General features: G+C 38.5%; 8 protein-coding genes across 12 annotated transcripts; 1 reads left to right on the top strand and 7 right to left on the bottom strand.

The window, feature by feature from the left end:
• Window positions 1-7140: 7140 nt before the first annotated feature.
• LOC306886060 (ribosomal protein S6 kinase-like 1) lies at window positions 7141-20452 on the bottom strand. Its single transcript, XM_079442924.1, has 11 exons — window positions 20413-20452; window positions 18572-18878; window positions 16343-16467; window positions 15525-15617; window positions 15335-15382; window positions 14348-14480; window positions 11854-13074; window positions 11018-11107; window positions 10816-10898; window positions 10458-10553; window positions 7141-8635 (listed from the first exon to the last, which is right to left on the bottom strand). Exons 2-11 carry the CDS (start codon window positions 18705-18707, stop codon window positions 8513-8515), a joined length of 2148 nt encoding a protein of 715 aa, XP_079299050.1. The 5' UTR covers window positions 18708-18878; window positions 20413-20452; the 3' UTR covers window positions 7141-8512.
• Window positions 20453-24250: 3798 nt separating this feature from the next.
• Window positions 24251-31532, top strand: LOC306886058 (uncharacterized protein). 4 transcript variants are annotated; one of them, XM_079442920.1, is made up of 12 exons: window positions 24251-24308; window positions 24730-25013; window positions 27134-27308; window positions 27499-27643; window positions 27747-28014; window positions 28110-28287; window positions 29691-29767; window positions 29861-30041; window positions 30176-30424; window positions 30532-30703; window positions 30809-30957; window positions 31094-31532. In XM_079442920.1, exons 2-12 carry the CDS (start codon window positions 24738-24740, stop codon window positions 31366-31368), a joined length of 2145 nt encoding a protein of 714 aa, XP_079299046.1. In that variant the 5' UTR covers window positions 24251-24308; window positions 24730-24737; the 3' UTR covers window positions 31369-31532. The 4 variants fall into 4 exon arrangements, with proteins under 4 accessions (XP_079299046.1, XP_079299045.1, XP_079299048.1 ...); XM_079442919.1 differs by having other exon boundaries at window positions 24719-25013; XM_079442921.1 differs by having other exon boundaries at window positions 24268-24308; window positions 24687-25013.
• Window positions 31533-65902: 34370 nt separating this feature from the next.
• On the bottom strand, window positions 65903-75956 carry olfm4.2 (olfactomedin 4, tandem duplicate 2; the record flags this gene model as incomplete). The annotated part of the gene is made up of 7 exons (XM_079443388.1): window positions 65903-66708; window positions 66913-67057; window positions 67515-67727; window positions 68864-69031; window positions 74656-74662; window positions 74803-74923; window positions 75881-75956. The coding sequence occupies 7 exons, from the start codon at window positions 75954-75956 to the stop codon at window positions 65903-65905; spliced, it is 1536 nt and encodes a 511-aa protein (XP_079299514.1).
• A 4953-nt stretch (window positions 75957-80909) lies between these two features.
• olfm4.1 (olfactomedin 4, tandem duplicate 1) lies at window positions 80910-84889 on the bottom strand (the record flags this gene model as incomplete). The annotated part of the gene is made up of 5 exons (XM_079443387.1): window positions 80910-81745; window positions 81832-81979; window positions 83549-83761; window positions 83852-84004; window positions 84836-84889. The coding sequence occupies 5 exons, from the start codon at window positions 84887-84889 to the stop codon at window positions 80910-80912; spliced, it is 1404 nt and encodes a 467-aa protein (XP_079299513.1).
• Window positions 84890-86004: 1115 nt separating this feature from the next.
• On the bottom strand, window positions 86005-98403 carry LOC306886345 (leucine-rich repeat-containing protein 74A-like; the record flags this gene model as incomplete). Its single annotated transcript, XM_079443386.1, has 13 exons — window positions 86005-86569; window positions 87089-87174; window positions 87511-87615; window positions 87707-87850; window positions 95546-95641; window positions 96086-96280; window positions 96372-96457; window positions 96540-96621; window positions 96883-96932; window positions 97017-97110; window positions 97199-97306; window positions 97384-97559; window positions 98280-98403. 13 exons carry the CDS (start codon window positions 98401-98403, stop codon window positions 86005-86007), a joined length of 1911 nt encoding a protein of 636 aa, XP_079299512.1.
• Window positions 98404-104547: 6144 nt separating this feature from the next.
• vash1 (vasohibin 1) lies at window positions 104548-118178 on the bottom strand. The gene is made up of 7 exons (XM_079442755.1): window positions 117227-118178; window positions 111542-111630; window positions 110290-110346; window positions 110025-110099; window positions 108608-108989; window positions 106537-106646; window positions 104548-106456 (listed from the first exon to the last, which is right to left on the bottom strand). The coding sequence occupies exons 1-7, from the start codon at window positions 117554-117556 to the stop codon at window positions 106384-106386; spliced, it is 1116 nt and encodes a 371-aa protein (XP_079298881.1). The 5' UTR covers window positions 117557-118178; the 3' UTR covers window positions 104548-106383.
• A 999-nt stretch (window positions 118179-119177) lies between these two features.
• On the bottom strand, window positions 119178-150070 carry LOC306886333 (serine/threonine-protein kinase Nek9-like). Its single transcript, XM_079443372.1, has 23 exons — window positions 149627-150070; window positions 148015-148192; window positions 147282-147337; window positions 143026-143096; window positions 142842-142947; window positions 141813-141944; window positions 141596-141706; window positions 141447-141511; window positions 140567-140617; window positions 140281-140473; window positions 139500-139644; window positions 138119-138319; window positions 137424-137470; window positions 135176-135337; window positions 133774-133882; window positions 133528-133689; window positions 130594-130761; window positions 130104-130163; window positions 129750-129928; window positions 125914-126063; window positions 125726-125818; window positions 122224-122277; window positions 119178-121650 (listed from the first exon to the last, which is right to left on the bottom strand). The coding sequence occupies exons 1-23, from the start codon at window positions 149810-149812 to the stop codon at window positions 121537-121539; spliced, it is 2793 nt and encodes a 930-aa protein (XP_079299498.1). The 5' UTR covers window positions 149813-150070; the 3' UTR covers window positions 119178-121536.
• A 2868-nt stretch (window positions 150071-152938) lies between these two features.
• On the bottom strand, window positions 152939-282545 carry LOC306886021 (uncharacterized protein). Of its 2 annotated transcripts, XM_079442872.1 has the most exons (15): window positions 282397-282545; window positions 282234-282325; window positions 281403-281593; window positions 257327-257400; window positions 254238-254356; window positions 230306-230367; window positions 226629-226723; window positions 226415-226508; window positions 221938-222088; window positions 220182-220307; window positions 219241-219370; window positions 214072-214246; window positions 189134-189373; window positions 169941-170307; window positions 152939-154059 (listed from the first exon to the last, which is right to left on the bottom strand). In XM_079442872.1, the coding sequence occupies exons 1-15, from the start codon at window positions 282417-282419 to the stop codon at window positions 153956-153958; spliced, it is 2043 nt and encodes a 680-aa protein (XP_079298998.1). In that variant the 5' UTR covers window positions 282420-282545; the 3' UTR covers window positions 152939-153955. The 2 variants fall into 2 exon arrangements, with proteins under 2 accessions (XP_079298998.1, XP_079298999.1); XM_079442873.1 differs by lacking the exon at window positions 169941-170307 and having other exon boundaries at window positions 153038-154059.
• Window positions 282546-288358: the final 5813 nt, after the last annotated feature.

The following is a 288358-nucleotide window of genomic DNA, read 5'->3' as shown; positions in this document are numbered from 1 at the left end:
GAGGTATTGAGCCCCAGCTGGACCAGTTTGTGAGTGAGCTGTTGAGGGATGATTGTGTTGAATGCTGAACTGAAGTCTATGAACAGCATCCTGACATATGAGTCTTTTTTCTCCAGATGTGTGAGGGCTGGGTGGAGGGCAGTGGTGATGGCATCATCGGTCGAGCGGTTGGACCTATATGCAAACTGGAAGGGGTCCAGGGAGGGGGGGAGGACAGACTTGATGTGGTGCAAGACTAGCCGTTCAAAGCACTTCATGAGGATGGGAGTGAGTGCTATTGGACGGTAGTCATTGAAGCAGGATGGAGATGACTTCTTAGGGACTGGAATGATGGTGGTAGCCTTGAAGCATGTGGGGACAACAGCCTGATTTAGTGAGATGTTGAAGATGTCTGTGAAGACATCAGTGAGTTCCACTGCACAGTCTCTCAGTACACGCCCAGGAATGTTGTCAGGACCCGGAGCTTTGCGTGAATTGATCCTGCTGAGGGACCTCCTCACACTGTCCGGGGACAGCGTCATCACCTGGTCGCCGGGAGGAGGTTGAGTCTTCTGTGCAGTGGTGCTGTTTTGTGCCTTAAAGCGAGCAAAGAAGGCATTCAGCTCGTTCAGCAGGGGGATGGTGTTGTCACAGGTCTGTGGTGGGGGCTTGTAAATCCGTAATGGTCTGTATCCCCTGCCACAGGCTCCGCGTGTCTCTGCTCTTCGCTGAAACGATGGGCTATCCTCCTGGAGTACTGTCTCTTGGCCTCTCTGATGCCGCGGGAAAGGTTGGCCCTAGCTGTCTTCAGGCCCTCCTCATCTCCAGCTCTAAAGGCAGCGTTCCAAGCCTTCAGAAGTCTGTAGACCTCCCCTGTCATCCACGGCTTCTGGTTGGCCCGGACAGTGATGGACTTTGTGACTGTTACATCATCAATGCACTTGGAGATGTAGGCAGTAACAGTCTCTGAGTACTCTTGGAGGTCTGTAGTGTTGTTGTATGTGGCAGCCTGTTTAAACATATTCCAGTCAGTGGTGTCAAAACAGTCTTGAAGTGCCTCTGACGACCCTTCCGGCCACACTTGAATCTGTTTGTGAACTGGTTTGGTGACTTTAACGAGCAGTCTGTATGCATGACAGTGATGTGGTCTGAGGCTCCGAGGTGGAGGAGGGGGAGGGCCTTGTAAGCTCCTCTCTGGGTGGTGTAAACAAAGTCCAGAGTGTTTTTTCCCCTTGTTGGAAAGTCTATGTGTTGGTGAATTTTTGGGAACACACTCTTTAAGTCTGCGTGGTTGAAATCCCCAGCCAAGATAAGAAAAGCATCTGAGTGGGCTGCCTGCTGCTCACCGGTGTGCTAGTACAGATCATTTAGTGCCTCACTCCTGTTGTTGTTGTTGGAGCTGGGAGGGATGTATACAGCAACTAGCAGTATGGCTGTATATTCCCTCGGTAGATAGAATGGCCGGCACTTACTAATCATAAACTCCACCAGGGGTGAGCAGTGTTTGCAGACCACAACAGCGTCGCGACACCGTGCATCATTGATGTAAACACAGAAACCGCTGCCGCCGCGGATCTTACCTCCCTCGACGAGAGCTCTGTCAGCTCGATAGCATGTTAGCTGGTTGAGCTGTATGGCGCAGTCCGGTACGCTGTTGTTAAGCCATGTTTCCGTAAACACAAAAACACAACAGTCTCTTACAGTCCTCTGAGTAGAGCGGAGTAGTCGGATGTAGTCCAGTTTATTGTCCAAAGGGCGTACGTTCGCCAGTACGATGGTGGGGATAGCTGGCTTGTGTGGGTTGGCCGCTAGCCTAGCTCGGATACCTCCGCGCTTACCCCTCTTCTGCTTCCTCTCACGCCGCTTGTAGCGCCTCCGCTGTGGGCGAGATGCAGTAGTGGGGGTCGGTGATGGAGTAGGCATTCGGAGCAGACCGAGGTCCCGCAGCTCTTCAGCGTGCGCGGAGTTTAACTCTAAAAATGTGGTTCTGCCGACATCGAGCAGAAACTCACGACTGTATGCGCGCTTAGAGAAAGGTAGACGAGACGAAGATGTGCAAAAACATTGCGACTTACAAGACAAAAAACACGAAAACACAGATTTGTCGGGAAAGAGAGAAGCCGCTGCGACTGTGCGCGCCGCCATCTTAGGTTTAAAAGAAACGAACAAGATGTGCTTTAACTGCAGACTGCCAGCTTTAATTTGAGGGTATTTACATCCAAATCAGGTGAACGGTGTAGGAATTACAACAGTTTGCATATGTGCCTCCCACTTGTTAAGGGACCAAAAGTAATGGGACAATTAGCTTCTCAGCTGTTCCATGGCCAGGTGTGTGTTATTCCCTCATTATCCCAATTACAATGAGCAGATAAAAGGTCCAGAGTTAATTTCAAGTGTGCTATTTGCATTTGGAATCTGTTGCTGTCAACCGTCAAGATGAGATCCAAAGAGCTGTCACTATCAGTGAAGCAAGCCATCATTAGGCTGAAAAAAACAAAACAAACCCATCAGAGAGATAGCAAAAACATTAGGCGTGGCCAAAACAACTGTTTGGAACATTCTTAAAAAGAAGGAACGCACCGGTGAGCTCAGCAACACCAAAAGACCCGGAAGACCACAGAAAACAACTGTGGTGGATGACCGAAGAATTCTTTCCCTGGTGAAGAAAACACCCTTCACAACAGTTGGCCAGATCAAGAACACTCTCCTGGAGGTAGGTGTATGTGTGTCAAAGTCAACAATCAAGAGAAGACTTCACCAGAGTGAATACAGAGGGTTCACCACAAGATGTAAACCATTGGTGAGCCTCAGAAACAGGAAGGCCAGATTAGAGTTTGCCAAACGACATCTAAAAAAGCCTTCACAGTTCTGGAACAACATCCTATGGACAGATGAGACCAAGATCAACTTGTACCAGAGTGATGGGAAGAGAAGAGTATGGAGAAGGAAAGGAACTGCTCATGATCCTAAGCATACCACCTCATCTGGTTCTCTTGTATTTATTGATGATGTGACTGCTGACAAAAGCAGCAGGATGAATTCTGAAGTGTTTCGGGCAATATTATCTGCTCATATTCAGCCAAATGCTTCAGAACTCACTGGACGGCGCTTCACAGTGCAGATGGACAATGACCCAAAGCATACTGCAAAAGCAACCAAAGAGTTTTTGAAGGGAAAGAAGTGGACTGTTATGCAATGGCCAAGTCAATCACCTGACCTGGATCCGATTGAGCATGCATTTCACTTGCTGAAGACAAAACTGAAGGGAAAATGCCCCAAGAACAAGCAGGAACTGAAGACGGTTGCAGTAGAGGCCTGGCAGAGCATCACCAGGGATGAAACCCAGCGTCTGGTGATGTCTATGCGTTCCAGACTTCAGGCTGTAATTGACTGCAAAGGATTTGCAACCAAGTATTAAAAGTTTGATTTATGATTATTATTCTTTCCCATTACTTTTGGTCCCTTAACAAGTGGGAGGCACATATGCAAACTGTTGTAATTCCTACACCGTTCACCTGATTTGGATGTAAATACCCTCAAATTAAAGCTGACAGTCTGCAGTTAAAGCACATCTTGGTCGTTTCATTTGAAATCCATTGTGGTGGTGTATAGAGCCAAAAATGTTAGAATTGTGTCGATGTCCCAATATTTATGGACCTGACTGTATATATACAGGTACAGTTGTGTTCAAAATAATAGCAGTCCAACATGACTAACCAGATCAATCACTGTTTTTGGTATAAATCATATTATTACATGGCAAATAATTTACTAGTAGGTGTAGTAGACTCAGAGAAACCAACAGACCCAACATTCATGATATGAATGCTCCTGAGTCTGTGTAATTGAATAATTAAGTGAAAGGGGCGTGTTCAAAATTATAGCAGTGTGGAGTTCAATCAGTGAGGTCATGCATTATGTGAAGAAACAGGTGTCATTCAGGTGGCCCTTATTTAAGGATGAAGCCAGCACATGTTGTACATCCAATTCTCTCTGAAAACTTGAGAACGATGGGTCGTGCCAGACATTGTTCAGAAGAACAGCGTGCTTTAATTAAAACGTTGATTAGAGAGGGGAAAACATATAAAGAAGTGCAGAAAATGATAGGCTGCTCAGCTAAAATGTCCAGCATCTTTCCATTTTAAAGCATCTCCAATGCTTTAAAATGGAAAGCCAAACAAGAGAGACGTGGAAGAAAACGGACGATTACCATTGGAATGGATCGAACAATAGCCAGAATGGCAAAGACTCAGCCAATGATCAGCTCCAGGGAGATCAGAGATGGTCTGAAGTTACCTGTGAGTACTGTGACAATTAGAAGACGCTTGTGTGAGGCTAATCTATCGGCAAGAAGCCCCCGCAAAGTCCCACTGTTAAAAAAAAGACATGTGCTGAAGAGGATACAATTTGCCAAAGAACATATCGACTGGCCTAAAGAGAAATGGAGAAACATTTTGTGGACTGATGAGAGTAAAATTGTTCTTTTTGGGTCCAAGGGCCGCAGACAGTTTGTCAGACGACCCCCAAACACTGAATTCAAGCCACAGTACACTCTGAAGACCGTGAAGCATGGTGGTGCAAGCATCATGATATGGGGCTGTTTCTCTTACTTTGGTGTCCGGCCTATTTATCGCATACCAGGGATCATGGATCAATTTGCTTATATCAGAATACTTGAAGAGGTCATGCTGCCTTATGCTGAAGAGGAAATGCCCTTGAAATGGGTGTTTCAACAAGACAACGACCCCAAACACACCAGTTAGCGAGCAGCATCTTGGTTCCAGACCAACAAAATTAAGGTTATGGAGTGGCCAGCCCAATCCCCGGACCTTAATCCAATAGAAAACTTGTGGGGTGACATCAAAAATGCTGTTTCTGAGGCAAAACCAAGAAATGCAGAGGAATTGTGGAAGGTTGTCAAATCATCCTGGGCTGGAATACCTGTTTGCAGGTGCCAGAAGTTGGTTGACTCCATGCAGCACAGATGTGAAGCAGTTCTCAAAAACAGTGGTTATACAACTAAATATTAGTTTAGTGATTCACAGGAATGCTAAATCTTAACGTTTTTTCAGTTTATTGAGTAAATATTTGAGTTTGTAATGAAAAATGCAGACACTGCTATTTTTTTGAACAGCCCAATACCATTTTTTTCTTCATTTTCTGTAATTAAAATATTCATAGTTTTTCTTCATGTTTTGATGTAAAATATAATGTGCAGTGTTCCCAATGAATGGAAATAAAAAATATTATAAGGATTTTGATCTTTACTCACGTTTTAAAAAACACTGCTATTATTTTGAACACAACTGTACATCTCAAAAAATTAGAATATCGTGAACAAGGTCAATATTTTTTGTCACTCATTTCAGAAAGTGAAATATAGAGTGACAGAGTGAAATATTTCAAGCCTTTGTTTCTTGAAATTTTAATGATTATGGCTTACAGATAATGAAAACCTAAAATTCAGTGTCTCAGAAAATTAAAATATTACATAAGATCAATAAAAAAGAATAGTTTAAACAGTAATGTCAGGCTTCTGAAAATGTAATGGAAGCCTAGGTTGCTTTGATAGCGGCCTTCAGGTCATCAGAGAATCTATGGGGTTCAGGTCAGGAGAGTTTGTTGGCCAATCAAGCACAGTAACACCATGGTCATTGAACCAGCTTTTGGTAGCTTTGGCAGTGTGGGCAGGTGCCAAGTCCTGCTGGAAAATGAAATCAGCATCTCCATAAAGCTTGTCAGCAGAAGGAAGCATGAAGTGCTCTAAAATCTCCTGGTAGATGGCTGCGTTGACTGTGGACTTCAGAAAACACAGTGGACCAACACCAGCAGATGACATGGCAGCCCAAATCATCACTGACTGTGGAAACTTCACACTGGACTTCAAGCAACATGGATTCTGTGCCTCTCCAGTCTTCCTCCAGACTCTGGGACCTTGATTTCCAAATGAAATGCATAATTTACTTTCATCTGAAAAGAGGACTTTGGACCACTGAGCAACAGTCCAGTTCTTTTTCTCCACAGCCCAGGTAAGACGCTTCTGACGTTGTCTCTGGTTCAGAAGTGGCTTGGTAGCTCTTTTCCTGAAGACGTCTGAGCGTGGAGACTCTTGATGCACTGACTCCAGCTTCAGTCCACTCCTTGTGAAGCTCTCACAAGTGTTTGAATCAGCTTTGCTTGACAGTCATCCCTGTTGCTTGTGCACCTTTTCCTATCCAAATTCTTCCTTCCAGTCAACTTTGCATTTAATATGCTTTGATACAGCACTCTGTAAACAGCCACAGCTTTCAGTAATGACCCTCTGTGACTTACCCTCTTTGTAGAGGGCGTCAATGTTCATCTTCTGGATCATTGCCAAGCCAGCAGTCTTCTCCATTATTATGGTTTCAAAGAACAAGAGATACACAGGGATGGTTATTAATTGAAACTCAAATCTAAATATTGTATTTTGAGATACTGATTTTTTACTTTCATGAGCTGTAAGCTCTAATCATCAAAATTAAAACAAAAAAACTTTTGAAATGTTTTACTTTACATGAAAAAATGAACTTTTTCACGATATTCAAATTTTTTAAGATGTACCTGTCTATAAATTCAGGTTTGTAAAGTGTAAAAAATTATTTATTCTCTTTTTATTATTTTAAAATTTGCATTTATATTAAGAACTAGAAAAGACAGCTGTTTTTGTTGATTGTGTTCACTCAGACTCTGATTCACGGACACATTACTAATGCAGCTCAGATGAGGTTAATTTCTCCTCTGTGTGTGTGTGTGTGTGTATGTGGTTGCATTTAACACGCATGCAAGGCTTCTGGAGAATATGAAAGTAAGTTACAGTGCAAGAGTCTCGTCCACGTCTTCATGTTCAGGGCCGGATGTGGTGGCATGAGCTTCTAGTTTGGTCACATGCTAAGGATGCTTTGAGGTCACTTGGTCTGTTATTCTCACGCCTGAAAGATTAGAAACCATAAACCTCCCCTGCTTTACTACTCCGCAAACACGTGGTTTATTTATTAATACACTTCAAAGGTAAAAAAAAAAATAAATTAATAAAAAGGTTTTGTGCTTCTAATCAGACATGCATGTTAATACATTTGCTCTGACAGATAATATGCATTTATGTCCTTTCAGCAGCAGTTCTCAGAAAAAAAGCACAAACTGGTAAGAAATGAGTGGTTTTATTTAAAGTACAACCATGAATCCTCCTGAGACATCCAGAGTTCTTTGGGACTTTCAATGCTGTGATCCGCTTCAGACCTTCATAAAACATTCACCCGCATTCATTTTTTCTGCTCGTCAAATTAAAATAAAACGAGTTGTTTCCACTCCTACAAGTGATGCTGAAAATGAAATCTGAATATCTGCAGTTTTAAAAATCTTTGAAATATCTGAAACTCTTAGTCCGTGATCAGATTAGCATTCTACTCTTACCATTTCATTATTATATAATATTGTATACTGTTGATAGTTTACTGTTTTGTCTTGTAAACGCTGCTTGATCTGCAGATTTCTCTCCTGATTCAGACCAGAACACTTTTTCACTGGAGGAAGAAAAACATCTTAATGCTGGATGTGTTTGAGCTTTTGTCTTCTCCAGATGTTCACTGATGGACTGGAGTGGTGTGGATTATTGTGATGTTTTTATCAGCTGTTTGGACTCTCATTCTGACGGCACCCATTCACTGCAGAGCATCCATTGCTGAGACACTGATGCAGAGACACATTTCTACAAATCATCTACATCTTGAATGGCCTGATATTTTCATTTTTGGGTGAATTGATCCTTTACAGTGACAGCCGACACTGAAGATGGCTGTCATGTGATACTTCTTTTTACTGTGCAATGCATAGTGTTTTTAAAAGGTATAAATATTAGTACTAGTTATCCAGTCCAAACAGTGCCTTAGGGTGCTTTCCAGATGGTGAGATTACTGGCATAAATAGGCCAAATAAAGATTCACAACATTGTTATACATTGTAAAAATATTTTGGGGGGAAAAACATTCACAAATATGCTCTCTTTTGTTTTGTTTGAGGAAATTCAGACTCATCTTTAAAGTGCTCCTATTATGCATTTCTGAAAATGAGCTTTCATGCCGTGTGTAACGCAGCTGTAAGTGAATGAAAACATCCTGCAAAGTTTTAAATCTGAAAGTGTACTGTGTATAAAGTTATTGTCTCTCAAACGAAAGAGTCGACTCTGAATCATTGAAACGAGTCGTTTTTAAAACGAATCCCAAGCCGTTTCATGTTGAAACATTAGCATATTGCCCGCCCACTTGTTGAAGATGAAGATGAGACCAATCGATCAATCACCGCAGATTAACGTCACACAAAGGAGAACAAATCGTTTGGGAGTCGTTGAGCAAATAAGGGAAAAATAAATGCATATTATATTGACCTTGCATGCATGTCAACCTTTTGTTGGGGATCCCAAAACCAAAATATGAACCTTTCATTACCCATAATATCTTTAATATCTGGAGGTGTAATGGCAGAAACAAATGGAGGGGGTGAATACTTTGAGAAGGCACTACGGCGTCACTGAACTGCTGAGTGTGAGCCACGGGACAGAGTTAAAGAATGGATGGCACTTGATGTCGCTCACACCACCGCCTCCCGATCCCAGACGATAACACGCATCAAACTGGAGCAGCTGCAGGACACGAGAAGAAAACATCAGCAGCGCCTCAACGTCTGATATTATGACTTAGGAAATGCAAAAACAGAACAGAAAACAAGCATGAAAAGCATTAGAACAAGACAGGCATACACCACAAACACCTCTACGAGTACAGATTATACATAGGTATAATTGATAAATATCATTTACAATGATTTCAAGCTTCATTCATCCGTGTTCTTAGTATTTCATGTACTGTAATATCTATAATTTAAAGGGGACATTGAATGCCCACTTTCCACAATTTGGTGTTATTGTTTAGGGTCTTCATGATATGTCTGTAACATACTTTGGATAAAATTTCTCAGTGATCGTGTAAAACAACACCCTTTTACCTTGTCAGAAACAGCTCTGTTCACAGAGACAGGTGCATGTCTCTTTTAATGATAATGAGCTACTGCTCACCCCGCCCCTCTCTTCAGTTTTTTATGTATTCTGCGGCACACTACCATCAAAAAGAAAACTAATCCACTGCGTCCTCCGTGGCTCTGATGTCGGGAGAAAATGAAGACTCTTACATTCACTTTTACACCCAACTACGAAACACCTGCATTGCTTACAAGACACTGTTGTTGCTACAGCGAAAATTGCGGACAGCATACAACTGGCTAAGGGTGGAGATATGCTAACATGGGACAGTCCGTCAATGGCAGTGGGCGGGGCCTGAGCAGTATGACATCATACGGTGCAGAAAATCAAAACGGTTTAGGTGTTTTGGGGAGTAAATAGATTTTTATCATTGTAGGGTGGATGTGTTGCTAAGACACATTTATATGCAAACACCATGTAAAAGTGAATTTTGCATTCAGTGTCCCCTTTAAGACATATTTATGTATCATATTTATGTGTTTTTCCATACAGTATTTATTTAAGACAAATTGCAGCTGCAAGTGTGGATTTGGGGTCCTTGTCTGATTTTAATGCAATGTAAACTGCATAATAAAATGTAAGTCAACACACTGTTAGGGATGTCTGGTGTGTAAAAACAAAGAGCACAACGAAGGAATACAAAAGGAGTTATTTTAATTCATCACTGACTGAGAAGGGCACAACCAAACGTAAATCCAAAATAATAGCAGACAAAGGAACATGGGAGAACACAGGCTTTAAATACTAAACGCAATCGTGGGGAAACAGAAACCGGTGAGGAGCTAATTAACTAATCAGGGCAACTAAGGAAAACTAGGTCAACGGAAGACATGGCAAAACACAACTGAAACAGAACAACATGTAACACACACACAGTGAGGTCTAAAGAAACTGTTTAAAGTGTTTATTGTCAAGTTGAACTCAAGCAAGGAGTCTGTTTATCCTCTATCAGATGACACATAGGTTAATGAAGAGGTCCATTGAAGCTCTTCTGACCTTGCCTGGTCCAACCCATAAACCCAAAGAGTTATGCTGCGTTCAAGTCCGTTCACAGTTACCATAATTATGCATTTCATTAAACTCATAATTACAAGAATTTTATGAAAGTTCCCATCTGACCATTGTGACATCATGGAAACACAGAAATGGCATCGGCCTCAACTCTTAAAGGACGTCAATGAGCTACTGCTACATACTGTATTAGCGTTTGATGTCATTTTATTAAAAGCATGCTCTGTGCACTTTCTTTGTTTTCAAGAGCATATAGAGGTGTATTAAAGAAGCAATAAAGCATTCCCAGCAAAAAGCATTTTTTTCTTTAAAACTGGTTCTTAAAATGTTTACAAAATCCAACACACCCATGCACAGTCCTGCCCTGCAAACACTGAGCATGCTGTCTATGAGATTGCATTGAGAGAGCAGGTACCTCAGTGAGAAGCGAGGCGGCTGCAGTGCTGAGGAACTCTGGGATATGGAGCGGAGTGTGAGGGTGAACACCTGTAGGGTGGCACTGCCACAGGGGCTGAGGAGAAACACAGTTGAACAAATGAAAACAACGGTCAAGAAGATTTTTGTGTATTTTTAATTGAAGTAGTAAATTTTTGGGAACTGCTATAATACTTCTACAGCCTGAATAACTACCTCTGTATAAGACAAAACGCTGGCAAATTTCAAACATAAACACAGCAAAGGACTCTCATCCACAAATCTGGGCCATTTGCAGTCATTCATGGTTTAGTTTTGAGTTTGTTCATTTTAAACCAGGAACAAAAAGAACAGCTTACCATGCCAGTAAGAAGCTCATATAATAAAGCTCCAAGACTCCACCAATCACACGCCTCGGTGATTTTTGACACGCCTCCAATTTCTGCTCCAAATCAGTAAAAACAAATACAACTTCTTATTACATCTCAAGAGAACAGAATGTGTTAGATATGTACTATTGCAGTTTGATGTGCTTGTGAAAAAACCTTTGAAATGTTTCACCTGGTGCACAGTACATCTCTTCCATTGCTTTCGGGTTAATTTCAGGCTGAACTTCTGTCCACTGTCCAAAGTATGTAAGACACGCCTCACCTGTGTGCAGTATGTTTAAGCAACTGTTTGAAAATACTATAAACTGTTGTCTTTCTTTTGTGAAACACAAAAAGAGATATTAGACAGAATGTCCAAGCTGCTTTTTTCCATACAATGAAACTGAAAGGTGATTTACACTGTCAAGCACTCCAAAAGGACAAAAACATTTCATAAAAGTAAATAACTTGTCAATAAGTCCTATATTCCAAGTCTTCTGAAGTCATATGATGGTTTGTGTGAGGAACAGACTGAAATTTTATTCATTAATCACCAACAATTTTCCCTCTTTGCTTCACCTATCAAGTCTCATTTGGCAGTCAAAAAGACCTAAGGTAAATCCAATGGTAAAGAACCAATACGGTTTAGCAACAATGATGTAAGGCTAGTATTGTTAATGGTAAAGCTGGCTTCTTTTAAAACCGAATCATGACATTTTTTAAATTTTTCAGGTCTTGAAAGTATAATTTGCAGATAAACAAATACAATTCTACCTATGAAGAGTTAAGTATTAATGTTCCCATTGTCAATGTATAGTTTAAGAGTAGCCTATCCTGCCCTAGAGGTCTGCTTTCCTGCAGACTTCAGTTCCTGTCTGCTCCAACACACCTGCCAGTAATCCTGAACACATTGATTAGCTGTTTCTGGTGTGTTGGAGCAGACTGGAACTAAGCTCTGCAGGATGGTAGCCCTCCAGGACTAGAGTTTAAGAGCCCTGACCAAGGATAAAGGCTTTGCAACAGACATACCACTATTGCGGAGTAGAATATTTCGTGGGTTGAGGTCCTGGCACACAATGCCCTGCTCATGAAGACTTTCCAAGGCCAACAGAATCTGAGCCCCCCACAGTCGCACCTCATCCTCAGGGAGTCCCCATCTACCCCATTTCGATTTGGCACTGAAGTTCTTGGCCTTAATTTGGGGATAATGGCCCAAGCCGTCCACCTTCACCTGCTGTTCTAGTTCAGTCTCGCTCCAACAGGAGCTGTTTGTGGTAGGTGCTGACGGACAGGAGATCATGCCAACTTGTGGTTGTTTAAATGAAGATTTGAAGAACTGCCAGTTCTCCATGTCCTCCTTCCCAACTTCCCTCACCATGTCAACAGTGTTCACCTGGGAAGTCATCTTGGTAAAGTCTAAAGAGATACTTTCCTGTTTTTGAGGTGTACATTCAAATGGATTGCGATGAGAACTGATTTGGCTCAATTCAGCCACAAACTGTGAAATATGTCCATTTCCACTGGGTTTACAGTTAGTGACACCTTGTTCATGAGGAAATCCATCATGCGCTTGGTTTTGTGGAGGTAAATGTGATGTGTTGGGAATTATGCGCACTCTCTGTGGAAGAACATCAACCGTGCTGCAAAGGGTTGGTTGTGCGTTTTCACCAAATAAAGAGGCTGTAGTAATCTGAGATGCAATGCTGAATCCTAGAATATCTGAGTTTGATCCTGGTACAGTGAAACTCAAACAGTCCTGAGCAGGTTCCAAGGCATTCCAAGCTTTGTTCAGATCTATGTAAGAGTCAATGCGCTCAATGCGGACATCATTTCCTAGAAGGTCAGAAGTGACATCAAGAGGATCCCGAGTGTCCACAATCACACAGGGATGAATAGGAAGAGGAAAATTATCCTGAGGTAAAGACTTGAGACCATTGGGTAGACCAACAGAAGGAAGCTCATTATATGTCCTTGTTGCATACAAACCTAGAGAACTCCCCTGCTGGCATCCTGAATCTTCACAGTAGGAGTGGGTTGTACAGTTCTCAAGACAATGTTTTGTTGGGCTGCCTAGACTCTCGAGAGGTTTAGTTCTCCCATAATTCTCATTGAGGTAAATCTCCTGGTGGAGAGCAGGGAGGGTGTAGCTGTTCTTCAAAGAGATCTTGTGCTGGTTGGGGCTGAAGCATTCTGGATGCTCCCTGACTGCTTCACTTCTGACCCTGTGAAGTCTGGAAAAGAGTCTTCCACCTGTAGAAAAGCAAAAGGCAACTTCAGGGAACATCAGGATGGATCAGGATTCTTCCAGTGTGGACCTCGAGGTCCACGGTCCTGCAGAGTTTAGCTCCAACACTAATCATACACCTGAACCAGTTAATCAAGGCCTTTAGGATTACTAGAAAATGAAAAGGCAGTTGAGTTTGAGTAGACCTCCAGAACAAGATTTGAAGATTCCTGATATACATATTTTTTTTCAGAGTGTGTGCAACAAACAACATTCCCATGTATGAACTCTGAATCAGCAATGCTTAACATTTTCCCTGAGTATTATCTCTTGACTCTAGTCCATCCCTTTCATTATTAGACTTCAGCACTGATTTGGATAGTACAGAACAGGGGTGTCCAATTCTGCTTCTGGAGGGCTAATGACCCTAAAAGCAGGGGTTCTCAACTCTAGCCTTCAAAGTCCACTTTCCAGCAGGGTTTATTTCCAATCTTGACAAATTCTCCTGCCTGTAGCTTTCTAGTAATCCTGAAGACCTTGATTAGCTAGTTAAGGTCTGTTTCATTAGGGCTGGAGCTAAAAACTCTGCAGGATAGTAGCCTTCCATGGTGTAGAGCATAATATTCATGTTGGTACTTGTGAACAGGCTTCAGTGTGGTTTAGATCCTTCCTATCAGATCACTAACTCTATGATCTGATAAGAAGCTGCCCACCTCACACAGGTTAAAAATGGATTGCCGCAAGGCTCTGTCATTGGACCACAGCAGTGTTTCACAACCCTGTTCCCGAAGGTACATCAACAGCACACATTTTGGATGTCTCTCTTATCTGACCCGTCCATTTCAGGTCTTGTAGTCTCTACTAATGGGCTGATGAGTTGAATCAGGCATTTTTGATTAATAAGAATTTGATAATGCGTACAGTTGGTGTGCCTCCAGGAACAGCGATGGGAAACACTGGACCAGTGGCTTCTGAATGAACTGTCTATAAAGGATGTAGGGTCTTATCATGTATGAATACGAAACTCTGGAATAGCCTTCTGAGTGATGTTTGAGACACAAATATACTTTCATCTCAAATGCAGACTGAAAACCCATCTGTTTAACAAGGACAATTCTCAAATTCTTTTCATAACATTGGGTTCCCCAGCAGAGTCTTGGCTTCTTTTAAGGTTTGTTCCTAAAATCAACTACTTAGGTCATTTTTCCTTGCTATTATCACTAATTGATTGTACTGTCACACTGCTTTGGAACAATATACAACGTGAAAGTGCTACAGAAATAACCTGAATTAACTCACCTTGAACATGTTCTAGATGAAGGAACACAGTGTCTTCACTGACATAGTATTTTAGCAGCTTCACCATGAAGGGCACTCCCTGAGGAATGATGGTCGACCTCTCACGACTCTCCCAGCTCGACTTTGGTAAACTCTGTCGAGCAAGCATAATTTTTCACATTTTTACAGGTAACACACTAGAATTAGGCTCTGTTCCTAAACCTAGTGAGCTGCCTCTTCAAACAGCCTTTTAAGGCAACATAAATGTGCGTGTCAAATACACTGCAAAAAAAAGGCTTATCTTACTTATTTTTTTTGTTTCTAGTTAAAATATCAAAACATTCTTAAATTAAGATGCATTTACTTGGTTAGCAAAATTACATAAGTTATTTAGTCTTGTTCCTGTGGGGTGGGACTAAATTAAGTGCACTTTGCTTAAAACAAGTAATTTTTTTAAATATATATTTTGACTAGAAACAAGACAAAAATACTAAGTAAGATAAGCCTTTTTTGCATTGTAACGCCTGTTCCAAAAGGTAATGTAAGTGCAAGAAGATGGTTTCAGAATTTCTCTTTACAGAAAATAGTGATTTCTGGATTGCGATGCTGACTATTTATTTTAATAATGAAAAAATGATTTATTACTAGAAATTTTAAAGTATCTGAACATCATGGTAGCATTTTGTATTTCCTTTAGTTTCTGCTGATTTAAAATTTAGCATTTTTTTGTTTTGTCCACCCGTCTCTGATATCTATTTAAGCTGTATCTTAATATCTCAAGTGTCTGGTTTCAGTAACCCGAGATGAGTTTGTACTCGGATTCAGGCACAGCAGCTTTTAACAGAATCAATCCAAACAGACTAGCAGTAATAACAGAAGACGTGAGTGTATTCCCAGAGCTGGATCCAGTTGGCTGGCCTGATTCCAGCAGGCACTCACACAGCTGTGGGGTCAGACCATTTCTGAAAGGAATCCATACACTACAATACTTCTGTCTCACATGCCTACCTTAATGATGAATGTATCCTTGCTTATCAGACTTTCAACTGTCAGCACCTGTTGAAGACAGATTTATAACTAAAAGACTTTTTTAATATCTATTGCACTTTCAATGACTTTAACTTTCTGGAAGATAGAGAAATGGCTGACTAGTTGTCAACCACAAGAAGTCTGAGAGGAGCAGATATTTCAAACATACCTTGTCAATGATTCCAACGACTTTGCACATCGCCAGATTCTCCACCGGTGAACTTAGATGTCTGATTGACCGAAAGCGCAAGCTACTATAACCCTAATGACCAGGAAAAGAACATGTGTCAAGAGAAAGACAGACCACAACAGCCTGCATGTTATATCTGCCTTGTCTCACATAGCCAGAATTGTTTAACATCAAAAGTCTAGCTCACATTGCAGCAAAGAACCACCTTCTTAAGGCCTGTTCACACCAAGGACAATAACTATAATGTTTTAATAATCATTTTAACGCTACGAGAGTCCTATAACAATTCCAACACAGTGAAACAATATCACATTCAGAGCGATTTTTCCAACTGATGAATGGTTAAAACATTCAAACATTAAGAGTAAGGCAAGACTTTGTTCAATGCAGCAGTAAGTTTGATAGCAGCTTGTTCTTTTGTCTTAGCATAAGTATGTACAACTGTATCATCTGCATATATCTGAACCTGGACCTCTGTACAAACTGTAGGCAGTTCATTAATGTATAAGCTGAACAAAACTGGTCCAAGAATCGACCCCTGTGGGACTCCAATATTACAGTCAAGAAATGGTGAGCATGCATCATTAATTCTTGTACATTGTTTTCTTAAATTTAAGTATGACTCCATCCACGTTAATATATTAGTATCCCTCTTAAAGGATAAGAGAATGCTCACTTCTCATCTTACTACTCATCTACATAAAAGTGTGGCTATAAAAGTAAAAAACTCAAATCAAAAAGAGACATGTTCAGTGGAAGCCTAAACAGATATGCTGTCATGCGCACTCGTCACCTACTCCTAAATGAGTGGATCCTTTAGAGATGTTGTCTTGTAAGTAAGAGATGAAGATCTCCTCGGCTCTCTTCAGATATTGAGTGGTCTTCCGTTTCACTGCTTCACGTCTCTCTTTATTTGGATCAACTGTAAGACACAAAAACTCTGCATTAGTGTGGAGATCTGTGATTGGCTCACGGCTAAATCCTGGCCTTAATCTTAATGCCTAACGAAATAAAATATTTCTAATGTACTGTAGGTCTATGGAGGATCTGTGTTTCATGGAAATTATCAAAAAAAAGTTCCCAGGATACAAGCGTTTTGGTTTTCTCTTTCCAAACCATAATAGCTCATGCTGTGGAGTAAATTACATTTTGTCTCATTCACAAATGAAAATGTCTGTATAGATGGAATTGGAGTCATAAGTTTCATTTGTCAGCATTTGTTTTGATAAGTAAGTCCAAATATGTTGTATATTTGGATGGACTGCACCTGTCCTAAGTCGTGTCGAAGTCGTGGCCTAATGGTTAGAGAGTCGGACTCGTAATCCAAAGGTTGTGGGTTCGAGTCTCGGGCCGGCAGGGATTGTAGGTGGGGGGTGAGTGAATGTCCAGTGCTCTCTCCACCCTCAATACCACGACTGAGGTGCCCTTGAGCAAGACACCGAACCCCCAACTGCTCCCCGGGCGCCGCAGCATAAATGCTGCCCACTGCTGTGTGTGTGTGTGTGTGTGTTCACTGCTGTGTGTGTGTTCACTGCTGTGTGTGTGTGTGTGTTCACTGCTGTGTGTGTGTGTTCACTGCTGTGTGTGTGTGTTCACTGCTGTGTGTGTGTGCACGTTGGATGGGTTAAATGCAGAGCACGAATTCCGAGTATGGGTCACCATACTTGGCTGAATGTCACTTCACTGTTGCCAAGGGTTGTTGAGTTTTTAAATCACTTCCTCACATTACTGTACGTCTATGTATCTTGGTATTGTTTTTTATATGTTTCACATGACTTTCTGATCTATAGTGCACATTACAAATGACATGTTCATTTTACACATCCTTGTTCTCTCAAATGATAAACACAACTTAAATGAAAGATTTACTGTGCCGTGTATAACTGGAGTTTTGCAGGAACTCAGACAGTGAGCTTGCGCTGAACTGAAGTGATTGACAGCTTCAGCTCTTTAGTTACTGTTTATAACACACTCACAAGCTGAAAAAAAGTTTTACTTTTCGTGCTGCGAACCACACACTACAAAGTTTAGTTATTTAAAAGTGGCATTGAATCCACAATTGTGATGATTGACAGTGATAACAATAGCAACAAATGGGGGGTGATATGTTGAAATAGATGTATGCATTAAGTCCTAGTAGACTAATAGATCTGCCACTTGTTCTATTACATGTTATGCATTTCTTTGTTCTTCCTTTTATTACTGCCTAATGACTTTCAAAGCAATGTTTACTTCATTGACAAATATTTGACAGCTACATGATATTTTAATGTGTCCTAGTATGATTTTAAGTATTTTGTTCCGTCTTTGATTTTCCTGTGGTTTAGTTTCTGTTTTCATGGTTGCTTTGCTCACTAAGTATGTTCTTAACCATTACTGGTTCTCTCCAGCTGTGTCTCCTTCAGCCTACTCTGTGTATTTATAGCCCTTGTGTTTCAGTCATTCAGTTCCTTTATTGTCTGTACATGTCTTTTCTACCTGTTACGGTTGGGTTTTCCATTTGATTGTCTTGGTTTATCTTCATATCTTCAGAAATAAAGCTAAAAATTTGAATTGAAATTTGAATTAAAAATGTTATCCTCCCCTACTCCTTCCTTCACCACAAGGTGACAAATTTATTTTTACATCTTCTTCTTCTTATTATTATTATTATAAATAAAATTAATAACAATTCAAATAATAATCAATCATATTTATTTAATTTTTTTTAATAAAAACTTTAAAAATTAAATGGTTCCAATAGATTTTTTCTTTAATGTGAATATTTATTTGTTTGTTTGTTTGTTTTTAACTAAGACTTCAGTCTGCCTTGATTTAATTACATTAAATTAGAAGTGACTCAAGGCAACGAGTTTGCACTTTAAATCAACAAATTAGTTTTTACAGAGTACATGTGGCCAAAAGTGTTTAAAGATCAGTTTTTCACACTCTAATTTTCAATTGCTATATATTTTGATGACATTTCTATTTGTCGCCGTAACAGTAGCCATATGCCTAGAGGACGTAACAGTAAAGTGTTCACTTACCTTGAACTCCATTGAGCAGCAGATCGACTCCATTCTTATAGTAGCTGAATGCCGCCTCATAGTCTTCATTGACTTCTCGGTCCAGTGCCATGCGAATCTGCTGGGCTGCATCTAGCAGATAGTCTCTCTTTGCCATATTCGTCAGTCAGCTGGAAAGGACAAGCGTCCACAGGAAGCAGAACCAGGTGTTGGATCTGTAGTTGTGAACACACTTGTGAAGTGGCACATCTCTGGTCATTAAAGACCCTCCCAGCAGCCCCTCGTCTCTCCTGCATTCACACACACGTGAAGCGAGGCCAGAGTCCACCTGCGCAACACAGATACACAATCACCACATTATACACAAAACATCAGCTTTTACAGACATATGTCCATTAGTCCAGGTGGTACGTACTGTAAGACTAAAACAGCTGTTTCACTGTGTTCTCTTGTCTTTTTTATTTGTTTTAATTATATTCTTTATTTTGTACTTTTTTATTGTTAATTTTATTTCTGTTCTTAAACTCTTTTTATATAAAGAATTATACATAATGATATCATATATGAATTACCATAAATGCCACAATTTGTTACATTGATTTTGAATCTCTGGAAGCTTATTTCTGCAATGAAATATAATAATAAAAAAGGTAATTGTGACTTTCTGACTCTTTTTACCCCTGAATTCATAGTTCTGATAAGAAAACTCATAACTCCTAGATGTAAACTTACAATTTCAAGATATAAACTCACAGTTCTGAGAAAAAAAGTCACAGTTGCGAAAAATGAATTTGCAAGTTGCAGATATAAACTTAAAATTAAAAAAGCAGAATTGTGATATAATCTCTCAATTGTTTAAGATATAAACTCAAAATTCCAAGAAAAAATAAGTCAGAATTGTGAGATATGAACTAGCAAGTTCAAGATATACATTTCTGTGAAAAATGTCAGAATTACAAGATGTAAACTCCAAGATATAAACTTACAATTGTGTGAGAAAAACAAGTCCGTTTCATTTACAACGCTTTACACAATACACAAAAAACATTACTGCAGAACTGATGCATTAACACCAATACGACCTAATCACTCTACACTGCCAGCAATGTGACAGAACACATAAGAGCAAAGATTTCTATTAATTATACATGACATCAGTCATATCATCAGAGAGTGACCTTTGAATGTGTAGAACAACAAAACGTGACAACTGAGGCATTGTGCAGAATTGCAGAGAATTTCCTGTTGCAGTACAATTATAAAATATAATAATAGCTATACAGTATTTTTAAAAAACTAACAAATAAACATACATTTTATGCTAATCGCCAAGGCAACATTCTACTTTTTCTAAACAGTTCAAGTACAAAAAATGTACATGAATTACAAACTAAAACTTAATAAAACAAACAACAAAACTGCAGTAGTATATAAATTACATCAAAATAAGACTGTATATGAGCAGCTGATGATGTGCCATAAAACACAGTGTTTTCAAACCTGTTCAGACAGTTTTTGTCAAATGAAATTGCAGTAAAAACAAAAATAACAACATATAATGCACTATAAAACATAAACATAAAACATCAATTCTTACACAAGAAGAAGTCATTAGAATTACTGAGGTATGTTGTGTGATAATATTGTGTACATGTTCAGCTGTGTGATCAGCTTATATTCACAAGAACACTAATAATAATAATAATAATGATAACGCACTGATGGATGAACAAGCCGGTGACGTCACGCCTGACCCCAGCCCAAGCTGATGACGATACCTTACTCTGCACATGCTGTCATAGCGATACAGCACGACTGGGCCTATATATATTATATCATTACAAAATGAAGAGAAAACGAACCTTGTGCGAGCCTCTCCTCAGCATCAGGAAGAGACAAGAACAGACGCTTCCTATTGGCGGAGCATGAGCGCACCCCCGTGACGTCACCACGCAGTCCTTAACCCGTCATTACACCTGCTGCAAATATTAACGACATCATTTAATGACGTGGAAAAAAGATACAAATATGACAGCATGCTCCAATCTGACCTTCATGAAAAATACTCTTGTCCTGAGAACACAAATCCATCTGGTGTCTAAATATAGATTTGTTGTGCTTTATTCTGCAGATATGATGATCTGAGGACACAGTTCACTGAAGAATCTGAGAAAACAAGCAAGCAGGCAAGCTGTGGGCATTTATTTATATTTATGAGTATTGTTTTGTGACTATTTCGAATTAAAGACACCCATATGTCATTTTATTGTTCATTATTTATTATTACTTACTTTACTTTTTACTTTTAGTCATTTAGCAGACGCTTTTATCCAAAGCGACTTACAAATAAGAAAAAGTAACTCAAACTAAAAGTTAACACTCTGTAAATACTCTATACACACCCATTTAAGAAAATACAGAAATTAAATAAAATTGACACATGCATACAACAACATTTCAACAGTAAACATATAAAGGAAAAAAAATAATAAAATAAAAATAAAAAGCGAAATATTATTAAATATTATTATATTATTAAAAGCAGCAAAATATTATTTTGTTATGCTTGATTTAGTATGGTTTCCCCTCTTTTTTTGTTCACAGTAAATTAATTCTGAAAACAGTAAACACGAATCCATAACTTCTGACTCAATCCCCAAACTTCCTATATTCAGGTCAAAATGAAGATCTGCACTCAAAACAGCTCAATCTGGCTGAAAAACCAGACTTTGCTCTCAGACACGACACACAAACACACACACTACAGAACAGTTTCACACACTGATGAGATCAGTTCAAAACAATACTACAAAAACCGCTTATAAGTGTGCTACTTCCCAAATGTTTTATGTCTCAGTTTACAGTTTTTCTCAGGTGCTTTGGCACATTTCCCGAAACGGTCGTAACCTTCTCTAAACTGTGAGTGCAAATGCCACAACTGTTTGCTGGAACTTCAGAACTGTATTGCATGTAGTTACTCACCCAAAACATTTCATTCATGCTTCAAACCTAGTTATCAAGTCGGTTATTTGGCCAAGGCCACCAGAATATAAAGTATTATTGTCATCGTGTGAGCCACACTGGTCAGAATGTTTAGTTGTTTTTCACCATGACTGTAGAACACTGTGTATTACCTGAGGCAGACTATGGCAATAGTTTAGATGACAGTTACTGTAGGCCTACTGAAACACAGAAGGCTGCACATATATCCTTTCAAAAGTATAAAAACTCAGAAAGTGCACTGTCAGAATTTGTAAGTCTTGTGTAGTCCTCTGTCTATATATGCTTTCCAACTGAAGATTCATGAGATGCACCTTACAGCTATTTCACAGAACTGGTTCTTCATTAGTTGATCTATATTCTCTTCATTAGTGAAAGTCAAGATTCATTATTATTATTACAGTATAATAATATATATATATTATATTGTCCTCATATATATATATATATATATATATACAGTGTTGGGGAAGCTACTCTGTAGTTTGACAAGCTACAAGCTACTCGTAAGTTAAAGTAGTTAAACTACAGTCAAGCTACCCTTTTGGAAAAGTCGTTAGCTACACTACAAGTTACTATCAAAAAGTAGCTAGCTACATTGAAACTACTTTTGATTTTTTTGAACAACGTATATTATAAATAACTGAATAAGTGTCTGAGGAATGTTTTAAGTAAAATATTTAGTGTTTAAAACAATGCAATACAATTATGATTTCAAAGAGTATTGTTTTATTACACACAACACTCAAATATCTCAGACTGTTACAAAAAGTGTAACCTTTACTTGTCGTTTCTTTGAGAGACATGAACTTGGACAAATAAGGCCATGGGTAATTAACGTTAGTTGTTTCTCCATCCTCCAAATCTGCCGCCACGTCTTGCTCCATCATGGATAATATGGGTGTGTCAACCCACTTCTGTACGTCAGTGAACTGTTAGCCGCAAGATGCGTGATTAAACAACAGGTGGCGGTAATGGCAAAAAATGAGTTTGTAATCAAACATGAAGAATATCCTTGCATCGCGCTGATTCGCGCAGGCTCGACAAAACACAATGTAGCTTTTGCTCGCGCTACACCGCTACTTGCTGCAAAAAGTAGTTAGCTACTGGAAAAGCTACACTGTTTAAAAAGCAACTGAGCTACTGCCAAGCTACTGAAAAATGTAGTTAAGTTAGTAGCGTCGCTACTTGTAGTTAACTACTCCCCAACACTGGATATATATATATATATATATATATATATATATATTATAACTTACAAAAAGCCTAACAGAAATGTGTAGAAATATGCTTGACAGTTTATGACAACTAGATCAAGCAGTTTGCATCTAATGACTTATACGATGAACTAACGACTAGATGTTTTGAGGGGAAAGGCTATAGCACAGAGAACTATATAATAGATTCTGAGCAACATGATATTAGTAACTGATAATGTAGGAAACCACAGACAAATGTACATACTTTGCATGACTGTACCAAAGCAATCCCAACTTGTTCAAAAGAATGAGGAACTTTTTATGATGTGCACAAGTGACTCGATGATGTGGAGGTTGAATAAGTAGTTTTGAGAATTTCATTTCTGATCTGAGAAATGCACCAAGTGACTGAGAAACACTGTAAGCTGACTTTATCCCTTTTATCTATCCATGGAAGGCTCTGATTGGTGTGAGATACATTTAGACTCCTAGTGTTTCCTCTTGGGTAACTGTGTGCTAATGGAGCTCAAACTGCGCAGACTTTTTATTTGTGTGTAGAGTTTTGCAGGAACAGTTCAGCAAATCTGACTCATGTGTTAAAGCAGGGAATAGTGTTTATAGTTCTGCAAAATGGGTGTGCTTTATGAAAAACAGCATTATGCTTTTGAAATTTTAGCTCAATAGTGTTTTAGCAGTCAAGAAAAACTGTAATGTTTTTAAGTGTCGTAATTAGGTTTTAGTCACAAAGAAAAGTATGTAATTTGAGTAATGTTGAAGAAAATTTACATTTACAAATATAATATTTTGCTGATAAAATAAATACATTTACTATATATAAGTTATGTTTACAATGAGATTGGATTTTGGAAAAATTGGAAAATAGTTTTTTGTGGCAAGGAATTTTAAAAAGTCAGAGCAAAATTCTTTAACAAGGGTGCTTTTGAAAAAAGATGATCATTGAGTCAGAACTGAAATTACAGTTAAAGCCACATTTGGATGTACTCTCATATTATATACAAGTTTTAAATGTAGTTCTTTAACTTTGTTGGGGACACAACATTTATAAGTTAAGAGCCATGCTTTTTTCCAGTTAATCTTATCTGAATAAAAAAAAATAAAACATTAAAATAAAAAAATTAATTAATTATATATAGTAATTATTTTTATTGACTGAAACACATTTCTTATAATTTTATTACTACATTTTGGGTCGTAAACTTTTGTCATCAACCAAAAAATTCTGCTCACTTTTTTTACAAACTTTTCAAGACATTTAATTAAAACAAGTGTATCTTTTATCATTGTAAGAAATTCCTTATGGAACACAGGGGCATTGTGTTTACACATGAAATCACTGAAAGAATACACATTCTCTCGTGTATCTAAGCACATCACAAAGATCATTAATAACCTTTCAGAACAATTCTTAATAAACATCGGCGTGTTCTTTAACTTCTTTTCTAAAACCCTCGAATTCGGCGCTTTTCGATGACGAGGCCTCGCGGCGGTGACGTCATCACTCAGCGCCGGGTCTTCTGAGGAGAGCTGAGCAGTTCATGGTATTTCACTTATTTACACATTTATAAACTCATAGAGGAAAACATTGTGTTTTTGTATGTTTGATGTTTTCTGTGAGGGCAATTAATGCGAACTGATAATAAGTAATTAAGCAGGGATTGTATGTGTGTTTTGAGATTTATAAATGTGTTATAGTTACTTTACCTGCTTAAGAACAGATGCTGCTGAATACTTCATGTTGGGACATTTTAATCCATTCGTAAATATGAACAGATTTATAATATAGAGACACGGGGTCGCATTTCTTGCTCTTGGTGCATATAGCAGATCTGTAAAGTTTATAAAAGTTCAGAGTAAGCCACGCCCCTAAACCGCTCGTTCAGACACGCCCCCACATGTCTACGTCACGCCGTGTTTAGGCCAAGAAGGGAAGCTGAGTTTCTGGTTGTAGTGTTGTTGCAGTCGCCGCCATGTCCTGGAGACGCTGTGTGTTTCGATGCCAGAGAAAAAGCACTCTGTTTGGCCTCCCGAAAGAGCACACAAGAAGAAATCTGTGGCTGAGTTTGATTTACAACACCGTTCCAGAGCAGTACAACACAAATATTCGAGTTTGTGCGGCGCACTTTACAGAGGACTGTTTTCTGAACCTGGGAGAGTTCAAGGCCGGCTGTACACAAAGGCTTTTACTCAAAAGTGGGGCGATTCCAACTTTACAAGGACAGCCTGGCGCTTCTGACTCACAGCCTGTAAGTATGTTTTCATATTTAACCCTTGTGTGCTCTTCAGACACTTCTTCTGACCGGACAATTTGACATTTTCCATTTTTAAAATCACAGCTTCATCGGAATGATATGAGACTTGGTGACTTTTATGGCATCTGGAATGTGAACACAGAAAACAAATTGAGGGCATGATTCGAACTGGTCATGGTCACACTCATCGTCTTCAGTCAACAATGACCGACCATAGGAAATGAATGGGAAAACAAATAAAAAATACAGACACCTATGAACTGGTGTGACTGTAACACAGCAAATATGTCAAATAAAATCAATAATTCAACTACAATGCAGTAAAACAGTGGACAGGAAGGAAGGGGTTACTCTCCAAAACATCAAGAGTGTAAAACAGACACACACACACACACACACACACGCACACACACACACACACATGTTGGTTTTTGTGGTTTATGGGGACTCTCCATAGGCGTAATGGTTTTTATTCTGAACAAACTGTGTGTGCTATTGCCCTACACCAACCCTACACCTAAACTTAGCCCTCACAGGAGACTTTGTGCATTTTTAGATTTTCAAAAAAACACCATTTAGTATGTTTTTTAAGCCTTTTGAATTACGGGGACATAGGCAGTGTCCTCATAAACCACCTTCATCTTGTAATACCTCTGTCATACCCATGTCATTATACACATTTGTGTCCTCATAAACCACATAAACATGCACACACACACACACACACTCACAGACACACACACACACACACACACACACTCACTCACACACACACACACACACACACACTCACTCACTCACTCACTCACACACACACACACACACACACACACACACTCACTCACTCACACACTCACTCACTCACTCACTCACACACACACACACACACACACACACTCTCACTCTCTCACACACACTCACACACACTCTCTCTCACACACACACACACACACACACAAATACAGAATTATACACACTCAAATGAATTGGTCTGGCTATAACCATAAAGCCAAAATGAGCCTGAAGACTGAAATAAGAGGTTCAAATCAGACCAGACCCAGATTAAGCTATAAAGCATTCCTATTCATTTTTTATACAATTTTATAGAATTGTAATGTTTTGTGTAACAAAATGCTTTCTGTGTTCAGATTTGAATGTAATTATAATGTAAAAACCTACACTTCAGATCAACATACAAAACAAAACTTGACAAAAAGTAGTCTTTGAGAATGCATTATCAATTTAAATCTTATAAAAGCAGCTCTATAAACAAGCCTCTCTATAGAGTCCTATAGAGGCATCTAGTGGTTACACAATGAAATTACATGTTTTCTTTTTGCTCTCAACAGCAGGTGCTATTCTGCCTAAAAAAATAGATTTTAAAAGCCTAGTCTATATTTTAATCTGAAATACTGCATTAATTGAAAAATATATATATATTTTTTTTTTACTATTTTCAATGGGAAAAATTGATCATAATTGCATAAATATTAATTAGTACCATAAAATTCTCTCAAAATACAAATGAAAAATATATACATTATTGAACAAAAATACTTTAGATTGATTTTACTGAAGAAAAACAAAGTTTCAGGTGTCTGGTCAGTTTCCGTGAAGACCATGAGTGTTACTTCCAAATGAGAATTTGCTATTGACTATTCAAACACGAGTTTGAGCGGTGTAGAGGAAGTTAGAGCTTGTTGTTTGTCTTCCCAACGATCACAAATGCAGACGTGATTTTATGTTTAGCGTAGTCTGCCACGCGCCCGTGCCACACACAATATAAATCATTATAATCAGTAACTATATCCACTGGATGCAGGAAATGACTCGTTTGTAATGGGTTTTATTGTCTTTGTGTCTTCCTGCCGGGACACTTCGTCACACTGGCCTCTCAAGAAGGGCAGAAGCCCATTGTCCTCATGTTCAGGTGTCTGTCACCTCCTGTGATTTCATTATAGCATACTCAGCTGTGATTCCACCTTGTTCCTCTCTCACACATACTCTGTATAATGTGTACGGTTGTATATACGTCAGAAGTAATCGTGACACCGTTAGTTGGTTATACCTACAATTGATGTAGCCTAACTACTTGTTTTGGGTATTTCTTTTAGAGTACATCTCAGCAGGCCCTAGGCTCAGAACAGTTACTCACTTCATCCCGAAGTCATGACGTTGAATGTCAAACGGACATTATAGAAACACTGCCTGCCGCATCTCCAGAAACACGATCTGTTGGCACACAAGTGTCTTTGGGTTCACTAAAGGACACGCATGCATGGAGAAAAGGTATTTTACATGCAGTAACACTGCTCATGTAGTAATGCATTAATTATAGATGTGTATTAGTGGAAACTTGAATGTAAGATTGTAGAAAATCCTGTGAACTTAAGTGTTGCATGTTAAAGGTCAGATATTATGTTTTAGGATTACATTATAATAAAACTGAGTAAAAATACAAATTCTTTTCCCATCAAAGCCCTTCCATTCACACCACACAAAAGGCCTCGTCTTGAGTTGGATGAAGAGGAGGAAGACACAGGCATTTCTGAAAGCATAGCTGAACCACATGATTCCACGTATAACCCAGACGACTCTGCTGTTACGCAGGAGTCCGGATTATGGTAGGTCTTAGACCTCTTTATAGTTTGTTCTATTTTATAAGTTATTTAAGAGGTTTGTAAACGTGACTTAAAAGAGTAAAAGTTCTTGTTTGTCTTGTTTTAGGGAACAGACCACATACAATGTGTCAAAATACATTGTTTTTGAAAGCTGCCTCCGAGAGCTATTTGAAACATGTCCACTTTGCAACACAAAGTGTGATGTTCAATGTAGACGGATGGGCAGCTATGTGTCATTCACCCAGCATTGTCCAAAGTGCGGCTATCACAGAAAGTGGGAGAGTCAGCCAGTCATTGGAAGTACACCTGTTGGAAACCTACTGGTGTCTGCAGCTACATACTTCTGTGGTGCATCCTTCAGTCAGTTTGAAAAGGTACTTTTAAAATCATATTACCCTTATGATCATATTTCCATGTCAATCACTGTTCTATTATTATGTGGTTTTTAATGCATTTCATAATTTTTTAGATTTGCAAGGCCATGCAGCTTCAGATCATCCACTATGATGCATTTAGGAGGCATGCTAGGCACTACCTAGAGCCTGCTGTAATACACAAGTGGAACTTGGAGCAGAAAAATCTTTTCAGGAAGCTGCAAGAAGGGGGAAAGATTGCAGTTGCTGGAGATATGAGGGCTGATACACGGGGTAAGTTTATATTTAGAAGTAATTATATCTTGGTCTGGAGTCTTCTGATTATCTGTTGTGTTACATTGGACTGACAAAACCAGCACGACACAGCAAGAGTCAGGACTGGAATAGATGCAATATGGGTATATATATATGCATACATACATGTGTATATATATATACAGGTGCATCTCAAAAAAATTGAATATTGTGAAAAAGTTCATTTTTTATTGTAACTTATTTCAAAAAGTGAAACGTTCATATATTTTAGATTCATTACATGTAAAGTAAAACATTTCAAAAGTTTTTTGTTTTAATTTTGATGATTAGAGCTCACAGCTCATGAAAGTCAAAAATCAGTATCTCAAAATATTAGAATATTTCCTAAGATCAAGCAAAAAAAGGATTTGCAAAACAGAAAAGCTGCGGAAATGGAAGCATAAAGTGCTCCAAAATCTCCTGGTAGACAGCAGCGTTGACTGTGGACTTCAGAAAACACAGTGGACCAACACCAGCAGATGACATGGCAGCCCAAATCATCTCTGACTGTGGAAACTTCACACTGGACTTCAAGCAACATGGATTCTGTGCCTCTCCACTCTTCCTCCAGACTCTGGGACCTTGATTTCCAAATGAAATGCAAAATTTACTTTCATCTGAAAAGAGGACTTTGGAGCACTGAGCAACAGTCCAGTTGTTTTTCTCCACAGCCCAGGTAAGATGCTTCTGACGTTGTCTCTGGTTCAGAAGTGGCTTGGTAGCTCTTTTCCTGAAGACGTCTGAGCGTGGAGACTCTTGATGCACTGACTCCAGCTTCAGTCCACTCCTTCTGAAGCTCTCACAAGTGTTTGAATCAGCTTTGCTTGACAGTATTCTCAAGCTTGCGGTCATCCCTGTTGCTTGTGCACCTTTTCCTACCCAAATTCTTCCTTCCAGTCAACTTTGCATTTAATATGCTTTGATACAGCACTCTGTGAACAGCCACAGCTTTCAGTAATGACCCTCTGTGACTTACCCTCTTTGTGGAGGGCGTCAATGTTCGTCTTCTGGATCATTGCCAAGTCAGCAGTCTTCTCCATTATTGTGGTTTCAAAGAACAAGAGATACCCAGAATTTATACTGTAGGGATGGTCATTTAATCAAGCTCAAATGTAAATATTCTAATATTTTGAGATACTGATTTTTGACTTTCATGAGCTGTAAGCTCTAATCATCAAAATTAAAACAAAATAACTTTTGAAATGTTTTACTTTACATGTAATGAATCTAAAATATATGAAAGTTTCACTTTTTGAAATGTTAAAATAAAAAAACTTTTTCAAGATATTCAAATTTTTTGAGATGCACCTGTATATATACATATATATATATATATATATATATATAATTTTTTTTTTTATTTACTTTTTTTTTTTTATTAGGACACTCTGCAAAATACGGCAGCTACACCTTGATGCACCTGGACAGCAACACTATTCTTGACATGCAGCTTATTCAGGTAAACTTATTTTATATCATAAACTTATTATATTGTTACATTGTGAAATATTCAATTGTAGGTTTATGCCTTTTTAATTTCATTTATACCCAGAGCAACGAGGTAGGTGGTTGTTGCCACATGGAGAAGGAGGGCTTGAAGCGTTGTCTAGATCATCTGGAGGCTAACAGCTTGGCTGTGGAATACATCACAACGGATCGTCATCCACAGATCCAGAAGTTTCTTAGAGAGCGCAACATTGTACAGTTCTACGATGTCTGGCACTTCGAAAAAGGTGACTATTAAGCTTTGTGTATTTTGTGACATACAGTGCTGTGAAATGACGAACTCTGTGCGTTTTTTTGGTTTTGACTGGTATATGAACTTAATGTATGTAATACTCATACACCATATTAATACTTTTTAAAGGTTTGTCTAAAAAGTTGGACAAACTTTCACAAAAAAAGGGGTGTGAGATATTGACGAAGTGGTTGCGCAGCATCAAGAACCATGTATACTGGTGTGCTACGTCGTCTACTTCTGGTCCAGAGAAGGTGGCCAAATGGACTTCCCTGCTCAACCACATCCAAAATATACACATCCATGAGAACCCTGAATTCCCGAAATGTGCACATCCAGACCAAGTGTCCAGAGATCCTGAAAAATGGTTCCAACCAGGTATGCGTCAGATTTTTCGATTACTTTAGAATGTGACAATGTACAGACAAAGCTTACTACTACTAATTTATAATTTTACAATAATATGTTTCTTTTTGTCATTCAAGGGTCAATGCCTCTTCACAAAGTGGAAAAGATCCTGAACAATAAGCGAGTCCTAAAGGACTTGGAAAAGCTCAGTCACCATTACCAGACATCTTTGCTAGAGGCCTTTCACAGTGTCATCCTGCGTTTTGCCCCCAAGAATGTCGTTTTTCCTTTCATTGGAATGTTGTGCAGGTGTTATATATTATGACATGCAATATAGTATTTTTTAAATTTGTATATGCAAGATTTACTGGAAGTGTGTGATGCTTTAACTTATATGTCATTCTTGTACTGCAGGTTGTACCTTGCAGCAATGCACTACAATGAAAATGGAGACTGTGAGCAGGCAACAACAAATTCAGGACAATCTATGTACAAGGTTGTTTTTCCAAAGTCAAAGAAGGGAGAATGCACTGCAGAGCCACTTAAAACAGCCCCTTCATATGGTATGTTATCAAATGTTTTATTTTCATACACTTACAAATACACTTTACACATAGTGATGCATTTGATATGTTACTAAGACGTTGGTTATCATCAACAATACATAATAAAATGTCCTTTTGTACCCTATATTTACAGACTATGTAGCTGACTTGATGAAGCTGGTCTTTGAAGAGGTGTTTGTAGACCCAGCACCATTTGTAGAGGAGCTAAAACAAATCCCCATCCCTACATCCCTGTCCTCTCAGTTTGAAAGACCTTCAAAGGAGGAAGATGTTGGCCTCAACGTCTCACGCTTCAGTCAAGGGGGCGGTCGAAAGCCTACAAACTGTCCATCCGGATCAGAGAACTCCTGCCGAATCCAAAGCACAACACAGGACGGGAGAACAACTCTGACGTTCTGTCCTAAATAGCCCCAGCACCCGCTCACAAAGCTTCGATAGGCGAGATGTCGGTGCTGCCTGTAAAGACAGATGTTAACACTGATATATTTTTGATTTCATTTGAGAAAACTTATTATGCGCCTTTTTTATTTTTTACAAGAAATAAATATTTTGAAGAAAAACCTTCAAGGGTTAAATTGTGTTGATTTTGTGTCTTGAAAACAATATTTCATTTGTTTTGATTTACAAGTGAAAGAAATAAGATAACATAAAAAATGACTCCTGTTCTTCGACTCACGGGTCCAAAATCAGCTCTGTAAATGTTATTAATGTTCTGGAGGGTGTAAGGATTTAAACAGTTGGGTTCGAAGCCTGGGTGGTGTGTCATACATTGTAGAGGGCCTGAAACCTGATTCATTTGCCTCAACCTGTGGAAGACGAGACACTTTATAATGCAGTCAAAAGAGTAAAAGCAAGTATGTGTGCATATATGGTGTAATACATAAATGCAAAGTAAAGACTTACAATACCTTTTGTATTTCTAAGCAGCATACACTTTCTACTTCACTAGGCATTTTATTCGTTTTTACATTTGCACCTAAAACAGGTAAGAATACAACAGTATGCTTTTAAATTATATTATATTTTATCATTTCATGACAATTGTCAAGAAAGTGAAGACCGTTCATATAACATCATATATATAGTCGTGGTCATAATTATTGGCACCCTTGGTAAATATGATCAAAGAAGGCTGTGAAAATTAATCTGCATTGTTAATCCTTTTGATCGTTTATTTAAAAAATTCACAAAAATCTAACCGTTCATTGGATAATAAGAATTTAAAATGAGGGGAAATATTATGAAATAAATGTTTTTCTCTGATACACATTGGCCACAATAAACAGCACCCTTTTATTCAATACTTTTTGAAACCTCCATTTGTCAGTTTAACAGCTCTATATTTTCTCCTATAATGCCTGATGAGGTTAGAGAACACCTGACAAGAGATCAGAGACCATTCCTTCATCCAGAATCACTCCAGATCCTTTAGATTCACAGCTTCTTCTCTTCAGTTCACCTCACTCATTTTCTACAGGGTTCAGGTCAGAGGACTGGAATGGCCAGCAGAAGCTTGGTTTTGTGCTCAGTGACCCTTTTTTTTTGTTTTTGAGGTTTGTGTTTAGATCCAAACATGGCCCATTATAAGATTTCTAACAGAGTCAGTCACTTGATGATTTTTTATCTGTTGGTATTTGATAGAATCCATGATGCCATGTGTCTAAACAAGATGTCCAGGTCCTCCAGCAGAAATATAGGCCCACAACATCAAAAATACAGCAGTATATTGCCACTTCACTAATTTGTGAAGCTCAATTATCTTTTGCTGCACATCAGAAATATATTCTTTGGTTTTTCTCATTGTGATGGATGATTTTGGGCTTTGTTTTCCCTCCTATTTATATTTCTGTGAAACAGGAAGCCATGGCTGTATAATTTCATGTTCATAATCACCCTGGAGTGCTCAAAATTGTGAATATGAATGGGAATATACTTCAGAGATATTTTACTCTTAAGAATTTCTGGGGTTACCAATAGTTGTGTCCACCGTGTATTAGAGAAAAACATAATGAGATTTAACCCCATTTTCAATTGTTTCAGTTCAATGGAAGGTTAGATCCTGCATATTGATCTAACTGCAAACTTAAAATATTAAATTAAATAAAATTATTAAAAACGACCTAAAACACTGAAAATATAGCATTTGTCCATGTCCCCAGTGTCTAACGCTACATTTTAACATGAAATATAATGTTTAAAATCCTTCAGAAATCATTTTCATTTCCATATCCCATCTGTGCTTTACATTTATTTCAAAATAAATTTCAGTCATGTCCCCAGGTTTTCACTCAGTCCTGTTAAAAAAGACACATTTTCAACATCATATCGCAACATCTGGATCTTCTGAAGGCAATGAAATGATTGAAAGCATGTGGTCTTATTTTCTTTTCTGTATATTGCCAGCAGCCATATCATCCTGTAGCCCAAGACTGGTTGCCCACTGAAGCTAGGCAGGGTTGAGCCTGGTCAGTACCTGGATGGGAGACCTCCTGGGAAAACTAGGTTGCTGTTGGAAGAGGTGTTAGTGAGGCCAGCAGGGGGTGCTCACCCTGCAGTCTGTGTGGATCCTAACACCCCGGTATAGTGACGGGGACATTATACTCTAAAAAGCACCGTTCTTCAGATGAGACGTTAAATCGAGGTCCTAACTCTCTGTGGTCATTAAAAAACCCAGGATGAAAAAGTAGGGGTATAACCCCTGCATCCTGGCCAAATTTGCCCATTGGCCTCTGACCATCATGTCCTCCTAATCATCCCCTTACACACTGTCTCCTCTCCACCAATAAGCTGGTGTGTGATGGGTGTTCTGGCGCAATATGGCTGCCGTCGCATCATCCAGGTGGATGCTGCACACTAGTGGTGGTTGAGGAAATTCCCCCCTTTCATGTAAAGCGCTTTGAGTACCCAGAAAAGCGCTATACATCATGTAACAAATTATTATTATAACTGTGGCTGGGAGCGTCATTATAAACCTACTGTCCTGTTACCTAAATTATTTCTTAGATATTACTTCTTTATTTTAAAAATACAAATCGTTGGTGACTATAATTTGCTGAGTATCCTCATAATATTTGCATGCACTGTACTCCATTTGGCTAGCTTTGGCTATATGTATTTGGTAATTTTATCCTAAAATCTCAGTCCTGTTATTCATATACTCATATATCCTATACAGTAACTGAGTAAAAGCAACAGGAGTGAGAAGTGTCATCAGATTTATTAATGTAAATATTAGGCTACATCCATATTACATTTACATTTAGTCATTTAGCAGACGCTTTTATCCAAAGTGACTTGCAAATGAGGACAACAGAAGCAATCAAACCATCAAAAGAGCAACAACATGCAAGTATGACAAGAACATGTAGCAAGGTTTTTTTTTTTTTTTTTTTTAAGAAACAAGTCGATAGAATAGAAAAAAGAAAGCTAGGGTTAGTTTTTCAAGAAAAGCTAGCAGTTAGAGAATAAATATGCAATTGATAGAGGGTCAAATGTGTGTGTGTGTTGTGTGTGTGTTTAAATAAAAAGAAGATAAAATAGAATTAGAATAGAGAATGCTAGAGTTAGAGAGTCAAATAAAGATGGAAGACATGTGTTTTTAGCCGTTTCTTCAAGATGGTTAGGGATTCAGCTTCTCGGATTGAGTTGGGCAGGTCTTTCCACCAGGAGGGAACAGTTAATGTAAAAGTCTGTGAAAGTAATTTTGTGCCTCTTTGGGATGAACAATAATGCATCATTCACTTGCAGAATGCAAGCTTCTAGAGCCACATAGGTCTGAAGTACTGAATTTAGGTAAAGGGATGCAGAGCCAGAGCTGGTTTTGTAGGCAAACATTAATGCCTTGATTTTTATGCGAGCAGCTATTGGTAGCCAGTGTAAATTGATGAACAGAGGTGTGACGTGCGTTCTTTTCGGCTCATTAAAGATTAATCTTGCAGCTGCCTTTTGGATTAATTGTAGAGGTTTGATTGACTTGGCTTGAAGACCTGCCAAGAGAGCACTGCAATAGTCAAGTCTGGACAGAACAAGAGCCTGAACAAGGAGTTGTGTTGCATGTTCCGAAAGAAAGGTCCTGATTTTTCTAATATTGTATAAAAGAGTTGAGTGTCATCAGCATAGCAGTGATATGAAAAGCCATGTTTCCGAATGACAGAACCTAGTGATGCCATGTAGACAGAGAAGAGAAGTGGTCCAAGTATTACCACTATTTATAAGCAGTCTTAACAACAAAAGCATATGTTTAATACATATTGTATATAGGTTTTAAGACAGACATGTCTGTAGTTGACTTAAACAAACATTTTAAATCAGCTTTATGAGGGAAAGAGTTGATGCCTACAAAAGTCATAAAATCTCTCTTCAAAGATACTAAACGGATACATCACATTTTGTATATTTCTACATATATTTTGAGTAGATAACCAATAGTATAATGATAGGCCTATGATATTTATCACGCCGGTTAAAAGGTCGGTTCAGAAAAGTATGAACAACTATATAAGTGTAGAACTAGATCACAGGCTCACCCTAGTAATGGTCTAAGATATGGAAACTTTTTATTTAGCCTTTTAAGCGGGAAAATGCTTTGAAATAAAATAAACTAAGTACAATTTTATTTTGAAATGATAAACTAAAATTTGACCAGGTACTGTTGAATAAAAATCATAATTAAGGTTAAATTTGCAAACGGTCATGAATCAGACCGATGGCCACCGGAGGGCACCCTCTCTGAGTATTGACTGTCCCGGACTACATTTCAGAGACTAATCACCTGCACAGGTGTTCCCCATTATCCACACTACTTAAACAGCATTCACTCTCACTCTCATTGTGAAGTCTTGTTTTGCCCCGGCTGACATGTCTGAGTGTTTAGCTTGTGTTTCTGTGACCCTTCTGTGTATGATTGGATTGTTTGACTGCTGATTCTCTGCCGCCTGCCCTTGTGATCGTGCTCTCTGGAGCTCTGACTGCTTTGCTGCCTGCCCTGACTCAAGCCCGGTATCGTTTCTGTCTCTGCTCTGCCTCTGATATTCCTGACACTGTTGTTTTGAACACTGCCTGTTTGACTCTGATCTTGATTATTAAAGACATCTGCAAATGGATCCACATGCTTCTGACCCCTCATACACAAACATAAGTAAAATATTTTATTTAAAACCTTTAAGATTTTGTCTAAACAATCTTAAGTTTTCTTTTTTTTTTTTTTTTTTAAAGAGTGAACAACTTTTTTTTTTTTCTGAAGTTAACAGAATAACATCTCCGATCATCTGGTCTGTAACTCAACCTGTCTGTCAGGGTCTGAAGCAGACCCTCGGTTTCACATTGAGACTAACCCTGGGAGGATCTCTGAGTTATGTTTTGTTTTGTTGTTCTATTTAATATTCTTTACAACTTAAACGTTTTTTAAATTTATTTTTTATTTTAGAAATCTTTAATTTGCAGAATGGACATCATTGTTCACAGAAAAAAAAAAGTGAGATTTTATTATAGCCTAAGACTTGTAAATGTTTACTTTTGTATAGTATGTTACATATAATCAAACTTATTTACCTCTTTAAAAGAAGAGAATGTGTTTTATAAGTTTCAATAAACTTACAAATAAATGCAGAATATGTTTAAAATGTGTGATGAATGAATTGCCTTTGTAACATGCTGTCATATAATTAATGTATTACCATTGGTGCTCTTCAGAATCTTAAAAGCATATTAATGGCTAAAGTCTAATTATACTGCTACAATAATATGTGAGTAGCATGAATGTTTATGATTTATCCGTACACAAATTTAAATAATGATGTGGGAAATACTCCAATATAACAACGAAATGTGGTTTATGATGAAATTTCCTGAGTCCTCGTAATTAAGATAGCTTGCAAACAATTATTTTATTTAAAGGGGTGTATGCAGAATTTTGGTAGGCGTACAGTACAAAATCATTACGACTATATATGGAACGTCCCCAGAAAACATTACAACCGACGTGCGTGTGTGCGCGCGCGTCAGCTCGACCGACTCAGACGGGCTTTTCACTCTTGTGAGTTAGAAGAGCTCAAAGCAGGACGTAATTTCCCAACTCAGGTACATTTTATAAGCATTTCATTCGAGGTATGAACATCATTGCCCCCAGAATAATGTATGCTATATATATATATATATATATATATATATATATCAAACTTATTAACATATTTAAAAGAGAATTGTGTTTTATAAGTTCAATAAACTTAAATGTTGAATACTTCTTAAAATTGTATGATAAATTTTTGCTTTAGTAACATGTTTGATATATTTAGTTTATTACGATATTCTTTAAATGAAGAGAATGATGTTGAATACTTGTTTAAAATGAATGATCAATGCTTTGCTTTGCTTTAGTAACATGTTTGTTCCTTAAAAATAAAACCAGTTTGTTACTTGAGTCTGTTTTTAGCTTGAAATGGTTATTTTTATACAGTATGTTACATGTAATCGCTGAAGCACTGAAGAAGTTTTGACTTGTGTTTTTTGCATCTTAAAATGATATTAATGGTTAAAGTCTGATTATAGTGTATTCGGTACAAACGGAGTTACAGTAATATGTTCGCATAATGGATATACATGCTTGTTTTGTGATTTCATGATGAAATTTCTTGTTTTCATAATTAGCTTACAATCAATATTTTATCAGAAATGGATATGTGTAATGGTAGACGTACAGTAAAAATGAAAATCATGTCTATGCAGTGTCCCCACAAACCAAATGCATAGTAATACTTCAAATGTTTGACCTGAGCATAACAGCTTTTTGAATTATACTAAATGATGTTCATGAAAATATTTAAATGTAGGAAGTGGACTGTCAGGTTTAGAATCCGAACCAGAATTAGCTTTATATCCAGGTGTGTTTACACATACGAGGAATTTGTTTTAGTGACAGAAGCTCTACAGAGCAACAGAACAAAAACACATAATAAAGAGAATAAAAAGAAATATAGCTGCGAGCAGCGATGACGGGCCCAAGCCGTCAGCATACGCCACCCCGGTGGCATCGATAAAACGGTGCCCAGCGAGCACAAGCATCACAGTAACCCTCTGGCAGTTTGGTTTTAAGGGATACGGCAATTAAAGGGTTATTCCAAACCATCAACTCTGTGAAACACACACACACACACTGTTCCGTTTTCTTCCCACGGAAAGGGCAACCCAGTGTACAAAGAGGATATTACTCGGTATTCCACATTTGTTTGTTTATTTTTAGTTCAAAAGGATAACCAGGTAATAAACCTGAAATAACATGAAATACAACGTTTCAATTTCCATGTACATACCACAACCAGCCCCAGTTCTTTACCTCAACAGCCCAATAACAATAAGCAACAATAAATAACATTAATCAAAATACAATATAAATAACATTAATATACTATAATAATAATTTCATAATTTAAATGTACACAATTTACACTTCAAACATTATGCATCATACTCAAGTCCTACCACAACTCTATGCAAAATGCATGCAATCTTTTCTGTAAGCAGGAAACTACAGCTCCCAAAATGCCCCGCGGCAAACCAGGAAGTCCGCGATTCCTACTTCATCAAACATTATAAAACTAAATAAAGTAAATACAAATGAACACGTATAGTATAATAATGTTATGAATCTAAATGTTAATCCCACGGCTTCGCCACCTCGTCAATTTATAACTCATACAGCGCATAGCGTTATCTCTATCAGTAAACTAATCTGCTTTGATCTACCGGAGAATAGCGGAATAGTGTTATCTTTAAAGTGCAACGGACATAAACGCAGTACAACAACATAACATGGCGACAGCAAACAACATGAAACATACATCATTAAAGTAGACAAGAAAACATTTGAGATTAAGAGAGTTTACCAAGTGGCTGCACACCGGGTTGAAAATGATTACAAACTGAATGAATCTCACGCTTCCTTTTCACGTAGTAAATACCGGTCACATGTGCTCACAGCACACTCCTTTCTTAAAGAGGCACTGCACTATTTGGCTGCTAAAGTGTAAATTGCAACATTGGTAGCTCTAGTTTAAAGTAGATTTAAACATTAAACATTTAAATAACAAAACTTAACAAATGACAAAACTCCACAGAAAACACAACACCTCCCACTTAAGTTCCTGATCTTATAATCCAGGGAATTTACCAAAATCACTCAACGGACCCCTCTTAATGACACCCTCTTTTGGTTCCCCTTTCCACAAATTATACATGTGTGTATATATACACTTTTTTTTTTTTTTTTTTTTTGCACAGCTTTGCACAATGTCTATGTATAAGTGGCTCATAAAGGCACAACCAATGGAAGAGCAGCAGCTTAGTCCAATGTCCAAGTCAATCACATCCCTATGGCAGGCGTGTGGTATACTGCCCGGGTATGCGAGGTATGGGATATGCATGCTCTAACTTCTTCATGTATGTGCAAATGTGATGGGCATGGTGGCAGCGCTAGGCTTGCACCAACCAGCCAACAAGGGCAAGGGCGGTGACAAGGTGAAAGGGGTTTGGACAGTAAATGAGATGGGTTTGGGCCAGGGGGATAGGGCGGTGTACAGGATAAGAGGGATTCAGGAAGAGGCAGGTGTCAAGGTGGCTAGGGTGGATGAGTTTCATCCACCGGGAGAAGGACCACCAATCTTCTCACGTCTCTTCTAATAACTGTCATTGGCAGTGAAGAACTCCTCTTCTTTTTGCCATCCACCAAGGAAACAGGAAGGCCAGTACATGTTACAATATCAGCATCCCTGACAATTCCTTTACTGTCAGGATAAACTGTCAAAATCCGGCCCAGACGAAACTGACCTCTCAAAGCATTTGGGTCAGCAATCCAGACGAGGTCGCCGACTTTGACGTTCCTCTCTGTCCGGTGCCACTTATGTCGAATGAACAGATTTGGGCCAGCTAGTTCCCTCCACTTTGCCCAGAACCGGTCAACTCCGATTTGAATAGCCCTTAGACGACGCCAGGGATGGGTCTCTAGGTCAAGCCCGCTGGTGTCTCCTCCAAGCGATGCTCGACCCAGTATGAGGGAGTTGGGTGTTAAGTACTCAACCGAATCCTCCTGTTCCTGAGCTCTGGCATCGATTGGGCGCTCGTTTGTCAGGTTGGCTGCCTGATAGAACAGAGTTTGGAGCTCCCCCCATGTGAGAGATCCTGTAGTTCCTCCGAGGCTCATGAGCGCCCTCTTCAAAAGCTTCACTGCAGCCTCCGCAGCTCCATTCCTGTGGGGTGCATCTGCTGGGTGAAAGTCCCACTTCCACTCAGTCCCGTTCTTGGCGGCTACATCTCCTATGGACGCAGCCTGCAGGCAAGCCAGATGTTTATGCAGCTCACACAGAGCCAACTTAGCACCAACGAAGTTGGTGCCTCTGTCGGACCATAGTTTCCTTGGATGCCCCCTCAGAGCAACAAAGCGGGAGTATGCTTGGAGGAAGCTTTCTGCCGACTGGTCCTCAGTGAGGTCCGCATAGACAGCTCTCGAGGACATACAGCAGAAAACAATGCCCCAGACCTTCTTGCTTGTCCTTCTTTTAACAGCGTCCTTCACCTCAAAGGGACCAAAAAGATCGAGTGTTGTATACTCGAATGGACCTGCCCTTTTGGTACGCTCTTGAGGGAGATCACTCATTACTTGCTGGCACATCTTGGCTCTTTGCTTTCTGCAGGTGACACAGTTGTTCAGCACCTTCTTAACTATCCTTCGTCCCTGTATGATCCAGGCTTTCCCTCTTGTCCGTAGAAGGGTAGAAGCAACACCTTCATGGTTTTCTTCATGTGCCTCCCTGGCCAGTAGGGTTGCGAGCCACGACTGGCATGGGATTAGCGGTACAGCCACTCTATCCTCATTCCAGCGTTGGATTCTCCCTCCGCAGAACAAAAGTCCTGTCTTTTCCTCTTTCTGAACAACCAGGCGATCCAGGGTTGTATCCCGGAACTCAACACCATCTTGAGCTGCAAGAGCTAGATCTTTAAAAGCTGTTGCTCTTTCTTCCACAGACAGATATGGTCTTGCCTCCCACTTTGACCGAACTGGGGCCTGGCTGCTGCCCAGCCATATTTCTACTGCTTGTCTCATCCAGGCGATGGTCCCGCATAACCGTGCCAGTGAACTGAACCTTCGGGGGTCCACAAGGCGCACAAGCGCAACACTAGTTGGGCCTGACCATTTCCTGGGCTGGGCTCCTGCTGTAACCAGTGCCGAGAACGCCTTCCTCCGAAGTCCCCCTATCTCTTCAACAACAGAGGGGTTGATCTCTCTGGCAGTTTTCACAGGCCAATCTGATTCAGGCAACTTCAAAAATTCTGGGCCTTCCTGCCAGACTGATCCTTCAGCAAGCTCCTCAGGGAATGCCCCCCTTGTGATGAGGTCGGCGACATTCTGTCTTCCTTCGACCCACCTCCAGCTCTCTACTGATCCGGCCTTTTGGATTTCTCCAATCCGGTTTGCAAAAAATGTCTGATAACCATAGCTATCCTTCTGGATAGCTCCCAGGATTGTCTGACTATCGACAAAATGGATCCACTGATCAATCTTAATGTAACAGTGCTTCTCGAAGTATGTCTTCAGGCGGGATGCAAAGACAGCCCCACACAGCTCTGCTTTAATGACATCACCTTTCTGGTCTAGAGGGGTGGACTTAGACTCAACCAACTTCACTACGACTCCATCTTCTGTCTGCCACCGTAAGTAAAGAACGGCTCCATAGGAAGCTTCACTACCATCAGAAAACGTAATCCCCATCGGGTGACCTATAGCTCCAAGGGGTGTAAGACTCCTGTTGAATCTTAGTTGGCCTAGCCTCACATATTGCTCAAAGAGTTTTATTGCAGCCTCTCGAAGACGTGGTGAAAGAGGATCGTCCCAGGTGTCCTTGGAGGAATGGTCTCTTCCTGCTTCCTGAAAAGACTCTCTTATGAGCATCGCTCCTCGTTGCTTGGCAGGTGAGGCCAGGCCAATGGGATCATAGAACCCTGCGATCTGACTCAGCAGCATGCGTCGGGTGAGAGGGTCGGGAGTGCTGCCTCTGATCTCATCCTCTCGTAGATCCAGGCCTATCCTCATCTTTCCTCGCCTCCTTGAGAAGTTCACCGACGTCAGCACACGGAGTTTGTCAGATTCGGGTTCATATCCCAATCCCAATGCCTTATTCTCCTCATCCCGCATCTGGTTGGGGAGTATTAGGGTCTTGGGTTCTGTTGACCTGACGTTGCTGGGGTCAGTGGGTTTTCCACTCCTCCCACTTTGGCCTGTCAAGATCCAGGGCTTGAGAGAGAAGCCACCTGCTTTTAGGATCTCTTCTACTCCTTCGGTCATCCTGATCAGAGTTTGGAGATCATCATGCGATGTCAAGATGTCGTCCACATAGCAATCCTCTGTCAGGATCCGGCGCTCTTCAACCATAGATGTAAACTGAGGCAGGTTTGCCGTCTCTCTCATGGCAACCTGAGCGATGCATCCGGCAGGCTTGTCGCCGATGTTGACCCTAACGACGGCAAACACACCGATTTCATCTTCGGGGTTATCCCTCCAAAGGAATCGATGGAGGTGGACCTCCTCGTCCTTCAGCCACACTGAATTATACATTTTGTTAACATCGCCAAGGGCAGCATACAATCTGCTTCTGAATCTCAGCAAAACACCTCGGATTGGATTGAGGACATCAGGGCCTTTATGCAGGAGGTTGTTCAAACTCAACCCTTTAAACTCCTGGCTACTGTTCCAGACTATCCTTACTGGCGTTGAGCTAGAATGGGGATTTGGGGCAACCAAATGGCTGATGTACCAGATTGGGCCGTTCCAGCCCTTGATCTTTTCTTTCGTGAACTCAATGGCTGCTCCTCTTGATACCATCTCGCGGATCTGCTCTCCATATGCCGCTTTCCACACAGGTTCTCTAGCCAGCCGAGCCTCTGTGTTCAGGAAGGTTGCTTCCACTGCTCGGCGGTTATCTGGCAGAATCGCTGGGCTTACTTTCCATGGGTAGGCCGCATCCCAATGTGGGGCGTCACTGTGTTTGTCCGCTAGCACATAAAAGAGGCAGTCCTTTATCTTTTCTAAGTCCCTTTCTTCTCCAAGGGTCATCTCTTTGCCTCCAGGAGGGCACTTGCTGCACTTACAGCTCCCGCATTTCGGGTCACATGCTGCTCCAATACTATCCCACTTGAACCAATCAAACACCTCCTTATTCGTAGTAGTGGTGCTGCTGAGGGTCACTTCTTCCATCCTCATTGGGTTCTCACTCAGGTCTTTGGTGTCTACAACAACCTCCTTGTACACCCTTGAGGATGTTCTCATAGACCTTGCAAAGTGAGTTTCAGACTGGTGCAGCGTTAGATCGACTACCTCGAAGAGGTCAGGGTGAGTACCACCAACAGTTTTGCCCAATGGGCCGTCCCAGAGGACTAGATCTCCCTCCAACTTGAACGGCTGTGGAACTAGACGACCTTCCCTGTGGCTGATCAGAAGATCGATGTTCTCAGGGCGGACCAGCTCTTCAATAGCGACGTCAGGAAAGATCTTTTGCAGTTGTTGCGGAGTGACAAGCTGACTTATCTCCGCAATACTCTCCAGGCCGTAGCAGAGCAATTTGTGTTCCATTACCGTCCCCTTGATGGTCTTCACTCTTAGTCGCAGGGAGTACCTCTTGGTTGTAACTGTCGTTCTCATCCCTCCTATTCCATGGACAATTAACTTGATGCACTCACCAATCAGTCCAAGGCGCTGGGCAGCGTTGTTTGTTATGTAGTTGGTATCAGAGGCAAGATCAATAAGAGTGCCTATCAGCTGGCCTGAGTTAGTTGTCACTTCCAGTAACATCATTATAACTGGATACTCTTTCAGTCCACCTCCAGCAGTGCAGATCGTGGTTGAGGCTTTGTTGGAAAATGCCTTCCTAAATTCTGCTCTTAATTCCGGAGTGACTTTCGCCAGGAGCTCTTCTTGCTTGCTGGTCAGTCCGAGGCCTTTTCTCTCCACCCTTTTGGTACCTTGCACCTCTCTGCCAGTGTCTTTTTCTTGAGCGATAGACTTGGGGCAGAGCAGATAGTGGTGAGGCTCTTCTTTGCGGCAGTCCATTTTACTGCAGAGGAACTTCGGGTTGCAACGGCCATCCTTTAGGTGGAGACACAGGCAACGATTGCAAATCCCATGGGTATTTAGATGAGTCTTTTTCCTCTGGAGATCCATCTCCCTGAAGGCTTTGCAAGCAAATAGCCTGCCAGCGTGAGTCTCATCAGCACAGGCAGTGCACGAGCCCAAGCGTAGCTTCAACTGAGCCTCTCTACGGCCTGAGGTAGCTTTGGAGAATGCTTTCTTGACTCCTCTTTCTGGTTTGTCTGCCAGGCCTTTCACTGAGGAGCTTCCCTCTCTAGGGCTTACCTCCAGCTGATCCAGCTCCTCCAGGATTGCCTCCTGTTTCTTCAGGAAGCGCAGTAAGCAGTCGAAATGATTATGTGGAACAAACCCATTCACAGCCTCAGTCTTATGTGCAATCCATTTCTCCTTCAGAGAGCTTGGTAGCTTGCTTTCAAGGGACTGTGCTACCCAACGGTTCTTTATAACCTCCTCTTCTCCCAGGATCACAAGGTTACTAAGAGCCCGCTCCACTGCTTGGATCAGCTCAATTGCTTTCCTAGGGTTATCACCCTTTACGGGGGGTAGGCCCTGAACCTCCTCGGATATCTTCAGGACGATTTTCGCCTTGTTTCCGAAACGGTTGTCGAGACGCCTGAACATTTCATCCGCCGACGCACAGCTAGACAGAACCAAGTCTTTCTTTACCCTATCGCCGAGACTTGCCAGGAGGTGGAACCTTGTAACACCAGCTGTTCTCTGTGGGTTTCCCAGCTGTTCCAGCTCTTCCCACTCAACCTTCCACCGATAGTAATCGGTCATGTCTCCCGAGAACGTGGGCAGGCGTGTTCTTTCAAGACTGATCTGTGGTCTGAAGCCGTATGCTCCGGGATGCAGGCCAGGGATGCTTTGTGGTGGTGCATATGGAAACGCAGCTGCTCCAGTACTGGATACAGGTGTTACACTGGGGATTTGAGGCTGCGTGCCAGCTCTAGTGGGCCCCTTGTCGGACTCGCTATGCTCTTCATTAGCTTCTTCAACCTCTTCTGTCCGCTTCAACTTTTGCCAGCTCCGCACCCAGTCATGCAGTCTGTTGACCAGCTTGTATTGCTGCTGCTTATACACTGTTGTCTTGGCTCCAGGGACAAGACCTTCCCATTCAAGCACCTTCTGCTCAAGCATTTTGATTCTCTCCACCAGGCCCTCTCTCAGGACTTGAAAGTCTTCATCTACCATCTCCTTCAGATCAGTGTTCTCCACTTCAGCACATTTCTCCTCTGCACCGTCGGCGTACAATTTAAGGTCAACATAGGCGAATTTGGACCATAACGTCTCTTTAGCGAGCCGGAGCGTTTCTGTATAGGTAGCAAGGCACGTCGCCAATTTCTCCTCTACATGAGCCGCTTCTTTTTCTGCTTTTTCTTCCTCACTTCCCACTTCTCCTAGAACATCAACATATTCGAGTCCAGTGTCGTGCAGCTTTCCAAAGTCCACACCAAGTGCTCTGATCTCGTCGATGAGCACCTTTTTTTCTAGGAGATCGACAGTGAGGAACAGCTTTTTGGCTCTCTTGCTGAAAGAGCTCTGTGCTGTTGAGCGCTTTCCTTTTAAGGCCACTAATTCTGCCAAATCCATCTTCTTTCTCTCTGCACTGACCAAGGCGCTGTTGACAGAGGGGTCTAATTTGGCCTATTCCTCTTCCCTTGGTGCTCCTTCACTGGTCAATGCTGATATGGCAGTGGCAAACTTGGCTTAACTCTCTTGGGCAGTTGGTTTATTACTGTTCCGTTTTCTTCCCACGGAAAGGGCAACCCAGTGTACAAAGAGGATATTACTCGGTATTCCACATTTGTTTGTTTATTTTTAGTTCAAAAGGATAACCAGGTAATAAACCTGAAATAACAAGAAATACAACGTTTCAATTTCCATGTACATACCACAACCAGCCCCAGTTCTTTACCTCAACAGCCCAATAACAATAAGCAACAATAAATAACATTAATCAAAATACAATATAAATAACATTAATATACTATAATAATAATTTCATAATTTAAATGTACACAATTTACACTTCAAACATTATGCATCATACTCAAGTCCTACCACAACTCTATGCAAAATGCATGCAATCTTTTCTGTAAGCAGGAAACTACAGCTCCCAAAATGCCCCGCGGCAAACCAGGAAGTCCGCGATTCCTACTTCATCAAACATTATAAAACTAAATAAAGTAAATACAAATGAACACGTATAGTATAATAATGTTATGAATCTAAATGTTAATCCCACGGCTTCGCCACCTCGTCAATTTATAACTCATACAGCGCATAGCGTTATCTCTATCAGTAAACTAATCTGCTTTGATCTACCGGAGAATAGCGGAATAGTGTTATCTTTAAAGTGCAACGGACATAAACGCAGTACAACAACATAACATGGCGACAGCAAACAACATGAAACATACATCATTAAAGTAGACAAGAAAACATTTGAGATTAAGAGAGTTTACCAAGTGGCTGCACACCGGGTTGAAAATGATTACAAACTGAATGAATCTCACGCTTCCTTTTCACGTAGTAAATACCGGTCACATGTGCTCACAGCACACTCCTTTCTTAAAGAGGCACTGCACTATTTGGCTGCTAAAGTGTAAATTGCAACATTGGTAGCTCTAGTTTAAAGTAGATTTAAACATTAAACATTTAAATAACAAAACTTAACAACATATAAAACTTTAAATTCTGTGAAAATATATTTTTCATTGGTAGTTGATGTTAGTTAATGCATTTACTAATGCTAACAAATGAGAAATTATTATAGTTACCAAAGGTTTTAATGATTTATAAGCATTTTTTAATGATTTATTTTTCCATTAACTAACATGAATAATTTATTCTAACACAAATGAATAAAGTAAAACATATATTGTTAATATTTAATGTTATTTGTGAATTAACCAATGTTAAAAACAACATTATTTAACTGTTGTTAATTTACATCATTAATAAATATATACCATTTAATGTTTATCAAAATCAATTCCAAAATGTGTTAATATATTATTACATTTTAAAGTTTTATCTTTTGAACATGACTATTTTTCTAATATTAAAAATATTTTGTTCATTGTAAGTTCATTGTAAGTTCATACTATCAATGAAGAATTAACATGCTGTAAAAAATATATTTTTCATTGTTAGTTCATGTTAATTAATGCATTCCCTACTGTTAACAAAAGAGACTTAATTATAAAGTGTTATCAAAACCTTTAATGCTTTATAAGCATTTTTTAAGGATTTTATTGAGAAGTTTAAACAGACCCTCTCTCTCTCTCTCTCTCTCTCTCTCTCTCTCTCTCCCTCCCCCTCCACACTCACTGAACTCACACAGTCAGTCACCCACCCAGTCACCCACCGCACACATTAGAAGCACAGAGACAGGAGAACTCTGATAGTTTTAATTTTCTGCTCTCCATAGTGTATTGTAAATTCATGAAATTAATCACATATCTCAGACTGTCTTGTTCTGTGTATGTAATTTTTTATGAAGTGTTTGGAAGCTGCTCTTTAAAGATAAAAAAAAAAAGTGTTCTTTTTTACTGTAACTTTAATAAATTGCCATTAAATCACCGTTCAAGATATCCTAAATCAGTCCGCAATGTAGCATCTTCAGTATCTTGGAAGCATGTGAAAAAATGTTTGGTGTGAATTTTTGGTTTCTGCTTGAAGGAGTATGAATTTGTTTACAGCCCGTTTAAAAAAAAAACCCACATTAAAATAAATATAGCCGATTTCCTGTTGGTCGTAGCTAATGACTGTAAATTAGAAAGTTGTCCGGATTAATAAGAACAATTTATGTACCGAGTTTGGTGTCTGTAGCTATCATTATATATATATATATATATATATATATATATATATATATATATAATCATTAATAATTATATACCATTTAATGTTGATCAATATTAATTCCAAAATGTGTTTATATATTATTACATTTTAAAGTTTATCTTTTGAACATGACTAATTTTCTAACATTAAAAAGATTAATAAATGCTTTAAAAAAATTGTTCTTTGTTAGTTCATACTATCATGGAAGAATTAACATGCTGTAAAAATATATTTTTCATTGTTAGTTCACGTTAATTAATGCATTTCCTAATGTTAAGAATTGAGACCTTATTATAAAGTGTTATCAAAATCTTTAATGATTTATAAGCATTTTTTAAAGATTTAAAAAAACAGACCCTCTCTCTCTCTTTCTCTCTCTCACCCACTGGCTCAATCCACACAGTCACTCACACAGTCACTCACACCCCACCCCACCCCCACCCCTCACTCAGATGCAGGCTGACAGGGATCTCTCACTCAGAAGCAGTCTAAGTCTAACTCTCTGATAGTTTTCAAATTTTCTCCTCTGCATAGTGTATTGTAAATTCATAAAATTAATCACATATCCTCAGACTGTATTGTTCTGTGTATGTAATTTTTTATGAAGTGTTTGGAAGCTGCTCTTAAAAGATAAAAAAAAAAAAGAAATGATCTTTTTTACTGTAACTTTAATAAATTGCCATTAAATCATCGTTCAAGATATCCTAAATCCGTCCGCAATTTAGCATCTTCAGTATTTTGGCATCATGATAAAAAATGTTTGGTGTGATTTCCGTGTTTCTGCTTGGAGGAGTATTAATTTGTTTACAGCCCGTTTTTTAAAAAAACCCACATTAAAATAAATATAGCCGACTTCCTGTTGGTCGTAGCTAATGACTGTAAATTAGAAAGTTGTCCGGATTAATTAGAACAATTTATGTACCGAGTTTGGGGTCTGTAGCTAAAACTAACCCCCTCATTTTTGACAAAAGGTGGCGCTATAGAGTGCCTCTTCCACGCCCGTATATGAGCTTTTTCCAGTGTCTAACTATCATTAATACTCATATGTGTGTTGAGTTTCATGACATTCTAAACATGTTATCTGCCTCAAAATCACCAGAAACGAATTTTCAACTTTGACACATTGCCATGGCAACATAATTTTAGATATCAATCTTCCCTTCACAGTTTTACATCGGCCGTGTTTTGACATTATTCTGGTGAAGTTTGAAGCAAATCGAGTAAAAATAAGATGCTGAATTCAAAGCATTTTGAAAACGACACACTTCCTGCAGCCAGTTGGTGGCGCTATAACTTTCAGTCATAATAGTCACATCTATCCGATCGGCATCATACAAAGAACAAATCACTGAAGTTTGATCTACATCATACAATGTATGTGGACGTTATTAGGCATTTCCTGGGTCTCATTTTTCGCCATAACTTCATCGCCTCGCCACGGGCAAACCGTTCGACATATCAAAAATATCTTCGCAATTTAGCGTCCCCAATGTCCTGAGATCATGTTCACCGAGTTTGGTGGCAATCGTATGGAAATCCTCAGAGGAGTATATCAAATTCCAGAGCATGCGCTTTTTAAACAGCCCTGAATAGCCGACTTCCTGTTGGGCGGAGCCTAAGACATGCTGCGTGAAAGTTGTTCAGCTCAATGAGTTCTATATGTGTACCGAGTTTCATATGAATACGTGCAAGTATGTGTGAGCTATACATCAAGTTTTCTGACAATTTTCCAGGGGGCGCCGTAGAGCCCCTGTGCCACGCCCGGGTCCCAGCCTCAGTGGCGTCCTAATGGCCGCAGGTTCCAATGTGCGTGCCAATTTTCGAGAGTTTTCGGGCACGTTAAGGCCCCCAAAAGTGCCCGGATGATTGAAAAAAAAAAAAAAAAAAAAAAAAAAAAAAATATAGCTGCGAGCAGCGATGACGGGCCCAAGCCGTCAGCATACGCCACCCCGGTGGCATCGATAAAACGGTGCCCAGCGAGCACAAGCATCACAGTAACCCTCTGGCAGTTTGGTTTTAAGGGATACGGCAATTAAAGGGTTAATCCAAACCATCAACTCTGTGAAACACACACACACACAGAACATATAAAACTTTAAATTCTGTGAAAATTTATTTTTCATTGGTAGTTGATGTTAGTTAATGCATTTACTAATGCTAACAAATGAGAAATTATTATAGTTACCAAAGCTTTTAATGATTTATAAGCATTTTTTAATGATTTATTTTTCCATTAACTAACATGAATAATTTTTTCTAACACAAATTAATAAAGTAAAAAATATATTGTTAATATTTAATGTTATTTGTGAATTAACCAATGTTAAAAAACAACATTATTTAACTGTTGTTAATTTACATCATTAATAAATATATACCATTTAATGTTGATCAAAATCAATTCCAAAATGTGTTAATATATTATTAAATTTTAAAGTTTTATCTTTTGAACATGACTATTTTTCTAATATAAAAAATATTTTGTTCATTGTTAGTTCATTGTAAGTTCATACTATCAATGAAGAATTAACATGCTGTAAAAAATATATTTTTCATTGTTAGTTCATGTTAATTAATGCATTCCCTACTGTTAACAAATGAGACTTAATTATAAAGTGTTATCAAAACCTTTAATGCTTTATAAGCATTTTTTAAGGATTTTATTGAGAAGTTTAAACAGACCCTCTCTCTCTCTCTCTCTCTCTCTCTTTCTTTCTCTCTCTCTCCCCCTCCACACTCACTGAACTCACACAGTCACTCACACCCCACCCCTCACTCAGAAGCAGTGACAGGGAGCTCTCACTCAGCAGCAGCTCTGATAGTTTTTAAATTTTCTCCTCCGCATAGTGTATTGTAAATTCATGAAATTAATCACATCCTCAGACTGTATTGTTCTGTGTATGTAATTTTTTATGAAGTGTTTGGAAGCTGCTCTTAAAAGAAAAAAAGAAAAGAAAAGTTTTCTCTTTTTTACTGTAACTTTAATAAATTGCCATTAAATCATCGTTCAAGATATCCTAAATCCGTCCGCAATTTAGCATCTTCAGTATTTTGGCATCATAAGAAAAAATGTTTGGTGTGATTTACGTGTTTCTGTTTGGAGGAGTATGAATTTGTTTACAGCCTGTTTAAAAACAAAACCCACATTAAAATAAATATAGCCGACTTCCTGTTGGTCGTAGCTAATGACTGTAAATTAGAAAGTTGTCCGGATTAATTAGAACAATTTATGTACCGAGTTTGGGGTCTGTAGCTATCATTATATATATATAAACATTAATAATTATATACCATTTAATGTTGATCAATATTAATTCCAAGATGTGTTAATATATTATTACATTTTAAAGTTTATCTTTTGAACATGACTATTTTTCTAACATTAAAAAGATTAATAAATGCTTTAAAAAAATTGTTCTTTGTTAGTTCATACTATCATGGAAGAATTAACATGCTGTAAAAATATATTTTTCATTGTTAGTTCACGTTAATTAATGCATTTCCTAATGTTAAGAATTGAGACCTTATTTAATGATTTATAAGCATTTTTTAAAGATTTTAAAAAACAGACCCTCTCTCTCTTTCTCTCTCTCACCCAGCTCCTCAATCCACACAGTCACTCACACAGTCACTCACACCCCACCCCACCCCCACCCCTCACTCAGCTGCAGGCTGACAGGGAGCTCTCACTCAGATGCAGGCTGGCAGGGAGCTCTCACTCAGCAGTCTAAGAGCTCTCTGATAGTTTTTAAATTTTCTCCTAAGCATAGTGTATTGTAAATTCATGAAATTAATCACATATCCTCAGACTGTATTGTTCTGTGTATGTAATTTTTTATGAAGTGTTTGGAAGCTGCTCTTAAAAGATAAAAAAAAATTATCTTTTTTACTGTAACTTTAATAAATTGCCATTAAATCATCGTTCAAGATATCCTAAATCCGTCCGCAATTTAGCATCTTCAGTATTTTGGCATCATGATAAAAAATGTTTGGTGTGATTTCCGTGTTTCTGCTTGGAGGAGTATGAATTTGTTTACAGCCCGTTTTTAAAAAAAACCCACATTAAAATAAATATAGCCGACTTACTGTTGGTCGTAGCTAATGACTGTAAATTAGAAAGTTGTCCGGATTAATTAGAACAATTTATGTACCGAGTTTGGTGTCTGTAGCTAAAACTAACCCCCTCATTTTTGACAAAAGGTGGCGCTATAGAGTGTCTCTTCCACGCCCGTTTATGAGCTTTTTCCAGTGTCTAACTATCATTAATACTGATATGTGTGTTGAGTTTCATGACATTCTAAACATGTTATCTGCCTCAAAATCACCAGAAACGAATTTTCAACTTTGACACGTTGCCATGGCAACACAATTTTAGATATCAATATTCCCTTCACAGTTTTACATCGGCCGTGTTTTGACATTATTCTGGTGAAGTTTGAAGCAAATCGAGTAAAAATAAGATGCTGAATTCAAAGCATTTTGAAAACGACACACTTCCTGCAGCCAGTTGGTGGCGCTATAACTTTCAGTCATAATAGTCACATCTATCCGATCGGCATCATACAACGAACAAATCACTGAAGTTTGATCTACATCATACAATGTATGTGGACGTTATTAGGCATTTCCTGGGTCTCATTTTTCGCCATAACTTCATCGCCTCGCCACGGGCAAACCGTTCGACATATCAAAAATATCTTCGCAATTTAGCGTCCCCAATGTCTTGAGATCATGTTCACCGAGTTTGGTGGCAATCGTATGGAAATCCTCAGAGGAGTATATCAAATTCCAGAGCATGTGCTTTTTAAACAGCCCTGAATAGCCGACTTCCTGTTGGGCGGAGCCTAAGACATGCTGCACGGAAGTTGTTCGGCTCAATGAGTTCTATATGTGTACCGAGTTTCATATGAATACGTGCAAGTATGTGTGAGCTATACATCAAGTTTTCTGACAATTTTCCAGGGGGCGCCGTAGAGCCCCTGTGCCACGCCCGGGTCCCAGCCTCAGCGGCGTCCTAATGGCCGCAGGTTCCAATGTGCGTGCCAATTTTCAAGAGTTTTCGGGCACGTTAAGGCCCCCAAAAGTGCCCGGATGATTGAAATAAAAAAAAAAAAAAAAAAAAAAAAATATAGCTGCGAGCAGCGATGACGGGCCCAAGCCGTCAGCATACGCCACCCCGGTGGCATCGATAAAACGGTGCCCAGCGAGCACAAGCATCACAGTAACCCTCTGGCAGTTTGGTTTTAAGGGATACGGCAATTAAAGGGTTAATCCAAACCATCAACTCTGTGAAACACACACACACACAGAACATATAAAACTTTAAATTCTGTGAAAATATATTTTTCATTGGTAGTTGATGTTAGTTAATGCATTTACTAATGCTAACAAATGAGAAATTATTATAGTTACCAAAGCTTTTAATGATTTATAAGCATTTTTTAATGATTTATTTTTCCATTAACTAACATGAATAATTTTTTCTAACACAAATTAATAAAGTAAAAAATATATTGTTAATATTTAATGTTATTTGTGAATTAACCAATGTTAAAAAACAACATTATTTAACTGTTGTTAATTTACATCATTAATAAATATATACCATTTAATGTTGATCAAAATCAATTCCAAAATGTGTTAATATATTATTACATTTTAAAGTTTTATCTTTTGAACATGACTATTTTTCTAATATAAAAAATATTTTGTTCATTGTTAGTTCATTGTAAGTTCATACTATCAATGAAGAATTAACATGCTGTAAAAAATATATTTTTCATTGTTAGTTCATGTTAATTAATGCATTCACTACTGTTAACAAATGAGACTTAATTATAAAGTGTTATCAAAACCTTTAATGCTTTATAAGCATTTTTTAAGGATTTTATTGAGAAGTTTAAACAGACCCTCTCTCTCTCTCCCCCCCTCCACACTCACTGAACTCACACAGTCAGTCACCCACCCAGTCACCCACCGCACACATTAGAAGCACAGAGACAGGAGAACTCTGATAGTTTTTAAATTTTCTCCTCCGCATAGTGTATTGTAAATTCATGAAATTAATCACATATCCTCAGACTGTATTGTTCTGTGTATGTAATTTTTTATGAAGTGTTTGGAAGCTGCTCTTAAAAGAAAAAAAAAAAGAAAAGTTTTCTCTTTTTTACTGTAACTTTAATAAATTGCCATTAAATCATCGTTCAAGATATCCTAAATCCGTCCGCAATTTAGCATCTTCAGTATTTTGGCATCATAAGAAAAAATGTTTGGTGTGATTTACGTGTTTCTGTTTGGAGGAGTATGAATTTGTTTACAGCCTGTTTAAAAACAAAACCCACATTAAAATAAATATAGCCGACTTCCTGTTGGTCGTAGCTAATGACTGTAAATTAGAAAGTTGTCCGGATTAATAAGAACAATTTATGTACCGAGTTTGGTGTCTGTAGCTATCATTATATATATATAAACATTAATAATTATATACCATTTAATGTTGATCAATATTAATTCCAAAATGTGTTAATATATTATTACATTTTAAAGTTTATCTTTTGAACATGACTATTTTTCTAACATTAAAAAGATTAATAAATGCTTTAAAAAAATTGTTCTTTGTTAGTTCATACTATCATGGAAGAATTAACATGCTGTAAAAATATATTTTTCATTGTTAGTTCACGTTAATTAATGCATTTCCTAATGTTAAGAATTGAGACCTTATTTAATGATTTATAAGCATTTTTTAAAGATTTTAAAAAACAGACCCTCTCTCTCTCTTTCTCTCTCTCACCCAGCTCCTCAATCCACACAGTCACTCACACAGTCACTCACACCCCACCCCACCCCCACCCCTCACTCAGATGCTGGCTGGCAGGGAGCTCTAACTCAAAAGCAGCTCTGATAGTTTTTTAATTTTCTCCTCTGCATAGTGTATTGTAAATTCATGAAATTAATCACATATCCTCAGACTGTATTGTTCTGTGTATGTAATTTTTTATGAAGTGTTTGGAAGCTGCTCTTAAAAGATAAAAAAAAAAAAAAATTATCTTTTTTACTGTAACTTTAATAAATTCCCATTAAATCATCGTTCAAGATATCCTAAATCCGTCCGCAATTTAGCATCTTCAGTATTTTGGCATCATGATAAAAAATGTTTGGTGTGATTTCCGTGTTTCTGCTTGGAGGAGTATTAATTTGTTTACAGCCCGTTTTTAAAAAAAACCCACATTAAAATAAATATAGCCGACTTCCTGTTGGTCGTAGCTAATGACTGTAAATTAGAAAGTTGTCCGGATTAATTAGAACAATTTATGTACCGAGTTTGGTGTCTGTAGCTAAAACTAACCCCCTCATTTTTGACAAAAGGTGGCGCTATAGAGTGTCTCTTCCACGCCCGTTTATGAGCTTTTTCCAGTGTCTAACTATCATTAATACTCATATGTGTGTTGAGTTTCATGACATTCTAAACATGTTATCTGCCTCAAAATCACCAGAAACGAATTTTCAACTTTGACACGTTGCCATGGTAACATAATTTTAGATATCAATATTCCCTTCACAGTTTTACATCGGCCGTGTTTTGACATTATTCTGGTGAAGTTTGAAGCAAATCGAGTAAAAATAAGATGCTGAATTCAAAGCATTTTGAAAACGACACACTTCCTGCAGCCAGTTGGTGGCGCTATAGCTTTCAGTCATAATAGTCACATCTATCCGATCGGCATCATACAACGAACAAATCACTGAAGTTTGATCTACATCATACAATGTATGTGGACGTTATTAGGCATTTCCTGGGTCTCATTTTTCGCCATAACTTAATCGCCTCGCCACGGGCAAACCGTTCGACATATCAAAAATATCTTCGCAATTTAGCGTCCCCAATGTCTTGAGATCATGTTCACCTAGTTTGGTGGCAATCGTATGGAAATCCTCAGAGGAGTATATCAAATTCCAGAGCATGCGCTTTTTAAACAGCCCTGAATAGCCGACTTCCTGTTGGGCAGAGCCTAAGACATGCTGCGCGGAAGTTGTTCGGCTCAATGAGTTCTATATGTGTACCGAGTTTCATATGAATACGTGCAAGTATGTGTGAGCTATACATCAAGTTTTCTGACAAATTTCCAGGGGGCGCCGTAGAGCCCCTGTGCCACGCCCGGGTCCCAGCCTCAGCGGCGTCCTAATGACCGCAGGTTCCAATGTGCGTGCCAATTTTCGAGAGTTTTCGGGCACGTTAAGGGCCCCGAAACCCCCCGGATAGTTGAAATAAAAAAAAAATTCTTAGGGGAACAATGATTCAATATAGCTGCGAGCAGCGATGACGGGCCCAAGCCGTCAGCATACGCCACCCCGGTGGCATCGATAAAACGGTGCCCAGCGAGCACAAGCATCACAGTAACCCTCTGGCAGTTTGGTTTTAAGGGATACGGCAATTAAAGGGTTATTCCAAACCATCAACTCTGTGAAACACACACACACAGAACAACATATAAAACTTTAAATTCTGTGAAAATATATTTTTCATTGGTAGTTGATGTTAGTTAATGCATTTACTAATGCTAACAAATGAGAAATTATTATAGTTACCAAAGGTTTTAATGATTTATAAGCATTTTTTAATGATTTATTTTTCCATTAACTAACATGAATAATTTATTCTAACACAAATGAATAAAGTAAAACATATATTGTTAATATTTAATGTTATTTGTGAATTAACCAATGTTAAAAACAACATTATTTAACTGTTGTTAATTTACATCATTAATAAATATATACCATTTAATGTTTATCAAAATCAATTCCAAAATGTGTTAATATATTATTACATTTTAAAGTTTTATCTTTTGAACATGACTATTTTTCTAATATTAAAAATATTTTGTTCATTGTTAGTTCGTTGTAAGTTCATACTATCAATGAAGAATTAACATGCTGTAAAAAATATATTTTTCATTGTTAGTTCATGTTAATTAATGCATTCCCTACTGTTAACAAAAGAGACTTAATTATAAAGTGTTATCAAAACCTTTAATGCTTTATAAGCATTTTTTAAGGATTTTATTGAGAAGTTTAAACAGACCCTCTCTCTCTCTCTCTCTCTCTCTCTCTCTCCCCCTCCACACTCACTGAACTCACACAGTCAGTCACCCACCCAGTCACCTACCGCACACATTAGGAGCACAGTGACAGGAGATCTCTGATAGTTTTAATTTTCTGCTCTCCATAGTGTATTGTAAATTCATGAAATTAATCACATATCTCAGACTGTCTTGTTCTGTGTATGTAATTTTTTATGAAGTGTTTGGAAGCTGCTCTTTAAAGATAAAAAAAAAAGTGTTCTTTTTTACTGTAACTTTAATAAATTGCCATTAAATCACCGTTCAAGATATCCTAAATCAGTCCGCAATGTAGCATCTTCAGTATCTTGGAAGCATGTGAAAAAATGTTTGGTGTGAATTTTTGGTTTCTGCTTGAAGGAGTATGAATTTGTTTACAGCCCGTTTAAAAAAAAAAAAAACACATAAAAAAAAAAAATAGCCGATTTCCTGTTGGTCGTAGCTAATGACTGTAAATTAGAAAGTTGTCCGGATTAATAAGAACAATTTATGTACCGAGTTTGGTGTCTGTAGCTATCATTATATATATATATATATATATATATAATCATTAATAATTATATACCATTTAATGTTGATCAATATTAATTCCAAAATGTGTTTATATATTATTACATTTTAAAGTTTATCTTTTGAACATGACTAATTTTCTAACATTAAAAAGATTAATAAATGCTTTAAAAAAATTGTTCTTTGTTAGTTCATACTATCATGGAAGAATTAACATGCTGTAAAAATATATTTTTCATTGTTAGTTCACGTTAATTAATGCATTTCCTAATGTTAAGAATTGAGACCTTATTATAAAGTGTTATCAAAATCTTTAATGATTTATAAGCATTTTTTAAAGATTTTAAAAAACAGACCCTCTCTCTCTCTTTCTCTCTCTCACCCACTGGCTCAATCCACACAGTCACTCACACAGTCACTCACACCCCACCCCCACCCCCACCCCTCACTCAGCTGCAGGCTGACAGGGATCTCTCACTCAGAAGCAGTCTAAGTCTAACTCTCTGATAGTTTTCAAATTTTCTCCTCTGCATAGTGTATTGTAAATTCATGAAATTAATCACATATCCTCAGACTGTATTGTTCTGTGTGTGTAATTTTTTATGAAGTGTTTGGAAGCTGCTCTTAAAAGATAAAAAAAAAAAAAAATGATCTTTTTTACTGTAACTTTAATAAATTGCCATTAAATCATCGTTCAAGATATCCTAAATCCGTCCGCAATTTAGCATCTTCAGTATTTTGGCATCATGATAAAAAATGTTTGGTGTGATTTCCGTGTTTCTGCTTGGAGGAGTATTAATTTGTTTACAGCCCGTTTTTAAAAAAAACCCACATTAAAATAAATATAGCCGACTTCCTGTTGGTCATAGCTAATGACTGTAAATTAGAAAGTTGTCCGGATTAATTAGAACAATTTATGTACCGAGTTTGGTGTCTGTAGCTAAAACTAACCCCCCCATTTTTGACAAAAGGTGGCGCTATAGAGTGCCTCTTCCACGCCCGTTTATGAGCTTTTTCCAGTGTCTAACTATCATTAATACTGATATGTGTGTTGAGTTTCATGACATTCTAAACATGTTATCTGCCTCAAAATCACCAGAAACGAATTTTCAACTTTGACACGTTGCCATGGCAACATAATTTTAGATATCAATATTCCCTTCACAGTTTTACATCGGCCATGTTTTGACATTATTCTGGTGAAGTTTGAAGCAAATAGAGTAAAAAGAAGATGCTGAATTCAAAGCATTTTGAAAACGACACACTTCCTGCAGCCAGTTGGTGGCGCTATAACTTTCAGTCATTATAGTCACATCTATCCGATCGGCATCATACAACGAACAAATCACTGAAGTTTGATCTACATCATACAATGTATGTGGACGTTATTAGGCATTTCCTGGGTCTCATTTTTCGCCATAACTTCATCGCCTCGCCAAGGGCAAACCGTTCGACATATCAAAAATATCTTCGCAATTTAGCGTCCCCAATGTCTTGAGATCATGTTCACCGAGTTTGGTGGCAATTGTATGGAAATCCTCAGAGGAGTATATCAAATTCCAGAGCATGCGCTTTTCAAACAGCCCTGAATAGCCAACTTCCTGTTGGGCGGAGCCTATGACATGCTGCGCGGAAGTTGTTCAGCTCAATGAGTTCTATATGTGTACCGAGTTTCATATGAATACGTGCAAGTATGTGTGAGCTATACATCAAGCTTTCTGACAATTTTCCAGGGGGCGCCGTAGAGCCCCTGTGCCACGCCCGGGTCCCAGCCTCAGCGGCGTCCTAATGGCCGCAGGTTCCAACGTGCGTGCCAATTTTCAAGAGTTTTCGGGCACGTTAAGGCCCCCAAAAGTGCCCGGATAGTCGAAATAAAAAATAAAAAAAATAAAAATAATAATCCTTAGAAAAACAATAGGGCCCTGCGCCTTACTGGCTTGGGCCCTAAATATAGCTGCGAGCAGCGATGACGGGCCCAAGCCGTCAGCATACGCCACCCCGGTGGCATCGATAAAACGGTGCCCAGCGAGCACAAGCATCACAGTAACCCTCTGGCAGTTTGGTTTTAAGGGATACGGCAATTAAAGGGTTAATCCAAACCATCAACTCTGTGAAACACACACACACAGAACAACATATAAAACTTTAAATTCTGTGAAAATATATTTTTCATTGGTAGTTGATGTTAGTTAATGCATTTACTAATGCTAACAAATGAGAAATTATTATAGTTACCAAAGGTTTTAATGATTTATAAGCATTTTTTAATGATTTATTTTTCCATTAACTAACATGAATAATTTTTTCTAACACAAATGAATAAAGTAAAAAATATATTGTTAATATTTAATGTTATTTGTGAATTAACCAATGTTAAAAAACAACATTATTTAACTGTTGTTAATTTACATCATTAATAAATATATACCATTTAATGTTGAAATCAATGTTTTAATGTTTAAAATCAATTCCAAAATGTGTTAATATATTAAATTTTAAAGTTTTATCTTTTGAGCATGACTATTTTTCTAATATTAAAAATATTTTGTTCATTGTTAGTTCATTGTAAGTTCATACTATCAATGAAGAATTAACATGCTTTAAAACATATATTTTTCATTGTTAGTTCATGTTAATTAATGCATTCCCTACTGTTAACAAATGAGACTCAATTATAAAGTGTTATCAAAACCTTTAATGCTTTAAGCATTTTTTAAGGATTTTATTGAGAAGTTTAAACAGACCCTCTCTCTCTCTCTCTCTCCCCCTCCACACTCACTGAACTCACAGTCAGTCACTAACCCAGTCACCTACCGCACACATTAGAAGCACAGTGACAGGATATCTCTGATAAGTTTAAAAATTTTCTTCTCGCCATAGTGTATTGTATTCATGGAATTAATCGCATATCCTCAGACTGTCTTGTTCTGTGTTTGGTGTGAATTTGTGGTTTCTGCTTGGAGGTGTATGAATTTGTTTACAGCCCGTTTTGTAAAAAAAAAACACATAAAAAAAAAAGCCGACTTCCTGTTGGTCGTAGCTAATGACTGTAAATTAGAAAGTTGTCCAGCTTAATGTGAACAATTTATGTACCAAGTTTGGTGTCTGTTGCTATCATTATATATATATAATCATTCATAATTATATTCCATTTAATGTTGATCAATATTAATTCCAAAATGTGTTAATATATTATTAAATTTTAAAGTTTCTCTTTTGAACATGACTATTTTTCTAACATTAAAAAGATTTTGTTCATTGTTAGTTCATTGTAAGTTCATACTATCAATGAAGAATTAACATGCTGTAAAAAATTATATTTTTCATTGTTAGTTCATGTTAATTAATGCATTCCCTACTGTTAACAAATGAGACTTAATTATAAAGTGTTATGAAAACCTTTAATGCTTTATAAGCATTTTTTAAAGATTTAAAAAAAACAGACCCTCTCTCTCTTTCTCTCTCTCACCCAGCTCCTCAATCCACACAGTCACTCACACCCCACCCCACCCCCACCCCCTCACTCAGCTGCAGGCTGGCAGGGATCTCTCACTCATAGAAGCATTGTAACAACTGTCTGATAGTTTTTAAATTTTCTCCTCTGCATAGTGTATTGTAAATTCATGAAATTAATCACATATCCTCAGACTGTATTGTTCTGTGTATGTAATTTTTTATGAAGTGTTTGGAAGCTGCTCTTAAAAGATAAAAAAAAAAAAATGTTTTCTCTTTTTTACTGTAACTTTAATTAATTGCCATTAAATCATCGTTCAAGATATCCTAAATCCGTCCGCAATTTAGCATCTTCAGTATTTTGGCATCATGATAAAAAATGTTTGGTGTGATTTCCGTGTTTCTGTTTGGAGGAGTATGAATTTGTTTACAGCCCGTTTTAAAAAAAAACCCACATTAAAATAAATATAGCCGACGTCCTGTTGGTCGTAGCTAATGACTGTAAATTAGAAAGTTGTCCGGATTAATAAGAACAATTTATGTACTGAGTTTGGTGTCTGTAGCTAAAACTAACCCCCCCATTTTTGACAAAAGGTGGCGCTATAGAGTGCCTCTTCCACGCCCGTTTATGAACTTTTTCCAGTGTCTAACTATCATTAAAATGGATATGTTTGTTGAGTTTCATGACATTCTAAACATGTTATCTGCCTCAAAATCACCAGAAACGAATTTTCAACTTTGACACGTTGCCATGGCAACATAATTTTAGATATCAATATTCCCTTCACAGTTTTACATCGGCCGTGTTTTGACATTATTCTGGTGAAGTTTGAAGCAAATCGAGTAAAAATAAGATGCTGAATTCAAATCATTTTGAAAACGACACACTTCCTGCAGCCAGTTGGTGGCGCTATAACTTTCAGTCATAATAGTCACATCTATCCGATCGGCATCATACAACGAACAAACCACTGGAGTTTGATCAACATCATACAATGTATGTGGACGTTATTAGGCATTTCCTGTGTCTCATTTTTCGCCATAACTTCATCGCCTCGCCACGGGCAAACCGTTCGACATATCAAAAATATCTTCGCAATTTAGCGTCCCCAATGTCTTGAGATCATGTTCACCGAGTTTGGTGGCAATCGTATGGAAATCCTCAGAGGAGTATATCAAATTCCAGAGCATGCGCTTTTTAAACAGCCCTGAATAGCCGACTTCCTGTTGGGCGGAGCCTAAGACATGCAGCGTGAAAGTTGTTCAGCTCAATGAGTTCTATATGTGTACCGAGTTTCATATGAATACATGCAAGTATGTGTGAGCTATACATCAAGCTTTCTGACAATTTTCCAGGGGGCGCCGTAGAGCCCCTGTGCCACGCCCGGGTCCCAGCCTCAGCGGCGTCCTAATGGCCGCAGGTTCCAACGTGTGTGCCAATTTTCAAGAGTTTTCGGGCACGTTAAGGCCCCCAAAAGTACCCGGATAGTCGAAATAAAAAATAATAAAAAAAAAAAAAATAATAATCCTTAGGGGAACAATAGGGCCCTGCGCCTTACTGGCTTGGGCCCTAATAATAATCCTTAGGGGAACAATAGGGCCCTGCGCCTTACTGGCTTGGGCCCTAATAATCCTTAGAAAAACAATAGGGCCCTGCGCCTTACTGGCTTGGGCCCTAATAATAATCCTTAGAAGAACAATAGGGCCCTGCGCCTTACTGGCTTGGGCCCTAATAATATACAAAATAGACATTGTGCAAAAAGGGGACACAAACCCAATGTGTAGTAATACTCCAAATAATTGCCTCACGATCATAGCAGCTCTTTATATTATATTAAATAATGTCTATGAAAATATGAAATGCAGAAAGTTTATTGTGATGGGTAGGTTTAGGGGGATGATAAAATGCATTAGTATAATGTAAATATGAATGTAAATAGGATGTAGAAACTTTACTTTTCTGTGAAACTGCTTTGCAACAATTTGTTTTGTGAAAAAGTTATACAAATAAATGTGAATTGAATTTAAATATGTCCATGGAACTAAATAAAATGTTTACGTGTTTCAAACATAACAGCATGCCCTGACATGTTGAGTCCACTATATTCCTGACCATTTGCCTGTTCAATCTGTATTATTTCCCCCTTTAATTGGCTCGACCCTCATTGCAGATTTTTGTTTCCTAAAACTAGTGTCAATGTTTTGCTTTGTTTCATATGGTATGTGTGATCACATAATTTATATTCAATTCATTTAAGAGGAGAGGAACACTCTGACAGTTGAAAGTGAAACTTGTTTAATCTACGGTGTGGGGCAAGCATCCTCTCAGAGAGAGAGAGAGAGGAAACTTCTTATTGAGCCCAGGAGTAAATTACTTATAAAGCACATGCATTATTTACTTAGATGTAAAGTTTTCTGTGATGGGTTGAAACGTATAATTATCTGTAGATAAAAAACATCAGGATTCTGTGTAATATCACCATTTTAGATGGCTACACAAACGTGTGTGTGTGTGAGAGAGAATTAAAGTTTAAACACAACCATTTTTTGTAATCATTTCATTTGAGACCCACTGTGAAGACGTGTATTTGCTGTTTTTCCCTGATCCTTTTTATTCGTTAAGCTAAACATGTTTTATCCCTTCTCATTGATAGCCTATTTTATTTCAATTATTTTTATATAATCAACAGAATATGTGCGAGCGCTGGGTGTGTCTTAAAACTGATCTCTTAATGTCCTTTACTTTTTAATATTGCTTGTTCATTATTGTTTTTTCTGACGGATCCCACAGAGAGAGAGAGAGAGCGCGCCTTGGAACGCAACCGGACACCACGCGTGCCGCAGATGCTCCTATCAGGAAGTTTAAAAACGCTCCATAAAATCTTCAAAGTCATTACTTGACAACTCATTTATGTTTTTACCCCAACCAGACGACATAGCTCATCCCCGGATGACATCGGAGTTTCACGCTCGACCGATTTCCGCATCTGAAACTCGTTATGAGATCAAAGGTCACATATGGAAATGATTAATATTATTATGAGGTCACAAAGGTCAAAGCCATTAATCATGTTTGGCATATGCTGCCGGCTATCACTACTCATGTTCAGTGAAGCTCCTCCCACAACAATCAAGCCTTCAGCAATAAATGCTGGAATATTCCCATTAGTTTACAAGTGAAGAGCATCAAATCATCAGGAAGAGCTGAAATCTGCAAAGACAGAGTTCATTAAAGAGGACAGAGAGAAGATGAGAGATCCAGAACATACTGAAGAACAAACAGGTTTGTGTTTATTCTTCATTAATAATACTGAAGTTTATAAAGCTTCAAGCACATCTAGATTTGTTGTAATAGGATACTTTTTCAATAATATTTATGTTAATTGTGTAGTTGATCAAACATATTCTCCTTATAGAAACATGGGGTTTGTACTTATGGTTTAAAAGTTATAATTTGAAGATTAATGTACCTTATTCATGGAGAGTTTCAGGGACATATAATTTATAAAAAATGCATTAAAATGACCAAAATTTTGTGTAACAATTGTTTACTTTACACTGCGACATCAGGGTTCATCGGGCTGCTGAAAATGAACCATTTTTACTTTTATTTAATAATATTTAATAAATGAATAATAATAATTTTTATCATTGTAGGGTGGTTGTGTCCACACACTGCTCAGACACATTTATAAGGATATAGGGATTTCGAAGTCTGATAGTGATCAGGGTTGAGTACTACTTTAATGTTAACCCTGCCTGGTTTGAAAATGAGTTGAAAAACATTAGAAATTTAGAAAAGTAATCAAATGTAATCAGTTACATTACTTTAATAAAGTAATTGAAAAGTTACACTACTTATTACATTTTAAGTAGGGTAACTTGTGATCTGTAACCTATTACATTTCCAAAGTAACCTTCCCAACACTGACAATAACAGGGCTAAAGGTACCCCGGGTAAAAGGTGCGTTTTATATTATTTTCCTCTGAACCAATAGATGGCAGAGAAATGTGCCGTAGCACTTTCCAAAACAATTGCTTTTTCAAGCACAGTTGCCAAGTCCGTGCATTTTACGTGACTTTGGGCTTCTTTTTTTGTGAAGTCGCGTTCAAAAATCACAGGTTGCGTTTTTTTGGGCTTTTTTTTTTTTAAATGGTTGCTTGTTAGGAAAACCTGTTTCTTTAAATTTATGGCCGATGTTTTTTTTCCCCTGATATATTGTTGACACTGTCTGCTTGCAGATAAAAGCTGATCTGTTTTCTATGGTAACAGCCGCCCTGAGACCGTGACACGACTCAAATCTGATCATCAGGATCTTTAGAGGAGCGTTTGTTTCCAGAAGCTTTACTTTCTCTGTTCCTCAGCGGAGGAATGATCTTCATCTCACATCTTCTGAGGAGCGCTCATTTCTTCATCTCTCAATCAGCATTGCATTGCATTATATGTTTGGATCATTTCAGTCACATCTTACAAAACATACATTTGGAGATAGTGACCACTGATATTTAGATTATGCCCGTATCTGCTGTACTGTTATAAAGGTCTCATTGATTTACATTACAAACATCAGAATTTCATCTTACTTACTGGCTGTTTATATCAGCAGAATATCCTTCACATTCTCACTATGTAATACTATATGAGCCTGATACATAAAATATGATACTCAACATAAACACATATACTAACTTTTTGTGTATATTTTGACAATGTTTAATTATTTCAAGTTTAAATTCTTGATAAACCTGCACCACTATGACACACAAGATTAAGACATGCATGAAATGATGCTTGAGTATAATTTTATTGCAATATTTCCATTTCCACATGAAATGGATTAAATTTCAAGTCATTTTGAAAGCAGTAGTTCATCTAAGCAACCTTGAACTTCACATTGTAATACACATAGTAACCGTTGTTAAACATGTAAAGTTTCTGATCGGTGGGATTGTAGTCCAGGGACATGTAAAAGTCCTGGAACTTCTCAAAGGGAATGCTAACGTAGCTTTCCTCATTTTCATTGGTGTCATAGGTGTAAAAGATCTCCTCTGTTTGAGTATTTACTGACCTGGTTGCGTACAGGACGCCACAAATCATGAACGCGTTTGTGACTGACTGCTTGAAAATACTGGTCTGCCAAACCTCCTCTACTTCAAATGACTGTTCATTGATCTTCCCTAAAACCAGTTTACCATTCGCTTTCTCCGTGGCGTAAGTTACCCACAGGCCGGACTCATCAGCTGCAAAGTCCAGGTTCTGGTTAGCTGAGTAATGGTATGAGAATTGGGTACTAGCCATAGGAATCACCTTATATGCAGCTGTTACACTGGTCATGTTCAACTTTCCCATAGCAAAAGGGCTTCTGAACTGATAGTACAGGGTGTTTTCCCGCACAACGTAGTTGTTTCCTGTGCCTTGCCAATCATATTTATTTTTCACATAAAGCTCATGTGTCTTAAAGCCCTGTCTCATGATCAGATTGTAGTAGTCAGAGTACTGTGTGATTCTGATGACCAGAGTGTCGCTGGAGCCGGAGTACCAGTACATGTTTTCAGAACCAGGCAGGGGATTTGAGTCTTTGCCCCATCCTCCATACTTATAACCTGCATTCAGATGTGCATTCAGCTGGCTGACGATGGGCTTTCCGATTCTGAGAATACCTCCATGCTTACAGGACCCTAGGAGAAATCAATGAAAGCAATAAATTCTAAAAATGCAAGAATATTTCAATCAAAATTCCCATTCTCACAAATGGAGATCTGTAAAATTTAATTAAACTATATTGTTCAGAATAATCTCCTTCATGTAGCATGCATCATGTACAAGACAATGTAAACGTAAGATAAAATTTCTCTCTTAATATTCACAGAAAATGAGCCTACCTATTTCTGCATTAGAGAAGTCATCCTTATCATCCTGACATTTCTCCAGTTTCCGCTGAAGTTTGGCGAATTCGATGCGAATCACCTCTAAGTTGCTCCGGTCATAGCTCTCCAGTTGGTCAACGATTAAACTCATATTGCGAATCTTACAAAGAAAACAAATTAGACCCATGCAAATACTATAATGGCTTGTTTAGTGTAAGTCGTCAGTTTTCAATTCCAGTCCTTGACCCCCGCTCTGCATATTTTGTATGTATCTCTTATCAGTTCAGACGTTTGTTCTATTCCACCATAAGTGCCCTGTGAAGTGGACATCACAGGATATTCCAACATGATTCCAGCTCGAACGAGCATATATGTTCCATTTAAAGGGCATTAAAGTGTGCAAGACGTGAATTTAAATTGTATTTATTTACAGAGGTATATTATGTCACACTTCAGCACAAATCCGTGAATTAATATTTTCCGAAGTGAAGTAAACATCAATGGATTTCCCCTGCTCAGGGAGTAGGAAGCCATGAACACTATGTAGTGACTATGCCAATCGGAACACAGTTTAGAACTGAATTGAAAACCGCTGGTGTAAATGAAGGAAGCTTCACCTCTATGTAGAGACTCTCAAATGCTGGTGAAGAGGAGTTTAGAGATGCTTTCAGTTGTGTGACCAGAGCCTCAAACTCTCTCAGCTCAATGCGGAGGAGCTCAAACTCCAGTTTGATGTACTTGTCCGGTCCGCTCTCCAGACTCTCCACACGAACCGTCAGGTTGGAGAGACTGCTGAGAAGAACTTCCAACTGAACCTTCAGACTGCTGATCTAAACACGTGAAACAGAAATGATTTGAGTTGCAGCAAATGAGAAACAGTTGATCATGTAGACCAGTACTTTTCGGCTGGTGGGTCATTACCCAAAAACATCTCAGACAGCAGGAATAATAAAATAACGATAAATCTGAATAATAAAAGTAACCATGTAATCATGTATTACAATAGCAAAATGCATTGATTTACTTGACTTCTAACGGCGAGACGGAGAATATCTTTAGTTGTTGTTGTCAAAGGTAATTTGTCCAATCACAAAGTCATCTCTGTCATGTTGTAGACCTCAAATCAGACAGATGAACATGCAGGGGTGGACTTAACTAATAAGCGAGGTAAGTGACCACTTAGGGACCCGGAGAATCCCATCTGACATTGGCAAAACATATTTGCAGCGTTGCGAAATGTAGTCAATCACAGACATATCTGTTGATTTCTTGAACGCAATGACCAGAAATGTTTAAGTTAGAATCCTCTCACAGCTCCTCCGCAAATCCTCTATAACAAAGTGTAGATACGATTTAAATAAGAGTTTCATTGTGCTGTGTAAAGAGCTTATTAATGGACCGCTGTGAGATCGCAATGACCTGGAGTTATAGCTTTTAGTGATTATATGAGGGAGCGCTCTTTGCGCACATTCTAGGCTGTATAATACTGTCCGACTGTCTCAGAACAGAGATATTCACCTCAGTAAGGAAAGTATTGTTTCAAGTCATAATTTTATTTGACTTGATGTTTCAAAAGGACTCTCATGTGTGCTTTTCCTAGGTGCTGCGCACTCGTATAATGTCACAAATGCGATGACTGGAGATTTACACTTAATAATAGATTACATTTACAATTTGTTTCTTGGCAAACCCTACCGTATGACTTTAGAACACTTGGAATATGGAATGGGGGGAAAGGGGGAGACCATGCAAAATCCACAGAGGAATCATACATTCGAAAGGGGGACCTTCTTGCTGTGAGGCAAAAGTATATATCCACTGAGCCACTGCACTGCCTGAATTTTAAGTACTTCACACATTGCAAACTATAGTAGTATCTTAATGATACTAAAAACACTGCTGGGTCCAATATAAAATCCACATCCTGAGCAAAACTACTAATCTAAACTATATGAACATAATGTACCTTGTTAATCTGGAGCTTGACTTCTACAGACAGTTGACTTGAGGTGGTCTGCATGTGCTCCATACGGTCTGCTGGGAATGAAGTATCGGGCAGGAACACATTACAAACACACTGTCCAAACTCCCCGATGGAGCCTTCAACGCTGCCAGATCCCCAATTCTCTAGTGACTAGACAACAGAATGGAAAACAGCATCATGGATTTATGAATCAAAGTTGAGATCATGATGGTCAGAAGGACTCTTACCAGCCAGGAGTGTACAGGAGCCACAAACAGGAGGACAAGCAACAGGAGATCCATTGTGTATCTCTTTTTAAAATGTGTTTCGCTCTCTCAGATACAGCCTTATATACAGCATGTTATCAGAACTAATCGACAGCACATGCCTTATTCTCATGTGTATTGTGGTTGATATCCAGTGGATGAGCAATGAAGTAGCTTATGCACACAGTTTATGTTTGCTTAAGACATTTTATTGGTGGACAACATGAGATGGTGAATTATTATAATACGCAATTTTATGAACGACCTGAGAGGAAGCATTGCATACAAAACCTGTTGAAGGTATTACGTGAATTAATTTTATGACACACCATCACAATGACTGAGCTGCTGGTGTGTTCTAGACCTCTATCCATCTGTCTGTCCATCCAATCATCTGTCCACACAGAAATAATGCATTAAACTCTTTGGAGTGTTTCAGCTCCAAACAACATGCACAAAACATTTTCAATAAGAAATAAATCACAGGGAATACCCCATTCTAAATTATAAGGTGATTCAAACTATTTCAGTGAAGTGTTATAGTAAAAGTGTATATATTCCTTAACGTTCTCTGTTAATTATGAAGTAGTTCATACTTCTAATGAAGAGTTTTGAAAGTATTTCATAGTAAAGCTACACGTATTGTCTTTAAAATTCACGTTCTTATAGATGTAATGTGAAAGTATTTTATTTTCCTACATAAATTATATGAACCTAAGAAAAGAAAAGATTGAGAAAGACCAGCTTAAGAAGCAGAGAGTAGCATTCATAAAAGGTAGGAAATTGAAATGTTCTTATGTTCACCGTGAGTTCTAGGAGGATGATGAGTACTGTTAAAGAGCCACAAAATTAAAAATACTGACAGATGAAGTGAATAACATTGACTATATGGGTGGGATATATTAGGGAATAAGGGAAAAGTAAGTTCTTGATTTTTTTGTGTTGGAAGCAGGAAAAATGGGCAGACGAAAACATCTGAGTGACAAGAGCCAAATAGAGATTACAGAGTCAGAGCATCTCCAAAATAGCAAGTCTTGAGGAGTGTTCCTGATTTACAGTGGTCACTACCTACCAAGAGTGGTACAAGGAAGGTCAACCAGTGAATCACTGTCAGGGGTCATGGTCACCCAAGGTTTATTGCAGCACATGAGAAGCAAAGGGTTAGCATGACGAGTCCGATTACACAGAGGAGCTACTGTAGGTCAAATTGCTGAAAAACTCAATGCTGGCCATGATAGAAAGGTGTCAAAACATACAGCGCATTGCAGTCTGCTGCGTATGGCTACATGGTTAGAATTTTCTCTGTTGTAAGTAAAGAAATGAAGTCATTACTGATGTGCTGTTGGGAAAAGTCTGCACCAGTTGATGCTTTATTGTGTTTTTTTAAAGAGTCTAAAAGTAAGCAGATTTGGCCGTTTTTAATGACTTTCTGTAGGTAGAAATACTATCCTTCCACGCATTGTAAAATACCTCTAGTTTTATTTTCTTCCAATTGCGCTCCAAATTCTGGGCTGCTCTTTTGATCTTTTGAGGGCGTGAGTGTGGTATTTATACCATATCATCAGACTGTTCTCCTTAGTGAAAAAGAGAAAATGGAATGTTCATGGTTTCTGTTGCAACATCAAGTTTTTCTGAGCTATCGGATATTCTGAGGGGTTGAGACAAATCAGGAAGATTATCTACAAAGCAATCTTTTGGGTAGAAGTTATGGTTCTACCATATTTGCAATAAGGAGTTGAATTTGTGACCTTAGCTAAATGGATTATACATAAAACTAGAACATGATCTGAGATGTCATCGCTCTGCTGCAGTATTTCAATCCCATCAACACTGATTCCATGTGATAATACTGAGTCTAAAGTATGATTATGGCAATGAGTAGGTCCTGACAATACATGGCTAACCCCAATAGAGTTTAGAGTGTCTATACATGCTAATCCCAATACATCTGTTTTTATTATCTATATGGATATTAAAATCACTTTATCTGCAGCCGGATAGACAGAGTAGCTCCACAGTGCAACAGAATGACAGGACACAGATAATAAAAAAATAAAAAAATAATAATGTACAAATATACAAAAATGGACAATGTGCAAAACAGCACAAACACAATATACAAAATAGACAATTCAGTTCGTACTGGTATGTTAGGTGTAAATTTGAAATGTAATAAGTATGAGTGTTAAATAAAAAATAAAAAGTATGATAGTGTTGTGTGTTTTATGTTTATTGTTAAGAGTTCAAATGTTCATGAGATGGATTGCCTGAGGGAAGAAACTGTTTCTGTGTCTGGTCGTTCTGGTTCTCAGAGCTCTGTAGCGTCGACCAGACTGCAACAGTTCAAAGAGGGAGTGTGCTGGATGTGAGGGGTCCAGAGTGATTTTACCAGCCTTCACTCTGGATGAGTCCATTTCTTGGAGAGTAGGGAGGGTTGTACCAATGATTCGCTCAGCAGTCCGGACTACCCTCCGTAGTCTTCTGAGGTCAGATTTGGTAGCTGAGCTGAACCAGACAGTTATTGAAGTGCAGAGGATGGATTCAATAATGGCAGAGTAGAACTGTTTCAGCAGCTCCTGTGGCAGGTTGAACTTCCTCAGCTGGCGAAGGAAGTTCAACCTCTGCTGGGCCTTTTTAACAATGGACTCAATGTGATTATCCCACTTCAGGGCCTGAGAAATTGTGGTGCCCAGGAATCTGAATGACTCCACTGCAGTCACAGTGCTGTTAATGATGGTGAGTGGGGGGTTTCTCCTGAAGTTCACGATCATCTCCACAGTTTTGAGCGTGTTGAGCTCCAGGTTGTTAAGACTGCACCAGACAGCCAGCTCCTTAACCTCCTGTCTGTAAGCAGACTCGTCACCGTCCTGGATGAGGCCGATCAGTGTGGTGTCGTCTGCGAACTTCAGGAGCTTGACAGAGGGGTCTTTAGATGTGCAGTCATTGGTGTAGAGGGAGTAGAGCAGTGGGGAGAGAACGCAGCCCTGAGGAGCTCCAGTGCTGATCGTACGGGTGCTGGATGTGTATTTTCCCAGCCTTACTAGCTGCTGCCTGTCTGTTAGGAAGCTGTTGATCCACTGGCAGACGGAGGTGGGGACAGAGAGCTGAGTTAGTTTGGGCAGGATGAGGTCTGGAATGATAGTGTTAAAGGCCGAGCTGAAGTCCACAAACAGGATGCTCACATAAGTCCCCGGTCTGTCTAGGTGTTGCAGTATGTAATACAGTCCCATGTTGACTGCATCGTCCACAGACCTGTTTGCTCTGTAGGCAAACTGCAGGGGGTCCAGTAAGGGTCCAGTGATATCCTTCAGATAAGCCAAAGCCAGTTTTTCAAATGACTTCATGACCACAGATGTTAGAGCCACAGGTCTGCAGTCGTTAAGCCCTGTAATCTTGGGTTTCTTTGAGCCGGGGATGATGGTGAAGCGTTTGAAGCATGAGGGGACTTCACACAGCTCCAGTGATCTGTTGAAGATCTGTGTGAAGATGGGGGCCAGCTGGTCAGCACAGGATTTCAGACAGGCTGGTGTCACACCGTCTGGGCCTGGTGCCTTCCTTCTCTTGTTCTTTTTGAAGACCTGGCACAAATCATCTTCTCCTATCTGCAGTGCAGGTGTGGGGGAGAGGGGGGTTGCAGGAGGTGTGACGGAGCTGTCTGAGTTTTGCCGTGAACCATGGTTTGTCATTGTTGTAGGTTAAATGAGTCCTGGTAGGAATGCACATATCCTCACAGAAACTGATATATGATGTTACAGTCTCTGGGAGCTCATCCAGATCGGTGGCAGCAGCTTCAAAAACAGTCCAATCAGTAAGGTCGAGACTTTACAGTCCTTAATACGGTTTTAACAGATTTAAGTTTCTGCCTGTAGGTTGGAATAAGATGAACCAAACAGTGATCAGATAGTCCTAAAGCATACCGTGGGACAGAGTGATACGCGTCCTTTGGTGTGTAACAGTGATCCAGTATATTACTGTCTCTGGTGGAACATGTAACATGCTGTCTGCATTTTGGCAGTTCGCGGGAGAGATTTGTCTTTGATCAAGTCCCCTAGACTGATTGAAACAGAGTCTGGGTGTTGTTGTTCTGTGTCTGTAATCTGATCAGCGAGTTTCTGTAAAGCTGAGCTCACGTGCGCTTGTGGAGGCATGTAGACACTCACGAGAATGAACAAGCAGAACTCCCGCGGCGAGTAGAAAGGTTTACAGTTGATGAAAAGCATTTCTATATCTGAACAGCACATCTTCTTTAACACTGTTACATCTGTACACCACCTTTCATTGATGTAGAAGCATGTCCTGCCACCGCGCAATTTCCCCGTTGATTCCGCATTGCGATCTGCTCTGATCAGCGTGAAATTAGGCAGATGAAAGGCGCTGTCTGGAATGGCGCCGTTCAGCCAGGTTTCCGTGAAACACAGAGCAGCAGAGTTTGAAAAGTCCTTGTTTAACCAGGAAAGCAGAAGGAGTTCGTCCGTTTTGTTGGGTAGAGAGCGGAGATTCGCCAGATGGATGCTAGACAACGGCATTCGAAATCCGTGCTGTCTGAGCTTCATGAGCGCGCCGGCTTTCTTCCCCCGTTTGCGCGTCCTGAAGCATCTAAACAGCGCCGCAGCTCCGCTGACTACTATGTTCAGCAAAACATCCGAATAATCGAAAACCGGTTGGAGATTTTGTGGTGTGTTCTGACGAATGTTCAGCAGTTCTTCCCTGGTGAAACTGATCGTGTTTGACAAACAAAAAACAGGAAAAACTAACAAAAACACTGGAGAACCAAGCACAATGGCTGCCATTCACAGCGCCATCTTGAAACTCCATCTTGTAATCATCTGGGGCCTCATTTATAAAGCGTGCGTACACTCAGATTGGATCTTAGAGTGTGCGTACACTTAAATCCATGCCAGCGCTCATATTTATAAAGACGTTCTTTGATGTGGAAAAGTGCTTTGCGCCACGTTAGGGTCTGAGCAGACGTACACACTTTTTATTGTCAGAGTACTGCAGGTTCTTGAAAATATAAGCTGTTCTTGCAGCTTGCTGTTCTAAATTCTGATGATTGGTGATATTTTTTATGTTAATGACATTAATTAGGAGTCGTTTACAAGGCAGAGAGCTGAAACCATTCAGCTGCGCGCAAGTTCAAGACCATTTACATTCATAGATTTCCCATCTGAAAGAGAGGCGTATATGCGTTTTCTGTTCGTACGTTCATTCTATGAATCAAACGTACGCATATTCGAGATCAAATTTAGGATGGTTTCTGCGCAACATTTTATAAATGAGGCCCCAGGTTTTAGACAGGTTTCTGTCCAACAGAGCACATCTAGGTTATGATCTGCAGTGTTGGGGAGTAACTAGTTACATGTAACGGAATTACGTAATTTAATTAAAAAATAAAAGTAATTGTAATCAGTTACTAATAAAAAATGAGTAATTAAATTACAGTTACTTATGAAAATGTTAATGATTACAAAGGGGGTGTCACAGATCTGCCAGGCTCTGTCACCAGCCAATCACAGCGCACTCCCTCACCTGAGTACTGATCACACGAACCTGCACATCATTGAACCACTCATTACCCATGCCATAAATACACACACCTCACAGCACTCCAGTGTCCGGTCTCGTTCATGCGGACAGGACTGCCATAGCTATCACAGCTCTATGCCTACTACTTACCTCCTTCTCTGCTTACATGCAGTGTCTCCTCCCAAGTGAGTTCTCCAGCGATCCCCAGTCAGTCTGCTCCTGTGTTCTGCCCAGTCTGCCATCTTTGTGTTCAGTTCGTGTTCCAAGTTTCCTGTCAAAAGAAGATACTCAAATTAACACTTCTCCAGATTACAGAAGACATCCAGGATAACCACTCCCCTGTCTCACTCCTTGTTGCTCAGCTATTTGTCAATAAATACCTGTCAATTAATCCATCTCTCTGTCTGAGTCCTAGGCAAGGCAAGGCAAGGTAAGTTTATTTATATAGCACATTTCATACACAGTGGTAATTCAAAGTGCTTTACATAAAAGAAAGTTAAATAGACATTAAAAATCAATAAAAACATGGGAATAAAGATAATAAAAACAAGGAATTTTAAAATGATATAGAAATTGATTTAAAGAAAACTATTATACATAAAATTCATTGCAGTCATTTCAGAAATATAGCACAGTGCTCATTCAACAGATGCACAGTTAAACAGATGAGTTTTGAGTCTGGATTTAAATGTGGCTAATGTTTTAGCACATCTGATCTCTTCTGGAAGCTGGTTCCAACTGCGGGCCGCATAATAGCTAAAAGCAGACTCCCCTTGTTTTGTGTGAACCCTTGGTATTTCTAACTGACTCGATCCTAATGATCTGAGTGGTCTGTTTGGTTTATATTCAGTGAGCATATCAGCAATATATTTAGGTCCTGGGCCATTGAGTGACTTATAAACAAGTAAAAGTACTTTAAAATCAATCCTAAATGTAACTGGAAGCCAGTGTAAGGACCTGAGGACTGGTGTGATATGCTCAGATTTTCTGGTTCTAGTCAGAATCCTGGCAGCAGTGTTCTGGATGAGCTGCAGTTGTCTAATGGTCTTCTTGGGAAGGCCGGTGAGGAGACCATTACAGTAATCCACCCTGCTGGTGATAAAGGCATGAACCTTTCTGTTACAGAAGTCCTACTTCTGTAACAGAAGACCGGACCTTCACTGGCAGACAAACAGAACTCCCGACCCCTTCCAAGAGCTCGTGGATATACTTCGACGAGCTCTCACACCGGCACCACCGCCAGCACCCATCACTTCCGTCATCAGTTTCACCAGTTCTTCCACTACAGTGATCTCCAGTCCCATGGCCAGGCCAGTGCCCTTCTCTGGCGTGGTGGAGTGCAACAGATTTTTGATGCAATGTTCCCTAGCTCTTGAAATGCAACCTCAATTGTATCCCAATGAAAAAGCGAAGATCGCTTTTATCGTTTCTCTTCTGAAGGGAAAGGTGGTACAATGGGCAGAATCCATCCGGGCACAAGAAGGTACAGTCACTCAATCTCCATTGCGTAAAGTGGCCTCTTTCAGCAGGATAATGCAACCTGACAGATCTGTTTTTTATTAGCACAAGGGGGACCTACACAATATTTGGCAGGTTGTTAATGAGGTGACTGATCATTGTATCCCCCTTTTATCCTTTTTCCTTTTGCATATCAGCTCAGAGGCATTGAAGGTAATTTTTTAGAAATTTTAAACTGTATCTATTTTATAAGTTGGGGATTTCATTTGAATGTGTATGATATATTAATTAAGAGAGCGGAACCGTGGTTGAGCTGCCAGGGCACAAGCTGAGGCTTGATCAACCTCAGCTGGGTCGCCTGAGTGAGGGTGTCTGATGTTCGAGAGACCCGAAACACCCGATGACCTCAGGATACATCACTGATGATGTGCCCTGGTGCATCAGAAGATGTATCATCACAACAAATCACAAAAGTATTTTTTTAAAAGATTGCTTCTGTCTGTTCCTGTCTGATGTGCTGCTGAGAGGTTTGCAATTGTAGCACCGCTTTTCTGTTGAATTTCTATCATACTTTCACTCTCTGTTGTTTAAGTGGTAAAATATAACTTAATTCCCACCATATTTCTGGTATGATCTATCAAACTAACCTGACTAATTTGATTGTTCGCTTTTAATCTAAAATCACGAGTGCAGCGTGCGTGCAGCGCGTTAGCATTTGTTACCCGGTTAGCTTGTCAAGTGTTTCTACTCGAGTCTATTACTGTTTTATTTCTCTCTCGCTCCGTTTTTCACGAGTTCATCAAACAACAGTGGTAAGTTAAGTCGGTATCATTCATCAATCATGGTGAGTAATGGCTTCTTCTCCTGCTATTGTTGTTTGCACTGTTTGCCACATCTACAGTTTATCTCTCTCGGCGACGAGGGATTCACATGTAATAAATTCAGGGAAATAGTTAGGCTGACAGAAGGTTTTAGAATTAGAGAAACGCATCCAAACTTTAGTTGGGGACAGTAAGAATGTGAGGGCTGTAGATACTGCTTTGGATACGACTAGTTCAGGGAGTCCTGTACACTGTTCAGTTCCGGCATTAGAGCCCGTGCAGCAGGGCAACTGGTTGACCTTGAGGCGGCCTAGTCGCGGGTCAAAACACCACTCTTCCGTTCCGATCAAAACATCAAACAGGTTCTCCCCACTCAGTGACGTACCCACTGAGAAACTCTAGTTATTGGTGATTCTATTGTACGGAACGTGAAACTAGAGACACCAGCCACCATAGTCCATTGTTTACCGGGAGCCAGAGCGCATGACATCTTGGCAAATTTAAAAGTGCTGGCTAATGCTAAACGTAAATTCAGTAAGATTGTTATCCACGTCGGCGCTAATGATGTTCGACTTCGCCAGTTGGAGATCACTAAATAAATTGTTAATGAGGTGTATGAACTTGCAAGTACGATGTCAGACACTGTAATATGCTCTGGTCTGCTCCCTGCTTACCGGGGTGATGAGATTCATAGCAGACTGTCATCACTCAGTGGCTGGATGTCTGTGGTGCCCGCAGAATAACATAGGTTTTATAGACAATTGGACGAGTTTTTGGGGCAGACCTGACCTGCTGAAAAGAGATCTTCATCCCTCATGGGGTGGTGCTGCTCTTCTCTCTAGAAATATGGCACATAGTCTTAGAGTTTGTACTTGACTAACTGGGGCCCAGGTCAGGAAGCAGACAGACTGGTTAAACCGACCGTCTGCTAGCTGCCTCACGTCACAGAAATCAGTTAATTCTCAGCACATAGAGACTCTTTCACTTAGATATCACACTATAGATCCTGTGTCTGTTCCCCAAACTAGAAAATACAAAAAAACGTCCAAACCAATTTATGAATAACTTAATTAGTTCAACAAATGAAAAATTTATATAACACAGAGAAACAAATGATAAAGCTTGGCTTATTGAATATCAGGTCCCTTTCTTTTCCATTTTTTTTTTTTTTCCTACAAAAGCACTTTTTGTAAATGATATGATCACTGATCATAAACTAGATGTGATTTTTTTTTTTTTTTTTTTTTTAAACGAGTCTACCCCCCAAGATTACTGCTATAAAAATGAGCCGCGTCCAAAAGGCAAAGGGGGAGGTGTTGCTACAATTTATAGCAATGTTTTCAGTATTTCACGGAAGACAGGCTTTAAGTATAACTCCTTTGAAGTTATGGTGCTTCATATAACATTATCTAGAGAAAAAAGTATTAATGATAAATCCCCTGTGATGTTTGTACTGGCTACTGTATACAGGCCACCGGGGCACCATACAGACTTTATTAAAGAATTTGGTGATTTTTCTATCAGAGATAGTGCTGGCTGCAGATAAAGTTTTAATTGTGGGTGATTTTAATATCCACATTGACAATAAAAAAGATGCATTAGGATCAGCATTCATAGACATTCTGAACTCTACTGGGGTTAGACAACATGTGTCAGGACCTACTCATTGTCGAAATCATTATATCTGTGAGGATTTCCAGTCAGGATTTAGACCATCCCATAGTACTGAGACTGCTCTCATTAGAGTTACAAATTACCTGCTCTTATCATCTGATCGTGGTTGTATCTCCCTATTAGTGCTACTGGATCTTAGCAGTGAATGAAGAGGTATCATATCGATCACAAGTGCAGTACGGAGTACCTCAAGGCTCAGTACTAGGACCGTTACTTTTCACGTTTTACATGTTACCCTTGGGAGATATTATCAGGAAACATGGGGTTAGCTTTCACTGTTATGCTGATGATACTCAGCTCTATATTTCTTTGCGGCCCGGTGAAACACACCAATTTGAGAAACTTATGGAATGCATGGTTGATATAAAAATAAAAACTGGATGATGAGTAATTTCTTACTGCTAAATTCTGAAAAAAAAAACAGAGGTGTTAATTATTGGACCTAAAACACCCAAAAGTAATAACCTAGAATACTGTCTAGCACTTGATGGCTGCTCTGTAAATTCTTCATCATCAGTCAGGAACCTTGGTGTGCTATTTGATAACAATCTCTCCTTTATTACAGCCACGTTTCTAGCATTTGTAAAACTGCTTTTTTTCATGTTAAAAATATATTTAAACTGAGATCTATGCTCTCAATGTCAAATGCAGACATGTTAATTTGTGCGTTTATGACCTCAAGGTTAGATTATTGTAATGCTTTATTGGGCGGTTGTTCTGCATGCTTAATAAACAAATTACAGACGGTTCAAAATGTAGCAGCTAGAGTTCTTACTAGAACCAGGAAATATGACCATATTAGCCCGGTTCTGTCAACCCTGCACTGGCTCCCTATTAAACATCGTATAGATTTTAAAATCTTGTTAACTACTTATAAAGCCCTGAATGGTTTAGCTCCTCAGTACTTGAGCGAGCTCTTATCACATTATAGTCCTCCACATCCATTACGTTCTCAAAACTCTGATAATACCTAGAATATCAAAATCAACTGCGGGGGGCAGATCCTTTTTCTATTTAGCAACCAAACTCTGGAACAATCTACCTAACACTGTTCTGGAGGCAGACCCACTCTGTCAGTTTAAATCTAGATTAAAGACCCATCTCTTTAACCTGGCGCACACATCACACTAATACGCTTCTAATTTTCAAATCCGTTAAAGGATTGTTAATCTGCATTAACTAGGTCAACCGGAACCGGGAACACTTCCCATAACACACAATGTACTTGTTAGACTAATATTAGCAATATATTATTGTTTCTTTCTTATTCCGAGGTCACCGTAGCCACCCGATCCGGCCTTTATCCAGCCCAGATGGTCACTGCAGTCACCAGATCCAGTTTGTATCCAGATCAGATGGTGAATCAGCACCCAGAGACGACCTCTACAGCCCTGAACGTCAGTGGAGACCAGGACACCTAGATGAGCCCCGGAGACAGATCCCCAGTGAGGACCCCACCACCTAGACAGCCATCGGGAAAAGACCACTGGAACCAGTTGAGCCCTTACAATCTGACTTTGCTGCAGTTGGAATTAAACTGCTGGTTCATGTGGCCAGAGGACAACTGGCCCCCCGACTGAGCCTGGTTTCTCCCAAAGTTTTTTTTTTTCTCCATTCTGTCACCGATGGAGTTTTGGTTCCTCTGGCTTGCTTAGATGGGGACACTTCATTTCCAGCTATTATCGTCGACCTGATTGCAAAGACACCATTTAAACTGAACTGAGCTGGATGATTACATCACTGAATTCAATAATGAAATGCCTTTAACTGAGTGTTTAATCTTGTCATTTTACATTTTTGACACACTATTTTCCTATTTTGATAGGAAAATCAAAAATTGTGTCAAAGCAGTTGCTTTGACACAATTTACATTGTTAAAAGTGCTATATAAATAAAGGTGACTTGACTTGACAATGTCCACCCCTAAACATAACTAAGCTGATTATATGAAAGCATAAAAAATAAATTAAAATAGTTATAAATTTCCATGAGATTGTGTTGTTTCAGGAAAGACTGTTGTCAGATACTGTATTTAGCTTGATACAATTGAAATGCTTTGAGGGCCAGATGTAGGTTATGTGGTACTCTCTTAAAGGGATGGCACAGTGGAAAAACTTTTATTAATCTTATAAAAGAGTGTGTATGTGGACATGTGCATCAGCGTGTTTTTACAGATTTTACAATGTCCCAAGAAAAAAAACTCCATTCCAAGTCATAGTGCTCACAAGAGTTTATTACACAAACAGAAATACAGCACATTCATTGCTGTTCTGAGTTTGACTGCTGCCTTAAATATTCAGAAGTTCACTCGCCAATCAAGAGTTTATCTTTAGAGCCCTCATGGTTGAACCAAACATGATAGCTGACGTAATAACCATTGCTGAACATGTAAAGTTTCTGATCGGTGGGGTTGTAGTCCAAGTAAACATAGGACTTCTGAAACTTCTCAAAGGGAATACTAACATAGCTTTCCTGTTCGGTGCGAGTGTCAAAGGTGTAAAAGATCTCCTCGGTTTTAGTGTCTACAGACCTTGTGGCATACAGAACCCCACACACCATGAAAGTGTTTCCTACAGATGGTTTAAAAATACTGGTCTGCCAAACCTCCTCTACTTCAAATGACTGTTCATTGATCTTCCCTAAAACCAGTTTACCCTTCGATTTCTCCGTGGCGTAAGTTACCCACAGGCCGGACTCATCAGCTGCAAAGTCCAGGTTCTGGTTAGCTGAGTAATGGTATGAGAATTGGGCACTAGCCATAGGAATCACCTTATATGCAGCTGTTACACTGGTCATGTTCAACTTTCCCATAGCAAAAGGGCTTCTGAACTGATAGTACAGGGTGTTTTCCCGCACAACGTAGTTGTTTCCTGTGCCTTGCCAATCATATTTATTTTTCACATAAAGCTCATGTGTCTTAAAGCCCTGTCTCATGATCAGATTGTAGTAGTCAGAGTACTGTGTGATTCTGATGACCAGAGTGTCGCTGGAGCCGGAGTACCAGTACATGTTTTCAGAACCAGGCAGGGGATTTGAGTCTTTGCCCCATCCTCCATAGCTATAACCTGCATTCAGATGTGCATTCAGCTGGCTGACGATGGGTTTGCTGATTCTTCTAATTCCACCATGATTGCAGATTCCTAATAAAACAAGTAAATGAGTTTATAATTATAGATTATTTGAAAACAGAGTTTGACACTCATTGTCTTGATGGAGAAAGACTAACCAATGTTGGGGTTAAAGATTTCATTATGTCGTCTCTCGCACTCCACTAGTTTCTGCTGAAGAATGATATATTCTCTGCGTGTCACGAGAATGAGGTTCTTATCGTAGGTGATCTCCAGCTGAGTCAGTGCAGCAATCATAACACTGATCTGTTTTCATCAAAAAAAAATTTGATCACAGTATTAATCTAAGATAAAAGGTACAAAATCATCCTGAACTGTTGTTCACAGATCTAACATATATGGGTATTTCAGAGTGTCCAAATCACTTCAAGTCTTTGAGTTACTGTGGCACCCAGCAACACTACGAGAACATGCAAACTCAACACAGTGATTTTGGAAGGCATGTTCCTGAATCGACATCCTTGATTTTGAAAGCATAATTAGACATTGACTGTAAACTTAGCCCTCAAATCTGATTGGTTTGTTGGAAGTTGTTGATCCAGGAAGATGCTGTACTTGGTGAAATCATGTTTACCCAACACAGAAAGGCTGAACATTGATTGTTTGCTGAACACAGCCTTGCCTGGATGTTTGCAAGTGTTAGAAGGTTAAAATCGCTCCAGAATAGTTTAGGCTGGCTAGTGTTAGTTCGGTACTAGTGTAGGTGTTGGACCTGCTTTGCTAGAGTGACCATACGGGCCATTTTTACGGGACGTATTCTGTCCTCTGTCTGCGCGTGTGTCGAGCATACATATACAGATAGCCAAACATTGCAAGGAGATGACTGATCAGCTTCAATGACCACTCAGATGATAGAGTAATTTTCTCTTTACTTTTGCTTGAGTGCAATCATGTAGTTCAATCTCCATTACATTCTTTTGTGAAACTGCAAAATAAATACAATAAATGCTTACTTAAATAAACAAAATACAGTAACTCGTTATACAACATTTATATTGGTAAACTGCAGTAACGTTAGTTATGCCGATCTTTTGAATGCGAATATAATGCCTGTGAAATGCTAGCATGCTTCCTACATATATAACTCTTAACAAAATACAAACACAAAGTATAAAAAAGAACTAATATAAACGATAAACTTACAAGCAAAGCTTCTTAAGGGTTTTACACAACAGATTGGAAGAAGATGAAAGGAACACACAATCTCTCTGCTGCGAAATGGCCTCTGTGCTTTTACGCTATGAAGTTGTCAACTGGATTTTAACTCAACCTATGTTAAACAGTGCCCTCCAAGTGGGGAGGAAGAAGTAATGCTAGACATGGCATAATAGGACGCATCCTTGCCAGGATTTCTGTATTGCCTAAAATATCCAGGTTTTGGCTGTTTGCACTGTGCAGATCGATCGTTGATCATGAGAGCTATAGAGAGCAGAGCAGACGGCTCCTTATGCTTTCGAATCGCTCTTGCGGCAATTGTGTGTCATTCAATGATCGGTGCGCAACGCCGCTTCAAGTCAAAGGAACGAACAAACACTTTTTGGGGAAACCAGAAGGTTAACATCAGGGTAGGCCATACATTTGTTTCATCTGACTACTCAAGTAATTTGAAGTTTGTAGTCATGTAAGCTGCTATGAGTTTGTAGATGTAGCTTGAAATCTATGGGAGAAGTTACAGTTGAAAAAAAATATGGCTTTTTGACAGGGATTTTGAAAAGAATCACACTCATTCTTGTACAATACCTAAAAGTTTGTTTTGTCAAACTAACACCAAAGGTACTGTTTATGCTGATTGAGCAGAGGTTCAGAAAGTTTCACCTGTTCGCGTATGGATATGAGCACGGTAGAGCTGGTTTGTAAAGACACCTGTAACTCCACAATTAGAGCCTCCACCTGTTTGATTTTGATTTTCACTTCCTCTATTTGTAGCTCACTGTAAGAGTCGGGGTCATCCTCCATCAGCTCGATCAGCACTGTCAGATTCGTTATCTTTGCTATATAGACCTTTAGTTTAACCTCGAACATCTCCACCTGCATAAGAACCGTTAAAGATCTGTTAAAGCTTCTGCATATTTCACTTCAGTTTAGTCTTATCAAAGGTTCTTTTAGGTTGTACCAAACCTTGCTAATCTCCATCTCCAGTTTGTAGTTGATCTCAACTGCTGTGCTCTCCAGTGAGATGAGGTGTCTGATTGGAAATGTGTTGTTGGGAAGGAAAGCCTCACAGATACATTCTCCACCGGAGGCGCTGCCCTCAGCCCAGGGACTCAGCACCTACAGAAGACAAGTGAATGCCATCAGCCTTTCTCCTCTTCTGCATCAGCACGATAAATTTGCATTCATGCATTTGGCAGACACTTTTACCCAAAGACATTGCATTCAAGGAGTTCATTGTATTAATTCATGCATTTGCTGGGATTCAAACCCATGGCCATGACCACCGAACCCCTCCAGGAGGAAGATTGGACACCCCTGCCCTACTGTTTGAGCTACGGGCAACTTGCTGCCTAGCAATAGTTATCAAGGTAGTTGTTGGTATCGGGTAGGATTAAGGGATCTAGAATATGGTCATGCAGAATAAGGCATTAATATGTGCTTTATAAGTTTTAATAAACAACCAATATGCTAGTAATATGCATGTTAATAAGCAACTTGTTAAAAGTGAAAATTGGTCCCTCAACTAAAGTGTTACCCTTTGTTTTTAAGGCTTCACATGGCTGAGCTACACTACATTTACATTGATCGTTTATACACTCTCAAGTACATGAGTTTTTCCATGTCAAAATTTTACTTTATGTACATTTAAAATCTATGGGTGAACATTGTTTCTCTTGTGTCTCCTAAACTGCAATAAACTGCTGCTGTATGTCAGAACTTTTCAATAGATGAACCATTCAAATTTCAATTTAAGACCTACTTTTTGAGTTTGGCTGAGTCAAAAGCAATAGCTTGAGTCAAAGCAATGGCAATGGTGTCTATATGTTTCATATATCCTGTAGGTCAGAGTTGTTTCATGATGCTACCTGATAATTTAACTGTATGGCTCTTTGTTCAGTTTCTGCTGCTTTTAAACACGTTATAGAAATAAACTTGTACTTTACTCACCCCCTCGACAACAGTGGACCTGAAGAAGACGAAATAAAGAAGTGTGGCAATCATCATGCATCAGTTAGTTGTGTTGTAGGGATGGAGCTCTCTGGCTTTTAAATACCATCATATCTTATACATTATCAGCATCTGGACATTTCACAGCATTATTCTCTGGCAATTGATTATGTGCATTTGCTTATGTCCTTTACTCAACACTTCAATTTATTTTGTGGATTTAAGGCAGTGGTCAGATTATGTTGAAACTGAGACAGTAAATACAATAAAGGTGTGCTTTCACAATAAATATGTTATCAGCTGTTCAGGATGCTGCCATGTGGTGTAATTTAGATAAACTGGCACTAAAAAGGAATTATGTAAAAAATGCATGTGAATGTTAAGTCGTTGTTATGGTCAGGTCACCTGCTGCTATAATCTAAAAATAGTTTTTTTAAATTTATTTACAAAAAATATGTTTACCAATAACCAATAAGCAAAATTGATTGGTCCAAAATGAGCAGGAAAATATTGAGTATCTTTATTTGGGCAAAAATCTGCAACCCTATTATTATTTTGAGTAATAAATTATAAATGGCAATTTCTTTTCAATTTACACTGATCTCAACTATAATTCGGTGAAACCAAATAAATTGTATGTGTATCTTGGTGTGTCATCTAGGCTATTTTAAAGTGGTATTTAGTAAACTGCATAATAAATTTGGCACTTGAACAACCAGGCCAGAGTTACTGAAGCAGTCTTTAGGCTGGTAAATTACATGATCATATGTAACTGGAGTTCTGAAAATATTTGACATACCTTTTTAATTTACTTAATTTTGGGAATTTGGCTGTCCCAACTTTATGATTTTGAATCTCATCAACATAGAATCACATGCACTAAAAGTCTCTCTCTCTGTCAGTCTCAATTTTAGTACTTTATTGACATGATAAATACTTCACATTCACATTTCCAAAGCATTTGCATTCAAATAAAACAGCACAAAATCAAAATGGTGTGAAACAACACACGAATATAAGAAAACCAATATGATATTGTTGATAAAGTAAGATAAAATTGTCCATATATCCCATTTGGTATATTGCAAATCGTCTGAAGTCCCAGATACAACTTTGTTGTTATTCACTGAAAATCATTGTCACCACGTGAACATCACGTCTTTTTGGTGTTATATCTTTTCTTTTCTGTTCTTGGTCTTCTTTTTCTTCCCTTTGACTTTTGTTTGACTGGTTGGCTCTGTGTTTAACGCAGGCCTGGATCTGGTCAGGTTAGCGGTGGGGCTGAGTTTACTGCTGGACACGCTTGGGTTGGACCTCGAGTGCATTCCTTGGGCAGAAGTGGGTTTGCTGGTGGATGGTTTAGGAATGCTGGCGAAGAGATTTGGCTGGGAATACGAACGCATGGCTGGTGAGCTCGAGAGGTTCCCTATCATGGGAAGGTGCACATGCTCGCTGCTCATGTTATTGACAGAGTAGCGGCTGCTGTTGGACATGATTATATGGTGCCAGGAGCTGAGCGGGGTGGCAGAGAACGGCTGAAGGCCATTGGAGTCTTCTTTGGCGGCGCCTGGGGATATTATCATGGAGCTCCGTGGAGTGACGGCCTCTACAGCGCTCTCAAAGGTTTTTAGGATCCTGTCGCTCTTCTGCTTCTCCTTCTTCTGCCGGGACTCCACTTTGCGCAACTGGCGCCGGTGGTCTCGCATCATCTGTTTCCTAGTATCTGCCAGGCCTCTGTAGGGTAGCAAGGCATGAATTCAGTAACAATAACTGCACTTTGAAGGTCTTTTATGACTTCACTTGTATCTGATGGCTGTGTTTAATAAGTCGGGATAGTGTCATGTCAAAAGTGAGTTGGTTTTTAGCAAGTGCTCAACTAAAATTAAAGCTTCACCTTTAATGATTCCAATGGCCGTGAAAAGTGAGAATGATAACATCCAAACAATAATTAGTACTACAACAATATTGTAATACTTTAATATTGTAGTGAAGCACTGATGTTTGAACACTTGTATGTAGAGGGCTCAAAATCAGTCACATATGAGGTTTTATATCGGTTTATGAAGACAGATGACAGTAACACAAACAGTAACTCAGAGTTTATGATTTAGGATCATCTCTATGTGTGTGAATGCAATCATAAAGTTGCATTATTGGTGAGAATTGTCCAGGTGCACAGAATCTGTGTGTTTTGTCATGCATTTAATTACTTTTAACTCAGAGTTCAGAGTAATGTGGTAAAAGAGAGCCGACCTGTAGTCCACTATGCCTGTTCGGTCTCTGTCAAGTCTCTGAATCAACTCCTCAATCTGGAATTTCTCCAATGGGATGCTGGATTGCTGGTGTGATCAAAAATAATATTTCAAAAAATAATAATGTCATTTGATGCCAAGACCTAGTTTTACACTATCAGATATTTATATTCATATGCTCATTCTTAAACAATATTCCACATGTCAGAATAGTAGTGTTGTGATGATAAAAGCATTGAAATAACACAAGTGGAAGTCTGGGAATAATGTAATGATCAAAAACATGTGCACAAATGAAAACTCTTATATTTTATTGTGCTTTTGTCTAGATTGCAGCTCTGCTTACTCTGGACAGTTTCCAACTCATGGATTTGACTTTTTACTTTACAGGAAAGTGGGACCTTCTCAGACCCAGGCCAATACCTGAACGGCTTTCCTGAAGTCTACGACAGGAACACGCATTGTCCCATCCTTGTCGATGTTACGGAAGAAGTCCCACAGACGAAGCTTGCGCTGATCAAGGTAATCCTTCAAAAAGGCAATTCAGCAAATGCAGCGAGAGACCCTCAGACTTGAGAAATTTCAGCAAGTTGTATTCTCATGAGTGTAGAGTATTTACCTGAATGACTTTCATGGGGTCGATGCGTTTGCGAGGCTTTTTGGCGATAAAGCCACCAACGCCTCCATACTGCACCTCCAGACTGGGATGCTCCTGACAGATCAGCTCCAAGAGCTGCACGAAGTTCTCATTCACCAGCACGTTCTGTAACACAACACAAATGAAAGAAAACACATGGCCATTTTTATCACAAAACTAAATAAAGTTTATAAAAAAAAAATAATAATAAAAAAAATGTAATTTAGCGTACGTTACATATGCTGCCGGACACAGAGGTAAGTGTTAACACAGTGACTTTATTGACAGGAATCGTGCAGGAGATTAGTGGAGCTGGTGATAGGAGGTGAGTGCAGGTCTTGAGAGTACGGCGAGATCTTAGGCGTGAGGCTGACTGTGGCTTCGTTTGTTCGCAGGAGCGAGGAGCAGAGACAACGAGATGCACGGGAGGACTGGAGGAATCAGCCACAGTGTTGGACGATCTAGAGACAGGAGGACAACGGAGAGGAGCACAGGAGATAAGCACAAACAGGTACGGAATTTCAGAGGTTATGCTCAACAGGTCTGGAAGACGATCGGGAGGTCCACGTAGCATCAACGAGATCGCACAACACTAGTGGCTGAGGTGTGTGCTTTTATGTGTATCTTGATGATGGTCATGAGGTGCAGGTGCGTGTGATCAATTACAAGGTGCAGGTGAAAGTGATTGCGATGACGCTGGAGACGGGCCATTCTGTGACATTACCTGGGCGCCCTGGATGTCGGTGGAGGAGTAGGACACTGGGGAGGCATCCAGGGCGGAACCAGAGACTTCGGGAGGCCATGGCGGGACTGGAGACTCGGGAGGCCATGGCGGATCAGGAGACACGGGAGGCCATGGCGGGACTGGAGACTCGGGAGGCCATGGCGGACCAAGCGACACGGGAGGCCATGGCGGGACTGGAGACTCGGGAGGCCATGGCGGGACTGGAGACTCGGGAGGCCATGGCGGATCAAGCGACATGGGAGACCATGGCGGGACTGGAGACTCGGGAGACCATGCCGGGACTGGAGACTCGGGGAGCCATGGCGGATCAGGAGACACGGGAAGCCATGGCGTATCAGGGAGCTTGGAGGGCCATGGCAGATCAGGGAGCTTGGATGGCCATGGCGGATCAGGGAGCTTGGATGGCCATGGCGGATCAGGGAGCTTGGATGGCCATGGCGGATCAGAGAGCTTGGATGGCCATGGCGAATCAGAGAGCTTGGATGGCCATGGCGGATCAGAGAGCTTGGATGGCCATGGCGGATCAGGGAGCTCTGTGGCCTTGGCGGATCAGGGAGCTTGGATGGCCATGGCGGATCAGGGAGCTCTGTGGCCTTGGCCTCTGGCCTGGCCACCCGGACCGTGGCTATATAGCCCCCCAAAAAAAAATTCTTGGGGAAGTTCCCTGTGGGACGCTCTGGAGGAGCGGGTACTTGAGGGCGCTCTGGAGGAGCGGGTCTTTGGAGACGCTCAGGCGGAGCGGGCCCTGTGGGAAGTTTTGGAGGAGCGGGCTCTGTGGGGCGCTCTGGAGGAGCGGGCACTTGAGGGCGCTCTGGAGGAGCGGGTCTTTGGAGACGCTCAGGCGGAGCGGGCCCTGTGGGAAGTTTTGGAGGAGCGGGCTCTGTGGGGCGCTCTGGAGGAGCGGGCACTTGAGGGCGCTCTGGAGGAGCGGGTCTTTGGAGACGCTCAGCTGGAGCGGGCCCTGTGGGAGGCTCAGGAGGAGCGGGCTCTGTGGGAAGCTCTGGAGGAGCGGGCTCTGTGGGAAGCTCTGGAGGAGCGGACTCTTGGGGGCGCTCTTGCAGCACGGACATTTGAGGGCGCACGGGAGGCGCGGAGCTGGACTGAACCAGCGGAGACGAAGGAGAGCTGGACGGGACCAGCGAAGACGCAGGAGGGCGCTCTTGCAGCGAGGACACTTAAGGGCGCTCTTGCAGCACGGACATTTGAGGGCGCACGGGAGGCGCAGCGCTGGACAGAATCAGCGGAGACGAAGGAGAGCTGGACGGGACCAGCGGAGACACAGGAGGGCGCTCTTGCAGCGCGGACACTTGAGGGCGCTCTTGCAGCGCGGACACTTGAGGGCGCTCGGGAGGCGCGGAGCTAGACGGAACCTGCGGAGGCGCAGGAGAGCTGGACGGGACCAGAGGAGACGAAGGAGGGCTGGACGGGACCAGCGGAGATGCAGGGGGGCTGGACGGGACCAGCGGCGAGGCGGGAGGGCTGGACGGGACCAGCGGAGACACAGGAGGGCGCTCTTGAAGCGCGGACTCTTGGAGGCACTCGGACAGTGCGGACTCTTGGGGGCGCTCGGACAGCGCGGACTCTCGGGGATCGGCATTCCTGGCCGGTGTCTGAGAACTGGATTCTCGGGGTTCGGGATCGGCACTCCTGGCCGTGGTTTGAGAACTGGACCCTCGGGGTTCGGGATCGGCACGCCTGGCCGTGGGCTGAGAACTGAATTCTCGGGATTCGGGATCGGCGCTCCTGGCCGTGGCTAGAGAACTGGATTCTCGGGGTTCGGGATCGGCACTTCTGGCCGTGGCTAGAGAACTGGATTCTCGGGGTTCGGGATTGGCACTTCTGGCCGTGGCTAGAGAACTGGATTCTCGGGGTTCGGGATCGGCACTCCTGGCCGTGACTTGAGAACTGGATTCTTGGGGTTTGGGATCGGCACTCCAGGCCGTAGCCTGGGAACTGGATTCTCGGGATTCAGGGTCGGCACTCCTGGCCGTGGCTTGAGAACTGGATTCTCGGGGTTCAGGATCGGCACTCCTGGCCTTGGCTTGAGAACTGGATTCTCGGGGTTCGGGATCGGCACTCCTGGCCGTGACTGGAGAACTGGATTCGCATGTTGCGGGCAGTGGAATCTTCATCACCGTGGTTGGTGGCTGGACTGCAGGAACCTCCTCTACAATAAAAGATGAACCCACGAGGCGAAGTACATAATCCAGGTATTGCTGTAGGGAGCCCGGGGTAGTGGCAGGTGGCGCTCGGAGGAACAGGTAGTTATCCAGACCACCCCAGAAGACGCTCTTTAATGTCCCATCCGTCCACGGTACGTAGTGGGAGAGCCAGAGGAAATCCTCTTCATAATCAGAATCAGAATCAGAATCAGAAAGAGCTTTATTGCCAAGTGTGTTTGCACACACAAGGAATTTGTCTTGGTGTTATGAGCTTCCAGTACAGAAAGTACAAACATAGTGCAGACAACATATGATTAAGGTGATAAAGAACACTAATGAAGAGAATATACAATAATTAAGAATAACAATAGTAATAAAAATACAAATATACAGAAAAGAGACATGACCATAGACAGGACTGTGAATGTGCATGTGTCCTATGTACAGATGAAGGTTTGATGAGTTATTTACAGATGTACAGTACCGGGGTGTGTTATGTGTTGTTCAGGTGGGATACGGCCTGGGGGAACTGTTCTTGTGTCTGGCTGTTCTGGTGCTCAGTGATCTGTAGCGCCGCCAGAGGGCAACAGTACAAAGAGAGAGTGAGCTGGGTGTGAGGGGTCCAGAGTGACTTTCTTAGCCCTTTTCCTCACTCTAGAGGTGTAAAGTTCTTGGAGGCTGGGCAGAGGGGCACCGATAATTCTCTCAGCAGTCCTAACTGTCCGTTGTAGTCTTCTGATGTCTGTTTTGGTAGCTGAACCAAACCAAACAGTTATAGAAGAACATAGGACAGACTCGATGATTGCAGAGTAGAACTGTTTCAGCAGCTCCTGAGGCAGGTTGAACTTCCTTAGCTGGCGGAGGAAATACAGCCTCTGCTCGGACTTTTTCGCAATAGAGTCAATGTGATTGTCCCACTTCAGGTCCTGGGAGATGGTGGTGATAAGGGCGCTCTTGCAGCACGGACATTTGAGGGCGCACGGGAGGCGCAGCGCTGGACAGAATCAGCGGAGACGAAGGAGAGCTGGACGGGACCAGCGGAGACACAGGAGGGCGCTCTTGCAGCGCGGACACTTGAGGGCGCTCTTGCAGCGCGGACACTTGAGGGCGCTCGGGAGGCGCGGAGCTAGACGGAACCTGCGGAGGCGCAGGAGAGCTGGACGGGACCAGAGGAGACGAAGGAGGGCTGGACGGGACCAGCGGAGATGCAGGGGGGCTGGACGGGACCAGCGGCGAGGCGGGAGGGCTGGACGGGACCAGCGGAGACACAGGAGGGCGCTCTTGAAGCGCGGACTCTTGGAGGCACTCGGACAGTGCGGACTCTTGGGGGCGCTCGGACAGCGCGGACTCTCGGGGATCGGCATTCCTGGCCGGTGTCTGAGAACTGGATTCTCGGGGTTCGGGATCGGCACTCCTGGCCGTGGTTTGAGAACTGGACCCTCGGGGTTCGGGATCGGCACGCCTGGCCGTGGGCTGAGAACTGAATTCTCGGGATTCGGGATCGGCGCTCCTGGCCGTGGCTAGAGAACTGGATTCTCGGGGTTCGGGATCGGCACTTCTGGCCGTGGCTAGAGAACTGGATTCTCGGGGTTCGGGATTGGCACTTCTGGCCGTGGCTAGAGTACTGGATTCTCGGGGTTCGGGATCGGCACTCCTGGCCGTGACTTGAGAACTGGATTCTTGGGGTTTGGGATCGGCACTCCAGGCCGTAGCCTGGGAACTGGATTCTCGGGATTCAGGGTCGGCACTCCTGGCCGTGGCTTGAGAACTGGATTCTCGGGGTTCAGGATCGGCACTCCTGGCCTTGGCTTGAGAACTGGATTCTCGGGGTTCGGGATCGGCACTCCTGGCCGTGACTGGAGAACTGGATTCGCATGTTGCGGGCAGTGGAATCTTCATCACCGTGGTTGGTGGCTGGACTGCAGGAACCTCCTCTACAATAAAAGATGAACCCACGAGGCGAAGTACATAATCCAGGTATTGCTGTAGGGAGCCCGGGGTAGTGGCAGGTGGCGCTCGGAGGAACAGGTAGTTATCCAGACCACCCCAGAAGACGCTCTTTAATGTCCCATCCGTCCACGGTACGTAGTGGGAGAGCCAGAGGAAATCCTCTTCATAATCAGAATCAGAATCAGAATCAGAAAGAGCTTTATTGCCAAGTGTGTTTGCACACACAAGGAATTTGTCTTGGTGTTATGAGCTTCCAGTACAGAAAGTACAAACATAGTGCAGACAACATATGATTAAGGTGATAAAGAACACTAATGAAGAGAATATACAATAATTAAGAATAACAATAGTAATAAAAATACAAATATACAGAAAAGAGACATGACCATAGACAGGACTGTGAATGTGCATGTGTCCTATGTACAGATGAAGGTTTGATGAGTTATTTACAGATGTACAGTACCGGGGTGTGTTATGTGTTGTTCAGGTGGGATACGGCCTGGGGGAACTGTTCTTGTGTCTGGCTGTTCTGGTGCTCAGTGATCTGTAGCGCCGCCAGAGGGCAACAGTACAAAGAGAGAGTGAGCTGGGTGTGAGGGGTCCAGAGTGACTTTCTTAGCCCTTTTCCTCACTCTAGAGGTGTAAAGTTCTTGGAGGCTGGGCAGAGGGGCACCGATAATTCTCTCAGCAGTCCTAACTGTCCGTTGTAGTCTTCTGATGTCTGTTTTGGTAGCTGAACCAAACCAAACAGTTATAGAAGAACATAGGACAGACTCGATGATTGCAGAGTAGAACTGTTTCAGCAGCTCCTGAGGCAGGTTGAACTTCCTTAGCTGGCGGAGGAAATACAGCCTCTGCTGGGACTTTTTCGCAATAGAGTCAATGTGATTGTCCCACTTCAGGTCCTGGGAGATGGTGGTGCCCAGGAATCTGAATGACTCTACTGAAATCACAGTGCTGTTCATGATGGTGAGTGGGGGGAGAGCAGGGGGGTTTCTCCTGAAGTCCTGTTTGCACAATCTTCAATGGGGCGGCCGTCCTGAGACATCTGGAGCAGTTCATCCTCGATAGATTGGTAAATGCAGTCCATTATTCGGTGTTGGTGCGATCTTCTGTTACATATGCTGCCGGACACAGAGGTAAGTGTTAACACAGTGACTTTATTGACAGGAATCGTGCAGGAGATTAGTGGAGCTGGTGATGGGAGGTGAGTGCAGGTCTTGAGAGTACGGCGAGATCTTAGGCGTGAGGCTGACTGTGGCTTCGTTTGTTCGCAGGAGCGAGGAGCAGAGACAACGAGATGCACGGGAGGACTGGAGGAATCAGCCACAGTGTTGGACGATCTAGAGACAGGAGGACAACGGAGAGGAGCACAGGAGGTAAGCACAAACAGGTACGGCATTTCAGAGGTTATGCTCAACAGGTCAGGAAGACGTTCGGGAGGTCCACGTAGCATCAACGAGATCGCACAACACTAGTGGCTGAGGTGTGTGCTTTTATGTGTATCTTGATGACGGTGATGAGGTGCAGGTGCGTGTGATCAATTACAAGGTGCAGGTGAAAGTGATTGCGATGACGCTGGAGACGGGCCATTCTGTGACAGCGTACTGATGGCTCTGTGGAGGTCATGCTGATACATTAACATTTCAATACGTTTTGTACGGAGACAGAGATTGCTGGTCACAAACTGAATTAAATCCAGACTGGAGAAGGTATAGCAAAAAATATATTTCACTATATAAACTGAAATACATTTTGTATGATAAGCAATCTGCGTGCTTATGGTCTGGCTTGTTCCTTAAATTCAGAGTCCGGAAGCAAAAGCAGCTGCAAATCATGGCTGCACGAAACTCATTTCTGAGTGTTGAGCCAAAATTGATTTTGAATGCAGCTTCCAAAAGTCCAAAGAATATGTGACCCTGGACCACAAAAACTATTCATATTTGTGCTCCAGGGTCACATATATATTTTTCCATATGATAATTATGTTAAGCGATTATTGTTGGTATAAAGTTAATAGTGTCATGAATTTTGCAATATTTAAGTTAAAATATATGGCTTAGTCTAGGTGGAATTTTTGTTAGGATTTTGTTAGTCCTTGCCACAATTTACCAATGTGCCCTTATTTAGTAAATCATGCCCGCAAATTGGTACATGGTACTAATTCTTTCCCTCGTTGTGATTGACTTAATATGAATGATGCATTTATATAGCGCTTTTATTGTTTATTGCTGTACACCCAAAGCGCTTTACAATCATGTGGGGGTCTCTCCTCTACCACCACCAGTGTGCAGCATCCACTTGGATGATGCGACGGCAGCCATAGCACAACGGCGCCAGTGCGCTCACCACACACCAGCTACAGGTGGAGAGGAGAGAGAGTGATGGAGCCAATCAAGTGGATGGGGATGAGGAAACAAATTAGTACAATGTGGCCACAATTTACCAAAATGAGGGAACAAATTCTTAATTCATGGCCATGATTAAACTAAAACGAGGGAATGAATTAATAAAATGAGTGAATGTTTTCTTAATTTGTGGCCGCAATAAATATATTTTTGTCTGAATGCTGTGCAGGGCTGCATAAATCAGGCTAAAATGTTATTAAATTTTTTTTTTTAGCTTTCAGTGAAAATCACTTTTTCCAATCGCCCAAACTCAGTGTGTCTGTGTCTAATTTTTATTTCAGGTGTGGCACATTGAAAGAGAAAGCCCTTTCAAGTTCCACCTTGTGGTGTCCAGGGCTTATATTTTAAATTAATTTGTTTCTATAAGCTACAGAATATGTGGAAGTCTGAATCAATGCACAATTTAAAATCCTAATATTCTTAATATTCTGGAATAGCAATAGTAAATGTATAATGCTTAATAATTTATGTTTCTTGTCATAATTGAAAGTAATAAAGCTTAAGTTATAAGTAAAAACAGCTCTGTTGATTATGATAATGTATCTTCTGAACTCACGCATATGTTGATCTCCTCGATGGCAGTTTTGGGTGTGTTCTTGACCACATTGATTAAAGTAAGAGCTCCCTCCACTGTCAGTGAGTTATACGCCATCTGTGAGAAAACAATTACCATTATCACACATGATGTGATGGTGGTGGGTGATATGGGTGGTGATGGCGCAGTGGATAAGACACATGCCTTTGGTGTGAGAGACCCGGGTTCGAATCCACTGTGAGACACCAATGTGTCCCTGAGCAAGACACTTAACCCCTAGTTGCATATATAACAATTGTAAGTCACTTTGGATAAAAGCGTCAGCTAAATGAATAAATGTAAATGTAATGATACTTTCAAAATCTGGGATTCTGCTTTAAAATGACTCCGATTTGCCATTTAGTCTGAGATGCCCTGGTAACATATGCATAGAGGCGGTATCATTTAATTGTTCATTATTCAAACAAGTTTTTGCATACGATTGTATTGCATTGTACTTGAGCACTGTTTAAAAAGGTGATTGTAATCTAACTTGACATAGTTTTCTACAGTCTGCCGCACCTGCAGCACTCTGAGCGTGTCGTTGGCCTCCAGTCCCTTGCACAGCAGGCTCGCTCCCTCATCGGTGATGCGGTTGTTGTTGAGGTCCAGGTGCATCAGCGTATTGTTGAACTTTAGTGCTTCACCCAAAGCCAAAGCGCCCTCGTTTCCAAAGCCATTAAATGAGAGGTCTAAGTGTTTCAAAGTCGTGTTGACCTGACGACAGAGAAAGGCAGCTTGACTGTTTGCATGATTTGCACGATGTGAGACGGAAATGTATGTGAGCTGTGTGTTTGTGTGTGAGTACCTTCAGTCCAGCGCAGAAAGCTACAGCTCCTTTCATGCGCAGATGATTCCAGCTCAGATCAAGAACTTCTAAACCGTCATTATTTGCTGCGTGAAGAATATGTTTAACTACTGTGCTTTCTTTGTGTAGTGAAGTTTAATTCTCACACATTGTGCGTGTCGTATTCACCTATCATCTGACCCAGATGTTCCCCGCCTCTGCCGCAGAACCGATTGTGACTCAAATCCAGCTCCTTCACTCTGTAGTTGCTCTGAAAAGATACAGATAAGATGTTTCTACTCTCAGAAGTTGAGATGTACTGAATGTGCATCACTTCTTAAATTTAGCCCATACAGTGGATCTCAATTAGCACCAAAATGGTTTAGTTACCATTTGTGTATTGCCAAAGAAAGGAAGTCATATGGATTTGGGAAAAGAAGAGGGTAAATGATGACAGAATTGTTATTTTTGGGTGATCGATCTCTTTAACTAGATTTGTGTTGCATAAGTAGACTGTGGTGCATGAACTTACAGCAAACGCATCTGCAAACCATTTGGCATCATCTTCAGCAAATTTACTCCCTGTGAACATAAACATTGCGTTCTGTCTCACTGTGAATCAGGTTTACCATCTGATCACGCTGTATGCACATATGCATGAAATACCTGACAGTTTTAAAGATTTAATGGAAATGTTTTCCAGGAGCATCTTAGCCATGCACTCGGCTCCAGCAGACTGAAGGTGATTGTCAGAAAGATCCTGGAAGATGCCAGAAGTTAATGCTTTGCTTCCCTCTAGTGGACAAATTCCTCACAACAGGTAAATGAGAGTAATAAAACAGACTTACAAGATTCTGAATGGTGAAATTGGCCCTCAGCATCTCTGTGAGATATCTGGCCCCTTCGGCTAACAGGAAGTTGTCTGCCAGCTCCAGTGTTGTGGTGTGCATGTCTGTCTACAGACACAGAGCGTCTGAGATCAGCATCAGAGCATCAGTAGATCATCAGAAACATCAGAAACGCTCAGTCTCACCACGAGAGCGATGGCCAGAGCTTTTGCTCCCAGAGGACCGAGTCCATGGTGGTTGAGGTTGATGGTGGCAGAGCCCAGGTTTCTGAGGAAGTATCTGACAGGAATGACTCCCACCAGCTTACAGGCCTGCAGGTACAGTTCTTCAGTGGACAGATCCTTCCTGATGAGCTTCAGCTCTGATACCGGAGAAAAACACCTGAGCCGTATCAGCATTTCAACATGATATAATGCTGCTGAAGGAGTAATGCATACAGGGTCGGGCAAACTTTTTATGTAATTATAATTTATTATTTTCTATATTATTTTTATTTTCTATATTATATATATATGAAGATTATTTTTGCAAAAACAGATAACTTATATTGTATGTAAAGAGAATCATGTAAATAAAGCACTTTAAATTGAATTGAAATTGAATTATCTGTCTTTTAGTGTGAGTTTGGAATGAGAAGAAGAGGAATTTACACACAACAGATGTTCATTAGTCTTACGCAGGTTCTGTGGCAAAGCATTAATAATTACATTATTTAATTAATTAAATAATTTTTATTTGATATGTTGAATGTAGTATTTCCTACTGATTAAACTACAGTCAATAATTTCAAAACAGGTTTTATTTACCACAAGTGTCATTCAACCTTGGCCCAATGAAAATGTACTTATTAAATGTGACTAAATATTACAAATTAAATACAAATAGACATTTGAAAGATTTATAAAGAAATATGATAACGTGTTTATGGGTAATTGAAATACTCAAAAATTAAAAATTATAAACACAACATTTAAAAAAAAAAGCATATTAATTTATCTTAAGGTATGGGCCTCATCTCAAGTTCTCAGCAGGAACCTTGAGCACTTTTGATTTAGATCTGCAGTTTTTATCTGGTTCTTACCCCGAGCGTCCGGCTCTGTGTCGCCTTCATCCTCCAGAATCACATCGTGTGGATTCTCATATTCTGTCAAGCTGAGGGAGTCCAGAGAGAGACTGTGAACACTGATGTCTTCATCACCCCTCATCTTCTACGTGCAGTTTAACAGAGTCATCTGAAGGTCTAGTGTTGTCCAGTATGAAGCTGGTTATGTGTCTTAGCAACAGGTGTATATGTGACACCTGCACTACTGCTGGAATCCACCTGTGCTTGTGAAGAGAAGGCCATTAAAAATGCATGTCAGACAGACACTCACATTCCTGCAGTCTGTTCAAACACTTCAAAACTACTGTCATCATTCATGTGCTGTTTTCTTAAAAGGAATTGCCATGGTAATGCATGAACTGCATGGATGAAACACATTTGCTAATGTAGCTGATATGACCAATGATCAGCTGAAATGATGCTCTCCTGCCTTGATCTAAAAAAAAAAAATCCTACAACCTTTAGATGAAATGAATCTCAAGTATGTTCATGCTCAGAACAAAACATGTTTTATTAATCAAATATTTACTTGTTTGTTTGTTTATGCATCTGGCACAAAGAGTCCAGGGAATGCATGAACTGATCAAACGTATAGCTTGAATGCAAAAAAAAAAAAAAAAAATATATATAGATATATATGTACATGTTTTGATCTGAGTATGAGATTGACTGTATTCCATCTGAACAATTTCAAGGATGTTTTTGTTTTCTATATAACTCTTTTCCGAGGCAGGAGGCCTTTTGTGCTTTAACAACTGACCAGTCGCTATTACAACAAAAGTGAGCTATTGTTTCCATTTATTTCTTCTAATAATAATATCTTAGATGCTGCAATCTGTGTTTAAACTCATCAGTAAATACTGTATGTTGCAGTTTCAGTGTTTGCATTTTATCCGTCTTACCATAACCACAGCAGGTCTGATAACATCAGTCTAAGAAGTCATCCAGTATTATTTACAAAAACACATTTTTATGGATTCAAAACAACAATCGTATTCAGTCATAAATTATATAACAGATACTGTAAATAGAATAAACACAGTTTAACAAAAATGATTGAATTTTAACATTAACACATAAATTAATTTTTACTATGCAAAAAAAACATTTACAATCATGAAGACAACATAGTAAGAGGGTAACTATACATGCAACTCTTATTATTAGCTTTATTATTATTATTAGCTTTATTATTATTATTAGCTTTATTATTATTATTTTTACAGCATAGGGCTCTCACTGGCAGGTTTTTAGAACTTCTTAAAATATCCTGTAGAATTCCTCAAATATACACCAATATCTTCCTTAATAATAATAAAAAAAGTGTTTTCTTTTCAAATGTACATTTATGAATGTAGAATTTTCCAAGAAATAGTAATAAATAATTATAAATGTCTGGTCTGGCTTCAAAGAGTCATTTTAATAAAATGTGAAAAATCAATCCAAAATACTTTGCAATAAACAACCCCAAAATAAGTTAAATAATTGTTTCTTCAAAACGATGACAAAAGGAGCAAGTTTATAATGTATAAAAGAGATTTAAATAACTGTATTGTTAGAAGCCACACATCTTTCATTCTTTGCCACTGAAAACTTACACAGAAAGTATTGTAAGTAGACTTGTTCTTATTATTATTATTTTTGAAACTACTAAAAAGACATTGGTTAATAAATGCATTAGAGTTGTCAGTAATAGAGCATAAAGAGAGCATAAGGAGCTCTTCCAGAAATAAAAGCATGTTCTCTTGGGAGGACTGGAAAAGATGATTCTTGTTAAAAGTATTGATAGACGGCTCTATCGATCATCCAAACACTGCCTCACTAATGTTTTAATTGTTAAATAATTCTGGCAGCTGTGCGTGACGTCATCGCGCTGCGCGTGTCGTCACGCCGGTAAGGCGCTCAGGGTGGGTTCCGCCGGTGATCATGACCGCGAGTCTGATGTTCTACGCGCTGTATCCGCTCTCGAGGCTGATCCGCAGAGCTGCAGGTAAGAGCTGACGGCCTCTGCATCAGTCATCCAGGCGACTACTCTTATATCTTATATCCATCTGCTGCAGTGAGGATGATGGGAATACCACGGCACTTTGGTGTAGGGGAGACCGGGGCTAGTTGTCACACTTTATTTTCGAACTTTTCTTTATTGACAGAAACCATATTGTCCTCTTGACAACAACAACAACAACAACTAATGAAATATTTGCACTGGTACTGTTAAACAACAACAATACAACTGCTTTATTTAACATTTAGCATGATTTTACTCTAATGTGAACCTGCCTTTCAACACCATATCAATCTATATAGACTCCAGCAACATTTAAGTGCTAAAAATGTTCTTTTTGTTGCAGTTATTATTTGCATATTTTGTCATAAATGCCTATAAATATATTTAAAGAATAAAAAAAGTGAATAAATCAAAGAAAGAGCAAAAGTGTTAACGAAAACGTACACATTTATCAAATCAATGCTCTGGCCAAAGAAATTATTCAATAAATTGTGAAATAATTGAAAAACATAAATTTTACTTTTTAGATGAAGTCTGCCTTCATTATATAACTATACAGCGGGGGGGAAATAAGTTGATCCCCTTCTGATCCCCGCTGACAAAGACATGATCAGTCTATAATCGTAATAGGTTTATTTGAACAGCGAGAGACAGAATAACAACAAATAAATCCAGAAAATGAATTTCAGAAAAAGTTATAAATTGATTTTCTAATTTATAACTGGAAATTTTAATTTATAATTTCCCCCCCCGCTGTATAATAATGATTTCAGTCTGGTTTTATATAGTTCACTTCATACACAACCAGTTATGTGTTATTCTGAATTTATCAATACCGGCAGTGTGGTGGCTTCTGCCCGTGTTATGAGGAATCATTCTCAGGGTCTTGATGCCAGAATTTAGATTTTATTATCAGAGACAATAAAACCGAGAGATCCTGCAGAGAATCACTCAAATCTGTGTTCGTACCCTCTTAAATACAGGTCTCCCCCCTAAGGCGTGTTCAATACATTTCCTATATCATTATTGTTTCTAGGAAACAGTCTCCATCTGTTTCCTAGAGCAGACAATAGGCCCCAATTTAAAGGAAGAGACCCTATTGTGTCAAAACAGGATGTGCAGCTTCACCTTACACCATACGTCTGCAGGCCTCTACACATGCAGGCAGATACAATTTTATATTCACATTGATTACATATGATTAATTTGTATTTTGATTAATAAAACTCTTGAGACTTACTAAGTCTCACCTTTATTTGTCTTTCCCAGAGTGCAGTTTCATAATTCAGTCTCATCAGTTATTACTACCTAGTGACCAAATGAAGTCACACAGTTTTATCACCAATGACTATATTATGCAACAGCACTCTGGCGGAGCAGCAGGATCAAACCTCTCCCCCTCAATTCACTAGGAAGGAGTAAAAGATCCTGTCTCCCTAATTCCTCATTTAAGATAAACCAATGTCAAAAGCATGAGTGTGCAATTGGTTCAGCACTTGCCTGTGGTTGTCACAGTTATGTATACAACAGAAATAAAAATTCAAAACATAAACCATATAACATCACACAAAAATAGCATAGTTGATCTTTGTGCATCGTAGAGGGCCACCCTTGGGCAGAGCTTAGGCTAGCACTTACACCCAGGGTATGTTCATCTTTACACTTCTTCTTCATCCTCAGTTGAGGTCCTAGAATCTCCATCATTTGTCAATGTTTGTGACTTCCAGTGGGTGCATAAGCCCAGTCCTGGTGTTGTGCATTTTGGTTCCTCTTCAACTTCAATTTCTCATCATCTTAACATTTCCATTTGCCTAGCTGTGGCTTTGACAGCTAGTGACCTCAGTATAGGAAGCACACAACAAAACAGTAATCCTCCTATTAATACTGCAACTCCTAAAAACATTCCTAATTTAGCTATCCATGCTCCTCATGCTCCTAACTTTAGATCAAACCAATCCCACATTTTATTATCTGTCCCAGCATTTGCTTTAAGTTTAAGTTTAAGTTTTTAATTTGATTATTACTTCACTAAACGCTCCTTTTGGAGCAGTATTATTTGGGATATAAGTACTGCATTGTTCCTCAAACAGTTAACAAATAATATAAAGCTATTCTGTTTTGCTCTGTCATTCTGCTTGTTGCATCCAATTGCTCTTCTAGAAGTTATAAGGCCTCATCAGTGTAATTAATAAATCTTTGCTGATTGTAATATATGTAATTGATCCATTCTGAAATATATTTTTTCTTAATTCCAATTTATATCGATTCAAACCCTGATTTAACATCACCTCTTGCATTAACTTCGTTAGGTATGCCTTTAGGTTGACCAAATGAATGTATATAAACTACATAGGCTCTTTTGGATCTGATCTTCTCTTCATTTGTTGCTTCCTCTTCTAGAGAGATGTGGCTCATTATGTGTCAGCATAACCCTAGTACATAATCCTGACCATTTTTCTGGTAATGTTGTTAAGAGGCCTTATTCTAATCCACAGTCTGTCACTGCAATATCAATATCATCAAATATAGGTGGTGGGCCTTGTTTTATCATTAAATAGTTTAATATTAGATCTATATTAGATCTTTACATCGTGATGTTTCCATATTTTGCGGCATTTTCCTTCAACTTTTCTTACATCAATATGTCCCTTTTTCTCATAACATTCAAATTCCTGATTTGCCACTAATTGTATTTTTCCTTGTGGCTTTTGTATTTTCTTTTCCCTTACTATTGGCCATTTACGGGTGCGTATGCATTGTAATTCAATTGCTTCTCTGTAGTTTGTTGTAGATTGGAGAAACTAGCACCAGTAAGGGCATAATGCCAGTTTTTGGGTACAGTACATTTCTGGCTGAAATAAATTTGTCATCTTGGTTTGTTTAGGCCTATTTAAAATGAGACACTTCTGTTTATTATATTTATCTCATTATTATTTCACAAATATTTTAATCCCCAAACTGTTTTAGATAGTTCTGCTTTGCTTTGCTAAAATAAGAAGTTTTGGATTGTGCTCCGCTCTCCCCTACACACACAGACGGATCATATGAGCAGTTTCTGCGCTTAACCCCGTGATGAGCAACACTCTCAGCACGGATTATATTTCATATACTCATCTGTAAATTAAGAAATTAAAATATAAATAGTATTTAGTGAAAATTTACAGTTGTACTATAAAGTAAACTGGTTATTTTTCTTAAATACTTAATTTCTGCCATAATAAACTTTTAATTAAGATTAAGCTTACCGTAATGTCATTTGTTTTTTGATGTCAGATATTTTGGTGGGTCTTGAAATAGATGAGCCTATACTTGTTCAGGTGGGTCGTGGAATGGACAAGTTTGAGAACCTCTGTCTCTTAAACCATTCTATTCTACATGTGAACTGTGTATGAGTATACAATATATAAGACTAGTCTTGCTTCAAAGTTGCTTCAAAGCAAACTAAGCAGCCCCCCCCTTTTTTTTGGTGTGTGTGATTTACCCATTTATACCAATTATTTTCTTTTAACTTTTCCCATAAAACATTTGAATTGTTATTTTTTTATAACTGACATTATGATTATTATCTACAATGTGTCTATTGTATCGTTATATTTTTTGCTTCTCGTCCAATTCCTATTCTTTTTGTATTAAGTAAAAGCCACTGCCAGATACAGATGAGGGTTGAAAAGTCAATTCTAGGCAAGTCTGGGTGCTGTTGCTTGAGCTTGTAGAATTAGATGCATTAGGCATGTGATGATCATCAGATATCTTTTCTATTTTCTGCTTCTCTGACAAAAGAATGTGAGCTCCTTGCTTATCTCTTTTTGAGTTGTCATCAGTTTGCACTTCATCTTGTGTCACCGGTCTCTTCTTGTCACTTTTCCTGAGTTGTCTGCTTGTTGTTTCCTTTTCTTTCCACAACCTCTTTTCCATTTGTTGGCCCACATCTGCTCCAAAGTATTGTGATCATCTTACTAGCCATCTCCCATCAATCGTTCCATCTTCAGTCGTGTCAATGGTCTTTCCTCGTTCAAGGTCAAAGTAATTCACAGCTAAAACCATGTTAATCCTCACTGCAAGTAACGCTCGGCTGGAGCAAAAACGTTAACAAAGATTAATAAATACTTGAATATATGGCTCATTGTTCATGTTAAAGCATTAACTAATGGAACCGTATTGTAAAGTGGTAATATTGCATGTATTTATTACATTTAAAAATGTACCATTGATGCATATGTTAGAAAAGAAAGGCATTATAATTTTTACATTATAAATCTTTAATCTCGCTTTTACATTGTTTTGCTATTCTATTTTTGTGATTCTATCACATACGTATATTTTGTATGTTCTAGCGCTTCAATCTGGAGTATCATGAGTAAGATGTCACACGACAGAAACAACATTTTTCTCGTTTGACAAAAACAAATTATAGGCAATTTATTGTACATTTCAGTTTCAAGTGTCACAAAAGAACCAGTGATTGTTTAAATGACATTCAGTGCCGTGACGTCAAAGTGAAAAATCAACAGTAGCAACATCTGTTAATCACACAGTTGGTTAATCATGTGGCAGGATGCAGTTCTAATGAAGAACATTTAACAGCACCAGCATTAGTGTCTTCTGCACACATCGGAATCACTAGTGCACTTCATAGTGTCTCACAACAAGCACGTTTGGCTTTAGTGTGTGTGTGTTTGTGCAGTGTCTACTGTAGGAGAACATCTGCTAATGAAACAGGCTGTTACTCAAACAGCACGTCTACATCACGCTACTCCTAAAGTCAACATGAAATGATGCTCACAGCACATTATGTGCGTGACAGGTGGTTGATCAAGATGAGAAAGTGACTTCAGAGGAGAAGCAAGTTATATTTTGATGAAAGATAATGAAGACAAAACATTTATTTCTGAAGCATGTTATGCACTGATGAATTATTTTTTGTTAATAGCAGGAACATGAATTAAAGTCCATTTCATGTTGACTTTAAAAACTTGCAGTTGAGCATCCATTCTTTCAAGAGTTAAAAAATCTCTAATAACTAAAAACCAACAGGGGCGAGGGCTGCATTCATAACTACTGAACCCTGTATATTCTGATCTGCAACATCATTTACATACATGTCCATTAATATCATGATCAGTCCTGAAGCCATCAGAAACACCAGACAGATTCACCAGTGAGTCAAACACAAGTGCTTTCGCTCTTTCAAAAAGCATGTCTGGGAGGATGAGCCGCTCGTATTATTATAGATGTTATCATTTATATTATATATTTTCTTCTGTATTTTTGTCATCTTCCAGTGCAAATATCTAAACATTCATATCAAGATGCGTGTACTCTAGAAACGAAATGTCTTGTTTTCTGAAAAATGCATCACAATGAAGTGAGTTTGTTTAAAACAAGAACAAATATTTGCCAGCACGCTCAGAAACATAAACTGCATTCAAAGGGAAAGCTAGATTAAGAGCATGGAAATGTTTTCTTTTTTGTTCTGTTTTCCATTAAAATGGTCCAAGCATTCTTCAATCAAGATACATTTACTAGAGGCTCAAAACAAAAAACTAAACATTTGACCCGTGACAGTTATTCTTGTTTTGAGCAAATACTTTTTTCTTTTTTTTTTTCCTTCAGAAAACAAGACTCAAAATCAAGTCGTTTTGCTTCTAAAGAAGAAAGTATCTTGAATGATTTAGAAATTTTAAGACTATACTGGAAAACAATGCAAAAATACTGAGCCAGAAAATCATTACTGCAGTCCAAAAACTGATCAAAGGCACCAATAAATGGACTCCAGGCTATCCTCTAGTCTACATCAGTGTCTAGTAGAGTTAAAGGTTACCTTGCACTGTATTTACAGATTACATATGAAAAGCTGCTCGCAGCACAATGAACCGCTGAGGCATTGTATTGAAATGAATATAAATATGATGCATTGTTCATAATGTGGCTATTCTACTTAATGAATGATTAGAGGAGGTGTTCATGTCTACCCTTACAAGTGAACACATTCTCTGTTGCACGATACTTCTTTCTTCAAGTGAACACACATCTTCATCCTCTCACAGCTGTTTCAGTCTTTGTCTCGTGAATCTCTCAGACCCTGATCTGGTATCCGTTCACATCAGCCGTGGGCCCCGCTGGCCCGGACCGCTTCTCCACGGACGACCTGTGAAAACAGCACCACCTGTTGGTCAGATGTTGTGATGTAACTGTATCAGTGTTGTGAATGATCTGTACTGTAAGTACCGTCTGTCGCTTTGGCTGTTCTTGCGCATCGGGCTGCCTGGGTTCCTCAGAGGAGATCCCATATCCTTCTTCCTGTCTTTAGACGGTGATGGAGGAACAGCTTTACCAATCTGAAACACAGAGCTCAGTCAACCACTAAACACAATGTGATTATTATATGACATGAAATAATCTAATTATTTGAAATGGAACCGTTTATTGAATCTTTTAGACAATTTTTTTTTTTTTTAATCCATGTTCAGTCGTGTTTTTTTGTCGAGTATCACATTTGATCCACCAGGCTTTTATGGGTCATATAGTCTGATGAATAGGAAAAAACAGCTTCATTTTATTTATAGACTCAAATTGAGCAAAAATATGCAATTCAGTAAATTAAGATGAAATTCTGATGTTTGTAATGTAAATCAATGAGATCTTTATAACAGTATAGCATTTGGATTGCATTGCATTATATGTTTGGATCATTTCAATGATGATTGAGAGATAAAAAAAATAAACGCTCCTCAAAAGATGTGAGATGGTTTTGAGGCTTGAGAAGATCATTCCTCCACTGAGAAACTGAAAGTAAAGCTTTTGGAAACAAAGGGTCCTCAAAAGATCCTGATGATCAGATTTAAGACAGAAAAAAAAAAGCAATGCAAGTCACTTTGGATCTGCCAAATGCATAAATGTAAATGTTAAAAGACTCCTGGTGGCATTTTTCAAAGAGGCTTTTATGAAAATAATATGCAAAAAAAAAAAAATGATCAAAGAGAATCCCAGTATCCAGAAAAGCACATTAAAATGCGGGTACAAACAAAATGGCAGTGGGATGTGTTTGGAAGGAGGTCGATTAGCACCATATTAACTATTAGCGAAAAATGTTCATGCTACCTGGCAGATATCACTGTGTTTTATTTTCATCTCTCGTCTAGTACTACTTGATTTTAGTGCTGCCCTTGACACCAAAGATCATGCCATTCTCTTGGACAGATTAGAGAATTACATTAGCATTTGTGGACAAGCATTAAGATATTTTCTGAACGCCTGCCACTTTGTTTACAAGAGGAACAGTCTAATATAACACAAACTGAGTATGGAATGCCACAAGGCTCTGTATTAGGCCCATTTTGCATTTACCCTAAATTAATTTTAAATGCTAAATGACAGGTCTTACTTAAAAGCTGTAAACAACATAAAAGGTTGTGGGTGTGATGTGGGTGGTGATGGCGCAGTGGATAAGACACATGCCTTTGGTGTGAGAGACCTGGGTTCGAATCCACTGTGAGACACCAATGTGTCCCTGAGCAAGACACTTAACCCCTAGTTGCTCCAGAGGCGTGCGACCTCTGACATATATAGCAATTGTAAGTCGCTTTGGATAAAAGCGTCAGCTAAATGAATAAATGTAAATGTAAAACTAAGTTCTAGGTGTTATTTTAAATACTATGGCAGTTGATTTGATTTATTAATTAGACAGATGACAGGAAACTCTTTCACCTGTGCAGATTTCCACAAATCTATTACAAACCTGCTGGAGTTCACAGACATCACTCATCTGTGGATGTCATAGAACTTTTTTTATTTAATTAAATAAAGGTAAGACTTTAAGATCTAGACTTCATCACTGAGGGCCAATTATCACGTCACTGAATTTAGTTATCATGTCTGACAACAGTCTCAGATTTAAAAACCAAAACAATATAGTGTGACCTTGCAATATCTCTAAAATGTGTTACTGTTTTTCACAGGCATCAGAATTTTCCTTCTCAACGGGTAAGGTTGGTCATGTCGCAATCTATCATTAGTTTTTTAGGAATTAACTGGCAAGGCAACCTACAGAGGGCAATAGAAGTGTTTGGGAAACCTGTTTGTAAATTAATAGTTTTTGCAATTCCATTTGCGCAGCACATGCTTCACCTTTACATATGCTGAAAGCATGTCATTTCTGCAACAAATTTCTCTGATACCGGTCAGGCAAATTTTCTGTGAGCTATTCCTAATAAAATGACTTTGTTTCTGAGCAGCCAAGAACACACAATTTGGTACTGTCAGCAGTATTATAATTTAACCGTAGGCGTATCATCCGTACCTTCAACCTCATATCCCGAGTGTGTCTCTCCAACTCTTTCCTCAGCTCTTCTTTGGACAGCTTGTCCACGTCCAGCACCGAATGCTTCCACTCAATCTGCTCCACGCTGTGTGGGTCATGTGACACATAATGACCGATCTTGACCTTGCACAGTGTGTGCCAGTATCTCCGATAGGCCACCTGGAACTCTTGAAGGAGGTCCGTGAGTGTTTTGTACTCCAGCGGTTTGTACATCAAGTCCTCGCGGCGGCTGATGCCCAGAGCACCAAAACGGCCGCCGCTGTGGACGCCCAGCACAATGTGACAAAAATGACTCCCTGAGAACTGTGTTTTAAAGCTGAGAGGAAACCGCTCGACGGCCGGCATGCTGTTGGTGAGGTAACTGAAGCGTCAGCTGTGTTAAGGGAGTCAATGCTAATAAATAATGGTCATAGACATCTGTGTACATTATCAGCAAGTACAGGGGAAGTGTTAAAGTCAGCATGAAATGAAAATCTACTTTCTAAATGCATGCTATAGATGTCAATGTGAAAGATTTATCCATATGTTTCATTAAAAAAAGAAAAAAAAGCCTGCCATCAATGTCCAATTCCAAATTAATCAACATTTTAAGCTACATTGTTTCATATTTAAGAACTATCTAATCATCATCTCAGAATGTTTTCTCTCCTTCTGTTTTATCTAGTTTAGTCTTTATTCTGCCAGTACCATTCAAGACTGTCTGACAGAGCACTTTTCTGGACCCAGCAGGCAATAATCTTTACAAATCTACCTAAGCCCTTCATTCTGGACATCTTCAGGACACCCAAGAAATCCTCTTGTTGCCTACATCCTTCTTTCTGTCACTAAACTGTTTAGAAGATTACTAAAAGACTAAACTGGACTAACCATTCAATCGCTGCCTTTGACACCAAAGATCATGCCATTCTCTTGGACAGATTAGAGTGTTATATTAACATTTGTGAACAGGCATTAAGATGTTTGTCTGATTGCTGCCACTTTTTGTGAAAGATGAACTGTCAAAACTAACACAAATTAAGTATGGAGTGCCACAAGGCTCTGTATTAGGTCCTCTGTTTTCATTTTATGAAAAACTTTTAAGTGGAAACAACCAATTTGTTTCCATTGTTAAGCTTATGACAGCTCTATATTTACTACATACTCTGTATATCAGTTAGTGTAGCGTATTTTGTATGATAAAACATATAAACATGAAAAAAAAAAAAGTTCAGTCCAGATTGTTTTTGAATGTCACATCTGAAGCAGCTGTTATTGAACGATGGAGAAGTTCAAAGCTAGACTGAACCAACCACAAACACAACTCGTATGAGTACAACTATTACTCTTTTCACATGCACAAAGGTATAAAAAATGATAAAATTGTTAATATTTTCAATCCAGTTCAAGTGAAGGATACATTCCGAGGATAACGGCTTCCAAACATTTAATTGGTAGAGATTCTCTTGTCATTTCCTTGGCAATGTCCATCAATCTGAAAAACACATTGTAGGTAATAATGCAATAAGAGTCTGTATGCAACTGAGCCTGGAATATTTTTAACAGATGAAAATTAAAATTAATAAAACAATATTCTCCCAATAAGGTCTATAAATAATAATAATAATAAAACAACTGAATATAGAAAGTTAGGATAAAGCTTTAAGAGAGGAGACTGGTCTTACGCTGTGAGCGGCCTGCTCTTCTTGATCTCAAAAAACTGTGTTCCAGTGTGATTGTATCTGACAGACAATGTTAAGCACAGAACACTCTCAGGAGACAAACAATGCACTATATCAAAGTTTACAGACAGTAACCTATATCATGAGTGAAATATATCATGAGAATTATTCTGAATATATATACAGAGAAACTGTTACAGTGTTACAAAATGTCATGTAACAAATAGTTGTGACATACAGTGGGCCAAACCAAAAGCACACACAATGTTTCATTGTTCTTGACATTTGCTCAATTCAGCTGTCATCATCATCATCATCATCATCAATGTAAAAAACACTGAACTCTTGTGTCTGCCTACAACATAACAGTGAGCTGAAATCAATGATAAAATGTAATGGACAACAATCACCAAACCCAAAGTCTCTGTTCACTGAAACCATGTGTCTTTTTCTGTCAAATCTTGACTGATTTTGATCAAGTAAAGGTCAGAATAACTGCAGTCATATCTCCAGATGAACTCTTACTGGACTGAAGCAGCTCAGCTTTACTTGATTCTCCATCAATCATTTTCTAGAAAAATCAGTGCGTCTCAAATCTGATCATCAGGATCTTTTGAAGAGCGTTTGTTTCCAGAAGCCGGAGGAATGATCAATAAACTATTCTATTAAAAAAGTCATGTTTACAGGATTAAATTTCAGTCTGTTAATCACACAAAACTATCATCAAGTCAAGTCACCATAGCGCTGTTTACAATGTCAAAGCAGCTTTACTGTGTTAAATAAGGAAATAGTGTGCCGTTATCCTCTGGCCAGACAAAACCAGCAGTTTACTTCCAAAATCATGACTTCAAAAACTTGTTTATTTGTATTTTATATTTTAGTTATATTTTATGTTTTTAGTAAGTTATATTTTATGTTTTTAGCTCAATTATTATTTTTTTCTTTGTTTTTTTTGGAGTTTGGTAGCATAAACCACTATCCACTTTTAAGTACACGATTTTTGGGGTTAACTATTTCTTTAAATAAATGTATCTACAGCGCCAGCTCATGCTGACTGGTTCCTGACCAGCATGCATGATAGAGTCTGGATCAGTGTAATACTGATCTATTCACAGACATGTTATAAAGTTCATACAGCATACAGTAACAATATGAAAACGGCTGATTGAGGGACATAAAGTGACTATAAACTGTGGCATGAGGATCAACTTCAGCACATGGATGTCCCTCCGGAAAGACGAGCGTGAAAGGATACTGCAAGTCCCTGATGTATCTCTGCATGTCTTCCAGGCGCTGGGGAATACTGCTGTTGGGCTGGAATGTAGGCACACTTGGTACTGGAATCTACGGGGTTAAAAAAAAAGAGTTAACAGTTGGACAATGACATCACGCTCATTTTAATTAATGACAGACCAGTCAGGTGATCAGTCCTTGATTCAGTGTAAAAGGATAGTAATAGAAAATATGTGTCCCTGCAGCACAGAAGCAGTCATGAGTAGCACAGGTATATTTGTAGCAATAGCCAACAATACATTGTATGGATCAAAATTATACATTTCTCTTTTATGCCAAAAATCATTAGGATATTAAGAAAAGATCATGTTCCATGAAAATATTTTGTAAATTTCATAAATATATCAAAACTTCATATTTGATTAGTAATATGCATTGCTAAGAACTTCATTTGAACAACTTTAAAGGAGATTTTCTCAATATTTAGATTTTGTTGCTCCCTCAGATTCCAGATTTTCTAATAGTTGTATCTCAGACAAATATTGTCCTATCATAACAAACCATACATCAATGGAAAGATCATTTATCCAGCTTTCAGATGACCCTTTGACTGGTTTTGTGGTTCAGGGTCACATATAGGTTTCAAAAGCTGTTTTTCACAGCAATGCCATAGAAGAACTATTTTTAGTAGTTCCCCAAAGAACCTTTCTCAGCGTACAGTTCTTAAAATAATAACTTTTTTCTCAATGTGAAGAACATTTAAAAAATCTAAAGAACCTTTTGTGCAATGGAAAGATTCCATGGATGTTAAAGGTGTTTCCTGCAATAAAGGAACTTTTATTTTAAAGGTGTTTATGTATCAGCTATTGAATCCCACATCAGCTGGGCAGTAACGGTGACACTGGTTCAGATGAACTCACAGCATATTGATTAGATGCATCTGATCTGATCAGCCCACAAGGGACGAATTAAAGAATAAATCCAGTAAGATAGATGGAAAGCAGTCTACAAACCGCTGGGATATAGAGTGCTACACGGTTGATGTATTTTTATAGGCCAAAACCCGGAAATGAGTTCTAATTTGAGCACTTCTGGTTCCATTGTCCTTAAGTCGATTCGTTTTTTGAATGGGTTTTGGGGTAAATGCCTAATATAAGGTCTGTGGTGAACATAAGCTCAAGATATTTGCATGTTTTATTCTAAATACATCAGTAAAATACATCAGTAAAACCCCCTTGAGGTGACTAACAAGTGTCTAAATGGGCAAGAAGTTGTCAGGACATTAGTCTTGAATTTAGGCTTCAAAATTCATGAAGGTTATGATGAACACACTTTTGTTGGACACAGAGCTTACTTTCTGCAATAATCCAAAAGCCAACAGAAAACTCCAGTTGTGTTTTAGTGGATGGAACATAATCGCTGCAGTGCTGTATTATAAACAGATGAGACCGCTAGTGAAAATGTTTCCGTTCGTTTCAGTCATCGCAAGATTTCGAATACGATCATGAATGTCTTTGTATTTGTTTTGTCTCTCTTTTGCTTTAATGACAGCAGCACTGGAGCTTCTTAAGCAAAACCTGATCATATCCTTTGTCTGAAAAACTTTTTCCAATTCTTCAGTGCGGTCTCAGGCTTCTGTTCCTTGATGTATTTAAATGGCCATGAGAAAAACATCTTAAGGCTGAATGCAGTGACCAGTGTTGGGGGTAATGCATTACAAGTAATGTGAGTTACGTAATCAGATTACTTTACAGATTTTTTTTTTTTAAATAACTAGTAAAGTAACACATTACTTTTTTTTATTTCTTTTTCAAATAATTAACTCCAGTTCCTGTGTTTCTGATGTATTGAGTGACTGCACTTACTCCTGATTTCTCTCAACACCAGAGCTGAGCGTTGTGTGTGAACATGATCTTACTGTAGTTCTAGACTAAATATCAACATGATCTTACTGTAGTTCTAGACTAAATATCAGCATGATCTTGCTGTAGTTCTAGACTAAATATCAACATGATCTTACTGTAGTTCTAGACTAAATATCAACATGATCTTACTGTAGTTCTAGACTAAATATCAACATGATCTTACTGTAGTTCAACACTAAATATCTACATGATCTTACTGTAGTTCTAGACTAAATATCTACATGATCTTACTGTAGTTCTAGACTAAATATCAACATGATCTTACTGTAGTTCTAGACTAAATATCAGCATGATCTTACTGTAGTTCTAGACTAAATATCAACATGATCTTACTGTAGTTCTAGACTAAATATCAGCATGATCTTACTGTAGTTCTAGACTAAATATCAACATGATCTTACTGTAGTTCTAGACTAAATATCAACATGATCTTACTGTAGTTCAACACTAAATATCAGCATGATCTTGCTGTAGTTCTAGACTAAATATCAACATGATCTTACTGTAGTTCTAGACTAAATATCAACATGATCTTGCTGTAGTTCTAGACTAAATATCAACATGATCTTACTGTAGTTCTAGACTAAATATCAGCATGATCTTACTGTAGTTCTAGACTAAATATCAACATGATCTTGCTGTAGTTCTAGACTAAATATCAACATGATCTTACTGTAGTTCTAGACTAAATATCCACATGATCTTACTGTAGTTCTAGACTAAATATCCACATGATCTTACTGTAGTTCTAGACTAAATATCTACATGATCTTGCTGTAGTTCTAGACTAAATATCAACATGATCTTACTGTAGTTCTAGACTAAATATCAACATGATCTTGCTGTAGTTCTAGACTAAATATCTACATGATCTTACTGTAGTTCTAGACTAAATATCAACATGATCTTACTGTAGTTCTAGACTAAATATCAACATGATCTTACTGTAGTTCTAGACTAAATATCTACATGATCTTACTGTAGTTCTAGACTAAATATCTACATGATCTTACTGTAGTTCTAGACTAAATATCTACATGATCTTACTGTAGTTCTAGACTAAATATCAACATGATCTTACTGTAGTTCTAGACTAAATATCAACATGACCTTACTGTAGATCTAGACTAAATATCTACATGATCTTACTGTAGTTCTAGACTAAATATCTACATGATCTTACTGTAGTTCTAGACTAAATATCAACATGATCTTACTGTAGTTCTAGACTAAATATCTACATGATCTTACTGTAGTTCTAGACTAAATATCTACATGATCTTACTGTAGTTCTAGACTAAATATCAACATGATCTTACTGTAGTTCTAGACTAAATATCCACATGATCTTACGGTAGTTCTAGACTAAATATCAACATGATCTTACGGTAGTTCTAGACTAAATATCATCATGCTCTTACTGTAGTTCTAGACTAAATATCATCATGCTCTTACTGTAGTTCTAGACTAAATATCAACATGATCTTACTGTAGTTCTAGACTAAATATCTACATGATCTTACTGTAGTTCTAGACTAAATATCAACATGATCTTACTGTAGATCTAGACTAAATATCATCATGATCTTACTGTAGTTCTAGACTAAATATCTACATGATCTTACTGTAGTTCTAGACTAAATATCAACATGATCTTACTGTAGTTCTAGACTAAATATCCACATGATCTTACTGTAGTTCTAGACTAAATATCCACATGATCTTACTGTAGTTCTAGACTAAATATCCACATGATCTTACTGTAGTTCTAGACTAAATATCCACATGATCTTACTGTAGTTCTAGACTAAATATCCACATGATCTTACTGTAGTTCTAGACTAAATATCAACATGATCTTACTGTAGTTCTAGACTAAATATCAACATGATCTTACTGTAGTTCAACACTAAATATCAACATGATCTTACTGTAGTTCAACACTAAATATCAACATGATCTTACTGTAGTTCTAGACTAAATATCTACATGATCTTACTGTAGTTCTAGACTAAATATCAACATGATCTTACTGTAGTTCTAGACTAAATATCCACATGATCTTACTGTAGTTCTAGACTAAATATCAACATGATCTTACGGTAGTTCTAGACTAAATATCATCATGATCTTACTGTAGTTCTAGACTAAATATCATCATGCTCTTACTGTAGTTCTAGACTAAATATCTACATGATCTTACTGTAGTTCTAGACTAAATATCAACATGATCTTACTGTAGTTCTAGACTAAATATCTACATGATCTTACTGTAGTTCTAGACTAAATATCTACATGCTCTTACTGTAGTTCTAGACTAAATATCAACATGATCTTACTGTAGTTCTAGACTAAATATCAACATGATCTTACTGTAGTTCTAGACTAAATATCAACATGATCTTACTGTAGTTCTAGACTAAATATCAACATGATCTTACTGTAGTTCTAGACTAAATATCTACATGATCTTACTGTAGTTCAACACTAAATATCAACATGATCTTACTGTAGATCTAGACTAAATATCATCATGATCTTACTGTAGTTCTAGACTAAATATCTACATGATCTTACTGTAGTTCTAGACTAAATATCTACATGATCTTACTGTAGTTCTAGACTAAATATCTACATGATCTTACTGTAGTTCTAGACTAAATATCTACATGATCTTACTGTAGTTCTAGACTAAATATCAACATGTATTTACTCATCTCACCTGCACTAAAACACATTCAGTGTTCCTCAAAATCAATAAAAACAGTCAAATGCAAACTCAGAATATTATACAAACCTGCAATAATTAAATGTTAAATAAGACAAATATTATGTATTTAATCCCATTTTATTAACCGATGTCTTTGCTGCTGACCTTCGATCATCCAATTCAACCATACTAATAAGCAAAAATGACACATTTGTGTTTGATTGTAGTTATTGCTGAATAGTGTTGAACTTTCTTCTCCTGTGTCATATTCTTCATGTGATTAGTTTGAGCGGCGTCCTCTACTGTACAGACCTGAATCTACATTTCCTTCAGTCTGAGCCGGATTCATTTCACTTTTGGTGTGAAACAGCTTTACATTTGTAAAAGAAGAACTTCTTATATTAAAAACAAACACGCAAGCCCTGCCCAGATTTAAACTCAAAAGTAAGGTAACGCATTACTTTCCATAAAAAGTAACTAAGTACCGTAATTAGTTACTTTTTTAAGGAGTAATGCAATATTGTAATGCATTACTTTATAAGTATATTTTACCAAGACCCACAGATCTATTTTCTTCCTTAATACCCAGGTAAAAAAAAAAAAAAAAAAGTACACTTCCATAATGTACTTAAAGTGCTCTATTTTCACACACTGTGTACTTAGTATACTAAAAATTATTCTTTAGTACTTAAGAACATCTCAACTGTGCTAATTTGGGACACCATGGATATACACTAAAATGTGCTTTTAACATACTATCTCTGTATCTAAAATATGTATTTAGTCACCTCTTGAGTGTACTGGAGTATGAAAGATGGGTTCTACAAATGCTAACTAAATAATTATTTAAATACAGAGATGGTAACATTTTAGCTCATAATCATAGTGTCTCAAAATAGCACACTTGAGTACACTTAGATGTTCTTAAGTTTATCTTAAGAAGTACTAAAGAGTCATTTTTAGTATACTAAGTTTACTTTAAGTACATTATGGAAGTGTCATTTTTTTAACCTGGGAAAGGCCCACCAGAAGAACATCCACTGGCTGTTTTGGCACATAGTGAAAGCTCTACCTTGGGGAGGTCTCCGGTTCCCCGTATCCTCCTGGACACCGCTTCTCCATCCGGGTGGATGCGGGCGACGTGCCGCCACATCTGCTCCCAGGTCTCCTGGTTTATGGGCAGACCCCCCCTATTAATAATGAACGGGATCCCTCCATCCCGCAGATCTTCTCCTTCGTCCTCCTGCTCCTCGACTCCCTCCAGACTGAAAGCAGACCGCAGCATTCTCAGCCCGACAGAAGAGCACGGCTGACTCAAACAGGTCCTGATCCCCGGCTTCTTGTGGGTGATTCTCCTCGGAGAGGAGCCGTGATGAACGGTCCCGCAGCAGGACACCGGCATGGATGGCCCACAATCCGGCCGGAGCTAGCAATACTGTGACCTTCTTAAAAGCACGATTAAGAAACTGCTGTGGGCCCCTAGAAACCTCTGGGCCCCTTCTGACCCCTGGGTCCAGCAGTGCTACGGCCCCCGGTGGGATGGCTGGGGTGTCTGGACACAATCTGACCCCCAGCCACAACTCTGTCAACATATATCAACCAGCATACTAGTTCTGACAGCATGCAAGTCAAATACAATACAGAAGTGTTGTTTATGAGCGCAGGAATCCAGTTATAATCCTCTGATCACAACACCAGACTGTTTTATACACAAACAGCGTGTTACATGAGAAACTAACAGCATTTGATCTTAAATGTAACCACGGAGAACACAAAAGTCACGTGGTCGCGTTTAAATGCAGATATATGTGATGAAAACGAGCTGCATTACAGACAATGAGAGGACCGCCCCCCTCCCCCCGCGCGCTCGCTGCCGGTACCGTAATTAAACACGGTACAATACACTTCAGTGGTTTTCCGTGTCCAGCTTGATCTTGCTTCGGTGTAGGGTCCGAGCCAGCGCCCTGCCGGATCACACATCCCTTTATATGACGCTGATTGTGATGCTCGATCATGAACGACTCGTTCTTATGAACAGAACCCTTTAAAAGATCCGGTCGAACCGATTCGCGAAGCACAGGCTTGTATGCATGTGTTTTTATCAGGGTACCACTGAGATTAGAACAATATTATTATACTTGAAAGCAAGAGAGTTAAGAAATAACATTATTTTAATCGGTAGTTAATTACTATTGATGTCAAGCTACTATTAATAATAATAATAATAATGTTTAATACAATATTTGACACCGCTATATAACTTCGAATAATTTACAAAAAGTGTTAAACAACAATGTTGTGTCAAAAAGAAAGTATGATTTCACAAGGAAACGTTTTGGGATTGTTTTTAAGTTCATTATGCTATTATAATAATCATAGTTTTTTAACAACATTTGGCGCAGCTATATAACCTAATAATGATCAAACAATCTAAACAACAATTTTAAGACATAAATGAAAGTAAAATTGCTCGCGGGGACTTTGGATCGCTTTTGAGTGATGACTTGGTTGTGAATCGGTTCATTGAAAAGAGCCGTCCGAACGAACCGATTGGCTAAAATGATTCAGATTCTCCGGCGCTGAAGACGTGGTCGACTCCCAAATCCCTGGTGTGATGCGCATGCGCACAACGATCAGATTAGTGCTTGGCAAAGACATCTTCAATTAACGCTCATAAAAGAAGAAGAAAATAGTTTTTACAGGGATATTACAGAAAATGAATGCATTAAAATATTTATGGCTAATTGTAGGCAGGGCATACTCAAATAACTTGGTAGGTTTTCACAGAACACACACAAATGCATCGCAGTTTTTGAGAAAAGCCACTGCAAACGAAATCATTTCAATCTTGGTGAGACTGACTTTAGTGGCTTTTCAGAAAATAGTAAATAGAAGAATTATTACTCACACACACACACACACACACACACACACACACACACACACACACACACACACGTTTGGCCAACACTGCATTATAAATAGCAACACAAATAAAATACCATCAAATATTACCCCAACATCAGTGTGACATTTTGCCTCATCTTTTTTTAATAAAAAATGTGCATCAGTCAGTGTCTGATACGAAGCATAAAACACCTCAAAAGCAAGTCTCAATTATATGACAGTTTCAGAGTACAGAAATTGGAGAAAAAGACAAATGAAAAAATAAAAACTAAATAAAACACACACACACAACAAAAACATCTTTGGTTGCACTTGCTTTAAAAACATGCAAATGTCAGCGGCAGAATGCAGTTTCTGCAGTTTTCTCTGACCAAGGGACAGAAATGAGTCTCAGAGACACTGCATGTGACCTGCGCTCCACAGATTTGCATAAACTTGGTGTCGTTCTCCAATATTTGGCAATATACATAAAAGAGACAAGAATGCTAAAAACACAAGAAATTCAGTAGTTTTGACATGATGTGTGCACAACAAACTTACTCTGATATAAATGTGAAATTACTGCAAAACTTTCACTCAACACGTGGACGTCGTACAGAAGAAACCGCACATGCAGAGAACATCAACGTCCCGTGACACAAACAAACTGTGTTTTGGCTTCACATTCATAGCTTTAACGTGTTTCTAAGGATCTTTGGTTGAAACACATCAGTTGCATTAGACCTGCTTGTATAGGAAAGATCAAACCTGTGAGAATAACACACAAAACACTGTACAAATGACATTAACACTGATGCACTGAAGTAAACTAATATAGAGGCACTTTCAACTTAATTTCACCTCATTATAAAAGAGCATCTGAAACAATATTGTGCTGAATGTTAAATATGAAAGCATTAAAGGGGTCATATAATGCTATATCCACTTTTACAAGTTGATTGTACTGAGATGTGTGTTGGCAGGGCCTGTACACAACCATCCTATAATGATAAAAATCCATCCAGTGTCTTTTTAATCTCCCGATATGTTTCCCCGGTCTCAACTCGAGCTGTTCGTCTGGTGACGTCACAAGATCGGAGGCCCCTCCCACGAGTGTTGATTGACAGGAGCGTTTCCACACAGACTCCGCCCTGAGCGAGCGGTCATCACAGTCCGCCGTTGTTTATACGCTGGAGCAGAATGGTCTTCTGTTCTTGGGTGTAATAACGAACACCGCAGTCGTTTTGATGTTCAGTGGCTGAGTTTGTTTTCGAAGGGAATAGTCCCCCAGATCAAGCTCAATTCTGTCATCATTTCTCACCAGACTGCTTTATAAACGAGGCTCAGTTTAGAGCTGGTTTTGCCAGGAACAGCTCCTGAAAAACGGATCGGTACCAGCTATTCGTATTCCTGCTGCACCACCTCCAGAAGAAGTGTGTGTAACGTTTTATTATCCTTTATATTAATCTGATCGCTTGCATGCTTCACCATGAATGTGGCTAAAGTTTACACTAACTTTAAATCAAGTGTTCATTACGGCATGTTTTCTATGTACCACGTTCTCAGTATAATTCATAATTCCACGTTTGTAATGAACAGCGCGTTATGTTATTGTGTTATTATAAACTGTGTACGCTGTGATAAAGCTAACGTGGTAACAGTACATTAAGCTTACTTTTGTAGATGGTTTATAACGGTGTCTGTTACTGATTAATAAGTAATAAAAAATACATGTTGTAACCGTTATAACTGCATGAAGATGAATGGTAACTAACACAATACTGTTTATATCCTGCAAATGCATATGATTCAAGACTATAAATACTCTCATTTATGTTTTGCAATATAACAACATAAGTTATGTTATCTGATCACTTATTTGCTTTTGTATAGGCTAGCACATCAGAAGAATTGGACATGGCGCCAAAAGACACCCTGGACTGTTGTCATGGCAACACTCCACATGTGCTGTGTCACGCCCCACAGAGCAGAGGGGGCGGGGTGAGCAGAGCTCATTAACATTTAAAGGCACATGCACTGAAATGGTCTGCTGAACAGAGAGCTGTTTTTGACCAGGTTAAATTAGTGTTTTCTTACAATACTAACGAGAATTTTTAATTAAAGTATATTACAAACTTTTCATTTAGACCCTAATGAATCATATTAACTTGTACAAAAATGGCATTATATGACGCCTTTAAACCCATGAGGACTGAAGTGAACTGTTTATGACACTTTTCTGACATTCATTCTGGAGGGATTGTCTCATGATTGAACTGACATTATCCAATGCTGTTTCCAGATAAAACACTCACTGTTTATGTCTGTACACACAGCACTAAAAGATCCGGAGCGCTTTGGCATGACATTAGCAGCATGAAACTCGTACAGTCTTTGGTTATGAAAACAAGGCACTACTGATTTTGGCGAAACCCCCTCGATCCGTCTGGATTTAGCACTGAACACACTCACTGTAAGCAGTAATAGCTCGATCTCTCACTCCTGAAGGGCAGAGCGGTGGTTCTGACTGATGTCCTGAAGTCCAGCATCTGCTCTGAGGCTCTGAATGGCTCTCCACAGTCTCTCGTTCTCCTTCAGCTGATCGTTGAACTGACAAACATTTACATAAAAACCAATCATGTCCAGTTAGCTTGGGAAAACACATTCAGCTGAGCACGAGATTTGTAGAATATTAAACTGCTAATGACACACTTCCAGTTATCTAATCAACCCTCTGAGCGATAGTTCAGTCAAATGTGAAAAATAGCTTTATTCGAGATTAGAATGAGTGTGTTTCTTCATCAGGTTTGTAGAAATGTGTCTCTGCATCAGTGTCTCAGCAATGGATGCTCTGCAGTGAATGGGTGCCGTCAGAATGAGAGTCCAAACAGCTGATAAAAACATCACAATAATCCACACCACTCCAGTCCATCAGTTAACATCTGGAGAAGACAAACAGAGCAGAGCATCCATTGCTGAGACACTGATGCAGAGACACATTTCTACAAACCTGATGAAGAAACAAACTCATCCTGATCTCAGATGATCTGAGGGTGAGGACAATTTGAGCAGATTTTAATTTGTCTAAACTATTGCTGTTGTGCTCTGAGATGTGTTAAAGTGATGTCATGAGCTGGTTGTTGTCAGTGTTTTCAGCGCAGATGTCAGACCAGTAGTGCTCACCTGTTTCTCTAAGAGCTGAATTTGGGCTTCCTGTCGGTTCACTGTTTCTCTGAGCTGCAAAATAAAACACAACTTCATTACATTCAAATATGTCAGGCAAACTATCATACTCCTGGACTTTCACATATTGTGCTTAAAAAAAAGTCAAAAACATTTAACAATACATCTACATTTTGCCTCTCTCTTATGGGAAAAGAGTACTTCTATGGGAAATAACTTTTTTTTAAATAAAATAAAATAACTCTTACATTTTTAAACCAAATGTCACATTCTTAAATGCAAGCTTTTTAATACAAACATTTTAAAACTATAGTTGTGTTGACTGAAGTAAGGCTATATATATATATGAATAAGAAATCTAAACATTTGAAACATTTGTGACCTTAAAAAAGTATTTATTTGATATTTTTATACTCAGTTGTACCCTTATTCTGCTTTTAAGGGTATGGAGGCTGCGTATTTAACAACAAACGTTATTATTCAAAATGAGACTGACATCAGTGCACTTAACAGTAAAGTTCACTTCACTTATCATAAATAACTTTAAACACAAATAGAACAAAATCTATATAACTTGAATTAAGAAAATAAACAAGGTAACTGTGTAGGGCAAGCAAGCTACTGCCAATCCATCAGGGGCAGGTTTATGTAGGAAGCACAGCTTTTCCAAATGGAAACATCTAAAATTAATGAATAATATTTTTTCACAAATTCTGTGTTGTGTATTTTCTGGTAATCAAATGAACACGCAGAACATGAGGATTCATATTTAAATAGTCTTTTTGCAGTTTAATATTCACAGACACTAGTCTATATCATGATTTCATTTGAGTGTACTGACCTGCTTTTCATTTATTCATCAAGAATGAATATTCATCAAAAAGTCTGCATTATACAGTAAATTCAGTTTTTATGACTGGATTCCATTCATCGCTGAAATCACAGGGCACTACTAATGTAGCAAACAAGTATGATAAGCTCATTGTGAGAGTAAAAGACGTGGACATTGTTGTTTATTTACTTTGGCGGCATATTCGCTGATACGATATATCTGTGACAGGCTCATATCGACCAATAATATCGGCAAAATATATATCGAGCTCTACTTTTTGACTTTTGACTATAGACTGTGCTGTACTATAATATACACAAAGAATATCGGCCGATATATTCGGACTTTTTTTACTCCCTAATATCAGCCCTAAAGAAATCCTATCGGTCGGCTCTAAAAAACACATCTGTTCCATCTTTATTTGACCCTCTAATAAAGTCACACACACACTTTCTCATTGGATCTAAGCAAATCTCATAGGTGACCTATTTTGATCTCAAAAAAAGTGAGCTGTCACTGAAAGGTGAAGAGTTTGCATCTATGTCAATCGTTTTCGTCTTAATTTTCGTTTATGAGAATAACCTTGTTTCAGACCCAGGGCTCGCAAAATCTCTAGCCCGACGTCCCGGGGCTACTGTGTTTTCCAGTCGGGCTACCAGAATGTATCACTGTCCTGCCCGACGGGCCTTAAATACAGGGCTCCCACGCAGTGTTCCTCTAAACTGAGCGCACGCGCCCGCGCAGAAGAAATAATGTGCCTTGCGCACACAAAAATGAGTCGGGAAGCCTTGATTGAATGCCGCAGTAAAAGGGAAAGAATAGCAATGCTTGGGCAAACCGCTCTAGAGCTGATGTCACGACAGAGTTAGAGCCGGTTTCATAGAAAGAGAACGATATGCACCAAATGAGTCGACTACGCAACATGAGAGACAACACAAACACTATGACATCTGAAATAAAACATCCTCATGTATTAAAGAAGAGTGTCTTGATTAAGTGCTGGAAATACCGGAGGATGGGAAACAAAACTCTGAAACATGTTCAGTTACACACAAGAGTATTGTACAAACTGTACTTCATAACCATGTTTAGACAGATATAGAAGAATTCATATGTTCACGCTTTTATATTTAACTTACAGATCTCAGCTTAAGTTTTGCTTCAGTTTCTATTCTATTCTATTCTATTCTATTCTATTCTATCAGTTTAAATAGTTTTGATAATATATTATGTTAGGCCTATATTATAGACTCAAAAACAAGGTCAATTATTTATCAGGTTTTTGACTTTGAGTCTCTTGCTCATCGAGGCTGTATTGATTTAAAAAATACAGAAAAAACAGTGATATAGTGAAATATTATTGTAATTTCTAATATTGGTTTCCTATTTTAATACCTATACGTTAAACTGTAATGTATGTCTGTGATCTGCAGCTGTATTTTCAGCATCATTCCTCCAGTCTTCAGTGTCCCATGATCCTTCAGAAATCATTATAATATACTGATTTATTATCAGTGCTGAAACTGTTCTGCTGCTTCATATTTATTTGGAACCTGTTACTTTTTTCTTTGATTAATAAAAAGTTTAAAAGAACAGCATTTATTCAAAATAGAAATATTTTCTAAGTCTTTAGTATCTATTGTATTCATTTAACACATCCTTGCTGAATAAAGTTTATTTCACCTTCTTTAAACTTTTTTAAAGTATCTTTAAAAATGAAAGAAAACACTAAACACTGTTCTTTTTAACTTTTTTTTTTTTAAATGCCACTGGTCCCAAAAATACAGTATAAAAAATAAAATAAAATAAAAAAGCAGTAGAACTGTTTCCAGCATTGATTAGAAATCAGTATATTAGAATAATTTCTAAAGGATCATGTGACTCTGAAAATACTGCTTTGCTTCACAGGAATTCATTACATTTTAAAGTATATTAAAATAGAAAACATTTATTTTAAATTGCAATAATATTTCACAATATTATATTGTGAAATAATATTCAGTATTTTTATCAACTAGATACAGCTTTGATGAGCATAAGAAACTTCTTTAAAAACTTTTTTGATCCAAACTGTTGAACTGCAGTGTATTGTTCAGTAAACATGTTTTCTCAGGTAACAAAAAATATACATCATTTATTTACATCAAGGGTCAAATCCAATATAAATAGCTCATTAAAGTTCAAAGTTACTTCCTTGTGTGCATGCTGTACAGGTCTGGGGTAAAGAATGCTTTTGCTCAGGTGACCGAAGTGTCCCCCAATAGAGAGAAGTTTTGCTCAGAAAGAGAAAAGATTAGAGGGAACATTGCTCCCACGGGTCCTTACATTTGATACAACTAAACTGAAGAGTTTTTAAGGCCTTAGACAGTTTTAAATACGTTAAATGGTATAAGAAATAATTTTTCAAATTGCCTTAAATAGATTTTTAAGAATTCTGCAAATACCTTGTCAAATAAAACTCTTTCCTTGATATTCGTTGATATTTGTGTATTAAAAATGTTTTTGATTGACATTTATGGTCTTTATTGTTTTTGGGCTAGTTAAATAAATTTTCGGGCTACCAAAATCTGAGGAGTACCTGCCCGAAGGGATACCAGGGATTTAGAAAGCCCTGAGACCTGTGCTAAAGCAGTGTAGTGTTCAGCTGTGTGTCAGACGTGTGAAGCGTACGTTTGCCAGCTCGATGCTCGCACCACAGCAGCTCTGCTCGGAGCGTCCCGTCTCCACGCCGTTCATCCGCTCGTAATCCACGCATGCAGCCGGCTGCAAAACAAACACAACACACGGGTCAGGAGGGAGGCCCCGCCCACTCATGAGGAAACCCCGCCCCCGTTAGGGCTAGAATGCAGTCTGCGTACCATAAGGCTCTTTCCGGCGGCGGCAGCAGCTTTGAGCTGGTCCAGCTCCTCGTACGGCAGTGTGGCGCTCTCGGTGTAGGGCTTCGTCAGCGGGTCGATGGAGTCCTGGGAATCGTTCGGCATCGGGATGAACTCGGCATTCAGCAGCTCCTGCAGTCACAGAAAGCATTTACATAAAATATATCTCATAAACTTGTACTTCAGCTATACCTGATCAAATGCACATTATCATTCTTTGCTTGGTTGGAACAGCAGCTACGCTAATTTAGTCTCTATCTGCTTCTCTGTTTCTGCCACGGGGCTTGCATCCCGAGGTAACTAGGAATTACACAAGCCTCACTCTGGATCCAGGCCTTAGGAAGACCAGAGATGATCGAACACTGAGAAGAGATGATGCCAACCCCCCAGAAGACCTCAGATGATGCTAACCCTGGAACAACATATAAAACTACCAAATGTTGCTTAATCACAAAGTTTAATCGCAACATATAATCATTACAGTTAACAGTGTTCACCATCTGTTTGATTATGTGTCATTCGTAACTAACTGCATGATTTTCACTGTACATTTCTGTCATATTCACCAGTAATAACCTACTCCTAAATATAATGTAGGAACTTTAAATTTTCTGTAAAGCTGCTTTGCAACGATTTGTATCATGAAAAGCGCTAAACAAATAAACTTGAATTGCATTGAGAAAGAGCTAGGGGTGTTGAAATTAATCGTTCCATAGATGATTCTGCATCAATGCAGTAATAGACCATAATCGATTATAGCCTACTGACATAATTTGCACGCACACTAGTCACACCAGTATAAAAAAAAAAATGCACCCACTATTTTTAAATCCGAGATCTGGGCACATTTTGGAAAACCCAAGCTTAGTGTGTGCACTAGAGACAATTGTGGCGGCTTCATTGCACAGAATATGCTCTATTATGTTTATATAATTATGTTCGATTTTCAATTTTGAGATGCAAATCTTCTTTATTTTTCGAACACCTGGCATCCCCTGCGAAACGGGTTTCATTCTCGCTTGAATGTGAATCGCCCATGAGTGAACGTCATGATTCAGTTCATCTGGAAGAGAAGACAAAAATGCCGAAGACCTCAGCTGTGTGGGAGCACTTTAAATTGAGTGAGGACAAGACAAAGGCAGTGTGCCAAATATGCGATTTGAAGCTGGCCTAACAGTTAACATTACCACAACAGCACATCAAGTTTGAAAAATCACTGCGAGTAGTACACCTATAGTATATTGTTGATGTAAAAAACAAACGAGCTCCTGTTATCCACCATGCTAATCAGTAATTTTACACATGATAAAAACATGCACTTAATTTGCTTGGAAAATACGGCAGTCATAAACATTTGATTTGATTTAAACTGTTCATTAATTAAAATGTGTTGCTGTTATTGAAAGTATGCTACCGTGTTCTTTATTTATTACAGTTCTTTGAACTTTCATTTATTTCAGGGTTTCTGCAGGATTTTTAAGCTCAAATTTAAGACTTTTTAAGACCTGCACAAATAACATTAATACCATATGAGCTGCAGTAGTACCATATTTAACTGCAAAACGACTGTCAAAAGCATAATTTACAATTCAGATACACATTGTCACAAAAACAAAAAGTTTTATAAAATGATAAACGTTACCATTTCAGCCTTTAAACCATTTTTAAGAAAATGGATAAGTCAAAAGTATTAATTATATTGATTTTAACAATTATTATCAATACATTATATAAATGAAATAACATGAATTAGGGGTGTGCGGAATTGACAAAAATATATCTTGATATTTTCTGGGATTTTATCAATAACGATAAATCGGCGATATTCTGCTGAGTGTGTTATTGTGTTGGTATCGTAAAGATGACCACGGACAGCTGACTCATGATTTTTTTTTATATTCTTCATATTCTGTGTGGTCAGTTCACAGCAGTGATAGAAATTAATCTTTTCCAACAAGTTTTATGGGCATTTTTACCTTTAAGCCATTTTTTCTAAACGTGTGCATCATCTTTTGAAATATGAAATTAAAACCACCAGCAGGTGGTAGCAAGTCCCTGTTAATAAGTGAGTCATTGCGACTGAACCGAATCATTTAAAGTTGATTCATTCAGGAACAAAACACCACCGTCATGTTGCTCAGAGACGCACAACAGTGCTGTGGCTGTGTTTGGAATTATTTTAGTTGTAGAAACAGAGCAAAAGCAGGAAAAAAATCTAAAACATAAGTCTCTTAATATTAACTTCTTGTTTATTGAACTGTTGCACAAACTCACATTTGTAATCATGCTGACTTTTGGAGTAAAGAACGGCACTCTTCGTGTGATATTAACTATATGAAATGATATAAATACAGGCTCTGCCCCCATATCTTAAATTATGTGATCATTCTAAATGTATTTTAATAGACTGAATCGTGCAGTGAAACTCGTACACGCACTAGTCTAACCTGTTAACGGATTCATTCTCTGCCAGCAGGTGTCACTTTTGGCAGAAATAGAACGGTTTTCCCGGTAAAGACAGAACACAAAGCAGCTCAGCACCGGACTCTGAACTTGCAACGCTCATGTTTATTTAATGAAATCATAGCCTTTTGAAGTTTAATCGTCACATTCAGCCATATCGCAATTCTCGTCTCCACATTTAAGACCTCTTAAAAGCATAATTAAGACTTTCTTGTACAATTTAAGACCCCGTGGAAACCCTGTTATTTTCAACGTTCATTTATTTTTCGTTCTTCTTTTATTTAAATAGCCTACCCTTTACGGTGTCAGTAATTACCGTACTGCTAATTTCTGATTTGGCAGTGATTTGTTTGTTAGAAAAATGTTAGGCTGCTTTATTAAAAGCATTGCTCTTAAAAGACCTGTGTGTTTTGTATCACTACTGGTGTATTGTTCATTCTTGCAGCATATAAGCCCTGTTCTGTAGTTTATTAATTCTGAATGTGTCGTGTGTCCATATTGCACCAAAATGCGACATTGCACTCCCTTGGGTCCGCAGCAACACAATCGCCACACGTGAAGTCGACTGCATGAACGGTTCTCGACAGACACACAGAGATTCCTGCCTTTATTAGAGAGAAGAATATGTTCAGCCCCCTCCCTCCGAAGCTTCGGATATTCGGTGTTGATTACTACCGAAGCTTCGAAGCTCAAAAAATGGTATTTGGACCAGCCCTAAAAAAAATCATGGACATCATTTGGATATGTTAAAATCCAAAAGGGTCAAAAATAAAAAGCAACGCTTGGTACCTTCGTCGATATAGGAAATAAATGGAAAATACAATAAATGCAAATAAAATGCAATGGTATAGTATCATAAAATCCCCTTAAAAGTCTTTAAAATAATAAAAAAACATTATTGAGCGATAATTTATTAGACTGATTTTCCTGGGAAAATGTTTTTTGACCATGAAGTACTGAGTATGACCCAAAAATGAAGAGGCCCAGAGGGTTAAGTAAAAAATTGAAGGAAACACAACACGTCATATGTTCTCTGAAAAAAACTGATGTTCTTAAGTATTTTCATCTTGTTTTCTGGTACAAATATCTAAAAATTCTTAAATCAGGATACATTTTCTGGAGATACAAAATGACATTGATGAGCCAGATTTACTAACATCTTGCACCAGCGCAAACCCTCTTCTAGCTTTAAAGACTACGGTCAGGATTTACAGTTTGCGCCTGACATGACTGCAATAGCAGCTATTGAGCACTGAAGACTTTCTGCTCTGACTTCAGATCTTATTTTTTGTAAGGATGAACAAGGATCTCTTTAAGAGCCTCAGAAGGATGATGGGTGTTAAATCTGCGTTCACCTTCTGCAGCCATGAGGGGCAGGAGCTCTCGTTGGTCTTGCTGTCCATGGAGAAGATGGGCGTCTCCAGACCTCTGCCGTCCATATCGGCCTCCACGGTTCCTCCCAGCATCCCCTCACGCAGCTCAGAGTCTGTGGCTGAGACCGTCTCCAAATCCACGCAGGACGTGGAGCACTGACCTGCGCGGCATTAACACACCATCACACACACACACACGTTTGTTTCAGTGAATTGTGAGGTGTATATATATAACTTGCTTAAAATAATAAAAACTACAACAGTATCTCAATTATACTAAAATAACACTGGCTCTTACACATGAATAAATGAAAAACAACAAAGATTTGATCTTACCACTTGCAATAGACAGTCCGCTGCTGTTTGAACGGATCGTTTTGGAGTTCAGGACTTTTTCTGTGAATAAACGTAAACATATTTAAACTACAAATATTTACATGCTCATTTTAATAAATAATGAACTGCTGGCAAGATGGACTTTAATAAAAGTAGAAATGAGCTACAGGACAACACAAAACAGAGAGAAAGAGCAGTGATGATTCGCTTCGCCACAAAAATAGAGAAACTTCAACACCCATAATGCACTGGGCTCGATCCGACTGGGATACAAAAAAGTGGAAGTTCAATCTGTAGTTTTGAAACAAGCCCTGCAGCTGTCAAAAACCCACCGGATGACACAAAACGGTGTATTTTGTAATATCTGGTGGACTTTAACAGTCGAATTAACATGCCGGAAACAGAGATTCACATCGTTCATTTACAAGTACTACTGACAGAACAGTACAAAGCTGGTTGAAAATCAGCACACTTGTGGTGCGCTACTGACCCATGATGAGGATGGTGTGCCAGCCCCGGCAGGACAGATCAGGCACGTGGTGCAGCGAGCCGAAGATGGGCCGAGGAAGAGCAGGACAGACCTCGGAGCCGAAGCCTTTATCAGCGGGCATCCCCAGACGCCCGTTCCCTGCGTTCCCCCACGCGAATATCTGATTATCTGAGGAAAACACATCACAAGCACTGCAGCCAGCCATTCATATTCATATATTTAAATACTTAGAAATATAAATGATGGCAATGGTGAAATAAGACTAATGTATGTCTGGGAATGATGTGGTGATGAACACGTGACACAAACGAAAACTTAAATTTGATTGGATCTAGGATTATTATTGTTAACTGAAACTAAAACTTATAAAACAAAATGTTTTAAAATTGAAATAAAACATTAAATAATAATATATAAATATTAGATGAAAAACTGAAACTAAATAAACATTGAGAAATGTTGCTTTGGCAGCTAACTGACAAGTGCTTAAGTTACCGACGATTTACTTATCGATTACAAAACTATACTGGTATTCAAGGGCAGGCTTTAAGATGGTTTAGATCATACCTGTCCGATCGCTACCACTTTGTTAATTTAAATGGGGAGTCATCTCAGTTATCACCAGTAAAGTATGGAGTACCACAAGGATCTGTCCTAGGTCCTCTGCTATTTTCAATATACATGTTGCCTCTTGGTAATATTATTAGAAAATACGGGATTAGTTTTCATTGTTATGCTGATGATACTCAACTATATATCTCAACAAGACCAGATGAAACTTCTAAACTATCTAAACTACTAGATTGTGTAAAATGTAAAAGATTGGATGACTATTAATTTCCTCCTACTAAATTCAGATAAGACAGAGATATTACTTATTGGACCAAAAAACAGTACACAGAATATCTTGGATTACAATTTGCAACTAGATGGATGCACTGTTACGTCCTCTAAAGTCAAAAACCTTGGTGTTATATTAGACAGCAACTTGTCCTTTGAAAATCATATTTCCCATGTTACAAAAACAGCATTCTTCCATCTTAGAAACATTGCCAACCTTCGAAACATGCTCCCTGTTTCTGATGCAGAAAAGCTAGTTCATGCATTCATGACCTCTAGACTAGACTATTGTAATGCACTGCTAGCTGGTTGTCCTGCATCTTCAATAAACAAGCTACAGATAGTCCAAAATACAGCGGCTAGAGTTCTTACCAGGTCAAGAAAATATGATCATATTACCCCAATTTTACAGTCTCTGCACTGGCTACCTATTCACTTCCGTATCATTTACTAAATATTATTACTTGCCTATAAGGCCCTAAATGGTTTAGCTCCTGCGTACCTAACTTGTCTTCTACCACGCTACAATCCAACCCGCTCCCTAAGGTCACAAAACTCTGGACTTTTGGTAGTACCTAGGATAGCAAAGTCCACTAAAGGAGGTAGAGCTTTTTCACATTTGGCTCCCAAACTCTGGAATAGCCTTCCTGATAACATTCGGGGTTCAGACACACTCTCTCTGTTTAAATCTAGATTAAAGACACATCTCTTTAGCCAAGCATTCACATAATGCATCTTATAATCTTGTACTGCAGTTATATCTGATCAAATGTACATTATTATTATTCTTTAGCTTGGGTTGAACAAATCATTTTTGCTTAGATGGAACAGCAGCTACGCTAATCATGTCTCTATTTGTTTCTCTGTTGATTAACATCCCGTGGTAACTAGGAATGACAGAAGCTTCAGTCTGGATCCAACCCTTAAATGATCTGAGATGACCGAACACCTGAGAAAAGATGATGCCAACCCCTCAGAGGATGCCAACGCTCAGACAACATACAGAATTACCAAATTTTGCCATAAGTTAAATATATTAAGTTTCTGCAATATATAAATATATTGTGGAAACTAAATTTCCTGTAGAGCTGCTTTGCAACAATTTGTGTCGTAAAAAGCGCTACACAAATAAACTTGAACTTGAACCGACTGGAAATAAATAAAAACTACAGCTGACATAAAAGCAATTTAAACCTAAACGGTAACATTTAAAAAAACTAATCTAATAAAACATTTTGGTAGCACTATATTTTAAGGTGTCCTTGTTACAAATGTTACATGAACTTACTATTATAATAACAATTAATTATGCATAATTACATGCAAGTAACCCTAATACATACTACTAACCATATAGTATGTAGTTAATTGATATTACTCAGTACTTAAATGTATAATTACACTGTAACAAGGACACTAAAATAAAGTGTAACGCTACTTTTGACTATTTTCCAAAAAATGAAGTGAAAACTGAAAAAAAAAAAAAAAAAAAAGCTAATTCAAGTTGGTGCTGATAGCCTCATTAACATCAACTAACAATGAAAAATGCTTCTAAAGCATTTATTAATGTTAGTAAATATTAATTTTAACATTTAACAATACATTATTAAAACCAAAAGATAAACGTGAGCTGACATCTATTGCTAAAATTAACAAAGATGAATAAATACTGTAACAAATGTATTGTTCATTGTTAGTTAATGCATTAACTAATGCTCATCAAATCTGCATGTATAATAATTATAAAAGAGTGAGTAAAATGCAGTTTAAAATCGATGGAGTTTAGTGTGTCACACTGCAAAGCACATAACAAAATTACTAAAAGATTAGCATGAAAACTGAAAATACACAAATAAAAGCTAATGCAAAACAATTATAAAAACTATAATAGTACATACTACTAAAATAACACTCTGGGGATGATGCTTCCCCTTATCTGTCTGCTACAACTCATACATTTAGATCATAAAGAAATTTGTATGCAGGGATAATCTACAAAACTGATTTTCAACAGAAGCCTTGAAATCAAGAGGTTTTAAGCTCCTGAGAAACACAAACTCGTGCACAAGCGTGTGTTTGAGCTCCTGCACTCACCCTCGGTGGCGGCGATCGTGAAACCGTCTCCACAAGACACCTTGGTGATGACCTTCCCTCCGAAGGCCCCCATGAGGATCTGAACACCCTGGTGCTTCTTGAAGTCCTTCACTCCCAGCTGCCCGAACTTATTACAGCCAAAGGTCATCAGACGGCCACGCGCTGCACAATCATTCACACACCATGAGCCTCAATCATCAGAACATCAGCAGTAAACGCAACAGCGTGAGGCGAGATGAAACGCACCGTCTATAGCGGCGGTGTGCGTCTTCCCCGGAGAGATGAACTGGATCTTGAAGCGTGAGAGCTGCTTGACCAGTGTGAGGGTGGTGGTGTATGGGATCCCCTGATAACCCTGCACAACATCAGTTAGTGTAATGACAGTACGGCTGTCCATTTAACACAGTGATAGGACCCTAAAGTTTAAGATAAGAGGGCCCTATTATATTTATGCAGCAATATCATATGTTTCAGCAACAGTGCTGTTTTCCCCAATATCAGCACAATTGCAAATGTGATTGATTTGTACAACAGTTCAATAAACATGAAGTTAATATTGTGTACATTTAAGACGCGGCATTTTCAATATTAGGGCTGGGAAAATAAATCAAAGCATCGCGAATCACAAAATGATTCAGCATCAATTCTGAGATTTTCTGAATGCATGGCGATTCTTTCTGGAGTGGATTCTGAGGTTAGTTCTGAACAGCAGATGGTGCTGCATGCTTCAGAAACAGCTGTACTCTGCTCCTTACACACACACAAACCAAAAATAAACATTCATAAGATTCGAAAAGGTTGAAGTGAATTACAAGGATGTTCAGTGGCCTGTGTTTACATTAATCTCATGTCATAAAAACATTCTGAGCCGAGGTGAAATGACAGACTCAGCCGAACACACAAGCGCTCTTCTTCATCAGGATTTGAGTGTGTGGATAAAAACTAGAGTAGAGCCATCTGCTGATAAACTATAAGCTCAGAATTGATTCGAGAGAATCGCCATGCATTCGGAAGATCTCAGAATCCATCGCAGCCCTAGTCAATATGGTCTGTTTTGCTTAATTTCACAAACGAAAATGATTCCAATCAAAGCCACAGCAGAACTGTTGAGTGTCTCTGATCAACACGGCGGTGATTCCTTACTGAATGAATCCATGGTTTTGAACAAATCGAGAGAGTCAATGATTCAGTGACTTATCCATAAAGACAGCCACTTGCTTCGTCTCTGAATGAATCAGCCGTTTGAGTGAATCGGTTGAGTGAATGATTCAATGACTCACTCATTAAGACAGTGACTAGCATTTTTAGTTTCATAAAAAAAAAAATCATTTCATATTTCAGTATTAATAAAAAAAATAATACCCATTTGATGGGTGAATCAAAATATTTCATTCTAAAAAGCTACTTTTCTGTAATTTCTATTCACTGTTTTTCTCATCTCACACAATGAGATCTTTTGGGGGGAGTAATTAATGTGTGATTAATTAGACTAATGAATCGGCACATCATGTAATTGGCTTGATTAAACCGTGTAATCGCTCGACAGCCCAAACTGACAGTACAATCTTACTAGGTCACTAGGGTTGGGACGGGAGCTGCTAAATACTGCGGCACATGAGTTCATGAGTATGCTTGTCGTAGTACATACTTCCCCCGGGTGGTTTTTGATTCCAGTGATGCCTTGATTCAGACCCAGCTTGTTGAGGTCGTTGCTCCCGCAGGCTAAAACCTTTCCAAACTCGGTGAGGAAGAAGGTGCAGTCACTGCCGCAGTACACCGAGTCAATGACGGCACTCTTAGGAACCTCCACCTGCAGATGAGAATGACACACACACACACACACACACACACACACACACACACACACACTACTGCTCAATGATCTGTGCTGTTCAGGAGCTGATGGTAAAATCTATCAGACGGCTCTCTGATCCAGTAGGATTCTGAGAGCACATATTTGAGAACAATATGATTTTGACTGGAGCGAGGAGCGGATTTTTTAAATGTCGGAGCGTTGTGGTTTTCACTCGCTCCGAGAGCGCTCCACCACGAGTACAATTCATACCAATGACCCGTTATATAACTGCATATAACAGCAATAATTCACATGATAAACATATTTAGCTAGCTTGATAGAGAAGGATCACTCAAATCAGAAAAAATGTGAAGGCTAGTAAGATGACTGCAGTGGACATGAGCGGAAATAGTTCAAGGAATTTATTTGTTCCTTCTGAATATTATTAGCTGAAAGCATGATTTACTACAACACAAGCAATCACTCTCTCAGTAATGTATTCAAACAAATGTAATCTTAAAGTGCTACTTCTTCCGATTTCGAAATCTGCAAGAAATGCATTGATCCGTAGGTAAAATAACTGACGAAAACGTACTGTTCTTTTCATCACAAACTAAATTTGCACTGCAAAAAGCAGCAATTGTCAAGCAGCTTGTCATCTGGTAGGAAAAAAGTTTTTTTTCAAGCACATGCATGATGTTTCCTTGGACTTTTTGAATTCAGCGCACCAAGAAAGTTTATCTTATCTTATTTTGAGTTTAAAGTTAAAATATATGCACAATACCAGTCATGCTACTAAGATTTTTAAAAATGTTTTGGAAAGAAGACTCTTCTGCTCACCAAGGCTGCATTTATTTGATAAAAATACAGTAAAAACAGTGAAATATTATTATAGTAAAGTATAGTATAGAATATGTGTTAAACTGTAATGTATTTCTGTGATCTGCAGCTGTATTTCCAGCATCATTACTGCAGTCTTCAGTGTCACATGATCTTCAGAAATCATAATAATATACTGATTTACTGCTCAACAAACATTTCTGATTATTATCAATGTTGAACACAGTTGTGCTGCACAATATTTCTGTGGAAACCATCATACATTCAAAAGTTTGGGGTCAGTAAGATTTAAAAAACAAAACTAAATAAATAAAAACGATACTTTTATTCAGCAAGAGCGCAATAAACTGATCAAAAGTGACAGTAAAGATACTTCTAATGTTACAAAAGGTTTATATTTCAAATAAATGCTTTCTATTCATCTGTGAATCCTGAAAAATAAAATGCATCACAGTTTCCACAAAAATATTGTGCAGCACAACTGTTTTCAACATTATGATTATTAAATAAGCATCAATAATAATCGACAATAACTGAGAATTAAATCTGCATAAAATATAAAATATCTAAAAATAGAAAACAGTTATTTTAAATTGAAATAATATTTCACATTATTACTGTTTTTACTGTAATTCTGATCAAATAAATGCAGTCTTGGAGAACAGAAGAGACTTATTAAAAAAAAAAAAACATTAACATTTTTTTATTAATTATTCCAGAATTTTTATGCTGCAATTAGTCATTTCTTTTTAATAATTTTACCATTTATTATGTTTTTTTTCTTTCTAAACTAGTATATTTGTAATGGTCCTGCCAGTGACAAACTCCAGTTGTTAACATTAGTTAACTTACAATGAAAAATACTGAAGCATTTATTAATCTTAATGTTAATTTCAACATTTACTAATAAATGATTAAAATCAAAAGTTGTATCTGTTAATATTGTTTAAAGGACTTGAGCTGACAGGAACTAACAATGAACCGCTGTATTGTTATTAAGTAATGTACTGTGATAACTGTACTGCTCAGTTTTACTGCTGGTTAAGGCACTGACTAACCTAACTGTAGTGTTACCAGCTCATCAAAGCTGCATGCAGAATAATTAGAACAGAGTGAGTAAAATGCAGTTTAAATAGTTTAAGATGGAGTAGTGTCACAGTGTAGCACACAGAAAATAAACTACAAAAGCAAACTTTCCTCAGGTATTTCATTCCCTAAGACACGTTGAAAATAGGAGTATGAAGAATGAAGTGTCTCTCACCTGCATCGGAGAGGAGAAATCGTCCTCACAGTCCAGCCCGAGTCGACCTGCGCAAGAAAAGTGGCATCAGTAGCTATGTTTCTATCCATATTTTATGTGCATTTTCGAATATCGCATAAAAAAATGCTGGATGGAAACACAAAGATGCGCATAAATTCTAAAAATGTGCATAAAAAAACTTAAGTGCACAATTGAGTAGGATAAACTTTTTATCCGATAAGAAACAAAATGTGCATAAACGACGATGGAAACACATTTACCAAATAAATTCCACCATGCACATCAAAAAAAGTCATGTGTCTTTGCACGATGGGACGGGATAACTTGACTAACCAGCGGACCGATCTCAAAGTATTTCTGTATAACTGCCTCCCAGAGCTGTCTCACACGACTGCGTTCCCAAACAGAAGCACCCACCTCCGAAAGCAATGACAGCATTGTTTCGTCTGCCCTGGTGCAAGTAATTCATCATATTTGAAAAGTATTATATTAAGTGGCTTCTCCTACTTTTCTTAGTGATATGATATAGTGCCAGTTTATCAGGAAGCGATGTTTTTGTTCTCTTTGATGTTTCATGCGCTATTCCAGTTTTGCACACAAGTTAAATCTGAATCTTTGGATGGAAGCATGACTAGTGTCATCAGCAGACTCAGCGCTGTGACAGGAAGTGCCTGCGGTCATGTGACCGTGCTCACCGTGCTCTCCGCAGCCCCAGGAGTAGATGTCCCCGGCGCGGGTCAGCGCCACCACGTGATTGTCCCCGCAGGACACCCGTCTCACCGGACGCTCCTGGAAGAACTCCAGCAGAACCGGCTCCAGCACCTCCATGCCCATCTCGTTCTCCACACCCACACAGCCGTAGTAATCAGAGCCGAACATGTACATCTGATCCTCGTCTGCCGGAGGAACACACGTCACAAACACACAGATCCTCCACTGGTCATTTGACTTGATGATATTTAGATATTAATGATACACTAGCAGGCCCAATCCGGCCCGAGGAAGAGTACACACTGGTCTGGGCCAGCCAAAAAAAAGAAAAGGACGAGACAAAATAACAACAATCTGCAACATCGATAGATGGCACACAGCAGCGTCGAGAAGCGCTTGTGTTGAGGGAGTTATGAGATATCCACAACTGTAGTTAAAAGGAGTATAAAGACGGTGTTTTTGGTCATAACAGAGTAATAGTCCTCCGCTGCTGCAGTTGTACGGATTCTTAATGCATTTTTTGCAACTACGTTATCTTTTTTTTGTCAAACAAACAGACTAATGAATAGCTTGACACAACTCATAGAATCTAGACAGAGCTTTCTTCTGTGTAGACCAGCGGTTCTTAAAGAGATAGGGGGTCACTACAGACTGGAAAGTCTTTAATTTTATCATGATTCATAGGCCTACTGTGATTTATATGATGCATTTAACGTCAAATAAACTAAATGAAGCCGTCTTTCTTGTTAAACCTCGTTTAAATACATTAATATTTGAATATTCAAATACAATGCCTATTTTAATTTAAATGCCTATCCCTAGTGGGTAAATATTTTTGAAAGAAGTATAAATCAGCCTAAATATTTGTTAAATGGAAAATATTAACAATGCAGATTTAATTCAATTTTCAGATATTCAGATAAATACATAAGTAAATAAATAAATATATGGCTCATACACTCACCAAGGCTGCATTGGTTTAAGCAAACAATACAGTAAAACAGTAATATTGTGAAATAATTACAATTTAAAATAACTTTTCTATTATAAATTATTTTCTTTTTTTATTTGATACATTTTGCTGATTTGGTGCACAGTTATTAAAAGTTATTATTGATGCTCGAGTTGCTGCTGAATATTTTTGTGGAAACCGTGATACATTTCATTTTTCAGGATTCACAGACGAATAGAAAGTTCAAAAGAACAGCATTTATTTGAAATAGAAATCTACTGTAACATTATAAATGTCACTTTTGATCAATTTAATGCAACGTTGAATGGAAGTTATTTTCCTGATGATTAAAGGTTATTTCTGCAGCAGCTCTGAGGCGGTCTGGGGTTATAGAGAGCGTGTGGTCCGCTCACCGGTGACGCAGGCGGTGAAGTCGGCGCCGCAGGACACCTGTCGGATGGCTTTGCCCTGCAGACGCTCCACTCTGCGCGGCTGTCGGTACGAGGCCTGGTCGCCGTGACCCAGCTGACCCACCATCTTCGCTCCTCCCTGAACACTCTGCAGAAACAATTTATATAAACTAATAATAAACAAAAAAATAAAGAAATGTAAGGAAATAAATTAGATTAAAAAAATGTTAATAAATAGATGAGTACAACGGAAATTACTGCAATAAAATTTAAATGCATAAAACAAAATAAGATAATATTAAACCAAAAAATAAATAATTATAATAAATAAATACAAACAATATAAACAAATAATAAAATGAATATAAAAATTTATAAAATAAAAATAACTAAATAAAAATAATTATTCAAATAAAGATATGAATAACTTAAAGAAACAAAATATCTTTAAATATAGCTATATTGTTATTATTCCTACTACATTTCAGTTTGGCTTATTTTAGTATATAAAGTTTGAACTAAATTTAAATAAGAAATGGCAGCTAGCTTTTCATTTTATTTCAGTTAAAGTTTTTTTTTTCAAGTAACTTTTTTTAGTTTAATTTACTATAATAACCTTGTCTCACAGAAAATGTTCACCTACTAATAAGCAGCTTGGTAAAAAAAAGAAAAAGAACAGAAAAAAAGACTAGGCTCAAACTGGAGCACACGGATTCAATGCATTTTCAGCTGTCATGTTCTCTTTCTGATCATCACAACAGATCTGAGTGTGGAGCGCACTTACGGCCCAGGTGTACAGCTCCTTCTCGACGGTCACCACAGCGAAGTGTGTTTCTCCGGCGCAGACATGCTGAGCGATGCTGCCGCCCTTAAACATGTCCAGCTTCTGAGGAGTGAACTTCCCTCCGCCCCAGAAATACACCTCCCTGGAGCGCGTCGTCACCACCGCCACCGCCGTCTCCGTCACCGTGGTCAACCTCAAACCACCAAACCATTAGCCATTAAAACATTAACAGCAGACAGCAACTCCACAAACACTGACGCTCTGCTGGGAAACACAGGACACCTACTTGGGTTTCTTGATGGCTGAATTAAGCGCCGCCACCCTCTCCTCCAGCTCTCTAAACACACACACACATGATCGACAGTCACTACAACATCATCACTGCGGCCAAACTCAAGCGGAACGGTAGGCACCAAAATAAAAAATAAAGAAACTTTTATAAAATAAAATACAATTAAAATTTAAATAAGTAAATAAATAGGTAAATAAGTCAATAAATTAATTTAATAATTAAATTCATCTAAACAAATAATAAAATTCATATAATAAATACAAAATATAATGTAAAGAAATAATTAAATAAATACAATTGAAATAAAACTAAAATGCATACAACAAACAAATTAAATAAGATTAAATTAAAACAGTTATAGTATATAAATAATATAAACAAATAATAAAATAAAATTATTAAAGAAATAAAAATAACAAAGAAATGAATACAATTAAAATAAAGAAAAAATTTAAAGCTGCAGTCCGTATATTTGGCCTCTTTGTCTCCATCTCTGTGTGAAACCTGCAATTGCAGTTATTTGTGCAATTATCTTCATTACGTGGTTTGTGCTCCGGCATAAATCTAATGTTTTGAGAAGTATGTGTGGAGGTCAGTCACTGCACCGGTGTGGATGCTGTACTTGGGCATCACAAATTCTTGCCTACGTCTTGGAATAATCCAATAATCCAAAATCAATATTGATTTTGGATTATTTCAAACAAAAAAAAGTTACGGACTGCAGCATTAAATACATTAAAAATAAAGAATAAAAAATAAATAAATAAAAAATAATACAAAGTGTAATTAAAGAAAAAAAAAAAAAAAAAATCTGAATGGTCCTAAACACAGGAATGGTCTTGTTTTTTGTCTTTTGATTGGAGGGTTCACTCACGCTCTCACACGAGAGATGACGGGCTGCTCTAGAATCTGCTCCGCCGTCGGCCTTTTCTCAGGGTCCTTGATCATCGACACACACCAGCGTCATTATGATGTGAATACAGATATGATTGACAGGCACAGTGAGCCGTAACACAGCATTACCTGATCTAAACACTCGTACACCATCTTGATGAGGTCAGGCGTATAAACGTCCGAGTTGATCTCCATGGTCCAGTTACCCTGGACGATCTTCACACACAGGTTCAGAGGATTCTGGGAAGCACACCATCATCATCATCATCATCATCATCACACCACTGAGCAGATCTCGGTCTAATGAACGAGTGTTTGTGAATGTTTGAGATGAAGAGACGCTTACGGTGGCATCAAAGGTCCTGGTGAGGGTCAGCATCTCAAATAAGACACAGCCCATGGCCCAGATGTCTGATTTAAAGTTGTACTTCACCCCCTGACACAGCTCAGGAGACATGTAGTACGGCGTACCGACACACTGCAGAACAAAACACATCAGCTCACGAGAGGCACATGACCAATGACTGACAGTCCAAGTCAAGCGAGGGAGAAGTTCATATATATGTGACTGCAATAAAGACAATCCAACAAAATACTCATAATGGAGATTTATACACAAGTATATACAGTACACAATGCAGCAACGCTAAATAAATTAAATAAAATAAAAAATTATAATATAATTAAATTAATATACCTTTGAGAATAACAGGAATTACAAGAACATCCTCTAAAGTAAAAATGCCTGCATGTATCACACAATTCTTTTTAACACCAGTCTGAGAAGCCCAAACAAACATAAACATGTTTTAATTCATTTTCATATTTAAAAATGTAATATTTCTATGATTTGATTTATTTTTGCTTTTTAATCCCAGTTTGGGGTGCTCTAAACAAACAAATAAATGCATATTGTAAATCATTTTTATGTGCAATTTTAATATTTTTATGAATCATTTTTAGCTTTTTAATCCCAGTATGGGAAGCCCCAACAAATAAATCAATTAATTAACTAAAATAAAATATATACAATGTAATGAAAAATAATATTTGTATTTATTTTTATATTTAAAATTGTAATGTCTTTATGAGAATTTTAGCTTTTTAACCCGTTTGGGAAACTTTAACAACTGCAAGCAATATTTCATGTCCATTTGATTATTTACTTGATAAATAAGTGTAATAAGCAGGCCGATGATGGTCATTATAATAAAATAAGAGCTGTTCAGGGTGATCAAGAGTCTGTGCTTCATCCTGGGTTTATTTAGTGATTATGAGCGATGATGATATTATCCTTCACACAGACTTCATCCTCAAACATTATGATGATATGAGCGCAGATACTGATAAACCTGCATGACTGTGTCACACTTACAGTTTCAGCCATTGAATACTCGGAGTCCAGCTTCTTGGCCAAACCATAGTCGCCCAGCTTGATCAGGTTGGTCTTGGTGAGGAAGATGTTCAGCGTTTTGATGTCCCTTCAAAGCAAACACACACCACTCACAGCGACTGCGCTGCTTTATTCATAATCAGAGTTTCTGTGATTCTCTCATTACCTGTGCAGGACGCCGGCTTTATGGATGTGAGCGACGGCAGCGGCGATCTGATATAAGTACCACACAACCACCTGTGAACGACAGAGCAGGGTTCCTACAGAAACTGCTAAAAGGAATGTTTCTTTTGTTTTTTTTTGAAGGACTAAAATCTGAGATCTCACTTGTCAAAGAATATCGTTATTATCTTTCAATTCTAATAAATAAACTAATAAAACAAAACGGTGCAGCACAAGCAAAGCATGCAATGACTGTGGCAACTTGAACATTTGAAAGCATACTATGACAAAGTTATCGCTTTCCTTATTCAAACAGATTTTTTTCATGAATATATAATTGACCTGAGGAATGAAAGATGCATCATTCACTTGGAAAATTATGAGCAATATCACGCTCAGAGACAATGTGTGAGAATACACTTCGGCCACATGTAAACTCAGAGCGAGGGTTTAAACTTTTATTTTGAAATCGCGATGTACAACAAATCGCATATTTAGAAATATGTTGATGTATTCTCTTGTGTTACAAATACAGTGAGATAACGCACACTGCTTTCTCAGATGATCGTTAAGCAAGCCAAACTCACAGCATATGCAGAGGAACAGTTTGTCGACCGAGATGGAGATGCGCTCCACGCTTGTAAATGATAACAGCACAACACAAAGCGCCTCAGACTTTATATGCGTGATTGGAAACCCAAACAAACAGCACATGCAATAAAAGACCGAACAATGCAAGCACTATCAAAGGTTTTACCACAAACTCAACTTTATTCTGACATCGCGAGACTGCTTTTCACCTCAAGGAGTATCGTCACGTTTAATATTGTGAGATCTCGCGCGCTCCCGAAAGCCAGGTGAAATGGGTTACCCTAAACCAGTAAAAGCTTCGTTCGTCTTAAGAACACAATTTAAGATATTTTGGATGAGGCTTGTGACTGTCCCATTGACTGCCAAGTAATTAACACTGTCAAGGCCCAGAAAAGTATGAAAGACATCACCAAAATAGTCCATCTGCCATCAGTGGTTCAATCTGACTGTTATGAAGCGACGAGAATACTTTTTGAACGCAAAGAAAATAAAAATAACGACTTTATTCAACAATTCGTCTCCTCTGCGTCAGCGTAGCACCATTTTGGAGAGTATCCGCTGGACGCAGTTAGCATATGCTGTTCTGTGTCAGCCGCAACACACGGATACACTGTTTTCATTCAAAACAAAGCATAGAAGATGTATCTGTGTGGTGCAGCTGACACAGAACAACGTACGCTAACTGCGTCCGGCTTTCAAGAGGTTGGAACGACATGGGGGTAAACGATTAATGACAAAATTTTCATTTTGGGGAGGAGTAACCCTTTAATGTACATAATGGCTTCACCCTAGGCTGTACAATTGTTTGAGCATTTTTCAGCAAAACGTTTGTCTTTCTGTGGCTCTAATAAAGTGTATGCGTCATATAGAGAGTTATAATATAGATTGCGCTTTCTCTTTCCATTATTTTTCCAACTCCGCTTCAAACTTCAAACTCATTTATACCACATTGTTCATTCTTGAAGTAAACTTATATCCATTTAGTGATTAAATAAATTGTTTTAGAACACCGCTTGCATTGAACACAGCACGTCTGATGTGTGTGAGATCCCTGTGAGGTTTGGTAGACGCAGCGCTGCACTTTTGCCCAGTGTGTGACTGCCATATTTTCTTATTTTGATTAGATAATCATCAGGTGTTCTAAAATAGAAGCAAATGAAGTGTGAAAGTATATATATATGTAATTTCAGTGCTATGGCCTTTGTGTAGGCATTTAAAGATGGCCATCTTTAAGCTTGACTGTTGAAATGAAATGGTAACACTTTACATAAGAGTCCATTTGTAACATTAAGATTACTGAAAGCTGGAGAAGAGTTTGTTCATTTCAGCATTTACTATCACTAATACATTTTTACATTTCTTCTGTTAACATTAGTTAATAAACTATGAACTTTAATAATCAACATAATAATTAATGTTAATATTTTTATTATTTTACAAATGTATGGTTCAGTACTGTTTTTATAAACTATCGGTTGATTAATTGGTATCGGCCAGTTTGGGCCAAACTAGATATCAGCATCGGTAAAATCCACTATCGTTTGACCTCCAATAAATAAGGCTGTTTTCAAGTGATTTCTAGGACTTAAATTTCAAAAAGTCCAATTCAAGTACTTCAAGCAATTTAAGGGCCAGTTTTACCAATAGCTTACGCCCGCGCAAACCGTCTTTTGGCGTTAAAATAGTGTGGTCAGACATCTTTTTACTAAAGACGCACAGTGAAGAATTAGTGTCCCTAATTCCTAAGTCCCTTTCCACGGGGCAGTCGTGGCCTAATGGTTAGAGAGTCGGACTCGTGATCCAAAGGTTGCGGGTTCGAGTCTCCGGCCGGCAGGGATTGTAGGTGGGGGGAGTGAATAACCAACACTCTCTCCACCCTCAATACCACGACTGAGGTGAGACCCTTGAGCAAGACACCAAACCCCCAACTGCTCCCCGGGCGCTGCAGCATTGGCTGCCCACTGCTCCGGGTGTGTGTTCACTACTGAGTGTACACTTGGATGGGTTAAATGGGTATGGGTCACCATACTTGGCCACACACCACTTCCCTTTCCCTTCCTTTCCCTTTAAATGTATTTTTAAAATGAATGTAGTATTCCTACTAAAATGCATTACTAAAATGAATCACGCAACGTGATTTACTAACGTTTGCACTCGTCAAATTACTGGCATTTGCACCATTATTTAACGCCCCAAAAAAGCATGCAAACTATTTTGCGCTTGAAATGGCTGCAATAGTTGTTGCAGGAGGAGGCACTGCAGAGAACAGAGAGCACGTGGTAGAAGGGAGAGGATTTTTTCCACGTGTATTAATTTATTTGGAATGCCAGAAGAACACATTATCTGAACATATCATTGGCCAAGCCATGTTATTTTTAATTTGCTTCAGAAAATAAAAGATGACTTGGGACCCTCAACTAGGAGTCACACAATACCAGCTCTATCAAAACTTCTAGCAAACCTTCATTTTTTGGCCTTTTCAGCGTAATGTGTTTCTTTATTTGCGACTACGCTAATTTGCACTGCACTTGGTATATTGCGTTGGTCGATATGTAAATGAGATATTGGGTCTGTGTTCTGTAATTTGTGCGTTTGTCAGTAGGGCTGCAACGATTCCTCGATTCTATTCGAGTATTTTATTTTTTAAAATCCTTGATTGCATTTTGCTCGTGTCGAGCAATCGACAAAATACCGGAAGTGGCGCATTCCACATATTAAACCCATTTAAAAATCATAATAAAGCATAATGCTATAGTGAATTCACAAGCACTACTATTCAATTAAATGAATATATGCGATGCAGGTTTAATATATGCGCTTTAATTATTTACATGCGTGTAGGTTACGTACGTGCGTCTCAGAGCGGCTCTGTTCACAGTAAATGCTGCTCCGCACAAACTGTTATCAGTTAACGATAAATTTGTGAAGCGTCTCTGCATGTTGTTGTGAGTTTGGGTTTATTATAACGTTCATCTGGGAACCATTTCATCAGATTTTTTAAGGCAAATCTTTTATAAACCTACGCAAACACAAGAATACGTCAATATCTTTCTCAATATGCTTACTGTTCATCGCGATTCCAAAATAAAAGTTAAACCCTTGCTCTGAGTTTACACATTCTGATGTCCACATATTTACGAAATGGCCATATATTAAAGATTAAGTGGATATTTTAATTAAATGTTGTTGAGTCAGTATTAAACACGGATGTGTAAAAACAATCGTCAGGCCGTTGGCGCATGAGTAATGTACTTTAGCGCTATTGTTTATAATACATTGTGTATTTTAACAGTTTTGTTCGATAACACCATATGATTACTTGCTTTTGACACTTTATTTGAACTAATTATTGCTTCCTCATTACCATTATATTTTAAGCCAGGTATATTACTTAGGTATATTTTTATCACTACAAAAAAAAAATATATATATATATATAATTATCCAATTAATCGTCAGAATAATCGACAGATTACTCAATTACAAAAAGAATCGTTAGTGACAGCCCTGGTTGTCAGTAAATCACCCGCAGACATTTTCCCTCCCATCGGCGCTGTTTTGGAATCGCTCTCTCGTGCTAATTTGCCCTGTTGAGTAAAACTGGCCCTAAGTACGTTATGAGAACCCTGTGTGAGACGCTGTGAGCTGACGCGGTTCTCCTGAACTCACCTCCTCCTTGAAGAGCACTCCCTTCTGCTGGCTGATCTTCTCGTAGAGGTTTCCACCTGCACAAACACATTCAGACAGCTGTTCAAACACACGGCTCATCAGGGCTCTGGTCTCTTCTGTGTGTGTGTGTGCGTGTGTGTGTGTATGAGTGTGTGTGTATGAGTGTGTGTGTGTGTGTGTGTGTGTGTGTGTGTGTGTATGAGTGTGTGTGTATGAGTGTGTGTGTGTGTATGAGTGTGTGTGTATGAGTGTGTGTGTGTGTGTGTGTGTGTGTGTGTGTATGAGTGTGTGTGTATGAGTGTGTGTGTGTGAGTGTGTGTGTGTGAGTGTGTGTGTGTGTGTGTGTGTGTATGTGTGTGTGTGTATGAGTGTGTGTGTGTGTGTGTATGAGTGTGTGTGTGTGTATGAGTGTGTGTGTATGAGTGTGTGTGTGTGTGTGTGTGTGTGTGTATGAGTGTGTGTGTATGAGTGTGTGTGTGTGAGTGTGTGTGTGTGTGTGAGTGTGTGTGTGTGTGTGTGTGTGTATGTGTGTGTGTGTATGAGTGTGTGTGTGTGTGTATGAGTGTGTGTGTATGAGTGTGTGTGTATGAGTGTGTGTGTGTGTGTGTGTGTATGAGTGTGTGTGTATGAGTGTGTGTGTGTGTGTGTGTGTGTGTGTGTGTGTGTATGAGTGTGTGTGTATGAGTGTGTGTGTATGAGTGTGTGTGTATGAGTGTGTGTGTGTGTGCGGTACCATTGCAGTACTCCAGCTCGATCAGCAGCGTGTTCTTGTCCATGAAGTGGTTAAAGTAGGCAATGATGTTGTTGTGCTGCAGGATGGACAGGATGCTGATCTCGTTCATCACATCTCTGCGCTTCTTGTCCGACAGACAGTTCAGATCGATCTCCTTCCACACCACCAGAGAGTTATCCTGCACACAATCCAACAAAACCAGCTCGATCAGCGAAACCTGTGCATGTGTTAGAGATATCTGATATCCACCCCTTCATGACGCAGGAATCAGTGTGATGTCCCATCATGAACAGTTGTGAGATTGCAAAAAGATTTTAGAGGACTGTTTCAAAAACTTAGCTTTTTCTTTTTTTAATTAATTATTTTTTTATTGTGGTTGAAACAAGCTTGACTTTTTCCTTGCAGCTGCATGTTCATATCTCACAATTCTGAGTTTATTTTTCAATTCATACTTTTTCCCTCACAATTCCCCTGATGAATTATATATAAACTCAGAATTGAGAGAGAGAGAGAAAATAGAATTGTGAGAAAGTCAGGATTTTCATGTTTGTTTGTGTATTTATGTGTGTGGCTGAAACAAGCTTTCCTTGCAACTGCATGTTCAGATCTCACAGCTCTTTTCTTCTAAGAACTGAGAGAAACAAAATCTGAATTGTGTGAAATAAACTCAAGACTCAAAAAAAAGAAGAATTGTAAAATAAAGAGTCACAATTACAACTTTTACATCTGTTACTCCATGTTTGAAACAAGCTTGACTTTAGTTTATATGTTGAAATTCTAAGATTTTTTGCTATAAAAAGTGTGATAATTTAAAAAAATTGCAATTGCTTTTTAGAATTTTGTATTCTTTGTCAGAAATGATCTTCCATAATAAAGCCCTGAGAATCCATAATTTTGAGAAAGACAACAGGAGCCGCTTATATGTACAACATCAGGATATGCAGTCCAGGGGCCAGCTGTTCAGAAGTCATACGAGCAGATTTTGGCCATCGGATTGGATCAAATATTGAAAATTGTTCATAAGAAAGAAAAGATTCTGAATTCGGATTAGATCACAACATCCAATCTTGGGTTTGATCTGGATTAAATCCTCAGTTTGTGTTGTTCAGAAGGTTTTAGTAAGATTGGGATTATCCTGGTCCCAGCAGAAGAGTGGATTTCAGGAACAAAAATGTAATAAAACTTTAAAACTGGTCCAAAAAATACATTTGTAACGTGATGTTTCCCCAAACAGCAGTCAATATCAAACAAAAATATTACATTTAAAGTTGTTTTATCACTGATTGTAAACTATATTGTCAGAAGTAGTTATCTGCAAAACATTGACATTTCATTTTTTTCTCCATCAGCATGTCCCTTTAGGGCCTCCGTACAGCACTAGTAATCCGGATCTGGATCAGGGTGAGCAGAAGTAAGATGGGTTACAGCAACACATGCTCATGCTCATTCTGATCCAGATCACACTCTTTGAAGAACTGTCCCCTGGAGTTTAATTCGACTCCGTCATCATTATCAGTGGGCGTGGCTAAAAGGCCCAGCGCGCCAATCAGAGCAGAGTATGTAGTTAATGGCTGCTGCTGATCTGAATATGTAATGAGAGAGTGCTGCTCACCTCAGTGCGTCTGTACAGAGTCGCTTCTCCGAAAGAGCCCTTTCCCAGCACTCGGATGGGAATGTAATGCAGTCTCTCCTCTTCTCCGCTGAAAGCTCCAGATGTGGATGATCTTCCACTGACTGATTCACATCCAGACTCGGAGTTCAGAGAGGCGTAATGCCGCTCGTACTCCTCCAGAGACATCTTACAGTAACGCTTTGAGCTGCTTCGGTGATTTGACTCAAAGATCGCCTCAGATCGCACACATCTGCGCTGCAATATCGCGCGAACACACGTTCAGCCGTTTAATCGGAGCACACTACTTTCTTCGTGCCCCGTTTCTTCTTTTCCAAACTGAACTACACAAGATGAAGTTGCCGTTGGGAGTCATTTCCGAGAGGGAGTCGGTTCAGTCGTGCGTTTGTTTTGAACAGGCGCGCGTCCGTTGAGTTCATCGAGCGAACCGAGTGAATCTTTGAGAGTCGACACCGCTCTGTTCGGACACAAACAACACAGGAACCGGAAGTGAGAAGGTTTCACAGCTCACGGCCTTTTATTTCAAAATAATGTGCAGCATGACAAATCGATCACATTTTTTTATTATTATTATTATTATTATACGACAATCTGGTTGGGAAAGCATGGATAGATGTTTATAAAAATAGCTGATGACTAAAATCCCAATAACTCTACTTATTATATATATCAATATTTTTGTTTCATATTTTAAAATCTTTTGTGAAACGTAGTAATTCAGAATGGTGCTACTTTAAAAAACAACAACAACAAAAACACTTATTTTTGTGTTCTATGCAAGTAGTTATATAATTGTAATATTTGCTACTTTTTGAGGCCCATGCATTATTTTGTTAATATTCACATAAAACAGTAGTTTTTTAAATCATTATATATATATATATATATATATATATATATATATATATATATATATTTTTTTTTTTTTTTTTAAATAAAGTAATTGGGGAAAGAGATCATTATAAGTTCAGCCTGCTGTATGTTGAGCTCAAACTAATGTAAACTTGCACTCATCATGTTATGAATGCTTTATTATATGTGTTTATTCTATATATTTGTGGAGCTGCTAGTGATTGATGAACTGTTTTTAAACTTTCTAATGACATTCATTAATACATGACTGTAGATGATCAAACATTATGTACTGATTAACATGTTTATTTCCATATAACAGCAGACTTCTGCAGATCACACTGTACAGCTGCCAAACACCCAACATCGTCCACGAGTCTCTGATGAATACAGTCGAATTAAAATAAAGAAATGAATGCTGGTCTGACTATCTGCAGCACATGTTCTTCTGACAGAGACAATTACTAAAAAACTGCTCAGCTGTTCCCTGCAGCACATCATATACCATTGTACACACAAACAAACATGTGAAAATTAATATATTTGATGCTTACTGGACATATAGAATCTTACAACTTATTTCCACAGAGAAGCCACAAGAGGGCGACACACTCCACTGAATACACACACACACACACTCCACTGAATACACACACACACACACACACACTCCACTGAATACACACACACACACACACTCCACTGAATACACACACACACACACTCCACTGAATACACACACACACACACTCCACTGAATACACACACACACACACACACTCCACTGAATACACACACACACACACACACACACTCCACTGAATACACACACACACACACTCCACTGAATACACACACACACACACTCCACTGAATACACACACACACTCCACTGAACACACACACACTCCACTGAATACACACACACACACACACACACACACACTCCACTGAATACACACACACACACACACACACTCCACTGAATACACACACACACACTCTCCACTGAATACACACACACACACACACTCCACTGAACACACACACACTCCACTGAATACACACACACACACACACACACACACACACACACACTCCACTGAATACACACACACACACACACACACACACACTCTCCACTGAATACACACACACACACACTCCACTGAATACACACACACACACACTCCACTGAATACACACACACTCCACTGAATACACACACACACACACACACACACTCCACTGAATACGCACACACACACACACACACACTCCACTGAATACACACACACACACACACACACACTCCACTGAATACACACACACACACACACACACACTCCACTGAATACACACACACACACACTCCACTGAATACACACACACTCCACTGAATACACACACACACACACACACACACTCCACTGAATACGCACACACACACACACACACACTCCACTGAATACACACACACACACACACACACACTCCACTGAATACACACACACACACACACACACACTCCACTGAATACGCACACACACACACACACACACTCCACTGAATACACACACACATAGACATAATGGTTTTTAAACTGTATTTTCTGTCCCATTCCCCTAACCCTACAGCTAAACCTACACCTCACACTAAACTAAAGGCATTTTTATATTCTCAAAACACTTCATTCTGTCTCATTTACAAGCTTGCTTCCTCATAGAGACCAGAAAAACAAAAAAAGTCCCCACAAGGGACTTTACTGGTATTACTGTACTTGTAGGGAATTTTGTTATGTTACTGGTATTACTATAATGTCATAGGGAATATCAGTACACACACACACACACACACACACACACTCCACTGAATACACACACACACACTCCACTGAATACACACACACACTCAACTGAATACACACACACACAACATTCGTATGCTACATATGGGCCAAATGAATAAACACATCAATCAAATCATATTCAGGGATGATTCAAACGCACAGAAATGAGGGTGTGTTGCTCCCATGAGGCCGCAGCTGCTGTGTGTGTGTGAGAGTGTGTGAGACAGCTGCACAGACACACCTTCACAAACACAGCACTGTATAATGTGTGGAAAAGCTGTGTCATACACACACACACACACACACACCTGTGTAGATCAGACCACACTCTCTCAGGATCAAGAGATGCATTGATGTCTGCAGATGACATCACACAACACTCATAATAATCGTCCTCCAAACTCTGAAATCTCATTCATATTTTCAAACTTGTGTGTTTTCGGAGATCAATGATGCTTCTCATGTTCCATAACTGATCGAAATATAGCTTTAAATACATGTGCGTGAAAAAACAGCTTGCAGATTTTCAGTTCAGTCTGATTCTCTCACAAACCTAATACAGTACAAGTCTGTTAAACTAACTGAGACTTACAGCACTTGCATATCATTGCTCTTTTATTGGTTTTGATTGCTTCCGTTGTCCTCATTTGTAAGTGGCTTTGGATAAAAGCATCTGCTAAATGACTAAATGTAAATGTAATCAATTGTTTACATTTATTTCAAATTAAAAAAGCATAAAAATGGAGCTGTATACATTTAAATATGCACATAACACAGTTTTGTAGAAACCATCTGTGTCCCTGCAGCACAAAAGCAGTCATGAGCAGCACAGGTATATTTGTAGCAATAACCAACAATACATTGTATGGATCAAAATTATACATTTCTCTTTTATGACAAAAATCATTAGGATATTAAGATCATGTTCCATCAAGATATTTAGTACATTTCCTACCGTAAATATATAAAAACTTCATTTTTGATTAGTAATATGCATTGCTAAGAACTTCATTTGAACAACTTTAAAGGAGATTTTCTCAATATTTAGATTTTTTTGCTCCCTCAGATTCCAGATTTTCTAATAGTTGTATCTCAGACAAATATTGTCCGATCATAACAAACCATACATCAATGGAAAGATTATTTATTCAGCTTTCAGATGATGCATACATCTAAATTTATAAAAATTGACCCTTAAGACTGGTTTTGTGGTCCAGGGTCACATTTAGATTGTGCACAGTAATTAGGTTTCTACAGCAATCAGTTGTTGGAATATAAACATTTAAATGGTGGCTGTAAAAAAAATAGATTTCATGAGAGATTTATTCAAACTTGCATTAAATAAAACATCACTGACAGGTTCAATAAAAATAATGAATATGTAATTTATCAAAATGCTCCTCCCTAAAGGTTTTTTCTCTATCTATTGAGTTTATGGACATTGAATGTCTTTTGTGAGGAAAATGTGACATTACATGACATAGTTTACAAGCGGTTTCACAACAAAACTGCTTTAGCTGGAGACAAAAACATCATAGACTGCAGGTGTCATGGACTCGATCTGAGCTGGAGATCAGTAAGAGCAGAACTCAAGAGCAACAATCTGTCTGTTACACACAGAGCCAGCAGGAGACGCGGAGGACACAGCGATCCGGCAGATCTTCCACAGGAACCAGAGCCACAGCAGCACCGCAGCGATCCAGACGCTCCAACCCTGCAGACACGAGAGCACAGGGGTCACACTACACACTCGATCCTGCCCAGAACACACACACACTTCAGTTATTGAGCCGCTGCGACCCTCGGCAGCTTGTGGCTCTGAGCGCAGACATATGGTCAGAGCAGAGGCGTGCGCGTCCAAACACACCAGTCTATACACAGAGGAGCAGAACATCTGCAGTTAGCCATTTGCAGCAGATTAACAGCTTGTAGAATCTGCAGAAGAATTGATCGGGAAGGTCTGTAAGCGCAGGAGTCACCTGATACGCCCTTACAGCACTTCAGAACAACCACGAAACAATACCGTTACAGCTGCTCAAAACACTTGACCCATCTGATTGTTTCACGTTTCAAGGTTTTGATTTTTTAACGTTTAACTAGATAGATAGTAACATTCTCTTTATTAATCATCTGGTTAAAGAAAGTTCGCTAACACTTTACTTAACGCCTTTATGTGTAATGCATTATTATTATAATTATGTCTTGTAATGCACATTATAATGCATTGTGCAATCTCATGAATAACACAGTTAATACATTACACTTATCCATTCATTGTTACACTATGCATTTTAAATTCAGTTATGACAAGATATGATGTATTGCAATGCACATAATGAATAATTGTAATCCATTATGCCCTTTAATAATACTTTATAATGCATTATACATAAAGTGTTACTGAAAGTCCCAAGTGCAGCACATATTAAGTTCAACATGGTGTAAATATAAAACACATTCAATTGCTAAATATCTTTGCAGAAAAGATGCATGAAATATGAAGGCAAATGTTGGGTAACACTTCATTTTACAGCATCCTTGTTACACATGTACTTACTATGTATAGTAATAACAAAAAATATGCATAATAACATGCAACTGACCCTAAACCCTCATTATAGTATGTACATGTAGTTAATATTTCTCAGTACCTGAATGTATAATTACACCGTAACAAGGACACCTTAAAATAAAGTGCAAACTCTCTTAAATACATTCAGAAATAATATAATGTAAGTAAAATGCTAAATAATCCATATCTTTCAGATGTTCAGTGTTCAGGCTCAGGTTTAGAGGTCAAAACTCTTCCTGACTGACAGTATAACAGCAGTAGTGAATGATTAACAGTATCAGTAAAACAGCAGCAGTCTGTCAAACTTTAAATAGCAGCCATACAGTAGTTCTGCTTTCTGTGTAAACATGCGCTTGACGGCCGTGTTTGACCTGGCAGCATCTCACACATGAAACGGTGCTCTAAAAACACAGCGCTCAAAGTAAAAGAAGCTCATCTGGCATCTCATAAGCTTTTTTCCCATTCCACCGCGGCGTACAATTGCATGTCAAATTGTAACGTTTGCTAACATTTTTATTCAAAAGCATGAGAATTGGTCCCTTAACTAAAGCGTTACCAACATTTCTATATGTACGGAAGGAGAAGCACAGAAGGTACTGCATGCTAGCTTGCTTGCTTTGCTCAAGTGCATGATCCACACGTCGGTCTAACTATAAACTCAGCTTAAGCACAGGTGGAGAGCTGCAGTTCAACCATGCAATGCTGTTTCTTGAAACTTTAGATTCGGGAAACACCAAGCTGCTCAAATATGTTAGTAACAACAGAGATATCGACCACAGTTGCTTTTGAGAAATGCATCAACACATGGCTTTGATTGGGAAATTATAGTATAATTATATTATCAACAATTAACCAAGAACAACATGAAGGTGAGTAAATGACTTTTTCCCACTAACCCTTTCACTCCAATTAGCCTGAGTGCACCGCAGGTCAGTGTGAAGCACAAAAGCGAACAAGATCATCAGACAAACGAAGGGACGCTGCGATGGAAAGGTGAAATCTCTTTTGATAGTCGTCAGGCTCTTTCATTAGGAACACACACACAGCACGTCACAGATCGCACGGCGAGTAATTAACCAGTGTGAATGAAAACAGCTTTCCTCTGTGCTTTACGGAGGCCTGCGGTTCTCTCCGGGCCGTTGGACTTTCATCAGGAGATCAACAGCGCTGTCTGAGGAGAGCACATTATATTAGAGACACGGTCACCTTCATCGCCATCAAATGCTCCATTCATGCCAGCTCCTGCTTTAAAGGCCCTGGTTTGTGTTCTTTAATAACACTGTCCTGCATCATATTTGCTGAATAAAATCCAATACTTGTTTCTCACTAATTCAGGGGTGCTGTCTGTTTGCCATAGCATGCCACTTTCTTACTAAATATGTGCATCTCATATCAGTTTTGCTTTCAAGCAGCATTTGTAAGGAGAAGCATCTTGTATTTTCCATTAATCAGCAGAAAAACTGCCACAAACACACGACTCATGTCTCATCTGTTCCAGATTACAACTATTTGATCAATTCTCAGCCCATTTTCATGTGTAGGACATTATCTTATGCCCAGGGGCGGACTTAACCAATAGGCGAGGTAAGCGGCCGCTTAGGGCCCCGGGGAATCAGGGGGCCCCGTCTGATATTCGCGAAACATACTTGGCAAATGCACTAATATGTATTTGTGTTATGGAGAGAGTCAAATGTTCACTCACCATTCAAAACGGTGAGTTTTTGTCAGGTGCGGAGTCCTGCAAGCTTGTGAATCCTCTCATTATAACAGTGTAGAAATGATGTAAATAAGAGATTCACTGTGCAGAGAGCTTATTAGCAGAACGCCGTGAGATCACGATGAACTGAAGTGAGTGACAGCTTTTAGTGATTATAGACGGAGCGCTCTTTCTAGCTGCTTTAACTGTCTCAGAACAGAGATATTCACTTCTGTAAAGAAATTGTGTTTCAAGTCATAATTTTATTTGTCTCGACGTTTTAAAATGACTCTCTTGTGTGCTTTTCCTAGGCACGCCAGCGCAAACTATAAATGCAAATGAACTATAAAATAAAAGCGTGTATAAATGCATGAATGCAATGACTGGAGATTTTCGCTGAATAGATTACATTTTCGATGTGTTTCTCGGCAAACCCTATCGTATGCCTTAAGAACACTTGGAATACGGAACCAGTTGTATGGGATCATTTTTATGACATTTTAATCCTTTTTGTAAAAAGATTGAAGACGTTTACAATTCATTAAATGGACAAGTGCAAGCATTTTTTTTTATATAATGTCTTCTTTTGTGATCTGAAAAAAATAAGGTAGCTTAATATGGCTTTAGAATAGCATTAGGCTGACTAATTATTTAGGCTACTTAAGCTGTGAAGGGGTAATAGTTATAATAAATATTAGTTATAGCTATAATGAGAGAGCTAGCGAGCAAAATAAGGGTTAGGCGTAAAAGAGCATATAGTGTGTAGGGGCCCCGTACCTGAAATTTGCTTAGGGCCCCCAGATCACTAAGTCTATCCCTGCTTATGCCTGATCCTGATTTTAAGCAGAATTGTGGCCAATAACGGAAGAAAATGCAAACATGAGCAGCTTTCTATTTTTACTGCATCCAAGCAACCACAATAAAGCACAGATTTTTTGTGATAAAAGCTTTTTTATTCATAAACTTGTTTATTTAAAGTTATTTTACATTTAATGAAGTATTTGATCACATTTTCCACTTTTTGAATACTTCGCTTTATTGCATTACAATCTAATTTATTTAATAACCAAAACGCTCAAATAAAAACAGAGCTGTATATATATATATGTGAACATATATTGCAGTTTTATCTAAACTTTTGTTTCTACTCCAATTTGTTGTTGAAATATGAACATTTAAATATTAGCTACAGTAAAAACTTGCTTTCATGACAGATTTACGCACATTAAATAATAAAGAAAGAAAAGCAGAAAGTAAAAGTCTAAGTCTTCATAGTCTAGCATCAATAAAGACGTGTAGATTCCTGCAGTGAATTTCTGACAGGTTCATGTTTTCCAAACGCACAGCCTGTGGGTCAGTTACATTAACCACTAAACCGGTGTAATTGCGCATAAAATTCAGACCTTGAGTGCCTTTACATACACATTAATAAACCGATTCTGCTTAATAAGCTGACAACACGTTTGGTCATGTAAACGCACTAATGCATAAACCAATTTTGCTCATTACCCTGATTTCACCCGGCATATAAACCTGCATTCAGTCTGCTTTCTGAAGTCTGCATGTGATAAAGCATGTGGATTAAACCCTATAAAGCTACTGTTTCAGATTTGATGCACACATTTCTAAGGCCTCTAAATGATCAACATGATCCGTCTTTGCTGTTAAACCTGTTTCACTCTCAATCTCCTCCATGTCTTCTGATAGATAGTTTAGTGTTTTATCCAGTAAAAGCTCTTTTAGTGTAATTGTAGAAGCGTCCAGCTTCAGCTGCTGCTTCAGTGTCTTTTTCTGTCAAATCTTGACTGATTTTGATCAAGTAAACGTCAGAATAACTGCAGTCATATCTCCAGATGAACTCTTACTGGACTGAAGCAGCTCAGCTTTACTTGATTCTCCATCAATCATTTTCTAGAAAAATCAGTGCGTCTCAAATCTGATCATCAGGATCTTTTGAGGAGCGTTTGTCTCCAGAAGCTTTACTTTCTCTGTTCCTCAGCGGAGGAATGATCTTCATCTCACATCTTCTGAGGAGCGTTTATTTCTTCATCTCTCAATCAGCATTGCATTATATGTTTGGATCATTTCCATCTCAGCTTACTGAGACATATTATTGGAGATATAGAGTGACCACTGATATTTAGATCATTTTATGTCCGTATCTGCTGTACTGTTATAAAGATCTCAGTGATTTACATTATCATGCATATTTTGCTCAGTTTGAGTCTCTGAATAAAACTGAGCTGTTTTTTTTCTCCATTTTCTCGCTATATCAGACTATATGAGCCATGAAAGCCTGACAGATCAAATATGATACTCAACAAAAACACATATGCTAACTTTTTAGACTTTGTTTTTAGATTTTGTCTAAAGGTTCAATAAACTGTTCCATTTTTTTTTAAAGTAGTTTTCCTGAGTATTATTACAGCCGTCAGGCTTGATGCTTTAACAACATCACAACTCACATCAATGCATTACTCAGAGTGGAATACACATGTCTAAAAAACACTGTTTTCTTGGATTGCCAGGTTATTGGTTTGCATGTGAACTGTTTAAACAGGCTATTTCAATAAACTGATTTCTGGTAGGTATCGACTGATGTGCATGTAAACATCTTCATTTCTGCTGAGGAACATCAGCTTGATTTCTGAAGCGCGTCAGACCACAGACACCTTCTGCACTGGTTCTCTGAGATGCGTCCAAATGTCCAGAAGCCAAACACTCATCTGTCAGGCGATACGAGAGGAGCCAACAGATCTGTGTTTTCATGCTCAACTGTCCCGTCCAAGCAGAAGGGTTGGAGGGCAGAAGTCTTCATCTCTCCTCTGATATGGTGGGGCTGTGACCCGTGAAGCGGCTCTGGGCGCTCTCCGAGGCCATCGAGACGACTGACAGCTCCATAAACACGTCTGAACATATGCTACAGCCAGGGCAGGACTTAGCATCGTGGGGGCCCCTGGGCTTGAGTCATTTTCGGGCCCCTACTTATGGAGCGATTTTTGTGCCAATATTCAAACAAATCCAGTGTTTTGCAAATAAACACAATCTGCTTTGCAAAGAAAAACTCGACTTTCAAACAAACGCAAAGTGATTTTCAAATACAAAACTCTTTGAGAGAAAATGCAGAGATATGGACAAATATATGTATTGTGTGTTACAACTGAGAGACTCATTTGCCTTTTTATGAGGAAACTTGGCTTGATTTTCTCACAAATGCGACAGGCTGATTTACTCACACGAGTGCAATTGAGCAACTTTCTTTTCCAAAACAGCAGATGGCGCTGTTGGTCAATTTACGCTAGTCTCCCGAGACCTGAAACACCTCTTTACCTTTTCAGAACAATATGAGTGGGGAACAGGTGAGTTTCTGTCTTACTGTCTCTATAATTAACCATTTAGATGTTTTCAGAAAGCACCCTACTACAGAGTCAGTGAAATTCACAACAAGTCTGTAAAGTTGTTAACATGATTGATTAGTTCAAAAATCAGAGGTGACCTGGATAAACATTTAACTAGTCTTTCCCTATAAAACTGATCCATTCTCCGTGCCTCTTATCCTCTGTTGGATTGTGGGATATAGAATATACATATGTATATACACATATATTGATACAATTGTTCAACATTCAAAACGATGCAAATGTATAATAGATAGCAACAATATGGTGTACCAAAAATGAAAGCTTAGACAACTTAATTTAGTATCAGATATAGTAATATCACCCAAGAGGTCATTAATTAATAAAAATATATATATATATCACATTTTTTAGTGCAATATCTAAAACTTTTTTTTTTAAATGATGTAACTCATTTGTCTAAAATAATTACGTATTTTTTCGCTAAGCAAAATGATGAATATTTATTTTCTGGTGTCACTCTTGTCCTGTCAATTGGGGAGAAGGATCAAGTGATAGGATCACGCTGATATAATACTAAATTCATCATTTAATAAGCAGTGGTTTAATAAACAGCGTGCTACACGGGTGAAGACACACTCGGGACAGCGAGGACTCTTCTAGGAGTGACTCAGATGATGAACGTTTGCATTTTAAAGAGCCACTAATATAATTCCTGACCATAGCCTTTTATTCATAACTTCACGAGTTAAAATGTTGCTCGGCCATATATAAAAAGCTACATCATTTTAGTTGAATTTCTCCAAACAGGCTATTGTCAGACTAAAATCTGCCGGTATATTGGTTGAAACAGGAAATATCTCCTTACAGGCCACTTTTAGTTTGAAATGTTGTACAAGGCATGTATATTACTATATATAAACATAAATATGATAAACTGATGAAATCCCATGATATCCCTTATGAAAATTAAAGTTGGTTTTACTATTGTAAAAGTGTGGTAACCATGTTTTTTTTGCAGGTTACCATTTCAATATAGACAACTTTACTACAAATACCATGGTATTTATTTAGTAAAACCATGGCTAACTTTCATAATGTTTCTTTTGGTACATTTATATAGCTGAATCACAATAAAGCTCACCTGAACTTAAACTAGTTTGATTATAGTAGCCTATTTGTATAATTAGATTAGTCTACTCCTTTCAGGAGGTTATCTATGTGTAGTTTTATACTTGTTTCAACTTTTACTGCAGAGGTAGCCTACAGCATTTCTCTCCACTGTAGGCTATGGTTCAACATATATACTGTAGAAGAAAGACAATAAATCTTACTTGACCTAACGTAAAAATACAATTCAAAATGCTTTCATTTTTAGTACACAATATTGTCGCTATCCACTATACATTTGCATTTTAGTATTACAATATATTGTGACACGATATATTATTATACCCCTGCATTGTTTTAAATGTTGAACAATTGTATCAATACATATGTATATTCTATATCCCACAATCCAACAGGAGATAAGAGGCACGGAGAATGGATCAGTTTTATAGGGAAAAACAGCCTAGTTAAATGTTTAGCCAGGTCACCTCTGATTTTTGAACTAATCAATCATGTTAACAACTTCACAGACTTGTTGTGATTTTCACTGACTCTGTAGTAGGGTGCTTTCTGAAAACATCTAAATGGTTAATTATAGAGACAGTAAGACAGAAACTCACCTGTTCCCCACTCATATTGTTCTGAAAAGGTAAAGAGGTGTTTCAGGTCTCGGGAGACTAGCGTAAATTGACCAACAGCGCCATCTGCTGTTTTGGAAAAGAAAGTTGCTCAATTGCACTCGTGTGAGTAAATCAGCCTGTCGCATTTGTGAGAAAATCAAGCCAAGTTTCCTCATAAAAAGGCAAATGAGTCTCACAGTTGTAACACACAATACATATATTTGTCCATATCTCTGCATTTTCTCTCAAAGAGTTTTGTATTTGAAAATCACTTTGCGTTTGTTTGAAAGTCGAGTTTTTCTTTGCAAAGCAGATTGTGTTTATTTGCAAAACACTGGATTTGTTTGATGAATATTGGCACAAAAATCGCTCCATAAAAACACACCAGATGAGAATTTTTCTCGTCCTGACAAGTGAGCCTCAGGTGTTGCAGACTCACCCACATCTCTCAGCTAGCACAGGTACATCAGGCTGTGGTGTCACAGGTGTGAAAAATCCAGTAATCGTTTTCAGTTTACTGAGTGCTTCCTTTTCACGTCGCTGTCTTTCATTTTTTTGTTTTCTTTTAAGCGTGCCGCTCCGATACCGCTTGTCCGCCATTATACTGATTAATGCGGCCGCTAGGTACAACAGTGTAAAGCCAACGATTCGTTATCACCAATGCCAGACCAATAAACGAACCTTAATTGAAAAATAAACAAATCAAATTAACGGAAGCGGCCGGGCGGGCGGGGCCCCCTATTGGGCGGGGCCCATGGGCTCGAGCCCACTCAAGCCCAATGGTAAGTCCGGCCTTGGCTACAGCATATGAACGCATGCCTCGGAAACAGAAACCTCCACATGAGAAGATGAAGAACTCTAACACAGATAAATGTGTGTGGTTATTAATGCATGAATCATAACTCGTATAGTGAAGTGCTTCTGTCTCAAAATATTTAAATGCTTTCAGTATCACTACTGTAGCACTATAATAGAACACAAGGAATTTAGATGCCTTCTGAATGATAACATAATAAAACAATATTCTTCTCTTTAATTTTAACACCCTAAACTCGGGACATTTAATCAGATTAACCTGAATAGATGAACGAGTTACATCTGCATTCAGTCCCAACAAGCAGACCAAAGCAGTGTTATTTTAGTATTATTGAGAAACTATTATAGACAGTAATAATTTGAATGAATTTTTATGTTTACATTTTGTTTAAATTCATTTTAAAACTTTTAATACATTTTTATTTTAAAGTTTTAGCAATTATATTTTTGTCAATTTTATTATTATTATTATTTGCAAACGATTAAATAGTTTAATTAGTTTAAAAGTTTCAGTAATTTTGTTTATATATATACACATACACGTGTGTGTGTGTGTGTTAACTTTTTAAAAAGCATTAATTTTTATTTTAGTTATTTTAGTACATCTCTTTAAATGGAAATGAGAAAGGATGCCTTGGCAAACAGCTAAAATAAAAGTTATGTTTTTAAGGTTTTTAATAAATAATTATTTACTTATCTAATTATCTAAAACTATAAGCAATAACCAAATAATGACTAAAAATGAACCTTAACCCTAACTCTTGTCCACAGGGTTTCTGCCAATCATTTCTTCAATTCTACTGGTGATTGTCTGATTTTCCAGTCTAATATAATAGTTACTCTAATATCATCATCATTCTTAGATGCAGCACATGCATCTCTTCGTGTCTAACGAGCAGCTCGTGGTCAGAATAATCACCAATGTGGACCAGACTTCATGCTAATCGCTTTATCACTGACACTGATGTTTCTCACACACACACACACACACACACACAAAAGACCATTATAGACCACCGATAGATCACCGATCTGAAGTGAAAGCAAACTTCAGGAGGTAGAAGAAACCCAATGGAAGCCCGTCTGACATCAGACCAGGTCTTCCTACCAAACGCTCCAGACTCAATCCCGCTTTTGAGACAGTTTGATATCAAACCAGACCTGATGTTAATGTAAGAGGGCATTCAGACTGACTTCTGCACTGGCATCACATCATCTTCAAGACAAACAAACTGTCATACGGCAGACACTCAGACGAGACGTCTCATTTCTATTCTGTGCCTCACACTATAATTTCATTTCCTGTAATAAGCAACAGCGAAGCCTGCATTCAAAACATCACGCATGCCAGACTGATGAACGACCGCAAGTGTCCTCAAGAAACGTCCCATAAATATGAAATCGCTCGGACTCTCAGCGGACTGCAAAACACTGGACATGTGCTAGGGCTGCTAATATGATCTTAATATCTCAATATAATCTTAGCATTGGTGCTCTGGAAACACTATAATAGAAGTGTAGTTACATTTTCAGCCTCACACAAAACTATATGAATGACTTCAGAAGATTTGGAATATAGAGCACAAGTCATATGGACGAGTGTTATGATGATTTTGTGTCATTTTGACAACTTCAGTTCATTTGATGCAAAAGAGCAGCCAGGAAATTCTCCAAAAACACTTCACAGAATAAATCCTACAGGTTTGGAACAACATGAGGAAGAATTTTAGGGCCAGATTCATGGAAATCTGCTTAAAGAGGTTTAGAAATTTTGTGAAGAAACAAACAAAACAAAACAAAAAAATCTAAGAGGTTTATAAGAAGTGAAATTCTTAAGATGTTCTCATATATCTTCTGAAGAACCTCCTGTGAATGCTGCTGAAAAAAAAAATGCATAATTCATTCATAAATTTTTTGTATGAATGAATTATGAATTTAGCAAAAAGTCACATCATGCCATAATTATACTAGTAATAGTAATATTTGTTATATGCTGTATACATAGGTGGTGTTTTGTTGTAATGTTTAATATTTGAAACAATAAATTTGTTAACCATCCTACTTTTTGGGATTTCAGACAAGCTGAAAGTTATGCTAACTTCAAGAGGTTATTTTTCAATGATTTTTTAAAAACGTTTGTTTCAGTAATTAAAATTCTTCTCAAGTTTTGTCTTTAAAACAATCTAAAGAAAAAAGATAAGAACAGTGTTATATGGGAAACACTAAATACTAATAGAAAATAACAAGAAAGTAGCAGTTGATAATAATTTTATAAAAATGTTCTGTGAATTCAGACCCAGATGTAAAGCTGAGAGAGGCTGAGAAAGAGTGTAGTTCCTCTTCAGGAACTCGAGCTGCGTCAGGAGACGCTTTGGGGAATGCCTACAGCGTAACCGGCTCAGAATACCAATGAAATCTGTCCAATGGATGGGAGGGACGTCACGGGCGAGGTGACGTAATGACTGCGTAATGAAGCTGGTATAAAAGCACGTGCGGTGAAACCGGCGCCAGCTTTCTGTCATTCAGCAAGCTCTCTGTGTTTCTGTCAGTCTTATTTACTGTTGTCTGTCTTTAGCTATGGCTAAGAAGAGCCAGTTTAAGGCTTGGAATATAAATGAAGCGCAATACGAGGTGTGTGTTCCTCCCTGCAGATGTTGTTTTGTGTATGCGGGGGATACACACAGCTTGTGTGTGTTGGCGTTCCCCGCGGCGCTGCCTGCTCCCGCCGAGGCGGAGCGGAGGCGGTGCTCGTGGCGGGATCTGATGGAGGGATCGGAGATGAGCGAGTCTCTATCTCCATCCTCACCTGTCAGATCCCATGACCGCTCCTCGAGTTCGGAAGACCGCCTCGCGGTTTCTTCCCCTCGGGCAGCGGCAGCGGCGTCTGCGTTTCTCATGTCTTCCTCCGAGGAGATTGACATGGGAAGTGTCGAGCATGTTGCACCCACTCTGTCACCCCAATATGAGCTTGTGGAGTGGCTTGTCGAACCGCAGAGAGGGTTTTCTGCGTTTTCTGCGGTTTCAGACTCGCCTCCACATCTGAGCCTGCCTTTTTTTCCCCGACCTCCACACTGAGGTGTCGAGGTTGTAGGGAAAACAATTCGGCCCGCCTCTTCGTCCCCTCTTTTGATTACTACGGTAATGTGATGGGGACGAGTGAGTGCGGTCACAGAGCGATGCCGCGTGTGGAACAGAGGCTTGCAAGCTATCTGTCCCCTGACGCTGCGTCGTCTCTGAAGGCTAGGGGTACGCGGCAGCAGGTCGGGTTGGCTTATGTCTGCACGCCATGGTGGTGTTGCAGGCATGCCAGGATGACCTGGTCAAGGAGTTGGATGAGGGCGGGGGTTTCTCCCTCGCCACTCTCTAGCTCACGGGGCTGCTGGGCGAGAGCAGCCCCTGCCGCGTGCTGGCTCCTCGTATAGGCAAGCTTGCTGGAGCGGGTCGGGGCGGTAAGAAGGGTGCGCAGTCAAGGACCTCCCAGCCAAGCAGGCGAAGAGGTCTTCGGCCAAGAAGCCCTGATGTGAGTGGGATCAGGGCTTATTAGGGTAGCCCTGCTGGGGTAGAGCACAATTCACCGCAGCGTAAGGTGCTTGTCTTCCCCCAGTGCCCTCAGGAGATTGTTCTGCCAACCCTGCCACCTATGGTGCTTCAGGGCGCAGCGGTCTCCAGCGAGCGTACATCTCAGTCTCTTCCGCCCGGTACCGTAGCGGAGCTGAGATGCTTGCCACCCCTTCGGGGGTTTCTAGAGCAGCTGGTACGGTCTTTCCCTGCCGGTTCGCCGCTTCAGGGCACCAAACTAGCCGCTCTGACTACACCAGAGGCCAGTCTCGAGGGACTGGTTCCCTTGGTAGACTATTTCGCAGCGTGGAACCTACTGCCAAATGTGTCTAGATGGGTCCTGCGCACTGTAGAGAGAGGCTACAGAATCCAATTCGATTCTCGTCCGCCTCAATACAACGGGGTGAATTCCACTTTAGTGGGCCCCGAGCAGGCTCTGGTAATGGAACAGTAGGTACATACTCTCTTAAGGAAGGAGGCCATCGAGGTGGTTCCTCCTCGCGAGAGAGTCCAGGTTCTACAGCTGGTACTTCATAGTTCCAAAGAACAGAACTATTGTTCCAGCCACCAAAGACAGATTCACAAATAACCTGCCTGATTTATCTCAACTGCTCTGTGTACCCATAAATACACATGAACTAGACGAAATGACTAGCAACATGGGCACTATCTTCTCTAACACATTAGAAGCTGTTGCCCCCCTCAAATTGAAAAAGGTTAGAGAAAAACGTACTGCGCCATGGTACAACAGTTATACCCATTCTCTCAAGAAAGAAACTCATAATCTTGAGCGCAAATGGAGAAAAACTAACTTTTAGTTTTTAAGAAACTTAAGTTTTTAGAATTGCATGGAAAAACAGTATGTCCAGCTATAGACAGGCTCTAAAAGCTGCCAGGGCAGAGCATATCCGCAAACTCATAGATAATAACCAAAACAATCCAAGGTTCTTATTTAGCACAGTGCCTAGATTAACAAATAAACAGACGCCACCTGATCTAAATATTCCCTCACAGTTTAATAGTAATGACTTTATGAATTTCTTTACTGATAACATCAGAAATACAATATCAAATGTAGATTCTACTGCGTCTAGTATTTCAGCTTCATTCATCACACCCAAAGAAAAACTGCAGTGCTTTACAACTATAGGACAGGAAGAGCTAAATAAACTTATCAGTGCATCTAAACCAACAACGTGTTTATTAGATCCTGTACCCACTAAACTACTGAAAGAGTTGTTACCTGTAGCAGAAGAACCGCTTCTCAATATTATTAACTCATCGTTATCTTTAGGTCACGTCCCAAAACCATTCAAGCTGGCGGTTTTTAAGCCTCTTATTAAGAAACCACAACTAGATTCAAATGAACTGGCAAATTACAGACCCATTTCAAATCTTCCGTTTATGTCTAAAATTTTTGAAAAAGTTGTGTCTGCTCAATTGTGCTCCTTCTTGCAAAAAAATTATCTCTATGAAGAATTTCAGTCAGGTTTCAGGCCTCACCATAGCACAGAAACTGCACTTGTTAAAATTACAAATGACTTACTACTTGCTTCAGACCAAGGCTGCATCTCATTGCTATTATTACTTGATCTTAGTGCTGCGTTCGACACTATAGACCATGACATACTCATAGATCGATTACAAAACTATACTGGTATTCAAGGGCAGGCTTTAAGATGGTTTAGATCCTACCTGTCCGATCGCTACCACTTTGTTCATTTAAAAGGAGAGTCATCTCAATTATCACCAGTAAAGTATGGAGTACCACAAGGATCTGTCCTAGGTCCTCTGCTATTTTCAATATACATGTTGCCCCTTGGTAATATTATTAGAAAATACGGGATTAGTTTTCATTGTTATGCTGATGATACTCAACTATATATCTCAACAAGACCAGATGAAACTTCTAAACTATCTAAGCTAGTAGATTGTGTAAAAAATGTAAAAGATTGGATGACCAATAATTTCCTCCTATTAAATTCAGATAAGACAGAGATATTACTTATTGGACCAAAAAACAGTACACAGAATCTCTTGGATTACAATTTGCAACTAGACGGATGCACTGTCACATCCTCTAAAGTCAAAAATCTGGGTGTTATATTAGACAGCAACTTGTCCTTTAAAAATCATATTTCCCATGTTACAAAAACAGCATTCTTCCATCTTAGAAACATTGCCAACCTTCGAAACATGCTCCCTGTTTCTGATGCAGAAAAGCTAGTTCATGCATTCATGAGCTCTAGACTGGACTGTTGTAATGCACTGCTAGCTGGTTGTCCTGCATCTTCAATAAACAAGCTACAGATAGTCCAAAATGCAGCGGCTAGAGTTCTTACCAGGTCAAGAAAATATGATCATATTACCCCAATTTTACAGTCTCTGCACTGGCTACCTATTCAGTTCAGTATCATTTATTAAATATTAATACTTGTCTATAAGGCCCTAAATGGTTTAGCTCCTGCGTACCTAACCTGTCTTCTACCACGCTACAATCCAACCCGCTCCCTAAGGTCACAAAACTCTGGTCTTTTGGTAGTACCTAGGATAGCAAAGTCCACTAAAGGAGGTAGAGCTTTTTCACATTTGGCTCCCAAACTCTGGAATAGCCTTCCTGATAACGTTCGGGGTTCAGACACACTCTCTCTGTTTAAATCTAGATTAAAGACACATCTCTTTAGCCAAGCATTCACATAATGCATTTTATAATCTTGTACTGCAGTTATATCTGATCAAATGTACATTATTATTATTCTTTAGCTTGGGTTGAACAAATCATTTTTGCTTAGATGGAACAGCAGCTATGCTAATTATGTCTGTATTTGTTTCTCTGTTGATTAGCATCCCGTGGTAACTAGGAATGACAGAAGCTTCAGTCTGGATCCAACCCTTAAATGATCTGAGATGACCGAACACCTGAGAAAAGATGATGCCAACCCCTCAGAGGACCTCAGAGGATGCCAACGCTCAGACAACAAAGGATTACCAAATTTTGCCATAAGTCAAACATATTAAGGTTCTGCAATATATAAATATATTGTGGAAACTTAAATTCCTGTAGAGCTGCTTTGCAACGATTTGTGTCGTAAAAAGCGCTACACAAATAAACTTGAATTGAATTGAACTTTGGCATTAAAACATAACTGAACATAGAACTGTTAACAGAACTGTTGTGCAGTGTTTTGTTCCTGAGTGAATCAGTCTTTTTGAACGAATTGCGTTTGAATGAATCTGTGTGTGTGAACAGTGACAGGTGTGATGTGCATCAAATATATGATCTATTAATACATAATTAACGGTCTCTTCCAGCTAAAATACATTTAGAGTGCATAATCCATAATAACGCTTCCTCCAGTGAAACAGTGAATCTCCTGTTGTCTCTCACATCAAAATCCAGCCACATATTTGTTTAAAGCTGTTTTGTCTTGTAAATGCTGCTTGATCTGTGCAGATTTCTCTCCTAATTCAGATCAGAACACCTTTTCACTGGAGGAAGCGTTATTATGGATTCTTATAATCCATGTATTTGTATACATTTTTATTTAAATCCATTGCAATGTATTTTAGTTAAAAACGTCTGGATTAGTTTCAGCTTTTGTCTTCTCCAGATGTTAACTGATGGACTGGAGTGGTGTGGATTATTGTGATGTTTTTATCAGCTGTTTGGACTCTCATTCTGACGGCACCCATTCACTGCAGAGCATCCATTGCTGAGACACTGATCTCAATTTCTCCAAATCTGATGAAGAAACAAACTCATCCTGTTCTTGGATGACCTGAGGGTGAACACATTTTAATTTTTGGCTGAACTATTCCTTTATGAGTGACCAAACATTACCAGACTGCGGAGCTGAAGCGTACCTGTGGCGATCTGAGTGACGAGCGAGTCGTGGCTCTTATAGAAGACTCTGGCACACAGTGCAGAGAGACTGGTCTTGTGAAGAGCGCTCTGGTATGAAGACAGTAGCTGATGGGTGATGCTCTCGGCCGCGGCGGGAGGATCGCTCAAGCTCACGGCGAGAGACAGAGAGGCGTATCGAGCGCAGCTGGACTGCAGTAGACGGCACTCGACGCTGCACCCTGGTATCTCTGAGACGGAGAGATGAGACGATCTGTCTGTGGGACAGTCCTGCACAGCCGTGACATGCAGCTCCACCGCTGCTCCTCTGGGCAAAGACGGCACGACCGCAACGCTGCTCTCCACCTGGGCCGCCCCGGTACACTCCTCCTGAGCAGAGACAGATGCACACAAGTTATGGATTGTAAGGGTCAGTTTTACTAACAGCTTCTGCCAGCGCAAATCGTCTTCTGGCGATTAAATTGTACTGTCGGGTTTTACTAAAGACACGCAGTGACGAATTAGCGCTGAAAAGGCGTGGACACAGTTAATTTGTGCTCCTGACCTTATTGAATATGCATTTGTAGGAGTTTCCCTTTCAGACACAAAATTTATTGGAGGAGAGTATTAAAATGAATCACGCAACGAGATTTACAAACGTTTGCGCTCGTCAAATTACTGGCATTTGCGCCATTATTTAACGCCGAAAAAAAGCATGTCTTAAGCTATTTTGCACTTGAAATGGCTGCAATTATTTTCCACACGTATTAATGTGAATGCCAGAAGAACACATTATCTGAGCATATCGTTTGCCAAGCCATGTTATTTTTAATTTGCTTCAGGAAATAAAAGATGACTTGGAACCCTAAGAGTCACGCAATACCAGGTCTATCAAAACTTCTAGCAAACCTTCATTTTTTGGCCTTCGGTTCTTTTCAATGTACTGTGGCTTCTTTATTTCTTTATTCTTTATTTGCGACTACGCTAATTTGTGCTGCGCTTGGTATATTGTGTTGGTCGATATGTAAATGATCTGTTGCCTCTGTGTTCTTTAATTTGTGCATTGTTCCTAAATCACCCGCAGAAATTTCCACACCCATCAGCGCTGTTTTGGAATTGTGCTCTTGTGCTAATGTAGTACAACTGTCCCTACATGTCTTTCATTCATCAGGATGTTCAGCTGTTGATCATATCCAAGAGAATTCAACACAACAAAACCCTGAAGCAGTAGATCTACACTGGCTGCCTCTGCTTTGAAACTACATACAGAGAAGCTGCTGAGTTTAAAAACATGTTACGGACTAAAAATAAATAAAAATGCATTTCAATTTATCAGGAACCTTGATTTCTCTTGAAATGACCCTAGTGAACATCAGTGTATGGACCCTGTGATGACTCCTTTCCACAGTTATTAATAACTCTATTCTTTCTGTTCTACTACCCTGTCAGGGAACTAGTTAACACTGCCGTGTGAGTGTTTTTATTACACTGTTGAAGGAGTGATGACAAACTTGGCATCTTTCTCTTTTATGAACACTTAAAATGGAAGGAATAAATGGAAGGACACAAAGAAATTCATCTAAATGGAGTGAGCTTATGATTAAAACAAGAATAAATATCTGCCAATGTTGTCAGAAAAATAAACCTCATTCAAAGGGAAAACTAGTTGATTTTTCTGACCCCACTGAATGATATATGTTCTCGTTTTAAGCATAAATGCATTTAATTTAGCTATACTCCTCAGAAAACAAGACTTTGTATTCATCTTTATTGTGCATCTCAAGTAAATGTATCTTGATTCAAGAATATTCAGATATTAGATAAGACAAAAATACTGTTTAAATATTTTGGAATTAGTTTTTGTAGTGCTTGCCACATTTACTGCCATGACTTTCTGCTCTGATTTAAGTGGTGAGACTTAAAGCCTTTATGTATAATGCATAACAAAGGTATTCATAATATATGTTGCAATGCCTTTTTGCATGAATAATTTTGTTGTAACCAAATTTAAAATGCATTATAATATCTGAAGGTTTGTTTGTAATGTGTTTAAATGCATTGCACTTTCTAAAGATGTAGCAATGAATAGCAAAGTTTTAGAATTGATCATAACTCAGGTTACAATTATTCGTGAGATTATACAATGCATTATAAGGTGAATTAATAATGCATTAATATATTTTGTAATGCATTAACATTTTATAATGCATTATACATAAGCGCTTTATGTAAAGTGTTACCAACACTTATTTTGCCTTGTTTTGTGGAAGGGTGAATTAAGACCTGCAGAAAGCCTGTAGAAAGTGTTACCAGGTTGCTTGAAGTTACAAAACAAGCAGTGTGAAGTAAAGGCTTGCGGAGCCAATGCATGCTGACGAAACATCTGAGCTGGTTTCTAAACTAGCCAAGACTAGCAAAGAGCAGAGCAGTTGAATAAAGATCACCTGAACCCTCAAAACTCGTGTGACCGAGCCACAACATTTCACCACACTGGAGAGCGGCAGTGATGGCTTTAAATGTCTTCTTCATCATCATCCTCCTCCTCCGCAGAGTTCAAATCTTTATTCTCGGCTGGTGTCTGCGCACAGGCCATTATCGCCTCTCAAACTCACGTGCGGCACAATGCGGCCCTCAAATAACACCGTCCCGAATCTGCTAATGGGGGACAAATGAGTGTTTTATACAACAGCCCCTTTGTTGGGCCGTCGATAAGGGCAAAAACACTTAACCCCCTTTTCAATTGGCTGGATCAATTTTCATCCACTCACATCCCACTCCAGCACAGCAGAATAATGATGGGTTACATACACTTTATTTTGAAATTCACTCAGAAGCAGACGGCGAATAAATCAGAGGCGGTGCGGAGAGGCTTTTCTCCCAATTCCAGGCCGCGTTCTGCTCGTGACCTGCCGGGCGGACGCTGCACTTACATCCAGATTAAAGCAGCTGCCACTGATTGCGGATCAACATCGAACCACTTTTCAGCGCGGCCGCGAGTAAACAATAGCAGCTTTAAGCAGTGTGTAAAGCGTTCACTCAGACGTCTGTAACGAGTGTGTTTTAATACGCCAAAGATTAGCACTTAACAGTGGCGAGGCGCCGTAATGAACGGGAGGCTGTTAATGCCCCTCGGGGGCCGTAATAAGGCTGTGTTGTGATCTGGAGGGCCTCGTTTAGTGGCTTTAGAGGCCGACCTCACGGCCCCTGACATCCAGCTCTTCAGCGTGGAGCTCAAACGCATCATCGGTGGACCACCTTCACGGGTCAAAACCAGCCCAAATCTCTAGCTCAGGTACAATTCATGCCTCACGTCATTTGAAACCGTAATCCCATCTAGATCGCATTACCGGTCCAAAGTTTGAAATTCAGATTTTTCAGTGTTTTTTTCTGCTTACCAAAGCTGCATTTATTTGATCAAAAAGAGTTAAATCGTATAATATTTTTGCAATTTAATATATCTGTTTTATATGTGGTTAAACTGTAATTTGATCTGCAGCTGTATTTTCTTCATCATTACTCCAGTCTTCAGTGTCACATGATCTTCAGAAATCATAATAATATACTGATTTACTGATCAACAAACATTTCTGATTATTATCAGTACTGGACATTTTTGTGGAAACCATGATACATTTCAGAAGAACAGCATTTATTTCAAATAAAAATATTTTGTAACATTATAAATGTCTTTACTGTCACTTTTGTAATAAAAAAATTAATAAAAAAACACTTTTTTTTTTTTAAATATAGCTTCACACTTTCCACAAAATAAGAAGCTGCACAACTGCTTTCAACATTATATATTATATAATGTATATATTAAATAAAATAGCTACAGTATATTAAAATAATATAAGATATATTAAAATAAAACAAACAATTAGCAATGTTAAAATAATTACATACAATAAAATGAATAAAATAAATACAATTTAAATTTTGTAATTCCGGAATTTAAGAAATTTCTTCTTGATAAAAAATATTATAGAACTTGACATAACTAGAAAAATGTGTATTAATTACAGAAAAGTCTGTGACCTTTTAAGATTTTATTAATTTCCATGACTTTGTATAGGTCCAGAAATCAGACTTTTAAAATTGCCTCACATATCCAGGATTCCCAAGAATCCTGGTCTTTAAATAAAAATGACAGCTGTTAATGGAATAACTTAAAATCACTGATACTATCATCTTGATTCTGAGCTATTTTAGCTTATCTGCAGTGATTTGTCGGGTGGAGAATCTGTGTTGAGCAGCGTGATGTTTCTCTGCTGTCCTGTTCTCAGCGCGTCTCCTGCCCGCAGGAGTCTGGGAGGAGGTGGAACAGTAAACACCATAATAAGGAAGCGGTGTAAAGTCAGCGCTCAGCGGGGTGCTGATGGCTCGGGATGCTCAGGCGCTTCCTCTACATTTCCTCCCAGCAGGACGCTCTGCTGCAGCGGCTCTGTGCGGTGGGCTGACGCCTGAGATACAGCAGGACCAGAACACTACCACTCAACTCAAACACTGCACGAGCTGTTCCACAAACACCTACACATTCTCACAGCAATGTTTCAGTGTGACAAGACGTTAAAAGCAAACAACAGATCATTATCAGATGCTCATCGAGAGATACTCCTGCTTCATTTCAAGCAGTGATTTACACTTTCTGTTGCGCTTAAGGCCTAATCATATTTTCATTTATACTTTTTGAGAATCGCTTATTCTCACTTTGAAGTGAACTGACCAATGGTAAAAACTCTAAAAAGAACCTATCAACATTAAATATGACAAATATTTACATTTCTTAATAGAATAAAACCAATCAATATTTAAATGTATTTACAAAACAAAACAGATATTTTAATTTATTAATGGATCAAAACCAACATTTAAATTTCTTAATAAAACAAAACCAACATTTAAATCTTTGATCAATATTTACATTTCTGACCGATATTTAAATTTATTAGCAGAACAAATATTTAAATTTCTTAATAGAACAAAACAAAGCAACTTTTATGGCTGTTGTTGTTTATTAAATACTATTATTCAATAAACAATATTTTATATAAATAATAGTAGTATTTAATAATAGTGTTTAGTATTGAGAAACGGTGTGTGTGTTCGTGATGGTGATTTTAGTTACATTGTTCCGCCATTAGATGATGACAAGAGACTATTTTTACGAGTCGGCAGTAAAGACTTTTATATTGAAAACGAAGTTGAAGAAGTTATTTTTACATTTAACAACAGCTTGCAAGATGTAACCAACAAATGCACTGAGCAGCGCTGTCAATGGAAATCACCCTTAACAGATGAAAGGATAGTACGACAAAGATATCGCTTTTCTCGACTTTCAAACTAATGTTTTATTGTGAATATGAGATTGAGCTGAAGAATGAACGCTGTATCAGACGCAGGAAATCACACTCGCTCAGTCCATCTCTTTCTCATAATACTCTACTATACATAATACACTGCTTTTACTATAGTAATACAATAAGCTTTTAATACAGCAACTCAACATTCATTCGTTACTACAACCCCAATTCCAGAGAAGTTGGAACATTTGGTAAAATGCAATAAAATCAAGAATCTGTGATTTGTTCATTCTCTTAAACTTTTATTTAATTGACAAAAGTACAAAGAAAAGATTTTCAATGACCAACGTAACAGTATTTTTGTAAATGTATTTTGTAAATATGAACAAATGTAGATTTTTATGGCTGCAACACACTTCAAAAACGTTGGGAAAGAGGCATGTTTAATACTGTGTCACATCAACCTGCCTTTTAATTACAGTGTTTCATTGTTTGGGAAATGAGGATTTGAACTGTTAAAGTTTTTCAAGCATTTTTTTTAGTCCAGTCTCGCTTGATACAAGACTTCAGAAGCTCAGCCGTCTCTGATCATCTTTGTCTGACTCTCCTTTTCATGACTGGTCATATATAGGAGGCAGATCTGGACTGCAGGCAGGCCAGTCTAACACATTCACTCGGTCTCTACGAAACCACGCTGTTGTAGCACATGCAGAATGAGAGCTGGCATTGTCTTGATCTAATAACCATGGACATCCCATGAAAGACATAATCTTGATGGCAGTATATGTCCAATGTACAATCCCAATATATGCCTCCATGTCAATAGTACCTTCACACATACTGTATGCCAGTCACCCATGCTGTTTGCTCTGCTGCACCCCCATACCATGACAGACATTTGCTTCTGTCGCTAATGAAAGTCAGGATGGTCCCTATGGTCTTTGGGACTGAGAATTCGAAATCCATTTTTTAGTTGAAATGTGGACTCACTCTGAGTACAGCACACATTTTCACTGTATTTTTGACTATCTGAGATGAGCTCTTGCCTAGAGAAACAGGCAGCATCGCTGCATAGAATTGATGTGTAGATTTCTCCTGGAGTAACAGATATTCAAGTTGCATTTCTTGATGCAGCGGCAGACTGTGGTAAATGACAGTGGTTTTCTGAAACACTCCCGAGGACATGTGGCTATATTTTACACCGCAGCATGACAGTTTCTTATGTAATGCCATCTGAGTGCTCAAACATCAAGCACATTCAACTGAGGTTTCCTACCTTGCCCTACATGTGCCCTGAATCTTTTCACAATATTATGTATGGTACTTGGTGAAAGACCTAAATTATTTGCAATTTTGCATTGCGAAATGTGATTTTTGATTAGTTTGACACTTCTCATGATACCTTGACCTACTGTATTACCAATTCACCTGCTTACTGTAAACTGTTTCAAAACTATTTAACATGGATATTCTATAACCTTTTCACTTTCATTTAGCCTCTGTCCCAACTTTTTTGGAATGTGTCGCAGCCGTCAAAAACAAAATTAGTTCATATTTACAAAATACATTTATGTTGGTCAGTGTAATATTTTCTTTGTACGTTTTTCAATTAAATAAAAGTTAAAGAGAATTAGCAAATCAGTTTCTTGATTTTATTGCATTTTACAAAATGTCCCAACTTCTCTGGAATTGGGGTTGTAGTTCTAAAGTGACGTTTTGGAAATAGTAATGGAGGCTTGGAAGCTGTTAAATTGTCAACTTTAGATTTGAATCCGTGGCGAAAGGATGTAGTTCTGTACAAAAGAGGGCTTTTAAAGACACTCTGTTGTTGTTCCTAATTTATTTACACACTCGTTACGTCGAACTGTTGTATAAACGCAATATCACACGAGTAAACGTGAGATATGGCTGTATATCAGCACGCTGTGATTACCTACGGCTGACTCGTGTGATTTGCTAATTTCTTAATAGAACAAAACGAAACATATTTCAATTTCTTAATAGTACAAAATTGACCAATATTTAAATTTCTTAGAACAAATATACTGTAGAACAAAACTGATCAATATGACAATTTCTTAATAGATCAAAACCGACGCATATTAATTTCTTAATAAAACAAAACCAACCAATATTTACATATCTTAACAGAACAAATATTTAAATTCCTCAATATACCAAAACCAACCAAAATTGGGGGAAGTCGTGGCCTAATGGTTAGAGAGTCGGACTCGTAATCCAAAGGTTGTGGGTTCGAGTCTCGGGCCGGCAGGGATTGTAGGTGGGGGAGTGAATGTCCAGCGCTCTCTCCACCCTCAATACCACGACTGAGGTGCCCTTGAGCAAGGCACCGAACCCCCAACTGCTAAATGGCTGCCCACTGCTCCGGGTGTGTGTTCACGGTGTGTGTGTGTTCACTGCTGTGTGTGTGCACTTTGGATGGGATAAATGCAGAGCACGAATTCCGAGTATGGGTCACCATACTTGACCGTATGTCACTTCAATTCACTGTCACTTCAATTCTTTCAAAATGTCAATTTCTTAATAATTTCTTACAAAACTGGCCAATATTTAAATACATGAGTAATATTTAAATGAATTCTTAGAACAGAACTGGCCAAAATTAGAATTTCTTAAGAGAACAAAACCCACCAGTATATCAGTCTCTTACCCCCTCTGAACGCCTGAATGTGTGCACGAGTCACTGCGGCACTGATGTATATGCTAGACCAGAGAGGTCTTCAACCCTGTTCCTGGGGACCCACTATCCTGAGGAGTTTAGCTACAACCTTAATCAAACACACCTGAAGCGGCCAATCAAGCTCCTCAAGACTGCTTGAAAATTGCAGGCAGGGGTGCCGAAGAAGAGTGGGTCCCCAGGAGCAGGGTTGAAGGCCTCTGTGCTAGACAACACTACAAATACAATATAGCCAGATCTAAATGCTAAGGTCATAGGTTCGATTCCCAGGGAACGCATGCTTGAATATATACAATTAAATACAATGTAAGTGGCTTTATTTAACAGTGTCTGCCAAATGCATCAATGTAAATGTAATAACTAAAGCACCTGAGTGAGAGAGTTCATACACAACTTCAAAAACTTCATGAAGTTGTGAGCATGAGAGGCGTGAGCAGGTTTTGTTTTGATTGATCTGAAGTTAAACGCTCTACACAAACAACACATCTGCTCAGCCGCCAATTAACCCTGCAAACTCCATCACACACCCCATTACAGACATTATGAACGCTCCAGCACCAGGCACAAGCACATGGCCGTGTTTCTATTACGGCTTCTTCCACTTCAGCAGCTCCATCTCCTTTAACTAGCACTCTGATTGTTTGATGCGTGGTGAAGCCACTGGTAAACGGGACGACTGGTTTATCGTTCATCTAAAAAAAACATTTCCATCATATCACTTGAGTGCACAAATCCAGCAGCATGTCAATGATGTGAGAGCACACATGAGAGATCACTGCTCATTAGACATCACTGCTGACAGCCAGCGTCAACACACACACACACACACACTTTAACACTACAGCATCATTCATGTCATTAATGCATTGCTCAAAATATATTCACAAATAGAAGCATAAAACAGAAATTCTCTCTTTTCTCTAAATACATGTTATAGATTTGACTGTGAACAATTTGTGCATTGTTAATTTAATAAATGTTTGGATCTTCTCTGGTGACACTATTTAAATCTTTTAATAGAACAAAATAACCAATATTTAGATTTCTTATTAGAACAAAATAGCCAATATTTACATTTCTTATAAGAACAACATAACCGATATTTAGATTTCTTATTAGAACAAAATAACCAATATTTACATTTCTTATAAGAACAACATAACCGATATTTAGATTTCTTATAAGAACAAAATAACCGATATTTACATTTCTTATAAGAACAAAATAACCAATATTTACATTTCTTATAAGAACAAAATAACCGATATTTACATTTCTTATAAGAACAACATAACCGATATTTAGATTTCTTATAAGAACAAAATAACCGATATTTACATTTCTTATAAGAACAACATAACCGATATTTAGATTTGTTATAAGAACAAAATAACCGATATTTACATTTCTTATAAGAACAAAATAACCAATATTTACATTTCTTATAAGAACAACATAACCAATATTTACATTGTTAATACAATAAAACAAACGACATTTACATCTCTAATAGAACAAAACTGACTAATATTTCAATCTCTTAGTAGAACAAAACAAACTGGTATTTAAATATCTAATAGAACAAAATCGACTGACATTTGTTTTGCTCAATGGAACAAAAAGGACAAATATTTAAATCACTCACTGTACACATGCTAACTTTAACACTATACTGTATTGTCATTCACATAGTTTATGCATTGTTCAGAAGATATTCAAACATGTTTATCTTGCTTGCTCTGTCAAAATAACTTCTTTAAAGTTGGCATACAACAGAACTTCACTCTATATATTTTCGAAATGCATGTTATAGATTTGACTGTGAACAATTTATGCAGAGTATACACAGTATTCAGTATTTTGACCTTGTAATGTTTAACCAGTCTGTCATAACTGGATCTTCTCTCTGATGACATATGCAGGATCATTTAGTGCTCTTAAACCCTGCCCCCTGCAAGAGTGCCACGCCCACATCTCAGCATCCAATCAATAACCGATGCACAGATCCAAGTCTCACACTACATTTTTTATTTTATTTGTTTCACTCAGATGAACATCATGATATGGAAGAAGAAAATATCTGTCACCTTACTTGTGTTTTAGTCTGACTTTTAAGGGTATAAATGCTTGACAATGAGATTCATGCGGCAATGATCCATGATGTTATACTCAATGCAGCAAAAACAACAGCACAGAACAATGAAATACACAATTTGGTTACACTTTATTTTAAGGTGTCCTTGTTACAGTGTAATTATATCTTTAAGTACTGAGTAATATTTATTAACTACATGTACATACCAGTGGCGTTCTGTCCATATAAGCTGCGAATGCTCCGCATACCCAGGCCGTCTGAGAGAATGAGTTCACAGGCTAATTAATATAAACATGATTATAAGTTGATCCTTTGTCATTTGAGAGCTAACTTAAAGCTTAATGAAGTGTTGGGAATAAGTACGTAAAATTATTTATTTGAAAAACAACGGTAATTTTCCGTAAATCTACATCAGTGACGGAAGCTTCTGGGTAAGTGGATTTTCCGTAGCTTTCTCGCCTCAGCTCTGTCGCTGTGACTCGCCAGGATTTCTGCGCGTTCTCAGTGTTTTGCTAGTATACGGCTGATTTCATGCGCGAGGTAAGCTGCCTGCGAAGTGCTCACCCAAGTGGAAAAATGCGCTAGCTGTTGCTGCCAGATCTCGATTGCCGAAAATTACATTGTGTTTGATGCAAAACTCGACTAAATCAAATAAAAATAAAAAAACTAAGTAATTGTATATTTTCTCAAGCAAAGCAAATTTTGAAAGTCCACTGAAAACATATCTTACATTTTTGGTCACAGACAATGTTGAAGATTGTCAACATTAATGAAATACCAATAAAGTGGGGGTATATTTGCTTTTATCAGTGTTTTTGTATTAAATGTGACTCAATATAACATTGCGACTACAGTAAAAACGCTTTTACTGTTCTAAAAACAGATTTGTGAACAGTATTGGAATTGAAGATAGAAACACACGTCATGGTTTTTATGTGGTGAACTTGGCAAATCGTGAAACAGCTGTGTCGTCATCAGCGCTCTTGCAGTCGCTCTGAAAAAGCTGCATCAGCTGAGTCAGCCGGCTGCTCTCGAAATGCTATCGCGGTACTTTGATGCCACACGTGACAGTGACGTGGCATCTGACAAAATTTCTAACCGGCATGCACTGCTTCAAGTCAGCTGCCGATCGGTCTGCGCAGTGCTGCATGAAGTCGAACATACCTCGTGCTGTAGAATCGGTGGGTGGGACTAAACAGTCAGTCATGTCAGTGCTGTAGAATCGGTGAGCGGGGCTAAACAGGCAGTGCTGTAGAATCGGTGGGCATGGCTAAACAGGCAGTGCTGTAGAATCGGTGGGCAGGGCTAAACAGGCAGTGCTGTAGAATCGGTGGGCAGGGCTAAACAGACAGTGCTGTAGAATCGGTGGGCAGGGTTAAACAGACAGTGCTGTAGAATCTGTGGGCGGGGCTAAACAGTCAGTCATGTCAGTGCTGTAGAATCGGTGGGCAGGGCTAAACAGTCAGTCATGTCAGTGCTATAGAATCGGTGGGCAGGGCTAAATAGTCAGTCATGTCAGTGCTGTAGAATCGGTGGGCAGGGCTAAACAGTCAGTCATGTCAGTGCTGTAGAATCGGTGGGCAGGGCTAAACAGTCAGTCATGTCAGTGCTGTAGAATCGGTGGGCAGGGCTAAATAGTCAGTCATGTCAGTGCTGTAGAATCGGTGGGCAGGGCTAAACAGACAGTGCTGTAGAATCTGTGGGCGGGGCTAAACAGGCAGTGCTGTAGAATCGATGGGCAGGGCTAAACAGACAGTGCTGTAGAATCGGTGGGCAGGGCTAAACAGACAGTGCTGTAGAATCTGTGGGCGGGGCTAAACAGTCAGTCATGTCAGTGCTGAAGAATCGGTGAGCGGGGCTAAACAGTCAGTCATGTCAGTGCTGTAGAATCGGTGGGCAGGGCTAAACAGACAGTGCTGTAGAAGCTGTGGGTGGGGCTAAACAGTCAGTCATGTCAGTGCTGTAGAATCGGTGAGCGGGGCTAAACAGACAGTGCTGTAGAATCGGTGAGCGGGGCTAAACAGACAGTGCTGTAGAATCGGTGAGCGGGGCTAAACAGACAGTGCTGTAGAATCGGTGGGCAGGGCTAAACAGGCAGTGCTGTAGAATCGGTGGGCAGGGCTAAACAGACAGTGCTGTAGAATCGGTGGGCAGGGCTAAACAGACAGTGCTGTAGAATCGGTGGGCAGGGTTAAACAGACAGTGCTGTAGAATCTGTGGGCGGGGCTAAACAGTCAGTCATGTCAGTGCTGTAGAATCGGTGGGCAGGGCTAAACAGTCAGTCATGTCAGTGCTATAGAATCGGTGGGCAGGGCTAAATAGTCAGTCATGTCAGTGCTGTAGAATCGGTGGGCAGGGCTAAACAGTCAGTCATGTCAGTGCTGTAGAATCGGTGGGCAGGGCTAAACAGTCAGTCATGTCAGTGCTGTAGAATCGGTGGGCAGGGCTAAATAGTCAGTCATGTCAGTGCTGTAGAATCGGTGGGCAGGGCTAAACAGACAGTGCTGTAGAATCTGTGGGCGGGGCTAAACAGGCAGTGCTGTAGAATCGATGGGCAGGGCTAAACAGACAGTGCTGTAGAATCGGTGGGCAGGGCTAAACAGACAGTGCTGTAGAATCTGTGGGCGGGGCTAAACAGTCAGTCATGTCAGTGCTGAAGAATCGGTGAGCGGGGCTAAACAGTCAGTCATGTCAGTGCTGTAGAATCGGTGGGCAGGGCTAAACAGACAGTGCTGTAGAATCTGTGGGTGGGGCTAAACAGTCAGTCATGTCAGTGCTGTAGAATCGGTGAGCGGGGCTAAACAGACAGTGCTGTAGAATCGGTGGGCAGGGCTAAACAGACAGTGCTGTAGAATCGGTGGGCAGGGCTAAACAGACAGTGCTGTAGAATCTGTGGGCGGGGCTAAACAGTCAGTCATGTCAGTGCTGTAGAAATCGGTGAGCGGGGCTAAACAGACAGTGCTGTAGAATCGGTGGGCAGGGCTAAACAGACAGTGCTGTAGAATCGGTGGGCAGGGCTAAACAGACAGTGCTGTAGAATCTGTGGGCGGGGCTAAACAGTCAGTCATGTCAGTGCTGTAGAATCGGTGGGCAGGGCTAAACAGACAGTGCTGTAGAATCGGTGGGCAGGGCTAAACAGACAGTGCTGTAGAATCGGTGGGCAGGGCTAAACAGTCAGTCATGTCAGTGCTGTAGAATCGGTGAGCGGGGCTAAACAGTCAGTCATGTCAGTGCTGTAGAATCGGTGAGCGGGGCTAAACAGTCAGTCATGTCAGTGCTGTAGAATCGGTGAGCGGGGCTAAACAGTCAGTCATGTCAGTGCTGTAGAATCGGTGAGCGGGGCTAAACAGACATTCCACAAGCTGTTGTTTTGGCAGACTGCCTTCAATATAAGCTGTTTTTAGACTAACAACAAAGTTTTGAACTCTGAAACTTACAGGATGATTTTATAGTACAATGAACTCTAAAGAGAATTTTGGTTTCTCAGTTCGTGACCCCTTTAAAGTAACAGCAGTTCAGGTGTGCAAACTTTCATGAGACATCACTTCTGACAGCACGTCAGTCATCTGCGATTCTGCGTGTGATTAGTTTAGTCACATGTGTTGAATACACACATCAGATCATAATATGAAGCAAAACAGCTCTTCACTTGTGAAACACTGAAGCCCAACGTCCTGCCAGGATTCAGATAAGTGGCTCGTCAATATAACTGATGCTTAAACTTTAATGTTTGGTCTCTCTGTCTAGAGTATTTGCCTGTATGCTGGTTTTAATCATGAACTCAGTGTCTCTATTGTCGCATGGATATATTCTCATGACATTCGACTGAAATGAGTGCTGGTGCCGTGTGAAATCCTCACTGCGGGGAAAAGCCCGTCTGCAGCGAGCACGGGATCAAATGGAACAGATCGAATAATCTCACACATAAACCGACGCCAACACACAGACGAGACTCGCATCAATCACCTCTGCTCAACGGCTCCATCTGATGAGCTCACATTTCAGCCCTTTCTAGGATCATTATGGTTTTTTGCACTGTGGTGGTTTATCACATTTTCAGCAAATAAAACCACAAAATTCTCATCACAGTTATAAATGAAAAACCCCTTCACAGAGTTCCTGGATTTTAGAAATCCAGAAAGTTACCATTTGTAATTCACGTTAATCTCACTGGATTTTCATTGTTATTGTGCATGTGTACAATACTTTTACTCATCAAGGAATTGATCAAAAGTGACAGTAAAGACAGTTATAATATTAGAAAAGATGTATGTTTCAAATAAATGCTGTTCTTTTTAACTTTCTATTCATCTGTGAATCCTGAAAAATAAAATGTATCATGGTTTTCAACTGTTTTCAACATTGCTAATAATCAGAAATGTTTCTTGAGCAGCAAATCAGTATATTAGAATGATTTCTGAAGGACCATGTGACACTGAAGAGTAATGATGCTGAAAATTCAGCTTTGATCACATAAATCAATTACATTTTAACATATACTCACATAGAAAACGGCTGTTTTAGATTGTAACAATATTTCACAATTTTTTATTGTATTTTTGATCAAGTAAATGCAGCCTTGGTGAGCAGAAGAGACTTTAAAAAAATTGTGCAGAAAACGTCATAAATGTTTTGTGGAAACTGTGATACATTTTATTTTTCAGGATTATTTGATGAATAAGAAGTTCAAAAGAGCATCATTTATTTACAACAGAAATCTTTTGTAAGATCATACATGTCTTTACCCTCACTTTTGATCAGTTTAATGAGCTATAGTTTTGGCTGTTGAAAATTCAGCTTTGATCACAGGAATAAATGACCTTTTACAACCTGAATTCCGGAAATGTTAGGACGTTTTTTAAATTTGAATAAAATGAAAACTACAAATCACATGAGCCAATATTTTATTCACAATAGAACATAGAGAACATAAATGTTTAGAGGGAGAAATTCTATACTATTATCCACTAAATGAGCTCATTTCAAATTTTATGCCTGCTACAGGTCTCAAAAAAGTTGGCACGGGGGCAACAAAGGGCTGAAAAAGCAAGAAATTTCAAAAAGATTCAGCTGGGAGAACATCTAGCAACTAATTAAGTTAATTGACATCAGGTCTATAACATGATTAGCTATAAAAGGGATGTCTTAGAGAGGCAGAGTCTCTCAGAAGTAAAGATGGGCAGAGGTTCTCCAATCTGTGAAAGAGTGCGTAAAAAGATTGTGGAATACTTTAAAAACAATGTTCCTCAACCTCAAATTGCAAATGCTTTGCAAATCTCATCATCTACACTGCATAACATGGAGAAATCTCTGTGCGTAAGGGACAAGGCCGAAGACCTTTCTTGGATGCCCGTGGTTTTCGGGTCCTCAGACGACACTGCATCACTCATCTGCATGATTCTGTCATTGACATTACTAAATGGGCCCAGGAATACTTCCAGAAACCACTGTTGGTAAACACAATCCGCCGTGCCATGTGCAGATGCCAACTAAAGCTCTATCATGCAAAAAGGAAGCCATATATGAACATGGTCAAGAAGTGCCGTCGTGTCCTGTGGGGGGAGGCTCATTTAAAATGGACTGTTTCAAAGTGGAAAAGTGTTCTATGGTCAGACAAGTCTAAATTTGACATTCTTGTTGGAAATCATGGACGCTGTGTCCTCCGGGCTAAAGAGGAGGGAGACCTTCCAGCGTGTTATCAGCGTTCAGTTCAAAAGCCAGCATCTCTGATGGTGTGGGGGTGCATAAGTGCATAGAGTATGGGCAGCTTGCATGTTTTGGAAGGCACTATGAATGCTGAAAGGTATATAAAGGTTTTAGAGCAACATATGCCTCCCCTCCAGGCGACGTGTATTTCAGCAGGACAATGCAAATCCACATACTGCAGCTATTACAACGGCATGGCTTCATAGTAGAAGAGTCCGGGTGCTGAATTGGCCTGCCTGCAGTCCAGATCTTTCACCTATAGAGAACATTTGTTGCATCATTAAATGAAAAATACATCAAAGACGACCACGAACTCTTCAGCAGCTGGAAACCTATATCAGGCAAGAATGGGACCAAATTCCAACACCAAACTCCAGAAACTCATAACCTCGTTGCCCAGACGTCTTCAAACTCTTTTGAAAAGAAGAGGAGATGCTACACCATGGTAAACATGCCCATTTTGAGACCTGTAGCAGGTCAAATTTGAAATGAGCTCATTTTGTGCATAAAATTGTAAACTTTCTCAGTTTAAACATTTGTTATGTTCTCTATGTTCTATTGTGAATAAAATATTGGCTCATGTGATTTGAAAGTCTTTTAGTTTTCAATTTATTCTAATTTAAAAAAAAATATCCCAACATTTCCAGAATTCGGGTTGTACAATATATTCACATAGACATCAGTTGCTTTAAACTGTAATAATATTTCACTGTCAAATAAATGCAGCCTCGGGGAGCATTATCACACCATTCCAACACATTTGTATATTTAGTGCATGTCTCTGAGCAGGAGTTGGTTTGTGATATCTGAACTCCCAATAATCGTCATGATTGTGAGCTGATCAATAAAAGCAGCTTGAACAGATCTCGTGAGCCATACGGCGCAGCAGATCAGAGTCAGCCGCTCCCAGGGTTCAGAGGAGTGAATCAGGGGCTCTGAGGAAGACATCTGCCCGTATCATCAAGAGACGCACCGTTCTAACAACATCAAGTTTTCATGAGCGCTCAGCAGCTCCAGATCAGTTTGCGGTTAACACAGCGACACTTTAGAGCCGATTTCACCAGGGAGAGCCTTCATTTGCATTTAAATGTCAGATTCATGAAGGGTCCGGAGGTCTCGGGGATTAATTGCTTTTCCCTAATCGAGGTCTCTTAAATAAACATAAAATAATGAAACAATACAGACAGCAAGAGAAAATAATTACAACTATCACAAAGCAAACACATTAATAAAAGGATTAAGATAATATTAGTCTTGGGCTCAGACGACACACTTCACACACCGTCTGACAGATCTGCTGAACGCCAGTCTTTGGTCGGGTTTACATCAGTCTGACAGGAACCAGTCGCTGGATCTGATGAAGTGTGTGAGCTTCATCACATCAGATCTCGTTTGGCATCAAGCAGCACCACGGCTGAGGTTTCACAGTTTCGTAAAACGTATGTAACATTTGTCACTTGAGAATAGGGATGTCACTAACTATTATTTTGGTAATCGAGTAATCTGTCAATTGTTCTGACAAATAATCGGATAATTATAATACATATTTTTAGAAATACAAATAGACCTAAGTGAACAATAGCCTTTAAAATGACTTAAAATATAATAGCAATGAGGCAATATGAGGCAAGTTCAAATAAAGTGTCAAAAGCTAGTCGTCATATGTTTTATTGAACAAAATTGTTAAAATACATAATGTATAATAAACAATAGCGCTAAAGTTCATTACACATTATAACAAATTACTGCAGACGCGTTTAATATTGACTCAACAACATTTAATTAAAATGTCCACTTAAACTTTAATATATGGCAATTTCTTTATGACAGAAAAGCTATAGTACAGACACTGTAATTTCTTGAATATGTGGACATCAAAATGTGTAAACTCAGAGCGAGGGGTTTAAACTTAAATTTTGAAATCGCGATGAACAGTAAAGCATATTGAGAAAGATATTGACATTCTTCTGTGTTTGCGTAGATTTATAAAAGATTTACCTTACAAATCTGATGAAATGGTGCACATTGCATTCCCAGATGAACGTTATAATAAACCCAAACTTACAACAACATGCAGAGATAGAGTTAGACATGCTCCACACATTTAACGTTAAATGATAACAGTTTGTGCGGAGCAGCATTTACTGAGAGCAGAGCCGCTCTGAGACGCATATATTAAACCTGCATCGCATTTATTAATTTAATTGAATAGTAGTGCTTGTGAATTCACTATAGCATTATGCTTTATTATGATTTTTAAATGGGTTTAATATGTGGAATGCGCCACTTCCAGTATTTTGTCGATTACTCGACACGAGCAAAATGCAATCAAGGATTTTTAAAAATCGAATACTCGAATAGAATCGAGGAATCGTTGCAGCCCTACTTAAGAATGAATGGTAGAAAATGCACTTAAAAACACAACATGCACTAACTGTCTTCACACACGTGTGATAAGAATCGGCTGTAAATCTGGAGATTCTAGAGAAGATTGGAGAAGGGTTTCATGTGTTTTCCCACACAAATAAAAGCTCTCTGGTTTGTAAAAGCAGGATTTATGCAGGTTTATGAAGGTAAATTGAAGGGTTTTAAGACCCTGTTAAGACCAAGTAAAGAAAATTTAAGGAAAAAGTTAAATTGAAAACAATATGTCAATAGGGTCTCAAGATGTAAAGAAAAAATATCTGCCAATGGGCTCAGAAAAATCTACTTAATTCAAAGGCAAAACAAGTTTTCAACCCCACTGACAGATATATTTAAAAGTCTCTTGCTCAGGGACACATTGGTGTCTCACAGTGGATTCGAACCCGGGTCTCTCACACCAAAGGCATTTCAATATGCATCTCAAGCAAATGTACAGTATCATGATTTAAGGATGTTTAGATTTTTTTTTACTGTAAAACAAGACAAAATTACTGACAAAGATATTCATGTTTTTGCTTGAATAGTTTATCACTAAAGGATTGTTTTGCAAAAAAGAAAAAGCTTTTTAGCTTTTTAATAATTATTTTCTATGCAGTATTCCTATTTTCCATACTGTATTCATGTATTTTAGTATCAAATATTATCATAAAGTATCATATATTGAATAAACAATTAATATTTAAATGTTTTTTTTTTTTTTTTATGTACATACAGTATTATTATGCACCTGCTTTCCAAAAACATTTCCTTTTGACAAAAACTCAGGGAAAAAAAAGAAAACTGTTGTTGAGTATGCTGGGGACAGTGGGTCAGTAGTTCACCTGAGTGAGATCCGCAGTCAGAAGACTGACCCAATCACAGCCAGTCAGAAGATATTTCATGTGTAATATGTTGGCCCAATGAGCTTCCACTGTGGGCCTCTACGAAAATGTCTCAACACTGGCCACTTTTTATAGAATGTACTGGCTGTTGAAGCAATGACTGACTCACCTGGATGTCCTGTAGTTTCGTGTTCCAGGCCTCGGTGACGGCTGCAGCGTGTTCACGGCGGGTGATGTAAATGTGTGCCTGCAGCACGTGAGCCAGCGTGAGTCTAGAGTCCATCGCACGCAGAACCTTCTCCATGTGACTGAAGCAGAGCCGAGCCTGGAGAGCCACCGGTCCCTTCACCAGCTGCATGGAGCAGGGCACCAGAGCGATCTGTCCCGCGCAGAACACTGCATCCCGCACCTGAGACACACACACAATGAGTTAAACCGCAAGTTAGATCTGCACACACAACAACTCAGAGATAAACCATTCAAACATTCAATTACAGGAGACACACAACACCTTAACGAACACTGTTAATCAATTAATGTAAATTATTTGATATATATATTTATTTAATGCCATGTCAGCATCTTAGGCTATTTTCATGGCAAATAAAAAAATACAAGTATAACAAATACAATAAAAACGAGCAAACAAACAAACAAGTTATATTACACAAGATTTTTTACATTAATATATGATACGAATTCTAAAACTTTTTCTGGCAAAATTATACTAAATAACTCTGAGTTCACTTCATAAAAGAGTTTTCTACATAAATTAAAAGCGGGACAGTCCAATAAAATATGTTTGACAGAAAGGGGAATTTTGCTAAAAATGCATTGAGTAGGGTCTTCACCTTTAAGGAAAAATGCATGAGTCAGTCTTGTATGACCTACAGTATGCGACATCTGGTAAATACCACTTGATCAAATCTAGTTTTAAAGGGTTCATATGATGCGATTTAAATTGTTTCCTCTCTCTTTGGAGTGCTACAAGCTGTTTGTGCATAGATAAGATCCCTGAAGTTGCAAAGACTAAAGTCTCAAAACAAAAGAGATATTCTTTATAAAAGTTAAGACTCGACCATGCCCCCCTAAAACGGCTCATTTAAACACGCCTCCACATGTCTACGTCACGGTGTGAGAAGATTTGCATAACACCGCCCAAATGTATACGCAAAGAAAGGCGGCGGAGCTATTATTCTGTCTGTAGTATTGTTGCTGCCGCCGGCGTCATGTCCTGGAGACGCTGTGTTTCGTTGTGAAAGAGAAACTACTTTGTTTGGGCTTCCAAAAGAGGACACGACTAGAAATCAGTGGTTAAGTTGTTTTTACAGCACTGTTCCAGAACAGTTCAACCCAAATATTAGAGTGTGTGCAGCGCATTTTATGCAGGTTTCCTGAACCTGGAAGAGAGAAGCCGACAATGCTGGCTTACACAAAGGCTGTTTCTATAAAGTGGGGCAATTCCAGCTTTGCAAGGACAGTCTGGCGCTTCTGACTCACAGCCTGTAAGCATGTTTTCTTATTTAAAGAATTTGCCACTGACGATTCAAACACGAGTTTTGAGCAGTGTAGAGTAGCGGCTCCGATCACAAATGCAGACATGGTAATGTTTACGAGGCGTGATGCAACGCAACATGTAAAAACACAGTATAAGTCATTATAATCAGTAATTATGTCCCCACTGGATGCAACAAATGCCTCGTTTATAATAGGTTTTATTGTTTTAGTCTCGTTGCGCCGGGACACAGCATCACAACATTTCCGCCTCACGCTTGAGGTATTCGGCCAATCACAATGCACTGGATAGCTGGCCAATCAGAGCACGCCCCGCTTCTCAGAACGATGAGCTTTGTAAAAATCGTTGCGTTTCAGAAAGCCGGGGCATAGAGGAGCAGCAATAATGTACAGTATGAGGACAATAATGTGTTTTTTTTTTTACCTTAAACTGCATAAACACATTGCATTACACCAAATACACAAAATAATGTTCTTTTTAGCAACGTCGTTTGACAATTTAAAAGATTAAAAATCTGTTTGAAATTCCCGGATGTATTTCATGTAATTTATTATTTGTACTTATTTGTACACACTTCTTGCCACTTATTTAATATATAAGGATTAAATAAAATAATAATAATAATAGGTCTGGGTCCGTATTCACAAAACATTTTATCTTAGCACTAAGAGTTCTCCTAAATAGCAGTAAAAGTTTTTAGCTAAGCGTTTTCTCTTAAAACCTATTGAAAAAGATGCTGAGACAAACTTTTACTAAGGAATAGAGAGAAGTCTTAAGCTCAGAGTGAGGGGGCGGGGTTTAACTCGTTGCTATGGATGATGTCATCTTGGTTATTAACTATGCACACAGTGATTGGCTGATAGCCTCTGTCAGAGATTTATTCATAGAAATATTGTGGAGCATGATATGTTGCCATATTCAAATAAAGGTTTAAAAAAACAAAAAACAAAGTGAATTGCCATATTCAAATAAAGGTTTAAAAATGCAGGATAAGTGTCACCAATTAAACAAGTATATGTTGAGCTAATTGTCAGCCTCTTAAATGTATGCTTCTCAAAAACAATTAGTGGCATATAAACAGCCTTTTAATTAACAGAGTAGAATGATTATGGCTGATAGTAAGACATGCAAACGTAAAAAAAAAAAAAACTGGATGCAAGAACAGCTGTTACTTCTTGCCCAACTGGTTAATAAAAACAAGGATATAATGAAAGGAACATTCAGAGTTGGGGTAACCTCCAAAACCAAAGGTGATACCTTTTTAAAAGGTCATTATCATCAAATGTTTCTAAAATGTTTAAGTTCAGAGGCAGATTGCCAGCAACAGCTATTTTAGGATAGTTTGTGATTTAGTCTATGTGACTTAGGACTGCTCTTCACTACTCCTAACGTTTCACAGATTTAGGAGCTAGTTTTAGTGCTAAAACGCTTTGTGAAACACTCTTAGAGCAAAACTTTAGGAGTCTTAAATTTAGGGCTGACACGCCCATTATTTTTAAGATTTTCTGCTAAATCAGCAAGTTATGAGCTACTTTTAGCCTATACTTTTACTATAAGTGACTCAGTAAATAAAAAGGCACACATTTTCCATCCAAATTACACAAAAAGAGGAAACTAAAGATGCCTAGCAGTACACACATCATGTGAATTGAGTTGAATTTAAAAATAATAATAATAATAATTTAATAATTGTTCATTTATGATACACTTTGGTAGTAGCTTGACCCTGTGATTGTTAATCAGTTAGTACACTGTAAGAAATGGAAAAGATACTAGTAATTTTCCAGGAAATAATTTATATTACCCATTGTAACCCTGTAACCCGAAAACACAATGCGTTAGAACACAATGCGTTAGAACACAATGAGTTAGAACAACACCAATAAACTTGGGGTACACATAAAAATAGTTTTATTCATTACATCATAATTCAGATTTTTTTTTTCAGGAATAAATAAGCAACACAGTAGCGAACCATAAACGATAAAAAATTCCAAAACAAAAATATATAATTAATCCAAAGTTTGAACATTTATAAGTAGAGGAATAAAAATCTAAAACATCTTCATTTGAACGTGCGTAACATGTACAATGACAGCGCAACAATAAGGGAATTATGTGTAAATTTGTCCCGATGGCGCTTATAGGTATAAATGCCCCGTTTTTATTCTGGTTTTATCTAAACAATTTTTTTAACAACAGCGGATTGTAAATAATACAATTTTAGTAAAAGTCAATGACTGTAAGACTTAGATATTTTTTATTGAAAATATATTATGTAGCCTATTTGAAAAACAGCCATGGGTAAAATTACCCCATGGTGGTGTTAATATAATAATTTAAGAATGAAATATATTCTTATTTATTTTATAATTTCTTAATTCAAAACAAAATATTAATAAATACATCTCTGATAATCCCAGGTTGCTATGGTAACGCATTTTATTTTTTTACCCATTAACATCTAGTGGCCACGAGAAATTTAAACCAAAAAGACTCAAGCTTTATTTAATTTTTCAGCATCTTCCAGTGACAGTCATTTCTTAATTTATGGCAGGAGTTATGCAAATTAAAAACAAAGTCAAGATCGATATGAAGCTTGAGTCTTTGAAATTTTTAATGATGTATAGTTTGTGAAGTTAACTGCATTCTTTTATATTAAAATTAGCAGTAACTCTGAACTAATGTAAACAAAGAACGCTGTGCGCTGGCGTCCTCCCACAGGTTAAGAGATTTTAAACAAGCACTGTTAATACACATTTAGTAAACCAAAGGAAACAATACACATTGTAATGCTATAAAGTGTGTACATTGAGAGAAATAAACAGCAGATGTTCATATTAACAACTTCTTTAACTTGAGCAAACACTGCTAATACACATACATTTGTTAATAAAGTTAATAAAATGAAAACATGCATGTTTTAAAGGTAGTGAATAAAAGGAAACGTTCCACCCGCATGCCTCTGCTCAGTGACTGGATCAGTTATGATCTGCGTCTCGGGCCGATGACTTCACTTCCAGGGAGGCACGCCCCCGTCCCTTGACTCCACCCCCATGTCAAAACAGTGCCACAAAGCAAGACGCAAAAGGGAAAACAGTATTGCAAGCTCAAACTTGACTGAAACGCAAAATAAAAGCAGCATTGCAAATAAATGTGTAGATATGGCCATGGAAAATATGTATTGCAAAATCATTGCTTTTGCTGTTTCATTTAAATTTCGCAATTCTTTGTTTGTTTGCAAAACTTATTTTTTTCTCGCAAAACTTCATTTTCTTTTGCAATTCTTTATTTTTGTTTACAAAAAGCACATTTATGTTTTCTCAATACTTTCATTTTCGTTTGCAAAACTTTATTTTCTTTTGCAATGCTTTAAGTCTCTTGCAAATATATGCATCATTAAATTGACTCCATAGGAGAGTCTCCACAACGGGACTTAAGGACTCGTCTGTGCACGAGCCGCCGTCACTGAGCACATTTCAGCGTCAGATAGCCTCTTCTTTAAAACAAAGAAACCAAATTAATACTCTGCTACTCAACTAGAGATGTTTCATTTGTTACAGGTATATCTGTACAGCAAAATGTTTAAAAAAACCTCACTTTTCAATGACGTAGGAGTCGCATTTACAAGGGAATATCTGATCTGTCCGCTTACACAGCAGGCACAAATGCACGTATCCGATTCATATTGGATTTGTTTCCACATATGAATGAGGCCTGAGATCCAGTTCGTATCCAGATCAGATGGTGGATCAGGACCCAGAGACGACCTCTACAGCCCTAAACGTCAGAACTGAGCTGGACGAGTGTTTAATCTTTTACATCATCGACACACTATTTTCCTTTTTTGATATTGTTCAGTTGCTTTGACACAATTTGCATTGTTAAAAGCGCTATAAATAAAGGTGACTTGACTTGACTACCTTAGCCAAAGGTCTCTGATTGACTTTGCAGTCGTTTCATTAAACCTGTGACCATATGTTCTGGACAATCGTGTAAAGACAGGAGCAGAGCTGTCAAGGGAAGACGGTTTTACAGCCGACGTCCGAACTAAGCAAAACACCAGATCTCCACGAAAGTGACCTTCCCGCGATCTCGCGTTTCTTCCCAAAAGAGGAACGCGCCTTTTTGCTCTCAAACAGACAAAGAGACGCAATGTTTTCGCTCAAGTATTTTAAAAGGGACAAATTATACTAGTTTCTGCTATTGAAGCAATATACTCGAAAACTATATATACAATATATTTACAACATATATTAAGGTTGTTTTCATGTCATTTATAAGCTTGCTGTGTTATTGGAACTTATGGTATTGTTGTAATCTTTTGATGTATAATTTCCCTGATCAATATTTGTTCAGTTTCACATGTGTGGTGTGATTATTTAGAATTAAGGATTGTTTCATCTATGGCTTAACCACGTAATGGATACAATTGATATATGTACTTTGGTTATGCAAATATACTTGGTGTTTGATGTGTTATGAAAGCTGATTTCATTAGCAGTAATCTGGTGTGGATGAAAATTGTCTGTTCTCATCAATGTATGATTACAATACGAATAGAAATCTGCTGTCAATAATTTCTTCATGTGATAAAATAACTGAACAAAGATAATGTATGCACGGAAAGAAGCTGTGCAGGAAGAATCCCAAATCGGCCCGTTAAAGACAGATACCCAACTGTGTGTCTCAGTGGGTTGGAAAAGAAAAGTTTTAAGCTCAGCTCACTCAGTCATTTAACATCATGATCGAGCAGTGAACAGAGATCAAGACTCAAACTTCCAAAGAAACTAACATCTAAAGCCTCAGAAACTGAAACCAACTTCCTGGGAGCGTCATCAAGTCAGAACGAAGCCAACCAACCACTGAAGAGTATTCTCGTGACGACGACCGACCAAGCCGTGCACGATCTTTCCCGAACCGGGAAGGAACTGAACTCAACTGAAAGCAAGGAAAGTAAGACAATATTTCCTAAATCTGCTGGAAACTGGTTGTATTCATCGCTAAGAGTAAAGATAGAAGAGTTCCATGCGTGTGATTTCCCTTCGCTTGAAAACAAGCATTAGAACCTAAAACTCTCTTCAGATCAAAACGATTCATTGTCTGCACTTTGTGTGTCTGTGTGTGTGTTTAAGTCTTCTGTTTGTGTGTGTAGCTTAGTATAGTGTTAGAGTAGTGAAATAAACTTTGATTCTATTAAGAAATCTCATGTCTGTTGCTATGTGATTTTTCAAATTATTTGCCAAAGATTGCGTTTACCTACGCTCAAAATTTACCTATGCTAATCTTACCTAATGTCAACATTAACTTACCTAATAAATTCAGTATCACTGTGGCCACGGAATTATCTGAATTGTTATGGCATACTGGTTTAATGCTTGCTGGACAAGTCATTAATGAGGTATATGTTGGACATTTTGATTAATATCAATTAATCATATAAATATCAAATCTTAAGAATGATTCCCTAAAAGCTAAAGTTAGAACAATAGTTATAAAGTTATTACAACTGTAAAGGAGAATTCAACCCACTCTCAAACCTCAACTGGAGGAGGAACAATACAGATTCCATCCCAGACAAGGAACAGTGGACCAGCACTTTACCCTGGCAAGAATACTGGAGGGGGTATGGGAGTTTGCGTATCCAATCTACATGAGTTTTGAAGATTTGGAGAAAGACGATGACGTGATTGCTTGTGGGGGGCATTCTGGGAGTATGGAATGCCCAATACACTAATGCGTGCTATCCGATCTCTTAACAACCAGTATCAAAGCTGCGTTTGCACTCTCACTTGGCCTGGGAACAGCTTGGAGCCTACCTGTGCCCTTCAGCAGAAATATACAGAAAATGAATAGTTGCCAAACACTAAATTCTAAATTAAATATAGATGAACCCCTTAAAGCTATAAAAGTTATTGATTTCCTCTTTTTTCTTTTGTTCTTGGATTAATAGACATCACAGCAGCTGGTTATTAGTTTATTTGCCTGCTATTGCTTTAAAAACTGCTGCTGCTGAACGTGACGCGGATCTGACACGCATCTTATTTTCTCACAAATCTCTTTACCTTTTCTGACCCACTTCAGGTCTTAAAGTCGGACGAGTTGAATCGGGTGTTTTAGATGAGGGAGACAGTGCTGGGGTGCCTCAGGACAGTTTTTAAAACCATTTGAGAGACGATGCATCACATATATGCACAGTTTTAAGGCAGCTTTAATCGCCTTCATGACTTAACTGACGGCATAACTACGACATTGCATGCACGTAGTTTATTTCACTGTTTGATATGAAATGATATAGGCTACAGCGCGCACCGGCACCTTTGTGCGTGTATTGGAAGAGCGCGCGCTACGAGCACAGTATCTTTTACTCACTCGTTTGACTCGGAGGCGAAGTTAGAGCGCGGGTCTGAAACGTCTCCCGTTTGATGTGGTCATAAAGACGTTTTGCATCTAAATAAACGCAATCCTTTTCAAGAAAAAAGAGACAGAATTAGCAGTTATGTGTAGGGTGGCCAACCCTAGTCCTGCCCCTGCATTAATTGCGTTAAATATTTTCAATGTGCTTATCTGAAAAAATTAATCACCTAACACTAATTTTGGCACCACTAATAGAAACATAACATTTTTCTGAAATATATACATGCATGTGTGTGTATTTATATATACATATTAAATATACACAGTACACACACATATATTATGTAAACAAAAACTTTTTTAATTAATCGTTTGACAGCACTAAAATAAATAAATAAATAATATTGCGGAATTTCTCACATTTTGCATGCAGTCCTGTTTTTTTTTAAAGATTTTTTTTAAGGCAAAACTAAAATTGAGAATTTCAACTGCATGAGTGAGAATTAACATTAACTTTACATTTATTTAGCAGACGCTTTTATCCAAAGCAACTTACTGAGAAACATCAAATATTTTGTTTCATTTTCTCAGTTTTAACACAAATTGCAATATTCCAAATTATATTAGAACTAACATTTTCTGCATTGTATAGGAAATACAAGTTAACCAGAATATTAAACTGCTACTCAATGACAGCTTTATTTAGGATACATTTGCAAGCCTGCAGCCCTTTTATATTTTGATACATTTATTTAATATTTGAACATATTGTTCACTATTAGAAAATAATAATGCAAAACCCATGAAAGATAAACAGAATCTAATAGCTTGCATAATATTCTACATAATATTCATAATTTTATTATAAAGCATTTGTACAATTAAAAAAGACTTGATTTAGTTTGATTTTCTAAGGCTTTCTTGAAGGTTCAGCATCTGAAATCCCTAACCATTTAGTGTAAAAGAAAAGGTTTCAAGCCCTAATTTGTGGCCTATAGGTGGAAACAGCCATAAATCATAAAACAGTGATCGTTTCACCCAAATATCAGAGCCTTACATCAAAAAAGGTGCAATTCATTACCATTATTAAAGCATTTGTGTTTGAACAGCAGAGCATCAATTAACACGCTACACCTTCATTGTGATTGTATCACCTAGAGTTCCCGTTTCACACCAGCGATGAAACTCCAGCTCCTACGCATTCATAACAAGCTGATAATTAGCTGAGAATCCACAGACAAACTCTCTTCTGAAGCTTAATCCTGACAGCTAAAAATACACGAGGCGAGCACCATCAGATATGCAGGAGAGGTCAGGTCTCGTAGGTGATCAGGTGTTAATTGAAGCTCTGGTGAAGTGTTTAGCGCGAGGACAGTGACCTCTGCAGCGATCACAGCGGACTCGATCAATTGGTACATACTGTCAAACGCAGCTTTAGAGCCAATTAGCATGCATGTGCAGATACTGCATTTAACCAGATTACCAGAGCGACTCTAAAGCCCTGGCCAGAGCACACATGTCCAGTCTGCATAGCACCGGCCGCTTGACCTCCACAGCGTCACAGAAGGTGATTTCTGGCGGTTGGTGGACAGTAAGAAAGCTAGGCATGAGTTTAGAATATAAACATGGGTTTGTTGTAAAAACTGCTGTACATACGCACAGGATTAGTCTTCATTGTGTAATCATATAATGTACTGTTCTAGCATCACTGACATGCTATTATAGCTTTTGTTTTATTTTGAGTTTCAGTTTTTATATTTTCCATTTTCAAGTTTTAGTAATGTTGATGTTTTAGTCATTTTAATTCACATTTTACTTTGAATTTGTTTATATATACAAGTTAGTATTTCAAGCTTTAAAGTTTTAGTCATTTTGTAGTTTTTTAATGTCGTTCTAAATGTTTTAGTTATTTTGGAATATAACGTTAAACAAGATGAAAATGATAAATATTTCCAAAGAGTTTTTCTTTTTACATTTTCTATTTTAAAATTTTTAAGTAGTTTTGTTGGGTTTTTGTCATTTTTATTATTATTATTATTTTTTAAATGTCTATAGTTTTTATTATAATTTTTTATTTCAGTTTTAGGTTTTTAGGTACATACATTTAAAATAAAATGAGATAAAATGAGAAATGATTTAAACTATTTTTCAACTATATTTTTATATTAGCTGTTTTCAAGGTTTTTTATTTTTTTTTAAGTTTCTCTAGTTTTTAGAAATTGTTATGCCGGTTAAATTATTTTAATACATCAAGATAAACTAGAGGAAAATTATGTTTCCAATTTCATATTTTCCATTTTCAAGTTTTAGTAATCTTGTGTTTTTGAAAAATGTTTAATGTCTATAATTTTTACCTTTAATTTCAGTTATTATTATTTTTAGTAAGTTAAACTAGATGAAATTAAGAAATGTTTCCAATTAAATTTTATTTTTATATTTTTTGTTTGTTTTTAGTTTGTTTCCTTTTTGTTAGCTTCTCTTAAATGTCTTTATAGTTTTTAATTCATTTTTTATATTTAGTTAATTTTGAACTAAATGTGACCCTGGACCACAAAACCAATCATAAGGGTATTTTTTTTTAAACTGAGATGTATGCATCATCATCAGCTGAATAAATGATCTTTCCATTGATGTATGGTTTGTTATGATAGGACAATATTTGTCTGAGATACAACTATCTGAAAATCTGGAATCTGAGGGAGCAAAAAAATCTAAATATTGAGAAAATCTCCTTTAAAGTTGTTCAAATGAAGTTCTTAGCAATGCATATTACTAATCAAAAATGAAGTTTTGATATATTTACGGTAGGAAATTTACTAAATATCTTGATGGAACATGATCTTAATATCCTAATGATTTTTGTCATAAAAGAGAAATGTATAATTTTGATCCATACAATGTATTGTTGTCTATTGCTACAAATATACCTGTGTTACTGATGACTGCTTTTGTGCTGCAGGGACACAGATGAAAAACAGAAATGTTGCATAGGAAACTAGCTGAAATATACAATTTATTTTATTTCAGTTTACATTTATTTTATATCAAGTAACAACATTTTATTTGTATGGTTTCAGTTTCAGTTGATTATAATATCCTTGGCACATTAATCACCAGCATGACTGTAGGTTTGATGCTCTATAGAGTTCAGTGCACTGGAGAACCTCATCAAACCAAACTCCCATCACCTCCTGCTATTCTGTGTTGGAGACAAACTAGTCTGTGCATATCGAGTCCAAACACTTACGGCCAAACTGATTCTCCCGCAGCAGAACTAAACTGAAGGATCAGAATCTTAGAAAGCGTGAGGATGTTTGGAAATTCATCTGCTGCTCCTTCTTCTCTGAACAAAATCAGCATTTTAGAAGATGAGCTTGGGAAACAGCAGATCAACAAACAGCGTTTGCTGCAGGGAGGAAAGAGTCACATCCATTTCCATAATCATACGGGTTTCTCATGATTCCCGGCTCCTGGCTTCACTTGTCAGCTTTGATGAATCTTCATTCGCGCCCGGGCCGCTACAAATTACCGGGACGGGCGGAAGCTCGCGGCCTTCAAACAGCCGATCAATCAGCGCATCATTTACCTGTGAGCGTTATTTGGGATCGTCTGCGCCTCCAAGACAAATCAGCATTGGCGTTCCAGTTATGAGCCATCAAGCGGCATCAGAGCTTCGGCATCGGATCTTCTAACAGCTCGGCCTTCACAAGCCCTCTCGCCTCCGCCGGCCCGCGATCTGTGCATTTGAATATCAAAAGCCAGACCTCTCGGCTATTATAATATTTAAAAATAAAAAACAGGTGCGATGCGATCAATTATTAAGAGGCTCGCTCAGGTTACCCTGCCAGGAGGAGATCTGGGGAATACTATTTACATAAAATTAACAGTTCAAAAGAAGGAGTTCACACACCAATCAAACTTGTTAATTGACTGTCAATGGTGTGTCCCTGAATATACAACACAACTACATAATTCATCTGCACCGCTGACAAGGAAGACAGGCCAATTTGCATGGGCATCCGAAATCTGATCAACAACTACAACGGCCCATGCATTTTTAATAGAGCCGAGGGAGACGATTAATATTCATAGGGGTCAAACTACGCTGCCGCGTGTCGTTTAACTCTTCAGGAAAGTGCAACTTTCAGAAACGGCTCCATGCATTCTCAAGCTTTATTTCACGGCTCAAACAGTTTCACGGTTTCTGCATAAGCTCAGACGGCCGGAAGGAAACACGTGTGTAAATGTTCCTCCTCCAGCCAGCATTTTAATGGTCTGCGTGTGAAATCTCGGAGGCCCCGGATCTTGTTTGTTTGTTTTATAAGCGCTGGCAGTGGAGGTGACCTTAAAGATGCGAGCTGCTGCCAGAAGACGAGCCGCGCCGGGGAAAGTGACCTGCTATTGACGAACAGTCAAACTCGGTGGCTCCGGTCAAGGACACACCATCAGGTATGCTAATGGACTCACATCCCAACTGGATCTTCATGCATAATTGATCACGCTGAGGAACGGCACACATATAGAGACGCTCCGGCTCCTCACAAACACAGCATCATGCGTTACTGTACACGCAACACTTCAGACACACGTGTGTGTGATGATGCTGTTCAATTACAACTTTGCAGAACACTTTCTCTTTATGATTCCAGGCCATTTCCATAAATCAGTGCACTGATCCCAAAATAACACTGTTCAGGACCTCAGGACCAAATAACTAAAAATATATTGTTTAGCGTGTACGTGATTTTAAAGTGTGAGAAGAAAGAGAGTGATGGAAGTGATGGAATAAATCATATTTATGAGACTAACTGAGACTAGTTTGGCAAATATACTACTGGTCAAAAGTCTGGGATCAGAAAGATCACTTCTGCTCATCAAGGCTGCATTTATCTGATCAAAAATACAATAAAAATTCTGAAATATTATTACAGTTTAAAACATCTGTTTTCTGTGTGAATATGTGTTAAACTGTAATGTATTTCTGTGATCTGCAGCTGTATTTTCAGCATCATTACTCCAGTCTTCAGTGTCACATGATCTTCAGAAATCATAATAATATACTGATTTACTGCTCAACAAACATTTCTGATTATTATCAATGTTGAACACAGTTGTGCTGCACAATAATTCTGTGGAAACCGTCGTACATTTTATTTTTCAGGATTCACAGATTAATAGAAAGTTCAAAAGAACAGCATTTATTTGAAATAGAAATCACACTTTTGTCACATTATAAATATCTTTATAAAAGTATTTAAAAAAGGGATTTATAATACTAAAAAGATATTAAAATAATATTACTAAAATTAATATTTTTTACAAAATGTATATTTTAATACATTAAAATGAAATAAATACCAAACTAAAATTAACTATTTAATACTAAATTACAATTAAATTTATACTAGTATTGATTTATTTCAATAAAAAAAGAAAGCAAACTGATCCCAAACGTTTGAACAGTAGTCTAGAATGCAGCTATTGACCAATCCCGATCAAGTATTCCAGAGCTGTGCAGACGGGAGTTTAGTGAAGAGCTCTTCCAGCTTCAGCTCTTGTGCTGGCGGTGAAGCACCTCACAAACACAAACGCCCGCGTCACCTCACAGGAGATCAGCCTTACTCCAGCGCTGCTACCAAACGCACAAAGGAAACTGGATTCAGAAACCAAAGGTGTAACAGAAGTGTGTGAGAGGAGCGTGTGTGTGTCCGTCTGACCCAGCACGCCCACAGACGCTGTCACATCGGCTCCTGTCAGCTTTATGCTGGTTATTCCTCTCTATCTGTCCGCTGTTTGGAGCGCAAGCAAGCTCACGCCAGGGTCATTACAGTTTAAACTAAAAAATAAATGTTAACTGACAAAAAAAAAAAAAGAGAAAAGATTTCTCTTTAATGAGATCTCTTTAATATATTGATAAAATGTCTCGTTCATTAAGGTAACCGAACCAAAATGCAAACAAATATATCTTTTTGAGCAAATTATTTATATATGGTATTATTGGTATTATTTATGTATGATATCATGCTCTATTATTATTATTATTTATTTAAATGTGAAAAAATATTGCATTACAAACATTTTACTGTATTACGATAAAATGGGATCTAAATGTGCAACATTTATGTTTTTATAAAGAAAATAAATTCTATTTTAGGAGCATTAAACGATTTTTGCATTGCAACATATTAATAACAATCAAACACATTTTGCCACCAAATCTCTCTAAATAAGATTATAAAAATATCATTCTCATTAAAGCAAAATAAGATATATTATTCAAATAGCAAATTATTAAGCTATCATTTTCTATCACTTAGTTTAACTTGATGTACTAAAATAGCTAAAACTGAAAACTGTATAGATAAAAAAAAGACGACGTATGCAGAAAATATCAAAATAAACATTTTTATATTTTCAACAGCATCTCAATGACACTGAAATAACACATGGTCAGACTCTGGAGAATCACACAACACTCAAAGCGTTATTTTATATTATTTGTTTGAAACCAACAATGTTCTGAAGCTGAAATATTCAGACATCTGATCATATCTGTCCAAATCATGCGAGCGGTTCTGTCAGCGAGGAAGAGGAGGGAAAGTCATGGCTCTCGACCTCTGCGTCTGTGACAAATTGGTTGTGAGGCTTTTTCGACTGATGCACATCCCACAAAACCCCGCGACCTGCCCGCGAGACATGCCAGGCCCCGCCACGCGCCGCTCTATCAAACAGCATCTTTCCAGGACAATGCAAATGATGACAAACTCCATCATCCCGCATTGTGTGCTCTCCTGCTAATCTGCCTAATGCCCAGCGTCTCTCGCCGGATCTGATGGGGTCTGGTCCGGTTTGTGAGGGTCTCTGCTCCAGACCCGCGGCTGATGTCAGGCCGTGTCACATCACACACACTCACACTCACACACACACACACCTGCAGTGTGAGATCTGCTCAAGAGATGGCAGTATGACTTCAGGAAACACAGCCGAGGTCTGCTCATTAACACCAGAGAACCACACACACACATCTTCCTCATTATCAAATATCAACGCGCTTTTATTATCTTCACAGGCTCTTACACCTGTGTTTTATTTGACCAGCAGCTTTATTTCAATATATGAGCTTCTGGAGTGTTTTCTATTAAAACATCTCAACTATCTGTGCCAGGTTAACATTCACCCTTTGTTCTTGTTTATTTTACAGTACACATTTTTTGTCAAATGCTATTTATACTTTGTTACATATGGATGGATAGATGAGCACACAAAACCTGCCATGCATATATATTCTAATAAAAAAATTATTCTATTTTGTATTTTAATTATATTTTATTACTAAAATATCAAGAAAGAATGATATATTATTGAGCAAATTATTTATAAAGCAAACTTATTCTATTTTAGGATCATTACACTAGGATCGAGACATTTTGGTGACAATTAAATTAAATCAAAAGCGTCTTGTTCTCATTAAAATAAAGCAAAACGTGATTATTTAGATAGCAAATTATTAAGATATAATGGTATTATTTAATTTATTCTGATTTAAATGTAAAAATTTAATAGCAGAAATTACTACATTACATTAAAAAAATATATTTGAATGATCAGAATGAAAAGAATAAAATACTTTTTTTGTTTGCATTTCAGCTAAGTGGCATTAAAATAATAATGATAAAACTGGGGGGGGGGGGGGGTGATAAAATAGGATCTAAATTTTAAGGGGTCTAAAACAGGCTTCATTTTCATTTCAAGGAAAGTAATTTTTTCTTTTAAATTTGTGAAGCAGGCATGTTTCTGTAAGACGCTGAAATATGAATAATGAATCTGCATAAGAGTGAAGAAGCTGCAGCTCCAAACAGACATTTGTCTATTATTAATCTGCAACACGTTTATATCTGCAGAACAACGGCTAATGAGGGTTAAAAGGTACAACTCCAATGAGGCCCAAGATGAGAAATGAACTACGAGAGTGGCTAAAAGTAAACGGAAGAGAAACGTTAATATCAGTGAGTCATTGACTTCAGCTGCAGCCGTTAAAAGCAGCATCTCCCTAATAAATGAAGAGGAGAGATGACGGCCGTCCTCGGACCGCGCTCTGACCCGCGGCTCTCTGATTGTCAATGTCTGTCCCGTCAAACGCCGGCGTACAGGAATAGACCCTCGTTACCATAGTAATGGGCTCTGGACGTGATGAAACCGGACAGCGCTCGCTGCTCTTCAAATATAGCACTTATTATTCAGTTTTTATATGTGCATCTTCCATCTGCAGAATGCAATTCAAATGTGCACAGAATGTGTGTTTGTCTGGAGATACTGTGCTGTTTTCAGCGCTTTAGATTTAAAAACATCCAACGCCACACATGATCCTGCCACACTTCACATTCACATGCATTCAGCAGCACTGGACACTGAACACACATCATGCTATTATTTCATGCATTCTCATTTAAATGCAAAAACATTACATTTTACTGTAAAATAACGAGAAAAAGACAGAAAATGACATATAGCTAATTATGTGTATACACACACACACACACACAGTATATCATGCTATCATTTAATTTATTATGATTTAAATAAAAAATACTGCATATTAAAAACATTTTACTGTAAAATGACTGCATTATATTAACACGAAAATTAAAGTCTAATTTTAAGCAGAAAATAATTAATTATTATTATGATGGCAAGTTATTTATATATCCTGGCATCATGTAATTTATTGAGATTTAAATGTGAAATCATTACATATAAAAAACATTTTATGGTAAAATCACTGCATTACATTATTGACAAAATAATATTTAGATTTGGTATATATATTGCATATAAATTATTTGTATACATATGAAGGTATTATTTAATTTATTCCAATTTTTAAAAAGCATTGCATATTACAAACATTATACCGTAAAATTACTGAGAATTATAATAATGAGAAAAAAATTATCATTCTATGCAGACAATTATATATTATTTAGCAAATTATGAATATATCATGGTACTATTTAATTTATTCTAATATAAATAAAAACACTGCATTTTACTGCAAAAGTACTGTATTAATGAGATTAATGAGAATGTTACATAATGAAACATAACTATTGAGGATCTCCAACGAAAATATATATATATAAAAAAGTCAAAGGTTTTAAGTTTTTTTTTTTTTTTTGGTTAATTGGCATCAAAATGGTTTGAATGAAAAAAGGGTTTCTAAATCCTAAATCCTACAAACATGCTTGACTTTAGGTAAAATATAATGTTTCTTTTAAGTGCTGAGAGGACACGTGGTTTGGATGTTTTTGTGAGAATCCCGCAGACTCTTGAATCTGCATAAAAGTGAAGATGCTGCAGGCTTTTGAAATCTGCTTGAGAGACGGAGGTGAAACGGAGGAAGCGATACGCTGGATATAAGAGCGCTGGTGTGTTTGTGGACAGACAGTGGCTGCTTGACATGAAGAGCCAGTCAGAGGCGGATCGGATCAGCTGTGAAGAGCAGCTCATTAATGATCCGCTGCTCGACATCACTGAACACCCATCATGCTCGGCTGCAGGCCGGGTTCATCCTCACAAACAGCAGGGCTGAGCACAAGTGCTTCACGCTCTCCGTTTCTACATCTGATTCAATGGACTGATTCATCAGAGTCATCATCTTCAAATGTTAGGTCCATAAATGGCATTTTAAATCAATTAAAATGTTTTAGGGTCAAATGTGGCCTGCATATACTCTGATTTAGTTGCTGTGGCGCTTATTTTCAAGTCGTTAGATTTCCCGACTCTCACTAATTACAACCAATTCAGTTCAGCTCAGATGAAGTGCAGGTCAATACTGCTGTTTTTACAAGCAAGAAGAATCTTGGTGCACATAACTATTAAATATACAACATAAAACAATAATATCAATATATACATAATGTGAAATAATATATCATTCATCCATGTGTTCATTAAGTATTTAAAAAAGCCTTGATTACTTGTAGCTATATTATAGTATATTACAAGCACTGAAGCACTTGTATGAAACATTTTGGCAACAATCGGTCATGTAATTTGCTTTTAATTTACAGACAATATTAAGAAATATACTGAATATCATGAAAAATATGAGATTTTTTCCATTGGTGCATGTAATTATTACTAAATATAAAATTTAAACAATAATATCAATATTAGTAATATGAAGTAACTTAATAAAATGTTACAAGATTCAATTACATTCTTCCATATATTGATTTAGTGTTTAAAACACCTATTTGTAGCTACAGATTTATAGTATTATTCTACTAGCATTCACTTTTTGTGTTTTAAACTATTTTTTGTTTCCCCTATTTTAAGTCGCTTTGGATAAATGCATCTGCTAAATGATTTTTTTTATTATTATTATTTTGTTTCAGACGCATTTGTTTATGCAGTTTCAAATGTATTTACAGACAGTATTAAGAAACATTAAAATATTGTTAGATTGGTGCATATAAATGTTTCTGAAAAATAAAACAATATTTATGTATTAGTAATATGAAATGATACATCAGTAATATGCATTGCTAAGAACTTCATTTGAACAACTTTAAAGGAGATTTTCTCAATATTTAGATTTTTTTGCTCCCTCAGATTCCAGATTTTCAAATAGTTGTATCTCAGACAAATATTGTCCTATCATAACAAACCATACATCAATGGAAAGATCATTCATTCTAAAGCTTCTATAGCGTATATATTGAGGACTATGAGACATGACTGGTGTATCTCGGTGCGGTCGGTGATGCTGAACGCTGCTCTGGCGAGGCGGATGAAAGCAGGACAGTAGAAGAGCTCATTTTTCTTCAGCTCAATTGCTGCTGAGCCCCGCCGCCCCCGTCTCTCCCGTCTCTCTCTGGCGGTAAGTGATTGCTGGCTCTTTTATTAGAGCTGATAGCATCCTAGCATTGTTTGAGCGCCGGCTCGCGCCCTACTGCTCTAGCCTGCAGCGCTGCATATTACTGGGGCATTATTTCATGCTTGCCTGCCTCTTTTATCAACTGCTTCTGAAGTAATGTTAATAGACTAGAAAATTGAGACATTTATGAAGTATAGGCAGTGTTTATGAAAAAATCCATAAAATTTGACAAGGGCGAGGTGAGATAAAAGCGGCGCTTTAATAGATTATGGCGAAGGGAGATCACCGCGGGCTCTGACGAGCTCCTCCTCAGAGACGCCGCTCATTTAGCTGCGTTACTAACTAACGTAAATGTTCTAATTAATCTGTACACAACGCACCTCCTGCCCAGCGAGCCTCATTAACTGCATCTGCTAATTGAAGCGGCTTCCACACACAACACATCTACACACACGAGCTTGTGATCGCCACGACACACACCAGACAAAAGTTTGGAAGAATTGTGATTTTTTTAAATGAAAGAAGTCTCTTCTGCTCACCAAGGCTGTGTTTATTTGATCAAAAATACTGTACAAATGTGAAATATTATTACACTGTAAAACAGCTGTTTTCTATGTGAATATGTGTTAAACTGTAATGTATTTCTGTGATCTGCAGCTGTATTTTCAGCATCATTACTCCAGTCTTCAGTGTCACATGATCTTCAGAAATCATAATAATATACTGATTTACTGCTCAACAAACATTTATTTTTATTATCAATGTTGAAAACAGTTGTGCTGCACAATATTTCTGTGGAAACCATCATACATTTCATTTTTCAGGATTCACAGATGAATAGAAAGTTCAAAAGAACAGCATTTATTTGAAACAGAAATCTTTTGTCACATTATAAATGTCTTTACTGTCATTTTTGATCAATTTAATGCATCCTTGATCAATAAAACTTTTTTTTTCTAACTTAATCAAACTTTTTAACAATTTCCACAAACATATTGTGCAGCACACCTGTGTTCAACATTGATAATAATCAGAAATGTTTGTTGAGCAGTAAATCAGTATATTATTATGATTTCTGAAGATCATGTGACACTGAAGACTGGAGTAATGATGCTGAAAATACAGCTGCACATCACAGAAATACATTACAGTTTAACACATATTCACATAGTTTCACACTGTAATAATATTTCAGTGCAATGAAGAACAGTATATGCATCTAAAAAGACACTTCAGATAAATAAATTAAGATTATGTTAAGAATATTTTATTTCTTTTCATATTTATTCAATACTTAATACTTATTTTTAACTTTAAAGTGTCTTCTTGGCAGGGTTAATATCGTTAAGTAAAACTAAAACCGTAAAAAATGTACTTGAAATAAAAATAAATGTTAACAAAAAAAAAAAAAAATTAATAAATAAAAAAAACATTAAATATTTTTAAAATCTCATTTTAATTTAGTTTAACATGGTGTGCTAAAATAACTGAAATAAAAATTAATAAAAATATATCCATATCAATAAAAAATTATAACTATTTAAAAAACAAGCTATTTTAAAACAGCTATTTGAAACCGCAATAATATTTCACTGTTTTTACTGTTTTCTTGATCAAATAAATGCAGCCTCAGTGAGCAGAAGACTTCAATGATTCCAAACTTCTGACCGATCAGAAATGAAATTACACGAGTTGCTGTTAATCAGAGGAGTGTTCGTTATCTGAGCGGCAGGAGCATCTGTGTCGCCACATTCATTCCTGAGCACCATGCGGGAGAATCCGGCCTCATTGTTTTAATCGTTTCGCCCGCTTTAAGAAGATTACTCAAATGTTCCCGCAGCAGAGGCTCTCTAATTGTGGGCGTCAGAGTGTGATTTTTCCCAATGCAAATCCAATTGCGGGGCCGCACGAGGAATAAAGCGACCCTCCCGACGGAGTGGGCGTATTCCCAAAACTGGGACTAACAGGACTACATGATGCCGGCGGATGTTAAATTGGATTATTAAAGCGTTGCCAGGTCTCAGGGTAGCGTGTGGATCGTGATTTAACACAGCTCTTCTGTTTGCTTACGGATTCCATTACGATGGCTGGCGCTCCTGAAGGGATTTTAGGGAACGGGAAACATTAAATCACCAAGGTGTGCGGCGACGCGCGGTTTACAACTCCTGCTGTTAACGACGACTTTGGTTAATGAAGGGTCAATTCCAAACATCTGCCAACACACGAGCTTAATCGTCTGTTATGAGAGAAAATTGATTTTTTTTCTCCTCTTCCCTTGGAAAAATGTTGAGAGCTTACGCCGGAAGACTCACGATATTAGCAAGGTGTAAAATATTTGTCCTAATGTAACGTTAAATATCATTGGATCATAGCTCATTAGATCCGGCAGCCTCAGATGTCTACTGGATGGTAGTAGTAGTATGTTTTTATTTAATGCCATGTCAGCACCTTAGGCTATTTTCATGGCAAAAACTATTTAAAAAATCCAAGTATAACTAATGCAATAAAAACCAGCAAACAAACAAACACAAGTTATATTACACAAGATTTTTTACATTCACATATATGTCCCTGGAGCACAAAAGCAGTCATGAGTAACACAGGTATATCTGTAGCAATAGCCAACAATACATTGTATGGATCAAAATTATACATTTCTCTTTTATGACAAAAATCATTAGGATATTAAGATCATGTTCCATCAAGATATTTAGTAAATTTCCTACCGTAAATATATCAAAACTTAATTTTTGATTAGTAATATGCATTGCTAAGAACTTCATTTGAACAACTTTAAAGGAGATTTTCTCAATATTTAGATTTTTTTGCTCCCTCAGATTCCAGATTTTCAAATAGTTGTATCTCAGACAAATATTGTCCTATCATAACAAACCATACATCAATGGAAAGATTATTTATTCAGCTTCAGATGATCTATACATCTCAATTTCGAAAATTGTACCCTTATGTGCGCCACAATGATAAAAATATCACATATGATAAAATTTCTAAAACTTTTTCTGGCAAAATTATACCAAATAACTCTTTAAGTGAGTTCACTTCATATAAGAGTTTATTTTACATACATTAAAAGATGCACAGTCCAATAAAATATGTTTAGACATCTACTGGACGTAAATATGTTACGCTACAATCTTAATGATAAAATGCGATTTGCATAAACATCAAAACAGCAGAGGATCAGGAGATCTGGCGAGACGTATCTCAAGGCAGAGGAGAAGCTGTCACACGTCCAGAATTCCTCATTAAGGACACAGGGACTATTATGCTAAACGTGACCTCGCCGCGCGAGCTAATCAAGAGTGAAACTGAGAAAACAAAAAACACACAGAGCGTTTAATTTCATCAAAATGATGGCGCTCAGGGCCTGAAGCTACGCGAACGCAAAGGTTAACGAATTTGGTAAATCAAATCTGATAAGGATCCTTCACATTACACACAGAATCAACACGCTCTCGGCAATTAGACAAAGAACACTCCCTGATAATGAAATACGTTTAATGTTTTACACACATTTGACAAAAGGGTCTGAAATCAGTGTTTAACCTTAACCCAGTCTGGCCTAGCTAGTTTGGGAACAAACTTAAATTTCACCGTAAATTAAAGAAAAACATTTAAAGAAGATAATATTTCTTGCAGTAACACAGTTGCACACTAAAGGTTTGGCCATTACAATTTAATTGTATTAAATTAAATTCAGTAAAGAACAACATAAGCATCTAAAAAGACACCTCAGAATTAAAATATAAGTTATATATACATATATATGAATAGGTTAAGAATACTTCATATTATATTTTTTTCTTTAAATAATTTTTATTGATATAGATATATTAAGAAAAATAACTAATAAAAATGGTAAACACATGTTTTATTTTTTTATTTAAAGTTTTGGTAATTTTGTTAATTACTAAAACTTAAAAACAAAACAACACATTAAAAAAATGAAATCAAAAATATTAATCAAAGCTACAGAAGAGTCTCAACGTTACTAAATTAACACTGTTTTTCTGACACAATATGATGCATACGACCATTGACATACGACCATACAGGCATGAATCAGTGATTATTCCTGGGAAAGGTAGCTGTCTGTGTGGCACAAACGCCATCAGCAGAAGCCTTTCTCATCACGAGCGCGAGGCAGGGGGCACAGCGAGGGGGTAATTATATCAATATGGGGAACTGTCTACAGCGCTCCAATTTAGCAAATGTAACACGCAGGCCTGGCTGTCATGTGTGATGGGCTGTGGAAGTGCATTTACTCATGATTGAGCTGTTGAATTTATGATATTACGCTTGCTGTGTGCTAATTCAACACAGATTAACATATAGAGCGATCACAGCCGCTGCAATCGTACCAATCGTCTCTGTAAAGGGCAAATGAACAGTGTTGGGGAAAGTTACTTTTAAAGTAATGCGTTACAATATTGCGTTACTCCCTAAAAAAGTAACTAATTATGTTACTTAGTTACTTTTTATGGAAAGTAATTTGTTACGTTACTTTTGAGTTACTTTTTAAATCTGGGCAGGGCTTGCGTGTTTGTTTTTAATATAAAAAGTTCTTCTTTTACAAATGTAAAGCTGTTTCACAACAAAAGTGAAGTGAATCCGGCTCAGACTGAAGGAAATGTAGATTCAGGTCTGTACAGTAGAGGACGCCGCTCAAACTAATCACATGAAGAATATGATGCAGGAGAAGAAAGTTCAACACTATTCAGCAATAACTACAATCAAACACAAATGTGTCCTTTCTGCTTAGTATGGATGAATCGGATCATCGAAGGTCAGCAGCAAAGACATCGGTTAATAAAATGGGATTAAATACATAGAATATTATACAAACCTGCAATAATTCAATAAGACAAATATAATTTGAGTTTGTATTTGACTGTTTTTATTGATTTTGAGGAACACTGAATGTGTTTTAGTGCAGGTGAGATGAGTAAATACATGTTATTTAGTCTAGAACTACAGTAAGATCATGATGATATTTAGTCTAGAACTACAGTAAGATCATGTTGATATTTAGTCTAGAACAGGGATGGGCAACTTCAGTCCTGGAGGGCCACTGTCCTGCAGAGTTTAGCCTGTAGCTTTCTAATGATCTTGAAGACCTTAATTAGCTTGTTCTGATGTGTTTGATTAGGGTTGGAGCTAAACTCTGCAGGACAGTGGCCCTCTAGGATCGAAGTTGCCCATCCCTGGTCTAGAACTACAGTAAGATCGTGTTGATATTTAGTCTAGAACTACAGTAAGATCATGTTGATATTTAGTCTAGAACTACAGTAAGATCGTGTAGATATTTAGTCTAGAACTACAGTAAGATCATGTTGATATTTAGTCTAGAACTACAGTAAGATCATGTTGATATTTAGTCTAGAACTACAGTAAGATCATGTTGATATTTAGTCTAGAACTACAGTAAGATCATGTAGATATTTAGTCTAGAACTACAGTAAGATCATGTAGATATTTAGTCTAGAACTACAGTAAGATCATGTAGATATTTACTCTAGAACTACAGTAAGATCATGTTGATATTTAGTCTAGAACTACAGTAAGATCATGTTGATATTTAGTCTAGAACTACAGTAAGATCATGTTGATATTTAGTGTTGAACTACAGTAAGATCATGTTGATATTTAGTGTTGAACTACAGTAAGATCATGTAGATATTTAGTCTAGAACTACAGTAAGATCATGTAGATATTTAGTCTAGAACTACAGTAAGATCATGTAGATATTTAGTCTAGATCTACAGTAAGATCATGTTGATATTTAGTCTAGAACTACAGTAAGATCATGTAGATATTTAGTCTAGAACTACAGTAAGATCATGTAGATATTTAGTCTAGATCTACAGTAAGATCATGTTGATATTTAGTCTAGAACTACAGTAAGATCATGTAGATATTTAGTCTAGAACTACAGTAAGATCATGTTGGTATTTAGTCTAGAACTACAGTAAGATCATGTTGATATTTAGTCTAGAACTACAGTAAGATCATGTAGATATTTAGTCTAGAACTACAGTAAGATCATGTAGATATTTAGTCTAGAACTACAGTAAGATCATGTTCACACACAACGCTCTGCACTTACTCCTGATTTCTCTCAACACCAGAGCTGTCACTCAATACATCAGAAACACAGGAACTGGAGATACTTCTTTGAAAAAAGTGATTCAGATATTTCCTTCTAAATTAAAAAGTGATGCTTTATTTTACCAGTTACTTAAAAGAAAGTCTCATTACAAGTAAAAAAAAGAAAAAGAAAAATTACTTGTAATGCATTACCCCAACACTGCAAATGCAGGAGCGCTCACTGTACCTGCACGGCTTGACTGTAGGGCCCGATGTTGGCCGGGGCCCAGTGGGACAGACTCTGGACGTGAAGCGTGTCTCTCTGAGGAAAAGCGTCCTCCTCGCAGAGCGCCGTCCCGTCCTGAAGCAGAACGTCCATCCGCAGCTGCTGAGAGACCGGGAGCCACAGCTGGACACAGACCCTGCATCACACAGTAACACAGCTGCTGATCGGTTTGCAACCAAATTTGTTTTTACATTTAGTCATTTAGCAGACGCTTTTATCCAAAGCGACTTACAAATGATGACAATAGAAGCAATCAAAACCAAGTTACTTAAAATAAAATAAAATAAAAATTATTTTATTTTTGATTTATTTTATAATAAATTTATTTTAAACTTTAAACTTATTTTAGTTTAGTTAAAACTTGATGTACTAAAATAACAAATTAAAACTGAAATAAATAATAATAAAAAATATAGATATACCAAGAAAAATAACTAATAAAAATGTTTTATTTGTTATTTAAAGTTTTTGTAATTGTTAATTACCGAGACTTGTTATGCAAGTGCTATGACAAGTCTCGGTTAGCCTAATGCAGTACAAGTAGCAAGTTTTATATACATGTATATCGGCACAGCTGTGATTTGGCCGTAGGTAATCACAGTATGCTGATATACAGCCATATCTGACATCTACGTGTGTGATATTGTATTTATACAACAGTTCGATGGCATGAGTGTGTAAATACATAAAAAATAACAATGGAGTGTTTTAAAAGCCCTCTTTTGTGTGAACTACTTCCTTTCACCACGGATTCAAATCTAAAGTTGATAGTTTAACAGCTGAGTTCAAGCCTCCGTTACTAATTCAGAAACATCACTTTAGAACTAGTAATGAAGGAACGTTGAGTTGCTTCATTAAAAGCTTATTGTATTACTGTAGTAAAAGTGGCGTATTATGTATTGTAGAGTTTTATGACAGACAGATTGACTGAGCGATCGTGATTACCTGCATCTGATGCAGCATTCATTCTTCAGATCAATCTCATATTCACAATAAAACATTAGTTTGGATGTCCGCTGAGGAAAGCAATATCTTTATCATACTATCCTTTCATCTGTTAAGGGTGATTTCTGATGACAGCGCTGCTCGGTGCATTTGTTGGCTGCATACAAGCTTTTTGAAAGAAAAAATAACTTTCTTGCTCAAAACTGCGCAGAACAATGTAACTAAAATCACCATCACGAACACACACACACACACACACACACACACACACACGCACACACAGTTTCCTAATACTAAATACTACTATTAGTTATATAAAACATTATTTACTGAATAATAAGAATAATATTTAACAAACAACAGCCATCATAAAAGTTGCTAGGCAATTCAGTCAGAAGTACAAAGGCAGCGCTCTGATATACAGCACTGAAGTTACATAAACATGATGAGATTTTGCCAAAACTATTTGCTCTGGAACAAATAATAGATTAATGAGACCAAAGACTGCCCATTTGATATACCCAAAATGAATTATATCTCATGTCTAACCACTATAGAGACATCAGAGTCAGCTGTAAATTCCAGAACATCTGGCCGAGGTGAGGCTCTCTCTGCAGGTTTATGAGCGTTGAGCGCCCGTAAAACATCGAAGAAAATTTTCAAATAGATGTTATCTTTATTAACAAACCGCATATTTGAAGTCCAAACAAGTACATTCTCGCCTAAAATGCTCTTAAAACTACATTCCGTGACACAAAACCGTATTATTTTCAAAATTATAGTGGATTTGGGCGTCCGCCATGACACTTGCTGTGAGAAATACGGCAACTTCGGCAAGCGGAGCGATACAAACGGTGAAATGGCTGTTGGAGTTCTGTTGGACTCTAATATCAACACTCTTATCAGCCAATCAGATTCAAGGACCAGAAAGCACAGTTGTATAAATATATATTAGTGATGTCAAACGATTAAAGGTGCAGTAGGTGATTGTCTTCAGAAACATTTTTTGTTATTCTGGTTGAAAGTCTCTTCACATCCCTATAGCAATCATTAAGTTAAGTGGTCTAAATGTATTTATCTGTATTTATATATTCTGTGGAAGACATAGGACCAGGAAATGTTCTTCCAATCAAAACGCTCGGTCCTCAGTCCTTGCTAAAGAAGCTGAGGGTAAAGGTGATGGACTGGCCAAGCATGTCTCCAGACCTAAACTCTATTGAGCATCTGTGGGGCATCCTCAAATGGAAGGTGGAGGAGCGCAAGGTCTCTAACATCCACCAGCTCTGTGATGTCGTCATGGAGGAGTGGAAGAGGACTCCAGTGGCAACCTGTGAAGCTCTGGTGAACTCCGTGCCCAAGAGGGTTAAGGCAGTGCTGGAAGATAATGGTGGCCACACAAAATATTGACACTTTGGGCCCAATTTGGACATTTTCACTTTGGGTTGTACTCACTTTTGTGACCAGCGGTTTAGACATTAATGGCTGTGTGTTGAGTTATTTTGAGGGGACAGCAAATTTACACTGTTATACAAGCTGTACACTCACTACTTTACATTGTAGCAAAATGTCATTTCTTCAGTGTTGTCACATGAAAAGATATAATAAAATATGTACAAAAATTTGAGGGGTGTACTCACTTCTGTGAGATATTGTATATATATATATATATATATATATAGTTTTTGTCTTTGAACAACCAGGATTCACATGGTCCTCAAAACCTGGATATGTTTTTTTTAAAAGTAAGATTTCTAACACAACTTTCTAACATTCTAAAGTCATGAAAATGAATACAATGTTGTAACTCAATGGGCATTTTTACTAAAAAAAACTTTTTTCTAGTTATTATGAAATATTTTATCAGGTATAAATTGTAAAAAAAAAAAAAAAAGGGTAAAACTTTACTTGAGGTCATTATGAATAATGCACTATAAAGGTATTCATAATGTACACTGTGATGCATTGAATCTTTTTTATAAATAATTGTAACCAAAGTTAGAATGCATTATAATATTTGAAGATTCCTTGTTGCATCTGAAATTGGTTGCCTGTTGTGTTTTTAATGCTTTATACTTTCTAAAAATGCAACAGTGCATAATGTGTTATAAATAGGCACAATATTATCGGAACGATATCGGAATCAGACGATAATGGATTAAAATGTAAACATCGGCCAGATATGTACAATTATGCCGATATGTCTTGCCGATAAGTCGAATAACTCGCATGTGCTCAGGGTGAGCTAGCGATAAAACGAAGTCAGCAGTGTGGCTCATTCCTGAACTGATTTTTTGCCGGAATAGTGATTAGATTCACTGTTTCTGATTTGCTGCATTTAAACTGAGAATGCATGAACAGAATGACACGTCCACAACAGATTCAACAGTCACTACTCCAGGTCCTAATGCCCGTCAGGTAAGGAGTTTTAACTCCCTAGGGGGTGCTGTTGGCCTACTTGTAATAAAATTAAAGTCAAATACACAAATAACATTAAGTTTGTATTTCTGATTAAATAAAGCAGTAACTGATGTTGTAAAATTTGATTTAGAGGTCAGAAGATATAGCTTACATGAATAAAAATCACAAACATGGCACTTGTAAATTAAATAATTTTATATATAGATTTATTTATTAATGTGTAATATGTTTTTGTTTGTTTTTTTCAAACAGATTATGAGCTCTGAAATATTTTCAGAATGTTTACAACTCTTTTGCTTTAGACCATCTACAAATGTTAAAGTCCGCGTAAAGAGAATTCTGAGAATTGTTTCTAAACACATTACAAATGTTAGAAATGTATTGCTGAAACACATTACAAAGACTCTGAACTATATACAGTAGTACTGAATTGTGGAGTTAAACAGTTTTTCACCAATTCTGTGTTCAGGATGTTTTGGGCGGGACTAAAACGGTGGCTCGATGACACAATGGAGCCACCGAGCATGGCCCCGCCCCTAACACTATAATAACTGTTGAGAGGTCAAGTTCTTAGTTTGTCTCTCTGAATGTCTGTGATGTTAGATATACAGATTCTAGGCAGGGACGGTTCTAGGGTGAATGGATACCCGGGTCTTAGCCCACAGATATCATATGTGTCAGAATACACACAATTTAAAAACATGGCGCGTTCATAATTCGCATCTAGAAACGCTTCTCTTCTTTCAAAGCGCACCGGACCTCGCGCTCTCGTGGTGTTTGCCGTTGCTAAGCAACCATGAGCCACGCTAGCTTTGATGATGAGAAGGTTTCAGCTCACTGCAGCGCTGACGCTCGTCTACAATTAAGTAACGAACTTGCACGCTCAAACATGTATGGCTGTATAAATCCAATTAAGCTACTAGAGGTAGTATCAGTAGCATCCATTCAGGTTGTAGCGGTATTTGACATCTGAGAGAGACGGCCGCTTTCCCGCGAGTGGGCGTGGTTTCAGCGCTGACAGAAGACACGCCCCCAGCGTTTGAGAGCAGAGAGTCCTGCTTATTTTTCAAAGATTTTGATAACTTATTTTAGTTACTTGGCGGTTTTTATTATCATTCAAATTTGGCTGGGTGGTTAATAACACATTTTTCTGTTGTGTGACAAACTCAGAACACATTTTAATATCAATTTACACGAACTTTAAGGTTACCACTGCATCTGTCTGAAAAAAAGTGATTGATTTATAGTTGATTTATAATTATTTTATTTTATAATGATTTATAATAAGCTTTCAATGTACTCTCATTATAAAAGAACTTCATTATTGTTTATTTAATTCTAACAAATAATTTTTTATTAAAACTTACCAAAATTAAAAAATTATTTGTTTAGAATCTCTGCACAGGAGAGACTTGCTGTTGTTTCTAAACAAAAGGAAATACATCTTCATATATCTGTATCTGCATTGGCTATCGGCAAAATGATAGCCGCAAAAATATCGGCAAAAATCCAATATCATGCATCCCATGTTATAACTTTTGATTACAAGATCATACAAAATGTACATTACAAAGCTTAATTAATGCATTCAAATACTTTTATAATGCGTTATGTATAACGGCTTCAAGTAAATTGTTACCTAAAATTCTTATCCAGTAAGTCATGTGCATTTTTATCACCTTTCTACTGCACAAACAGACACATTTCATTAAAAGCACATCTTTACAGCAGTGAATTCCCTGTTTAAAGGACGGAGGCGTTGTTTACCTGGCTGGAGGATTGTGAGTAAAGTAGGTGCAGTAGATGGAGTTGATCTGACTGAAGTTCTCCATGTCGCTCAAGTAGAGATGAACCAGGAGCACGTGCTTCATCAGCAGGCCTTTCTCCTGCAGCTGTCCTGCCAACACACACACCGGTCAATTAAACAAAGAGCTGCTCGTTTCTCATTAGAAAAGTTTGCGGCTGAACTTCTAAGGATCCTCCACTCTCACCTCAGGCTCAAACCGGCATAAACACACGACATGAACACAGTCTGTTAAAAACACGCACAATGGAGGAACCGCAGCGGCGCTGCACCCCATTAGAATTTCACAGGACATCAAGTTTGTTTTTCCTTCGCAGGCGTTTGCGTTTCAGCGCACAAGAAAGCCGCTCATTAAATATTAACTTGTTTAATATTGTCTCAGCGCTGTGAAGGCTGTTTGGCGAAGTAAGATGAAAAACATTAAATATGCTTTTCATCTCCAACCGCTCTTGCTTAAGATTTTTCTCTTTGCTCTTACAGGCCGCTCTCTTTAAAAGTTCTGCGGGCGATAGAAACGGCCAGAGCAGCGCTTTCGTTCTCCGGCTTTAATTTGAAGCGTCTGTCCTCGTCGGTGCTTCTCTGTGACGCACAGAGTCCTATCCAAACAAGCCGTGTGAAGAAAAGAGCAGCCGCCGAATAAAGAGCCCCGCCGCACCTCTTAAAAGTGCGCTTTGCCAGCACAACAAGAGGGAAAATGAAAGCGTGTTTGGAACAAAGGCCTATTTGCCGTCAGCGTTTGATGGGCTGAACTGCACACGAGTGGCCAGAAGCTGCGATCGACGTTCTTCATTATTTCTTCACAGTCGTCAGGGTTAAAACAGCACACTACATCTGAGACGACACCGAACGCACGCGTATATGCTGTGATCTCACAGAAAGAGAGAAAAGAGAGCAATTTTCCTACTTTGCAGGAGTGTGAAAACATGCCGGGTTTGGCTCTGGACGTCTGGGTGCTCGGACTGAAGCGCTGTTAGACCAGATATCCACTGGAAACCTGCTGAACTCCTGGACGAGTGTGATGGCAGACAACCTTTAACACACACACACATCAACATCTAGTGCTTGACATTACAAACGAGTAATGAGTACTGCGATACAAAGCTTATATCAACTACAATTGCAAAATCAACCACTCAAGGGCTCAGAGGTGAATGGGAGATGATGCTACTCCTCTGAGAGAGTGTCTATGCCAGCACAGTAATTACAGCACCACTGATAAAACACTACCTGAGTAGTTAGTCATTCATTTTGACTTAGGCATAGACTCACTCTCAAGAGGCCTGAACATGGCTTAGCATCATCTAAAATAATCCAAAACAATCAAGATATTTGCTATTTTGATTCACCCTATCAACAACTGATATACCAGGAAGATTCATTTTAAAAGTGTGATTTCTAGACTTGGAAAAATTCATGGAAATTAATAAAATATTACTCCACTGGCATTTTTATAATAAATATACAGTTTTAATTTAAACTTCCAAGGTCTAAAATATTTATAATCAGGGGCCAGTTGCATAAACTTAGCCTCTATGTTAAGACAGTGTCTTAAGAACTAGTTTGACCAACTAGCAGTTACCCACGGGGTAATCAGTCTGGTATTTTTGATTCAACTTAGACTAAGTTTGTATTTAAGCAAATTTTAACACATTTTGGCCAGCCTTAAAGAAAGAAAATTAGATGACTTACTTTTAAGACTAGTCTAAACCGCTTATGAAACCGGCCCCAGGTCTAAATTGTGAGTTAAAAAAAAAAATCTTATCCAGTTTATCAGGACAGTTTTTTATACTAACACATAAAAAAATGTGTTCCTTGAAATAACACATTTTTAAAAAATAAAATAAAAAATACATAAAAGCAGAGATTATAAAACTAAAAAGTAATTCAAAATATTAATATAAACTATAATAGTATCTCGATGCTAAATTAAAAAAAAAACCTTTTATCAGGAATGACTTCAATAGTCAAGTAAATGTACAGCTTAATAAGAGTGAGATCCCTAAAAAACATTCAGCTCTTAAAATATTTGGAATCCTAAAAATTGCTTGCTTTTTTTTGTTGTTGTTTTTTGTTGTTGTTGAAAATAGTTTTCTCGTCACAGGGAGAGGCCCTTCAAATACTGTTGTGACAGTGTGGGCCCTGGATTTAAAAAGGACACTGGCCTGGACAATATCATGGTACTGAATTATTAAAATAATAGAGAAATATACTATATAATATCTAAACACCATAGAATTAACTATGGCAATATCCAAAACACATGGTTAATACCGAGAAACACAGTATTACCCAGGGCCGTTCCCAACAGAGCCAACTGGAAATGTGATGGAGTCAGTGATGGAGTGTTTTTGGTCTGTATTTTTATTTTGTTAAAGACGCACAATTATATGGTCAGTGCATGAACTGATAAAACACTGCAGCTCTATGGTGCATCTATTCACTGGTCTGAGGATCAGCGTCTCCAGCCATAAATATGATATTGTCCTTAACAAAACTATAGCGGTACCATGCTTCTTTTGTTTTGGTGTTCGATGAACCAATAGAATTCTGAAAGAATGTCAGTGAAGTAACAGTTATGCTGCAAGCAGACAATATGATGTGCTTTATACCAGAACACACTCTCTCTCACACACACACACACACACACACACACATCTCACCCAGCTCCGACTGACAACTGCGCTCAGCGTTTGATGGACATCCTCCCTGGACGTCTGGAGTTTTATCAGCATATTCCAGCTCTTCTATCATCCTGTCAATGGTGTTCTGGCAAGGACATCTACTGAGAGGCAGCGGCCGCCCTCCGGAGCCCTGCAGGAGAATAAATCACACAAACACCCCTGAAAACACACCGACTCTCACACGCTTGATCAGTGAACCTGCAGGCTGATACTCCACAAAATAAAAGAATATGATGATCATGTCACTATGGAAGCCCATTTCTGCCACATAAGAAAAAAAAACATGAATTCATAATTATCAATTAAGTGTTAATTTTGAGATTAAAAAAAGCAAAATTATGAGATAGTATGTAATAATTGTGATTTTAAAAATTATGTCATAATTATGAGATAATAGTTATCACTTTTCAGTACCTAAATAATGATGGGGACTTTGTTTGGAGAAGAAATCGTTGTAGAATTGTCTAAATTATAACATACGCAATCATGAGATACAGAGTCACAATCATGAGATGATAAGTCATAATTTATGAGACATTAACTCACTCAACTATGAGATGTTAATGAGGTTTTAAAAAAATTATGAGATCCCTGTAAGTGTTAAAACTGAAATACACAATTATGAGATACTAAGCCGTGAAATTAAAAAAGTCACAATTATGAGATAAACCGACTCAATTATAATGCTAAGAGATAAATTGAAATTATCAGATACTGTTATAATTATGAAACAAGTGTCAAAGTTATGATACAAAGACATAATTATGAGATAAAACATCACAATTATGAGATGTCAAGTGATAATTCTGAAATATGTGTCAAAATTATAAGATAGTAAGTCATAAGGTAAAACGTAGGTAAAAAGTCAAAATGATGAGATACCAAGTCATAATTATCGAGACACCTGTTCTTAAAATGATGACACGGTTTTCATAATTATGAGACAAAAAGTAAAAAATATGAGTTACTACATGATGACATGAAGACATTTTTCCACTTCACTTTTTATCCCATAATTACTTTTTCACAATTATGATTTTCCAAAGAATATCTGTTTTCATCATGCTGCATGACTGGGCTTCTATATGTCTGTGAATTACAGGAGCAGGTTTATGCTGATACTGTACACGTGTTTTCAGGTGTCATTGGGGTCACACTCAGGGGGTTTTGGCAAGAATTCACTCTTATTTGTTTTCCTCACAGTAACATTTGTGATGATGAGCAAGAAGACCCCCTTAAACGGCACACACACCGCCTGATTACAGCACATTTTTAATAAATATTTCAGATCTCTTTAATGTCCTGCTGTCATCTGCAGTTGGCCGTATGATAATTAAATGAATTATCCTCTAGTGTGTCTCTGCAGTGAGTGCAGAGGAGGAACAGCATTAATTCAGGGCAAACGCCCCCCCCCCCTCTCGCTGCCGGAGCACTTTCCTCCAGAGCCCATGTCAGCGCGGATCTATCAGCGTGACGGAGAGTCCTTTGGACTGCTGCGTGTGGGAGCTTCTCTAGCGGAGCGGGGCAGGAATTTCCCTGCGCTGTAGGGTGAGGACACGGCGGGGTGCGCTGAAGGCCACATGGCTGCGGGAGTTTCCTTCTTGGGCGATGTGTTTTCATCCCCTCGAAGCCCTGATCCTCCACCAACACACAGCAGAACACACGCATAAACAAACACACTGCTGCGCAGAGCCAGCAGCTGAGTCTGCGGACACGGCATGACCCAAAACACACATACAGCTTACAAGCTTCTCATGAGGAGTGAGGACAGATCACACAATTTAACCTCATCATACCAATCAAATGCACATTATAAAGCACATAATTCTGCTGCTGTCTTCTCATTCAGCAGCTACTGTGTATCAGTCTGATTCACTTCAGTGAATATGGTCTTAGATTTCAGTCTGTTCTATCACATGACTCCAGAACACTAGGAATACAGTGCATGAGATGGATTACTCTGGACTACCGTTATGATATGGTGTTATTTTTGTATTTTTTTAAACTTGTCAGTAATGAAAACAGAATTGCTTTAATATTGACAGAATTGCTTTAATATTGTGACTAAAGGCTACAGTAACATCAATCAGTGCAGTTCACATGCTGCATTATGACATGCACATTTCTGATGCATCCCTGCAGCATGTGGCAAACTGTGACAGAAACAGGTGCAGAGCACGAGAGGAGAAATATGGGAACACATTGGCATAATTATGAGATAAAGTTGAAAATTATGATATTAAATCGTAATTGAGATCAAAAGTCAAATTATGAGATGTTACGTCATTATGAGATAAAAATTCAAGTTTGAGATAAGCCATGATTATGAGATAAAAATTCTAAATTGAGATACAAAGCCATAATTATGAGATGAAGTTGAAATGATGATACTAAGTCATAATTATTAGATCAAAAGACAAATTATGAGATGTTAAATCATTATGAGATAAAAATTAAAATTTTAGATACGAAGCCATAATTATGAGATGAAGTTAAAATTATGATACTAAGTCATAATTATGAGACCAAAAGACAACTTATGAAATAAAGTTGTGATTATAAAATAAAAAGTCTAAATTATTAGATACTAAGATATAATTATATATTTTTGTCATAACTGTGACTTTATAATGACTTGTGTCATAATTATGATTTACCAAAGCATTCATTTGTTTATCATGCTGCGAAAATGGGCTTCCAAAATATGCAAATGACCAGATCAGGTTCATGCCGCATTATAACATGAGCAATTGTGCTGAACATCAATTCTGATGCATGAGACAAACTGCGACGAACCCACAGAGAAGCAGAGCACAAGGGGAGAAATATGGCAGTGTGTCAGCATGAAAAGCGCCCACTTCCTTAAGGACATTAAAACAACAGTGATAGATGTGCTTAGAGGAAACCCTCAACACAAAGTCACACAGATCCACACAAATAACCTTCCCTTCACTTCCTCCCGCTATCACTGCTGCCCAGCGTACCTGAGCACACACTGGATAATGTGACCGGACATATTTGTTAAGGCAGGCCTGCTTTCAGGCACGGGTGAATATTGCAGACGTCAAAGTCGCCTACGTGAGGGGACAAAAAGAGAAGAGGGCTGGCAGAGAGGCGGTGAATGAGTGCATCATGTGCCCTGCAGTCTGCCGCTTAACAGACTACATCAACCGCTCACAGGATTTCTGTGTCGGCAGTAGAAGTGCTACCGAAGACATGCTAAAAACAATGCATCGTTTTTTGTGTCTGCATGTCTCAGCCGTAGCAATGACATTTTCATATAAAATGAAATGTAATATTGCAGTTCAAATAGCAATATAAGCCAGAATGATCACCATATAATTTTCTGGCCAAGTTGTCCATTGTTTTTTAGTAAGCGTTTTATTTATATATATATATATATATATATATATATATATAGAGGACCTAAGGGGAGGTTATTATCTCACAAAAGCACAGCATTTCACAGAGAAACTGAATTCACTCGCAAAAGCATTGGAGTATTTTTTTCTCATATTATTTCCACCACAAGAGTATTGTGAGTGAATGCAAAGTTTCCCAGGGGAACGCATAGGTTTCGTTAGAGAACGCAAAAGCAATGAAATATAATTTTTCCATTTTACCATAAAACATTTCCAAAAAACAAAAAAAAAGATTAGATATTTCCTATGTTTAGCTGCATGTCATGTGACCATTACCGACATTAGAGAACATGCAAATGTGTTGTTAAATGACTGAAATATTAACTTTAGATTAGGGTATTTTAAGTAAATACTTCATTTCTAAGGTGTTTGTCTGACAAAAATTTGGGAAACCATGTTGCAGCTCAAAAACTTGAGTATGGTGCTAGTAATATCAATATGGAGGGTTAGATTCCCAGGAAATGCAAATAAAAGAGTTTGACATACTGTAATATTCAGATATTAAATCATCATTGTTTATTTTCCGTTATTAATTGTTTTTTGTATTTTTTCTTCTTTTTTTTTACTTTACCTTTTTTTATTCTTTAATTTATTTTTATATACCTGTATATTTATGTATTTATATATTCATTTATTTTTTATATTTATTTTATTTTATTTATATTCCACATGTATTTATTTCCATAGTTAAATTTTGCCACATTCAAACGACAAATCTAAAAAACAATAAATGAAAGAATAAAAAACACACTAAATAAAGATGGAAAAGTAATACAAAAGTAAGTTTACGACTTAACTTTTTGTTATTTATATTTGTTTTAACAAGGAAATTATTCCTTCATTTATTTTCTTTCTTTAGTTATCATTTCTGCAGGTTTGGTCCTCCATACATCTTCAGCACAAAAAGAGCAATTACCGAAATTATACTGCAAAAAGCCACTCGTTCTGTCATCACAACCATGAGCTCATTCGCATACGAGCAGTTGACCTCAGGGACAAATGAAATGTGTAGAAGTCTTTAAGTGGAATCATACTTCTCTCTTGTCCTCCGTGTGCATGCCTGTGAAGTGCAGGTATCCAACAGGAGCGAAGGCATCAGCCGAGTGGATGACCGTCTCCATCGAGTCACTGAAACACAAAGCACGCCGTCATGATAGCGTCTCCTCCACAACCATCACTTCTGTCTGCATTCTTTCTGTTCACACACACATACTATCAACTGACACTGGTGTTGTGTTTGTTACTTACATGACGATCTTCTTCTTGAAGAGCGGGCAGTCAACGGTGAAGGTCTCATACTCGCCCCCTTCCCCACAGATATGAACTCCATACTTCTCTGAAAGCTGCCATAAACAGTCACACATTCATATAACAGGAACACTATAGTTATTATTTTTATTAATTATAAAGTGTAGTTATTTTTTGCTACACATTAATACCAAATGTTTATATACTCTACTTTATATAAAACCTAAGATTTAATGTTTGTGAAAGACACTTCTCCTGCTCAACAAGGTTGCATTTATTTATTCCAAAATACAGTAAAACATTAATATTGTGAAATATTAATAGAGATTTAAGAAAGATTGCAGCATCATAATGTTATTTTTACACAGAGATTAGTAGGTCTGATAGTAAAATCTGTTGAATTTAGCAATCTTTGTTGCATTATGTGCCAATGGTGACCATTCAAAAATGGGGAAAGAACACTAAGTTTTTTCTCCAAAGTTTGCAGGCCTGTAACTCAAAAAGTATTTAGTAAGTAATTATTTATTTGTCACATACATAATCATACAGTATAACCAGCAGTGAAATGTAGGTACTATAGGAAGAGATACAGCTTGACATGAGGAGAGGGGGGAGAAAAAAAAGAATTCACAAACTATGCTCTTATGAGAGTACAGTGTGAGAACAGAAAAAACACCCCAGCAACAAAAAGCACATAGTCAATCAACAACATAGTCACACGACTGCAACAGGGGAGTAATCCAGTTCCGGCAAGCAGCCATCTGGTCCTGCAGCCATTCTCAGCGCCGGTCGGACCCGCTTGTCAGGCTGGCGGAACAAAGCGGCGAAGGCGAGGGATCGGGGGTAGGAGGTGAATGCATATCTGTGTATGTGCGTATGTGTGTGTGTATGTGCCTGGGGAGCCGCAACGCCATATTGAAATTCCATTATCTCTGGAACTGAACCATTTAGAGCCTTCAAAATGAAGATGCCAAAAGTGACGTTTCTTAAGACCCAATATCTAAAAGGGCATAAAGATCATTTTAATACTTTGAGTTACAGGCCTGCAAACTTTGGAGAAAAAACTTGAAAAGTGCTTTTTCCTCATTTTTGAATGGTCACCATTGGCACATAATGGAACAAAGATTGCTAAATTCAACAGATTTTACTAACAGACCTACTAATTGTCAGGATTGTGGACTGTTTTGTGTGTGTTTTGATCACCATGTGTTCCTTGTGACCCAGTTTCTCCCTATCATTGATTGTTTAATTTGATTCCAGGTGTGTCTCCTTACGTCCCTCGTTATCCTGTCTTTATAAGCCTCAGTCCTTTCAATTAGTGTTTGTCGGTCCTTGAATGGTCTTCCTGCATGTCTTCCCTGCTTGTGATCTGTGTTACCTTTTGGATATTAAAGACTCTCGTTTTGTGAATTCCTCGGTCCTGACTCCTTGCTCTCCATGAGTGGTGATAGAAGGACCGACCAAAACCGTTCACATACCTGAGCCAAGCCAGACCCATTGTACTTACCTGTGTGTTTTCCCTACCTCAGATGTTCCTGTTTCTCCACCGCTCCAGCCGTTCCACGTATCTCCTGCAAGCAAACAAAAAATCCCACCGGGATCCTGTCACATTGTGCATTACTCACCTCTTGTCACCTCCTGGTTATCTCCACTGTCTCCTTCAATAAATACCCTTGTTTTGACCACTTACCTCTGTGTCTTCTAGCCTGTGTCATGACAGACTGGAAGCGCGGACTCTTGGGGGCGCTCTGGAAGCGCAGACTCTTGGGGGCCGTGCCTCCAGAGCACCCTCCAGTGCCTACTCCTTGAAAGCGCACTCCAGTGTCGGTTCCCGGTCCTGAGTTCAGCCCTAGAAGCCCGGAGGCTCACAAATGCCCGCCCTCCCACCCACTCCTGCCTCCTCCACCGCTGTCATCTGGCAGTCCCTCTGCTCGCCCTAAGCCCACCATCATTACGGTGCGAGCCCCGCGGGACTGCCATCCTCCAGCGTCGCCGTTGTCGGAGTTTCCCTCAACTCCGCCTCCGAGGCCCGGACTCAACTCGTCACATATTGATGCTTGGTTTTGCCGTCGCTTTTTGACGCTCAAGGTACCCCTTTAGGGTCACTTTTCGACGTGAAGGGAAGGTACCCCTTTAGCGTCACTTTTCGGCGTCGATATGCTAACGCGATATTGGGAATTTTATCGTCATAATAAGGTTGCCATTATTGCATATATGTAGGGGTTTGATTTTTCAATGTAAACAGTCAAAATAGTTTTATTTATATGACTTACCCAACCCCTGCCCCTAAACCTACCATCTGTGAACAAAACGCAAGATATAGGAGGCAGATGCAACTACTGTCATAATTTATTTAAAAATGATTAATATACGCTAAGTGTTTCCTATTTAAAAAAATGGAGGACCCTTCACGTCGAAAAGTGACGCTAAAGGGGTACCTTGAGCGCCAAAAAGCGACGCCAAAACCAAGTGTCAATATGTGACGAGTTGGGATGAGACTATGTTACGTATCGGCCCGTTGACCCGCCAGCTTCACCATGGCTTCTAACTCCCTCCTCTCCACTGTGGCCCATCTGTCCACTAGCTCCGCTGGGCTCCCTCGTCCCTCCGGCTCCGCCTTGGTCTGGCGTCGCCCATCCTGCACCTCGGGACTTCACTCCTCCGGCTTTGCCTCGTCCCTTCGTCCCTCTGGCTGCATCAGGCTCCTTCATCCCCTCGGCTCCTCCTCAGTCCTCTGTCGCTCCGGATCCAACGCGGCCACCTGGATCCCCATCTCTGCCTCGGTCGCCGGCGCCATCTGCTCCACCTTGGTCCTCCGGATCCTCCCCGTCGCCCTTGCTCTTCGGCTCTCCGTCTCCACCTCGGGCTCCTCCTATACCTGCTCCGCCACCGTTGGTCGGCCCCCTGGAGTCGGCGGCCATCCCTCCTCCATGGCTCCTCCCTCCGTCGGCTCCACAGTGGGCCACCGTCATGGCTGTGGCCTGGGTCCAGCTGTGCTCCTCCTGCCTCTTCCATGGCTCCTCCCTTCGTTGCCCCCCTGGTGTCTGTCTGCCGGCCCCCTCCCGGGTGTCCGTCCTCCTCCTGAGCCGCCTCCGAAGTTCCGCCCCGCCCCTCCCCTCCCCAACGACCACCGACCAAAACCGTTCACATACCTGAACCAAGCCAGACCCATTGTACTTACCTGTGTGTTTTCCCTACCTTAGTGTCTTGACACTAATCTCTGTGTAAAAATAACATTGATGCTGCAATCTTTCTGAAGTAATTTTATCCCCCTGTAATTTGGCTCTGAAACTCAGCTGAAAATTGCCATTTTGACCCCCCCTCTACAAAATAGTATATTACTCAGTAAATATTCATCCACAACATTTAATATTTTGGCTTTCATCACTATACATGTTTACCTTTCTTCAGAATAAATATTAGCATAATCAAAAATTTGAGCCGGGGACCTCTGGTTGAGTTGACATGGAATGACTCAATAAATAAAGTCCTATACAAAGGTGTTGCATGTCATTTGATTGCTTTCAATAATGGACTAAATCTAAAAGAGCAACATAACGATGATTCAGAAGAAATGTCAAAACAGCTTGTAATAATGAAACACTTGAGCTGAAAGCTGAAGCTGAAGCAGCTGAAGCTGGTTTACTTTCTGACAGAAGTGTTTGTGTGTCTCTGACCTCATGCAGATACGGTTCCATCTCCGCCAGGGATTTTCCTAAATGTCTCTCTGGATCCAGGCCTGCCAGACACACAACACAAGAGCCAATCAGTGACTCGTGTACACAGAGCTTCAGCGTCTGCGCTCCTCTGAGAGCTGCAGGTCAACATTAGAAATGCATCATGAACAAGATGGAGGTTCACATGAGCAACACGCACTGCCACCTGGTTATGATCTACCTCTCTCTGTAAACAAGTCTTCATATCCATCCTTCATAAAAAAAAAAAAACACAGGCTATTCATATCATGACCTACTGCTCAGAAACCACAGCTCCGCTGAGCGCCGCCCTCCTGGCACAACACAGGAATTAAATTATGCTGCCAATATCAACAACACACAGACATAATCAACAAACAAACATAATCAAACACAGAGCATCCACAGGACAGACTCAAATTCAAACACATAAGGAACTTTCCATGAGTAGAGTGATATGCTTTCCTACCATGCTGGGTTCTTTTTCAGCCAATGATCACTGCAAGAAGCTGCTGATCCTTCAGAAAAATGATCTTCAACCTCAAGCAAACTAAGGCTAAATTTAAGATTATATCAGATGGTTTATTTTAAACATCTTCAGTTACCAAAATGTAGTATGTAATACCACAATTTGAGAAATGACTAAATGCAGTAAATATATAAGATTTATACATATAATTTATAAAACATCAGTAGATAAAACCAAATGTTTGAGGTTACTGATAAACTTAAATTTCCCACCAATTAAAGAAAAATACATACAGTAAATTAATATACAGTGAAGCAATATATGCTATATGTGACCCTGGATCACAAAACCAGTCATAAGGGTCAGAAACAGAGCTGCATGCAAAAAGTGGGCCAGTGCTGAAGATTATTTTAATGATTTTTTGTTCATTCAAATATTTTATACAATTAACTGACTATCTATTCTACAAAATAACACTGCCAAATGATGAATCAGTAGATCAGGGATTATTTTGGGTTTTTTCAGCCAAACACATTTTGAGGCACAATATTTACTTGAAATGACATTTAACAATACATTTGCATGTTCACAGTTCTCTGATGTCATAACATGAAGGTGAACAAATATTTCATATTTTTTAGTATTATATTTTGATTGTTTTTATTTTGTATTTATGTAAAAAAATATATTTTAGTTCTCTCACAAATCAGTTTGGGATACTCTGCAACAGAACAGAGGACTTGCACCTTTATTGGTTTTAAAAAATATACTGTGGCGGGAGGAGCCAACGACAGACACAGTGGGCGTGGCGTCAAGCCTCGGAGAGGTTTTTATTAAACAATATATCAAAATAAAGTGTCCAAAGGGGGAAGAGTGTCCAAAATAAACTGGGATCTGGTGTCCTCGTCGTGCTGCGGGGCTGTGCAGGAGGGCAGTGTTCAGGAGGGAAGGGTCCAGGGAAGGGGCGGAGTCCGGTGGCCGCACGCGCTCCCCTCTCGGGGCCGGGAGCGAGTGGCGGCGGCGTCTCTTGCGCGGCTTCGTCCATCTTCGGGCATCCCGGCGCTTCTGGGGGATTCGGCGGCCCGGCATCCTGGCCCGTCAGCCGCCTAACGGGTGCGGCAGTCCTCCTCGACGCTCCCTTCCTGGACCCACGAGGACACCAGCGTGCATGCACGGGAAGAGACCGGTCTCTCGAGGAGAGGCGCGTTCGGCATTTAACGGCGGCGGTGATGAGGCTCTATTCACGTCAGGTGCGCCTCATCACACGCCGCCAGCCCTGGCTGTTTCAGCGCCCCTCCTCTCTCACACACCCACTCCTGTCGGGAGCCTGGTGAAGGGCGGCGAATATGGGACGGGGTGGTGATGATGGACAGGGGGGAGGCAGCCGACTCGTCACATCACAATAAAATCAATCTGTACCCTGTTTGTGGAAAGTGCCATAAAAGTAGCCAACCCCTGCAAAATACTACAACCCTTATACAAACATCTCCAGTCTATCAAGGGGTTAAACTCTTACCACTTCTCACTACAAACCACGACAACCCAACATAACACAAACCCATATTTTCCCTGCCTCTCATGATTGGCGCCTACCGCTAAAGCAAACCGCCGTGTGGTGAAAGGCTTGTTTCTTCCTGCCTAACCTCAGAGTTCAAGGGTCCAAACCACAAGCCCTGAGGGGAAGCTGAACTTTAGACGGTGTGTTTTCAGACCAGCATTCTGGAGCGGCGAGCTGCATTTGGATGCCACTGATCTGCAGGGGATCAATGAGAATGAGAGCGGCCCCATTACCCGCCCCTGGGGAACACCGCTCATAATTAGTGTGAGAATATCTAATCTCCTCTCCTCTCATGTTAACCCCACACAAAGGTAACAGGGAGAACACCATTAAAATTCAATCCTATTTAAATATCCTTTTTAATTAGTCATGCCTTTTAAACAAATTCTAATGATTTATTTCAAACTGCTAAGAGGGAGTCTGTTTTATAATATGTTCATTAATGTCTTGATTTTAAATAAAGGATGAAGCACAACATAATTTGATAGCTTTGATGCAAGAAGAATATATGCAAATAAAATAAAAAAGCTCTATCATGTATCTGGGTGTGTCTCTTCCACTCCCTAGTTCCCTATGAAGCGAATCAGAGTATGGTGAACCTGAATCAGGGGCAAAAGCATAATCACATTGTTGGTATTTATTTAATTCTATTAATTATGGAAAAAACAATGCACCTGCCCAGACCTGTATGTCATCTTACATTGATGCAGTTGCTGACGAACACGATGCAGGACAACACAAAACTGTTGTGAGTCTCCAAGCAACACGCAGCTGTGTTTTACTGAATGAATCCGCGGTTTTGAATGAATCGGGTGAATCAATGATTCCGTGACTCATTCATGAAGACAGTCACTTGCTTCATTTTTGAACAAATCAGTTGTTTGAATGGATTAGTTAAATAAATTATTAAATGACTCAGTGTCTTGCTGCCACCTACTGGCACATTTAGTTTAATTTAATAAAAAAAAAAAAAAATCATTTCTTATTTCAAAATCCATTTAAAAAACTTTAATAACCATTTATTATCATTATTTATGCAATGCTGAATCAAAATATTTGTTGCCAAAGCTACTTTCAGTAATATCTATTCAATGCTTTTATCATCTAACACAATGTCTTTAAATGATCTTTTGGGGGTAATTTTTCAGCCAAAATTGATGTGCATTCAATTTGCGATTAATTTGATTAATTAATCGGTACATCACATAATTTATCAGATTAAAACTTTTAAATGCTTGCCAGCCCTTGTATTTATTGTCATTGTAGCTGTTAAAGATTTCTGTGCCACTGCTGACATACTGAACATCTGAAACCAAGTGAATATAGCAGATCTGGACCAACTACATCCATGCTGGCCTAAAATATTCAGACAGTCAAGACTAGCCGTAGTCATGCGCTCTCATTTACTTGAGCTGCACGGTGTTCATTCATCTGCACCTGTTTTACTACCTGACCTAAAGCTAATAGATTTATTATTAGTTATTTGTTGTATTTTGATAAGTTAATCACATCTATTGTATATTTCTTTATATACATTATTGATTCCAACAAATTTGTTTTTGAAACTTTTTTTTTTAAACCTTTAAGCCATTTGATCTTTCTACAGTTGATTCTTATAACTTGGATGTTGACCCAGATTTAAATTATTTTTCATAATTGAATGCTTCAAACTCTTGTAGTTTTTATACTGAAAATCAGTTTAATGATTTATGTAGATCTTTGCCTTCTAATGTTTTTTCTACTTTTCATTTGAACATAAGAAGTTTATCTAGGAACTATGATAATTGTATTCATTATTTATCTTTAATTAAACATCAGTTATCTATTATTGCTTTATCTGAAACATGGTTAAATGAAAACTCTAGAGAAATGTTTAAATTGTCTAAATATAACTGTGTTCATTATGTTAGAAAGAACAGGTTGGGAGGTGGAGTATCTTTGTTTATTCATGAAGATTATAAATTTAAAATTAGGGATGATCTTGCCTTAAATTCAGATAGAATTAATGTGGAACATTTATTTGTTGAGCTCTCAATTGGTCATGGAGGAAGAAATATTATTGTTGGTGTTATTTCCCGAGCACCTGATTCCAATATTCAATATTTTAATGATACTTTTGCCAACTTACTTGATTTGATAAACAATGAGTATAAATATTGCTATATTTTGGGTGATTTTAACATAAATCAGATTTCCTAAATATTCTTTACTCTAGTTATTATTTTCCTCTTATTACTAAGTCAAGCAAATAAATCTGGTGTGTTATGTTCAGACTTGTCTGATCATTTTCCTATATTTCACTGTTCTGAAATTAGGGTTAACAGGGTTAAACTATCAAAAGAAATTCAGCTAATTATGAGTAAAGTTAAATATTTCTAAATTTAAGGATCTGATTTATAGTACTTCTTGGGATGATCTGTATAAGGAATATGATGCTGATAGAGCATATCAACAATGTATGACTGTTATTAGTTCTAGTTTTAATAAATGTTTTCCAGTCAGTAGTTCTGCAAAAAAAAATCAGTCAGGACCTTAATAAGTCTTGGTTTACAGGTAGTTTATGGAAAATGTTGAAGACAAAGAACAAACTCTATAGAAAATATATTTTAAATCCCACTCCTCTCACCTATGGTGTTTATAAATCTTACATAAATAAATATAACCATTCTATTAGATCAGCAAAAAATACATACTTTGGTGAAAAAATTAAGAAATGTTCAAATGATATTAAATCCACATGGAAAGTAATAAATCAGTTGCTGCAAAGAGAAAAGACCAACTCGGAATTACCTTCAGACTTTGTGGATGGCAAAAATTATTTTAATGATCCAAAATGTTTTTGTTAATGTTGGTCATAAATTAGCTAATAATATCCCTACTGGTAATGGTGTACCCCTGGACTATATATCAGGAAACTTTCCTATTATCTCCACCTGAAATTCAGGAAATAAGTGAAATTATTGATGAATTAAAATTATCTTCAGCTGGTCATGATAATATTTCTGTATTTCTTGTCAAACAGGTGAAACATTTTTTCTCTTTCTTTGAAAACAGGCATTGTACCAGAGGATTTAAAAATAGCTAAAATTATTCCTCTGTTTAAAGCAGATGATCCACAATGTTTTAACAACTATAGACCTATATCTATTTTGCCATGTTTCTCAAAAATCTTAGAAAAAATAGTATATAAGCGGATTCTTTCTCACTTAGACTCAAATTCTATTCTTTACAAGCATCAACATGGATTCCGAAAAAAACACTCTACTTATATGGCTTTGCTTCACCTGATTGACAAGGTTACCCTTGCACTGGAAAATCAAGAATTTGCTTGTAGTATTTATTTAGACTTGTCAAAAGCTTTTGATACAGTTAATCATTACATTTTATTGGTATAAATTGTATAAATATGGTTTTCATAGTTGTACATATAAATGGTTGATGAATTATACTTCTAATAGAAAACAGTTTGTTTGTTATAAGGGTTGCTATTCTAGCAAAGCAAGTCTACTCTGTGGGGTTCCTCAGGGGTCCATACTTGGACCATTACTATTTCTTATTTATATAAATGACCTGTCAAATGTTTCAAATATTCTTACTCCAGTAATGTTTGCTGATGATACAACCTTAGTTCTCTCTCACTCAAATTTTAATTCATTGATTAAGAATGCAAATAATGGTTTACTTGCTTATGCAAATTGGTTTAATTTAAACTAATTATCGTTAAATATAATGAAATCAAGTTTTATCATTTTTAGCGGTAAAAAAATATACCCAAAGGATTTATCAAAAATTATTATGGAGTCTATTGAGGTGCCTCAAGTGTCAACTATAAAATTTTTGGGAGTATTTATTGATGAGACTTTGAGTTGGAAAGAACAGGCGGATTACGTGAGCAGAAAAATACATAAATCTACTGGTATAATAAGGAGGGTTAGGCATCTTGTTACTACAGAGTGTCTTCTTATGCTTTATTACAGTTTAATTTATCCGTATCTTTCATATTGTAGTATTGTTTGGGCGAGTACTTTTCCTACTACTCTTTGAAGAATTTTTGTTCTTCAGAAGCATTTTGTTAGGATTGCAACCCAATCAAACAAATATACTTCATCTGCTTCTTTATTTCATAAACTTCAGGTTCTTACCGTTTATGATATTAATATTCTTCCAATATGTGTTTTTATGTATAAGATATATTCAAGTGAGGGTTACATTGCAGAGCAATTTCAAATGTATTTTAAAGTAAATTCACAGGTTCATTGTTATTTAACTCGTCAACTTTCAAATTTTCATTTTCCTAAAATTCTCACTTGTAGAGGTCAATACTTGATAAGATTTAGGGGTGTTAAATTATGGAATGATTTATCTCATCTAGCAAAAAAATTTTCCTCTTTAATATGTTATAAAAGAAGAATAAAAGATCATTTAAATGCTGCTTTGTAATAATTTATCTTGTATTTTATGTACCATAGATGGTTTATTTTGAGTATATTCAGTTTTTTTTATATATATATATATATATATATATATATATATATATATATATATATATATTCTGTATATTATGTTGTAATTAATTTGTATCTATTTATTTGTTATTGTAATCTAGCTCTTCATTTAGTTTCATGAGTTTATTTGTTTTTCATTGTTTAGGTGGAGGCTATAAATAAGCTCTTTGGGTTTTCTGCCTCTCCCTGCACAGTATATGGATTGTATTATACATTTTTTGTTTGTTTGTTTATCGTGTTTTTATTGTATATATTTACCCTTGTATAGCTAAAATTATTCCTCTGTTTAAAGCAGATGATCCACAATGTTTTAACAACTATAGACCTATATCTATTTTGCCATGTTTCTCAAAAATTTTAGAAAAAATAGTATATAAGCGGATTCTTTCTCACTTGGACTCAAATTCTATTCTTTACAAGCATCAACATGGATTCCGAAAAAAACACTCTACTTATATGGCTTTGCTTCACCTGATTGACAAGGTTACCCTTGCACTGGAAAATCAAGAATTTGCTTGTAGTATTTATTTAGACTTGTCAAAAGCTTTTGATACAGTTAATCATTACATTTTATTGGTATAAATATGGTTTTCATAGTTGTACATATAAATGGTTGATGAATTATATTTCTAATAGAAGACAGTTTGTTTGTTATAAGGGTTGCTATTCTAGCAAAGCAAGTCTACTCTGTGGGGTTCCTCAGGGGTCCATACTTGGACCATTACTATTTCTTATTTATATAAATGACCTGTCAAATGTTTCAAATATTCTTACTCCAGTAATGTTTGCTGATGATACAACCTCTAAATAAGGCTCTAAATAAGCTCTTTGGGTTTTCTGCCTCTCCCTGCACAGTATATGGATTGTATTATACATTTTTTGTTTGTTTGTTTATCGTGTTTTTATTGTATATATTTACCCTTGTGCAAAATAAACTAAATTAAATTAAAATTAATTACCTCAGCCCCTTATGGCACATTAAACACAAATAAGCCCACTCCAAGCTCCATTCATCTGCCTGCACGTGCATCCTCGCTGCCCTTTAGACAAGCAGAGTCCAAGCAGAGCCCCAAGGAGCGATATGCCTGCAATAAGTCTTTAACTCATTATTATCCTATAAAACTGAAATTCAATCCAGTCAACTTCCAAGCCAGTGAACTGGGCACAAATGGATTTTCAAGTTTTGCATTAGATTTCATGAGCTTCAAATTAGAGCAAATTCTTTTTAGGTCACAAGTTCTTACAATACTGCCAGAGATGTGAAGGGTTTCTTTCCATACGCGCTTCTTTAGTCTGATGCATTAAGACACTGCAGGCAAAGCCAGTGTGTTTTCATGCATTAGTCAATTTTGAGCTTGGCCTGTTTTGCTTCAATAACATGTCTTCTTTCAGACAAGTGGAAAGAAAACATCCAAAATACACATTTAAGTGCTTATTCTATTGCACTTTATCTATTTGCGTCTAAAGATTTTAATTCAGTCCAATCAATCTTTAAAGAGTTTGTTTCTCCACTTCAGCAGTATTTGCATACACCAAGCTTTACAGTTTTGTTCCTAACTATATTCTGAAGGCTTTTACTGAGGGGTTTGTTCATATATCATTCACACTGATTTATATTCAAAATGATACTCCTAAAAACAAGATTGTTTTTCTAGCGTGTTAAAGAAATTCAAAATCTCCTCTGGAAAAACTCTAATATGTCAACAAAACCAAACAAGAATGTTGAGCCTGGCTTTATCCAATGTTCAGATATCTGTTCTGGAAATTTATGCAAATGAGTGCATACTGAATTAGATAATGCCGCATTTGCATATTTAAACATAACATTTCAGAAAGCTTGTAAAATAACTGTCTTAATATACACTGATGAATATGTCAAGTTTAAAGGGACAGATCACGGCTTACTCGCTCTCGTGTTTTTGTGGAACATAAAAGTAAAATGTTCAAGGACTGAAATACACTGTCATTGTATAGAAAAGAGCAACTGAGATTCTCCTTTTGTGTTTCACAGAAGGCTACAAGTCATTCGGGTTGGAAATTGTTTACTTTATTAGATGCTAGATTATAATTACAGAAATAATAAAAGAGAAAAATGACTGCCCCTCCAGGATCTTGCGGTCTTGAGTGAACTAAAGTTTGAGAGAGCTCAGTATCAGTCTCATCGGAGCAATCCTCACCTTACAGCCCTTATCAATGAGACTCCAGTATCACAAACAGCATCATTAAACAGTCAAAGCGCCAATGCCCTGCCTACATGCTTAATGTGAATCAAATCTGCTACTGAGCACAGAGGTGAATTAAAGCGCACAGATTCCAGATAGCAGCGCGAGGCGCTGAGAGCATCAGACCGGTGACGGTTCTCCGGATCTGAGGAGCACAGACTGACAGCTCGCCTTTAATCCCTGCCTTCAGAGAGGAACGCCAGGAAAATTGGATTCATGTTGAGGAACATTTTAGCTTTAGAATGGATGAAATAAGCATCTCGCGCTTGAAGGTGAGCCAGTCTATCCTTTGAACAATGCTCCCAAAGACCTGAGCGAAACAATAGCGGCGTGCTATCACCTGATCTGTGAGCGTGTGAGCGAGAGCTTAGGAAGGAGAGCGTGTGCACGAACACACACGAGATGGTGAGATTAAGAGAGATCGGAAAATTTGTTCGAGCTCTTATCTGAAATTCAACAGCTGTGTGAGGAATAATAGCCGTACCACGAATACAATTCAGCAGACACGACGGAGATTTAATCTTTTTATCCAATGAATGGAATGAAGCTGCAATTATAACCTCATCTGATGTTTATCACTGCCTGTTAAAACTGACAGTCTTATAACCTGAATATTGAAAACATAAAAGCAGTAATAAAAACATTAAGCACATTAAACCGAATACAACACTTCTGCTCAATGCATGACTGACTTATGATGTTTACGAAGAGTATAAAGCCATTTATAATGACACTTATGAAGACACTGACTGAGATGCTGTAGGGCTGCGGATCTGGATCGGCTCATAATGATCACACAGACTCGTTTTGTTGTGTGATTGATCGCTTTAGAATCAGGCTAGGAATGTGTGACTTTACTGTTACTCTTAAATGCACCAATCTCAAAATCTTGTTGCTCTTTGTCCCATAAACACCAACAGCAAATTATGATTAGAGTGCAGCAGGACTATTTGTTTCTGTACTCCCAAAAATATTCAAACATTTACAACATAAATTCATTCACATTATTTAAATCCTGTATGACTTATCGTCTTCTGTGAAATATAATGTTTACAAGAATGTTAGTAGCTAAATCACTTTGGTGACCATTGACCGCCATCGTATAGAAAAAAAATGATATTTCTCAAACTATCTACTTGGTTTGTTCTACAGAAGAAAGAAATTCATATAGGTTTGGAGGGAAATTAGGCTAAATGGTGATGGAATTTTCATTTCTGAGTTAACTATCCCTTTATAGGAAATTGTCCTCACCCTCAGATCATCTGAGATCAGGATGAGTTTGTTTGTTCATCAGGTTTGTAGAAATGTGTCTCTGCATCAGTGTCTCAGCAATGGATGCTCTGCAGTGAATGGGTGCCGTCAGAATGAGAGTCCAAACAGCTGATAAAAACATCACAATAATCCACACCACTCCAGTCCATCAGTTAACATCTGGAGAAGATTTTTGGCCTTTTTTCTGGCCTTTTTGGTGTGATTCCTAAAAGTACTATAAAAGATCTCAACACTCAGTTTTTAGAAATACTGCTTCCATCCAGCGCCCCTGATATTCTCTGAATGCCCTGTTAAGAAATGCTGCACTAGCTGATTACATCAAGATTTGCACATGCCTCTAAAAATACTAAAACACATGTTTAGGAAAGGGTTGTGTGCATTTAAATAATAAGAATATAATGCCAACAATTTGAGTGGAAAAGTTCACGCCGAAAGAGTCTGCATAATTGCAGAAAATAAATTAATAAAGGCATTAAAAAAGGAAAGCAGCAACACTATAAACAGACCTTTTAACTTCACACATGCCAATTTCCACTGGAACTGTCATCCAATTAACTACTGGAAACAACACCGCGTCTGGCCATCCTCACCCACACAAATCAACCAATTAACTAATTACAGGAATATCTGACGCTGCCGTATTTACCAGCCAATTATTTCTGCTCGGCTGCACAGAGGTGGCGAGCGATTGCTGAGAAGTTCTGCTCCGGTTTCTGACATGACTGCAGAGAGAAACTTGTTTGCACAAATGTTGAGAAGAGATTTTCTTCGACTTCAACTTTGCGTGTTGTGTGGGCAGCTGTCTCGTAACACCAGATCTCCTCCTTTAAAGTGGTTTGAATGTCTTCTGTCAACCCGGCGATTACCCACAATCCTCCTTCAACTGTTATTACAGGATTATAATTTATATCTGCCGCTCATCGCCGGTGACGAGTGAGCAGATGCCATATGCGTGGGCACCATGATAAATTCACAATGGGAAACCATTTACAGTTTAAGTTAAAAACAGTTTGTCCACGCTGTTTGCAGCAATGTTCATGTAAATCTTGTACTGTGAACAAACATGAGATAACATGAATTATGGAATATTCATAAATTAACATTTACCTAGATTAATTATTGCATTAATTACACATGAACATATTATCTACTGCTAATGATTTTACACCCTCAGATTCCAGATTTTCAAATAGTTGTATCTCAGCCAAATATTGTCCTATCATAAACCATACACCAATGAAAAGCTCAGCTTCAGATGATGCATATGTAACCCAGGTTACCAGTGGACAGAGACAAAATGCACTCCAAATTAAACAGAGTTAAAGTATAAAAAGATCATACTTTCAGATCAAATATAAGACTGCAAACAAAATAATTCATTATATAGAAATGGAGAAATATAAATATTGAATGTTATAAATATGTCCAATAGCGTTATCTCCCTTTACATAAGCCTCCAATGAGATCGCATTTTGAGTGACGTCATGGAAAATTCCGCTATCGCGGCACTTTTAGAGAGCAGCGCCTTCTAGAACTTTCTTTTCTCTGTGAACCTCTGACGCGAGCAGATGCTTGTGCTGCTCCGGGAGATTTGAAGCTCTGATTGAGTCGAGAAATTGATGTAAGAGTTGTATAAATGCCTCTAAATCATTTATATGATGACGATGTAGAAATAAGTAGTGGTAAAATGAGTGAAGTGATATGATTGTTCACGTTATGTGTTGACCGCATGTCAATGACGCAATATTAGCGCGAGTTTAAAAGCTAATACAGTGTGTGTGTGTATATATATATCTCTAACGAAGGATTCAGAGAGAAGCAGTTTATGCCCGAGAATGACATTTTGAGAACGTGTATCATCTGGAACTTCCCTGGTTCTTCTGATGTACATGTAAACGAGTTCCTTGGTGAGTTAAAATAGTTTCAATAATTTCAGTATTGTTCAATAAGGTTCATTTAGGATCATATTAAGTGTTACATCAAATTATTGTTTATTTGGTGCAGTATTAATGGCAAATACAGCCAAGTGTAAAATGGAAGATGTAATTAGGCATTTATGTGAAATTAATGCCATGGAATGCAATGTATGGGTGTTAAATAAGATGCTTACCAGAAAGTATGCAAAAACGTGTTTATTGCACAGACAATTTATTGCATAAAGACAATTTATTGTACAGAGTCTTATAAATGGACATTATTTGCTGTGTTTTATTAGAAGTTGTGTATAATCTGAATTGATTCGTGTATATAGTGTCAAATGCTAATTGTTTTTTTTTGGGCCTTGTGTTTTCAAGGCCAGGTTTTTTTTTTGTGTTCTTCTGCTTTTGTTTCCATGTGAGTGCTGTGATGTCCAATTGATGAGTGTGATCCGTCCTGCATGTGAAATCGAACGAAGTGTGAATCATTCCTGAAGTGTGGACCGTCTCAGCTCTTCCTGTGTGTGTAACGGTGGGGTTGGACTGGCGAGCCGCCCGTTTAACGAATCCTTTGAATTCCCTGTTGAAACTGAACTTTCTCGTCTTTGAACGGTAGGATTAGAACCACACATCAATTTATTCTGTTCCATCCAGGGCAGAATAGGACGACTGAATTAAGTGCCTCACGAACTTTTGGACTGAGTTTACAAACTGATCTGTTCATTGAGAAACATCAAACTTTTGGACTTTCAAATTTTGTTTTGTTTGTTTCATTTTCTATTGTTTTCCTTACGCCTGTGTGAGGTTATATGGTCCATGTTCAACTAATCAACTAATCAATAATTTCATTCTAACAACAAGGTAAAAGAAAAGAACATTCAGTAAATTCAAATTTGTTCTTACCTCATCCTTTTGTTTTGAGTATTCATTGCTGCTGTATCATCTCTCTCTCCCTGGACGAACCTAATCTTTTGAGCCCACTGGTCCATTCGTAAAGTTGACACAAATTTATCACGTGTAACGGGTTACAAGTAAAAGTGGCGAGCCAGCCAGCCAGGAGGAGAGAGATTGGCCTGCAGCAATAGTGACAATATAAATATATTATTAATTATTTATATACTCAGCAGAATATTGACAACATGGATATTGTAAAAAGAGAGAATGTAGATGTCTCAAATGCCGTAATAGTCAGCGGCTTAACATTAACTGAAACAGATCAGGACTTAGAAGCATGGTTGTTGAGATATGGCAGCATTAGTCGCAACCTTCTCATTGATGACCCAAACTCCGAATTCCATCAACATGCCATTATAGAGTTTACTTATAGCTCCGCTATGAAAACACTAATGCCCCTTCTGCCCGTAACAATGGTCAGTACGTCAAACCCAGATACCACTTTCATAGTGCGTGCCTTAAGCTGTGTCTACCCTCATGTAGATAGTGACCGAGCCACTAAGTTGTATTTGGAAGAACTACAAAATATTGCTAGCGCTAGTGGAAAGTCAATTGAAGAAGTGCTCAAGGAGGAGTTAAAGAGAATGAAAGCTGGCTGTTCTGTTGCTGAGCCCATAGATGCTTCAGGTGATGGAGTTGAGTATCCACATGCTGCAGACTCTCAAACTCGTGATAGCAGCACCACCAGCTCACTGGATGGACCGTCGTCCCCAGCCAAATTACAGAGAGTGACCACAGAACAAGTAGCCCTTTCCTCAATTGAATCTGAGACATCACAAAACCTGTCCAAGGAAAGACCCAGCAGTAGAACTAGCCATCCTGCAGCTAATGTGTTACCCCATCCAGTACTCACAATGGACATGATTGATCCACCCAGCGTGCAAAAAGTTGTAGTTGAACACATCGTCAGAACCAACGACACTGCTACATTACAACCTGCCTCTTTCCGTCTCAGGTCTTTCTCTGGTAAAGTTCCTAGGCCAGTAAACGAGCCAGACTTCGACACATGGCGGGCAAGTGTTCAATTTCTATTAGATGACCCCTCCATTTCGGATTTGTCTCGCACAAGAAGAATACTTGATAGTCTGCTCCCTCCGGCAGCTGATGTCATTAAACATGTGAGTCCCCGGTCCTTACCTCCAGTTTACTTGGAGTTACTAGAGTCAGTTTACGGATCCGTGGAGGATGGAGATGAGCTGTTAGCAAAATTCATGACCATGCTACAGAACCCAGGAGAGAAGCCCTCCAGTTATTTGCACCGGTTGCAAGTTATGCTGAGCACTACTGTAAGGAGAGGAGGCATTGCGGAGAGTGAGCAAAACAGCTGTCTGATCAAGCAATTCTGCCGTGGATGTTGGGATAATGGGTTAATTTCCAGCTTACAGCTAGAGAAGAAAAAGATCAACCCACCTTCTTTTGCAGAGATGGTAGTGGAAATTCGCACGGAAGAAGACCGGCAAGCCTCAAAAGAAGACAGAATGAGAAATCATTTTGGATTGAACAAACAGAGTAATGCCCCCAAAATGAGAACTGCTACTCATCAAATGTCAACATACTCCCATGATGCAGTTGGTGGAGCAGCTGAAGAGGTGGATACTATGAGGGCTCAAATATCTGAAATTAATGCTCAAGTTGCTTCTATGCAAACCTCAACTTACCAGAAGTGCAAGCCTGATTATTCCAAAAATTCTGAATTTATCCTGCTAAAGAAAGAGCTAGTAGAACTACAAGCAGAAGTAGAGGCTATGAGAACATCCATTTCTGGTAAAGTGCCAAAAGAAACCCCAGCAGCTAAGGAAATAGCAGGATTGAAGAAGCAAGTGGCAGAGTTAAAGGCTCAGTTGTCAGCCCCTGAAATCCCACAATATCGGTCCGGGAAGACGGCAAAATTCCAGCATAGGCAAACCGGGAGAGATGAGAACAGTCAACTCAGAAGTAGTTCAGTGACATCCACTCGTCCTCGTCCTGGATACTGTTTTAGATGTGGTGAGGATAGACACCTAGCCATCAATTGCGAAAATGACCCGAACCCTTCTAAGGTAGATGAGAAGAGGCGCCAGTTGAGAGAAAAACAAGCCCAGTGGGACCTAAAGAACCAAGCCACTACTACTCAGTTAAACACCACGCAGTCTCTGTAGCAGGGCATATGGAGACTGGGACGAAGCATCATTGCCCTAAAAGCAAACTGCCAAAAGGACTAATTGGAATGAAATGCACTGCCCAAATCATTGTAGACGCAATTGAAGTGAACTGCCTTTTAGACACTGGTTCCCAGGTGACTACAATTCCCTTGTCATTTTACAAAAATAACTTGTCTCATCACCCCATGAAACCCCTGGAATCTTTGCTGGAAGTGGAGGGAGCCAATGGACAATCAGTGCCTTACCTTGGGTATGTGGAGTTAACTTTAATGTTTCCCAAAGAGTTTCTAGGAACAGATGCTGAGGTTACCACACTAGCACTGGTGGTCCCAGATTTGGTAAATATACCACAAGTCCTCATCGGTACAAATACCTTGGATGTACTTTACTCCAGTTATATACCAAAAGAGAGCCCCAAATCAGCTTCTAAAGGGTATGCAGCTGTACTAAAGACACTTGATGTGAGGTATCGACAATCATGTGCCAAAACCCTTGGGTGTGTGGCATTAAAAGGGGCAGTCCCTGAAACTGTACCAGCAGGGTGCACTGCTGTTCTTGATGGAGCCGTCTGTCTGAATTACCTTCCAGCAGAAACACTGACTGTTATAAGTCCTCCCACCATATCTTCTCTGCCAAGTGGTCTTTTAGTTGCTAGTGCATTGCACGCCTTACCTGTGAAACGTTTCTTCTCCTTGCCTGTGGTAGTCAAGAATGAAACCCAGACTAACATAGTAATCCCTCCCCGGTCTGTGATTGCAGAAATGCATGCTGTCCAGCAGGTGATAAACAAGCCATTAACAAGTGATGTTTCTGAAACATCAGAAAGTCCTCAGATAACTCTCGATTTTGGAGACTCCCCACTGCCCTCCGAATGGAAAGAACGTATATCAGCCTTGTTAAACTCTATGTCTGAAGTTTTTGCTTTGAAGGAAATGGATTATGGACACACTGATAAGGTGAAGCACCGAATTAAACTGAGTGACGAAACTCCTTTCAAGCATAGAGCTCGTCCCATCCACCCACAAGATATTGATGCCGTCAGGAAACATCTACAGGAGTTGTTAGCAGCTGGTATTATACGAGAGTCTGAGTCACCATTCGCATCCCCCATTGTAGTGGTCCGAAAAAAAGACAACTCAGTGCGGCTATGTATTGACTTTAGGAAGCTAAACTCTCAAACCATACGAGATGCGTACGCACTCCCAAACCTGGAGGAAGTGTTCTCTATGTTAACTGGTTCCAAGTGGTTTTCTGTTCTCGATCTAAAATCCGGGTATTACCAGATTGAGATGGATGAAGCGGACAAGCAGAAGACAGCGTTCGTATGCCCCCTTGGTTTCTGGGAGTTTAACCGTATGCCGCAAGGGATAACCAATGCGCCAAGCACATTCCAGCGGCTCATGGAGCGCTGCATGGGTGACTTAAATAGAAGAGAAGTCTTAGTTTTCATCGATGATCTTATCATCTTCTCCGAAACCCTTGAGGAGCATGAGCGCCGCCTGATACAAGTCCTGAATCGTCTAAAAGAATACGGATTGAAGCTCTCACCCGAAAAATGCAAATTCTTCCAAACATCTGTGCGCTACTTGGGCCACATTGTCTCCCAGAATGGTGTAGAAACTGACCCATCAAAAATTGAGGCCATTAAAACCTGGCCAAGGCCCCAGAACCTTCGGGAACTAAAATCCTTCTTAGGATTTACAGGATATTACCGCAGATTTGTTAAAGATTTCTCCAAGATTGCAAAGCCGCTCAACAATCTTACAGCTGGCTATCCTCCGGTTCGAAAGGGAAAAAAGAAAGATAAAGATCATACTTACTTTAATCCAAAAGAGTCTCTGGGTGACAGATGGACTACCGAGTGTCAACAGGCATTTGAAAGCCTCGTGGAAAGGTTAACCTCTGCTCCTGTCTTAGGGTACGCAAATCCTTGTCTGCCTTACCTATTGCATACAGATGCTTGTGCTACAGGACTAGGAGCAGCCTTGTATCAAGAACAGCAGGGACACATGAGAGTCATAGCATTTGCCAGCCGTGGATTAACAAAGTGTGAAGCCAAGTATCCTGCCCACAAATTGGAATTTCTGGCTCTCAAATGGGCAATCACCACAAAATTCCATGACTATCTGTATGGGGCAGACTTCACAGCGGTCACTGATAGCAATCCCCTCACCTATGTCCTTACGTCTGCCAAACTAGATGCTACTAGTTATAGATGGTTATCCAGTCTCTCAACCTACAATTTTAAGATCCAATACAGAGCTGGAGCACAAAATCAAGATGCGGATGGATTGTCTCGTCGTCCCAATGGTGAACCATCAGATGATTGGGAATCTAAAAAAGAGCAAGAACGAATCAGACAGTTCACTCTATATCATCTTGGAGATCTTGAAGGCAACACCAAGACAATCTTACCTGAAGTAGTGGAGGCCATCTGTGAAAAGCATCACGTCAATCAATCCCATGATTCTCAGTCTTTCCCGTTGACCTTGGTAGAGTCTCTGAGCATGAACGCAAAGGTATTACCTCCAGAAATCCAGGAAGAAGATGGCCATGGTCTCCCAGAAATTCCTTGTCTGTCTGAAGAGGATCTGATCAGGAAGCAGCGAGCTGACCCTGAAATTAAAGAGGTAATTGAGTACTTGGAGTCTAACAACAAACCTTCAAACTTGAAATTCCACTTACCTGCAGTAACCTTGTGGATGAGACAATGGAACAAACTTGAGCTGAAGAATGGGTTGTTATATCGGAAGAGGATGGATGGAGACAAAGTGTTGAACCAACTGGCTTTACCTGAAGATCTTCGAGGAATTGTACTTACCAGTCTTCATGATGACATGGGGCATCTGGGTCTGGAGCGAACTCTCGATCTTCTCCGTTCCAGATTTTATTGGCCGAAGATGGCAGCCGATGTGGACATAAAAATCAAAAAGTGCGAGCGCTGTGTTCGTAGGAAGACTCCTTCACAGAAAGCAGCTCCCTTGGTGAATATTCAGACCCATAGGCCTTTAGAACTAGTTTGTATGGATTTTCTGTCGCTGGAACCAGACAGCAGTAACACCAAGGATATTTTGGTCATCACAGACCATTTTACCAAGTACTCTGTTGCTATTCCTACCCGTAACCAAAAAGCACAAACAGTTGCTAGATGCCTATGGGATAATTTCTTTGTCCATTACGGTTTTCCAGAAAAGCTGCTCAGCGACCAGGGGCCAGATTTTGAATCTCGTACCATCCAAGAGCTATGTAGAATTGCTGGCATCCGCAAAGTGAGGACCACCCCCTATCATCCTAGAGGGAACCCGGTGGAACGCTTTAATCGGACTCTCTTACAGATGCTAGGCACCCTGGAGAACAAAAGCAAAGCTCATTGGAAAGATCACGTCAAACCATTGGTGCATGCTTATAACTGCACCAGGAGCGATGTAACTGGATACTCACCATATGAGCTAATGTTTGGGAGGCAGCCTCGACTGCCGATCGACCTTGCTTTCGGACTTCATACCAACTTCCCATTACAGTCCCATTCGCACTATGTGAAATCCCTAAAGAGTAGATTGGAGGAAAGCTACAGAGTTGCTTCTCAAAATGCATCCAAAATAGCTGACCGGAACAAAAGACGTTTTGACAGAAATGTAGTTGCTTCTACACTTGAACCGGGTGATCGAGTCCTTGTGCGAAATGTCAGATTGAGAGGGAAACACAAGTTGTCAGATAAATGGGCCTCTGAGATCTATGTGGTAGTCCGGAAAGCAGGTGACATGCCAGTATATACAGTCTGCCCAGAAGGGAAAGATGGACCAGTCCGCACATTACACCGCGACCTTCTACTGCCTTGTGGGTTTCTACCCCTGAATGAAATTGAAGGAACAGACCCTCTGAAAATTCGTCATAAGCCTAGAACCAGATCCCACTCTGCACATGAAGCGGTTCCTCAAGAACATCTGAGTAGTCAGTCTGAATCAGAGGATGACTCTTATATTGGAAATTCAGGACGCCAATTGGAGTTTAGTACGAAAATTATTTCACCTCCAGAACATCCTATGCCCGTAGAGAACTTACCTGAAACAGAGTTTCTCAATTCCCCTGCTGCTGTGGTAGAACCTGTGAACGAAACCTTACCCGACACTGGAACCCTTCCGGCTGCCGTAGACCTTGTAAAAGAAACCTTACCTGACATCAGACTAGAAGAGGACTCCACAGATAATCAATCAGAAAATGAAGAAGAAAATAGTATACCTGTTCAAGATGGAGATACTGTTGAAGTGGAGAACTGCAAAAGCAACGGCATTGAAAGTACTGAGCCCCCAGAGTTGTTAGCACCTATGAATGGAAGTGTGCTGGAGTTTTCAGGTCTGTCGGACACTGTGACGGAGGAAACACAGTCCAATGACACAATCTCACCTGCCCAGGATGTTACAAGTAACCAGCCCGTTACAGATGATAACCTTGGAGCTATTGACACTAGACGTTCCAAAAGGCAGCGTGGGCCTCCTAACAAATTCCAGTATCATAAACTAGGAAATCCCCTAACACTAGTCATTCAGTCCTTACTGCAAGGGTTGAGCTCTGCACTTACCACTTCCTTGGAAGAATCCACATCCATCAGTGATCAGTCCTTGAATATGTCTGGTGCTTTTCCTATAGTGGTGACAAGTCAACCCCAAGCATGCCCGAGGACGTGCCTGAATTCAGAGGGGGAAAGTGTAACCCAGGTTACCAGTGGACAGAGACAAAATGCACTCCAAATTAAACAGAGTTAAAGTATAAAAAGATCATACTTTCAGATCAAATATAAGACTGCAAACAAAATAATTCATTATATAGAAATGGAGAAATATAAATATTGAATGTTATAAATATGTCCAATAGCGTTATCTCCCTTTACATAAGCCTCCAATGAGATCGCATTTTGAGTGACGTCATGGAAAATTCCGCTATCGCGGCACTTTTAGAGAGCAGCGCCTTCTAGAACTTTCTTTTCTCTGTGAACCTCTGACGCGAGCAGATGCTTGTGCTGCTCCGGGAGATTTGAAGCTCTGATTGAGTCGAGAAATTGATGTAAGAGTTGTATAAATGCCTCTAAATCATTTATATGATGACGATGTAGAAATAAGTAGTGGTAAAATGAGTGAAGTGATATGATTGTTCACGTTATGTGTTGACCGCATGTCAATGACGCAATATTAGCGCGAGTTTAAAAGCTAATACAGTGTGTGTGTGTATATATATATCTCTAACGAAGGATTCAGAGAGAAGCAGTTTATGCCCGAGAATGACATTTTGAGAACGTGTATCATCTGGAACTTCCCTGGTTCTTCTGATGTACATGTAAACGAGTTCCTTGGTGAGTTAAAATAGTTTCAATAATTTCAGTATTGTTCAATAAGGTTCATTTAGGATCATATTAAGTGTTACATCAAATTATTGTTTATTTGGTGCAGTATTAATGGCAAATACAGCCAAGTGTAAAATGGAAGATGTAATTAGGCATTTATGTGAAATTAATGCCATGGAATGCAATGTATGGGTGTTAAATAAGATGCTTACCAGAAAGTATGCAAAAACGTGTTTATTGCACAGACAATTTATTGCATAAAGACAATTTATTGTACAGAGTCTTATAAATGGACATTATTTGCTGTGTTTTATTAGAAGTTGTGTATAATCTGAATTGATTCGTGTATATAGTGTCAAATGCTAATTGTTTTTTTTTTGGGCCTTGTGTTTTCAAGGCCAGGTTTTTTTTTTGTGTTCTTCTGCTTTTGTTTCCATGTGAGTGCTGTGATGTCCAATTGATGAGTGTGATCCGTCCTGCATGTGAAATCGAACGAAGTGTGAATCATTCCTGAAGTGTGGACCGTCTCAGCTCTTCCTGTGTGTGTAACGGTGGGGTTGGACTGGCGAGCCGCCCGTTTAACGAATCCTTTGAATTCCCTGTTGAAACTGAACTTTCTCGTCTTTGAACGGTAGGATTAGAACCACACATCAATTTATTCTGTTCCATCCAGGGCAGAATAGGACGACTGAATTAAGTGCCTCACGAACTTTTGGACTGAGTTTACAAACTGATCTGTTCATTGAGAAACATCAAACTTTTGGACTTTCAAATTTTGTTTTGTTTGTTTCATTTTCTATTGTTTTCCTTACGCCTGTGTGAGGTTATATGGTCCATGTTCAACTAATCAACTAATCAATAATTTCATTCTAACAACAAGGTAAAAGAAAAGAACATTCAGTAAATTCAAATTTGTTCTTACCTCATCCTTTTGTTTTGAGTATTCATTGCTGCTGTATCATCTCTCTCTCCCTGGACGAACCTAATCTTTTGAGCCCACTGGTCCATTCGTAAAGTTGACACAAATTTATCACGTGTAACGGGTTACACATACATCTAAATTAAAATTGACCCTTATGACTGGTTTTGTGGTCCATGGTCACATATTATAACATTTTAGTATGAATGTAATGTAGGTAAACATTGTATTGTTTAGTGCACAGAAAATAATTCTGCATTAAATATCTTAAATCTATACATCTACAGTGGCTGTTCGGTAGAAATACAAAGGTAACTGTTATTTTTATCATCGAGTTTCCCGCGTCATGCCCTCTGAGGCGCGTGTATTTCCACCTGTGGTGTGTGTGAATGTACAACACACCTCTGTCACCCAACACACACATGCAGCTCAGCCCGCGGCCCTGACCCATGAAACCCATGAAAGCCACAATTACTGCAGTGCTCCCCGACGGCCCGCGGCAGTGTAAGTCCATCCCAACCCTCTAATTTCTAATTACCGCCGCCTGAGGCAAGGTGAAAAGCCAGTGCTGATAGCATCTTCTCTTCTACCTGTAGCCACGCAGAAAAACACACAGTTCAGTGTGCGCACATAATTACACTTTTCCAGACATGTGGGGAATTTGCTTTTAGAGGAAGATCTGTCAAGAGCCGGAGCTGCTGTTGGGGTTTGGAGGTAAGCCGTGCCGGCGGATCGCTCAGGGCTCATTTGGACAAGCGTTTCCACGTCGGGTGATATTTAACATTCCTTCAATACACACATGGATCCGGTGTGTGCCGGTCTAAACAAACAACAACAACAACAACAACACAAAGATCCTCTGGAGTGTATTTCTGTCTCCTGCAGCTCATGTGAAGGGTTTAAAACACAGACGTGTGATCGCTCATATTCACACACCGAATTATCTGCTTAAAAACACATTTAGAAGAGCGCAGATAAGACACGGGACGGGATTTGGAAAAAAGGGATTTTGATAGAAAAAAAAAACAAGAGGTAATCCCAATTCATCTGAAACCCTTCAAATAATAGAAAGGGACAGAAGATTTACAACTGCACATTTATATTCTAATCATTCAAGCTTTAAAACTGAATATAAACATTACACGTAAAACAGCCACTGGGTTATAACACAACCCATTCGTGTAAAGCACAAACAAATACATCATTTCTAAATAAACATGCTTTCAGGAGAAAAAAAAAACACATTTGGAGTCTTTGCACATTATTTACTTCATAGCAGTACTTTAAGGGTACATATTACTACTCCAAGGTACTAATAAGCACCTTTTAGGAGTAGATAAGGTACAAAGGTGTCATTTTAAGGCTGTTGCTCCAGTGACAAGCTGTTACACCCCTAAAGGTACAATATTTGCAGATGTTTTTTTGGCAGTGCAGCATGTGTCTTGACATTCATGTTCAGTTTTAAAAACGATGAAGGCAAACAGCACTCCGATGTTAATTTAAAAAGAGGAAATCATAAATTTGTGTTAAGACAGGGTCACATTTAGCATTGTTCAAGTGCAATTTTGCAGCTGAAAGAATGTAGGACCGGACATGGCACAATACCATGAATGAAATACAGGAATAATGATGATGAAAGAAACATTGCTCTTTTTTATGAATCATTTGATTATGAGTAGACACCGACAGAACAGCTGTTTTTTGTTAACTATCTTCACCCACACAGAGGTCATAAGAGCTTTATGTTTTATCAGATCATAATTAAAAAACGAATACTTCCCAACCCTAAATCCTAACTGGATGAGCCACGTTTGAAGACACAGTCTATGCAGGGCTCCAAACTGCAACCAAAAATATTAATTTGTGAGTGACGTTCTTGCTGAGGTCACCACTGGCAACTATATATTTACATTTACATTTATTCATTTAGCTGATGCTTTTATCCAAAGTGACTTACAATTGCTATATATGTCAGAGGTCACACGCCTCTGGAGCAACTAGGGGTTAAGTGTCTTGCTCAGGGACACATTGGTGTCTCACAGTGGATTCAAACCCGGGTCTCTCACACCAAAGACATGTGTCTTATCCACTGCGCCATCACCACCCCCTACATGTAATGACATAAAAATTGGCACGTAATGCCTTTTTTTTCTGATTGTTTTGCGATCACATCTTTTGTTTGTTATGTTCACGTATTAAACTGAGATAATGCACATCAAAGTTTTAGTGGAAAAAAGTGCTACATGCCCTTTTACATGGTGTTTGAACTGAAATGTGTGTTGGCACCCTATAATGATAAAGATCCATCCAGTGGTTTGTTTGTAATCTCGTTAAATGTTTACCCCTTTCTCAAATCGAGCCGTCTGTCCGTGTGATGTCACATGGACGGAGGCCCCTCCCACGATTGTTGATTGACAGTGACAGTGATTGAGGGTGAGTAAGTAATGACAGAATTTTCATTTTTGGGTGAATTAACCCTTTAACGTCACTTAAGATCACATTTGTTCTGTGCTTCTCACTAGTTTCAGCCCTGCGTCACCTGAAGGTCAGAAGCCTAAGAAGAGGATCATTGTAAAACCTCATTGGTAGCTGGACTGCTCAAGTCCTGCCCGTCACCCACCGTACGCTGCCACTTTGATGAGGAGGGCTTGGAGGCCACTTGATATGATCTCTCTGAGCAGCTCGGCCTGGTCTCGACGCCACAGGTACGCCAGCGGCTGGAGCTGCAGTCTCACACACCTGCAGAGAGAGCCACAGCGTCAAGCCCAGAAATGGGAGAAATCAAAGGCGTAGAATTAGTCGGGTGCGCTAGGGACATGTCCCAACCAATATCCAGCGACTACCAAATTGTCCCTAGCAATAATTTTGATCAAACGATATATATATATATATGTGTGTTTTTGAAATTTCAGACGCATCTAAATATGTCATACCATCCATATTATCTAAGTTAAAGTAAATATGTTAGAAAACTGTGCGTTTTCAAGGACGCACATTTAATACATGGCCAGAGTAAGAACGAGAAGCGCAGCCGCATTTAGAAGACAGCAGTCCAAAACAGTTCAAATAAAAGATCACTTCAGGAATTAAAGTTGTGTTGATAAGTTTGAAATATGGTGTTTGACAAAACAGAGCAAACAGAAAAATAAATTGTGATCTGTAGCTATTATTAGCTCTCTATATAAAGCATACTGGCAGAAAGACAAATGTTGTGCTGAAAGATGCACAATAAACAAGTCATTATGTACACTAACAATAATTTGGGACAAATATAATGTGATTTTATGGTAAACTATGCGAGTGGCGCAGGATTTGAAGCAGCGTCTGGATCACCGCAGACAGTCTTTAACTTTAAAGCAAACTGTTAAGTGAAATATCCACAAAATAACAACAATGAAATAAGAGTGTGCGGTTTATCTGTCAATCAGATTCACATGAAAGTTTTGTTACTACAGCAACAGTAGTTTTCTTTCAGAATCATCCTGGGTCCAATTCGATTAATATTAAAATAAAGTTATGCGTGATTAACACACCCAGCGCTCTGATGCTGCTGTGATGGTGCTGGTTCATAAAATCTAATTTGAGTAATTATTATCTGTAAAACATAGCCTACAAACTTAAAATACGCTGTTTATGAATTACAAAATTATAAAAATGTGACCCTAGACCACAACAGCAGTCATGAGTAACACAGGTATATTTGCAGCAATAGCCAACAATACATTGTATGGATCAAAATTATACATTTCTCTTTTATGACAAAAATCATTAGGATATTAAGATCATGTTCCATGAAGATATTTAGTACATTTCCTACTGTAAATATATCAAAACTTCATTTTTGATTAGTAATATGCATTGCTAAGAACTTCATTTGAACAACTTTAAAGGAGATTTTCTCAATATTTAGATTTTTTTGCTCCCTCAGATTCCAGATTTTCTAATAGTTGTATCTCAGACAAATATTGTCCTATCATAACAAACCATACATCAATGGAAATATTATTTATTCAGCTTTCATATGATGTATAAAACACAATTTTAAAAATTTGACCCTTATGACTGGTTTTGTGGTCCATGGTCACATATGTTGTGCTCTGCTCTTATGTTCCCAACAACGCCAAAAGCAAACCTAGGCCCTTTGAGAGAAATACAAAGCAAACTAAGCAAGCGTGGAAGAGGATATGGATGCATGTGAAGTGAAAACAGGGCGGCACTCCGACACCACTTCAAAGACAAATTAGCGCTCGCTCTCTGGCTTGGCAGAACGCCACCGCCGCGCTCATGTGACACGGGTGGATGTCCGCTCAATGCCAGCGTCACAGGTCAAACTGAGCACTGCGGTGATTAGGGTGATTAGCACGACACGGTCGAGCCCTGCGGCATTACGGGCTGTCAGGTATACAGATGGAGTTACAGCATTTACCCCGCGGTATCAGCGGAGGAACAATAGCTGACTGACAGCTAAAGTGAGCTGAAGCAAAAACTGCTGCAGAGACCAAGAAGTGAAAAACACATTCACAGCATGTTCAGAGAGTTTGTGGTGTCCGTCTAATGTTCAGAGTCACTGGAAGTTTGACATCCTGAAGACAACATTGATTTGTTTGAGCAAATGTCTGAAACAACCTACAGAAGGAGTTTGGGGCGGCACTTTTTGTTTGACTGACCGACGAAAGACAAGAGCAGTGTTCAAGAAACAGCCGATTGCAATCTGATTCAATGACACTTCTACAAATATTATATAGTTATGCATTCAAATCTTTCATAAAACAAGATTCTTTGAGCATGAAAGCATGACATATCTCATTAATTACACAACTGTTTTTAATTAATACTTTTATTCATCAAGGATGCATTCAATTGATCAAAAGTGACAGTAAAGACATTTATAATGTGACAAAAGATTTATATTTCAAACAAATGCTGTTCTTTTGAACTTTCTATTCAAAATAAAATGTATGACGGTTTCCACTAAAATATTGTGCAGCACAACTGTGTTCAACATTGATAATAATCAGAAATGTTTGTTGAGCAGTAAATCAGTATATTATAATGATTTCTGAAGATCATGTGACACTGAAGACTGGAGTAATGATGCTGAAAATACAGCTGCAGATCACAGAAATAAATTACAGTTTAACACATATTCACATAGAAAACAGCTGTTTTAAACTATTATAATATTTCACTATATTACTGTTTTTACTGTATTTATGATCAAATAAATGCAGCTTAGATGAGCAGAAGAGATTTCTTTCAAAAACATTGAAAACCTTTCTGACCCTAAATTTTGCTTTTGAACAAAGGTAGATTTAAAACACACATGGGTTTACCTTGATAATGTTCTATAAATGTGTTTATTTTACAGGTACTCTTCAAACACTTCGGGTTTAGTCAGTGAGTTGAGTTTGAAACAAACGAGACAAACGAGCCTGATCATTAGTAGTAGTGTAGTAATACAGATTTTAATGCCACATCAGCATCTGATGATAGCTTCATGGCAAAATACAAGACTTCCTGATCATATTAGCATCTGTGAATTTGATTTATTAATTTATTCATCCAAAATGATGCACAGTTCTACATGCTAGACACAAGGCATTGGTAAATTGGCTAATTGTTGTGCCAATGACATAATGGAGTCTATTAAGTGTCGTTTATGTGTGAGAAAGGGAAAGGAGAAACAAGAGAGAAAGAGGGTCCACTTACACATTTTCCACACGTACTCTCTGGTAGTCAGACAGAATGGCCCCAACAGACACAGCCTCAACACGCTCCTTCTCCTGAAGAACGAGAGGAAAGCAAATCAAAGGTCTGAGACGATAGATGAGAAGCTGCAGGTTCAAACTGCAGAGAGCGATGCTGTGATATGTCAGTGTCACACAAATACCACTGGCCTCAGACAACATGGTGAATAATAAACACTAACACATATTAACACCGTGACCAAATCAGACGCGACAAAAGACATGAATGAACATACATAGGCAAAAACAATAGATTTTTTTTTTAATCACCAATACATTTTTAGGTTTCAGGATTTTTATATACCAAAGACGATTCGTAACTGTTAAAACAGAATGATTTGATATACCATTTTTCTTTAAATGTGTGTAAAATGGCCAAAACGGGGTTTCCCATTATATACAAATATTAATAACATATTAATGTGTTTTTGGGGCAACATGTAATGAAAAAAGAAGTGTAATAACGGGAGTAATAATTGACAAGATATTTTCATAGGAATATTGAAATATATTTTCTTTCCCTATTCATTTGTTGAGTCGTCCAAAATGTGTAATAAACATGCTTTTAGTCCCGGTGTCCTGAACTGAGGACATGTATGAAATCAACATCCTGTTTCGTAACAGAAAGTCCAATTTTGATTTAAAACCCCATATCATTTTCCTGAGATGTTGATTCATGATAAACAGTTGAAAAATTAGTCAGATTTAAATGATAATTACTAAATATTATCATATTTCCATAGGAGTGCTACATTTGATCACTAAACTAATGTCAGCCATTCTTGAAGACCAAGGAGAGGGAGTGGTCATGGTGAAACATCCAGTCATTTGGTATCTCTGAAAAGCCCTGAATGTGCTCTTTATAGGACATCCAAAAAACCTTAAAACTCTGGCATGCAACGTCTCAGAGAAATTCACTAAAATAGAATGTCCTCATATGAGGACGCAGGGTCTTAGGAGGATGGGTGATTCACTGGGTCAAACAGAACCGTTAATGGCGCTGTTTGCTTAAAGGGGTCATATGATGTAATTTCAGGTTTCTCTTTCTCTTTGGAGTGTCACAAGCTGTTTGTGTATAGATTAGCTCCCTGAAGTTGCAAAGACTAAAGTCTCAAAACCAAAGAGATATTCTTTATAAAAGTTAAGATTCGACCATGCCCCCCTAAAACAGCTCATTTAAACGCCCTCCATGTCTACGTCACGGTGTGAGAAGATTTGCATAACACCGCCCAAATGTATACGCAATGAAAGAAGGCGGAGCTATTATTCTGTCTGTAGTATTGTTGCTGCCGCCGGCTCCATGTCCTGGAGACGCTGTGTTTCGTTGTGAAAGAGAAACTACTTTGTTTGGGCTTCCAGAAGAGGACACGACTAGAAATCAGTGGTTAAGTTGTATTTGCAACACTGTTCCAGAACAGTTCAACCCAAATATTAGAGTGTGTGCAGCACATTTTAAGGAGGACTATTTCCTGAACCTTAGAGTAGCCTGCCAGCTGTGCACAAAGGCTGTTTCTATAAAGTGGGTCAATTCCAACTTTGCAAGGACAGACTTCTGGCTCACAGCCTGTAAGTATGTTTTCATATTTAAAGAATTTGCCACTGACGATTCAGTGTTTGAGCAGTGTAGAGTAGCATCTTTTTGTTTGTCGTTTCTCCGATCACAAATGCAGACATGGTAATGTTTACGAGGCGCGATGCAACGCAATGTGTAAAAACACAGTATAAGTCATTATAATCAGTAATTATGTCCCCACTGGATGCAACAAATGCCTCGTTTATAATAGGTTTTATTGTTTTAGTCTCGTTGCGCCGGGACACAGCATCACAACATTTCCGCCTCACGCTTGAGGTATTTGGCCAATCACAATGCACTGGATAGCTGGCCAATCAGAGCACGCCCCGCTTCTCAGAACGATGAGCTTTGTAAAAATCGTTGCGTTTCAGAAAGCCGGGGCATAGAGGAGCAGCAATAATGTACAGTATGAGGACAATAATGTGTTTTTTTTTTTTTTACCTTAAACTGCATAAACACATTGCATTACACCAAATACACAAAATAATGTTCTTTTTAGCAACTTCATATGACCCCTTTAAGCAAAATTATGTTAATGTGTACTGTGTTAACTTCGACTGCCCTAAATTCTACACAAGAGACATTTTCTTTACACACAGTATGAGCTGCAGTATTTTCTGCCCACTTTTGATTGACAGGATATAATCGTCCCTGATCATCGGCTGATGACAGACAGTGCTTTTATCAGCCAATACCGATTATTGGCTGCTATATCGGTACATTGCCAGTATATATCTCTCCTGTATGTCCACATTATCCTCTCAAACACTGAATCTGGAGGACCTCCGAGCCATGTGTGCAGCTCAGGTCAAACTTCAGACATGAACACAGTGCTGGAACGCCGCTCAAGCTCTGTCAGACACTCATGCCTTTGGCAAACCCAGATAAGGCCTATCGCTTTCCATCAGCACTAAACAAGATTGAGCAAACTACATTAGGCAGAAAATACAAACAAATTACAAGAGCTTTAGGCTACACTCTTTATCTGGCACTGGGACTGTGTGTGTGTTCGTCCTGCCTTTACACACACACACATCTGACATGATCTGGGTCTGTTCTCATGAGGCAAACAAACAGCAACCTCACGCCGTGTAAATATGAAATCAAACCCTGTGTGCCGTTATTTTGTTCCACAAACACAGAAGAACTTCTGATGAATCTTCACGCTGCACACTCAACTGACTTGTGCATTACATACAAGCCTCTTCTGAAATCACAAGAAGAGAATGACATTAAGTCACTGTTCATTAACAATTAGGCCTGTGCATCATTCACTGGGTTTTGATTCAATTTTAAAAAAGAGCAAATTCAGAACAATTCAATTTGACTCAACAATTTGATCTGATTAACAATTCAGTCAATAATTAATTGAAATGCATTTACTGTGGGATTCTGTAGTGTTCATTGAACTGAAAGTTGCTTAATTCAAGACACTTCAGGCAAAACCACAGGTTTCTCATTTTGAGCTTTTGGTCAGTTTTGCTTCCATAATATGTCTCTTCTTTCAGACTAGTGGAAAGAAAACATACACAGTACACATGTAAGTGTCTATTTTTATTGCGGTTTATCTATTTGTGTCTGTAGATTTCAGTTAAAAACTAAATTAAACACCTTATTTTACTCCTAAAAGCAAGGTGAAAATGTGTTTGTTTTCTGTCTGTTGAAAGTGTTTTCTGATTGAAGAAGTGATAAAAAAAGTAAATCCAAAATCCTCTCTGGAAAAACTGTCAAGTGTAATATGTTGAGAAAATCAAACAACAATTATGAATCTGGCTTTAACCAATCTCTGATTTCTGTGTTAAAAAAAGAATCCAAAGATCACAGCATGATGAAGTGATGGAAACCCATCAATGCCACAAATATAGGCAAAGAGATATCAGCCACAATTCAGTGGTTGCTGCACCATGACTACATGTAAAACGGTGTAAAAATGATATGATTTCCGTTCGTGTTCACTGGATCTCACAGACATTATAACTGAACAGGAGAATCTGAGTCTGAAGAATGAAAAATAAGACCTGAGGGCTTCAGATTATCAGGGAATAATCAGCGCTTTGTTTCAGAAGTATAGCCAGGATGAAGAGAGGAATGTTAGATAGTTTATTAAAGCAGCACAGCAGAATGAGCAGGTGGTTCAGGTGAGTATTCAGAGTATGTAACTTCAGATAACTGGAGGATATGGGTGATGGTATCCGTGGCTTACTGAACCAGAAGATCGTGGAGAGTTGAACTGGCATGAGAATCCACAACAGGAACTTAATCGGCGACTTGGAGGACGAGGAATACACGCTGGAGAAACACAGGAGGCAAGTACAGGAAATAACACTTGACGATAACTAGGTAGACTTGCGTAGAGAAGAGTCCAATATGTGTGAACGAGACCGGACGTTGACGTGAGGTGATGGAACTGCTTATAAAGCCAATCTAATGTGTGCTGATGAGAGACAGGTGCATGTGATTAGAACTCTGGTGAGGGAGTGCGCTGGGATTGGCTGGTGTGATACTCTGGCTGTACTGTGTCACACTTCTGTTCCTCACACACAGAATTATATGATGGTTTGTTTTATTTGGAGCATGACATTCACGGTCACTATGAACCATACAGACATAAAAGAGCCGAACGATGATTCTGTGACAATGACAACATACGGGTTTGGAACTATTAAACTAAAAATAAAACCATAAAAATAAAATAAACATAAATTGATATAAAATTAAAACTTAAACATTTTATTTTTATCATATCATAAATGCAACATTTATCAGTTTTAGTTAAGTTGAAGTACTAAAATAACTTAAAAACTATAATTCATAAAAACTATATAAATATATTTACAAAAAAATAACAGAAATAACTAAAAACACTACAATTACTATAACTGTAATATTACAATGAGAATGAAAAATTGTAAAATAAAAACTAATTTAAAATATCAATGACAGTTCAATGGTAAAATGGGGGAAACATTTGTTTGATCTCTTGCTGATTTTGTACATTTGCCCGCTGACAAAGAAAGTATCAGTCTATAATTTTAATGGTAGGTATATTTGAACAGTGAGAGACAGAATAACAACAAATAAATCCAGAAAAATTAATTTCAAAAAAGTTATAAATTGATTTGCATTTTAATGAGTAAAATAAATATTTGATCCGCTATCAATCGTCAAGATTTCTGGCTCCCATGTGTCTTTTATACAGGTAAGGAGCTGAGATTAAGAGCGCTCTCTTAAAGGGAGCTTGTTACCTGAATAAAAGACACCTGTGCACAGAAGCAATCAATCAATCAGATTCTAAACTCTCCACCACGACCAAAACCAAAGAGCTGTGTGGACCTACACAAGGCTGGAATGGGCTACAAGACCATCGCCAAGCAGCTTGATGAGAAGGTGACAACAGCTGGTGTGATTATTCACAAATGGAAGAAACACAAAATAACTGTCAATCTCCCTCGGAGTGGGGCTCCATGCAAGATCTCACCTCGTGGAGTCACAATGATCATGAGAACGGTGAGGAATCAGCCCAGAACTACACGGGAGGATCTTGTCAATGATCTCAAGGCAGCTGGGACCATAGTCACGAAGAAAACAAATGGTAACACACTATGCCGTGAAGGACTGAAATCCTGCAGCGCCTGAAAGCTCCCCCTGCTCAAGAAAGCACATGCACAGCCCGTCAGAAGTTTGCCAATGATTCAGAGTAGAACTGGGTGAAAGTGTTGTGGTCAGATGAGACCAAAATCCAGCTCTTTGGCATCAACTCAACTCTCCGTGTTTGGAGGAGGAGGAATGCTGCCTATGACCCCAAGAACCCCATCCCCACCGTCAAGCATAGAGGTGGAAACATTATGCTTTGGGGGTGTTTTTCTGCTAAAAGGACAGGACAACTGCCCCACATCAAAGGAACGATGGACGGGGCCATGTACCGTCAGGGCCAGGGTATTGAGGGTATTGGTCAGGGCCAGGGTATTGAAGCCAGCCAAGGCAACAAAGGAGTGGCTCAAGAAGAAGCACATTAAGGTCCTGGAGTGGCCTAGTCAGTCTCCAGACCTTCATCCCATAGAAAATCTATGGAGGGAGCTGAAGGTTCGAGTTGCCAAACGTCAGCCTCGAAACCTTAATGACTTGGAGAGGATCTGAAAAGAGGAGCGAGACAAAATTCCTCCTGAGATGTGTGCAAACCTGGTGGCCAACTACAAGAAACGTCTGACCTCTGTGATTGCCAACAAGGGTTTTGCCACCAAGTACTAATCATGTTTTGCGAAGGGGTCAAATACTTATTTCACTCATTAAATTGCAAATCAATTTATAGCTTTTTTGAAATGCGTTTTTTCTGGATTTTTTTGTTGTTATTCTGTCTCTCGCTGTTCAAATAAACTTACCATTACAATTATATACTGATAATTTCTTTGTCAGTGGGCAAGCAAACTAAATCAGCCGTTGATCAAATAATTTTTTTAATGATGTAAATGATGACAGATTTTTTTTTCATTTAGCTTTAAAACCTATGTAATATATTTAAAATCGCGTTTGGTCTCATACTGTATCGCGTATCTTGTCAGTGTCTGCACTTGCTTGGCCATTTTTAGTGATAAACAGGAAAGTGGGTTCAGCTGAATTGTAATAGTGATTTGTTAGACTGGTATAAAAAAAGGTTATTATACCGCAGCAGCGGTCGCGGCAGCCCTCGTGTAAAGCCCTCCTAGTGTGAAGACCATTGACTCTACCGTACGACTCCACCGGACAGGGACACAGGCAGAGGACATAAGTATCGACTTTTAATTATCCTCATTCCTACTACTTGTTTCACTTCTGTTTTAGTTTATATAACCTATACTTACTATGTGTTTCCAGATCAATACTCTCACTACCACTCGCAAACCACCCATCACACACTGTAGACAGCGCAATCCTATCAACCTGCGCACTTTGCCTGTGTCTGCTAATACATTACTTTCTTTTTCTATTGGTCTCTGGAATTGTCAGTCTGCTGTCATCAAAGCTGATTTCATTACTTCCATTACTAGTCATTCAAGGTTAAACCTCATGGCCCTGACAGAGACCTGGATCAAACCAGAAGACAATGTTAGACCTGCAGCACTTATCGTCCTCCAGGATTACTAGGTAACTTTGTGGAAGAATTAGATTTATTGCTCTCAACCTTTCCTGAGGATGGTACTCTCTTTGTCTTGGAGACTTCAACATCCACCTAGATAAACCTCAGGCTGCAGACTTCCACACTCTGCTTGCGTCTTTTGATCTCAAGAGAGTGCTAACTACGGCTACTCACAAATCATGCAACCAACTGGACCTTATTTACACACGACACTGCTCCACTGATCATGTGCTGGTTACGCCACTACACACCTCAGATCACTTCCTCCTCACTCTTAACCTCAACATGATTCCTGATACATCACATACCACTTTTCGACGTAACTTGCATTCACTCTCACCCTCCCGGCTATCTGCTATGGTTTCATCTTCGTTTCCTCCCCCTAAACAGTTATCCTCTCTTGATGCTAACAGTGCTACTGATACTTTCTGTTCCACTCTAACGTCTTGTTTAGATACTTTCTGCCCCTTATCTTCCAAGCCAGCCCATACCACCCCTTCTGCCCCTTGGCTATCTGTTCTCCAAAAACATCGTTCTAAACTCAGGGCTGCGGAAAGGGTATGGCGCAAATCACAAAATCCTACTGACCTTAATTTATATCGATCACTCCTCTCTGACTTCTCTGCTAATGTTTCCACTGCTAAAAGGACATACTATCATGACAAAATTAACAATTCACCTAACTCTCGAGCCTTTTAATGAGCCATCTTCCTGTCATTGCAAAAACACTTGAACGAGTTGTGTTCAACCAAGTCTCTGTCTTTCTCACACAGACCAACCTCCTGGACAGTAACCAATCTGGCTTCAGAAGTGGACATTCGACCGAAACTGCCTTGCTTTCTGTTGTTGAAGCCCTAAGACTTGCAAGAGCGGCTTCCAAATCTTCATTACTTATCTTGCTGGATCTGTCTGCTGCTTTTGATACAGTCAACCATCAGATCCTCTTGTCAACCCTATTGAGAAAGGACATCTCAGGAACCGCACTCCAGTGGTTTGAGTCTTACCTCTCTGATAGGTCTTTCAAAGTATCTTGGAGAGGTGAGATATCCAAGTCGCAACATCTAGCTACTGGGGTGCCTCAGGGCTCAGTTCTTGGACCACTTCTCTTTTCTGTCTACATGGCATCACTAGGTTCTGTCATTCAGAAACATGGCTTTTCATATCACTGCTATGCTGATGACACTCAACTCTACCTCTCATTCCATCCTGATGATCCGACGATAGCTGCTCGCATCTCAGCGTGTCTAACAGACATTTCTTGCTGGATGATGGACCATCACCTTCAACTCAACCTAGCTAAGACAGAACTGCTTGTAGTTTCAGCTAACCCATCCCTTCATCACAATCTCACCTTCCAGTTAGGCACATCTACCATAACTCCTTCAAAAACAGCCAGAAACCTTGGAGTTGTGATTGATGATATGCTGAATTTCTCAGACCACATTGCTAAAACTGCCCGGTCCTGCAGATTTGCATTATACAATATTAAGAAGATCAGGCCCTTTCTCTCGGAACATGCAACACAACTCCTTGTTCAGGCTCTTGTTCTGTCCAGACTTGACTATTGCAATGCTCTCTTGGCAGGTCTTCCAGCCAATTCTATAAAACCTCTACAATTAATCCAAAATGCCGCTGCAAGATTAATCTTTAATGAGCCGAAAAGAACGCACGTCACGCCTCTGTTCATCAATTTGTACTGGCTACCAATAGCTGCTCGCATTAAATTCAAAGCATTAATGTTTGCTTACAGAACCACCTCTGGCTCTGCACCCCTTTACCTAAATTCATTACTTCAGACTTATATGCCCTCTAGAAGCTTGCGTTCTTCAAGCGAACGACACATTATTGTACCATCCCAAAGACACACAAAAACACTTTCACAGACTTTTTCATTAACTGTTCCCATCTGGTGGAGCTGGCTGTCTGGTGCAGTCTCAACAACCTGGAGCTGAACACGCTCAAAACTGTGGAGATTATTGTGGACTTCAGGAGAAACCCCCCTGCTCTCCCCCCACTCACCATCATGAACAGCACTGTGACTGCAGTGGAGTCATTCAGATTCCTGGGCACCACCATCTCTCAGGACCTGAAGTGGGACATTCACATTGACTCCATTGTCAGGAAGGCCCAGCAGAGGTTGTACTTTCTTCGCCAGCTGAGGAAGTTCAACCTGCCACAGGACTTACTAAAACAGTTCTACTCCGTCATCATCGAATCCATCCTCTGCACCTCAATAACTGTCTGGTTCAGCTCAGCTACCAAATCTGACCTCAGAAGACTACGGAGGGTAGTCCGGACTGCTGAGCGAATCATTGGTACAACCCTCCCCACTCTCCAAGAACTGTACTTATCCAGAGTGAGCAAAAGGGCTGGTAAAATCACTCTGGACCCCTCACATCCAGCACACAACCTCTTTGAACTGTTACCGTCTGGTCGACGCTACAGAGCTCTGAGCACCAGAACGACCAGACACAGGAACAGTTTCTTCCCTCAGGCAATACATCTCATGAACACTCAACAATAAACGTGGAACACACAACTATAATACATTATCCATTCACCACACTCACTTATTTTATTTTTATTTTCTCATTTCTAATTTGCACATACTTGACCTGTACATACATAGTTGTCTATATTATATATTGTGTATTTTTTTTTTTTTTGCTGCTTTGTACATTGGTTATTGGCTATTTCTTGTTATTTTGTTTTTATTACCTGTGTCCTGTCCTGTTTCTGTCTTTCTGTTGCACTGTGGAGCTTCTGTCACTACAACAAATTCCTTGTATGTGTAAACATACTTGGCCAATAAAGCTCATTCTGATTCTCATTCTGATTCTGGTGGAATGACCTGCCCAACTCAATACAAGCAGCCGAATCCTTACCCATCTTCAAGAAACAGCTAAAAACTCATCTGTTCCATCTTTACTTGACCCTCTAACTCTAGCACTCTCTATTCTAATTTTATTTTATCTATATGTCTTTTTATTTTTTTTTAAATATATAATAATAATAATAATAATCTGTACTGCGTTAAGCTAACCAAGACTTGTAATAGCACTTGTACGTTGTTGCTCTTTTGTTGGTTTTGATTGCTTCTTATGTCCTCATTTGTAAGTCGCTTTAGATAAAAGCGTCTGCTAAATGACTAAATAAATAATGAAATAAATAAAATAGATTTACTTCATACTAAGCATAGTTCAAATCTATTAACATGTTTACTGACATATTGCTCGAGACTTACTGATATAAAAATTATAATTAAACTTTATTTGGAGTACTACATGTGCAAAATGCACATTTCATAATATTATTAATATTGATGAGGATTGTGTAGAATATCAGAGACTGAATCAGACAAATTTAAGATGCGATCAGAACATTGAAACATGAGGAGCTGGAATCCCACAGACAGGACAACGTCGTAAATCAGATTCCTAGCTCCAACTAGTCTGAAGCAAGCAAACTAACCAGCAAGCCTTTTTCACAAAATAGCTTACAACCTTGAGACAAAAGAACACTTATTGATAATTCCAATTCAGGAAGGAGACTGTCAAATTTGTTGCAAATAATCAAGACTGATGGTCAAAGAGATGGCCATGACGTGTTCCACGATTGAATTCACAAGCTTCCTTAGACTGACTTCTCCCCCACATAGAACCAAACCAAAATTCCTTTGTCTAAAGAACATGCCTTTGTTCTCCATAGAACTATACAAACACTTTCGGTCCCACTTTATATTAGGTGGCCTTAACTACTATGTACTTACATTTCAATTAATCATTTGGTACAATGCACTTATTGTGTACATACATGTTTTTACATTGTACTTATATTTTTTAAAATACCTATATGTAATTACATCTGTAATTAATTTCTGTAATTACATTTATATTTACACTGTTGACCAATCCCTTACACCGTAACCCACCCTTAAACCTACCCATACCACCAAACCTGCCCCTAACCTTACCCGTATCCCACCTCAATAGCAGCAAATGTGTTTTGCAATACAATATGACCACAATAAGTACATTGTACTTATTTTTTGATGTAAGTACATAGTAGTTAAGGCCACCTAATATAAAGTGGGACCACACTTTCTTTTTCATATCCACATAAAATCATCATAAAAGGACATTTCTATGCAGAACCCATATTATGTTTGTAACCCATATATTAGACTATCATGTTTTAATCAAATATTATACATGTCTTTTTAATCATTATTGAATAGCTGAAGGATTCATAAGCGTGTTTGGTATGTATGAGTGTGAATAATCATGCTTTAAATGTTTCTTCCAATCAATTATTTGTCAAATGTATCATCAGTCTTGTTATAGAAATCATGTTCAAAAGTATACTTTGCAAGAGCCTGTAAAGTTCGGACCTCTGACTGAACAGATAACGTTGATTTATTAGTGGGGTGGAGAAACAAAGCAATACCCCAAGCAAGGACAGTATCTAATTGGTCAAGACGCCCAGATGGGACAGTCTGAAAGCCGAGTTAAAAAACTCAGGACACCATCAAACTCTCTATTCTTCTTAAAAAATGCTCTCTTACAACCTCTTGGTCCTCTTCTTCTTAAAAATGCTCTTGGTCCTCTTAGTCACTCTCTCTCATCTTCTTCTCTTTTGCCACCGCGTTTTGACGCTGCTCTTTGAGTGTGCTCTGGCCCACGTGCCAGCTGCTACCATAATGAGAAGAAAACCAACCTAGTCTTTACATCCTTTTATTCTTTTACTTTATTTTCCGTTTTGGGTTTCGTGTACTTCGTTGAATTTTGCCGCCACGCCTCGTCTCCGAGTTCAACTGGAGTCTGTGACCGCCTCAAAACTTCTACCAGCCACAACTCCATTGGCTTCCCAAGACGTCACTTCACGACTACTGAACTCTCAACCAATCAGACACTTCGGGGAACCCCCTGTCTGCAACGACGACACAAAGGAAACCCCTTAACACAGGCAAAGCAAGCAAGTAACACCTCCAGGGTCTAACTGAATCAGGTACAGTTAATATCAATCTTAGCCTCATTGAGAAACTCAAAGCGAGGGTTAAATAAGTGATTGATGGTTGTTCAGGTCGATGCAATTGAACATATTGCTGTAAACTTGGGATTTCACATTTCCATTCTCTTAAACTCATCCTTTCCTTACTTTCTCTCTTTCTGCAACGTGTGAATGTGTGAATGCTTGTGTTCATGTGTTAGATTAGTTTATGTCTTAGGTTTATATAAATAAAATCTTATTTACATTGAAAAGATAAGTATCTTGTGTTTTGTGCTCACAAGTTAATGTCCTAATCTGCCGATCTAGTTACTGTGCTATTTAATGGTGTTTTCACTATATTTTGGATTTTAATATCCTGTACAGAGTTTGTTATACGGCTCGTTCAGTGAATCGCCGTAACACTGATTCTGTTCAAATCCCTATAAAATCATAAATTATTCCCTTTGAGCTAAATTAAACTATTTCTTTAAATTACATATTAATATTAATATTACATTTTTATTACGTTACAATTGTATGATCTTGTCTTTAAATGTAAGATATTTAAAGTGTACCTGAAGTATACTTGCAGTAGTTCCACTTTAGCACAATCAAATATACTTCAGTATATCTTTAGTTGGACTTTAGCACAATTAAAGTGTATCAAGAACAAAATTAGTTGTTCCAATTCAGCAGACTTTAAGTATACCAGTTTAGTACACCAAAAGAAAATGTTTTTATTAAGTACATAAATATGCACGTGTATTTGTAACACACTTAGCATGAAATAAATGTCTTTCAAATACATTTTAGTATATTTATTTTTCAATAGGGAAATATTAAAAGCAGAACAAATGTTTGATTCAGAACGGATCGAGGCTGACTCTTGAAGCCTGCGGCAGGACACTGTGATATAAATGTCATGTCGACAGTAATCAAATAAATGTGGCGGCAGTGGCCTGAGCTGGAGTTATTTAATGAGGACGTTCTCCAGCTGCAAACCCGCTCAGGTAAAGCACTCTTCTATTAGCTGCGCTATTGATCGCCGCCATCCTGGGAGTGACCCGAGAGGTCATCATTTATGTATTAAGCAGGTTTAAAGGTGTCCATTTCTTTTTATGTTCTTTTGCAGCAGTAATGTGGAAGTAATCAGAGACGGTTTGATTTTTGCCCCATTCCTCGCGGCGGGAGAAATCCACATGGACGCCCACGGCTCGCCGGACACGGCCTTCTGAAGCCGCCGGATAAAAGTTGGAGCGGAGGAGAGAAAACAAAGGTGTGTTTGGAGGGCCTGTCGGACCCCGCTCTCGCGGGACGCTCGTCTGCTGCTGTCGATACTGGAGCACGGGCCCGCGGGGATCCTTAAAGAGCAGCTTAGCTCCGCCTCTGATTGGTGTGTGTTTCTTACACGCGCCGGCGGAAGCAAGCGTTTGAACATCTGAAGGTGATCGAGCGCTCGGTGGATCTCAGGACAGGAGAAAATAACCATCCTGCACAAACACAATGACTATTCATGCACACTTCCAGTCTCAAACTCTTAATTCAATAATTATTCACAGCAGTAGTATAATAGTTACAGGAAAATAAAGCCAAACAAATAGAAAAACACAGCAGTTAAGCAGTTAAAATATTTTACATTCACATATGTGACCCTGCAGCACAAAAGCAGTCATCAGTAACACAGGTATATTTGTAGCAATAGCCAACAATACATTGTATGGATCAAAATTATACATTTCTCTTTTATGACAAAAATCATTAGGATATTAAGTAAAGATCACGCTATATGAAGATATTTAGTAAACGTCCTATTATAAATATATCAAAACTTATAATATGCATTGCTAAGAACTTCATTTGAACAACTTTAAAGGAGATTTTCTCAATATTTAGATTTTTTTGCTCCCTCAGATTCCAGATTTTCAAATAGTTGTATCTCAGACAAATATTGTCCAATCATAACAAACCATACATCAATGGAAAGATTATTTAAAAACATTTACCCTCATTGACCCCTTTGTGCTCCAGGGTCACATATGACAAAAAATTCTAAACCTCTTTCTAGTAAATTCTTACTAAACCAGTTCTTAAGTGAAGATCCTGAATAAAAATGATGTCTACTTGTATTTAAAGCAGGACAGACCATATAATATATTATATTATAATATAATATATGCTTAATGCTTGTAGAACGTAATGCTTTACAGTATCAACATCAGTTAAGCTTTCATTATTATAGTTAATGTTAATTTCAACATGAAACATTTAACATTTAATAAAGGAAACTTAATTCCACTACAATAAGAAAAAAAATCAGAAATGCAAGGAATAGACTCTAAAAAATAAAATAAAATTGTGTAAACTTGCATTTCTGAAAAAAGCACTTTTTTTGCCATTTATTAAAGGTGAAATATGAACTCACAAAAAAAAAAATAATTGAGATTTTTTTTAATTCTATGGCAGAAAACAAAATTAAGTGTAAACTTAGAATTCTGAAAAAAAAGAAATCAAAATTGCGATATGTAAACCCAGAATTACAAGTTTATAACTCACAATTGTGAGATAAAAACGTTTATTAGAAAGCTATATTAGAAGACAAGCTAGACCAAAAAGAAATGTAGAACAAAAACTATGTAGATATTTAACTTATAACAACAAATAACAAAAATACACAAGAGAAGCACTATAACTTTAAAATTGCAATGAAAATGGAAAATATAAAAATTAAAACATTCTAAATTTGGTTAAAAAACTATATAGTAGTAAGAGAAAGAAGAGTATTTTTGGCACGTATATATAATTATATTTAGATGAATCAACTAAGATTAGAAGACTGTAATTATTGTTTTGTGAAACTACTGTCTGAAGTCCTGCTGTAACGAATAGTGCACATACAGTACAGGCAGAAGAGAAGAGAGCGATGTTTTGTTGCTCACAGATCATTATATTTCACACAGTCTCACAGCAGAGCTGCAAACACAGCCGTCGATATTTGTCTTCTGCTGTCTGCCATTAAACTTCACTGTTTTCTTCACAGATCTTTGGCACACAAGCTGTGTTTCTGATGTGTGAAGATTTCATCTGTTCTATTATTCTCAAAACCCCTCACAATTATATCTGCTGATCACTGTAACCAAACTAAACTAAAGGATTTCACTTTTTTTTTTTTAAAGAAGCAGTTGATTAATTTTCATACATTTAGGCCATTAATAAACACTGCCATGTTTGAAAGTAAATTTAATGAGATTTTCAGTATTATTTTTTTATTTTCATTTGAAAAGGCTGAACTTTTAGAAATGATATTTTCCCACCTCAGCTTAAAAGCAGCCATATCACAAATATTGAAGGTCCATTATACAGAGATGTGCTATAAAACAAGATTTGTGCTAATCGATTACATCTCAAATGTTTCTGGGTTATTGCTATATAATATATATATATAGATTAGAGCTAAATACTCCCCATACATTTAAAAGGTTTAATTTTATAATGTATTTTATTTTGCACTTATTAATTATAATTACTAAACATCAAAGCTCAATTATGTGACCTTGTGGGTTCACCGTATTTGAAGCTAAATTCAAACTAAACTTTCATTTTTGGGTGACCTTTAAATGATAATGTCACTATGCACAACACATTGTTTTGATTTTGTGCTGAAATATATTGAGAGATGATGCATTACTACACTCCTATGAAATATCGATAAACAAAAACATCTTAGAGAGAGAGACAGAAAGCATCTTAGGAAAACTTATATTTGAATTAAAAAGCTACACTGAACACAGACTCTAAGAGATTTCAGTAAAACAATGACCCAATTTGACTTGTTTTAAGCAAAATGCACTTTATTTAGTTTTTCCCCCCAGGAACAAGACTAAATATCTTTTTAGTTTTAGAATTTTTTTATATTTTGACTAGTAAGATAAGCATTTTTTTGTGGTGTACACACAAGAAAGCCAGAGACAATTACAGCACATCCTCACAATACATACACACAGCCTTTCTACTGACAATAATACTGAAGAAAACAACATTCTCCTGGTGTCTGAAGAGGAGAAACTTCACATGTGCTGCATGCAGGTACAGCTATAGATGGCACTATTGCACCATCACACACACACACACACTCACACACACACACACACACACACACACACACGCTCCTTTATGTTCAAGTGTCATTTGCTCAAAAGATAACATCTAATTAAGTCAAAGTGCTGGATGAATCTTTTAAAACATCACACTTCCCAAACAGAACACACTTCTGATGCTAAAGCACTCTCGCCGCACTACGAGAGATTTAACAGCTCATTATCACACCATTCCTGACACCCAAATCAAACCGCAGTCTTCTGACATGCACTCCTTTACAGCAAAACACAAGAAAAATAACTTTCTGATATCCTGAAATCATTCGGCCAGACAAAGAAACTTTCTATTTGCTAATTTTGTCATCATCAAAATGAAGATTTCTCTTTTTTTATCATCATTCTCTATGATCTGATGCTGGAAACGGGCTGTGATGATTGTAAAAAGAAAACACTTGAGAAGCTTAAAGCTTTACCAGATGCATCGATGCTATATGTCTAATAACGTTGATAATACGACAATAAAAATCACATTAACAATGGAAAAGGACAAAAACGCTGATGCAAAAGCACAAGCACAACAAATACGTGTGTTAACACAAGACTAGTGTGAAACCTTGTTTGAGCAAAAATTACATCAACAAGCCTCACTGATATCAAAAGGTTTAAAATGTGAAGCCTTTTGATTATTAATTAGGTTGTGCAAAAATAATTTTACATTAGCATTTATGTCTTTGATTAATGGTATATGAATGTGATGCAAAACTAACAATATGATATTTAAAAAAGTCTACAGATCATTTAAATGACTGACAACACATCATCACACTTCTGTTCATACACCAATACACTAACTGGTTAAAAGATGGAATAATTAAGATTTTTAAGTCTCTTCTGCTCACCGAAGCTGCATTTATTTGATCAAAATACAGTAAAACAGTGAAATATTATTCTAACGTAAAACAGCTGTTTTCTCTGTGAATATGTGTTAAACTGTAATGTATTTCTGTGATCTGCAGCTGTATTTCCAGCATCATTACTCCAGTCTTCAGTGTCACATGATCTTCAGAAATCATAATAATATACTGATTTACTGCTCAACAAACATTTCTGATTATTATCAATGTTGTATTACCAAATACAACATTCTGATTATTATCAAATATTTTTGTGGAAACTGAGATACATTTTATTTTTCAGGATTCACAGATGAATAGAAAGTTCAAAAGAACATCATGTATCTGATATAGAAATCTGCTGTAACATTATAAATGTCTTTATTAGCACTTTTGATTAATTGAATGCATAATTATTATTTTTTTAGTTTTTACCAATCCCAGTCTTTTGAGCAGCAGTGTGTATAAAGTCATGTTGTTAGTAAGCATTACGAGGTGGAAACAAGCTCTTTACACTGACAACAATCCAAGCCCAGATTCATCTGCCTACAGCTACAGCAGTCCAACAGCTCAAATAACCCTCCTCCTGCACGGATCGAGGAGCTCAAAGTGTTTTCTGTGGCGAGCAACATGCAAACGTGACGTCTGTCATCATAACCCACTCTAAAACATCAGCCTTCAACACGAGGCATCTTCATCATGCGTATGCAGATCTTCTACAGAGCACTGAGACCATCAGGAGTTCACAATACAACAACCTGTGACCTACTGACCTCTGACCCCGGGGATGTTTAGAGACAGGCGGGACTGAAGGGTGGAGGATGAGATCCTCATTCTGTCATCATTTACAGCATAACAGGCTTCTCTGAGAGTCACTTCACAAACTCTCACCCTTTCATCTGATAAAAACTCAAAGCTCTTCACTAAAACCCATCAAAATAAAAGTTTAATTGAAGAAACTGTGACAGAAACATATTACTACTGTACAAGGCAAGACAAGGCAAGTTTATTTATATAGCACATTTCATACACAGTGGTAATTCAAAGTGTTTTACAATAAAAGGAAGTCAAATAGTCATTAGAAAATTGTAATAATCTCAACCATAAAAATAAGAAATTTAAAAAAAATTAATAATAATAATAATAAAAACAAATATTCTCAAGCTTTGTTCAAACTCTTCCACACAAAGTGAAAAAAACCCTTCCAAAACACCTAACTATTCCACTACTTCTCCCCCTACTTACTTTGACCATCATATCTGAGCTATTCGCTGAAACTAGAGCGTGGCCCTGTCTGTAACGGTAAGAGTTCAGAGTCGGTAGAGCGATTCACGACTAGAACCCCCTTCTAGCGTCTCACATTCTCTCGGTATGTCCTATACCTTCAAATGTGCCGCTACGGCTCTTAGTGCCTTAGAGAATGCGTTACCACAAAAACACACCACAAATGGCTTTTATTGGTTTATTTCGTTAGCAAACATGTAACTATAAGTTCTTTCTATCCATCAATGTCTTGCTTTCACAATTAAAATATTTGATGAGGTTAACTTATACCCTACTTGTGGTCAGTCTACACAAGATCAACCTGCTTGTTTCCTTTGCGGCTCCTTTAAATCCAAGCCCAAGCGCTCGATCGTCAGAGCGTCAACGAATCTTTCTACAGCGTCGTTGGCAGGGCGGCCGGAGCGAATTTTGACGCTCTCGCTGGCGGCGGTGTGAACGCACAGTAATGGTCATCTTGGGAAGGCCGGTGAGGAGACCATTACAGTAATACACCCTGCTGGTGATAAAGGCATGAACAAGTTTCTCCAAGTCTCGACAGGAAATAAAACATCTAATGTTTTTGAGATGATAGTATGCTGATTTAGTTACTGCTTTGACATGACTACTGAAACTAAGGTCTGTCTCCAGAATCACACAAAGATTCTTGACTTGATTTTTAGTTGTTTGACCCCTAGAGTCAAGGTATGCATTCACCTTGAGAACTTCATCTTTTGGCACTTTTCCACTGCATGGTACGGTTCAGTACAGCTCACTTTTGGGGGGTTTTCCACTGGGTACAGTACCTGGTACTTTTTTTTAGTACCACCTCAGATGAGGTTCCAAGCGAACCGTACCGTTACCAAAACGTGACATGTAAACTCTGCTGATCACTGATTGGCCGGAGAAAATCGTCACTGCCTGCGTCATTGAACTTGCGGCACGAGACACAACAGACCCGCCAGATTTAAATCAGCACAGCCAGCGAAGGATCAAACGCAACTATTCTGAATGAGCGCACCTTTCTTTTAACAACCAAAAAATTTCTGTTTCGTTGTCTGTAGAGGAAGTACAGACGTTCCTCTCGTTGATAGCCAAGGAGCGGATCTAGCGAGAGCAGGATGGAGCGACGCGGAATTAAAAAGTTTTTCAGGAGTCACGGCAGTAGAGGGGGCGCGACTATAACGACACGTGAATAATCACGCCCACTCTAAAGCGGTACTAAACTGCAGTGGAAACACAAACCGAGCCGAACTGAGCCGAGTCGTACCACGCAGTGGAAAAGCGCCATTTTTTTCCAAATGCAGTGACTTCAGTTTTCTCCTTGTTTAACTGAAGAAAGTTCTGGCACATCCAACTGTTAATTTCATCAATGCATTGGCAGAGGGAGTCAATGGGGCTGTAGTCATTTGGAGATAAGGCTAGGTAAATCTGGGTATCATCAGCATAGCTGTGATAGGCAATTTGGTTCTTCCTCATTATCTGACTTAGTGGGAGCATATACAGGTTAAACAAGAGCGGTGCAAGAATTGAGCCTTGTGGGACTCCACATGTCATGGCCGTCCACTTAGACTTATGCTCTCCTATACTCACATAATAACCTCTCCCTTCTAAGTATGACCTGAACCATTTGAGTGCCATCCCAGAAAGCCCGACCCAGTTTTCCAGTCTCTCTAGAAGTATGTTATGATCGACAGTGTCAAACGCAGCACTAAGATCTAGTAGTACCAGCACTGAGATTTTGCCAGAATCAGAATTGAAGCGAATATCATTTATTATCTTAATGAGTGCTGTCTCTGTGCTGTGATGTGCTCGGAAACCAGATTGAAAATTGTCCAGGTATCCATTTGAGTTTAAGTAGCTGTTCAGCTGTTTAAAAATCAAAATAAAAGTTTCATTGAAGAAACTGTGACAGAAACATATTACTATTGTACAGTAGAATCTACTTCTCAAAGTAGTAATAATAATAATTATTATTATTACTCATACTTTAAGGACTATCATACAATTGTTCTTCCATATTTTAATTGTAAACCTCTGTTGTGCAGTACTTTTCCCCAAAAAATAAAAGGAATAAAAAAAAATTATTTGATTAATTTTAATTTTCATTTAATTAAATAAATGTTCAATGTAATTAATGTAATTAAATTGTTAATGTGTTTTGTTCTTGTTTGATTACCGTTTTAATAATAAATTTGTATTAAATCATAAATTCAGAATAATTACAACTGACAATATAGACTTTTCTGTGTAAATTAATAAATTATTAAGTTGTTATAATTGTATTAATTCAATTGATTAGACATGCGTTTTGATTATTAAAATGATTTTAACCATTAAAATGGAATTTGGGGAAAATTAAGGAATTTAATAGATCCCTAAAAATTGTATTTTTTATGTTAAACTTTCACTATATTTTTGTTAAAATATATAGTTTCATGATTTCAACTACACATGCTTTTTGGTTGTTTGAATTCAGGAATTAAGAAAAATTCAAACTGAAAAAATAAATACAGAAAAACAGAAGGTCCTATATGACCTTCAGTGGAAGACATTTCCAATAACACTAATAATCAATCAGTTTTAGTGAGCACCGATTTCCATTGTATGGACTAAAACATTTCTCACAGATTTAGTAAAAGATGACGGAGTTTTATGTGTTTGCAGTGGAATTTAAAAGTCTATGAAGAGACTGATGTTGCTGAATGTTCACACTGTGATTCCTCATAATATGAGCGCTTTAAGATGCGTGTTGTTTAGTGCGCTATATAGTCAGGATCAATGACTGAGTTCTGCTGCCTCAGAACAACTAAAGGAGTCTGAAATCAGAACCAGAATCGTTAAATTCCCTGTAATTCCCAGTCTAACATTCTCCAGCCCAAAACAACAAACCCTTTATGTTTGACAGCACTCTTGTGTGAAAATGAGGGGAAATGCTGCTGTCTGGCTTCACACACACATGTGGGACTCTGAAATCTCTCTACTGAAGCCGTTCTGCTCATTTCCCCTCAGCAACAGGAAGTGATGCGAGCGGCATCAGGCGTCTCATCTCAGCAGCTGACAGACAGACACAGGAGTCAATGGCTACCAGCACTTTGAGAGTCAAAAAGCACATCAGGCAAAAAAAGACAAAATGAATCCCCGTGTCTTCTGACGATATATTGAGGTTTTGTGAAGCGATCGGTTATTTACAGCATTATTATCTGTAATCCAGCGCCTCAGGCAAGTGGTCTGGAGGAGGGATGCATAATAATTTCAACTCATTTTTGCAGATACCGATATATTTCCTTTTGTTTGGAAACAACACCAAGTCTCTCCTGTGCAGAGATTATAAAAATGTATTTTTAATTTTGGTTAGTTTTAGTTAGTTACTTCATTAAATAAATAACAATGAAGTTCTTTTATAATTGGAGTACCTTGAAAGCTTTGAAAATAACTATAAATCAACTATAAATCAATCACAGATGCAGTGGCAACCTTAACATTTTATTTGAAGATTTAATATGTGTGGATGGTCTAAAGCAAAAGAGTTGTAAAAAATTCCTAAAAGCCTTTTAGAGCTCCTTGTATTTCACTTTTCATAATCCTTTTAAAAATAAAACATTACACATTAATAAACAAATCTATATATATATATAAAATTATTAAATTTACAAGTGTCATGTTTGTGATTTTTATTCATGCAAGATATTTCTTCTGACCTTTAAATCAAAAACAGACTGCTTACTGCTTTATTTAATCAGAAACATGAGCTTAATGTTGTTTGTGTATTATACTTTTATTTTAATAGAAGTAGGCCAACAGCACTGCTGACTTGATCTTATTGCTAGCACACCCTGAGCACATGTCAGTTATTTGTTTTATCGGCAAGACATATTGGCATAATTTGTTTATATCGGGCCGATGCTGATATTTACATTTTAAGCCATTGTCGGCCAATTCCGATATCGTTCCGATAATATTGTGCATCCTTAGTCTGGAGTGATGTCAGGATCACATTCGAATCATTCTTATGAACTGGTTCTTTTTATTGAAGTAGTTGAACCAGTTCATCAAATCAGACTGAAGCATCTGAAACAGTTTGCTCAAAACTCACTTTAAGACGCCTGTGATGAATTCCTCAAACAGTCACTGAACTGAGAAAACAGCTCGACTCGGACCGAAGACCAATGAGCTGCTGATATGTGCCTGTGTGAACCGAGAGCTTGAATGAAGGGAAGAAATTTAAGTTTTCATGGTTTCAAGCTGAGCTGATGAAGACTAGTTTACTCACTTTATACGCTTTAGTCTGTAAAACATCCACGTTTCACATCATTATTGGGTGCTTTAATAATATAATTGTGTATATGTTACGTCATTGCGAGATTACGTTAGGGCTGGGAGATGTAATGTTTTGCCACGATTTTATTTTTTAGAACTCGAGGAATCGTGATTTTGCATAGAAATATTACCAAACGTTAGAATTAGACACTTTGACAATATGCCGGTGATAACAGTAAAGAGAAAAGAATGATCCAGCCACATGTCGGCGCATGTGATTAACCGTTAATCACGCACAGGATCCGCGAGCGCATTCATGTTTACTCAGAACAAACATTGGAAAAGCAGCGCAATTGAATAAAAAAATCTGTAGGGAACAACTACTGTATGTCTGATATTTGATGTTTGCATCACGGTGACGGACTGAAAGCTGCTGTTATTTTTACAGAACATTTATAGTTAGGCTAATAGTCTACTGGTGTTATATCTTCAGTCATTTAGATTTGTTAAAGCATTTTCCTCGTATTATTTCTGAACATACGTGTAGGACAAGTTTGTAAAAGATGTAGTTGTAGTTCATGCATCTTTTCTGCAAAGATATTTAACAAGTGATTTGTTTATCATTTACATCATGTTGACAGCTTCATGTGTGCTGCACTTGGAAAACTATTTTCTTTAACTACTGGGTTAATAAAGAACAAGTTACTTGAATCATGTTGTAGTTAAATTGTCAAGTTGACTAGTTAAAAAAAATCGGTCAAACGTTCAGAAAAATGTAGAGATTTTAATTTTTTGCCATATCGCCCAAGCCCTAGATTACGTAAACGAACTACTGAACTGAACCAGCCCAAAAGAACCAGTTTGAATTTCTGTAATTAATCTGAATCTAATTTGCATTTTTTTGCCTGAAGCTCTGGATTACAGTAATAATGCTGTAAATAATGTTCAGTTTCTTGCACAGACTGATCGTTTTGCTTCATAAGACCTCAATATATCATCATTCTGTGTTGCCTGAAATGCTTTTTTGACTCTCAAAGTGACAGTAGCCACGTTATGAATCACCAAGGCAGCTTCAGCTAAAAACACTTTTACCGTTCTGCTGAAGAAGAAAACTCATTCACATCTTGGATGCCCTTAATTGTGAGCAAATTAACAGTACATTTTCATTTTTGGGTGAATTATTCCTTTAGTTAATCATAACACAGTCCATTATTTGGACAAATGGAAATTCTCCAGCCAAATGTGCCACAAAACATCCTTCAACAGGACATTCACATATTTGTGACCCTGGAGCACAGAAGCAGTCATCAGTAACACAGATATATCTGTAGCAATAGACAACAATACATTGTATGGATCAAAATTATACATTTCTCTTTTATGACAAAAATCATTAGGATATTAAGATCATGTTCCATGAAGATATTTTGTACATTTCCTACCGTAAATATATCAAAACTTCATTTTTGATTAGTAATATGCATTGCTAAGAACTTCATTTGAACAACTTTAAAGGAGATTTTCTCAATATTTAGATTTTTTTGCTCCCTCAGATTCCAGATTTTCTAATAGTTGTATCTCAGACAAATATTGTCCTATCATAACAAACCATACATCAATGGAGAGATGATTTATTCTGCTGTCAGATGATGTATAAATCTCAATTTAGAAAAACTGACACTTAAGACTGGTTTTGTGGTCCAGGGTCACATATTCCACCCACTGCAGGGGGTTTAATGATCAGTGCTGGACATCACAGCAGTCTGTTCTCTGGTTATGTGGGGTTTAGCACTGGAGGTGTGATCAGTATGAGTGCTAGCACTAGTGATGTCTGATAGAGCGACACACTGGGGTACCTTGACGAGCTTGAGCAGCTGGTAGAGATCCTCCACCTCATCTCCTTCAGTCTGGCTGTATTCTCTTCCCGTGTGCAGACTGGAGCCCTCAATAGTGCGCCTGTACAGGGGAACATCCATGGCCTCGGCGTACAGCTCGACGGCCTGATGACCCACCGTCTGATACATGTAACTGTCCAGCTCATCTGGAACTGGAAAAACATCAGAACAATCATTGACTTCACACAAGCCACATGGATATTCATTTTTAAACATATTAATGTGTACAAAAATAATCAAATTCTGAAAAAAAAAAGTCTGAATTGTGGGATAAAAAGTTGTGGTATGAAGTAAAAACAGTTGTGAAATATTATTCTAATGTAAAACAGCTGTTTTCTATGTGAATATGTGTTAAACTGTAATGTATTTCTGTGATCTGCAGCTGTATTTCCAGCATCATTACTCCAGTCTTCAGTGTCACATGATCTTCAGAAATCATAATAATATACTGATTTACTGATCAACAAACATTTCTGATTATTATCAATGTTGAACACAGTTGTGCTGCACAATATTTCTGTAGAAACTGTGATATACTTTATTTTTCAGGATTCACAGATGAATAGAAAGTTCAAAAGAACAGCATTTATTTGAAACAGAAATCTGCTGTAACATTATACACAACCATTCAAAGGTTTTGGGGTCAATAACTGGTCAGTTTTCACCTGAGGAGATTAAAAACTCGTTTTTGATGAAGTTATGGCAAGTCATACTGCAGGACACTCACTTCCACTGGTAAATAAGATAAATAACAGATCATGTGTTGTTATTATGTGTTAACGATGATCTCACCATGTGTGTGAGGCATGAGGTTCGCCAGAGCCACGATAGAGTGACCAGCAGACACACACTGCAGCATGTTATAGCAGCTGTCCTTACCGCCACTGAAACACACAACAATCACTGACCAGCTCCAATCTCTGGAGGCGTTACAAACACAGTCGCATCACGTTACCTGATCAGCGCAACAACTCTCATGATGTTTATTAAACAGCTGCTCACACACACACACACACACACACTCAGATGCAGTAACTGCAGTCTGCGCTGCTGATCATCACACACGTGCTTCTTACACTCTGCTGTAAACACTGGCGCGCTTCCGGGTTCCGAAGGACCCCTACAGGAGGCTGCCTGATAATCCGCCTGCGCGAAATGCTCTGGCTGACTGCTAAACAAAGCCCTCCTGTTAAACATCACACAGGTTACTCTGCTTAAATATCTGTTGTAGTGCAGCACATGCTGTTATATGAATGCAGTAAACTAAAGTCAAGCACACTGCTGCATACTGAATGAAGAGCTTTATTCATTCACTGAAAAATGGCTTTGAAACAATTATCACTCAGTAATTGCTTGTAAATTACACAAATAAACAGCAACACATTGAATTAAATGCAAATTTTTGAAGTAGAAAGACTGATAGCTAATCTTTGTTTTTTGAAAGAAAAATCGTCTTCCAGTGTTCATACAAGCCATTTTTGTCAACTATTTAGATTTTGTCAAATTACAAACAAACAAGAGAACCATTGAGACCGTGTCTCTGCTTAGTTATTTTGACATAATGTGTGCCATTATTCATTCATTGTATTGGATTGATTCAGTTCATGTAAATACACTGATTTAGTTTGTGAGTAAAATGTGTTTTTATGCATTTTTGGACTTAAGTTCTCAATAAAAATAAGTTGCATATAAGATATTAAAGGAAAGTGTGTCACGTGTGCATAATAAACGATTGATTGATCTGTTTGGGATGTAATAATCAGACTGTAACGATGAGCCTAACCCACATGAACAAATAGACTAATAGTCATTTATAAACAGTGTTTTTGAACCATACTCTAGTAAAGTACTTGAATTAATAATATAAACAAATGACTTTACCAATACTGGACTGTTTTCTGCAACTATAGGGTATATTATAGTAGAATACAGTACAGTTGATCAGTTCTCTATAGTTAATACTGCAGTATGCTGTGGCTGTCACGGGTCGCAGAGGCCAGGAGTCTTTAACAAACTGAGTCTTTAATATATCCACAAAGGAAAACACAACCACTTTAAACAACGTTAAAACAGGACAAAGAAATTCTAGAAAAGGAGCAAACGAGATGATTACTAAACTCAGGTGAACAGACTGAATGATAATTAAGAACAGGAAACAAACCAAATAAGGGCAACTAACTCGTAACAGTGGCATTCATTAACAACGTGTTGTAATATAGCTACAGTACAATACACTTTGCTTTAGCATGGTTCAGAAACACTATAATATGTACTATAGATTACTATAGTATTTCTTCATGTGGGAAATGATGCAGATGCACATAATCAAAGCAGAGGTCAAAAGAGACCATTGGGCTATTCATATGAGAATAAAGTAGCTAGTTTGAAATGAGTGAGCTCTCACAGCATGAGATCTCTGACCATGATGATGCTGGAGTCTGGTGATGTTTTCCTCTGAGGGAGACTCAGACACCTTTCATGCTGTGTTTGCTGTGTGTTGATGTTGGGGTTGTGCTGCTCTCCTCACCTCGTGCCCCTGAGCTGGCCAAAGGCAACGCCTTCCCTCTGAGTTTACACAACTGACAGAGACATCTTCCCAGCCCTCTGCTTCCTCACGTCTGCTATAGTTGTTTATTTCACTATGTGCCTTGTGAAACCCATCCGGCACAATTAAAACGAGACTGGGTTTGTCCAAAAGCACATTTAGAAAATATTCTACAGCAGAAGTTTGCTGAAGGAATGATCCCAGCAGACAGAGAATGTTCTCTTCATGTTTCCATATGGTTCCTGTTCTGGAAACATTATATCTAGTGTATTTAGTATCCAAAAGCTAGAATGTTTTTCAGTTTTTAAAGGAACAGTTCACCAAAAAATGACAATCTGCTGAAAAATGTGCTCAGCCTCAAACCATCCAAGATATAGATCAGGATGAGTTTGTTTCTTCATCAGGTTTGTAGAAATGTGTCTCTGCATCAGTGTCTCAGCAATGGATGCTCTGCAGTGAATGGGTGCCGTCAGAATGAGAGTCCAAACAGCTGATAAAAACATCACAATAATCCACAAGTAATGGATAAGCAGGTAATCCATCATTAAGACTTTTTTTAAAAAGTGCATCTCCTGTTGTCTCTCTCATCAAAATCCAGACACATATTAGTTTAGATCTGTTTTGTCTTGTAAACGCTGCTTGATCTGTGCAGATTTCTCTCCTGATTCAGACCAGACCACTTTTTCACTGGAGGAAGCGTTATTATAGATCAGGGATCCTCAAATCTGACCCATTCCTGCAGAGTTTAGCTCTAACCCTAATCAAACACACCTGAGCTGCTAATCAGAGTCTTCAAGATCATTAGAAAATCACAGGTAGGTGAGTTTGATCAGGGTTGGATAAACTCTGCAGCAGATTGGACCTCCAGGGAAAGATTTGAGGAACCCTGTTATAGATTATGGCTTTTAGTTAAAAACGTCTTAATGCTGGATGTGTTTCAGCTTTAGTCTTCTCCAGATGTTCACTGATGGACTGGAGTGGTGTGGATTATTGTGATGTTTTTATCAGCTGTTTGGACTCTCATTCTGACGGCACCCATTCACTGAAGAGCATCCATTGCTGAGACACTGATGCAGAGACACATTTATACAAACCTGATGAAGAAACAAACTCATCCTGATCTCAGATGAACTGAGGGTGAGCACATTCTCCGCAAATTTTCATTTTTGGCTGAATTTTTCCTTTAATAAAAACTACATGTCAATGATTCCACAATAACACTGTGTATAGGAGCGCAGAAGCACTGAATGACGTCTTTGGTCTCTTCTATAAAGACTGTGGGCATCTCAAAGCTGATTTACACACACACAAACTCATCTTAGTCGCACAAGGACACAAAAACTTTGCACTTAATAAGAAGCCGTGAAATTATGACACAGACGTCCAGAGAGTCGCGGCAGTCAAGGTTTAGCACACAGCTCCACATCTATTCATCTTCTTTTAAGAGATCAACAAAACAGCTTCTGTTCGCGGTGACATGCTCATCTTGTTGCAGGGACAAATTGCTCCTTAAATTACACTTTGAGCAATTTCGCAGTTTTATAGAAGTATTTTCACCATCACACACGCTGACCTGACAAAGTTATTATTAGCCTTTTTTTCAATTCACTTCTTTACATCTCATGACAGATGCCTAAAAGCGTGTCTGCTGTGAATTACGGCCTGGTTTAGGCTGTTCTGTGAGGAAAAGCGTGGCGTCCTGATGGCAGCACATTCCAAGCTCCAGGACGGACCGAACTCTCCCAAGAATAACTTCAGCTTCCTGCAGATTTACAGTATGATTGAGTCATAACTGCGAGTCTATTTACATCATCTGACAAGTATTTCCTCTGCAATGGGAGCGCATTTGTAGCCGCACTTAAGGCAGATGTCTGCCCAGCCTCAAAAGTACCACAAAATCCAGATTGTGACTTTCAGAAGGAATCAGTTCAGCTCATAATTCTTACTGCAGCCGCAAACGCAGCAGATCTGTCTGTTCAGATGTCATACATCTTCTGCTTTACAGATCCTCGTGGTGCAGTAAAGCCTGAGCGTATGGCAGGCCGTGTTCTCCATGCTTTCTTTCACGATCGAGCCTCAAACACTAGGCAGGACGCTGCATATTCACAATACACTGCAATTACTTTGCATCTTTACTGGAAAAGCAGCTGTTAGTTTTTAATGCATTCACCCGTTGAAATGTTTCTCAATAAACAATAATCTGCAATGTTTAGAATTGTTACCTAATGCAAATTCATCTCTTTACTGTGCAACATCTCCACAGAGTGCTATACAAAACTGTTCAGTATGCAAATCAAATCACTGATCAACTCACACGTATCTGACCCTGGACCACAAAACCAGTCATAAGGTTTTTTTCTTTTTTTCGTTTTTTTTTTACTGAGATATATACATCATGAATAAATAATCTTTCCATTGATGTATGGTTTGTTAGGATCGGACAATATTTGTCTGAGATACAACTATTAGAAAATCTGGAATCTGAGGGAGCAAAAAAATCTAAATATTGAGAAAATCTCCTTTAAAGTTGTTCAAATGAAGTTCTTAGCAATGCATATTACTTAAGTTTTGATATATTTACGGTAGGAAATTTACACAATATCTTCATGGAAGATACTTCATACTTAATATCCTAATGATTTTTGAGATAAAAGAAAAATCAATAATTTGGACCCAAACAATGTATGGCTATTGCTACAAATATACCTGTGCTACTGATGACTGCTAATGTATTGTTAAATATAGTTTAAAATATACAAAAATGGATTTGCTAAAATATTTCCAAATATATTCATGTAAAAATACACAGTTAAAAATAAAGGTTCTTTACTGGCATCAAACCTCTACATCCATAGAACATTTCCATTGGACAAAAGGTTCTTTAGATCAATAAAATGTTCTTCACACTAATAAGTTAGGCCGGTTTCACAGACAGGGTTTAGACTAAGCCAGGATTACGACATAGTTCAATTAGGACATTTAAGTCATTTTTATAAACATGCTTAGAAAAAATAATAATAATTCCTGGTGTGTATCTTGAGACAAAGCAAAGGCACTGATATATTTTAAGATCAGTCAGTGCAAGTTTATTTCAGTTGAAACAGCTCAGACTTACATTTTAGTCTAGGACTAGACTTAAGCCTTGTCTGTGAAACTGGGGGATAATGTTTTTAAAGGACGAATCACTCAAAGGTTCTTTGGGGAACCAAAAATGGTTCTTATTGCTGCAAAACCCCACTTTTTGAGCCTTTATTTCTAAGAGTGAAGAACTACTTCGGGTTCCTCAAAGAATCTCTCAGTGAACAATACTCAGAAAACAAACAAACATTATTGTATAAATTTGAAGCAGATTTTATTAATCTAAAGAACCTTATTTCTTCTAGAAAGAACCTTTTTGTCTAATGGAAAGGTTCTATGGATGTTAAAGGTTCTTCATGGAACCATCAATGCCAGTAAAGAACCTTTATTTTTATATATATATATATTTTTTAGATATTTTTGGCCATTTTTGTATATTTTTGAAAACACATTAATACATTAAAAACATATATCAAAACATAGGTATTAATCTAAAAATAAAAATACAATTTTTAAAAACATTTAAAAATATATTTTGCCCTCCATATATACTGTTACGAATCCTGGCCATGCTCTCCCGGTTAACCACCACTAGAGGTCACCCGTTCACCACAGTGACTATTTTCACTCACAAGCACATTGGACTCCATTTCCCACCATCCATTGCACTCCCTAATCACGCACAGCTGTTCTCAATTATCACACCCACACCTGATCACCATTTCACAATCACCACCACTCACTACCTAAGCCTGGGACTTGCTCTTGCACACCGCCGAGTATTGTTAGCCCGTCTACCTTATAAAGCGTTTCCCTGTTTTCTTAGTTAGTCTGCCTGTGTCTTGATTCCTGCTCGTGTTCCTGGATTATTCTCTCTGCCTTGCCCTGTCTGGATATTGTATGCCGATCGTCGACCCTCGCTTGTTCCACGGATTGCTCTGTCTTGCCTCTGCCATACCTGTTTGCTGTCTCCCGACCCTGCCTGTATGACCACGTTTTACAATAAAGCTTTGCAAATGGATCCGTACGTCTCACGTCTCATCAGCCCTGTAACATATACACTCACTGGCCACTTTATTAGGTACACCTGTTCAATTGCTTGGTAACATAAATTGCTAATCAGCCAATCACATGGCAGCAACTCAATGCATTTATGCATCTAGATGTGGTGAAGACGACTAGCTGAAGTTCAAACCGAGCATCAGAATGGGGAAGAAAGGGGATTTAAGTGACTTTGAACGTGGAATGGTTGTTGGTGCCAGACGGGCTGGTCTGAGTATTTCAAAAACTGCTG

This window comes from Barbus barbus (genome assembly GCF_936440315.1).
Source record: "Barbus barbus genome assembly, chromosome: 20".
Taxonomy (NCBI): Eukaryota; Metazoa; Chordata; class Actinopteri; order Cypriniformes; family Cyprinidae; genus Barbus; species Barbus barbus.
Note: the sequence above shows the minus strand (reverse complement) of the source record. Positions and strands in the feature narration are given on the sequence as shown.

Coding starts and splice junctions, on each gene's coding strand:
- LOC306886060 (XM_079442924.1), bottom strand. CDS start 18,707: ATGGCAAAGAGAGACTATCTGCTAGATGCAGCCCAGCAGATTCGCATG. Junction 13,075..14,347: donor TCATCTAGAACATGTTCAAG/GTGAGTTAATTC, acceptor GCTTTTCTACAG/GTGGAAGACTCTTTTCCAGA. Junction 10,554..10,815: donor ATGAGCTTCTTACTGGCATG/GTAAGCTGTTCT, acceptor GTTTCTCCTCAG/CCCCTGTGGCAGTGCCACCC.
- LOC306886058 (XM_079442920.1), top strand. CDS start 24,738: ATGTCCTGGAGACGCTGTGTGTTTCGATGCCAGAGAAAAAGCACTCTG. Junction 27,309..27,498: donor CACGCATGCATGGAGAAAAG/GTATTTTACATG, acceptor TTCCCATCAAAG/CCCTTCCATTCACACCACAC. Junction 30,958..31,093: donor TAAAACAGCCCCTTCATATG/GTATGTTATCAA, acceptor CTATATTTACAG/ACTATGTAGCTGACTTGATG.
- vash1 (XM_079442755.1), bottom strand. CDS start 117,556: ATGCCGGTGTCCTGCTGCGGGACCGTTCATCACGGCTCCTCTCCGAGG. Junction 111,631..117,226: donor GAACCGGAGACCTCCCCAAG/GTAGAGCTTTCA, acceptor TTAACCCCGTAG/ATTCCAGTACCAAGTGTGCC. Junction 106,457..106,536: donor AACAGCCAAAGCGACAGACG/GTACTTACAGTA, acceptor CTGTTTTCACAG/GTCGTCCGTGGAGAAGCGGT.
- LOC306886333 (XM_079443372.1), bottom strand. CDS start 149,812: ATGTCTCTGGAGGAGTACGAGCGGCATTACGCCTCTCTGAACTCCGAG. Junction 138,320..139,499: donor CTTCACCGCCTGCGTCACCG/GTGAGCGGACCA, acceptor TTCCTCCGGCAG/ACGAGGATCAGATGTACATG. Junction 133,690..133,773: donor GCACACCGCCGCTATAGACG/GTGCGTTTCATC, acceptor ATGATTGTGCAG/CGCGTGGCCGTCTGATGACC.
- LOC306886021 (XM_079442872.1), bottom strand. CDS start 282,419: ATGAGAGTTGTTGCGCTGATCAG. Junction 226,724..230,305: donor TGGAACCGTATCTGCATGAG/GTCAGAGACACA, acceptor TGTTTATGGCAG/CTTTCAGAGAAGTATGGAGT. Junction 189,374..214,071: donor CCTACAGTCAAGCCGTGCAG/GTACAGTGAGCG, acceptor TGTGTGTCTCAG/GTGCGGGATGCAGTGTTCTG.